At 47.8% G+C, this 220,280-nt stretch overlaps 3 protein-coding genes and 1 long non-coding RNA gene across 12 annotated transcripts; 3 read left to right on the plus strand and 1 right to left on the minus strand.

The window, feature by feature from the left end:
• Positions 1–4,202: 4,202 nt before the first annotated feature.
• MKRN1 (makorin ring finger protein 1) lies at positions 4,203–26,728 on the plus strand. Of its 3 annotated transcripts, XM_023539164.1 has the most exons (9): positions 4,203–4,265; positions 4,350–4,402; positions 12,677–12,805; positions 20,960–21,189; positions 21,661–21,887; positions 24,257–24,471; positions 25,208–25,318; positions 25,822–25,960; positions 26,300–26,728. In XM_023539164.1, the coding sequence occupies exons 1-9, from the start codon at positions 4,218–4,220 to the stop codon at positions 26,510–26,512; spliced, it is 1,365 nt and encodes a 454-aa protein (XP_023394932.1). In that variant the 5' UTR covers positions 4,203–4,217; the 3' UTR covers positions 26,513–26,728. The 3 variants fall into 3 exon arrangements, with proteins under 3 accessions (XP_023394932.1, XP_003420260.1, XP_010598069.1); XM_003420212.3 differs by having other exon boundaries at positions 4,203–4,402; XM_010599767.3 differs by lacking the exons at positions 4,203–4,265; positions 4,350–4,402 and adding an exon at positions 4,904–5,237.
• Positions 26,729–37,458: 10,730 nt separating this feature from the next.
• On the minus strand, positions 37,459–54,268 carry RAB19 (RAB19, member RAS oncogene family). Of its 3 annotated transcripts, none has more exons than XM_064289645.1 (5): positions 53,912–54,268; positions 51,703–51,826; positions 51,188–51,411; positions 48,825–49,008; positions 37,459–43,113 (listed from the first exon to the last, which is right to left on the minus strand). In XM_064289645.1, the coding sequence occupies exons 3-5, from the start codon at positions 51,386–51,388 to the stop codon at positions 42,845–42,847; spliced, it is 654 nt and encodes a 217-aa protein (XP_064145715.1). In that variant the 5' UTR covers positions 51,389–51,411; positions 51,703–51,826; positions 53,912–54,268; the 3' UTR covers positions 37,459–42,844. The 3 variants fall into 3 exon arrangements, with proteins under 3 accessions (XP_064145715.1, XP_003420261.1, XP_064145714.1); XM_003420213.3 differs by having other exon boundaries at positions 53,923–53,984; XM_064289644.1 differs by having other exon boundaries at positions 51,703–54,268.
• A 7,094-nt stretch (positions 54,269–61,362) lies between these two features.
• Positions 61,363–116,629, plus strand: SLC37A3 (solute carrier family 37 member 3). Of its 5 annotated transcripts, XM_064289646.1 has the most exons (15): positions 61,363–61,455; positions 71,982–72,143; positions 73,497–73,605; positions 76,502–76,594; positions 80,782–80,865; positions 85,822–85,967; positions 86,920–87,016; positions 90,955–91,039; positions 91,957–92,138; positions 94,403–94,544; positions 104,721–104,822; positions 105,357–105,404; positions 108,901–109,052; positions 111,036–111,101; positions 112,491–116,626. In XM_064289646.1, the coding sequence occupies exons 2-15, from the start codon at positions 72,055–72,057 to the stop codon at positions 112,581–112,583; spliced, it is 1,488 nt and encodes a 495-aa protein (XP_064145716.1). In that variant the 5' UTR covers positions 61,363–61,455; positions 71,982–72,054; the 3' UTR covers positions 112,584–116,626. The 5 variants fall into 5 exon arrangements, 3 of the variants coding, with proteins under 3 accessions (XP_064145716.1, XP_064145718.1, XP_064145717.1); XM_064289647.1 differs by lacking the exons at positions 61,363–61,455; positions 71,982–72,143 and adding an exon at positions 73,701–73,855 and having other exon boundaries at positions 73,495–73,605; positions 112,491–116,629; XR_010322593.1 differs by lacking the exons at positions 111,036–111,101; positions 112,491–116,626 and having other exon boundaries at positions 94,403–94,521; positions 108,901–108,967.
• A 9,120-nt stretch (positions 116,630–125,749) lies between these two features.
• LOC111747728 (uncharacterized) lies at positions 125,750–145,861 on the plus strand. The gene is made up of 3 exons (XR_010322595.1): positions 125,750–135,575; positions 140,297–140,375; positions 145,056–145,861. It is a non-coding gene; the product is annotated as an uncharacterized LOC111747728 (long non-coding RNA).
• The last annotated feature ends 74,419 nt before the right edge of the window (positions 145,862–220,280 follow it).

Raw genomic sequence — 220,280 nt, forward strand, 5'->3', positions numbered from 1 at the left:
ATTTAGGACCCCAGGCACCACAATTCAAAGTGGGATGCAGAGTGTTTTCATAATAGAATTATTTTGCCCATTGACTTAGAAGTCCCCTCAAACCAAGTTCCCCAGACCCCAGCCTCTGCTCCGCTGACCTTTGAAGCTCTCATTTTATCCCGGAAACCTCTTTGCTTTTAATCCAGTCCAATTAGGCTGACCTTCCTTGTATTGAGTGTTGTCTTTCCCTTCACCCAAAGCAGTTCTTATCTACAGATTGATCAGTAAAAAGCCCTCTCCCTCCCTCCCTCCCTCCCCGCTTTGTAACCACATAAGTATGTGTTCTTCTCCGTTTTTTCTATTTCTCAAGATCTTATAATAGTGGTCTTATACAATATTTGTCCTTTTGCAACTGACTCATTTCGCTCAGCATAATGCCTTCCAGATTCCTCCATGTTATGAAATGTTTCAGAGATTCGTCACTGTTCTTTATCGATGCGTAGTATTCCATTGTGTGAATATACCACAATTTATTTACCCATTCATCCATTGATGGACATCTTGGTTGCTTCCAACTTTTTGCTATTGTAAACAGAGCTGCAATAAACATGGGTGTGCATATATCTGTTTGTGTGAAGGCTCTTGTATCTTTAGGGTATATTCCGAGGAGTGGGATTTCTGGGTTGTATGGTAGTTCTATTTCTAACTGTTTAAAATAACGCCAGATGGATTTCCAAAGTGGTTGTACCATTTTACATTCCCACCAGCAGTGTATGAGAGTTCTAATCTCTCCGCAGCCTCTCCAACATTTATTATTTTGTGTTTTTTGGATTAATGCCAGTCTAGTTGGTGTGGGATGGAATCTTGTCGTAGTTTTAATTTGCATTTCTCTAATGGCTAATGATCGGGAGCATTTTCTCATGTATCTGTTGGCTGCCTGAATATCTTCTTTAGTGAAATGTGTGTTCATATCCTTTGCCCACTTCTTGATTGGGTTGTTTGTCTTTTTGTGGTTGAGTTTTGACAGAATCATGTAGATTTTAGAGATCAGGCGCTGGTCGGAGATGTCATAGCTGAAAATTCTTTCCCAGTCTGTAGGTGGTCTTTTTACTCTTTTGGTGAAGTCTTTAGATGAGCATAGGTGTTTGATTTTTAGGAGCTCCCAGTTATCTGGTTTCTCTTCATCATTTTTGGTAATGTTTTGTATTCTGTTTATGCTCTGTATTAGGGCTCCTAGGGTTGATCTTATTTTTCTTCCATGATCTTTATCGTTTTAGTCTTTATGTTTAGGTCTTTGATCCACTTGGAGTTAGTTTTTGTGCATGGGGTTAGGTATGGGTCCTGTTTCATTCTTTTGCAAATGGATATCCAGTTATGCCAGCACCATTTGTTAAAAAGACTATTATTTCCCCAATTGACTGACACTGGTCCTTTGTCAAATATCAGCTGCTCACACGTGGATGGATTTATATCTGGGTTCTCAATTCTGTTCCATTGGTCTATGTGCCTGTTGTTGTACCAGTACCAGGCTGTTTTGACTACTGTAGCTATATAATAGGTTCTGAAATCAGGTAGGGTGAGGCCTCCCACTTTCTTCTTCTTTTTCAGTAATGTTTTGCTTATCCGGGGGTTCTTTCCCTTCCATATGAAATTAGTGATTTGTTTCTCTATCCCCTTAAAGTATGACATTGGTATTTGGATTGGAAGTGCGTTATATGTATAAATGGCTTTTGGTAGAATAGACATTTTTACTATGTTAAGTCTTCCTATCCATGAGCAAGGTATGTTTTTCCACTTAAGTATGTCCTTTTGAATTTCTTGTAGCAGAGTTTTATAGTTTTCTTTGTATAGGTCTTTTACATCCTTGGTAAGATTTATTCCTAAGTATTTTATCTTCTTGGGGGCTACTGTGAATGGTATTGATTTGGTTATTTCCTCTTCGATGTTCTTTTTGCTGATGTAGAGGAATCCAAGTGATTTCTGTATGTTTATCTTATAACCTGAGACTCTGCCAAACTCTTCTATTAGTTTCAGTAGTTTTCTGGAGGATTCCTTAGGGTTTTCTGTGTATAAGATCATGTCATCTGCAAATAGAGATAATTTTACTTCCTCCTTGCCAATCCAGATGCCCTTTATTTCTTTGTCTAGCCTAATTGCCCTGGCTAGGACTTCTAGCACGATGTTGAGTAAGAGCGGTGATAAAGGGCATTCCCGCCCCTTTTTGAAAACAATTTATTATTTCACTGACACAACTCCACGGATACAAACTACCAGGACCATACCTGTGGTCAGATAAAGTTAAATTCGTTAGCTTGCTGCCACAGGGGGCCCCAGACGGGGAAGGGACTGTGGACATCTTGAAAGGGAGGGTCTTCTGACAGGGTTTTAGCTGGGCTGGGACATTCTGAGGGGCAGGAGAGAGGAGACCAGCTCCTGGTGCCTGCGTCATGGGATGGGGCAGTTTAGGAACTGGGTGTCCCAACAACTTTGTTCAAGAGGCGGGAGGGAGAAAAGAAGTCATTAGTGAGAAGACAATAGTTACCCAATAGAAGGGGATTGCTTGTCATTTTGCAGCTGTGGTGTGCCCTTGGGAGAAACATTGTTTTCTGTGGGCTTTGCCACTGTCCTTGTTTGTACCTGTTAGGTACATCGTGGTCTGATTATCGGTGGGGCTGGCTTTGACTTTCTCAGAACAGAGAGACTAAAGAAAAGTAGACTGTAAGGGTTTATGAAAAGCTGCCCACATGAGATCGCAGTTTCATATGTAGCATTGGAGTGGACAGGGCGTATCAGTGGAGAAATAGGATTAAATACATTTTTATTTTCATAGTTTTAGAAATAGCTCTCAGAATCGAGGATATTCCAGACACCTCCAGTTATATCTATTAGGTACTAGCTGCAGTGTGAAGCCAGAGCTAAGGGTTTTACATGGACTCTCATTTATTCCTCACAACAACCCCCGACTTAGGTACTATTGTCCCTGTTTTATAGATGGAGAAAAGCAAGCACTGAGAGGTAAGGTAACTTGCTCAAAGACACAACTAGGGAGGCGAGAAGTGAGGAGTTGAAAGGAGACAAGCAGACTCCAGGGCTTTTGCTTATACCCGTTGCTGTCGAGTTGATCCCGACTCATAGCGACCCTATAGGACAGAGTAGAAGTGCCCCATAGGGCTTCTTCTTTTTTTTTTTTTTTATTGTGCTTTAAATGAAAGTTTACAAATCAAGTCAGTCTCTCACACAAAAACTTATATACACCTTGCTACATACTCCCAATTGCTCTCCCCGTAATGAGACAGCCCACTCTCTCCCTCCACTCTCTCTTTTCGTGTCCATTTTGCTAGCTTCTAACCCCCTCCACCCTCTCAGCTGCCCTCCAGGCAGGAGATGCCAACACAGTCTCAAGTGTCCACCTGATCCAAGAGCTCACTCCTCACCAGCATCCCTCTCCAACCCATTGTCCAGTCCAGTCCATGTCTGAAGAGTTGGCTTTGGGAATGGTTCCTCTCCTGAGCCAACAGAAGGTCTGGGGGCCATGACCACCGGGGTCCTTCTAGTCTCAGTCAGACCATTAAGTCTGGTCTTATGAGAATTTGGGGTCCGCATCCCCCTGCTCTCCTGCTCTCTCAGGGGTTCTCTGTTGTGTTCCCCCCAGAGGGTTTCTTGCCTTACAAAGCAGACTGCACATCTTTCTTCCGCAGAGCAGCTGGTGGGTTGGAATTAGCAGCGACCGCTTAAACACTGTGTCGCCAGGGCTTCACGGCCTTTGTTTAGCCACATGCTATTCTCTGGTCTCAGAGTTTAAGATACTTGCTTGGGCAAGGTCACCGCTGGTAGGAAGACTAAGAAGTAGCATTTATTAACGGTTTACTATGTACCAGCACTGAGCTCAGTGATTTCCAAGGATATCAGGGAAACCTCATGAGTTAGGGTCTACTATCATCCTCCTCAGTAGAGAGATGGGGAAACTGAGGTTTAGCGAGAACTTGAACTTCACACCTGGATAAAGGCCCCGCCCCGACCCCGCCCCTTCAACGGGCTCTCTCCTCCACCAATCAGAGGGCGCTGGGGGCGGGCCTCGCCGCTCTGGCCCCGCCCCCGCCGTCCGAGGGTCGGTAGGCACGCAGGCCCGACGCGCGCCGTCGGGGCGAGAGGCCGCCACAGGCTCCTCCCTCTCTTCGCCCCGGGGCCGGTCCGGAACTATGTGACCCCGGAAGTTCCGGTGCCATTGCTGTGTGGGATAAACAGTAATGGCGGAGGCTGCAGCTCCCGGAACAACAGCCACAACATCAGGAGCAGGAGCGGCAGCGGCGGCGCTGGCAGCGGCCTCCCCCACCCCTATCCCCGCCGTCACCTCGCTGGCCCCGGGGGCGGGGGGCGGGGGAGGCGGCAGCGGCGGCGGCAGCGGCGGCTGGACTAAACAGGTCACCTGCAGGTGAGACGCTGCGCGGCGGGCGGAGGGCGGGGGCCGCGGCCGGGAGGCGCGGCGGGCGGGCGGAGGGGGGCGGCGCGGAGGGGGGCGGCCGCGGGCGGAGGGACCGGCGTGGCCGCGGGCGGAGGGACCGGCGTCGCCGTCGCCGCTGCCCCCGCCCTCGCTGCGTCAATCCCCGCTAGGCCGGGCCGCGCGCCGGACCGCGGTGCCGCCCCGCCTCGGCCTCCGCAGCCGCGCCTCCCTCCCCTCGCCGGGCGCCGCTGGGGGAGAGGTAGGGGGACCCTGTCCTGTGGGTGGTCGGCGGGCCCCCCGGCCTGTGGCTCTGGGGGTCCGCGGAGGCGGCGGGGGGCTGTCGCTGCGAGCCGGGCCCCCGCCAGCCCTTCCGGGCTCGGGCCGCCCCGCCGAGGGCGGCGGCCGCCTTGCCGGCTCCCGGGCCCGCTCGGAGCCGTCCGTTTAGAACGTCCTTGCCGGCTCGGCGCCCCCGTCCCACGGAGCGGAGCAGCTTCGGGGCCGCTGCTTTGTCTGTTTGTCGAGGCCAGCGGCTCGGAGCTTCGTCTTGGACCGGAGCGACGGGCCCGGGTCGCCGCCTCCACGCTCGGTTTTTTGAGCTGCATTACCCTCCCCCACCGAAATGTTTCTCTTTTGCAATTCACCCGTCTGACTTCTGGAAGGCGTGAAGGAGCTCGGGGCGCCCGAGGAGAGGTTTGGTTTCGCCTGGTCTTAGTATGTGAGAGGAGAATCTCCAGAACGAAGTGATTGGTGATCGGCGGTTATGTGGCTGTGCACACATGTAAAAAAGTGCCCGAGCTCTACTTCTAAGATTAGGGCTTGTGTGTAGGTAAGATAACTGCGTGTGTTATACCTCGATTTGAAGAGAGGCGTCGGCAAGGACTATAAGCCTTTCTATTGCTTGAAAAATTCCAGCCGAAAACGCTGGTTTTAACGTGGGTGTAATAATTTATATGTAAATACAAGAAATATTGGTGATTTACAGAATTCAGTGTTCTATTGTTTTGACTGTGTCCCAGTAATAGGACAGTAAATTGAAGCTTTCCCAGTTCTTAATATGATACGTTCAGGGCGTGAACGGTAAAGTTAAGGTTGTTTTAATAATGGGATGGAGAAAGTATAAAGCTATTTCAGGTAGTTTATCATTCGTCTGTAGAGCCTCGGAAGGAAATAGAGTATCCCCAGGAATAAAAATTTTAAAGTTCCTGTCCACGGAACCAGTTATGTGAATCTCTGTGCTCATTTCTCTTTTCTCTCCATTGCTCCAGTTGATTGATTATATGTGCTAGTTTAATCTTTTAAAAAGAAAATAAGGAGTGTAACCATTCTCCTGAACTTCTAGCCACTCAACTTGCATCCCAGTCTACCCCATAAGCTTTCTCGAGTATGTGACTAAGAATATGGACAGCCCCTTGCTTTTACCCACCATCTTATTGGGTCTGTAACTTGAGCCCACTTTATCTGCTTCTGTGTACAGAAATTGGTGTCACTTCTAACGGGCTTTCCTTTCCCCTCTGGTAGGTACTTTTCCCTGTATCCGTTTCCCTCTTCTCTTTTCTAGTTCCTCATCGGTATCATTTTCAGAATGCAAAACATCTTACCAGACTGATATTCCTCTGTGTTTTCCTTTAGCATCTTTGAATGAAATTTCCCAGATTATTTCTCAATCAGTGAGAATTCTTTGCCCCCATGGACCAATACCCAAAAAACCGAACATGTATTTGAGAAATTTATGTAACTGAGCAATCATCAGAACAAGCCTGTGGAAGATAAAGGCTGTGGGGTGTGTGTGTGCACACATACGTACCTGCTATAGATGGATATCTGAAGCTTTTGCCTGAGACAGTTACGTTAGAGAAAAAAAAAACCAAGTTACTTGACGTGTCTTGAGTTTAATGTTTGACGTTGTTTTCAGTTATTCTAGATACCCGACTTGATCTTCTGTTTTTGCTTTTAGTCTCTTTCGGGTAGGGTATCAAACATGTATCTTACTCATTCTAGACAGTTTTGTTTATCACGCTAGCTGTAGGGCTTTGTTCAGTGCCTGCCGTAGAGCAGGTGCTCAGTCAGTGTTTGAATTGTCAGTAAGACCACAGCTAAAATTAAACAAAGGAAACTCTGATGGCACAGTGTTGAAGAGCTTGGCGGCTAACCAAAAGGTTGGCAGTTCAAATCCACCAGCTGCTCCTTGAAAACCCTAGAGGGCAGGTCTGTTCTGTCCTATAGAGTCGCTATGAGTTGGAATCGACTCAGTGGCCGTGGGTTTGTTTCGTTGTTGTTGTTGTTGGTAAAATTAAGCCAAAATCCAAACCCACTGGCCTCGAGTCAATTCTGGCTTATTGTGACCCTATAGGCAGAGTAGAACTGCCATGTAGGATATTCAAGGCCATAAACTTTTTCAGAAGCAGACTGCCACATCTTTCTCCCCAGAGCAGCTCAAGAGTTTGAACTGCTGACCTTTTGGTTAGCAGCAGAGTGCTTAACCACTGCACTACCAGGTCTCCTTACCTAAAATTAGCCACTGTAATACGTGCTGGTATGATTCTTCTGATTTTGTTTGCTTAAACACTTGGAATAAATTAACAAAGACAATGGGCTTAATAGAACATGTATGTATCTTTCTGGAACTACCTTATTCATTCATTAAGCAATGAGTGCCTGCAATGAGAGACACAGTGCTGGATGTTAAAGGAAATACAGAAATGTACTGTATTATAAATCTTTTCAGTGTGTTTGATATCAAAACCTATCAAAGAGAGAAGCCCTGGTGACACAGTGGTTTAAGAGCTTGGCTCTTAACCAAAAGGTTGGCAGTTCGAATCTACCAGCTGCTCCTTGGAAAGCCTATGGGGCAGTTCTGCTCTGTCCTTTAGGGTCAGTGTGTGTTGGAATTGACTTGACAGCAACGAGCTTTGAAACAGCACTCAAGGCTATGGTGTGTTGTAGTGTCTGTGCGTATTTCCCCTATAGCAGATCACTCCTGTATCTAGGAATTTGACTAAGGCTCTTTTCTTCACTTAGGATATAATCCTCTTAGAAGTTAGAAGTTCTTTGGAGATGGATATTTGCTTTTAACTGCCCAGTGTCATCTGTATTTTCTTGGTGGTTACTATTTGCTTAATATTTTTCCTGAAATACTATCTCATTGTGTTTTATTTCTGCCGCTTCAGAAAACCCGAAGTCTGCTCTTCCTGAGGAGCTGTGTTGTGCTGCCCCCACCAGGCTGTGTCGTTCCTGAGTCTCTTGTTAGAGGGTGGAAACACTGTTGAGGTAGAGACCCTGCTGCTCCTGGTTTCCTCCAGCGTGTGGGGCTAGAACAGTCAATGTTTCGCCAAAACTTGTAGTTTACAAAGGTTCATTTGGAATTTGAGACACTGCTGTCATTGGAGCACTTTTACCGAGGCAGATGTGTCTTCCCGGCACCTGAAATAATGCACATAAAGCAAGCATTTTTAGTTTGGCTTTCAAAAAAATTTTGTTTGGCATCTCAGAAAAAAAGCTGTGGTTAATATAGCTTAAAAGTAAAATAATCCTTCTAGAAATTATTGAACTAAGTGCTGGTGAAATCCGTAGTTAATCTTTTACTTGCAAATTATATGAGTGTTATTTCAGAGGGGAATGGAAGTAGTGTATACCTGAGACAGCACTGAAAAGTTATCCAGCCCGGGGAGAGAAAACTTGGCTTGCAGTTGGCGCTGTGGTTCTCCATGACACTTTGCTGTCTTCTGAAGGTTTCATTAAATATTCAAGTATTACGTGTGCCAGTACTATAAAAAAACCAAAACCAAACCTGTTGCTGTCAAGTTGATTCCAACTCAAAGCGACCTTATAGGACAGATAAAAAGCAGAGTAAAGCCTGGTCCCCACCATCAGCATCTTACAATTTAAGAAAAAGGTTAAATACACACATCTAAAATTAAATATAAAAATAACAAATAACATAGCAGATTAAGTGAGTAAATGCCACATTAGTGAATATTTTGTAATTTCTGTTGGTCCCCAGAGAGGAGGTTAAGATGTCCAGAGTAGTCCTTCAGTGTGTTGGTTGTTTCTGTCGTACCCTCACACGCTGTTATTGGGGTTTCTTGGTACTTGGCTCCCATGCCTCCATTTCCAAGAGCCACAGCAAAGGGGGGATTCTCCTCAGTTGTGTTTGTCTTTATTACTGGACAGTGTCTGCTTAGAGTCACAGAATCTTCGAGGTGGCAGGAGTTTAAGCAAAATCCTAGGGCCTAGCCTTCCAGTGAATGCAGGCTCAGCCTGGGCTGTGATGTCAAGGTGAATTTGGATGGTGGTGGAATTTAAAACCAGAAGAAAAATTTTTTTGATTGGCTTTGTGGGGTGGAGGTTGAAGTAGATTTCCTTTTTTTGCCTCCTCCTGTTATCTTTTGTGGAGCCCTGGTGGCGCAGTGGTTAAGAACTCGGTCGCTAACCAGAAGGTCAGCAGTTCGAATCCACTAGCTGTTCCTTGGAAACCCTATGGGGCAGTTCTCCTCCATCCTATAGAGTCGCTAGGAGTTGGATTCAACTGGACAGCATCAGGTTTGTTTTTTTTTTTGGTTGTTACCTTTTGTAGCTTACACCGTTAGGTCATGATCTCTTAGACTTCTACAGAAATGGGTTGGCAAGAAGGGATTCCACTGTAAGGACTGCTTATAATTCTGGATATACTGACAGTGTTATTACCACTAAAAGACAAAAGGCAGGTAAAACAAACCAAAACCCCAGACCAGGTATACCCAGCAACCATGTAAGATAACGCTTAGTTGCTGGCCGTAACTGATTAGGCCTCGTATTCTCGTGTTTCTATGGCTTCTGCAGTATCAGGTGATTGAGTGTCTGCTTAAATTCCTTCAGAGGTGGTGGTTCTGGACCTCATGAAGTTTCATAGCTGAGTGGTCCTGTTCCTTAGTCCTCATGTGGAGCCTGATCTATCATGTGTCTTCCCACATATGTTCACTCAGAAAGAGTAGCTGGAAAAGGCTATTCCTTTGTCTTCTCCAGACTAGACTACTGCCATTACTAACATCTTCTTGTGGCATGATGTCTCGGCTCTTGCTCTTTTGGTTGCCTTCCTTTCTGCTGATTTGTTCTTATGTACCTCTTAAAATGCATTGTCAGAAGCAAATGTGTTCGAGATGTGGCCTGACCTGACAGAGTGGAGATGGGGAAGCAGAGAAGTGAGAATGAGCCTGGTACCTGCACAGACACCGTGCCAGTTACTTGACATTATACCTAAGATTAAAGAGCTTCCTGAGGCTCACACAGCTAGGAAATGGCAGAGCTGGAATTTCAACCTCATCCTCTTCATCCTGAACCTATGTGCTTTTTATTACTGCTTGATCTGAACAGTCTGCTTCTGCTGATATGGTCTGGTTGTACTGACTGTGCTAGTAGGTCCATTCGCTATTGGCTTGTGAAACGTGTGACCCACTAAAGCCCCAGGTCACGTGGAAGGCAGGTTGGTGCAGCGTTTTAAAATGGAATCTGATTGTGACACCTCCATGTTTCAAAATCTTTAGTGGTTTCTTATTGCATAAAGATAACTTGGCTTGCAGAATCTGTCCCCTGCCTCCATCTTCCGCCAAGTTTGCCCTCCTGCTCGTGACTCATCCTGCCTTCCCTGGGCACCTTCAGCCCTTTGTACTGGCTATGCCTCTGTCCAGCCACAGGACCTTTGCACTTGTTGTCCCTCTGCCTAGAATGAGCTTTCTTATCTTTTCATTGTTGGTTAGCAGGGACTTATCGACCACCAAGTCTTAGAGCGAACATCACTTTGTTGAGAAAGCCTTCCTTGAGCTACCTGGTTAGGTCATATCTCCCTTTTATAGGCTCTCATGGCACAACTGGACTGTCTTTCCAACACTTGTTACAGTTGTATTTTTACATTTGTTTGTGGGATCATGGTTAAGGTCTTGCCTCCTGCGCTAGACTCAAGCTCTGGAAGCAGGAGCCACGTCTGGTTTACTCAGGCCTGAGTGTCAGCTGAGTAGTTGGCACTCTTTGGCTGAGTATCGATTGGGATGGCTGAGTTTTAGACTTGACTCACATCTTTTGGAGTTTGACCCTATTTGAATTGTTTAATCTCTAAAACTCTGTTTTCCTTCTTTGTGAGATGGGGTACATACCATGTTTAGCATTGCCCTATATGGCACTGATTCATCACCCTGTTTTACCTTTTTTTCCCCACAAATATTTTTATATAAAAATGGGAAAAAAGTGAAGTACTATCGCATGGCCTCAGCTGGTGAGAGCGAGCGAGCTCGGTGACATACAGAGTGGTGCTCTTGGACAGGACCTGCTAGCAGGTCCCCCTGCGCTGCCCTCAGCCAGCCGGCCTGTGTGTCAACTCTCATTTCCACTCTTTCTGGCATTTTGGATTCTAGAAAACTGTTTTCACCCATCATGAATGTTAGATAGTAGTAGTGGTATAGGTGTCGCAATGGCGCTAAGAAAGAGTGCCATGCCAGATGGTGGGGTTGAGCACCTTGAAGCACGGCTGGTTCAGATCAGCAGGTATCAGGTCGTAAGAGGTGGAAGACGTGATTTGACATGACGGAGGGCATTGTAAACATACCTGCAACTTGGGAGGGAATGGCCGACCACTGAATGAAGGCTGTTATTGGGTGCCTTTGAGTCCATTCCGACTTGTAGTGACCCCATGTGGCAGAGTAGGACTGCCCCATAGGGTTCTTGGCTCCGATCTCCACGGGAGTAGATTGCCAGGTCTTTCTCGTGTGGAGCCACTAGGTGGGTTCAGACTGTCAACTTTTGGTTAGCAGCTGAGCACTTAGCCGTTGCTCCACCAGGGCTGAAGGCTAGCGTGGCAAATTGTGGTTTTAGAATAAACCAAAAATTTCTAGTACTGTGCCTGAGATGTGGGAGCTGCATGGTAATACCTTCCCAGGTTGAGATCTGTCAGTGGGTATTTTAACAAGTCCTAAAACAGTAGCACTATCCCTGTTGCTAACTTCAAACTGCCACCAAAGTCACACGGAGCGTGTAGCCAACGTTGTCCCGTGTGTGGACTGTGCAGAGTGAAGCGTTAGACCGAAGGCTGGGCCGGAAACAGCTTTATTCCAGCAGTGACATTGCTTCCAATGAGAACCCCGTCTCAACAGTGGGTACATTTAGAGATACTTTAAAGCGTGGTTTTACTGTAGTGATAGTGGTAATTACAATGTAATTATCATTAATTTCTTCAATTAGGCTTTTTTTTTTTTTTTAAGTCTTTTAGTTCCTTTATGCAGTCAGAAATAGTCCATTGATAGAAGTGGTCTTAACACAAAATTTGGGTCATGTGGAGCTCAAACAACCTCAAGGCTTGCAGAAAGTACAGGCAGTCCCTGGATTAGAAACAGATTTCTGTTCCTAAGTCTGTCTTTAAGTCAAATTTGTACGTAAGTCAGAACAGTTATGTACAGTTCGTATCTATCGTCAGTCAAATGTCTTAGTATAGGGCATGCAGTGTACCTTTCTATGCATACAAAACATTAAAGAAACATTTCCAGATACACCAAAAACATTTTTTACATAATAATACAGTAATAACAACAATAATGTTTTGATGCATGTCACAAAATAGCACCTGTTGTACGTACCTTGAATTTTTAACATACAGTCAGTTAGCCCTCCGTATCCATCGGCAGACTCCACCAACCGTGGATGTGACTGCTATACGGGGGTTGGTTCATAACTACCGGTTGTAAGGATATTCCTAACCCGGGGACTGCCTGTAGCTCTGTGGCCAGCACAAGTTCAAACCTGAGTCAGATTAAGTTAAACCTAGTAACAGTTGAACTTGGGTCAGAAGCCACTCACTCATGCTCTGATACCTGGTTTTTTTTTTTTTTTTAAGTCATACACTCACCAAGGCCTTGCAGGTAGCTGGCGGAGGAGCCACTAGACGAGGACATAAAGCGACTTCCTTGCCTCTGTTTTTCCAGCTCATTTTGGTAGTGTTTTTCATTTGTGGCTTTTGAAAAATTAAAATGGCTCCTTGTGAAACGCACACTTGCTCATCCTTTTTGTTCCACATTGATTCTTGCTTCTTTATCTTTGACTTTTTTTTACAGACAGAGTGTGCCCTTGTGGCTGAAGTGCATGGAAAGCAAGTTACTCCCTCTCCACGACTGTAAAATGAGAACGGTGGCCAGACTTTACCTGTAGTGACAGGATGAACGGCCACGTAGCACTGACATCCGCCTGTGTCTGCAGGCAGACCTTTTGCATCTTTTTAATCCGATTGTGTTGCCCTTGGTCTGGCAGGTATTTTATGCACGGGGTGTGTAAGGAAGGAGACAACTGTCGCTACTCACATGACCTCTCCGACAGCCCCTATGGTGTCGTGTGCAAGTATTTTCAGCGAGGGTACTGTATCTATGGAGACCGCTGCAGGTAAGAATTTGTTTATAAGTTAGTTCTGGGTTTGCAGGTGGGCTGGGAGGGGTTCGGAGAAAAAATGAGAGTAAAATACACAATTCCAATAGCTTTATAAATGATACATGCCCAATACTTAAAGGCGTTGAAGGGTACTCCTCAGGAATGTTGGTAACATTGACAAATCTTTCTGGGGGTGGAGAGGAGTGAGATGTATTACGTTTTTGAAGTAGGTTTGTAATACAGTCCTAAATTTAGTTAATGCCGAAGGAATAGCTTCTACAAACCTGGCGGGGTGGAGTGGAGTGGGGCAGAGCATGTTTGTGTACGGCTTCCCGGCCCTTCCTTTTCCCACCAGGAATGAGGTGCCTGTTAGACCAAACAAGACTGCCTTTAGTCATTCTCTGGTAGTGTGAACTGTGAAGAGAGACTGGGATCATAGGCATTTGGGACAGTGCTTAGAGTACTGGGTAAGAGGGCTTGCGTTCCATCTAAGCCTTCCTGAGCCCCCTGAGCTCACCAGACTAGTTACCAGGCTCAGGGGCAGCTAAGTTTTAGGGACAGTGCTTCAGGAGTGCCTCTCACATTTCAGAATGTTGGAGAACCACGAGGGATCGGCGATGATGCCATCCCTGTCTCTGTTCATCCAAGTGAAACCTGTTAGACTGCAGTGCAGCAGTAATGGATTTTCTGCAGAGATCGGGCAGCGCTTTTCCTCTCATTGTCCCAGTTCAGAAGATGTCTAGGTGTATTCATTATCTGTTGCTGTTAAACAAATTATCCCAAAATTTAGCTACTTAAACCCACAAACATGTATTGTGCCACTTAATTCCTGGGAATCGGGAATTGGGAACGGCATAGCTGGGTGGTTCTGGCTCAGGGCCTCTCCTGAGGTTACAGCCAAGCTGTCTGCCAGACTGCGGGCTTTGGAAGGCTCCTTGGGAGGGCTGACCGGGGCTGGAAGCCTGCCTTTAAGAGGGCGCACTCGTGTGGCTGCTGGCCGGAGGCCTCTGTTTTCACCACGTAGACCTCTCCACGGGGGCAGGGGGGCTGCCTTCGTGTCCCCATGCCTCAGCACAGGCGATCAGAGGAGAGAGGATGAGGTCACAGTGCCTTTTGTGACGTAGCCTCAGCAGTTGCATACTGCCATTTCCTCTCTGTTCCATTTATGACAAGCAAGTCACTGAGCCCCGCCCACATTGGAGGTGTGAGGGTGGCGTTGGACTCCACCTTCATGAAGGGAGGAGTACCTAGGAATTGGTGGGCATATCTTAAACTGCCACACTAGGTAAGACTGTTAATGTCCTGTCGTCGGGAAAAAAATCGTGTCAACTATTGGGTTCTAAGGCTTAAAGTTCAGCAGAATATGAAACTCTTAGTGGGTAGGATACTAAGTCACCCCACGTCTTTTTCAGTAGGAAATCTAGTAAGGATGGAGGGAAAAAAGATTCTTTTCACATGACCATGAGAGCTCAGAAATGCATCCTCTGGTATCTGAGTTCAGGAGCTCTAGTAGTACACTGGTTAAGTGCTCAGCTGCTAATCAAAACATCAGCAGTTCGAACCCACTAGCCGTTCCATGGGAGAAAGACCTGGTGATCTGCTTCCGTAAAGATGACAGACTTTGAAACCCTGTGGGACAGTCCTGCTTGTCCTTTAGGGTCGCTGTGAGTCAGAATCTACTTGTCAGCAAAGGGTTTGGTTTGTTTTTTTGTTGTTGTTGTTTTTGGTATCTGAGTTTAGTGGTCATTTTGCTCTCTGCAAGTTTTTTTATTGCCAGTATGTATATATGTGTGTATATATACATGTAAATGTGTGTGTGTGTATAAATCACCAGTGACATCTTTTTGCAGTCATAGTATTAAGGAGGAAAAAAGTTGTCAGATCCATCCTACTATGAACGAGCAATTCTTTGTAGTAGGATGCTCTCTGCAGGCTTTCTAGACCAAGGTAACTGTAGGGGAGCTGGGTTTAGTGACTGGCCAGTCGGTTGAGAATCATTGCAAACTACAGTGGGGAGAGAGGAATTGAATGTTGATGAAAACAGTATCTCAGGTGCCCAGTAGAGATATGTGGAGAATAGACATACATTAGTTTCTTCTTTTTTTTTTTTCTTTTCCATTGTGGTGAAAATATGCACAATAAAACACTCTTCATTTTTAACAATTTCTACATGTATAGTTCAGTGACGTTGATTACGTTGTTCAAGTTATGCAACCATTCTCACTATCCATTTCCAAATTATTCTACCACCGTTAACACCACTCATCGCCTCCCTAACATGTGTTAGTTTTCATTATAGTTGCTGAGTGGCTTTAACAGCAGAAATTTATTGTCTCACAGTTCTGGAGCCTGGGAACCTGAGACCAATGTTGGCCCTGTTGATTCCTTCTGAGATTTTACGAGGAATCTTGGTGGTGGACTAGCTAAAGAGGGAATCTTACGGAAGGCCTTGTTCTAAGACTGCTTGTTTTCTTTTTAAAATTGTAACTGGGGACGTCAGCCTACTTATATCACCATTAGCATATAGGGAGGGCTCAGCTGCTAACCAAAAGGTCAGCAGTTTGAATCCACCAGCCACTCCTTGGGAATCCGGTGGGACAGTTCTGCTCTGTCCTATAGGGTTGCTGTGAGTTGGAATCCACTCGATGGCAACAGGTGTGGTTTTGTTTTTGGTTTTGATACACCTTGCCCAGTATCCAGGGATTTCAAGTGATTAGAGGGACAAAAAAAAAAAATTTTTTTTAGAGGGACAAGGTGGTTTACAATGCAAGACGACGTATAGTTCCAGCAGCTGAAAGTGTTACTGTATCGGCTTGGTTGTGGAGTGGTTATTTAGTGAGGCCAGTTCTTTGTTCGGGACTGCTCTGCACCTTGTAGGACTGCTGGTGTCCCGGCTCCACCTGCTAAAGCCTTGAGAACTCCCAGGCACTGTTTCTGGACTCCCCCTGGGGAAGGGGCAGGGTGGCCTTAGTGGAAAGCCATTGCTATCTGTAGACTTCTTGTTTCCTTTGGAGGAGCTTTGCCCTCTGCTTCTGCTGAATCACGTCAGTTAAAATCTGTCAAGGCCGTCAGCAGATGAATGGATAAACAAAATGTGGCGTATACATACAATGGAATACTATTCACCCAGTAGGAGAAATGAAGTCTTGATACGTGCTACAGTATGGATGGAGCTTGAAGACATTATGCTGAGTGAAATAAGCCAGTCACAAAAGGGCAGATATTGTGTGACCCTCACTTACATAAAAAGACAAGAAAAGGCAAATATATAGAGACCAAAGTTGATTCATGGTTACTGGGATGGAAGAGAGAGGGAGAAGGGGGTTAACAATGATGAAAAAAATCGCATTAATTAAAGGTAGGGTTGCAAGGCTGATTATTGTAATTGCTGTCAATAAGTTATACACCTGTAAAAAGCTGAATTGGCAAAAGTTGTTTGGTGGATATATTTACAACAACAACCCCCAAAAAAGTAGCTACTGAGGCTGATTATATATAACCAGACACCTCATGGGATTTAGTTCCTTGGTTTGGAGGTTTAGGGTCATGGGTTTATGGGACATATCCCAGTTAATTGGCCTAGTAACATACTTAGTGCTTCTGTTCTACCTCCCGGTTCCTTGCGTAGTGCCTCGGGTCTTCAAAGCTTGTAAGCGGCCACCCAAGGCACAACAGTTGGTCTCTGTTTGCCTGGAGCAACAGAGGAAGGAGAGTCAGGAATAGGAGCAGGAGCTGGAGTGTGTGGCTCATTGCCTCCATGAATAACTGCCTCCTTTTCCATGAGACCAGAAGGACTGGATGGTGCCCGGCTAGTGTTACTGAACATTTTGATCGAAGATCCTGTAGAAGAATTCTAAAATCAAGAGGGGGGAAACGTAGAACAGAATTTCAAATTCTCAGGGACTCTAGGCCTTCTCGAGTCATGGAGGTGGCTGAACTCCTGAAACTATTGCCCTGAGATAATCTTTAAACTTTAAACCAAAAATGCCCTCTGAGGTTATCTTGGAACCGAGCGAAAGTTTAGCATAACTAATGAAAAAGGTCCGCCTTGAGCATTATGCTCTTTTAAAAACTATCTGTATGGGATCAAACTGACAACAGCAACTTGAAAGATTGGATAGGAACCTTAGGGGGCAGTGGATTTGTGTTAATAAGGGAGGAATAACTCAGAAACGGGGGTGAGAGTGGTTGCACAACCTGAAGAATTTAATCAGTGTCACTAAATTGTACATGTAGAGACTGTTGGATTGGTGTATGTTAAAATTTAGAGAGAAGAAAAATCTTTAGAGGCAGATCTTGGGCTACAGAATGAATAGGGGTGGGAAGTTGCAAGCCGACCAGAGGGAAAAGTGCCTGGCTTGTCTTGCTTAGAGCTGGGAGAAGAACGGAAAATTGACCGACCTTCCTTTGATAGAAGTTCATACCGCATCAAAGTACTCTTCGCAAGATGTGAAAGAAATGCCTATCAGTTTCAAAGTTGCCTCAGCATTCATGCATCCATTGCTTCTCATTTCTCCTAAAAGGGTCAGAGATTCTGTGATAACCCACTGAAGAATTTAATAGCTACAGCAGCCCCTCAGCAGGATAGACTGACACAGTGGCTGCAACAGTGGGTTCAAACCTACCTGCTATTGTGAGGATGGTGCAGGACCAGGCAGTGTTTCATTCTGTTACACGCAGGATCACCATGACTCGAAACTAACTGGACAGCACCTGACAACAGCAGCAGCCACAGCCACAGGCTGTAGACCCAGCAGATGTGAGAGTCCTCCCAGGTGGGTCGCACGCTTTGTGCCCTGGTCCGTGCAGACCGTCTTGTCCCTCGGGGCACAAAGGCAGCCATGAACAGTACGTGAAGTACTGGACGAGGCTGTGCTCCAGTAAAGCTGTATTTTTGGACACTGAGGTCTGAGTTTCATACAGTTCCTGTGGGTCTTGAGTCTTTCTTTTTCCCGCAGCCATAGCCACTCTTGGCTGGGTCGGCTTTGGTGTGCAGGCTGCAGTGGGCCGGGCCCTGCTCTTGGGCTCCTGCCTTGGTGGCTCCTGCCAAAGTGGGGGTCTCGGTCTTTCTTTTTCTTTTCCTTTTTTTAGTATTTGCTTTTTTGTACTTTGTCCTTCCTAGTACCACAGATCTTTACTTTAGAAGTATGCATCTATGGCTCTAGTCTTGCCTTAGGCACTAAGGGGATAAAACGTTTGCCTAAATAGTCAGATTTGAGGCCATACTATATTTAATTTAAATACTGTCTTTCCCTCTCAATGTAATCCCTCAAAATAAAGTTTTCGTTTGATGTATGTTCCTTTTTTAGAGGGGCTCTTAATTTTAAAAGTTTTTTAATTTTCAAAATAGATTCTCATCTGAGGCCAGGAACCTTGTTTCTCTACCGTTGGTTCCTCAGGATGTAGTGGGTGTTAAGTAGCAGCTGGCGATCTGTTTGATGATGATATAAAACTGTTGGAATATGATATAAAAACCCATTGCTGTTGAGTCAGTTCTGACTCACAGCGACCTATCTTAGTTATCTAGTGCTGCTGTAACAGAAATACCCTAAGTAGATGGGTTTAACAAAGAAATTTATTTTCTCACAGTCAGGTAGGCTAGAAGTCCAAATTCAGGGCACGAGCTCCAGGGGGGAAGACTTTGTCTTCTCTGTCAGCTCTGGTGGAAGGTCCTTGTCATTCATCAGTCTTCCCCAGACTAGGAGCTTCTCCACGCAGGGACCCTGGGTCCAAAGGACGTGCTAAGCTCCCAGCACTGCTTTCTTGATGGTATGAGGTCCCCCTCTCTGCTCGCTTCCCTTTCCTTTTTATCTCTTAAGAGATAAAAGGTGGTGCAGGCCACACCCCAGGGATATTCCCTTCACTTTGAATCAGGGATATGACCTGGGTAAGGGTGGTATTACAATCTCACCGTAATCATCTTTAACATAAAATTATAATCACAAAGTAGAGGACAGCCACACAATACTGGGAATCATGGCCTAACCAAGTCGACACGTACTTTTGGGGGACACAGTTTAATCCATGACACGACCCTATAGGATAGAGTAGAACTGCCCCACAGGGTTTCCAAGGAGTGGTCAGTGGATTCCAGCTGCCAGTCTTTGGGTTGTAACGGAGCTGTCGACAGCCGCTCCACCGGGGCTGCTGAACATGACGTGGCTTCTCGGTGTCCTTCTAGCCTGTTCTGAAAACACATCCTTTTATGACTGTGGAAAACTGTAGGATATTTGAAAGCAGCAAAACTCAATTTGTAACTGTGGGCTTTCCAGCTAACATCTCATGTTTTCCGAAGTTTTACTCAGCCTTGTTGACTCCTTGGTAGTTAAATTTACCTTACACCAAAGTGCACTCCTGGTGCTTGCAGTGTGGTGGTCAGAGGATGGTGTGCGTTCCAGTCCTGGACAACAAGGGTTCCTGAGAGTCACTGCCCCGCGGTCCCCCCAGCGAGTGTGCAGAGGAGAAGAAGGGGCCTTTCTTATCTCTCCACTTACCTTCATCTCATCCTCCTAAACTTTTTCTCATTTAAAGGCTGTGAAAATAATAAAATAATTCTTCTGAAATTCTGTTTCAAATGAGGGAAAAACTTCATCTGCAGAGTGAGGGTTGGGGCCAGGCTCCTGCGGTTCCCTCCAGGGCTCAGGAAGGCTGCCCCGCAGAGGGTGGGCCTGCTCTCTGTCTCTGGAGTGAGTGTGGGGCCGTGAGACACTAGGAAAAGTGACTGGTGCGAGGACTGGGGAACAGAACTGTAAGCTGAATGCCAGTGTCAGCAGCCAGGTGTGGCCCACGGCTACCACACACTGAACCGAGACCCAATATTCACTTTGTGACTGTTCGGCCGTCTCTAAAAGGATGACAGTATTCCTTTGGGTTTTCCGATGATGACGTGAGATATACACAAAGGACATGTCAGTGGTGGTCCTTCCCCTCATCCTTCAGCTCCCATGATTCCAAGCTATGAAATAAAGTGCAGCAACTTGTTACAGGCGATAGCAGGGCTGCTCAGTGACCTGTACCGCAAGACGCAGCGGGCTGCCCAGTGCTCAGTGTGAAGGTGAAGGCTGAGATGATACCACACAAAGATTAAAGACCTGTTCAGAAAATGTTTGCCATGAGCCAGAGGACGTCTTTCGTTAGGCTTTGCTGCTTTTTCCGATGTGAACACGGACGGCTGACTAGCACAGATGACCCGTGGCTGGGAGGGGAAAAAAGGAGTAGTTGCCGTTGAGTCAGTTTTGACTCACGGTGATGCCCTGTGTGTCAGGGTAGGACTGTATTCCACTGGGTTTTCAGTAGCTGATTTTTCAGCAGTAGATCACCAAGCCTTTCTTCCGAGGCACCTCCCTGGGTGTACTCAAACTGCCAACCTTTTGGTCAGCACTTCAAGGGACTCCGACCCATGGTTCACATACACACCAGTAGTTACAGCACAGTTTAGATTTAGTACATACATTTTTGTTTGTTTAATTGGTTGTGTCAGAATGTAACTCTTACCATAAAATGCTCAAGGAGTTGTGAGAATTTTCTCTAGAAGGAAATAGAATTTTTTGTTCTTCGAGATGTGATTTAATGGTAGTTGTAGGGATGAAAAGAAAGGAGAAAAGTGTAAGGACTTAATTAGGTGAATGGATGGCTATAGAAAAAGAAAATACCTAAAACATGTTTTATAAATAGTTTTCCTTTTAACATGGGGAGCATTTTCAATAGGCGTAAATAAGAGGCTGCGCCTTTCTCCGTAGTAACTGAGTGTCGGCCGTGCTTTGCTGAATCTGTCAGTTAATTTTAGCTGCGCTCTGTCTTCAGCAGAGCTACCATGAGACCAGTAGGTTGTCACCCGTCTGAACTCGAGTGGGGTGGGGTGTGAATCGTAGTGACTGGCCCACAGCAGGGGTGTGCAGATGCGGCCTGAAGGCCAGATCTGGTCTCAGGTTGGTTTTGTAAATAAAGTTCACATACTTCAGTGTTGCCTTTGACTGCACAGAGGCAGTGCCGCAGTGTTGGCATCCTATGGGGGCTAGTACCTGCCTATTGACAGTTTCCCAGGTGGCCCACGTGCAGCACTGAAGTTTGAGGAGAACACAAGGAGCGTATCGGGGTACGTATGCCCGCCATCCATCTGGAGGCTTGTTGTGTTTGGACAGTGACTGCTGACACTCTCATGTTTTTCAGATATGAACACAGCAAACCATTGAAACAGGAAGAAGCAACTGCTACGGATCCAACTGCAAAACCATCCCTTGCTGCTTCCTCAAGTCTCTCATCAGGAATTGGACCACTTGTTGAAATGAGTGCGGGCGAACCTGAGTTGAGAAATTCAAACTTTGCGACTGTTGGGGCAGGTGCAGAAGACTGGGCGAATGCCGTCGAGTTTGTCCCTGGGCAGCCCTACTGTGGCCGTAGTAAGTATCCTGAAGAAGAAAGTCAAAGAGGACTAGACAGCCGGTCATCAATTAGCTGAGTTGTCACCCTTTCCTGTTTCCAGTCTTCATATGTAGCATAATTTTACTACTTGAAATCGGATGACTTACGACTTGTTGATGGAGTGAAAGAAACTCTTTGCATACCGATAGAAATGAGTGTAAAACGTTGTAAAAGACAAGCATCTCTTCTTAGTAGTTTTTAGAATTAAATTTCAGTTGCACAAGAAATATACAGAGCAGCTGTTTTTCTGCAAGCCTAACCTTGGAAATGTCAGTGTTAGAAGGAATGCATCTCTTTTCAGGAGTGAGGGACGTAGCTCAGTAGACCGTTTTGGAGTTTAGTTGAAGCTCTTTTGTGTTTTTTCTGTTCCGTTAGCTGCTCAGTTACCTTATAGTTCGTGTATCTGCCTTGTGCACCTTGAACCTTTTCCACCCTCTTGAACCTTTCAGCTGCCCCTTCCTGCACTGAAACACCCCTTCAGGGCTCAGTGACCAAGGAAGAGTCAGAGGAAGAGCAGCCCACCATGGAGACCAGGAAGCAACTTTGCCCCTATGCTGCGGTGGGAGAGTGTCGTTACGGGGAGAACTGTGTGTACCTGCATGGAGATTCCTGTGACATGTGTGGGCTGCAGGTTCTGCACCCTGTGGATGCTGCCCAGCGGTCACAGCACATCAGAGTAAGTCTAGAGGGACACACTTACGTTCATAGCTGTGAGAAATGGGCTCCCTCTGACCACGTTGTTGTTCATTTCAGAGAAGCGTCTGGTGAATTGAATGGTTAGCAGCAGTAGGGGTGATTTCCTGCCTGGCTCTCTGAAATGCTTTTCAAGAAGTCCCCTTTCCAGAACTGTGCGAGTTTTTTCCTTTTTTAATAATAGCTTTTAACCCGCATACCAAACAGTTGACTCTTGGTTTTAGTGTATCTACAGAGTCTTCTGACGATTGTCACTTCCCTGTCTAGTGTGCGAACATGTCTGTCACCCCCATTCTTCCCTGCTGCCAGCCACTGGTGATAACTGCATAACCTGCTTTCTCTCTCCCTGGGTTTGTCTCGTCTGCACACTTCATGTAAGCAGGATCATACGATGTGTGGCCTTTTGTGACTGATTTCACGCTGACCGTTTTCAGGGTTCATTCATGTTGCAACATGTATCAGAATCTCATTCCTTTTTTATGGCTGAATAACATGCCACTGGTGGATGTGGACATATATTTTTGTTTCTCCGGGGTGTACACCTCAGAGCGGAAGTGCTGGGTTGTGTGGCAACTCGAGGTTTCGCGTCGTGAGCATCTGCCAAAGTCTTCTCCAGAGTGGCAGCAGCACGTTACAGCCCTTCTATCAGTATAGGAGGGGATCAGACTCACAGCAGGAACTTTTTGTTGGGAGGACATTGCATTACAGGTTTATCTTCTGATCATCATTCCGTCCCCATTTAATAAAAATAATTTGGTTGCTGGACGGGGTGAAGCATGGTGTAACATTGACTTCATTTGAGATTCTGCCTTCATAGCCTGCTAGCTGTGTGGGTGTAGGCAGGTTAAATCCCTCTAAATTTTTCATCAGTATATTGGGAATAATAGGAGCCCTGCTGGTGCAGTGGTCAAGCACTTGGCTGCAAACCAAAAGGTCGGCAGTTCAAACCTACCAGCCACTCTTTGGGAAGAAGATGTGGCAGTCTGCTTCCGTGAAGATTTACAGTCTTGGAAACCCTATGGGGCAGTTCTACTCTGTCCCGTAAGGTTGCTATGAGTCGGAACTGACGACAGCAACAGGTTTGGTTTTTCTGGGTTTATTGGGAATAATGGTGCCTACCTTGGCCTTGGAAAACCTTGGCCTTGGAGGATTGTTAAAAATATAAAAGGTTTAAAAAGGACAAGGGAATAAACTAAGATGTGAAGTGGTTATGTGGGGTTATAGGTGACTTTTCTATAGCTTTTCTATATTTTTCATATTTTTTATAATGAGCATGTTTCTTAAAGAAAATTTGCGATACCCACACAAAGACAGGGCCCGGCCCACCGAGGCCTGCAGGCCAACGAGGGATTACGAGTGGAGGAAGTAAAGACATGAGTCTCAAAAATCGTATGAAACTCAAATTTCAGGGTTCGTAGCATTATTATTCATAATAGCCAAAAACTGGAAACAGCCTAAATGTCCATCACCTGATGAATGGATAAACGAGATGTGGTTTTTACATACAATGGGGTATTATTTGTCAATAAAAAGGAACGAAGCGCTGATGCATGCTACAACATGGCTGAACCTTGAGAACACTACGCTGAGTGCAAGCAGCTAGACACGGAAAGCCACATGTTGTATGACGCCATTCCTGTGAGATGGCCAGAATAGGCAGACCGATAAGACCAAGTAGCCTAGTGGTTGCCCAGAGCTGGAGGGGGTTGGGGGAAATAAGGAATGACTGCTAGTGGGCACAGGGTTTCCCTCTGGGGTGGGGAAAACATTCTGTTGATTTTGGTAATGGTTGCCTGATTCTGTGAATACACTAAAGCCATTTAATTTTACACTTTAAATGGATGAATTGTATGGTGTGTGAATTACGTCTGAATAAAGCCATTATTTTTTTTTTTTTTAGGGTATGTGGAAATTCTGTGCCTGTCACACATTTGTCACCTAGTAAATGTTAGTTTCCTTCACTTTCCTTTCTGACAGGTTGTAAATTGGGGCCTTAATCCTAATTACATTCTCCAGCCGTAAACCAAAAAGCCAGCAAACTTAGTACTAAACAGTCTTGAATGTGGATAACAGCAGGGGTTGAGCCGCAGGGTAAGGTGGAGAGAATCGGGTAGCTTTTCAGTTTCCAAAACTGAGTCTTCTAGTCGGTTTTATAGTATTGTGAGGTCCCCGAATGTCAGCAACCCGTGTTCACTTGCGAACAAAGCTTGTCTCTGCGTCACACTGGGGACATCCTCTACCAGGCTCCTTCCGTTGACTGTTCGATTCTCTGAATGTGAGTTAGCTGTCAAGTTTTCCACCTCTCGTGTGCAGTGACTTGACCGCACCTTGTGTGTCTCTTGCTCTCTCCAGTCTTGCATCGAGGCCCATGAGAAGGACATGGAGCTCTCATTTGCTGTCCAGCGCAGCAAGGACATGGTGTGTGGGATCTGCATGGAGGTGGTCTATGAGAAGGCCAACCCCAGCGAGCGCCGCTTTGGGATCCTCTCCAGCTGCGGCCACACCTACTGTCTCAGGTGCATTCGCAAGTGGAGGAGCGCGAAGCAGTTTGAGAGCAAGATTATAAAGTGAGGCTCCTCCCCACCCCCCATTTGTGCTTTCTGTTTGGGGAAGAGTTTAGTATCTTGTGCCAACTCTCAACCAGCTGGACCGCATTTAAATGCATGCATTTTATCTTGAAACTGGGGTATTCTTCTAATTGGGATTTCTTCTTCGTATCTCAGTCAGCTTCGAGGTTAGTTGGTATATCTATTTCAGTTTGAACGAGGAAATCATCTGTGTCCGTTAGTAGAATCTTCGTGCTTTTTCTGAGGAGACTGTGTTTCTTGGATCAGCTAGTCGAGGCTCAGTGAGCAGACGTACCTGGCTCTGAATGTATGTTTCCTGACGTTTTACATTTTCCACCTTCCTATTCCATTCATTAAGCTAGCAAACAAGTCACCATCCTTTAAAGATTGTTCTCATAACTGAACAAAACGACATAATCTAAACAGAGCAAAGTGACAAGAAATAAATTTATTTAAACGAAAGAAAAAGGAGTCTGTGTGAAATGTCTTTTTTTTTTTTTACCTAAGTTACTATTTTTTTTTTAAAAACTGAACTGGCTAGCCAGTGAGTTGGACTTGTGGAGGCCTTTGTCTTGCTTCCCAGGAGTGGTCAGTTGTGTGACTGTGTGGACCCCTTTCAGGAGTGCCCACCTGCCTCCAGTCCAGCTTTAAAGCTGGGTGCGGTGACCAGAGTGTGTCCTGGAGAAGTGTGGGCCTGAAAGGGGATTTGCACTGCAGCCTCTTCATTGTTTCCCAGGTCCTGCCCCGAATGCCGGATCACATCTAACTTTGTCATTCCAAGTGAGTACTGGGTGGAGGAGAAAGAAGAGAAGCAGAAACTCATTCAGAAATACAAGGAGGCGATGAGGTATGAGCACCGCAGCCTCTTCTCAGCCTAAGACCCCGGCGGCGCTGGGCTCACTCTAAAAAGAACAGTGCTGCTCCTCCTACTCCTACCTCCCTCCTGCCCTTTCTGTGACTTCGCAGTATGGGTTACCTTGTCACCCCGACAGCACCTGCCCACTATGTGTGCTGCCATAACGCAGTCCTTGCGGTGCACGCCAAGGGACCGTGTTATCACGGAGTCTATACTGCCGGTGGCCAGAGCCCCGAGGCTGCGGCGCGACCAAATTCCGGGTCTGTGTTAGAGTTGTCCTGTGTTAACCTGTGTATTTATTGGCTTCCAGAGGTCCCTCCTGGCTCTGTGGTGCTAGAGCTGTGCCACACCAGAGACTGGGTAGCGTGTGCACGTGTCTCAAGGCACCCGGGGAGGGCTGTAGACAGACGTGCTGGCGCGACCCCTGCCGGGCTGATAGCCAGCGCAGGCCTGAAGTCCGGTGTGAATAAGGGTTGCGATATTTTCCTTTCCAGCAACAAGGCGTGCAGGTATTTTGATGAAGGACGTGGGAGCTGCCCGTTTGGAGGGAACTGTTTTTACAAGCACGCCTACCCTGATGGTCGTAGAGAGGAGCCACAGAGACAGAAAGTGGGAGCATCGAGCAGATGCCGGGTAACTCTCGCGTTTTTCTTAAAGGAGGGGAAATAACCTCGCTGTCTGTTGAGTCCTGCACAGGTGGGGTCGGGGAGTGAGACTAGAGTGTGAAAGGAGGAAAGAAGCCTCAGGAACCTGGGAGGGGTATGTGAGGATAAAGGAGAGCACTGGACGCTCTAGACTAAGCCGAGGGCACCGAGGGCAACGAGTGCCAGAGGGGAGGAGTCGGTAAAATGGAGACCCTAAATCAGAAGTCCCGTTCGTCATGCCCTCGGCGTGCTGGACGGTTGCCCTAGACCACAGCCTAGAAGATGCCGCTCGGCAGTGCCGTCTTTATCACGGCCTTGTTTTTTACAGGCCCCACGGAGGAACCACTTCTGGGGGCTCATTGAGGAAAGAGAGAACAGCAGCCCTTTTGACGACGACGAGGAAGAGGTGGTCACCTTTGAGCTGGGCGAGATGTTGCTTATGCTTTTGGCCGCAGGTGGGGACGACGACCTGACAGACTCGGAGGACGAGTGGGACTTGTTTCACGATGAGCTGGAAGATTTTTATGACTTGGACCTATAGCGGCGTGCGGCGGCGCATGAACTGGTCTGCGCCTCGGCCAGTAGCTCTTCCCGGGGTGCGTGGCGGGGCCTGAGTGTCTCCCAGGCAGACCTGCCCGCTCCAGGTGCTCTTGTCGTCATTCGTCCCCAGGGTCTGTCTTCTCTGCCCTCACCCTTACCCCCAGGCGTGTGTTGTTTTCTCTGTTTAAAAAAGTTAAAAAAATAAATCTTGAAGTTAGTTTTTTTGTAATATGAATTTAACTGTCAAGACAGTGTAGGGTTGTTGCATCATCTATTTCCAGGCAGACTCACACAGCTCTAGGGTAGTGTGTATGGACTTGCCACGCTCGCTTTGAGGACCTCAGGTGCAGAATAAAAGCATCAGCCACGCTTCAGGGTCCAGGACTGGGGTGTTGGGTGAAGGAGTCTGACTTGGCAAACGGCCTCGGCTCCTGGTGAAGCCTGCGCACGTGTTTTTCTATCTGTCCCTGCCCTGTGAGCCCCACTGCGTGCAGTTGTTCTTGCGTGGTTTTGGTCTGTTGTTGAATTGCACACGAGTGATACTACTGGGTAACCAGAACCAGGTATGAATGTGTTGAGATTTTTTCCTGTGTTTAGCATGATTACAAAGGTAGAGTGGCGCGCACGTAGCGCCGAGCTGGAAGTTGCCTTCCGAGTTGACTTGATGTGAGTGAGTGGGAGTGTGCCAGCCACCCTCCTCCCTGCGTAGAAGCAGTCTCCTTAGCCCTAGGGGAGAACCGGAGTTAGTGGTTTCAGCCTAGTGCAGCAGGTAGGTCTTAAAGGGCAGAGCAGTACCTTGGTGTGGGTCATTGTTCCTAGAGCAGTGCTAGCTCTGTCTTTGTCAATAGAGAAATGGCATTAGCCCTAGAGGTTGAAACTACCTGCTTATCCCTTATATTAACACGAGCTGGGTCTCAGACACGCCGCTGGATTTCAGATGTGGTGAGCGCCGAGCCTCTCCAGTACAGGCACTTTCTGAACACTGTTCTCATGGGAGGGGTTGTGTTGTCGGGTTTTTGTGTTTGTTTTTGTGGGTATTTGCCTCATTCTACCCCTGAGCCTTGCAGGTAGATGTGACTCAGAGCTGTGTTCTAAGGTGTGTTCTGCAGCGGAGCAGTGGGTTCCAGTGCCGAGCCACACCTCTCCGCTAGTGGGTTGGCGGGGCGGCAGGCCCCTGGAGAAGCTGAGGCTGAGCTGGGGATTCCATAAGGGGAAATTTGAGCTTCGCATTTTGTTGCTCTGTTTCCTGAGAATGACTTGGAGATGCTCCTGGTTGTCCATCTACTGCTTTGATTCCTTGGATCCATCCATTCTTTCACTTTAAGAAAAACAAGTAATTGTCACAGAGGTCTCTGTATTTTGCAGCTGCCCTTTTGTAAGAAGCACTTTTCCCAAATAAAACAATAACAACAACAACAACAAAAAGCAAAAAACAAGCTGGTTTTCTGTGTTGTGTAATGAGCTGTTTTGAAATGTGCAGACATCCACGTGTAACTAACATTTGTTTCTTCCAGTGACTCTGAGCAGCTCCTCAGTCAGTCAGGTTTCTGGGGATATAGTTTTACTGAGAAAAGAGACACCTTTTCCAAGACACCTGGCCTGCTGGGAAACGCTTGCCACACAAAGAGGGAGGCCTCACTAGCTGGCCTCCTCCTACTCTTCCATGTTTTAGAATTTGCAAGACTAACTCTGGGCCACCTTTATAGCCAAAGATACTCCCAGTTTTCTGCCACCAGGTGCTTGTGGTTGAGCCTGCTTCACACCCTCAAATACCAACCAGGTAGGTCACGACGTACCACTGTGTTTTGGAAAGGGTGGGTTTTTAAAAATGATGATTGTATATGTTTTTATTAATAAAATAAAAACCATTCCATCATGCCTATAGAAGACCTGCAGACTAGTTTGTGGTACTTATTTGTAAAAACACTGCCTCTCGTCTGAATATATCAAGAGTTGATGCCGTTGGAAATGCTTCCACATGTAGGACTTGTGTCTGGCGGTGCTTCTTGTGGGTTCACTGCAGAGTCTGTCTGTGAGCTCATGTGCCAGCAGCTCCTTCCCAGGGGAGTCAGAAGCCCACTCTCAGCTGCTACCAGTCACCCAGCCCTGGGGGCCACATCTCTGCCCAGGGGCTGCCGGAGAGCCTCAGAGGGGAGGTGACCGTGGGGGAGGGTGGGGAGGGGCTGAACCCCTGCCTCGGTGTCCGTAGTGTTGAAGGGGGCTGAGTAGCTGCTCTGGGCAGCTCTGAGTCTGAGGCACTGATGCTGGGTTCCTCCTGGAGGGCAGGCAGGCATGTATTTGGAACACAGTCTCTGGGTGGCACAGACAGTTTGCGCTCGACTACTACCCAGAAGGTTGGTGGTTTGAACCCTCCCAGTGGCACCCTAGAAGAAAGGCCTGGCAGTCTGCTTCCATAAAGATTACAGTCAAGAAAACACTATGGAGCAGTTCTCTGTACCACATGGGTCACCGTGAGTAGGGACTGACTTGCTGGCCACGGGTGTGGTTTTTGGGTACTTTGGAACAGCCACCTTTGTGACTTGGGAAAGGCACTGGACAGTTATGTCTTCACCTGAGTAACCCATAGGCCTGTTGCTGCCTGGCCACTGCCTACCCCAAGACAGCTCCCTTCCTTCCCCACAGCCGTCTCGTTCAGCGTGGGTGCCGGCTGCCAAAGGAGTTGGGGTAAATGGTGGTAGGCGGGACCTCACTGTCTCATCCACGCAGAAGTGGGGGCTCAGGCTCTCTCCCGCTGTCCCGCGCTGTGAGTGATGCTGGCACCTCTGTAACTCCCCTGGACGTGCACAGATTCTTGTTTTGAAAAAGCTTAGAGAGGGAGTGAAGCAGATGACTGCCAAAGATCTGGAGTGGGTGGGGGAGAAAAGGCATGCTGTTGGTGTAGGTACGTGGGAGCCTAAGTGCTGGGCCCCAGATTTCCAGGTCTCTGCTTCCTGGGTCTGTGGAAGGGCTGCCAGGCCCATCAGACCTTGGTGGGCCAGGGACAGGAGCGGAAGTGCCATGTATTCCATTGTGTGGATGGAGCGTGTTCTTTTTACTCAGTTATCAGTTGATGGACGTTTGGGTTTCCACCTTGAGCTAATATGAGTAGTGCTGCTGTGAACATTTGTGTACACATTTTTGTGTGAACAGACGTTTTCAGTCCTCTCGGGTATATTCCTAGGAGTCATATTGCTGGGTCCTGTGGCAACTCTGTTTTAACTTCTAAGGAGCCACTGGACTTTGCCTTAGCAGCTGCCTGGTTTCCCACTCCCGCCAGCAGGGTATGGTGGTGGTTCCCGTTCCTCCACAGCTTCACCCACACTTGCTACGTCTGTCTTTCTGATGATAGTCATTCTAGTGGGTGGGAAGCGGTATCCTTGCTTTATTTCTATGTTCCTGGCCTTGCTGGAACCGGGCCCTCTCCTGAAGTCACCACCCCATCTCTCTCCTAAAGCCACTTCCCCACTGTTGGAGCACCTGGGCCATGACGTGAAGCCCACACCATCCGTCCATAGCGCTGTCTCCAGCGTTGCCAGCATGCTACAGTATAGCACACGTCCACAGCCATGCCCTCTGATCCTCGCAGGGAGTCTGCAAGGCAGCGAAGGCCGGGGTTCCGCCCAGTGTCGCACAGCTGGTGTGTGAGTGGCAGATGCCTGATTTGGGCTCCAGATCTGGGCTTCTTGATGTAGAACTGCTGCTGATGGTGGCCTTTCTAGACCTTCCACACTTAACGTGGGTGACCTTGGTAACACATTTGCTTTCTTCCCAATACCATCCCTCACCAGTGGTCCTTTCTGACTTTAACAGCTGTTTTCTCTTAACCCTGGAGAGTCTGAAACCTCAAGGTTTGGGGGATAACTTCTGTTTGTTTTTAACGATGAAGGTTTATTTGGATCAAGAGATTCAGACGTAAGGAATTGTTTAAACCCCACAGGTTACAAAGACGGCCGGAACAGAACTCTCAGCCTCGAGCTGATGGTCTGTCTTAGGTGTTGGAGGTCAGCAGCACCTGTAAGTGGCGTACTTGTGGGCATACCACTGGGTAGGGTCACCAGGTAGCAGGAGAGACCTAGGGCCTCCCCTCTAGAGTGGTGGTTTTCAGTCTGCAGGTTGTGACACATTTGTGAGTGGGGAAAACATTTTGGTGGTCACAAGCAACATTTAAGAATATGAACACTATATTTCAGAATAAGGGTAGCTCATGTGATAAAAGTAAGCTTTAAACTCATTGCTGTTGAGTTGATTCTGACTCATAGTGACCCTATAGGACAGAGCAGAACTGCACCATAGGGCTTCCAGGGAGCGGCTGGTGGATTCGAACTGCTGACCTTTTGGTTTGCAGCCAGGCTCTTCATCACCAGGGCTTCAAGGATAAGCTTTACTGGGTAGAAATATAAAGTGTGTTTCTCAATATGGATTGTTCTGGAAGTCTGAGGAACACTGCTGTAGTGGCCTGTCATCTTCCCCTCCAGAAGGAGGACTTGGGGACCCTAGAGGCCCACACCTGCAGGCTGCAGTCTGAGCAAACTCACTACACGTTGTGGCGCTGACAGGGCTATGGGCAGAAGGTCAGGACGGCTGGCGGCCTCCTTCCTCCAGATGGGAACACGGAGGCCCCCCAAAGTGCAAATGACTTGCAGGGTTGCTACTGTAAATGGCAGGGGCAGGGGCTAACCCCTCAGGGGGTCCCTGAGTCACAGCTACACCCACGTGCATGCTGTGATGTTAGGGAAAATACATGCGGAGAAAGGAACATACGCTGTGCTCAGCCCTGTTGTGCAGGTGGCTGCTCAGGACCCCCGGGGAACTCAACATTCTTAAGCTTTTCTGAAATTTAAAATTTTCTACAGTGAGCAAAATAAGAAAAATTTATTAAAATAGGAAAAGAATCGGCCTTTTTAAAGCTGATGTTCCCAACCTTCCTCCACCCCCCAAAATAACCAGCCCCTTTCTCAGTTGTTGCTTACAAATATGTAATCGTAGTAAGTCCCCTTAGGGACTGTAAAACGTTTCCATGTTTTTGCACGGTACATAACGGTTATAGCTAAAAGAAACACTTGTGGCTGATAAGTTTTTAAAGATCGTATTATAAAAGCCACTTAAATGCAATTCTTGATTTATATTAAGGCATATTGACTATACCATTTAAAGTGATGTTTACTGTTAAAGCATTGCTTGAATTTTAAAATAACCCATGTTTGGGTTTGGAGATAAATAGGTAATAAACTATAGATAGATTAGCAGATGACAACAGCATGATCTGTGGTTGTAAATGTCTATACTTTGTCCTTTAAAAAATAACTTTTTTTTTTTTTTACACGTTAGACATTTTATTTTTGTAATTTGAGTTTTGTTTCTGACTTAGAAGAGAAGGTTTCAGGCTTCTATTTGGAAGCACTTTTCTAAAAAGTATATGCTGTGTGTGGATAATTTTTATTCCCAGTAATGAATTTCATCACTACTAATAAACCTTAAGCCGGCGGAGCCCTGGTGGTGTGGTGCTGAAGTGTTCGGCTGCTAACCAAAAGGTTGGCGGTTCCCACCCACCAGCCGCTCTGCGGGAAAAAGATGTGGCAGCCTGCCTCCACAGAGATTTACAGTCTTGGAGACCCTATGAGGCAGCTCTGCTGTGACCTATAGGCTCGCTATGAGCCGAAGTCGACCTGACGGTAATAGGTTTACTTTGTTTGGATACCTTAAAATGAAATTATCCCTTGAGGTCACCTCTTAGCAAAATAACAGATTGGCTCGTAAAATAAAGAGTATCACCCATGAGTAATGAGCTCCTTTAAAAAGTCATCTATAGGATGTGAAATAATATTGCCCGTGAGGAATGTGCTCCCTTAAACAATTAACATAGGAGACCAAACGGTCAACGTTTACCCAAAAGCAGTGGTAAGAAGGTAAGGAAAGCTAGATCAACGGGAACAGAACCAACAGGGAAACTAATGAGAATGCTGACACACTGTAAAAGTTGTAACCAATGGCACAGAACAATTCTTACAAAACTTGTTAAACTGGAACCTAATTTGCTGTGTAAACTTTCACCTAAAACACAATAAAATATTATTAAAATAAAAATCATCTATATGAGACCAAATGGTCAAAAATTAAAGCAAAGACAAGAAGGTAATGGAGCAGGGAGACTAGGGTACTGGAAATGGTACAACCCGAACGGAATGAATGAGAACGACTACATTGTGGAAAATGTAACCAATATCACGGAGTAATTTGTGTAGAAGTTGTTAAACGGGAGCCTAATTTTAATAAAATATTAAAAATATATCATTACTATGTCATCCCTTTTAAATATTGGTCTTTCCAGTTCTAGAGACATCTCATGATATGCTACATGAGAATTTTAATGAGATAAATGCAAAACCTATCAGGTGAAGAGCTGTCTTTGAATCAGGGGCAGATTATCCAATAGGCGTGATGCTTACCTTACTTACCAGATCGTCTGTGATGAGATGGTTCACTACAGACCAGTAAGGAAGCCTGGCTCTTCGCTCCTGTCTTCAGGGATTGTAACTTGAAAAGAGGTTTTGATTCATTGGGAAGGTGCAGTGGGGTTGGGAGACAGATGCCAGCCATACCTAGAAGCAGCGTCTTTGATGTAGTAAAAAAAATGTGAAGTTGTTCACTATGGATGATCTGGTAAGCTGGGTAAGCACCGTGCTTTCCTTGCCTGTTGGATGACCTGCCCGTGTTCACCCCGTAACTGATCTCAGGCTCTGCTACGGGCCCTTTATTGGTATTTTTGAAAATGAAAACTTGATGCAGACATGTTACTGCCCTCGGTGCTGTGAATCCCCAGAACTTCCTCTCAGTCACCCAGCAGGAAGCTTTGCTTCCCTCCCCTTCCTTACCCCAGGGTGCAGGAGTGGTTGGGTGAGGCTCTGTGGATTTGCCCTGGCGCTGGGTGCACAGGAATGAGTCCAGGAAGTCACTCAGCGGTCAGTTAATGGTCCCAGCCTGCCCCTTCTCTGCCCCTGCTCGGGCCCCTGCCCCACCCTCCTCTGCTGCTTTTACCCAGATGGCTGCACAGCTTGACCTTGAAGGCGTTGGACCATATGCATGGGAGTGTTCCTTTCAATGAGTGCATTTCTGTGTGGGGGACGTGACACTGCCACTCCAAGGGAGTGTAGCACAGTCGTTAGGAGTTTGAGTCCTGACTCTGCCACTTCCTAGCTGGGTGACCTTGGGCAAGTCACTTAACCTTCCTGTGTCTCATATCCTCATTGAAGTGATTAAAAAATCAGTTGTCATTGATTTCAACTCATAGCGGCCTTATAGGACAAAGTAGAGCTGCCCCACAGGGTTTCCAAGGGTGATCTTTACAGAAGCAGCCTGCCACATCTTTCTCCCGTGAACGAGCTGATGGGTTTCAAACTGGCCACCTTTGGGTTAGCAGCTGAGCACTTACCCACTGCAGCCATTGGAGCTCCCATTTAAGTATAAAAAACTCAAAAAACCAAACCTGTTGCTGTTGAGCCGATTCCAACTCATAACGACCCTATAAAACAGTAGAACTGTCCCCCAGGGTTTCCAAGGAGCGGCTGGTAGATTCAAACTGATGACCTTTCGGTTAGCACCCAAGCTCTTAAACTCTGCGCCACCAGGGCTAGGAATGATAAGTAGCACCTACTTCGAAAGGTAGTTGGCAGGGTTGTATTAGTACAAATAGCATGTTTGGTCCGATGCTGGGCACAGGGGCTGCTGTGTGTTTGCCGTTGTTATTGTAGCATTACTACTGTTACTAAAAAAACTGTTACTAGGCGGTATCGATAATAGGAGATTCAGGAGCTGTCTACAAATACTGAAATATTAACTGAAAGATTCTGTCACACACGGAAATGCAGTGGACACTGGCAGACAAAACACAGTATTGAGACATTTCATAATTTTTTTCTTCTGAAATGTCCTTTTTGGAACTGATTACTGACTCTGCCATTTTGGAGGTGTGAGAAAACACCAGGATCTAGTGACCACAGCCGTCCGCACCCCACATCTGTGCAGCGAAGCCGGCCTTAGCTGGTTTTAGGAGACTCTGGCAAGCTCCAGGGACACCTGCTCTGCCCCTCTTTGTACAAGAGACAAGCACCCTCACCCAGGAAGGCCGTGCCAGCTGCAGGCTTTATGAATCCTTTTCAGCTGTGGGAACACTGTAATTTCAGCAGAACCCCAGGCTGGCTAATTACAGGTTGATGGGATTCAGGTGACCTGGTTCTCATGCGTGAAACTGTAGGACTGGTGCCATGCCAGCTAATGACCCCGGAGTGCATAATCCTGAAGCTGGTGAGGGTTTCAGATTAGGGGTTGAGGTTTCTGTGCAGAGAAATGCAGGAAAACTGATGGGAGCAGGGAGGGCTTGTCATGGTTCACCACGGACCAAAGTTGGCATTATTCTCAGGTCCTGCTCAGCCTCTCGCTCCCTGCTTGCTCCCTCTGCTGCTGGACTCACCTTTCCTTCACCTTCTTCGCTACTATCTGCTTCTATCTGCTTCTTGCCCTCCAGCAATCTCCTGGCCTGCCCCCGTGGGGTCCTGCTTTGTGTAACCCTTTGGAACAATGACTTGCATGGGGAAAAGCCTGATCTGCTCCGTGGCTTTCCTCTCTGGCATAGGGCTAGATTTCCCTAGTGTTTCCTAAAGGTAGGTCGTTCAGGGCAACGACAAAATAGGCTGGAATTACAATGTAATGGGTCCTCTGTGATCTTGCTCCCATCCTCACCTAACTCCTCTATGGTAGTTGTTTGTTGTCAAGTTGGCTCCGATTCATGGCGACCGTGTGTATAACAGGATGAAACATTGCACAGTCCTGAGCCATCGGAATGATCTCTGCTACGTTGAGGGTTCCCCTCATTTTCGCTGTAGTGGCCCTCAAGCTTTACTGTGGGGAAGAATCACCAGCAAGCTTGGTTAAGTGTGGATTCCTGCCCCCCGCCAGCCCCCAGATTCTGACACAGTCAAGGGTCTCAGGAATCTCTAACAAGGATCCCTTGGCCACTACCCTACAGGTGGTGGCTGGACCGCCCTTGGAGAAGCATTGCTTCATTGATAGTGCTGTCCAATAGAAACAGGATGTGAGCTACACATGTAATTTAAAATTTTCTAGCAGCCACATTAAAAAACAAACAGGTGAAATGAGTTTTTAATATTTTACTTCCCCTAAGATGCTCAAATATCACTTTAACATATAATCAATATGAAAATTATTAGTAAGATATTTTACATTCTTTTTTAGAGCTCATCTCAAATTCAGAAAAGGCACATTTCAAGTGCCCACATGTGGCTTGGGGCAGCGCTATTGGACAGCCGGGCTAGAGCCTCGCGTGCCTCCATTCCCACCTTCGCCTCCACTTCTCCTCTTACCTGTCCACCCAGGCATTGTCCTTCACTGAAGCAGTTAAGTCCCCACAAAATGTATCTGGAGTCCCCGTCCCTGAGTGTTCCCACCGTCTGTTAGGGGAATTACACAGGCGCTGGAATCAGACCTGGCGTTGAATCTAGCAGGATCATCAAACCTTATTAATCTTTTCTCAGCTTGTTTTACCAGTTTCTTTAAGAGGTATGTTAAAATTTCCCCCTATGATTGTGGATTTGTCAGTATCTTGTGATTTCTGTCAATTTTCGCTTTATGTATCATGAGGTTGTTATTAGGTGCTGTCATGGATTCAGTTGTGTCCCCCCCCGAAATATCTGCCTACTTGGCTAGGTCCTGAGTCCCAGTACTGTGTGATCGCCCACCATTTTGTCATCTGATGAGATTTTCCTGTGTGTTGTAAATCTTATCTGCATGGTGTTAATGAGATGGGATTAACGGCAGTTATGTATACTCAATCTACAGCATTAATCCACAGTTTAAGCCAATTTCTTTTGAGATATAAAAGAGAGAAGTGAGCAGAGAGATGGGAAACCTCACACCACCAAGAAACAAGGGCTAGGAGAATACACGTCCTTTGGACCCTGGGTCTCTGTGCTGAGAAGCTCCTCTACCAGGGCAAGACTGGAGACAAGGACTTTCCCGCAAAGCTGGCAGAGAGGCAGCCTCCCCCGGAGCTGATGCAGAATTGCACTCCCAGCCCACTGCGGCAGGGGGCGGCCTCCCCCGGAGCTGACGCGGAATTGCACTCTCAGCCCACTGCGCTGTGAAGAAATGGATTTGTCAAAGCCGCCCACTTCTGGTGTTGCTATTTTAGCGGCACCAGATGACCAAGACATTGGATTCTGCATCCTGCGCAGCCCCGGTATAGCCTGCTGCGGCTGAGTCGATTCCAACTCATAGCGACCCTACAGGACAGAGCAGAACCGCTCCATAGGGTTTCCAAGGAGCAGCTGGTGAATTCGAACTAACGACCTTTTGGTTAGCAGCCGAGCTCTTAACCAGTACACCACCAGGGCTCCTTGCATCTAGTAGGCACTCAAATGTTGAAAAGCCAGTACCACTGTAGCCTACTCCCGGGTGATCAGTCTCTTCTTTACAGAAAAACGCCAGTTAATATAGGGCGGAAGATAGGAAATCACCGTTTTACAACCCCTGTGACACTGATTCTGGCAGACACCAAGGATACCGAAACCGTGCGGTACGCTGTGTTTGGGAGCAGGGTATTTGCGGAGTGCCAACGCTTCAGCCCAGAGATGACTGTGTAAGTGCACATGGGTGAAGGGCACTGTTGACAGCAAGACCTTCAGTCTCCAAACAACTGATCAAACCAGGTGTGTCTCCTGACGCGGGCCCATGGGAAGCTCAGAGGATTACCTGTGTCATATCCTCACCTGGAATGTTAGCCCTAATCGGGCACTTAGACCTAACTCCCAGTAAGACCAGAAATACAGGGGCTAGAAGAAGGCATTTGCCTTGAGGAAACAATCAAACAAATCCAGAATTCTATGACAACAGCTTTTATCTTCAAATAATGTCATAAAAAAGAAGCGGAGAGACTAAGGCATCACAGCCACAGGTAATGTGAGACACCACGATTGGATCCTGGTTTTTTAAAAATTACCAAAGGCATCTTGGGGACAATGGAGGAAATCTGGATACAGACTAAATACGGGATGATTTTGGGCGCTAGGTGTGATAAACAGCCCCATGGACTTGAGGGATGATGTCCTCCTTCCTGGGAAATGCACGATGAGCTCTGTGGAGGTGGAGTGTGCTGTCTACTTACAGCAAACATGGAAAACGTGAACACATTGTGAATCCAGGTATGCAGGTGGTGGATATATAGATATTCAGTGTTCTATTATTTCAATCTCTGTGTGTTTGAAATTTTTCATAATAAAAGTAGGGAGAAAAATATCAGAATTTTGGCCTCACTTGGCATGTGTAACAGTCAGGAAGGGGCAGAAGTTTGGGGGCTCTGGAGTATGTGGCAGTAGAGGGAGCTGAGGAGCTGGAGGGACTTTAAAGGATCTTGGTCCAACTCATAGTGACCCTGTACGACAGAGTAGAACTGCCCCAGAGGGTTTCTGAGGCTGTCATCTTTCCAGAAGCAGACCACCAGTTCTTTCTCCCGTGGAGCTCCTGGTGGATTCCAACCACCACCTTTCGGTTGGCAGCTGAGCTAACCAGGCTCTTTTGGGTCAGGGGAGTGCTGCCCAAAAGCCAGGGAAATGAACAAATCCAGGGATAAAGTGCTGGTTAAGACAATGGCAAGTCCGCATTTCATTTTACACAGTGGTCAAAGAGAATTCACGGTGGCCACAAAACCCCAGCCAACGTCATGCGCCCCTTGTGGGAATACACTGAGAAGCTGGTCTGTGAACCACCTCTTCCCAGCAGCCTTGAAGAAACAAAGGTGTGTGTAGAGCGTGGTGGGCGCTGCAGGGCCAGGATGTGGCTGGGGAGCGAGGAGCCTTCGGAGGGCTTACCGTCCTCACGGCTGGTTTGACTGCGTTTTATATATCACCGTTTATTACCTTGTTGTTGAGCAATACATTTTCGAAAATGTTCTAATTCACCCTGTGCTTCTCAGAAGGAGCCCTGCTGGTGCAGTGGTTAAGTGCTCAGCCGCTAACCAAAAGTCAGCAGTTTGAATCCACCAGCTGCTCCACTGGAGAAAAATGTGGCAGTCTGCTTCCGTAAAGATGACAGCCTTGGAAACCCTATGGGGCAGTTCTCGGTCCTGTAGTATCACTATGGAGTCGGAACTGACTTGATGGGAATGGGTTTGGCTAATTCTCAGTAAGTCTCTGGGTAGCACAAACTGTTTGCATTCAACAACTAACCTAAATGTTGGTGGTTCAAACCCACCCAGTGGTACAGGGGAAGACAGGCCTGGGGATCTGCTTCTGTTAGGATTACAGCCAAGAAAACCCTATGGAGCCTGTCTGCTCTGTAGCTCGAGGGGTCCCTGTAAACCACAATGGGTTTGATTTATTTCTGGTTATATTTCTCAATATGAGCGTAGTGGTGGTTCAGTGGTAGAATTCTAGCCTTCCATGTGGGAGACCCAGGTTCGACTCCTGTCCAGTGCACCCCACGTGAGCTGCCACCTGTCCCTCATTGGAAGGTTGTGTGTTGCTGTGATGCTGAACAAGCTTCAGCAGAGCTTCCAGACACCCTGTGCCTTCCCTCCCCCACTGCCATCACCAGTCACCAGGGCTGGGCCGGACCCACCTACATGGTCACGGAGCTGCTGGCCTGCCCATGGCTTATCTGCTGACTGCATAAGTGGGTGAGGCTGGATCCTTCCACACAGCACGCGTGCGTTCTGACCGTGGGGCTCCGTCCTGTGACAGACGGGGACGTGGTCTTTTTTAGAAGTCATTCTGGGTGGAGACACTTTGGCTGAGTGAAGAAGCGCCAGGGGATGAGCCGGGCACTGAGCACGCAAATGCACGTTCCTGTTACACACGGAATCGTGCGCCCCAAAAGCGTGTTGTCATCCTGACCTCTATACCTGTGGAGGGGCCCTGGTGGCACTGTGGTTAAGCTTTCAGATGCTAACCAAAGGTAAGCAGTTTGAATCCACCAACCGCTCCTTGGAAATCCTGTGGGGCAGTTCTGCTCTGTCCTACAGGGTTGCTATGAGTCTGACTCGAGAGCAATGGGTTTTTATACCTGTGGATGTGATCCTACGGGGAGTGGGTTTTCTTTGTTATGTGAATGAGGTGGTATTGGAGTGGGATGTGTCTAAGTCAACCTCTTTTGAGATATACAAAGAGCAGACTGAGGAAGCAAGCAAGCTGAGATGGGCGAAGACAGACGCCACACCACACGAGACGGCCAAGGAGTAGAAGCTGAAAAGAGACAAGGACCTTCCCCCAGAGCCAACAGAGAGAGAGAAAGCCTTCCCGTCGAGCTGGCACCCTGACTTGGGACGTCCTAAACTGTGAGAAAATAGATCTTTTTTAAAGCCACCCACTTGGGGAATTTCTGTTACAGCAGCACTAGGCAGCTGAGGCTCTAACTTTACCTCTGAGGCCAAGTTGCAGCTGGTCTCAAGGAAGGAGGGGCAGGGAGCCTGGGCAGCAGGGGCCCTGCTGGGGAGGGTGGCCACCCCGGCAAGGATGAGCGATCAGGTGGAAGTGCTGCTTGTTGAGCGGAGCTGCTGCACTGGCCTGGTCTGGGGTGCAGCTCCCCCATCCCATCCTTTGCTAAAGGGGACAGAGCTAGCCCTTGGGCCCCTACCCTCCCCCTACATGTATCCTGGAGCCCTGCGTGAGGGCCGCCGGTGGGAATGAGTGTGTGCACCCAGCGTGGATGGCCTCATGGAGGACAGCGGTCCACCAGGGGGATTTCAGGGGCCCATGAGACCTCCTTTTCTCCCAAGGGGCTGAGTTCCTGGCTGCAGTTCCAACTAAGAGCTTTCCCTCTTTAGGTTTGGTCTTTGAGTCCCATTAAAACACAGGGGCGAGTAGGACTCAGGCCTCACTGGTCTATTGATTTCAGATCTTTTCCTGGAGGGAAGGTGGGAAAGGCTGGGAGGGTCACTCAGTGAGCTGGGGGAGGCTTAGCCACCCAGGGTGACCTTTGCAGGCCTTGCCCAGTGGTCTGTGCCTGACCCTGGCTGACATCTGGAATTGGAGCCATCGGAGAGATTGGTCGAGCTGTCCAGAATTCCTTAGGGACAGAAGTCAGGAGGGACAGGAGAGCTGGGATTAGGGAACCCAAGGTTGAGAAGGGAGACTGTTGACGTGCTGTGGGGTTGGTAACCAATGTCATAAAACAGTATGTGTACTAACTGTTTAATTAATGAGAAACTAGTTTGTTCAAGAATTCCTTAGAAATAGAACTAATCGGCAAAGCAATGACGACTTTTTTGCAAAGCAAGAAGTCTCTAAAAGGGACTTCACCGGTAAAACCATTGCCGTTGTGTTAGTTCTGACTCACGGCGACCCCATGTGTACAAAGTAGAACTGTGCTGCACAGGGTTTCACGGGCTGATTTTTCAGAAGGAGACTGCCAGGCCTTTCTTCCGACATGCCTCTGGCTGGCCTCCAGCCTCCGCCTTTCTGTTAGCAGCTGACTGCACTAAGTGTATGCACAGCCAGGGGGCTCCAGAGGCACCTTCGTGAGACCTGATGTTTAAGGCAGAGCTGGAAGCTCTCAGAACGAACCCTCCCAGCTCTCCTGCATTGCCCTTCTCATGCCTGATGTAGTTTGTGGATAACAAAAGCAAAATGGATCATTTATGACCTTGAGAGTCAGCATTTGAATTTTTGCTCCTACCTAAGGACTCCTTAGAACGAACAAATCTGATTTGGAAGAAACACATCCAGAATGCTCCTTAGAAGCAAGGATGACGAGACTACATCTCACATACTTTGGACATTTTATCAGGAGGGACCAGTCCCTGGAAAAGGACATCGTGCTTGGTAAAGTACAGGGTCAGTGAAAAAGAGGAAGACCCTCAAGGGGACGGATTGACATGGGGGCTGCAACAATGGGCTCGAGCATAACAATGTGAGGGTGGCAAAGGACTGGGAAGTGTTTCATTCTGTGATACGTAGGGTCGCTATGAGTCAGAACCAACTTGATGGCACCTAACAACAGCAACAAGGACTCCTTAGGAGTTCCCAGGTGGTGCAGACAGTTAAGTGCTAAACTACTAGCCTAAAAGTTGGTGGTTCAAACCCACCCAGAGAGACACCTCAGAAGACAGGCCTGGCCATCTGCTTCCAAAAGGTCACAGCACTGAAAACCCTCTGGAACAGTTCTACTCTGCACACGTGGGGTCGCCATCTCTGCACACGTGGGGGGCGCCACGAGTCAGAACTGGCTCAACGGCAACTGACAACAATAACAACAAAAGACTCCTTAACCAAACCCACCGCTGTCTAGTCCATTCTGACTCACAGTGACCCTACAGGACAGAGTAGAACTGCTCCATAGGGTTTCCAAGGAGCGGCTGGTGGATTTGAACTGCCAACCTGTGGGCTAGCATCCAAGCTCTTAACTAGTGTACTACCAGGGCCCCAAAAGACTCCTTAGGGACTAAGAAACATCTACGGGAAGACTAGAATGACTTAGGGCAGAGGGGAGGACCAAATTGCCAGGCCCTTTTTCCAAGGCACCTCTGGGTGGGCTCGAACCTTCAACCTTCCAGTTAGCAGCTGAGCACATTAACTGCACCACCCAGGGACCTCATGCCTTCCTAGCCTCCTCTCATTTTTGAGTCCTGGAAGCAGGGGTCACTGTGCCCATAAATGCACTAGCTTCTACCTGGCAGCTTCCTAGAGAAAGAGCAATGCGGGATTGATATTCAGCAATGAGTCAGAAATGACTTCTGGTCCAGCAGACAGTGTGTGGTGTTTCAGAAGGAAATGGTATGCCTGTCCCACATGCTAGGAGGGTGGTCAGAGCCGCCCAGCTAGGACCGGTGACGTCCAGTTGTGTTGCCATAGGGGCTTCCAGCCATGTGGCCAGATGGCATTTGTGTCAAAGACCTGCTTCCAGCAAGACTTGAGGTGTGGCTGTCAAGAAGCAAAGTGCTAACAGCATTTGGGTTCCCCCACTCTCCATGCACGAGCAGTTCTAAACTGTTCCAGAATGTTCCAAACATCCTATCCTCTCTCTTGCTATTCCCCTTCCTTCCTCGTCTACCTTCTTTTTCAGGTGAGAAACAAAACTCAGCAGAGAACAGGTGAAGGGCTGGGGGACAGAAAGAACAGGCAAGCCCCTTAACCCCCTCGAGTCCTGCCTTCATGGCAAAATCGAGGGAACAGTGCCATCCCTTCCCTCAGTGTCAGCAGCTGTGGCCATGGTGTGGCCTGAGGCCAGAGGAATGAAGGGCTGGAGCAGGCCTGCCTGCAGACGCTAGAACACCTGCTGTGTGTGGCTCTGCGGTGGCCCCACGGCAGGCACCCAGCCTTGGGAGCACTCAGCAGGTGCAGTGGGTCTCCCTGCTCGGACCCTGGGCCACAAGGACAGGGCTGGAATCCAGGGGCAGGCTGCTGAGGGTGGGCTCCCCGCACAGGTGTGGGCTGTTGCGGGCGATAAGCTCCTTGGCCATGAGCACGAAGACCTCCTCTATGTTCCTGGACTCTTTGGCCGACGTCTCCAGCACAGCCAGGAGCCCGTACTTCTCAGCCAGGGTGCAGGCGTCCTCAAATAGGACGTGCCGCTGGTCCCACAGGTCCGCTTTGTTTCCTGGGGGGAAAGGTGAGCACATAGTCCACTGAGGGAATTCATCGTTCTTTAAAAACTAACTTTTAAAAGAACGTTTTAGATGGCTGGGTAAGCAAACTGTGGTGTATACGTGCGATGGCATAACTTACCTTTGAAGGAGGACAAGGTGTTGACAATCAGGGACTTAACGGGCCCGTTCTGAGTGTAAAAGGGATGGGAGAATGGTTTGTCTCACGTAAGGAGTAAAAGGAAACCCTGGGGGTGTACTGGTTAAGTGCTACAGCTACTAACCAAAGGGTCAGCAGTTCGAATCTGCCAGGTGCTCCTTGGAAACTCTGTGGGGCAGTTCTATTCTGTCCTGTGGGGTCGCTATGAGTCGGAATTGACTTGACAACGCTGGGTTTGGGTTTTGGGTTTTAAGGAGTAAAAAGTCTTGGGAAAGCCTGGGTTTCCCTCCAGGGGCAGGGAAGGAACTGGCCCTTCTCTTGAGCACATTTAAGGGAACAGTGGACACGTGGTCAAGCCGCACCCACAAGTCTGAGTCCTTCAGCCTACTGATTACATCTCAGGGTTCAGGGCAGAGACAGCTGTGGGCTACGGTGAAGGTGACCACATCCCTTATCGTCCCATCTGGGGCACTCCTAACGTCAGGGGCGCATCATCGTTGTGCTGGACCACAGGCTTACTCAGCCAGGACAGCCCAGGCCCACTGAGCTGCCCAGCGCCCCCGGGGGTTTAGGTCTGACTCTCCCTTTCCCAGGGAGCCCCGGGAGGCTCTGAAGGAAAGGTGGGCCTTGCCCTGGTGGCAAAAAAACGGAAGGTGGTCTGCAGGGCCACAGGCTGAGCAAAGGCCAGAGGTCTGCGGAGGTGGAGCCACCTGCCTGGCCAGGCCGAGGAGCAGACGCACAGAGAGCTCTGGACAGTCGGGGAATCTGGCCAAAACAGAAGTAGCCACAACCCAAGCCGAAACCACACCCGTTGCTGTCAAGGCGATTCCAACTCATAGGGACCCTGTGAGACAGAACAGAACTGCCCCATAGGGTTTCCAAGGCTGTGATCTTTACAGGAGCAGATCGCCACATCTTTCTCCAGAGGAGTGGCTGGTGGGTTTGAACCACTGACCTTTCAGTTAGCAGCCGAGGGCTTAACCACTGTGCCACCATGGCTCCTTTGCCATAAACCTGTTGGGGTGAAATCAGGCTATGCAGGCGGCCTGCCAGTATTACCAGACGCACAGGCAAGCCTTGCTCGACTCTACTACCCTTGCCCCTTGGTCCAGATCCGAAACCGAGTCCTGGAGAGGTGCTCACGTAAAACGACTCCCCGTGGCCAAGGGACCCGTGCTCTCGGCTCATCCTGTCTCCTCTGCGAAACTTTAGTCTCTCTTCTTTTTCAAGAAAATTATTTCATTGGAGAGTGCTGCACTCTTCTGAAAGGTGCCATGGTGGTGCAGTGGTTAAAGCACTTGTCTGCTAACTGAAGAGTTGGCGGTTCAAACCCACCAGCTGCTCCAAGGGAGAAATATGTGGCAGTCTGCTTCCATAAAGCTTTACCGCCTTGGAAACTCTATGGGACGGTTCTACTCTGTCCTATGGGGTCGCAGTGAGTCAGAATTGGTTGGACAGCACACAACAACAATACACTCTTGTCAACCCAGCAACCATTGGGCAGCAAAGGGCACAGTGCTGTCCTCCCCGCTCATGGGGCCCAGCAGTCAGGGCACTGCTCCCTCACCCAGGCATCGGGGGCCCACAGCTGTGCCTCTGACACGTGTCAGAAATCCCACCGAGCCCCTGTGCTGGCCTCACACTGTGGTAGGTGCTGGGATGTAGCAGCAGAGACACCCACACGTCTCTGCTCTCAAAGCCTTGATGACTTATCAGGTGACAAGCACACGGCACGGCACCGGTGATGGCCATGGGGAAGGCAGGGTGCAGAGGGGGCCCTGGGCTGGGCAGCCGGTCCAGCTAGGAGCAAGCGGCGGTGGCTTCCTGGAGGAAGGGACATTTAAGTAGCAACCTGGAGCCGGGAGGACTCAGCTGCATGAAGGGGTGAGGTTGTTGGGGGTGCGGGGTGGCACGGACTGGTGTAGCAGAGGAGTGTAAGGACAGGTGCTTTGGGAAGCCTGAGCAATGGGCAAGGGGCTTTGGGAGACATGGGAAGCCTCTGAATGTGGCCTGATCAGGGCTGCAAGGCTGGAGGTGAAGGGGTGAGGGCGAGGGAAGAGAGCAGGGCGAGGTCACCACATGCCTGCGGACCACGCTCAGGAGTGTTCAGTCATCCTGTGTGTGGTGAGTGTGTGCTGTGTGTGAGTGTGCGTGTCTGTGTGGTGTGTGTGTGCTGTGTGCGCTGAGTGTGCTTGCGTGTGGTGTGCATGCGTGCGTGTGCGTCTGTGCTGTGTGCTGTGTGTTGTGCATCTTTGTGTGGAGTGTGTGCTGTGAGTGTGCTGTGTGTGCATCTGTGATGTGTGCTGTGAGTGTGCATGCATGTGCGGTGTGTGCTGTGTGCATCTGTGATGTGTGCTCAGTGTGCGTGCATGTCTGTGATGTGTGCTGTGTGCATGTGTGCATGCATCTCTGTGTGCAGTGTGTGCTGTGAGTGTGCATGCATGTGCATATGTGTGGTGTGCTGTGTGTACGTGTGTAAGTGTGCGTGCATGTCTCTGTGTGACGTGTGTGTGTGACCCCCACCACTGTCCACTTCCAAGCCTTCCTGTCCCTCAAAGAGAAGCTCTGCACCGATGCAGGAACCCCTGCTCCCTCCCCCCACCTGGTGACCACTATTCTCCTTTCTGCCTCTCTGCATTTGCCTCTTCTAGACATGTCTCGTAAGTGGGGATATTCACTGTGTGTCCCTCCACGTCATCTTGGAGACAGTGGGGGCCGCTGAGGTTTTAAGCAGAGGGACCCAGCATGGGAGCTAGGAGTAGCTAGAGAGGAGCCCCGATCCCAGCACAGTCATCCCTGACCAGCCCTTCGTGTGGGGTGCAAGAGGCTGGGGGGCAACCATCTGTGTGACGGAGACACTGGTATGAAGAAACATGGAGACATGACGGGAGCACACAGCGAAGGGGCAGGGACTTCTGGCGGGAACAGCACAGTTGACCTTTCTGGACTACGGGTGGCGTGGGGTGGGGGGCACTCGCAGACAGCCCAAGGATTGGACACGCCAAAGCCGGAAGGCTAGGGGCACTCCCATGCCATCTTTGGGCATTTCTAGAACCAATTAAGACGTGGGGTGGCATGGTTGTTGGGAGAGACAGACTCGGGTATAAATACCAAGAAAACTTTGCAAGGTCCCTGGAAATCCTGACACGGTGGCATCCATTGCCCTCCTTTGTTCATCTGCTTCCAAAGAGGAATTAGCCATTAAGGAAGGTGCAGTGGGGAGAGCTGGGAAGGAGGCTGCCTTCCAGAGGCAGCCGGGGGGTGGGGAGGGGAACCGCAAGCAGGGCAGCTGCCCGGGCAGCTTTAAGGCTCTGGGGAGGAACTGGCCATTTCTGGGAAGTGTGTGAAGGTGATGGGAAGAGTCCAGGTGTGTGAGGTGTGGCAAGCCCAGGCTCCTATCAAGAAGGAGACAACAGGTGCAGAGGAGGAGGTGAGCAGGCTGCTTGTCCCAAGGCTCAGCACCAGACAGGACTCTCACGTCCTGCTTTTCCAGGGGCCTGGCTCTACTTGGCTCCTACTCTGCTGGGGCTTCATTGCTGGGCTTTTCCTAGGTCCCCTGGACTTGTACCAACCATAGCCAAAACCAAATCCATTGCCATTGAGTTGGTTTGGACACAAAGTGACCCTGTGGGACAAAGCAGAGCTGCCCCATGGGGTTTCCAAGGCTGTAATCTGTACGGAAGCTGACTGCTGCTGCTTTCTCTGGAACAGCTGGTGAACTTGAACTGCCAGCCTTTCAATTAGCAGCCAAGCACTTAACCACCGCACCATCAGGGCTCCTGTACCCACCGTAAGCCCTTATTATTTGGATGAGTTAGTTCCTTCAAACAACCAAACCTTCTAGAAACAAATTCTACTCTTTATTGAGCACTTTATGTCCCTGGGTGGTGCAGATGGTTACTGTGCCCCACTCCTAACAGAAAGGTTGGAGGTTTGAGTCCACCCAGAAGCCCCTCAGAAGAAACCCCAAAAAGACCAAACCCGCTGCTGTCGAGTTGATTCCGACTCAAAAAAACACAGCCCCGTCATAGTGACTCATAGCGACCCTATAAGACAGAGTAGAATTGCCCCATAGAGTTTCCAAGGAGTGCCTGGTGGATTCGAACCGCCTACCTTTTGGTTAGCAGCCATAGCACTTAACCACTATGCCAGCAGGGTTTCCCCTCAGAAGAAAGGCCTGGCGATCTACTTCCAAAAAATCAGTACTGAAGACCCTCGGAGCGCAGTTCTGCTCTGCTGCCACGATTTGGAGTCAACGTGACAGCAACTACGCTGAGCATTTACTCTGTACCAGGCCCCACTAAACACCTTATACACATTCCCAAACCCAACCAAACCCATCGCCATCGAGTCAATTCCAACTCACAGTAATCCTACAGGACAGAGAAGAACTGCCCCGTAGGGTTTCCAAGGAGTGGTTGGTGGGTCTGAACTGCCAACCTTCTGGTTAGTGGCTGAGCTCTTAACCACTGCACCACCAGGGCTCCTTATACACATTTCCACATTAAACCTTTAGAACATTAGTCCCATTTTATGGATGAGAAAATGAAGGCTCAGAGGATAACTGGCCATGCAGCGGGAACGTGCCTGCCAGTGCAAACACAGCAAACCGACTGCACGTGGTGGATTCAGCCCTTTCACCGCCAGTAGCTGGCTGTCTAGACTACAGCTTTTCCAACTTTGAGAAACAGTAGAGCAGGGCTGGAGACGTGGCTGCCCACCGAGTGTACGGCAGGCTGACTCGCTTGTCGAGCCGCCTGTTTACTGTGTGCGGCTGAAGTCTTCTTAATTTGACATGGATTCTTTGGTGAAATCTGCTCAGGGTCTTAGGAGGTACAGGTGGTCATCCAGGGCGGTCAGCCACCTTCAGCTAAGTGGCTCCCTGGGGGACTAGAGCCACCTGACTCTGGAAACCTCACGCCACAGCAGAGTGTCCTGTGTGGTCACACAGAACTCATGTGCCAGAATCCCAGGTACCCTGTGCCTTCCCACTGACCTCTGGGACACCCCAGGCCTCCTGAGCCAGAAACTCGAGGGCAGGGCTTGGAATCTGGATTTTAACAAGGCCACTCCACGCATTCTCATTCTCAGAAACCAGGGCCATGGAGTCTATTCTGACTCATGGTGACCCCATGTGCTACAGAGTACAGCTGCTCCCTAGGGTTTTCTGGGCTGTAGTCTTTATGGAAGGAGCCCCGTGGTACAGTGGTTAAAGCGCCCAGCTGCTTACCAAAAGGTCAGTGGTTCGAACCCAACAGCTGCTCCAAGGTGAAAGATACGGCAGTCGGCTTCTATAAAGATTTATAGATTTATAGCCTTGGAAACCCTATGGGGCTGTGGATCAATTTGACAACAGTGGGTTTGGTTTTTTGGTAGTCTTTATGGCGGCAGATCGCCAGGCCTTTCTTCCGAACTGCGGCTGGGTGGGTTCAAGCAGTGAACCTGATGGGAATTACGGGCCAAGAGGCCGCTGAGGCCCTGCACTGCTGGTGCTGTTCTGATTGCGTGTTCGCTGCCAGCTAAGACACATCACGAGAAAAGCGAGACGCTTCGGGAACGCCATACCGATCAGCATCACGACCAGGTTGGCCGCGCCGTACTTCTCGACCTCGTGGATCCAGTGCGGGACGGACTCGAACGTGGACCGCCGCGTGAGGTCATAGGCGATGATGGCGGCGTGGGCGCTGCGGTAGTAGCTCTGGGTGATGGTCCGGAAGCGTTCCTGGCCAGCCGTGTCCCACACCTGCATCTGGAGCAGGACAGGAAGAGAGCGTGCATGAGAGCGCCACACCTGAGGGGAACGCGCTCCCCTGAGGGGAACACGCTCACCTGAGGTCCCTCACAATGGTTTCCTGGGTCTTGCTTCTGGAGAGAGGTCCACGAACCTATTTTCTAGCTGCTTCCGGGTGATCTGGATGTGCTTCCGGGTTAGGGACCCTCTTCCCCTCGTGTCTAGGGCCCAAGCTACTCAGAGAGGGGGACTTGGCTTGTCCTGGGGGTCTGTTGTTCCTGTGACCTTCCACTTCATCATCCCTAGGACCAGAGTTTGGGGTGCGTCTCGTGGGCCTACCTGCTGGTATCAGCACAGGCAGAAGTGGGGGCGCAGGCTGAGCGTGGTGTTTAGTGACCGCTCAGGCTGTTCCTGCCTGGGAGTGTCCTGGTGAAGGTTCCATGCCCAGCAGGGGCTCTAATTATGCGCCCTCCAATGGTGCGACAGTTCCACTTGCCTCAGACTCTCACGCTATTTTTAAGGCTTACTTTTTTAAAGAAAGTTTTTAATGGTATAGAAAACTAGAGAGAACAGAACAAGAAACCTCACCTACCCCTTGCCCAGATTCAGTAGTTTTCAAGATCTTGCCACTCTTTGCTTCATCAGCTCTTTCTCTCAATTTCTTAGAGGTATTATTTTAAAGCAAATCCCAGACTTAACGTCATCTCATCCCTAAAACCACAAACCCATTGCCGTTGAGTCGATTCCCACTCTTGGCAACCCTACCTCGATCAATCTACATCCCTCTGAAAATGGACACTTTCTCGCGTAACCACAACACCATGATCACTGCTAATGAAATTCTCATTTACTTCTTGGTGTCTTCTAAGACCCAGATCATAGTAACGTTTTCCTGTCTCCAAAAAGTCTTTTTTACGATTGTTTTTCCTTAGAATCCCAAACAGGGTCCACTTATTACATTTTCACCAATTCCTTTGATCTTTTCTAATCAAACAGGTGAAAGATAGTATCCCATGGTTATTTTAATTTGTGCTTCTTTAGTTCTGAGTGAGGCAGGCACCTTCCCAACCTTACCTAAGTTTATGAGTTTGTTCTTATTCCCATACCCACTGCCCTCGAGTCGATTCCTACTCATAGCGACCCTACAGGACAGAGTAGAGCTTCCCCATAGGGTTTCCAAGGCTGTAAATCTTTTTTTTTTTTTTTTTTTTTATTGTGCTTTAAGTGAAAGTCTACAAATCAAGTCAAGGCTGTAAATCTTTACGGAAGCAGACTGCCGCATCTTCCTCCGGAGGAGCGGCTGGGAGTTCGAACCAACTGCAGACCTTTTGGCTAGCAGCCGAGTGCTTTAACCACTGTGCCATCAGGGCTCCTTTGTTCTTATTAAACTTGGGAAACAGGAGTTTTTGTCCAATCTGTGAATCGTCTACTTTTTATGTCTGGTTGTTGGTCTTAGATATTTACTGGCACTGTTTTCACATTAAATTAGCCCTATGTCAGGCCAACATCTGTGAGTATTTCTTTCCTGTTTGTCGTTCATCTTTTGCCTTTGTTGATGGTAAATGCTGAATGTGTACAAACTTTGCCTTCATGTAGTCAGATTTAGCGATACTTTCTTTATGGCTTCTGGGTCAGCGTCTTGCTTAAAAAGCTGATCTGTTTATGGATTGAATTATGTTCCCCAGAAAGACACGGTGAAGTCCTAACCCCTGGACCTGTGAATGGGACCTCGTTTGGAAATAAGGTTTTTCTTTTGTTAGCAGTTAATACATCGAACAAGGTCCTATCCCTTCTAAGTGGTGTCACACAGGGGAGGACGCCCTGTGATGATAACATTGACAAGCCAAGAAACTCCTGGGGCTGCCGAAAGCTGACTGAGACAAGGAGGGATCTTCCCCTAGAGCAGACAGAGAGAGAGCATAGCTCTGCCAACACCCTGAATTTGGACCTCTAGCCTCCACAACTGGGAGACAATAAAATACACTTCTCTTCTTTGCAGCCACCCACCTTGTGGTATTTCGTTAGGGCAACTCTAAGGGCACTAGAGCTGACAATAAATTCTCCCACATTTTCATCTGTTCTCTTATGATTTGGCTTCTATATTTAAGTCCTTTGTCCCCCAGACATGTGCGTGGGTGTGAGAGATTCTGGCTGAAATCGTGGAGTCCACCCGCCTGCCCACCCACTACCCTCCGACCTTCACTTTCTTGCCGTTGATCTCAAGGGAGCGCACGGTGAAGTCCACCCCAATCGTGTTCTGCTGTGTCTCCGTGTAGACCCCAGACATGAAGTGCTGCACCACGCACGTCTTTCCCACGTTGGAATCCCCGATGAGGATGATCTTGAACAGGTAGTCAAAGTTCTCCTCTGATGCCCTGGCTGCACTGGAAAATGGCATGGCCCTGGTCACCCTGAACAGACCTAGGAGGGAAAGGAGGAAATGAGTGTCTCTTGGTGAGCATGTACTGGGCCAGGAACTCTTCCAGGCTCTGGGGGTCCAATGGGGACAAGACAGAGAGAGGGCATGGCCGTCCTAGGGCTAACATCCCCAAGGAAGGAAGACACTCATCACCAGCCGGCACGGGGGAATTGCCCGAGCCAAGCCCACACCTGGCCTAGGTGGGCTGACATTACTTCAGAGCGGCCCCCTAAATTGAGAAGTCTACTTCAGTCTCTGTGAGGACGTTGGTGCATCAGTGGCACAGCGCTCACCTTCTGTGCGGAAGACTCGAGTTCAATCCCCAGCCAACGCACTTCGGCCGTAGCCACCGCCCTTCCGTCAGTGGAGGCTTTTGTGTTGCTATGGTGCTGAACAGGTTTCAACAAAGCTTCCAGACTGGGAAGGGCAAGGAAGAAAGGCCTGGTGATCTACTTCAAAATGACACCCGCGGTTCACATGTCTACGGGTTTACGGCATACTTTGTCTTGAACCTGTAGGCTGGAATATAACTTAAAGGTTTCTAATGGCATTGGTTCCCAAAATAACTGATGATCAGAATTCCCTGGGGAGATCATAAAAATATATGTTCCTGACCCCATCTGGGAGAATGAAGAAAACCAAAGACACAAGGGAAAGAGTAGTCCAGAGGACTAACACCACAACTGTCACAGCTCCACAAGACTGAATCCAGCACAACTAGATGGTGCTCGGCTACCACCACCACCTGCTCTGACAGGGCTCGCAAAAGAGGGCCCCAGACAGAGCTGAAGAAAAATGTAGAACAAAACTCAAACTCACAAAAAAGGACCAGACCTACTGGACTGATGGAGATTGGCCAGACCCCGAGAGTAAGGCCCCTGGACGCCCTATTAACGCAGTCCTGAAGCCACTCCTGAAGTTCATCCTTCAGCCAAAGATTAGACAGGGCCATAAAACAAACAATAGTACATGTAGCTCAGCCATGTATATGAGACTAAATGGGCACACCAGCCCAGGAGCAAGGACGAGAAGGCAGGAGGGGACAGGAAAGCTGGATGAATGGAAACGGGGAGCCCAAGGTCGAGAAGGGAAGAGTGTTGACACACCGCAGGGTTGGCAACCGATGTCACAAAACAGTATATGTATTCATTGTTCAATGAGAAACTGATTTGTTCTGTAAACCTTCATCTAAAGCCCATCTCAGACAAATTTAACATATTAAAAAAAACAAAAACAAAAAGCCAACCCCCACTTTCCAGGTGATCCTGATGACCAGCCAGTTTGGGAAGCACCAGTCAACACACTCAGCCACCTGGAACCTTAGTCCCATCTTCAGCACCCCTGCTTACATAGCCCAAAACCAGGTGCCTTTGACCCCATGGGTGTCAGAGCAGAACTGCGCCCCACAGGGCTCTCACTGCCTGATTTTTGGGAAGTAAATGCCAGCCTTTCTCCCGAGGAGCCTCTGGGTGGATTCCAACCTTTTGGTTAGCAGACAAGCTGTTTAACTGTTGGCACCATCCCTATTCGTAAATATCTTTGATCATGAGGCGCTCACTACCTCCTGAAAAAAATCTGTCTTGCCCCGGGCAGCCCTAGCTCATATGGGGCTGAACTCTTTCTCCCCGGGATTTCCCTCTATTGATCCTGTCCTGGCACTGCTCGGCAACTCCTGCTCCCCTTCCACATGGCAGCCTCTCAGATATTCCAGGCAGCAGGCCCAAACCCACAGACAAATATCCCTCGGCCCTTCAGCCGTTCTTCAGATGATATCGTGTTAAGCCTCATCATCACATGTCTCATAAAGACAGATGAAACCGTACCCTAAGGGACGGCTAAATCTGATATGCCACACATGGCTTCTGCCTTCTGACCCCCTCTCCATTTCCCTGGTTTTACTCTTCGGTTTTTCTCTGAAGTCTTAGGAAAGGAGAAGTCTGTGGCACCGTACAAATGGAAACGCGTGCACGTATCCAGTGTGTGTGGAAGAGCCCAGGGCTTTCAATCACGAAGGGTCTCACATCCTCTCGTGGGCAGCTCTGAACTCCAAAACCGAAAAACCAAACCCCTGCTGTCGAGTTCATTCCAGCTCGCAGTGACCCTATAGGACAAGGTAGAACCGCCCCATAAGGTTTCCAAGACAGTGATCTTTACAGAAGCAAACTGCCACATCTTTCTCCCTCAGAGCGGCTGGAGGGTCTGAGCTCACCAATGGCTAAACTGTTCACAGATGAGAGACAGTGCAGACCGAGCAAGGTACTTCGCCCCGCTCTGACTTTTCAATGAAAGAAAGCCATTCCACTTCCGGTGTCTTATCACTGTAATTTGAGCTGATGCCTTTTTTTCCCCCTCCCGTCCTCTTGCCCCCACCAGTAGGCCCTCAGGATTCCCACAAAAGCACCTTTAACCCAGCCTACACATCCTGCACCCAGGAACTGGCAACGTCCTCCCCGAGGGCACCCCTTCATCGCCTCCCCTGCAGCCTTCACCTTCCTGGCTCACCTGTAGCTTACCTGGCTGCTGCCTCACCTCTGCCACCAGGTAACGTTCTTTTTCTCTGTGCTTTCCTTTTCAGCCCTCAGTGCCCCTTCTTCCTCCTGCCTCAAGGCGTGGTGGGAACTGTAGTTCCGTCCCCAGGTGTCACACTGGGTGGCTTGAGAAAGTGAAAGGAACGTGCCAGCCCTCCCACTTGCCCGAGCCCAGAGCTGTCTCGGCCACAAAGTGCCAGGTGAGCTGCTGGGCATGGTCAGAGCATCCAACGGTCCACTGGGCAATGAGCAACATACCCAAGCGAGAAGGAATCCCCAGCAGCGACCTCAACCACACGAGTCTCTTCTCCTCACCTGTCTCCTGCGTCCCTCCCCCAAACGTGTCCCTCATTTGGCTGGGCCTGGGGCGGTGTGGAGAGGACCCCAACTTCAAAGAGGATTCCGATCTGGGTCTTAAGGAGTCGAATTGCTCTGTGGATTTGAATAACTTTTTTGGGAGCCACTGAGAGAAAGGAGGTGATCCAGAAGGAAGAGAAAAAACTAAAAGCACTTTGAATTTGTATGGAAACAAAGAGTTAGGAAAAAAACTTCTGTTTTACTCTCTCGAAAATCTGCCAGAGCCCAGGTTGATTTCAGGCTGGGAAAGCCTGCAGTTTATCGGCCCCTGCTGTTGGCAGAGAACCTTAAAGCTGAGGCAGGGGAGGGCGGCTCCTCAGCACCTCTCCTAGGCGCCAGATTTTCTCCACCTCATGGGACGTAACTCACAGGCGGCTAAGGTGCTCACTAGGCAAATAAGCAAAAGAGTAGCAGAAACATCTGGATTGATAAAACCTTTAAATCGGTGTAGTGTTTTCCACCCGTAGGCCACCCAGTAATGAGTCATGAAATAAATTTGAACGAGTTGCAGTCAGCATTTTTACGGAAGAGGTTAGGAAGACATTTCAGAATAGAACTCACACAGAAAAGGTAAGCATTGTTTTGTGAAACGTTTGGGTCAGTTGTATGTATGTATGTATGTACGTATGTACCGGGTGGTGAGGTCAACTGTTATTCCTTACTGTGGTCGGGGTCCAGAAAGCTTGAGAAGTACTGAAATAGAGGACGATTTATTCATTGTCCAAAAGCATCCTTCCTATTACTGCTTCCAACAGCCTTTAAAAGATGATTTCTCTCACCCCACATCCCATTTACACGGCAATTTTCAGGACCTGTCTTTTGAGTCAGATAAACCCAACCCTGGCAGGCAGAGCATGAAAACAAAAGACATTGCCGGGTGCTGTCACTTTGAGAGCCATGGCCGCATCTTCGCTTCCAGGAAATCAAATGTAGGTCGAAAGCCACCACAAACGAGCGTGCAGTCGGCAGGGCCTAAAAACCGTTGAGGTCAGGTAGCAGGTGTTTTCTTCCTTCTGGTAATGGTTACTGTGCAAAGAGAAACAGTCAGCTGACTCAGCGCCAGCACTTGGAGAGCATCCAGAAGCAGAGACCAAACGGCGAAAGGTCCAGGTGGGTCTGGAAGTCCGGGAGCCGGAGACCGCCCCCCCCCCGCCCCACTCACCCACCAAGGTCTCTCTAGTACAGAAGGCGATTCAGAGGAATTGAGAGGGATGACACCGGGGCGGCGCGAACAGTCAAGTACTCGGCTACTGTCTTAGTCGCCTAGTGCTGCTACAGGAGAAGCACCACAAGTGCATAGCTTTAACAAAGAGAAATTAATTTTCTCACAATCCAGTAGGCCAGAAGTCCGAATTCAGGGCGCAGCTCTAGGGAAAGGCTTTCTCTCTCTACGGGATATGAAGGAGAGTCCTTGGGATGCATCAGTCTTCCCTCGGTCTGGAAGCGTCTCAGCACAGGAACCTCAGGTCCAAAGGACGCGCTCTGCTCCTGGGGCTGCTTTCTTGGTGGTATGAGGACCCCCACTCTCTGCTTGCCTCTCTCCCCTATATCTCAGAAGAGATTGGCCCAAGACACCACCCAATCTTGTAGACCTCATCAACACAACTGCCACCAATCCATCCCATTACGTCACAGTGATAGGATCCACAACGCATAGGAAAATCACATAACATTGTGGACAATCACACAATACTCAGAGTCATAGCCCAGCCAAGCTGACAGACATCCTTGAGGGATACAATTCAATCCATGACATCCCACCTTTTGCTCCCCAAAAATTCATGTCCTTGCCACATGTAAAACACATTCACCCCATCATATTATAGCAAAAGTCTTAAATCAACTCCAAGTCCAAAATCCAAAAATTCCTCTTCATCTGGAATCTAGAATATAAGTTATCTGCTTCCAAAGGTACCGTGGCAGAACAGGCACAAGCTAGCTAGACAGTTCCATTAAAAATAGGAGAAATTGGATGGAAAGAAGGCATAATAGGCACCAAGCAAGTCAGCAGAATACATTACATTAGCCCTCCAGGCTTGAAAATAGTATTCTGTTCTCTGAGACCATTTACACAATGACCCTGCCCTCCAGACTCTATTGGCTACACTCTCTGGATTCTGAGTGGAGGCCCCTTAGCTTTGGACTTCAGCTCTGCTTTCCAGGCCCACTGGGACGGCCACTCTGCCCCCCTTGTCTTTAGGCACACCATTCTCCTAGTCCATCAGAGTGGCGACTCCACCAGAGGCCATGGCTCCCACCCTTTGAAACCCCATAAGTCCAGGACATACCTTTTTTTTTTTTTTTTAATAATTTTTATTGTGCTTTAAGTGAAAGTTTACAAATCAAGTCAGTCTCTCACACAAAAACTTGTATACACCTTGCTACATACTTCCAATTACTCTCCCCCTAATGAGACAGCCCACTCCCTCCCTCCACTCTCTGTTTTCGTGTCCATTTTGTCAGCTTCTAACCCCCTCTACCCTCTCATCTCCCCTCCAGGCAGGAGATGCCAACACAGTCTCAAGTGTCCACCTGATCCAAGAAGCTCACTCCTCACCAGCATCCCTCTCCAACTCATTGTCCAGTCCAATCCATGTCTGAAGAGTTGGCTTGGGGAGTGGTTCCTGTCCTGAGCCAACAGAGGGCCTGGGGGCCATTACCACCTGGGTCCTCCTAGTCTCAGTTAGACCATTAAGTCTGGTCTTATGAGAATTTGGAGTCTGCATCCCCCTGCTCTCCTGCTCCCTCAGGGGTTCTCTGTTGTGCTCCCTGTCAGGGCAGTCATCAGTTGTAGGCGGGTACCATCTAGTTCTTCTGGCAGGACATATCTTTTGGGATTGAGGCATCTTCGCTTCCTGTGTTCCTTGTCTCTTCAACTTCTGCTTCCTGGTTTCTTGGCCTTTTGGATCCTCGGACCTCACACCCACATCTGCCCTGCTGGGGCAAGAGCTCCAAAGCTCTGTAGCTCCACTGATAATTGCCTGGAGGCACCCCACTCTGCCAGTAAACTTTGGCCAGAAGGCACTCAGCACTCTCACTCCATGGGCTGGCAAGCCTAGCTCCACCGATTAAGTGCCCAGAGGCACCCCACTCCACCAGGAAGCCCCCTGTGCACAGGCACTTGGCTCTCTTGATCCATGGGTGGGCTCCAGCACTGTCTGGTGTTCATCTGCTGGTTCTGCTGCTGCCAGTTCACTGCTGCTGTTTATTACCGTCTGTGCCTTCTCTTGTGTTAATAGTTCTCCTCACTTCCTTCTGAGTCTTCTATCCATTCGTGGTTTCAAAACCGCTTCCACATTTTAGTTATCTGTTAGAGCAGCATCCCACTCCCAGTACCAAATTCTGCCGTAGTTATCTAGTGCTGCTATGACAGAAATAGCACCAGTAGATGGCTTTAACAAAGAGAAGTTTATTTTCTCACAGTCCAGTAGGCTAGAAGTCTGAATTCAGGGCACCGGCTCCAGGGAAAGACTTTTTCTCTGTGTCAGCTCTGGAGGAAGGTCCTTGTGATGCATCAGTCTTCCCTTGGTCTGGGAGCATCTCAATGCAGAAACCCACGTCCAAAGGATGCACTCTGCTCCTGGCACTGCTTTCTTGGTGGTATGGGGTCCCCCACTCTCTGCTGGCTTCTCTCCCAAGACACCACCCAATCTTGTAGACCTCGTCAACACAGTGGCTGCCAATCCATCCCGTTACATCACAGTGATAGGATCCACAACTCAAAGGAAAACACATAAAATGGTGGACAATCACATAAAATGGCGGACGGTCACACAACACTGAGAGTCATGGCCCAGCCAAGCAGACAGACATCCTTTGGGGGACACAATTCAATCCATGACAGCTACCGACTGCAACATTGGTGGTTCAAACCCACCTAGAGGCACCTCGAAAGAAAGTCCTGGTGATCTGCTTTTGAAGGTCACAGTCTTGAAAACGCTGTGGAGCACAGTTCTACTCTGTAGCACATGGGGTCACCATGAGTCAGAATTGACTAGACAGCAACCGGTTGGTTGGGTTATGGGGAAGCCACAGGAAAGGGCAGGTCAGAGAGATGGCTTGGAGGGAAACCCCAGACCTTACCCTCCTTGATTCTGAGAATTCTCTACAGGTAGAGGAAATGCAGCAACAAGGAAGGGGAATGTTGGTCGATGTGAATTTACAACCTGGATGGATCTCATCATTATAGTATGGAATTAAGAAGAGCCACAAACAAAAGGCTACACAATGTGACTCTGTTTAAAGTTCACAAACAAGCAAAAGCCTTTAAAAAGAAAAATAAGGAAATGATTGCCATGAAAGTCAGGATACCTGGGACGGAGGGAGGTTTTTTTTTTTTTAACTTTTACTGAGCTTCAAGTGAACGTTTACAAATCAAGTCAGACTGTCACATATAAGTTTATATACATCTTACTCCGTACACCCACTTGCTCTCCCCCTAATGTGTCAGCCCTTCCAGTCTCTCCTTTCGTGACAATTTGCCAGCTTCCAACTCTCTCTATCCTCCCATCCCCCCTCCAGACAGGAGATGCCAACACAGTCTCAAGTGTGATGGAGGGAGTTTTGATGGAAAAAGACACACAGGAATCTCTAGGGTGCCCACAATGCCCCATTTCTTGACCTGAGTGGTGATGACACAGGTTATATAATTTGTCATACATGTGTATATATTCACACACATACATACACACACGTGTATATATATGTACATATACACATATATATTTCACAATGTGTTTTTAAAAGTAAACGTGCCGTGCTTTGGCTGATTTATTTTTGCTCACCCGGCTGTCACTTTGACCCACCACCCTAGCTCAGTCACACCATCAGGTGGCTGAAGGTGAAACCACTGTGACATTGACAGAGCCAGGAGGGCAGGGGACTTCTCCTGGCAGAGGACCCCTTTTAGCAGGGTACATGTGTGGTGAAGTCTTTCATTTTTGCTTGAGGATGTCAGGATCATTTTGTGTGTGTGCGTGTTACGTGAAAGTTTATGGAGCATATTAGATTCCCATTCAATAGTCTGTACATAAAGTGTCCCTGACATTGGTTTCATTTCCACCATGTGTCAGCATTCTCTGTATTTCCTCCCTCGGTTCCTCTTTTCCTTTCGTTCTGAATTTCTAACCCTTCCTGCCTTTCCTTCTTCCTAAGGAGCACATTTTTATTGACTATGCAAAGGCATTCAACTGTGTTGATCATAACAAATTATAGGTAACATTGTGAAGAATGGGAATTCCAGAACTCTTAATTGCGCTCATGCAAAACCTGTACATAGACCAAGAGGCAGTCGTTCGAACAGAACTAGGGGATACTGCTTGGTTTAAATTTGGGAAAGGGGTGTGTCAGCATTGAATTTTTTCACCATACTTATTCAATCTGTATGCTGAGCAAATAATCTAAGAATGTGGACTATATTAAGAAGAATGGGGTATCAGGACTGAAGGAAGTCTCATTAACAACCTGTGATAGGCAGATAACACAACTTTGCTTGCTGAAAGTGAAGAGGACTTGAAGCACTTACTGATGAAGATCAATCTTCAGTATAGATTACACCTCAACATAAAGAAAACAAAAATCCTCACAACTGGGCCAATAAGCAACATCATGATAAAGGGAGAAAATAGTGAAGTTGTCAAGGATTTCATTTTACTTGGATCCACAATCAATGTACAAGAAATCAAACAAAGTATTGCATTGGGCAAATCTGTTGCTAAAGATCTCTTTAAAATGTTAAAAAGCAAAGATGTCACTTTGAGGACTAAGGTGTACTTGACCCAAGCCACGATATTTTCAATCACCTCGTGTACATACTAAAACTGGACAATTTATAAGACCAAAGGAGAATTGATGTCTTTGAATTATTGTGTTGGCAAAGAATATTGAATATACCATGGACTGCCAGAAAAATGAACAAATCTGTCTTGGAAGAAGTACAGACAGGATGATTCTTAGAAGCAAGGATGGTGAGACTTCATCTCACATACTTTGGACATGTCATCAGAAGGGAACAGCCCGTAAAGAAAGCCATCATGCTTGGTAGAGGGTCAGCGAAAAAGAGGAAGACCTGCAAGGAGATGGACTGACACAGTGGCTGCAACCATGGACTCAAGCATGATTGTGAGGATGGCCCAGGATCTGGCAGCGTTTAGTTCTGCTGTACATAGAGTCTCTATAGGCTGGAATCCACTCAAGGGCACCTAACAACAATTGTTTGGCTGGAAGGTGGTCTCCGCCAATGCCTTCAGTTCTAGGTCAGAAGGGTGTCTTAGGGCCATAGTTTTGGGGGTTTCTCCAGTGTCTGTCAGACCAGTAAGTCTGGTCTTTTTTAATGAATTTGGTATTTTGTTATACATTTTCCTCCCGCTCTGTCCGGACCATCTGTTGTGATCCCAGTCAGAGGGGTTGGTAACGGTGCCAGGCACCACGTAGTTCTTCTGGTTTCAGGGTGGTGTAATGGTTCATGCGGTCCATTAGTCCTCTGGACTGAGTGCTCCCTTGAGTCTTTGGTTTTCTTCACTCTCCTTTGCTCCAGGAGGCTTCCAGGACCTTAACGTTCACTTATTTATCTGGGTGGGTGGGTGGGTGCACAACAGTGACTGACGCCGGCGTCGAAGGGCCCTAACTGCACGGGCCGCTTCTGGGACTTAACTGAAAGGAAACCTCAGGGCAGGTCATAGCACGCGAATACGTTACTGTCCATAAAAGCAAAGAGCGAACGAAGCTCTTTTTTAAACAATTTGCCCTTACGCACCACGTCTCCCCAGGTTATATCCTTCCACCGGAGGGGGACCACCCCTTACCTATCCCGCCCAGCAGCAACCCTCGCCGGGGCCCTCCAGGAACCGGGTGCCGGCCGCCGGAAGTCCCCCTGCCCGAATGAGAAGTCCCCCGCCCTCTCGCGCAGGTGAAGCCGCGGGGCGGACTACAACTCCCAGCGTGCCCCGCGGCCCGGCGAGTCACGTGGGTGCCCGGAAACCCTGGCTCGGCCCGGGATGAGGTGGCGGCCGGGGCGGGGCGGACCGGCGGAGCGGGCGGAGCGGCGGAGGTGCTGCGGTCTCGGGGGCGCGGGCCGCGGCGGGAGGGGGCCGGAGCCGAGAGGGGCCGGAGCCCGGCGGGACAGGGGCGCGAGGCGCTGCGGAGATGGAGCAGCAGCCGCCGGTGGGTGTGGCGCCGCGGGCGGCCTCCCGGTGCGGGGCTGGCGGGGCCGGGAGGACCGAGAGGGAAGGGCGGGGGCCGCAGGGATCCCCGGGTTCCACACCCCCCCGCGGCCGCCGAGCCCGATGGGTTTGGACTCAGCCAGCAAAGGGGCTGTGGTGTAGCCCAGGTGAGGGGCCACGTCCCAGGTAGGGCGGGGGAGCTTTCGGGAAGGGCGTACACAGGCCAACGAGGGAGTGGGATTGAGTGTGATCACTGGGGTTCGCCTTTTCCTTAGCTGCCATTATCTCCTTCAAGGAATTTGGCCAAATTACCTGTCGTTTCCATTGCGGAGTCTGGGCTGTCCATACTCATTTTGACCGGGCTAATGGGAATGTTTGTTTTTTTTTTTTTAATGGGAATGTGTCCACAGGGTGTTTGGTGTATCCTGAAATAAAAACTGAAGGCTCGATCGTGGTAACTTTACTGAGATGTTTGTAGGGAGAAGCATTTATTCCTAGGGTGAGCAAAGTCCGATTCTTACTGCTGTCTTCTTTCTCCACTACTCTATTTCCACCTCCACACAAGCTTGAATTTGTGTATGTAGTTGTCGGGGAAACCCTGGTGGCACAGTGGTTAAGAGTTGGCTGCTAAGCAAAAGGTCAGCAGTTCGAATCCACCAGGCGCTCCTTGGAAACCCTTTGGGGCAGTTCTGCTCTGTCCTGTAGGGTTACTGTGAGTTGGAATCCACTCGAGGGCAATGGGTGGTGGTGGGTGTAGTTTTGGGGGGAGGGAGTGTCTCCTGTGCCTTGGTGGTGCTTGAATTATTTCTTTCTGGTTTGTTGAATATTTGCCAGATGACAGGCACTATGCTAAGCACTCTATATAAATTCTCTCATTTAATCCTTCAGTGAGGAAATGGAAGCTCAAAAAAGTTAATTGAGTGGAGGGTCTTGGATTCAAACGTGAACTTTAATGTCTCTCTGTGGTCCACAGTTGGCTTGGTTCCTTGAATGAGCCTTTCTTTTGTTAATCTTCGATTCTAGTCTCTGCATCAATCAGAAAAAAGACCCTGAGACAAATACTTTTATGAAATTGAGGTCAATCTCATTGTTGCTTTCTGGCTGTCAGGATCGTGGTCCTTGTTCATTGTTTAATCTGTTCATCAGTGAGAATGACATGTCACTACATTGATCAGAGATTTTTATCTTGAGAACTCATTTTTGGAGCATGTTCAAAATAAGTAGCAAGAATGCTTTTGGGAATCCTGGATTAAGATGAGAAAATTTTTACAGATAAGTGCTATGTATTTTACACCTGTGGTACTGAAACAATTTAAGGAGAAGAATTATAGGAAAACTGTTGCATTTTGAATGAAAGAATTTATGTGGTATAGGTAAACTGCTTCAGCTTAGACAGCGGGATTATACTCATATGGCAAGATGCAGTGCAGTGACTTGCTTCATGTGGCCCTTCTAGCCATGGTCTTTGTAACTCACATGCAGTGACTGAGTAGGACTATGCAGATAAGGTATATGGAACATAAATGAAGGGATTGGTCAGTTTTGCCATCCCCTAGACTTAGAGCCATCCCAGAGGCAATAAGGAGAGAATCTCACCACCACCAAGGAAGAAGAGCCAAGAGCGAAGTCCGTCTTTTGGCCCTGGGATCCCTGCACTGAGAAGCTCCTGGAACCAGGAGACTGTGAGAGAGAGACAGAGAAAGGCCTGTCTTCCAAGGAACCTCTGGGTGGGTTCAAACCGTCTACTCAAAATTAATAACCAAAAAACCCAGCCTTTCCAATTCAGGCATCAGCTCAGGCAGCCCCCTCCCCCATCCTAGCTTCCCTCCACCAATACCTGCCTGTCAACCCTTTGCCAAAGCCTGCTCCCTACCCCTAACCCTGCTACTTCACTACAAGGACCAGGTTATACAAGACTTTGAAGGCTGTTGTAGTTATCTAGTGCAGCTATAACAGAAGTACCACATGTGGATGGCTTTAACAAACAAAGATTATTCTCACACAGTCTAGGAGCCTTAGGAGTCCAAATTCAGGGTGCCAGTTCTAGGGGAAGGCTTACTTCTCTGTCGGCTCTGAAGGAAAGTCCTTGTCATCAGTCTTCCCCTGGTCTAGGAGCTTCTCTGGATAGGAACCCCCGGTCCAAAGGACACGCTCTGCTCCTGGTGCTAATTTCTTGGTGGTATGAGGTCCCTCTGTCTCTCTGCTTGCTTCTCTTTTATATCTCAAAATGGACTGATTTAAGACACATCCTAATCTTGTAGATTGGATCCTGTTCATTAACATCATAGAGGTGGGATTTACAGCACAGATGACACAATACTGGAAATTATGGCCTAGCCAAATTGACACACATTTTTTTTTTTAAACTTAATGCTCTTTTTTTTTTTTATTAACTTTTATTGAGCTTCAAGTGAACGTTTACAAATCAAGTCAGTCTGTCACATATAAGTTAATATACATCTTACTCCTTACTCCCACTTGCTCTCCCCCTAATGAGTCAGCCCTTCCAGTCTCTCCTTTCGTGAAAACTTTGGCAGCCTCCAACTCTCTATATCCTCCCATCCCCCCTCCAGACAGGAGATGCCAACACAGTCTCAAGTGTCCACCTGATATTATTAGCTCACTCTTCATCAGCATCTCTCTCCCATCCACTGTCCAGTCCCTTTCATGTCTGATGAATCGTCTTCAGGGATGGTTCCCGTCCTGTGCCAACAGAAGGTTTGGGGACCATGACCGCCGGGATTCCTCTAGTCACATCCAGACCATTAAGTATGGTCTTTTTATGAGAATGTGGGGTCTGCATCCCACTGATCTGCTCCCTCAGGGGTTCTCTATTGTGCTCCCTGTGAGGGCAGTCATCGATTATGGCCGGGCACCAACTAGTTCTTCTGTTCTCAGGATAATGTAGGTCTCTGGTTCATGTGGCCCTCTCTGTCTCTTGGGCTCTTAGTTGTCGTGTGACCTTGGTGTTCTTCATTCTCCTTTGCTCCAGGTGGGCTGAGACCAGTTGATGCATCTTAGATGGCCGCTTGTTAGCTTTTAAGACCCCAGACGCCACATTTCAAAGTGGGATGCAGAGTGTTTTCATAATAGAATTATTTTGCCAATTGACTTAGAAGTCCCCTTAAACCATGGTTCCCAAACTCCTGCCCTTGCTTCGCTGACCTTTGAAGTATTCAGTTTATCCCGGAAACTTCTTTGCTTTTGGTCCAGTCCAGTCCAGTTGAGCTGACCTTCCATGTATTAAGTGTTGTCCTTCCCTTCACCTAAAGCAGTTCTTTTCAGCTAATTAATCAGTAAAAAAACCCTCTCCCTCCCTCCCTCCCTCCCCCCCTCGTAACCACAAAAGTATGTGTTCTTCTCAGTTTATACTATTTCTCAAGATCTTATAAGGGTGGTCTTATACAATATTTGTCCTTTTGCCTCTGTCTGATTTCGCTCAGCACAATGCCTTCCAGGTTCCTCCATGTTATGAAATGTTTGACAGATTCATCACTGTTCTTTATTGATGCGTAGTATTCCATTGTTGACACACATTTTGCAGAGACACAATTCAGTCCATAACAAAAGTTACAGCAAAGTGTTGGTGTTTTTATCTGAGAGTCTTGGGAACCACCAAAGGATCTGAAGCAGGGGAACGACAGCTGATTTGTGTTTTACGATATACTTCTGGCGAAGGAGGATTAGTGGGGAGAGGGAAGGGGAGGAGCAGAAATGGGGAAACCATGCAGGAAGCAGTTGCGGTGTCTCAGCGGGAGAGTTTGGTGGTTTATTCTAGGGGGGAGGTGATGGGGAGGAGAGAGTGGGCTTGCGATGTATTTGGAGATAAAAAGGACTGGACCCAGTAATGGGTTGGATGAGGAAGTTGAGAGAAAAGGAGACATGCCTTGAACAACTAGCAGGAATGGTGGTACCATTTACTGAGATGGGGCGTCCCAGGGAGGAACAGGCTGAGAGAGAGGAAATGAAGAATTCTGTTTTAGATTAAGCTGGTTGCCGTTGAGTTGATTCCAATCCATGGCGACCGCAGGTGTGTCCGAGTAGAACTGTTCCCTAGTGTTTTTAGTGGCTGATTTCTCAGAAGTAGATGGCCGGGCCTTTCTTCTGAGATATCTCTGGGGGAACTCGAGCCATATAAATAGTGATATCGAGTGGTCAGTTGGCTGTACTGTTTGGAACCCTGGGGGGTCTGAGTTGGGAGTCAGCATAAAGCTGTGGTACTGGGTGAAGTGAGATGTCCGAAGTTGAAGAGAGAAGTATGGAATAGTGGCTCAGGTTGAGAAAGCTCAGTAATTGGGGAAGTGCAAGAGTCTTGGTGGGCAGAGTTACATGCGCTTTGAGGTTTGTGGTTTTCACTCAAAAAAACTGAAATCAGCCAAATTTCATGATTTCTCTCTGGCCAAACTGAGCTGCTTGGGTGCAGGGAAGGAGAAGGACAGAGGTTTGTTGTTAGGTGCCATCAAGTCGCTTCTGACTCAAAGCAGTACCATGGGCAACAGAATAAAACGCTAGGACAGAGGCTAAAAAAAACCCAAACAAAACCCGTTTTTGTTGAGTTGATTCCAACTCATGGAGGGAGGCTAGGGAGCAGAAAGACTCATGGACAGAGGCTAGGGAGCAGAAGGACTCATGGACAGAGGCTAGGGAGCAGAAGGACTCATGGACAGAGGCTAGGGAGCAGAAGGACTCATGGACAGAGGCTAGGGAGCAGAAGGACTCATGGACAGAGGCTAGGGAGCAGAAGGACTCATGGACAGAGGCTAGGGAGCAGAAGGACTCATGGACAGAGGCTAGGGAGCAGGAAAGGCTGTCAGGAGAGAGAACAGATCCTAAGTTGGCTAGGAAGGAGGTGAGGCCCAGAGAGGGTAGTGAGTGATAACAACATGGCGAGGTTACTGAGTGCAGAGCCTTGTTGAGGTACAGTGGCCATTGGAGTGGGGAGTGTAAGCCATCTGGAAGGAAAGAAAGTGGTCTTCAAAAAGTGGGGTGTTTGATATCTAGGCTCCAGAGGTGCTGCAGTTTTTGGCGATGACCATGGAGTGGGCTTTACTGAGGGATGGGGGGAAAGGCTTGGTGATGGAGAGGGTGTGGAACTGGGGCCAGGGGACTAGACTGTCCACCTGGACAGAGGTGGTGGTGGAGAGGCAGAGTGGAATAGGAGCTGTCCACAGGTCCTCAGCAGTGGCCACTGTGAGGGGACAGCCGGCAGTCAGGCCTGGTGCCGGGAGTTGCAGAGCAGCTGGGGTCTGCAAGGTTTGGAGCAGGCGGTGGGGAACAAGGAGGACGCCCACACCTCCGTTGTCCTTAAGGTATGTCGGCTGGGAAGGATTGCTTCTTCTTGACCTCCATCTGGGGAAGGGGGGTCCTTGGGGTATCTGCTGAGGTGTCTGGCAAGTGTGTGCCAGGTAAGAAAGGCAAGGGTCAGGGCATGGGGAATTGTTTCCAGAGAGCGTGATAAGAGGGTTAGGGGTGGGGTGGGGGGAGGACGGGTCGGAGGTGATGTTCACCCCAGAGTGGGCCTGAGGTGCTGGGTACTTTTCATACGCTCCCCCTTTCCTGCTGGCCCCTCCCCTTTTCACCCTACAGTTTAAACTCTTCCCCAGAGTGTTCCAAGGACGAGACAGTGTTATGCGGGCTGGAATGGCCTCTGTCTGTGCACAGTGAACTTTTAGGAATGTTTTCTATCCCAAAGCAGAGTTTATAAGAAGGAGAGTCCTTAGCCACGTGACAGTACGAAGCCATTTGTACCTAGCACGGATTGCTCAGTACCGCGTCCCATTCTGGAAACACATGATCTTCTAGAAGCTTCCTTATACAGCAGATGTGTGGGTGATCGTGAGCTTGCTTTGACGGGTAGAGCGTGGCACAGTGGTTCCCATCCTTTTTGACTGTAAGAACTTTTTTTTTTCAAGGAACAGAAACTTATTTTCTCACAGTTCTAGAGGCTGGGAGTCTAAATTCAGTGTACTGGCTATGTCACTTCCTTCTGTGAGCTCTCTCGGGATTTCTGGTGGCTGCCGGCAATCCTTGGTGTCCCTTGACTTGTGGACAGATCCTCACATACCGTCTTCCTCCTGTGGTGACTGTATTTAGGTGTCTGCACTTCTCTTTTATAAAATCCCACTCAGAAGGGATTAGGATTAGGACCCACCCTTTTCCAGTATGGCATTGTTAACCGGTAACATCTGCAAAGAAAAACCCTATTTCCCCAAACAAGGTTGCATTCACCAGTAGATGGGTTAGGCCTTCACCATATCTTTTTTGGGGACACAAATCCATAACAGCAAGGTTGCTGTCATGGCCAGTATATTGGGGTCTTGATCAGAGGCAGAGTGTGTCAGTGGTTAAGTGTTCAGCTGCTAACCAAAAGATCGGCTGTTGGAATCCACCAACTGCCCCTTGGAAACCCTATGGGGCAGTTGGGAATCACTTGATGGAAACAGGTTTGGTTGTTTTTTTTTTTTCTGCTCACCCAAAAGGATTGTGTGTTATTACGTATGACGCTACATGTTATATCTTGAGTTTATGTCCTGTTTTAGGTGCTGTCTACACAATCCTTTCTCTTATAACGAATCTAATAATAGGCATTATTAGCCCATTGTTTCAGAAGAGGAAACTGAGCCTCTAAGAGTTGTGGTAACTTTTATAAGTTATGTGTGTAAGCTGTATATGTAAGCTGTGTATCACATAGCTAATAAATGGCAAAGACAAAATTAAAGAAGTATCAGATAGAATGCTTTTGGCTACAGTTAACAGAAAATGCTTCTAACTCAAATACAACTAACCCAGAATGATTTAATAGGATTTGTTATCCAACATAACCAAACGCCAAGAGGTCACGTGGCTATGCCAGTTGCTGTCGAGTCGATTCTGACTCACAGTGACCCCGCGTATATCAGAGTAGAACTGTACTATATAGTGTACTATATAGGGTTTTCAGTGGCTGATTTTTGGGAAGTAGATTGCCTGGCCTTTCTTCCGAGGGCGAGGTTTTTTTCTTTTATAACTTAATTTTTGTTTTTCTCACATGATAGTTGTATACTTAGTATCCATTGAATGAGAAAATACTAAATGACAAGTTGCCATGAATTCAGAAGCTCTTAGAGGAATGTTTTGTTAATGACGACAGTATTTACGTACGTGTGGAAAATGTTAAGACTTTTTTTTTAGTCTATATTTAGAGCAGTCAAGAAAGTGATCTTCAGGAAGCAGCATATTCTTGTCAGGTTCAGACTTGCCAGAAATGCTTGCTTCCCCAGGGCCCCGGAGCTCACAGATGACAAGTCACCGCTGTGATGTGTGGTATACATGTGCAAGGTGTTACTGTTAATTGCTGTAATTACATAGGACCAGTTGTTATGACAGCATTCATTTTAAGTGGCATTCTGCCAACAGGTGAAGGTTTCAAACTCTCTTCCCAATGTCATTATCAAGCCTTGTCTCCCCTGTCACTGTACGTAAGGAAAAGCTGGTTTATTTAGAAACGAAATCCGTATGGTCTCAAACAGCTCAGTAGTCTTTTAAAGCCTTTTTAAAAAAAAAAAATTAATGTTGTTGAAAATATACACAGCAAAACATACGGCAATTCAACAGTTTCTTCATGTACAATTCGGTGGCATTGATGACATCCTCCAAGTTGTGCAGCCATCCTCACCCTCCTTTTCTGCGTCTCTCCTCCCCCGTTGACTCACTGCCCCTTAAGGCTCCTGTCTAATCTGAGTTGCTTGCGTCAGCTTAATCTTGAATAGATTTTAAAAAGCGTATTGCTCAGGGCACACATTCTTTACTGGTTAAGCTTAACTATTGTTCGGTTTGAAGATGACTTAAGGGGATATTTTTGGTTTAAGTTTTAAAGATTATTTCAGGGCCATAGTTTCACAGGGGCTCATCCAGGCTCCATGGCTCCAGAAAGCCTGGAGCCATGAGAGTCTTAAATTCTGCTCTCCAGCTCCTCCCCTCTTTGATCTGGATTCTTCTATGGAATCTTCAATCCAGATGTTCGGTAATGGTAGCTGGGCACCATCCAGTCCCTCTGGTCTCACGGCAGAGGAGGCCCTTAAAGCTCCTGATGCAGCCGTGCACCCCCAAAACACAGTCGTCATGGCAGAAGCACTCGAATCCCAATCGATCAGGACATAGACATCTTTGGAATTATTTTATCTGATAAATGATAGAATTTCATATCCCATACCTTTTTGTGGGAGCCCTGGTGGTGCAGTGGTTTACAGCTACGGTGAAGTACAGCTACTAACCAAAAGGTCGGCAGTTCAAATCACCAGCCGCTCTTTAGAAACCCTATGGGGCATTTCTTCTCTGTCCTGTAGAGTCGCAGTGAGTGGGAAATGACGCCAATGGGTAACCCTTTTGTAAGGTTCTCAGCGCAATGTGTTAGGGTGGGAATGTGTTCGGTTCAAAGAACTGTGGTTTATTAAAAAAAAACAAAAAAAAAACCCATTGCCATCAAGTCAATGATGACTCATAGTAACCCTACAGGACAGAGTAGAACTGCCCCACGGGGGTTCCAGGGAGCCCCTGGCAGATTCAAACTGCTGACCTTTTGGTTCGCAGCCATAGATAGCACTTAACCACTGCGTCACCAGGGTTTACCCTGTGGGTTATAGAGAATGGCTAAAGCTTTGTTTTAACTGGTTTCCTGTTTAATTTCTGGGATGGAGGTAGATTTTAATAGTAACACTACTAGCTCTCATTTCTGTACCTTCCTGGAATTAACAGACAAAGTTTATTTACATTTTGTGAATGAAATTTCTATGGTTTTACTCTGTCCAAAATTTTGTTAGTGTTTTTTAGGGAAAACAATTTTCAGATGAAATTGGCTCCAGAGCAGTGGCTAAAACAATCATCTTAGTATCTCACACCCGTTATCTGTTTTAGCCTCAGGGCTCTGAGGAGAGAGGCCATTTTAGGATGGCCACCTGAGGTTCCTAGAGAGTAATTGGCTGGTCCGGGCCTGGCAGCCAGGAGTGGAGCAGCTGTAATGTGTCTGTAACTTTATCCCCTTTCATCCAGACTTGTGGGAATGGCCTTTCTGCAGGGCCCTTCACCCTTTCCGGTTTGGGTCCATCTAAATGACGGCACTGGGTGTTGGGTTTAGTAAGTAAGTGGTCACTGTGGAAACAGTCGTGTAGTTGTTGCAGGGCCAGTGAGCACGGGCCAGGAAGCAAAGCCCTGTGATCCTGTAGCTTGTACTGTACGGGGGGCCCAGGAGTGTGTCTCCTCGCCCCGACTGCTGTGGGGTACCTACCACACCAGTCATTCTGTTACTTTAATTTTTTCCCTAACATGGCTTTGCCAGTGCTGTGGGTGTCCCCCTCCCATTATAAAAGTTGTGTACATGTTCATCATAGAATTTTTAGGAAAGTACGTAGAAGAAAATAAAAATTGCCCATAATCCCCCAACCCAGAGAAAACGAACATATTCTGTATTTGTAAATTTTATATAAATGTACAGTTGCGATGATCGTAAATTATAGTCCACTTTTTTTCACTTGATAATTTCTCCTGTCATTAAAAATTTCTTTTAATTCATCCTGTCAAGAAATTACGTAGTATTTGGCTGTGTGGCTGTATCACAGCGTATGTAGTCATTGAGGTTGCTTCTGCAGGCTTGTAACTGGCGACATTTAGGTTTCGATGCTTTCTCTGTGGATAATTCTGCTGTCAGAGCCTGGGTGCAGCTTTCAGAGCCGACATCAGGTGGGAGGGAGGGGAGTGGTGGTGGGAGACAGACAACTCCGCCCGCCTCTTTCCACTTCCCCTCTTTCCACTTCCCCACGCAGCTGGCTTTAACTCTGTGAGAACCTCTTGGTCTGTATATCTGGATGCATCCATTTCTCCAGGGCTAGATCCCTGTGAACACGGGCAGATTGTTTTCCTAAGGGATTGTACTGATTTTTGCTTTTATCAGCAACTTGTGAAAGTTACACTCTCAGCTACTTTAAGTAGAATCCCTGTAAAGTGTGCAAACATTTGCTTGCTTTAATTATCATTTCTTATATTACTCGTGAGATCGGAACTTTTGTTTGTAAGTCTGATTATTTCCTTTGCTCACTTTTCTGTCAGAATTTGTGCTTGTCTTATCAGTTTGTGTGAACACCTTCTGTTAGGATATAATCTTTTGTCAAGGATTTTTTTTTTAGGACTAGCTAATACCTGTAACAAGTCCCTGGGTGGTGCAAATGGCTAAGGGCTTGACTAGTAGCCAAAAGGTTGGGGATTCGAACCCACCCAGAGGCACCTTGGAAGACAAGCCTGGCAATCTGCTTCTGAAAGGTCATAATCTTGAAAACCCTGTGGAGCTCAGTTCTGTTCTGCACACACGGGGCTGCCATAGTCTGGGTTGACTCGACGGCAACTGACAACAAGAACAATAGCTGTAAAACATAATTATCAGTGCAGTTTTCTGGTGTCAGTTAACCCATGAGGTTTTTTCAAGGTTATTGGTTATAAGTCAGTTTGGGGGTACTCTGCCTATTTTGAGTAATGCTGTGATGTGTTTCGTCTGTCCAGAAAGAGAAAGTGATGTAAGTCACTCACTCGCGAGACACAGAGGTCAGAGCTAAGAAGAAAGGCCAGGAGGAAGATGGCCTGGCCAGCTGGCTTTCGGAGAGGCACCCTCATCTCCCAGTTCAGCCATCACCACGTCGTTGTATTCCTGCTCACCTTCTTCAGGTAACCAGTTGCTAGGTTACCTAGGTTTTTGTTTTGTTTTTCCTTTTGAAGGTGATAGTGGATGGCAAGTGTCTAGTGTACTGATGGACGTGGGCTCATGGTGAAATAGACTAGATACTCCCGTGGTTGTCCTTTTTGGTCCACCTGATAACAGTAGTTCTCAACTTGGGGGTGACATGTCCCCCCAGGGCACATGTGACAATGTCTGGAGACATTTTTGGTCATCACACTGAGGGGAGGGATGCTGCTGGCATCTAGTGGGTAGAGAGACCAGGGGTGCTGCTACACATCCTACAGTGCACAGGACAGCCCCCACAACAAAGAATTCATAGGCCCAAAATGTCAATAGTGCTGAGATTGAGAAGCCCTGATGTAATATAAAGCCCTCTAGTTGTTAAAATCATAAAATCAGGAGCTGGAGAACAGGGGACATGCATATTCAGCGGGTGCCCTGTGTTACCTTGAGCAGGAGATGCCGTGAGACAATTGTAAGGAGCTCGGTGAACTAGTGTGAGAGCTCCACGGGTGTTAGCAGCCCGACCAGTCAGCATGACTGATGAAATTGTCCATGCTTGTGAGTCTGTGACCCTAAGTGGGCCATTTGGGGTTAAAAAACAAAAAACTAAACTCGTGGCCATCAAGGCAATTCCGACTCATAATGACCCTACAGGACAGAGTAGAACTGCCCCATAGACTTTCCAAGGAGCGGCTGGTGGATTTGAACTGCCAACCTTTTGGTTAGCAGCCAGGCTCTTAACCACCACGCCTTATTTCTAACACTGTGAATCAACTACTTTGATGATTTCTTCCGAGTGGATTTTATTATTAATCTTTATTGAAGGATCCACAAATGAGGATGATGATTTTATTTTAGGCAGAAATGAGGGAAAAGTTTCTCTATGTATGAGTTGTAATTTTGGGTGCTTGGTTTAGGGGATATTCATTTGTGGGATGGGGACGGGGAGGAGGCGTCAGGATGAGGAAAAGACGAGGATCCAAGGAAAGAGCTGCTGAGTGGCTACTGCAGTGACTCATGTGAGCGGTCAGTGGTTGATAAAGACTTACGCTTCTTTACAGAACGGCAGCGATGGTTGAAAGTAGGGTGGGATCAGCTGCACCTCCATCTACTAGCTCCTGGGATGAGCTGCGAGTGAACTTGGCTTGTAATGAAGACAACTACTTACGTTTTTCATTTTGTTTAGCAGAGACTGTCTCAGTTGATAGTTCTTATGAAACAAGCCTTCCCTGGCCTTTTAAAAAGTGTTCTGAGATTGAATAAAACAAACAGTGAGTTTATTGGATGCCGTTTTCTTTGGTTTCCATTCATCTGTATTTCTTCCCTCTCTTTTCTAGTTATTCATTGCTCCATGCTTCCAGGAAAACATTTAGCAATGTCAAAGTCAGTATCTCTAGGCAGTGGACCCCGACTGCTTTCAACAAGTCAGCCGAGCTGCCTGTGGAGGTAAGCAGGACTAAGTGCGGGGGTGGATTTAAGAAGGGAGCCCCCGCCCACCTCTAAAGTCTTGTAAGTTCTTTTTTGCATCCTCACCCACTCAGGATGCTGAAGTGGCTTACTCTTCCTCTGGCATCAACCCACACTCTCCACCTGGTTTCCAAGCCTGCTGGTACCCAGGCCCTTGCTGCCTGTCCAGCCAGCTCATTTCCCGATGCTTCGATGTCACACCACCCTGAGTCCTGGCAAGGCTGTTGCGGTTGAGTCTAGCACCACACTTGTTTCTGCCTTTGCGATCCTGCTCGCACCCTCGTGTGCTCTTTCGCCTTCTCTCCACTTGTCTGAATCCCGCCTTTCCCTTTGTGTTGGGGTAATAGGCCACTTCTTCAGTCAGGTTTTTTTCCAGCTCTACCGACTGTTCCCTCCTCTGAACAACTGCATGGTGTATTACATGGTTTAATATCTCAGTACTTAAATATTTTCCAATTGGTGTGTTTGTATCTTGCTTAAGCTCTTTGAAGTCAGGGAGTATGTATCTCCATCCCTTGTATTCATTACGGAGCAAGCAAATTCTCAGATGACAGTTTAGGACAGAGACGCTATCCTTTACAGTGCCCTGTCTTCATACAGGATGGTACAGGACCGGGCAGCGTTTTGTTCTGTTATATATAGGGTTGCTGTGAGTCGGACCGGCTTAATGGAGCCTACAACAAAGACGATGCCTTAATACACAAATCCACTCCATTCAGTCATTTCTACCTTATTTTATTTCTACTTAATGTAACACTGTGGATAGCTATTAATATTTAAAACTTATTTCCCCATTTGGGTGAATTCAAGGTTGAGAAATTTGAAGGTTATTTGATTTATGTAAATAAGTTATTTAGTCAGTTACTCATTGAGTGTCTACCTTGTGTAAACACTGTAGGCATAGAGGATACCAAAAAACCTAGATGATTAAAAAAAGGAGCTTGTCCTCATGCCTCATGGAGCCTACCTTCTAGTGGGAGTGCTTTTGTACAATTTTCTGGAATTTATGTTATTAGGAACTTTTAAAAGAGGGCTAGGTCAAAACTAAAACCATTCCTGAAGACAGCTGTTCAGACAAAGATTAGACTGGGCTGTAAGACATAAAATGATACTGGTGAGGAGTGTGCTTCTTAGCTCAAGTAGACACACATGAGACTATGTGGGCAGCTCCTGTCTGGAGGTGCGATGAGAAGGCAGAGGGGGACAGGAGCTGGTTGAATGGACACGGGGTATACAGGGTGGAGAGGAGGAGTGTGCTGTCACATTGTAGAGAGAGCAGCTAGGGTCACATAACAATGGGTGTATAAGTTCACTTGAATTGTAAACTTTCACTTAAAGCACAATTTAAAAAAAAAAAAGAGGGCTAGATTTCAGATTGAGTCTCTTGATCAGAGTGGCGCAAATGGTTGAGTGCTCAACTACAAGCCAGAAGGCTGGCAGTTCAAACCCACTCAGAAGCACCTGGGAAGATGATCCTGGCAGTCTACTTCTGAAAGGCCACAGCTCTGAAAACCCTACAGGGCAGTTCTACTCTGTGCACATGGGGTGCCATGAGTTGGAATCAACTCGACGACAGCTAACAACAGCAGCAACACAGCGAATATGTCTAAATTTATCATCAACTGACTCCTTAGACTGTTTAGGATCACAAAAGTTTAAAAAATTCTTACTTTGTTGTTGTTGAAAATATACACAGCAGAACATTCACCGGTTGGACAATTCGAATCACCAGCCTTAGAGCGCAGCGTGGCCTTAGAGAGGTCGTGTATCCTAACCTCTGGCCAGTGTAGAACCCTTTCTTGGTTATAATGGAAAGACGACCATCCAGCTCTGCTGTAATACTTCTAGAGAGAAGAAAACCTACTGTTTTCTGACACAATTACATTTTTTTCCATTATTTTTCCCTCGCACGTAACATTTCATTGCTGTCTCTCTCGCCCAGCTCCCACCCAGTTTTTCACATGTTGAGCTAGAATCTTGAACACGTCATTTAGCCTTTGTGCACGTGTCTACACAATACGGCTTTACTTGATTTAACATGCCAGGTGTTGGTGAGGCCGGGCCGGGTTGTATGTGGACGTGCTTTGCAAGGTGCCGGGTGGCCTTGCCGTGTCCCTGTGAGGTGCCGGGTGGCCCTGCCATGTCCCTGTGAGGTGCCGGGTGGCCTTGCCATGTTGCTGCTATGTCGCTGCCATGTCCCTGCGAGGTGCTGGGTGGCCTTGCCATGTCGCTGCCATGTCGCTGCCATATCCCTGCGAGGTGCTGGGTGGCCCTGCTGTGTCTCTTCCATGTCCCTGCGAGGTGCCAAGTGGCCCTGCCATATCCCTGCCGTGTCCCTGTGAGGTGCTGGGTGGCCCTGCCATGTCCCTGCCATGTCCCTGCGAGGTGCCGGGTGGCCCTGCCATGTCCCTGCTGTGTCCCTGCGAGGTGCCGGGTGGCCCTGCCATGTCCCTGCGAGGTGCCAGGTGGCCCTGCCATGTCCCTGCCATGTCCCTGCGAGGTGCCGGGTGGCCCTGCCATGTTCCTGCCATGTCCCTGCCAGGTGGCAGGTGGCCCTACCATGTCCCTGCGAGGTGCCGGGTGGCCCTGCCATGTTCCTGCGAGGTGCCGGGTGGCCCTGCCATGTCCCTGCTGTGTCCCTGCGAGGTGCTGGGTGGCGCTGCCATGTCCCTGCCGTGTCCCTGCAAGGTGCCGGGTGGCCCTGCCATGTCCCTGCGAGGTGGCAGGTGGCCCTGCCGTGTCCCTGCTGTGTCCCCGCGAGGTGCCGGGTGGCCCTGCCATGTTCCTGTGAGGTGCTGGGTGGCCCTGCCATGTCCCTGCCGTGTCCCTGTGAGGTGCCGGGTGGCCCTGCTATGTCCCTGCTGTGTCCCCACAGATTTGGAGCAGCAACCGTCTGTTTCCCAGTGCAGAGGAGGCCACGCTTTTCCTAGGAACACTGGACACCATTTTTCTCTTCTCTTACGCTGTGGTAAGTTTTGAAGTTCTAGGACTTTAAGTTACGGGAAGATGTAAAATGACTCTAAAGCTTATGAAGTTTGTGCGGGATTTTGGATTTGCTGACCAAAGACAAGTTCAGTATTTTTTTTTTCTTAAAGCTCAAAAGGAGTATATTTCTTTAAGTATGTTAATTTGAAATTATATTTATTTCTCCATAATATTTTAATTAAAAATGCAAATATCCCGGCTTTTGATAAGTGGAGGTGCTGAATGTATTAAATGCTTTCATCGTTTTCATCATTTTAGTAAAGTTAAAAAAAAAAATAGGGTTGAATACTGACCCAGTTCTACAAATGAAAAGCACTATCATGTTTATTTATTCACTCATTCAGCATTCATAAAGTTTTTATTTACTCGCTATGTTCCAGTCACTGTTTCTGAGAACTACAATGATTAGCAGGACAGATAAATTCTATGTATACTTACTTATAATCCCACTGGAGTCCCTGGGCGGTGCGGATGGTTAACACGCTGGCCACTAACTGAAAGGTTAAGTTCAGTATTTCTGAAGTGTCGGTTTTGTGTGTTCAGTGAGCAAACCTTTAGTGAGTACCTCCCGTGTACAGATGCCCTTCTAGTCACTGGGAGTTCATCAGTGGGCAGCCGGATGAAAATCCCTGCCGTTATAAAGCTTATGTTCTTGGCGTAGTGACACAGGCTCTGAATGAGGAAGTTGGAGTGTGTTTGGGGGTGATCAGTGCTATGGAGAGCAGTGAGGCAGGGAAAGGGGAATGGGACGCCGGGGCGGGGCTGTCGTTCCAAGGAGGTGGTTGGGAAAGACCTCGCTAAGGACGTCTTTGAGCAAAGACCAGAAGTTGGTCAGTGACCGAACTGGAGCATCAGAGTGAGCACCGAGCAGTGGGCTCTGGTCTCGGGGCCTTGTCGCCTCTGCAAGGACATGACCCTAACTTAACCCCGTGAGATGGGAGCCCTGGGGGCCTTTGTGAGGGCAGTGACAGGGTCTGAGTTGTATACTTTGGGGAGGTACTCATGCTGCCCTGAGAGACTTGACTGAGAGTACAGAGACGGACACCACTGAGGCTGCTCCAGCGTGGAGGTAAGGAATGGCAGCCTGGGTCCAGGGCAGAAGGAATGAGGTGAGGAGAAGTAGTCAGATTTTAGTTCTGCCTTGGAGGTAGAGCCAACATACTTTTCCTTATTGAATGTGGAATAGAAGAGAAAGACAGTGAGGGCTGACTCCAGGTAGGAGACCATGGGAAGAGGGGGTCTCGGGGAAATTGATTTTGGACACGTTACATTTGAGGTGCCTGTTGTTGCCCAGTGGTGAAGAGTAGGTACTGGGTTCTGTGGGGTACCTGTTGTTGCCCAGTGGTGAAGAGTAGGTACTGAGTTGTGTGGGGTGCCTGTTGTTGCCCAGTGGTGAAGTGTAGATACTGGGTTCTCTGGGGTACCTGTTGTTGCCCAGTGGTGAAGAGTAGGTACTGGGTTCTGTGGGGTGTCTGTTGTTGCCCAGTGGTGAAGAGTAGGTACTGGGTTCTGTGGGGTGCCTGTTGTTGCCCAGTGGTGAAGAGTAGGTACTAGGTTCTGTGGGGTGTCTGTTGTTGCCCAGTGGTGAAGAGTAGGTACTGGGTTCTGTGGGGTGCCTGCTGTTGCCCAGTGGTGAAGAGTAGGTACTGGGTTCTGTGGGGTGCCTGCTGTTGCCCAGTGGTGAAGCGTAGGTACTGGGTTCTATGGGTTGTCTGTTGTTGCCCAGTGGTGAAGTGTAGATACTGGGTTCTATGGGGTGCCTGTTGTTGCCCAGTAGTGAAGTATAGATACTGGGTTCTGTGGGGTGTCTGTTGTTGCCCAGTGGTGAAGTGTAGACACTAGGTTCTCTGGGGTGCCTGTTGTTGCTCAGTGGTGAAGAGTAGGTACTGGGCTCTGTGGGGTGCCTGTTGTTGCCCAGTGGTGAAGTGTAGATACTAGGTTCTCTGGGGTGCCTGTTGTTGCTCAGTGGTGAAGAGTAGGTACTGGGTTCTCTGGGGTGCCTGTTGTTGGCCAGTGGTGAAGTGTAGATACTGGGTTCTGTGGGGTGTCTGTTGTTGCTCAGTGGTGAAGAGTAGGTACTGGGTTCTATGGGGTGTCTGTTGTTGCCCAGTGGTGAAGTGTAGATACTGGGTTCTCTGGGGTGCCTGTTGTTGGCCAATGGTGAAGAGTAGGTACTGGGTTCTGTGGGGTGTCTGTTGTTGCCCACTGATGAAGAGTAGGTACTGGGCTCTGTGGGGTGTCTGTTGTTGCCCAGTGGTGAGGAGTAGGTACTGGGTTCTGTGGGGTGCCTGTTGTTGCCCAGTGGTGAAGTGTAGATACTGGGTTCTGTGGGGTGCCTGTTGTTGCCCCAGTGGTGAAGTGTAGATACTGGGTTATATGGGTCTGCAGGTCACAGGAGATGTTCAGGCCGAAGACGCAAATTTCAGAGACCTTAGCCTGTGTGTGGTTGTTAAAGCTATCAGACAGATGAAATCATCCATAGACAGGTGAGGAGAGAGGAACGCTTTCAAGGCTGAGCCCTGGGTCTTCCAGGATTCAGAGCCAGGGGAGATGAGGCATGGGGAAGAGCCTAGATGGAGTGGAAAGGGGGGAGGGGAACCTTGGGGCTTGGGTCCTGGGAGCCGTGCTGAGATGATGATGGTCCTTCTGTGTGGGGAGGCCTTTCTCATAGTGGGCAGCCGGCATCTCTGCTGGGTTGAGATTGAGCCATGGCGCTGCTGGTGGCCATGGCTGAACTGGGCTGGGGGCAGTCTCATTTCCCACCTTTGGCACGTTTCCTGTTACGAGGAAGCCTTTTGTCAATGTCAGAGTGATGAGGAATACCGGGTGTAGATCCTAAAGTAATCTCTGAATATCTGGTATCCGTTGGGGGAACTATTAGGATATTTGGCATCTGTTGGGGGAATTATTACGACAGCTTTTCTTCAAAAAGGAGACGTACAGAGACGTTTGGAACAGACGGCAGGCCATCTAGCCTAGCTCCTCCTGGGCGTTTTCTGGGTGAAATCCCACCACACTGGTTGGGCTTTGTCTGGACCACTCTGGTGTTGGGCAGCCCTGCCACGTTAACCAGCTCTGCAGTGCTGTGTGTGGACGGGCGGGTCACCTTGTTTGAGGTTTAGTCTCTATCTGAACAGCTGTGACGCTGATTCCTGTCCAGGATTAAACAGATCAAGAAGAAAAAAGACAAGTGCCATGAAAAGCACCGATGGTAGTTCTTCTTTACGTCGAGCTGAATTTGCCTTCTGAAACTTCTAGGTATTTTGCTTTCTGGAGTAGTGCAGAGTAAATTGATTCCTCTTTATTATACAGAGCACGAGACACTGACTGGCAGCTGTATAGAATGCAGAATCTGCTCTAATGCTTTGTCCCTCTGGAGGGAGGCACAGCTTGACGATAGTTAGGAAGAGACGGTTGTCATACCAGTCACTGTCTCTGTTTTGTCTAATAGGATCAGTTTACTGGAGACACTTGGTCCTATCTGAATTCAGGTTTTTAGTCACTACATTTACTTATTTTGCATCTTTCTGGAAGAAGCTGAAGTGTGTTGCCCGGCCTCCCTTCCTGTTTCAACCCCTGGTGCACCGAGGGCAGGCGGAGGGCAGAAGGCAGAGCATTTGTACCTGCACTGAAGCCCCCTGCTGTCCCACCTGTGCTGTCAGGAAACCCAGGGGTCCTGGCGACCAGGCAGCGGCTGTGCCACCGAGCTTCCCCTCTGCTGCCTACAGGCTGGTAACTGTACCTGCATCTAATGCTCATGTAGATGGCGAACGGAGCCCCTTTGGGAAATAAGTGCCTTATAGCTGGTGTTTCGGAGGTAATCTCATCTGGGAAATGAAGGGTATTCCTGTGCCTGTTTATTGGAATGGCTAATTCCTGGTGTGTTTTTAGTCTTCTTTTAGCAGTTGGGCTGCAATGAAATCAAAGTTTGCACTGCACTGTGGTGCGTTGGTGCATAAGGCGTGTACAGGACGGTGTGCAAATGCTCCTTGTCCTTTCGTGAGGCGTTGTAGCGCTGAGTGAGATGGCCAGTCCAGGCATGAGAAGAAGATGCAACTTTAAATAATCTCAGGCTGTCTTTATTTGCCTCATTTGCTTTGGAATGCTTGTTATTTTTTTTCAAACTGTGTTAGTATTTGGAGCTGTAAAATAAAACGCTTTATTTTTCAGGGCCTTTTCATCAGCGGCATAGTTGGGGACCGGCTTAATTTACGAGGCTTCCTGTCTTTTGGCATGTGTTCTTCTGCGTTAGTGGTAAGTTGAAGTGGTACTTCTTTTTTTAAGTCAGGTATTTCAGACTCCAGGTAATTCCTCTACTTGTGTATGTGATAGAATAAAAAACATTAACCTTCTTCAGTTTCCTATTCCCTTTTCTGCCTCTTTACTCAGATGGTGCTCTGAAGTCTGATTCTTAGATCCTATCGCTTTGGGGGCTCTCTGTTTCCAGCGGGGGGGAGTCTGAACAGCTGGCGTGGCCTTCAGTGCCCTCTCTAGCCTGGTCCCCACCTCTCCCTCACTCTTCTCCACTGTGGTGCTTCACCGCCCCGCTCTAGCTGACTCAACTATATCCCATGTCCCTCATAGCCTGCTCCTGCCTTCTCCAGTCCCTCCGTTTGGCTGTGCTTCCTTCCCTGGAAGCTCACTTCCATGTCTCCGTTGTCCAGCCCAGCTTTTCCTGCCCGTCCCCTTCCCCAGTGCCTTTCTCTACTGACCTAGCACTGGGGTACTTCCCCCTCTTCTGCACATGCTTATGTCCGCATCGGCCTTGTTTTCCCTCGGGGGGCGTAGCAGAGTGGGTATGTTGTTTGGTTGCCCATGAGTTGACTCTGAGTCGTGGCGACCCCGTGTACAGAGTAGAACTGCTCCGTGGGATATTCACGGCTGTGATCTTTTGGAAGCAGACTGCCTGGTCTGTCTTCCAAGGCACCTCTGAGTGGTTTTGAACTGCCAGCCTTTTGGCTAGTAGTCTAGCGCTTAGCTTTTTGCGCTACCCAGGGACTCCTGTAGCAGGTATGGCATAGTGTGTATACAGACTTCCTGGAACTGGGTCACCTGGGTGTCAGCCCCACTTCTGCTGTTTCCCAGTGTCTGATCTTAGGCAGAGACTCGACTTCTCTGTGCCTCAGCTTCACTTGGAAAAGGGGTGTTCACCTTCCCCCGACCCAGGCAGTAGTGAAGGCTTTGTGAGTCCCTCTTGGCATGTTACATGTCATGCAGGGCAAGGCCCGTAGTTGACTCATCTTTATTTGCTCACCGGCTTCTGGTAAGGAATTTTTGTGGATCGAATGACAACATGGAGTTTAGTTAGATCTAATTAATTTTTTTTTCAATGCCTGCTCCTTGAGTTCAGGGAAAAACTTTTTTCCTTGAAATTTTGGAAATAGAAATGCTTTATTTGCAAGCTGCTCACCACATAGAAATATGTACTGTTTTAAAACACATATGTGTACTTTTTTTCATATTTAAAAAAATTGAGGTATTTTGTACACAAACTCCCCCTCTTCAGTTTATGGTTCTGAATTTTAACAGATCAGTATAGCTGTGTAACTGCCACCCCACCTCATCCCCCAGCCTCCGGCAGCCACGGCTGGTTAGCTTTCTGTCCTTATCCTTTTGCATATTCCAGAATGTCGTATAACTGGAATCATACAGCATCATGCATGCCATTTTTTTTAGATATCCTCCAAAAAGGCTTTGGCTGCGTATAGAACACCCACTCTAGCAGGATGGCTGGAAGAAGGCAGCCACGTGACGAATGCTGTTAACTTACCTAACAGATCACAAGTTCAGTGGGCTTCGCGGACACTGTTTAACTTAGTGGCTGCAGCAGTGCTGATGGTGAGCGCTCACCCAGCCCTCACTGTGTGCTGGCGCTGCTCTGACAGGCTTACCTACGTGAACTCAGTACCCTTAGACCCCTGAGACACGTCTAGTACGCCTTGCTTTACAGGCGGCTCCCCACCTTTCACACACTGTCCATCACCCCTCGCTTTGCAGGCAGCTCCCCATGTTTCCCATGCCATGTCCACGCCTCACTCTGCAGTGAGACTCTCCATGTTTCACATGCCGTGTCCAGTACAAGCAGCCCCCCACGTTTCACATGCTGTGTCCAGTACAAGCAGCTCCCTACGTTTTACAGGCCGTGTCCAGTACAAGCAGCTCCCCACATTTTACAGGCAGTGTCCAGTACAAGCAGCTCCCCACATTTTACAGGCCAAGTCCAGTACGAGCAGCTCCCCAATTTTTACAGGCCGAGTCCAGTACAAGCAGCTCCCCGCATTTTACAGGCCATGTCCAGTACAAGCAGCTCCTTACGTTTTACAGGCCAAGTCCAGTACGAGCAGCTCCCCAATTTTTACAGGCCGAGTCCAGTACAAGCAGCTCCCCGCATTTTACAGGCCATGTCCAGTACAAGCAGCTCCTTACGTTTTACAGGCCATGTCCAGTATAAGCAGCTCCCCACGTTTTACAGGCCGTGTCCAGTACAAGCAGCTCCCCACATTTTACAGGCAGTGTCCAGTACAAGCAGCTCCCCACATTTTACAGGCAGTGTCCAGTACAAGCAGCTCCCCACATTTTACATGCAATGCCCAGTACAAGCAGCTCCCCACATTTTACAGGCCGAATCCTGTACAAGCAGCTCCCCACTTTTACAGGCCGAGTCCAGTACAAGCAGCTCCCCACTTTTACAGGCCGAGTCCAGTACAAGCAGCTCCCCACGTTTTACAGGCCGTGTCCAGTACAAGCAGCTCCCCACGTTTTACAGGCCGTGTCCAGTACAAGCAGCTCCCCACGTTTTACAGGCCGTGTCCAGTACAAGCAGCTCCCCACATGTTACAGGCCAAATCCAGTAGAAGCAGCTCCGCACGTTTTACAGACTGTGTCCAGTACAAATAGTTCCCCATGTTTTACAGGCCGTGTCCAGTAGAAGCAGCTCCCCACATGTTACAGGCTGAATCCAGTAGAAGCAGCTCCCCACTTTTACAGGCCGAGTCCAGTACAAGCAGCTCCCCATGTTTTACAGGCTGTGTCCAGTACAAGCAGCTCCCCACGTTTTACAGGCCGTGTCCAGTACAAGCAGCTCCCCACGTTTTACAGGCCGTGTCCAGTACAAGCAGCTCCCCATATGTTACAGGCCAAATCCAGTAGAAGCAGCTCCCCATGTTTTACAGGCCGTGTCCAGTAGAAGCAGCTCCCCACATGTTACAGGCGGAATCCAGTAGAAGCAGCTCCCCACTTTTACAGGCCGAGTCCAGTACAAGCAGCTCCCCACGTTTTACAGGCCGAGTCCAGTACTAGCAGTTCCCCACGTTTTACAGGCCGTGTCCAGTACAAGCAGCTCTCCACGTTTTACAGGCTGTGTCCAGTACACCTTACTTTATAGAGTGGCTCCCCACGTTTCACACACCGTGTCCACTACTTAGATGGCAGTGAATCTCCTTTTTTGGAGTACATGCAAAGGGCCAGCTACAGAGTCAGGGGCTACAGGTCATTCTTCAGAGGTGCAGAGGTCTGCCAATGCTCCAGGGCACGCCGACAAATCCGGGATTGGGCAGAATAGTCTAGTGGTTGTGTCGTGGGGCTCTGGCGTCAGGCTGCTTGGGTCAAAATCCTAGCCACACCAGTTACTAGCCATGTAATTTTGGCAAGTCAGTTGCTGAGCCTCAGCTTTCTCATCTGTAAAATGGGGACAATAACAGCAGTGTCTCCCAGGACTGAGTGTAAGCGAGTGATGGGGTAAAGTGCTGAGTAAGCGAATACAGGTTCTGGGCGTAGCACATCAGTGTCACATCAGTGCCTGTCACATCTGTCACCCAGTCCCCGTCCTTGGCGTCTGTGCCCTTAGGCCACTCAAGCTGTACCCGTCCCTCCCCCCCCTGCCCTGTTCAGCAGTGGCCACTCAACAAGGCTGGCCTTCTTCGGCATTCCACAACAGTTGTGGACGTTTTAACTATAGGATTGAAGCAGTTTACAGACAAGGACATGAGAAGCGTAAGTTCTTGTGAACATGCGTATTTTAAGAGAAGAGCTTGTGAACAGCTGGCTCTCCCGTTGTTGGAATTTAGGGGGCGATTCCTTTGTGGGACCTCCCTCGCCTGTCTGGGCTGTGGTGCTCACCTCCACTCCAGGGCCCCCAGGAGAAGGCAGGTGGGGGCAGCATTGTGAGGGAGAGGCAGTTCCCTCCCTTAGGAGAGTAATTGCCCTTCTCTGGCCTCTGAGAACAGGGAGGAGAGAGGACCATTCCTAGATGACCTTCCCTACCTCCTCTCTTCTCAGTGGTCTTCGTAAGCCATGTCTGTGTCCAAGGACAGTCCCACTGAATTGGCTGAGCTCCATGAGTGAGTTTTCAGGAATGTCACCTGTAATATTCAATTTACTGGTATTTTCTAGACGTACCCATTTCTTCATTGGATGCTTTAAATTGGAGTGTATTTGAAAATTTTAGTTTGTCATTTAAAAAACTCAGTGGGCTTGGAGAAGAGCTTTAATACCTGTAATCTGTGGATGAAAATTGTGTGTCCAGTGTAACGCTGATACGTTTTGTCCGGTGTCAGCTCTGTGGTGTGGTGGTAAAGGGTGCAGAAAGAGCTACTAGGAGTTTTTAAAGAAGTCTGAATTTGGTTAAAAGGAGCTTAAATTGCAGCTGTGGTTAACAGGGTGTGATGGTCTCATGTTTCAGAAACCACACAAGGCTGTGCTGTGTCATTATGGTAAATTCTCTCTTATATTCCATAGAAAATGGGGATTGTAATGAGGACATCCAGTGCAGATGCTGTAAGACTTTAATCCCGTAGGAGGTTTTCTAGAAGTAGATTGAGTTCTTTAAGCCCTTGCTTTTGCTGGTGTAATCCTACTGAAGATTACTGCCTGATCCCAGCATGCGCACAGGTTTGCAGGCGAGCAGGTGGAGACAGATGTATAGTGAGGCTTGAACCTGTGCAGGAACTCCCAGAGGTAAAGATGCCAGTTGGAGGTGTGATATGAAGGCCACAGCTCATGGGTTTTATGTCGTTTGCCATCTCTGCCTCTCTCTTCAGTGGCCGTTTTGGCTGTCTTGCTCAATGTTGGCTCTGAGCAGGAGCATCTAAGAGCTGGCCACACGTCCTTAGCTCTGGACACTTACTGTATTCCCTGTAAGTATGGCATGTCCTTGAGTACACAGAGCTGTCTGTGCAGATGTGACACGTCCTTTCGTGTTCCCTCTCCAAGGTGTTTGTCTTCGGCACCCTCACGGAGTGGCTGCATTTCTACAACAAGTGGTTCTACTGCTCCCTGTGGATCGTCAACGGCCTGCTTCAGTCCACTGGCTGGCCCTGCGTGGTCGCGGTGATGGGCAACTGGTTTGGGAAAGCCGGGTATGCCACTCCTTCCCTTTAATGCAGCTGCTCAGAGGTTCCGTGTTACTCAGACTCTGACACTTAGACACCATCCACATCTTCCCTCCCGTTTACAGAGTTAGAGCAGCTCAGGGAGAGAAGGTTTCCAGTCAAAGCATATGGGAGATGAGATGGACCGTGGAGATTACCTTTCCTTGCGAAACCTGTTCCTGACCCTCTCCTGGCCTTACTTGGACTTGGAGTACTGCCTAAGGCAGCACGTCACAATTTTTTTCTTAGCTTACGTTCCCTTTAGAAACTCTCAGTTGCCATCTCCCCGTGTATTTTCCTGTGGGTTTCGCCTTTCACGCCTTCCTGGAGACTCAGTGATCTGGCCTAACCTTCCTACCTTGAAGATGAAGGAAACTGAGGCCAAATGTTACCCACATGGCTTGCCTGAGGGCTGAAGCGAGATGTAGATGGAGAATGATGAATGTTGGTGCTTAACTTGGACATTTTTTTTCTAACCGTCGAGTACTTATTAGGCTGCATTTGACCTTGTGTGTGTTAGTCAGATCTTTTGCCCGTTTTTAAAAAATGTTATTTTGAGGTGATTGTAGATTCATGGCTGTTCCCGCCCCCCCCCCCCCCACCGCCCCTTATTGAGTTTTGATTGTTCTTTGCTTTCTGGATACAAGTCTTTTATCAGATAAGCGATAGACAAGTGTTTTCTCCCAGTCTGTGACTTGTCTTTTTATTCTTTTTAACTGTGTCTTCCAGTGAGCCCAAAATTGGACTTTAATATTATAAACTCTTAGAGTTAAAGGAGAACTGATATTTTGTCATTTTGACGTACTTAAAAAGATCTTGAAGTAGAATGCCAATTCTTTGTCGCGTGCGTCTTCAGGGTGTAGGCCGCTTTGTGTTTGGACTGTCCCGCAGAGGCCATCTGACTCCATTGTCTTTTCTTCTGCACTGTTCTCCGTCTCAGGCGAGGAGTCATTTTTGGCCTCTGGAGTGCCTGCGCTTCTGTGGGCAACATTTTGGGAGCTTTCCTGGCTTCTTCTGTCCTGCAGTATGGTTATGAGGTAAGGGTTTTTTTTCTAACTTGATCTTGAGCATATATGGTTTGTTTAGCCCTTTTGCTGTTTTTAGAAAACAGTATCGCGGCTATCTAAAACTACCTAGAGCTGGGTCTGGGTGGGGCAATACTTGTGTTAAAACTATTAAGGGCTCATCTCCTTAAGAGCATAAAGGCACCCACCGATTGATAAGAAAAAGATCAACACAGAAGAAAGGTAAAATATTTGAATGTGTAATTCATGAAAAGGAAATAGAAATGGCTTTTAAGCATATGTAAAGATACTCAACTTTACTCTTAGCTTTTTGATTTACTCAGTAAGTATTTATTAAGCCCCTCTGTATACTCCTGGAGCCCTGGTGGCGCAGTGGTTAAGCACTTGACTGCTAACTGAAAGGTCAGCAGTTCTAACCCCGCAGTTGCTCCTCAGGGGAAGGACCTGGCAGTATGCTTTGTAAAGGTCACAGGCTTAGAAACCCTATGGGGCAGTTCTGCTCTGTCCTACAGGGTCCTATGAGTCCATGGCAAAAGTTTTTTTGGTATGCACACCTATGAGCCCTGGTGGCGCAATGGTTAGGTGCTTGGCTGCTAGCCCAAAAGGTTGGCATTTTGAACTGGCTCCATGGGAGAAAAGACTTGGCGATCTGCTCCCATAAAGATTATAGCCAAGAAACCCCTATGGGGCTGTTCTGCTCCGTCATGTGGGGTCATTATGAGTCAGCATGGACTGGATGGCACCCAGGAATGACAGCCTGCACCCCTAGGCACTGAGGAACACTCAGCAAAACAGACATCTCTGCCTTTCGGGAGCTTAGGGGTTAAGGGAGAAGTGCAGCCTTTCTGCTCCTCCTCCCGCCCCCTCCCACACCGGTGCTTTGCCCAGTGTGTGTCTCAGTGGCCGCCCGATATGTGTCCCCGTGTGTAAGCATGCCTTCTGTCTCCTGTGCCTTTACATTGGCCGCCCCATGTGTGTCCCGTGTGTAAGCAGCGCCTTCTCTGTCTCCTGTGCCTTTACAGTGGCCGTCCGATGTGTGTCCCCGTGTGTAAGCATGCCTTCTCTGTCTCCTGTGCCTTTACATTGGCCGCCCCATGTGTGTCCCCGTGTGTAAGCAGCGCCTTCTCTCTCCTGTGCCTTTACAGTGGCCGCCCCATGTGTGTCCCGTGTGTAAGCAGCGCCTTCTCTGTCTCCTGTGCCTTTACAGTGGCCGCCCCATGTGTGTCCCCGTGTGTAAGCAGCGCCTTCTCTGTCTCCTATGCCTTTACAGTGGCTGCCCGATGTGTGTCCCGTGTGTAAGCAGCGCCTTCTCTTTCTCCTGTGCTTTTACAGTGGCCGCCCGATATGTGTCCCCGTGTGTAAGCAGCGCCTTCTCTGTCTCCTGTGCCTTTACAGTGGCCGCCCGACATGTGTCCCCGTGTGTAAGCAACGCCTTCTGTGTCTCCTGTGCCTTTACAGTGGCCGCCCAATGTGTGTCCCCGTGTGTAAGCAGCGCCTTCTCTGTCTCCTGTGCTTTTACAGTGGCCGCCCGATGTGTGTCCCCGTGTGTAAGCAGCGCCTTCTCTGTCTCCTGTGCCTTTACAGTGGCCGCCCGATGTGTGTCCCGTGTGTAAGCAGCGCCTTCTCTGTCTCCTGTGCCATTACAGTGGCCGCCCGATGTGTGTCCCGTGTGTAAGCAGCGCCTTCTCTGTCTCCTGTGCCTTTACAGTGGCCGCCCGATGTGTGTCCCCGTGTGTAAGCAGCGCCTTCTCTGTCTCCTGTGCCTTTACAGTGGCCGCCCGATGTGTGTCCCGTGTGTAAGCAGCGCCTTCTCTGTCTCCTGTGCCTTTACAGTGGCCGCCCGATGTGCGTCCCCGTGTGTAAGCAGCGCCTTCTCTGTCTCCTATGCCTTTACATTGGCCGCCCGATGTGTGTCCCGTGTGTAAGCAGCGCCTTCTCTTTCTCCTGTGCTTTTACAGTGGCCGCCCGATGTGTGTCCCCGTGTGTAAGCAGCGCCTTCTCTGTCTCCTGTGCCTTTACAGTGGCCGCCCCATGTGTGTCCCGTGTGTAAGCAGCGCCTTCTCTGTCTTCTGTGCCTTTACAGTGGCCGCCCGACGTGTGTCCCCGTGTGTAAGCAGCGCCTTCTCTGTCTCCTATGCCTTTACATTGGCCGCCCGATGTGTGTCCCGTGTGTAAGCAGCGCCTTCTCTGTCTCCTGTGCCTTTACAGTGGCCGCCCGATGTGTGTCCCCGTGTGTAAGCAGCGCCTTCTCTGTCTCCTATGCCTTTACATTGGCCGCCCAATGTGTGTCCCGTGTGTAAGCAGCGCCTTCTCTGTCTCCTGTGCCTTTACAGTGGCCGCCCGATGTGTGTCCCCGTGTGTAAGCAGCGCCTTCTCTGTCTCCTATGCCTTTACATTGGCCGCCCGATGTGTGTCCCGTGTGTAAGCAGCGCTTTCTCTTTCTCCTGTGCTTTTACAGTGGCCGCCCGATGTGTGTCCCCGTGTGTAAGCAGCGCCTTCTCTCTCCTGTGCCTTTACAGTGGCTGCCCCATGTGTGTCCCCGTGTGTAAGCAGCGCCTTCTCTGTCTCCTGTGCCTTTACAGTGGCCGCCCGATGTGTGTCCCCGTGTGTAAGCAGCGCCTTCTCTGTCTCCTGTGCCTTTACAGTGGCCGCCTGATGTGTGTCCCCGTGTGTAAGCAGCGCCTTCTCTGTCTCCTGTGCCTTTACAGTGGCCGCCCGATGTGTGTCCCGTGTGTAAGCAGCGCCTTCTCTGTCTCCTGTGCCTTTACAGTGGCCGCCCGACATGTGTCCCCGTGTGTAAGCAGTGCCTTCTCTGTCTCCTGTGCCTTTACAGTGGCCGCCCGATGTGTGTCCCGTGTGTAAGCAGCGCCTTCTCTGTCTCCTGTGCCTTTACAGTGGCCGCCCGATGTGTGTCCCTGTGTGTAAGCAGCGCCTTCTCTGTCTCCTGTGCCTTTACAGTGGCCGCCTGATATGTGTCCCCGTGTGTAAGCAGCGCCTTCTCTGTCTCCTGTGCTTTTACAGTGGCCGCCCGATGTGTGTCCCCGTGTGTAAGCAGCGCCTTCTCTGTCTCCTGTGCCTTTACAGTGGCCGCCCGATGTGTGTCCCCGTGTGTAAGCAGCGCCTTCTCTGTCTCCTGTGCCTTTACAGTGGCCGCCCGATGTGTGTCCCTGTGTTTAAGCAGCGCCTTCTCTGTCTCCTGTGCCTTTACAGTGGCCGCCCGATGTGTGTCCCCGTGTGTAAGCAGCGCCTTCTCTGTCTCCTGTGCCTTTACATTGGCCGCCCGATGTGTGTCCCGTGTGTAAGCAGCGCCTTCTCTGTCTCCTGTGCCTTTACAGTGGCCGCCCGATGTGTGTCCCCGTGTGTAAGCAGCGCCTTCTCTGTCTCCTGTGCCTTTACATTGGCCGCCCCATGTGTGTCCCGTGTGTAAGCAGCGCCTTCTCTGTCACCTGTGCTTTTACAGTGGCCGCCCGATGTGTGTCCTGTGTGTAAGCAGCGCCTTCTCTGTCTCCTATGCCTTTACAGTGGCCGCCCGATGTGTGTCCCCGTGTGTAAGCAGCGCCTTCTCTGTCTCCTGTGCCTTTACAGTGGCCGCCCCATGTGTGTCCCGTGTGTAAGCAGCGCCTTCTCTGTCTCCTGTGCCTTTACATTGGCCGCCCGATGTGTGTCCCCGTGTGTAAGCAGCGCCTTCTCTGTCTCCTGTGCCTTTACATTGGCCGCCCGATGTGTGTCCCGTGTGTAAGCAGCGCCTTCTCTGTCGCCTGTGCTTTTACAGTGGCCGCCCGATGTGTGTCCTGTGTGTAAGCAGCGCCTTCTCTGTCTCCTGTGCCTGTACAGTGGCCGCCCGATGTGTGTCCCGTGTGTAAGCAGCGCCTTGTCAGTCTCATGTGTTTTTACAGTGGCCGCCCGATGTGTGTCCCGTGTGTAAGCAGCGCCTTCTCTGTCTCTTCCAGTATGCCTTCCTGGTGACGGCGTCTGTGCAGTTCGCTGGTGGAATCGTCATCTTCTTTGGGCTCTTGGTGTCACCAGAGGAAATCGGTGAGGAGGCTTGTCTCTTCCGCTCAGAACTTCCTATTGTTAGGGGCAAAGGGGCGTCTGAAGGCAGGAAGAATCTTTCCCAGCAGCTGTGTACTCCTTTGGGTGCATTGCAGGAGCTGTGTTGCTGTCTGTGGCTGTCGGCTTTGTGGGCGGCCAGGTGCAGTGCGTGGGGTTGAGGGCTGTGAGGCACGTCTTTTATTGATACAGGGCAACTACTTGTCATTGGCAAACGGTTTTCATAATTGAGACACGGGCCAGGAATTAGCAAGGTGTGTTTCTCATGTTGCCTGCTGAGGCAGATTGCTCTTCCTTCATGGGAATAATTTGCTTTGATGCTTATCTGTGGTTAAAGGCAGAATATAGACAAGCCCAGCCACAAAGGCACAGCTTTTGAGTAGTATTAAAAACTGCTAGTTATTATTACTTAGGAGACACTTCAGTCTAACAGTTTTTTCTGTATGTAAGGGAGATGTTGTGATGTAGTTGAATTAGCATTGCTCTGAAGCCATCATATAAAGTGGAATTAGAGTCCTGGGTTTGTTGTTTATTAGCTGTTGACCTTAATTGGCCTTGGTCCCCCAACCTTAGTTCCTTCTTCTTTCACAAGGAAAAGAAAATAATACCCACCCCTAAATACCAGCTGCTGTCGCGTCGGTTCTGACTCCCAGTGGCCCCGTGTGTGCAGAATAACTGTGCTCCATGGGGTTTTCAGTGGGGGGTTCTTTGGAAGTAGGTTGCCAGGCCTTACTTCTGAGTCACCTGGGGTGGACTAAAACTGCCAGTCTTGTGGTTAGAGCCTAGCACTTAACCATTTGCCTCACCCAGGATTCGTAGGTGGTGATATCTGTAAAGCGTTTAGCATAATGCGGTGCACTTAGAAGGCACTCGGTCAGTGGTAGCCCTCACTGTTGTTTCAGGTCTCCCAGGTGTCGAGGCAGAAGACACTCTTGAAGAAGACTCGCACAGGCCGTTAATTAATGGTGCTGAAGATGAAGATGAGTGTGAGCCTGGTTACTCAGTCCAGGCGGGTGATGCTGCGGTCACCCAGGTCAAGGCAATAAGCTTCTCTCAGGCCTGTTGCCTCCCTGGAGTTATACTGGTAAGCACCGTGCACCTCTCCTTCCCACGTCAGTGAGCCGTCGTAGCCCGTGAGACTTACTCTGCTGGGGATAAAGCATCTTTAAGTATTCAGCTTCCTTTTGGTTCTCTCTTACAGGGTAATATGCTCAGAGGAATAGTGTGTAGTGCACCCTAGCTTGTTTCTGGATTGGCACCTTGCAAGGGTCAGCAGACCTTTCTGTAAAGGGCCAGAGAGTAAATATGTTCAGCTAGAGGGGACCACAGGGTCTCTGCTGTAACTACTCAACTCTGAGAGCAAAAAAGCCATAGATGCCTCGTAGTGCGCGGGCGTGGCCAGATGTGGCCCACGGCCCTAGTTTGCTGACCCTGATCTAGCACGTGACTAGGGAGGCCAGGTTGATATTTTATAGACCACGAAGGGCTCTGGCTGGTTCATCAAGCCTGCCTTATTTGCCTACATTCTGATCATTCCAGGAGAAGGTCTGTTTGCCCTTTCATTAAAAGGCCCAGAACACCACACTGCACAGTACCCTTGGCAGTGCGGGCCAGTGTTCCCACAACCTCTGCAGTCAGAAAGCTTGCTCACGTCGCAGCTAAATCCCTGCTGTGGTTTTCTCCATGTTTCGGGAATGCTAGTGCTGGACTGGAAGTTGAGAGACCTAGGCTATGTGTCCAGCTTCCCGCTCACTTTCTGTGAGACCTGGGGTAAGTCACTCAGCCGTTCTGTGTCTCTGTCCCCTCCCATGGACTAGAACTCACACCAGCCTCCCCGCCGCGGTTTGTAGCGCTGGACTGTGGTGTTGTGCATAAGCACTTGTCTTTGGGGTTTTTGTGATTTTATTTTTTAACGATGCTTTATAAATGTAGACTCAGAGTCTACCAGTCATCATATTTCATACCTGTCAGTTCCCTTCCGCCTGTGCCCCTCAGGGTAAGAGCACTAAGACAGGTGGCGAAGTGTGAGTTAAAATATACGGGTAAGTTTCCTTAGTTTTTTAGACAAAAGATGACGTGTAGCGTATAGGAAGTGGGCATGCCTTTAGGCCAGCACCTGTGCTGATGGTTAGTATCTGTTAACTAATTATTAAACCTTTTGCTAGTCGTAGTTTAATTTCTGAGACAACTTAAATCTGTTGGGACTAAATATGGAACTCTTTTGCTATTCTTTCAGCATTTCATGAGAGGTTGTTCTCAGAGCTGGGCCTGCGAGTACGAGAAATGTAGTGAGCTTAATCCCCTTGTCTTGCTGGCCCACTGTCAGACAGAGCATGCTCACGATGGCGATCTGGCTCTTGTGGGTGGCTGCGGCCCTGTCAGGAGCACTGTTTTAAAACAAGTGATACCTTGGGAGTAACCAGGAAGTGGGGGAAGCGTTACAGGCTAGACAACCTTTGAAGTCCACCCTCTGCTTCTCCCCCTTTCCCTTTGATGCTGAATGTCAGGATTTCCTGCTAATAACAGTCTGAATACAGGACTCTTAGTCCCACTACCCTCCTTTCCCCCAGAGGAGAGCCTCAGACCAAGATGCCCATGGGCTATCTTTTTTTTTCTCAGTGGTATTTATTTTGTTGTTGAGAACATACTCAGCAAAGCATATACCAATTAAACAGTCTTTACATGTACAGTTTAGGGACGTTGACTACCTTCTTCGAGTTGTGCGACCATTCTCACCCTCCTTTTCTGAGGCGTTTCTCCACAATTGACATAAACTCACAGCTCCCCAAGGTCATGTGGTTTCATTCACCGAGGATCCTCCCTTCTTTCTCTCCCGCTTTCGGCAGTGTAAGTGCCTTTCTCAGACCTTGAAACTCCCCGTTTTAGTCATATTGCTCTCAGTGGTTCCTGATGTTGGCTTCATAAGAAGTAGAACAGCTGTTGACAGTCAGCCTTGGTCTTTACAGGATTTCTCTGCCTGGGATTAGTGCCCAAGAGTGGCACAGAGACCGTTTATCTTTGAATAAGAAACATGCATGTGTGCCCTGCCTTGGGGATTCCAAACACTGGTTTCCTGTGACGTGAGAAGGAAGGGAGACAGTCAGAAACAAGCAGGTGTTGTCACCCCAAGGTCTGTTTTCTGCTTCGCTGGAAGCCAGTGGGGATGGCGGGGGGCAGGGGAGTGGGACCAGGGCAAGTCAGGGAAACACAGTGTGTAGACAAGTTTAATTTTAAAATCAGGTCTCACTCACCCCAGATGCCTTTATTTCGTTTTGCTTTTTAATGACACTGAAAGTTGTCCCGCTGAGCTGTTTGTCTCTTACTGGCTGCTGAATGTGTTTCTTGTAGTATTCACTGGCCTATGCCTGCTTGAAGTTGGTGAATTACTCCTTCTTCTTCTGGCTGCCCTTTTACCTGAGCAACAACTTTGAGTGGAAAGAGGCCGAAGCTGACCAGCTGTCCATCTGGTACGATGTAGGCGGAATCATAGGTAGGCGAGATGCGTCCGCTTCCTTCATGCAGAGTTAGCCTTACTGGGTTATGAAATCGGCATTGTTCAAGGGTTTATTGCTTATGTCACAGCCATTTTCCCTACACTGTACTGCCAGCCAACAGGCAAACTCCTACAGGAAAAAAAACTCTTGGGCAGGGAGACCCGGCTCAGGCGGGCCTGTGGTTTACAGGGCTCTTTTTCTCGGGCCTGGGATAATGGGTCAGTTCTTTCGTCTTGGCCCCTTTAAATGTAACCCGTTGTACATAGTCAGGGATGTCTCAGCTCTGAACTAGTCGCGTGTCCAAGATCCACGTTAGGTTGTGATGTACTCGTCTTACCTATGGCCTGCTTGCCCGCCACCCCAGCCACAGAAGGGAGAGCGGTGGCTTGGTGCGCAGTCACAGCACAGAGGCGGGTGGTGGCAGGGATTCCCTTCTGCGCGTGATGGCGGTTGCCTCATTGGTGGCAGGGATTCCCTTCTGCGCGTGATGGCGGTTGCCTCATTGGTGGCAGGGATTCCCTTCTGCGCGTGATGGCGGTTGCCTCATTGGTGGCAGGGATTCCCTTCTGCGCGTGATGGCGGTTGCCTCATTGGTGGCAGGGATTCCCTTCTGCGCGTGGTGGCGGTTGCCTCATTGGTGGCAGGGATTCCCTTCTGCGCGTGGTGGCGGTTGCCTCATTGGTGGCAGGGATTCCCTTCTGCGGGGATGGCGGTTGCCTCATTGGTGGCAGGGATTCCCTTCTGCGCGTGGTGGCGGTTGCCTCATTGGTGGCAGGGATTCCCTTCTGCGCGTGGTGGCGGTTGCCTCATTGGTGGCAGGGATTCCCTTCTGCGGGGATGGCGGTTGCCTCATTGGTGGCAGGGATTCCCTTCTGCGCGTGATGGCGGTTGCCTCATTGGTGGCAGGGATTCCCTTCTGCGCGTGATGGCGGTTGCCTCATTGGTGGCAGGGATTCCCTTCTGCGGGGATGGCGGTTGCCTCATTGGTGGCAGGGATTCCCTTCTGCGCGTGGTGGCGGTTGCCTCATTGGTGGCAGGGATTCCCTTCTGCGCGTGATGGCGGTTGCCTCATTGGTGGCAGGGATTCCCTTCTGCGGGGATGGCGGTTGCCTCATTGGTGGCAGGGATTCCCTTCTGCGGGGATGGCGGTTGCCTCATTGGTGGCAGGGATTCCCTTCTGCGCGTGGTGGCGGTTGCCTCATTGGTGGCAGGGATTCCCTTCTGCGCGTGGTGGCGGTTGCCTCATTGGTGGCAGGGATTCCCTTCTGCGGGGATGGCGGTTGCCTCATTGGTGGCAGGGATTCCCTTCTGCGCGTGATGGCGGTTGCCTCATTGGTGGCAGGGATTCCCTTCTGCGCGTGGTGGCGGTTGCCTCATTGGTGGCAGGGATTCCCTTCTGCGCGTGGTGGCGGTTGCCTCATTGGTGGCAGGGATTCCCTTCTGCGGGGATGGCGGTTGCCTCATTGGTGGCAGGGATTCCCTTCTGCGGGGATGGCGGTTGCCTCATTGGTGGCAGGGATTCCCTTCTGCGCGTGGTGGCGGTTGCCTCATTGGTGGCAGGGATTCCCTTCTGCGGGGATGGCGGTTGCCTCATTGGTGGCAGGGATTCCCTTCTGCGCGTGATGGCGGTTGCCTCATTGGTGGCAGGGATTCCCTTCTGCGCGTGGTGGCGGTTGCCTCATTGGTGGCAGGGATTCCCTTCTGCGGGGATGGCGGTTGCCTCATTGGTGGCAGGGATTCCCTTCTGCGCGTGATGGCGGTTGCCTCATTGGTGGCAGGGATTCCCTTCTGCGCGTGGTGGCGGTTGCCTCATTGGTGGCAGGGATTCCCTTCTGCGGGGATGGCGGTTGCCTCATTGGTGGCAGGGATTCCCTTCTGCGCGTGGTGGCGGTTGCCTCATTGGTGGCAGGGATTCCCTTCTGCGGGGATGGCGGTTGCCTCATTGGTGGCAGGGATTCCCTTCTGCGCGTGATGGCGGTTGCCTCATTGGTGGCAGGGATTCCCTTCTGCGCGTGGTGGCGGTTGCCTCATTGGTGGCAGGGATTCCCTTCTGCGGGGATGGCGGTTGCCTCATTGGTGGCAGGGATTCCCTTCTGCGCGTGGTGGCGGTTGCCTCATTGGTGGCAGGGATTCCCTTCTGCGCGTGGTGGCGGTTGCCTCATTGGTGGCAGGGATTCCCTTCTGCGGGGATGGCGGTTGCCTCATTGGTGGCAGGGATTCCCTTCTGCGCGTGGTGGCGGTTGCCTCATTGGTGGCAGGGATTCCCTTCTGCGGGGATGGCGGTTGCCTCATTGGTGGCAGGGATTCCCTTCTGCGCGTGATGGCGGTTGCCTCATTGGTGGCAGGGATTCCCTTCTGCGCGTGGTGGCGGTTGCCTCATTGGTGGCAGGGATTCCCTTCTGCGCGTGGTGGCGGTTGCCTCATTGGTGGCAGGGATTCCCTTCTGCGGGGATGGCGGTTACCTCATTGGTGGCAGGGATTCCCTTCTGCGGGGATGGCGGTTGCCTCATTGGTGGCAGGGATTCCCTTCTGCGCGTGGTGGCGGTTGCCTCATTGGTGGCAGGGATTCCCTTCTGCGGGGATGGCGGTTGCCTCATTGGTGGCAGGGATTCCCTTCTGCGCGTGGTGGCGGTTGCCTCATTGGTGGCAGGGATTCCCTTCTGCGCGTGATGGCGGTTGCCTCATTGGTGGCAGGGATTCCCTTCTGCGGGGATGGCGGTTGCCTCATTGGTGGCAGGGATTCCCTTCTGCGCGTGATGGCGGTTGCCTCATTGGTGGCAGGGATTCCCTTCTGCGCGTGGTGGCGGTTGCCTCATTGGTGGCAGGGATTCCCTTCTGCGCGTGGTGGCGGTTGCCTCATTGGTGGCAGGGATTCCCTTCTGCGGGGATGGCGGTTGCCTCATTGGTGGCAGGGATTCCCTTCTGCGCGTGATGGCGGTTGCCTCATTGGTGGCAGGGATTCCCTTCTGCGCGTGGTGGCGGTTGCCTCATTGGTGGCAGGGATTCCCTTCTGCGGGGATGGCGGTTGCCTCATTGGTGGCAGGGATTCCCTTCTGCGGGGATGGCGGTTGCCTCATTGGTGGCAGGGATTCCCTTCTGCGCGTGGTGGCGGTTGCCTCATTGGTGGCAGGGATTCCCTTCTGCGCGTGGTGGCGGTTGCCTCATTGGTGGCAGGGATTCCCTTCTGCGCGTGATGGCGGTTGCCTCATTGGTGGCAGGGATTCCCTTCTGCGGGGATGGCGGTTGCCTCATTGGTGGCAGGGATTCCCTTCTGCGCGTGATGGCGGTTGCCTCATTGGTGGCAGGGATTCCCTTCTGCGCGTGATGGCGGTTGCCTCATTGGTGGCAGGGATTCCCTTCTGCGCGTGGTGGCGGTTGCCTCATTGGTGGCAGGGATTCCCTTCTGCGCGTGGTGGCGGTTGCCTCATTGGTGGCAGGGATTCCCTTCTGCGGGGATGGCGGTTGCCTCATTGGTGGCAGGGATTCCCTTCTGCGCGTGATGGCGGTTGCCTCATTGGTGGCAGGGATTCCCTTCTGCGCGTGGTGGCGGTTGCCTCATTGGTGGCAGGGATTCCCTTCTGCGCGTGGTGGCGGTTGCCTCATTGGTGGCAGGGATTCCCTTCTGCGGGGATGGCGGTTGCCTCATTGGTGGCAGGGATTCCCTTCTGCGCGTGGTGGCGGTTGCCTCATTGGTGGCAGGGATTCCCTTCTGCGGGGATGGCGGTTACCTCATTGGTGGCAGGGATTCCCTTCTGCGCGTGGTGGCGGTTGCCTCATTGGTGGCAGGGATTCCCTTCTGCGCGTGATGGCGGTTGCCTCATTGGTGGCAGGGATTCCCTTCTGCGGGGATGGCGGTTACCTCATTGGTGGCAGGGATTCCCTTCTGCGCGTGGTGGCGGTTGCCTCATTGGTGGCAGGGATTCCCTTCTGCGCGTGGTGGCGGTTGCCTCATTGGTGGCAGGGATTCCCTTCTGCGCGTGATGGCGGTTGCCTCATTGGTGGCAGGGATTCCCTTCTGTGCGTGGTGGCGGTTGCCTCATTGGTGGCAGGGATTCCCTTCTGCGCGTGGTGGCGGTTGCCTCATTGGTGGCAGGGATTCCCTTCTGCGCGTGATGGCGGTTGCCTCATTGGTGGCAGGGATTCCCTTCTGCGCGTGGTGGCGGTTGCCTCATTGGTGGCAGGGATTCCCTTCTGCGCGTGGTGGCGGTTGCCTCATTGGTGGCAGGGATTCCCTTCTGCGGGGATGGCGGTTACCTCATTGGTGGCAGGGATTCCCTTCTGCGCGTGGTGGCGGTTGCCTCATTGGTGGCAGGGATTCCCTTCTGCGGGGATGGCGGTTGCCTCATTGGTGGCAGGGATTCCCTTCTGCGGGGATGGCGGTTGCCTCATTGGTGGCAGGGATTCCCTTCTGCGCGTGGTGGCGGTTGCCTCATTGGTGGCAGGGATTCCCTTCTGCGGGGATGGCGGTTGCCTCATTGGTGGCAGGGATTCCCTTCTGCGCGTGGTGGCGGTTGCCTCATTGGTGGCAGGGATTCCCTTCTGCGCGTGATGGCGGTTGCCTCATTGGTGGCAGGGATTCCCTTCTGCGGGGATGGCGGTTGCCTCATTGGTGGCAGGGATTCCCTTCTGCGCGTGATGGCGGTTGCCTCATTGGTGGCAGGGATTCCCTTCTGCGCGTGGTGGCGGTTGCCTCATTGGTGGCAGGGATTCCCTTCTGCGCGTGGTGGCGGTTGCCTCATTGGTGGCAGGGATTCCCTTCTGCGGGGATGGCGGTTGCCTCATTGGTGGCAGGGATTCCCTTCTGCGCGTGATGGCGGTTGCCTCATTGGTGGCAGGGATTCCCTTCTGCGCGTGGTGGCGGTTGCCTCATTGGTGGCAGGGATTCCCTTCTGCGGGGATGGCGGTTGCCTCATTGGTGGCAGGGATTCCCTTCTGCGGGGATGGCGGTTGCCTCATTGGTGGCAGGGATTCCCTTCTGCGCGTGGTGGCGGTTGCCTCATTGGTGGCAGGGATTCCCTTCTGCGCGTGGTGGCGGTTGCCTCATTGGTGGCAGGGATTCCCTTCTGCGCGTGATGGCGGTTGCCTCATTGGTGGCAGGGATTCCCTTCTGCGGGGATGGCGGTTGCCTCATTGGTGGCAGGGATTCCCTTCTGCGCGTGATGGCGGTTGCCTCATTGGTGGCAGGGATTCCCTTCTGCGCGTGATGGCGGTTGCCTCATTGGTGGCAGGGATTCCCTTCTGCGCGTGGTGGCGGTTGCCTCATTGGTGGCAGGGATTCCCTTCTGCGCGTGGTGGCGGTTGCCTCATTGGTGGCAGGGATTCCCTTCTGCGGGGATGGCGGTTGCCTCATTGGTGGCAGGGATTCCCTTCTGCGCGTGATGGCGGTTGCCTCATTGGTGGCAGGGATTCCCTTCTGCGCGTGGTGGCGGTTGCCTCATTGGTGGCAGGGATTCCCTTCTGCGCGTGGTGGCGGTTGCCTCATTGGTGGCAGGGATTCCCTTCTGCGGGGATGGCGGTTGCCTCATTGGTGGCAGGGATTCCCTTCTGCGCGTGGTGGCGGTTGCCTCATTGGTGGCAGGGATTCCCTTCTGCGGGGATGGCGGTTACCTCATTGGTGGCAGGGATTCCCTTCTGCGCGTGGTGGCGGTTGCCTCATTGGTGGCAGGGATTCCCTTCTGCGCGTGATGGCGGTTGCCTCATTGGTGGCAGGGATTCCCTTCTGCGGGGATGGCGGTTACCTCATTGGTGGCAGGGATTCCCTTCTGCGCGTGGTGGCGGTTGCCTCATTGGTGGCAGGGATTCCCTTCTGCGCGTGGTGGCGGTTGCCTCATTGGTGGCAGGGATTCCCTTCTGCGCGTGATGGCGGTTGCCTCATTGGTGGCAGGGATTCCCTTCTGTGCGTGGTGGCGGTTGCCTCATTGGTGGCAGGGATTCCCTTCTGCGCGTGGTGGCGGTTGCCTCATTGGTGGCAGGGATTCCCTTCTGCGCGTGATGGCGGTTGCCTCATTGGTGGCAGGGATTCCCTTCTGCGCGTGGTGGCGGTTGCCTCATTGGTGGCAGGGATTCCCTTCTGCGCGTGGTGGCGGTTGCCTCATTGGTGGCAGGGATTCCCTTCTGCGGGGATGGCGGTTACCTCATTGGTGGCAGGGATTCCCTTCTGCGCGTGATGGCGGTTGCCTCATTGGTGGCAGGGATTCCCTTCTGCGCGTGGTGGCGGTTGCCTCATTGGTGGCAGGGATTCCCTTCTGCGGGGATGGCGGTTACCTCATTGGTGGCAGGGATTCCCTTCTGCGCGTGGTGGCGGTTGCCTCATTGGTGGCAGGGATTCCCTTCTGCGCGTGATGGCGGTTGCCTCATTGGTGGCAGGGATTCCCTTCTGCGCGTGGTGGCGGTTGCCTCATTGGTGGCAGGGATTCCCTTCTGCGGGGATGGCGGTTACCTCATTGGTGGCAGGGATTCCCTTCTGCGCGTGATGGCGGTTGCCTCATTGGTGGCAGGGATTCCCTTCTGCGCGTGGTGGCGGTTGCCTCATTGGTGGCAGGGATTCCCTTCTGCGGGGATGGCGGTTACCTCATTGGTGGCAGGGATTCCCTTCTGCGCGTGGTGGCGGTTGCCTCATTGGTGGCAGGGATTCCCTTCTGCGCGTGGTGGCGGTTGCCTCATTGGTGGCAGGGATTCCCTTCTGCGCGTGATGGCGGTTGCCTCATTGGTGGCAGGGATTCCCTTCTGCGCGTGGTGGCGGTTGCCTCATTGGTGGCAGGGATTCCCTTCTGCGCGTGGTGGCGGTTGCCTCATTGGTGGCAGGGATTCCCTTCTGCGCGTGGTGGCGGTTGCCTCATTGGTGGCAGGGATTCCCTTCTGCGCGTGGTGGCGGTTGCCTCATTGGTGGCAGGGATTCCCTTCTGCGCGTGATGGCGGTTGCCTCATTGGTGGCAGGGATTCCCTTCTGCGCGTGGTGGCGGTTGCCTCATTGGTGGCAGGGATTCCCTTCTGCGCGTGGTGGCGGTTGCCTCATTGGTGGCAGGGATTCCCTTCTGCGCGTGATGGCGGCTGCCTCATTGGTGGCAGGGATTCCCTTCTGCGCGTGGTGGCGGCTGCCTCATTGGTGGCAGGGATTCCCTTCTGCGCGTGGTGGCGGCTGCCTCATTGGTGGCAGGGATTCCCTTCTGCGCGTGGTGGCGGTTGCCTCATTGGTGGCAGGGATTCCCTTCTGCGCGTGGTGGCGGTTGCCTCATTGGTGGCAGGGATTCCCTTCTGCGCGTGGTGGTGGCTGCCTCATTGGTGGCAGGGATTCCCTTCTGCGCGTGGTGGCGGCTGCCTCATTGGTGGCAGGGATTCCCTTCTGCGCGTGATGGCGGTTGCCTCATTGGTGGCAGGGATTCCCTTCTGCGCGTGGTGGCGGCTGCCTCATTGGTGGCAGGGATTCCCTTCTGCGCGTGGTGGCGGCTGCCTCATTGGTGGCAGGGATTCCCTTCTGCGCGTGATGGCGGCTGCCTCATTGGTGGCAGGGATTCCCTTCTGCGCGTGGTGGCGGTTGCCTCATTGGTGGCAGGGATTCCCTTCTGCGCGTGGTGGCGGTTGCCTCATTGGTGGCAGGGATTCCCTTCTGCGCGTGATGGCGGTTGCCTCATTGGTGGCAGGGATTCCCTTCTGCGCGTGGTGGCGGCTGCCTCATTGGTGGCAGGGATTCCCTTCTGCGCGTGGTGGCGGCTGCCTCATTGGTGGCAGGGATTCCCTTCTGCGCATGGTGGCGGCTGCCTCATTGGTGGCAGGGATTCCCTTCTGCGGGGATGGCGGTTACCTCATTGGTGGCAGGGATTCCCTTCTGCGCGTGGTGGCGGCTGCCTCATTGGTGGCAGGGATTCCCTTCTGCGGGGATGGCGGTTACCTCATTGGTGGCAGGGATTCCCTTCTGCGCGTGGTGGCGGTTGCCTCATTGGTGGCAGGGATTCCCTTCTGCGCGTGATGGCGGTTGCCTCATTGGTGGCAGGGATTCCCTTCTGCGGGGATGGCGGTTACCTCATTGGTGGCAGGGATTCCCTTCTGCGCGTGATGGCGGTTGCCTCATTGGTGGCAGGGATTCCCTTCTGCGCGTGGTGGCGGTTGCCTCATTGGTGGCAGGGATTCCCTTCTGCGCGTGATGGCGGTTGCCTCATTGGTGGCAGGGATTCCCTTCTGCGCGTGGTGGCGGTTGCCTCATTGGTGGCAGGGATTCCCTTCTGCGCGTGATGGCGGTTGCCTCATTGGTGGCAGGGATTCCCTTCTGCGCGTGATGGCGGTTGCCTCATTGGTGGCAGGGATTCCCTTCTGCGCGTGATGGCGGTTGCCTCATTGGTGGCAGGGATTCCCTTCTGCGCGTGATGGCGGTTGCCTCATTGGTGGCAGGGATTCCCTTCTGCGCGTGGTGGCGGTTGCCTCATTGGTGGCAGGGATTCCCTTCTGCGCGTGGTGGCGGTTGCCTCATTGGTGGCAGGGATTCCCTTCTGCGCGTGGTGGCGGTTGCCTCATTGGTGGCAGGGATTCCCTTCTGCGCGTGGTGGCGGTTGCCTCATTGGTGGCAGGGATTCCCTTCTGCGCGTGATGGCGGTTGCCTCATTGGTGGCAGGGATTCCCTTCTGCGCGTGGTGGCGGTTGCCTCATTGGTGGCAGGGATTCCCTTCTGTGGGGATGGCGGTTGCCTCATTGGTGGCAGGGATTCCCTTCTGCGCGTGATGGCGGTTGCCTCATTGGTGGCAGGGATTCCCTTCTGCGCGTGATAGCGGTTGCCTCATTGGTGGCAGGGATTCCCTTCTGCGCGTGATGGCGGTTGCCTCATTGGTGGCAGGGATTCCCTTCTGTGGGGATGGCGGTTGCCTCATTGGTGGCAGGGATTCCCTTCTGCGCGTGGTGGCGGTTGCCTCATTGGTGGCAGGGATTCCCTTCTGCGCGTGATGGCGGTTGCCTCATTGGTGGCAGGGATTCCCTTCTGCGCGTGATGGCGGTTGCCTCATTGGTGGCAGGGATTCCCTTCTGTGGGGATGGCGGTTGCCTCATTGGTGGCAGGGATTCCCTTCTGCGGGGATGGCGGTTGCCTCATTGGTGGCAGGGATTCCCTTCTGCGCGTGATGGCGGTTGCCTCATTGGTGGCAGGGATTCCCTTCTGTGGGGATGGCGGTTGCCTCATTGGTGGCAGGGATTCCCTTCTGCGGGGATGGCGGTTGCCTCATTGGTGGCAGGGATTCCCTTCTGTGCGTGATGGCAGTCACCTCATTGTAAGCAGCAGATTTTAGTGGTGACGCTTGCTGTAGCTGAAAGTGTAAACAAGGAAGAGACTTGTAAATAAGACAGTCTTGTGGAGGTATTATTTACTTGGCTGTGGCAAACTCGGTGTCCTTACCGCAACGTGTACATTTAGGGTCACGGTAAGGCTAAACTGCCCCGGTCACATGACACCAAACAGCGTATCCTTAGGTGGTATGTTCCTGTTACACCTGAATTTGACAGCCCTCGTCTTAGCTCCAGAACCAAAGGTGAGGGTGCCACAAAAGTGAGGCTGTGTCCTTTAAAATTAAAGCTGCCCAGGCGCCTGCTGTCTGAGGTGCACCAGGGTTCGGGGACCATGTCTAAACGTGATGCTGGAAGGGTTCCCGTTGCCTCTTTTCACACTTGCTGCCCCCCGCCCTGGGTGTTGGGAACCCTGATTGCTACATTTAATTTTAGTGACTGTTGGCCACTGTCAATAGCCCATGAAGAGCAGCCCTTTGTGAATTATCTTTCAAAATAAAAAGCAGGAGAATCAGGAAAATCCTCAACAGCCTGTTTTAGGAAGAGGAACAGTAAGGGCTAGTGGAAGGTCGTGGTGGTTTTTCCTTTGACCATATTTTTGGGTCTGATTTGGGGTGCCCTGTCCCCGTCAGCCATCATGGCGATGCAGCAGTCAGTCTTCCTGAAAGGCAGTTGTGGAGGACGCTCTTCAGCAGTCAGCCATCTCAGGGGCTAGAGCAGCGTCGGGGTCCTGACAATGAGAGCCCAGTGGGGTCCTGACAGTGAGAGCAGGGTGGGGGTCCTGACAGTGAGAGCAGCGTCGGGGTCCTGACAGTGAGAGCAGCGTCGGGGTCCTGACAGTGAGATGAGAGCAGGGAGGGGGCCGAGTGGCAGGTGCTGGTGTTGACTGCGCTGTCCCCTTCCTGCAGGTGGCACCCTGCAGGGCTTCATCTCCGACCTGCTGCAGAAGAGAGCCCCTGTTTTGGCGCTGAGCCTGCTGCTGGCGACCGGGGCCCTCGTGGGATATAGTCGTGAGTATTCCTTTGCGATGAAGAGGTTTCCCTGATCTCTGAGGAGGAGGGCATTTGCCGTGAGTCAGTGGTCTGCCGGGGGAGACCCTGGAGACGGCTACAAAGGCCTGCCACGATCCCTTTCATGTCCCCTAAGTGCCTGGTGAAACCACCCTCACGTCCTTTTATGCGTGTTGGGGAGGAAGCCGGCACGTCCTCTGCTTTGTTGCCGGTTTAAAAGCTTGCTTGGGAGTGTACGTAAGGGCAGACTCCAGTGGGACAGCATTCCGGCCAATAAAACAGGAAAAGCAGAGAGATATAATCAGTAGGCTTGGTATGTGCTCCTTGAGATGCTGCTGCAATGAAGTCACATCAATGTGAGCACCAGCGACAGGCAGACCTTGCAAATCGGAGGTGGAGAAGGCAGCGAGAGCCCTGTCCCTGCCGAATCTGGGTGTGTCTTGTGAGGTCAGACTCCCGTCTCTGTGGGCTGCTCTGCGGAGCTTGAGTACCCCACTGTGATGTCATCTTGGCCTTTCTGCTCTTCCCTCACAGGCTCTCCTGATGATAAGTCCGTTAACGCACTTCTGATGGCGGTCACAGGTACGGCGTGGCGCTCACCCTGCCTGTACGGCTCCTCTGTGAATGTAGGGAAGAGGAAACGTGTTCCTCTCTCGGTTTGGGTAACACAGAGACCTCGGTTGTAGAGAACCCCGTGGTAGAAGGAAAGACCCCTCTTCCTCTGGGCTGTATTTCCTTGCTGTCATCAGCCTCAGTCCTGTCGTTTATAGAAGCAGGGATTTTCTAAAGTCTCTGTTTGCAGCCCCAGCTTCTGACATTTTAAGGAAGAAATAAGCTCTGAGGCAGTTGGCAAAGGACCCGAGGGTTGGGGAGTCACTGCCCTCAAGACAAGAAGAGGACACGCTATCTGTTTCCCTTTGTAGTTTTAGTCGACCTGGATGGAGAAGGTCGTTCTGAGAAAAAACGTGGTGATGCACCGTTCGAAGTGTCTGTCTTGCCATGCGTTCTGCCTTGTGTCGTGCGTTAGACTCTCCCCACACTGGGTCATTATGAAGTTCTTTTATGACATTCAGTGTGGGTGACAACCTTGTTATCGTGGGATAGAAGAATCCTAATTTTAGTATTTGGAGAGGCCTTCATCGTCTGGCTCAACGCCGTGACTTTATAGCTGTGGAAACCGAGGCCCAGAGAAGTGAATCGGTTCACTTGAGGACTCGTGTCTGTCTAGTGACCAGAGTAAAGTTGAAATTCCAGTCTTTGCATGTCTTTCCTGCTCTGCTCGCACCATTCCGGTCATAGTCGTTCTAGAAACTATAAATAATACTCAGCGTTTGTTCAGGCCAAATGCACTGACAGCGATATATGGTATATACACGTGTACAGTTTTACACAGAATACACTGTCAACCCAGTAAACGCAGTTGATAAGACAGACCCTGTCCTCTATGAGTGGAGCTGACGTGCGGTGGCCGGGTGTGCGAAGAACACTCGCTGCTCTGTCAGAGGCTCCTGTTGCTTTTTTTACATACATGCACCTTAGTTCACCTTTGAAGTTTTGATTAAAACAAGGACTTGATGTTTAGCTATATTCTGGTCACTGGTGGGCACCGTCTGCAGAAACCAGAGGCAGACCAGTTCCCAGCACTCTGACATGTACACTTCTCTCCACAAAGGCGAGGCCCCGAGACTTCATGCCTCTGGCTGTCAACCTTTCCAAACAGCCTCTCCTGGCTTCCACAGCTCCTTTTCCCTCAGGTATTTTTCACCTGGTGATATCAGGAAAAGTTGGCACCAGTGAGTTTATGTTAATGAGGGAGGAACAACCCAGAAAAGGAGGATGAGAATGGTTGCACAACTCAAAGAATGTAATCAGTGTCCCTAAACTGAACATGTAGAAACTGTTGAATTGGTATGTTTTGTTGTGTATATTCTCAACAACGACAACAAAGTAAATAAAATTTAGGAAAAAAAGCTGGTACCTACTTCACATAGCTGTGTGAGTGGCCAGCGATGCACCTGCAGGATTCAGTTGGCCTTACTGTTCCAACACCAGGTCCCATCCCAAAGGGTGCTGAGGAGCGCCCTGATTTCTTTGTTTTTCTGGAGCTCAGCTGTATCAGATACGCTTGAAATAGGGGGGCTGTTGACTAGGGCTTGGCGATCTCTGAGTTCTACAGAAATGTTTGCTGCGTCGGGTCCTCTTGGGTAGGCTGGTGTTGCAGGCTGCACAAGGGGTCGGCTCTGAGGTCAGTGTGTGGGATGGAGGTTTTATGCAGTCAGAGCTGCTTCTGAAGGTGTCTGAGGAGGGCCCATGTTGCAAACCAGCTCACCATCTTTCAGAAAGCCCAGTGTGGCTGGTTTTCCTCCTGTGTTGGAACCGGTCGGTTTTTCTTCACTCAAGCACCAGATGAAATAAAAAAAAATACTTGGGTGCAATTAGGGACCATGCTATTTAAAAATTAAGTGCTTTTAAACCCTCTATGATATTTTGGGTGGGGAGAGGCTCGTGCTCTGCGAAGCCCACGGAGCCGAGTCCAGCAGCGTGAGCGACAGATTCATACCTGCCCACTCATACTCAGTTCTTGGGATGAGTCCCGGGAGGGTGGCAGATGGAGCCCCCGGCACCGTTTGAATAACTTCTTCTCCGCTCTCTTTTCCGGTATATTGGGCTGAATTTGAGCAGTTAGATGCTCACATGGTGCAGCTCCACTGTAATGGAATTTGTTAACGAGTGCAGACTTCACGGATTAGCAGGTGCCGTGGGTCCGCTGGGTGCTCTGTAGCTTTGGGTTCTAGTAAATATACTAAAATGTCACGTAATTCAACAAGGGATTTCAGAAATGTGGATGCTATCTGCTTTGAAGATACTATTGGGAATGGTTTCCATTTCTACTGATTATTTTTTCCTTTTCTCTCCAACGTCTGGGTAAAGTATTGGGATATTGTTGTTGTTAGGTGCCGTCAAGTCAGTTCCGACTCTCAGCGACCCCCTGGACCACAGGACAAAACCCTGCCTGGTCCTGAGCCATCTTCACAATCGTTATGCTTGAGCTCATTGTTGCAGCCGCTGTGTCAATCCACCTCGTTGAGGGTCTTCCACTTTTCCGCTGACCCTGTACCCTGCCAAGCATGATGTCCTTCTCTAGGGACTGATCCCTCCTGACAACATGTCCAATGTATGTAAGACGCAGTCTCGCCATCCTTGCTTCTAAGGAGCATTCTGGTTGTACTTCCTCCAAGACAGATTTGTTCATTCTTTTGGCAGTCCATCGTATATTCGATATTCTTCTCCAGCACCACTATTCAAAGGTGTCAACTCTTCTTCAGTCTTCCTTATTCATTGTCCAGCTTTCACAGGCATACGATGTGATTGAAAATACCATGGCTTAGGTCAGGTGTAGCTTGGTGTTCAGGGTGACATCTTTGCTTTTCAGCACTTCGGAGGTCCTTTTGCAGCAGATTTACCCAATGCAATGCATCTTTTGATTTCTTGACTGCTGCTTCCGTGGGTGTTGGTTGTGGATCCAAGTAAAATGAAATCCTTGACAACTTCAATCTTTTCTCCGTTTATCATGATGTTGCTCATTGGTCCAGCTGTGAGGATTTTTGTTTTCTTTATGTTGAGGTCTAAGCCATACTGAAGGCTGTGGTCTTTGATCTTCATCAATAAGTGATTCAAGTCCTCTTCACTTTCAGCAAGCAAGGTTGTCATCTGCATAACGCAGGTTGTTAATGAGTCTTCCTCCAATCCTAATGCCCTGTCCTTCTTCATATAGCCCAGCTTCTCGGATTATTGCTCAGCATACAGATTGAATAGGTATGGTGAAAGGATACAACGCTGACTCACACGTTTCCTGACTTGAAACCACTCAGTACCCCCTTGTTCTGTCTGGACGACTGTCCCTTGATCTGTGTAAAGGTGCCTCATGAGCGCAGTGAAGCAACACTCAAGCCTGCACCTGTAGTACAACACATTGACAGGCGTGGGGGGTTGGGGTGGTAGTTTGCCTTATTTAGTAGATTCCTAGTGGTGTTCTGAGTGATGTTTTACTGAGAGAGTGTTCTGTGTGTAACCGTAGGGTTTTTTATTGGTGGACCTTCTAACATGATCAGCTCTGCGATCTCTGCGGATCTGGGGCGCCAGGAGCTAGTCCGAGGGAGCAGTGAGGCTTTGGCCACAGTCACAGGCATCATTGATGGAACTGGGAGCGTCGGTGCCGCGGTGGGCCAGGTGAGAGCATGGCGGGCCGGGTGAGAATGTGACAGGGGCTGGAACACACACTAGGTCGTCCTGTCCTCCCAAGGCGCAGGCGCCCGCCCCGATGGCGTGTGGAGTGGGCAGCCTCGTGTGCTGTAGTGCACTGCCCTGAAGCCTCCTCTGAGGTCCAGCTGATGCCACCTGACATGGAAGAATTCTCCACTGTTCTTAGTTCCTTCTTCCCAGAAGTTTCATTACTTTCAGATTCTTGCTGTCGAGAAATAAGCTCAGATCTCAGAAGACAGCTCCACCTGCTCCAGCCCCCTCCCACCTACCAGGTTGTAAGGGGTAAAGAGAAGGGGCAGGCTCGAGACAAGCCTCTCGTTATCCTCACCTGGCATGCAGACCCCGCCTCTTCCCCTGTCCCATCTCCCCATAACACATGCATGCGTGCGCATGTGCACGTTTTTACATGGGGCCTCACTGCAAACGGCCCTGGACCCTCCAGCTGCCCCCTGAGTCACCTTCCCTGAGTCCTCCACGTCCAGAAATCTGAGACCGTGCTTCAGAAGGTGGTCCACCGATTCCTTATGTCAGAATGACCTGGGCTACTCGTGAAAGCGCAGACTGCTGGGCTCATTGCAGACTTGTAGGCAGAGCCTGGGCGTCCATACTTTCAACAAGCCATCTGGTCATTGTTAGGCACGCTAAACTTAGAGGGCACCTCAGCTGAGATTGGGCTACTGCAGAACTGTTCTAGTTGGTCTTTTTGCTTAATTCAGGCCTTCTCTAGAAAGGCCTCTCTCCTGTAGGAAGGTCCTGGGTCACGCTTCTCCTAGGGTACAGCACTCCAGGCCACTGAGAGCTGCTTCTGAAAAATAGGGATTTGGGAGTCACCTGCCATGGATAGAATAGTTGAAACGATGGCAGTGGGTAAGGTTTTTAACAGGGAGAGAGAATGAAGTGCCAAAGGCAGAACCTGAGAGAACGAACGCCTGGCGTCAGAGGCAGGAAGTGAGGAGAAGAACGTGTTGTCCAGGGCAGAGAATCCGAGGAGGTGTCGGATGTAGAGAAGTCAAGGAGAACTGAAGAAAAAAAAGACTTTAAAACCCACTGCGGTCATGTCAATGCCAACTTGTAGCAACCCTGTAGGACAGGAAAACTGCCCCATAGGGTTTCCAAGGCTGTAATCTTTATGCAAGCAGACTGCTACATCTTTCTCCCATGGAGCAGCTGGTGGATTCAAACCACTGACCTTTCGGTTAACAACCAAGCACTTTAACCACTGTGCTACCAAGGCTCCTTGGAAATATACTAAAAACCATTAAATTGTGGATTTTAAATGGGTGAACTTTATGTTATGCAAATAAAGCTGTTTAAAAAAAAAGATGAGCGGGCAGTCAGAGTTCGGAGGGCCACCATGCTCTTACAGGTGATCAGACCTCCGCTGCTCTGCTTTCCATGACATGATCCAGGCTAAGTCGTTCGCGTTCATTTTCCCCGCTTGTGTCAGTAGCAGTGTGATCAAAGAACATCCGTTCAGTGCTGTTAGATCCTTGCCAGTGGTTGAAAGTAAAGACTGTGCTGTAGAACGTTAATGCAGTGCAGTAATCCTGGGAGTCAGGAGCATAACTGAGAAACGGGAGGTGTCCTTAGACTTCAGACCCATCTGAAAGCATCAGTTATAGTGCCTTTCATCGGAAGAAAGAATGATTACATGGGAGTGGCCTGAGAACGTTCATTTCTCTTCATAGTGAGGAGAATAAAAACCCACCTGAACCTGCATGTCTTCTGTTCTACAGTTTTTGTGTGGGGCCTCCGTGAGCCCACAGCGTTCAGGGCGCTGATAGAGCTCCAGTGGGAACGTGTACTTGGCAGAGCTTTGTAAAATGCAAGCCCTCGACCACCGCCAGCTCCCTTCTGTTCTCTTCAATAGCCACGTTTAATCTGCTTTTTAGCGGTTTCGTCTCGTTGGTCACAGGTGATTGTGTTGTAATGTCTTTATCTCCCTTTCAGTTTCTGGTGTCTTTGATCCAGGACAAACTTGGATGGATGTGGGTTTTCTATTTTTTCATTCTCATGGTAAGTGTGTGCTTTTTTTTTTTTTTTAACTAATTATTTTTCTTATTAATTTATTCTAAAGCAGTTACTTAAGTTACTTCTTGAAACCAGTAAATTCAATGGTTTCTTTTAAAGACTCTTTTGTGAAAAGTAACATTTTTTTCTTCTTTAAGGATGAAAATGGCCCCCAGTTTGCCTTTGACCTAAGTCTAACACGTATTATCTTTTAAAATTCCAGAAAAACTAACACTGAGAGACTGATTTCAGGTGCCCTCCTCCAGGGTCCTCTCCACGTGCTGAATACAACGTGGGGATTCTGAAGGAAATAGCAGTGTGTGCCAGGCAACGTGGGGTTAACAGCCCCGCATTGCTCTGATTAACACTGGGCTCACCCCGTGAGAATTCCAAAATAACAGTCGTCACTTGAGGAAGTATGTGCTGTGCTCTGGACATTGCTGACTGGAATTTTGTACTTTCTGAGAAATAGCCAGTGTGGAGGGGTGCCTGGAGCTTTTAAAATGTTGCTGTCTGTGGAGTGAGCACAGTGCTCTCCACAGGGCTTCTTGAGAGGCTGGTGACTGCCGTGTCCACCAGGGGGCGCATTTAGCACCCTGTACCTAAAACTTGTGTGCTGTTGAGTCAGTTCCCACTCGGAGCCACCCCACATGACAGAGCAGAACTTCCCCATAGGGTTTCCTAGGCTGTAATCTTTATGGGAACAGATTGCCAGGCCTTTCTCCCATGTCACTGCTGGGTGGGTTCCAACTGCCAGTGTTTCAGTTCACAGCTGAGCACTTAACCACTGTACCGCCGGGCCTCCTACACCTAATTAACCCAAAACCCAATTAGGGCATCCTAATTATGGACAGGGCTCTCTCAGCAGCTCCAGTCAACCCAGTACAGATCGCTGCTCTCTTGCCTCGTGCAAGGCGCCCGATCTATTTGAGTCCAGGCGCTCCCTGGAGCTGACCCCAGGCTACCACACAGGGAGCCTTCTGGTGCCTGACGGCCTTCTGGCTTCCCGAGGTGGGCCGTGTCTCCCTGAGTCCCACTTCTGCCAAAGGAGGGAGCCATCTCTCGATGAACTGGTGGTGCGATCCTACCCGGAAGTGTCGTAGAAAGGAAACTGGGTCTGTTACAAGAAACACAGGTTTTCATCTGAGGCCCAAGCATCAGTTTCTGTTCGGCCAGCGGCAAATTATTTCATTTCTCTAGCTCAGTCCTTTTTCGGAGGCTGAAATGTAACAGTAAGTCTGTTGTGATAGTATTTGCTATAATTTAAAAAATCATTTTCTAATTCATTGATGATCAAGCGTTGTCTTTGTACAAAGTCAAAATGATGTTCAAACCTTGATGCTCCAGTAGGAGTGGCTAAGTTGCTGGCACATTTTCACTTCTTTCTCTTCACAGACGGGCTGTACCATTGCATTCATCTCACCATTAATTGTGAGGGAAGTAGGCCATCTTGTGCAGAGGAGGCAGGCTCGTACGTTGAATGACTGACTGGGGCCCTCCAGAGAAAAAGACAGCGGGGGACACTGGGACGTCGCCCGGAGCTCCACCATAGCCTTGGGTCGTCAAGCCTGCTCCCGGGTGTCGGCTGCCTGTGAGGGGCCGACTGCCCCGGCAGGCTGGGTGATTTTTCTACACTACACGATTGTTGTTGACGATTGGCTTCCGTGTCTCATGTGTGTACCGCACACCTGCCAGCCTCTTTGTCTGGCCAGTCGAGGCTCTTTGCTTTGGCCTCACGTACCCGGCTGGTTGCCGGCTCTCCTTCTCTAGCCTTGAAAGCTGGGTGAACAGGAGGCAGGGTCACCCGTGGCTTGTGTCTGCAGTGTGCTCCACGAACAGAAGGGTCATTGCGCCTGGCTTTGTCATGAGTCTTTACGTTAAAGCCTGGTGCTCAGGCTGGACTGAGCCTGAGCCTGTCGTGGACAGAGTGCCTCCTGCCCATCTGGTGGGCAAGGACACACGATGCACCAGGGGCTCCATCGCTGTCTGTCCCATCGAAGGTCATCTGAAAGTCATCCTGCCCCAGAAGCAAAATACCTTCAAATCCTGGTCACCCTGCTCCGCCCCAGCCTCATTCAGAATTCACTTGACTCCAGAACGCACCTAGCCTTCCTTTTGGGGGGCGCATAAGGCACATCTGTTATCTCGAACATTCCAGCGAGTGACTCGCAGCAAAGGAGTCGGCCCTGGATTTGCCGTGTGGGGGCTTTAGGACCACTGTAGAAGCCAGCCTGCTTGGCCCTGTGCACAGAGGCTTGATCGCCGTCACAGCCGGCTTCCTTGAGTTTCCTCAGCAGACAGCTAGAATTAGGAGGAGACTGCGTTATGCTAGTGAGTGTAACATAGGTGACATTGAGTCACATCGGTGGATTACTGGGGCCTGATGGCGTCTGTTCGTTAGAGAATCATGGAGTGTCTGTCTTCAAGGCTGTGGGTTCTGTAGTAATTACTGATATTTTAAGGTCATTCTGTACATGGGTTTTAAATTATATGAGCAAACTAGGGGGGAAATGTGCAATTTTGAGGGAACCCTGATTTGCATTGGGCTGGGGAATATTTTTCAGCGTCTTACTTTATACTCTGAAACGTGATTTGTTTATGAACTTGATAAATGAATGCTATTAAATCAAATTTCCAATCAGTAATACTGCTTATTACTGAGAAAAAGGGAAAATATGAAACACAGAAAGGAAAAATAAACTGGCTTTTCTAGTAAATCACATGTCCGTTTCTCTGGTCTGAGCCCTGAAGTTTCCAGTCTGGCCCGTGCTGTGGGATTTCCCGAGGCCGCCCGGTCCCTCCCGCTCCCACACTAGCCCTGCGTTCCCCTTCTCTGAGGAGCTGCGGGGGGGCTTCCTGGGACGCCTGTGAAGCACGTGAGATTGTGCTGAGTCTGGGTGGATTGCCGAGTTTTAACTTAAGAGTTGTTTGTAGACAAACCCCATTTTTAAGGTTGAACCTCTTTCGGACGTGTGGCACAGAGACCGTTTCTCCTCCCCCCACGTAATCCACATAGTCGCATCTGAGTGCCCCTGTCCCAGCCTGTTTTCTCTCCAGTGTGAACCGGGCAGGCGTGAGTGCTACACAGAACTCCCTAGAGCCCCTGTCTGTCCCCGTCTTAGTCTCCTAGAGCTGGTGCAACAGAAACAACCACAAGAGGGTGACTTTAACCAACAGAAATTTATTTTCTTACGGTTAGGAGGATAGAAGTCCGAATTCAGGGCGCAGGCTCAAGGGGAGGGCCCTCCTGTTGGCTCTGGGGGAAGGTCTTTGTCTGTAGCCCCAGTGTTCCTTGATTCCTTGGTGAACCCCCTGTGACATTTGTCTCTCCCAACCCTGGTGGTGTAGTGGTTAAGTGCTAACCAAAGGGTCGACAGTTCGAATCTGCCAGGCGCTCCTTGGAAAATCTATGGGGCAGTTCTACTCTGTCCTGTAGGGTCGCTATGAGTTGAAATCGACTCAGTGGCACTGGGTTTCTCTCTGCCTAATCTGTTTTTAAATCTCAACAGTGATTAGGTTTAAGACACACCCTACATGGATATGACCTCATTGACATAACAAAACTCTATTCCCAAATGGGATTACATCCATAGGTATGTTGTTGTTAATTGATTTCAACTCATAGAGACACTATAGGACAGAGTAGAAAAGCCCCAGAGGGTTTCCAAGGAGCAGCTGATGGATTTGAACTTGCAAACCTTTTGGTTAGCAGCTGAGCTCTTAACCGCTATGCCACCAGGGCTCCATCCGTAGGTATGGGGTTAGGATCCTGACACATTTTTGGGAGATGCAATTCAATCTGTAATAGTATGTGGAATAAAATTATAAACAAGATAGATACTCACCTGTGAAGGAAATTGTATATTGCACTGTGGAGATAATTTTCTTATTGTTCTAGTCTGGGAGTCTACATAGGAGTTAACTTTAAAGAACTTCTAAGAGCAGGCTTCACTTTGTTCATTTTTTCCCCTGAAGGAAAGGCCATCAGGAATTGGTGTCAGCTCTTCTCTCAGTGCTTGGTAGAATTCTCCAGTGATGCCATCTGGGCCAGGACCTTTTCTATGATCTCTTCAAGTTCTTTGTTAAAGGTCTGTTCAAAATTTCTACCTCGATTTGTGTTAGTTTAGGTAGGTAGTGTGTTTCTAGAAATTTGTCCATCTCTTCTAAGTTTTCAAATTTGTTGGAGTACAGTTCTTCATAGTATTCTGTTATGATCCTTTTAATTTCAGTTGGGTCTGTGGTGATGTCACTGATCTCATTTCTTATTTGTGTTGTTTGCATCTTCTTTTCCTTTGTTAGTTTGGCCAGTGGTTTGCCAATTTTATTGATCCTTTCAAAGAACCAACTTCTAGTCTTACTGATTCTTTTGATTGTTTTTCTGTTTTCCGATTTTGTTTATTTCAGCTCTGACATTTATTTGGATATGTTATTAGGAGGGACCAGTCCCTGGAGAAGGACATCATGCTTGGTAAAGTAGAGGGTCAGCAACAAAGACGAAGACCCTTAATGAGATGGCTTGATACAGTAGCTGCAACAATGGGCTCAAGCATAACAACGGTTGTGAGGACGGTGCAGAATTGCACAGTGCTTTGTTCCGTTGTACATAGAGTCTCTGTGAGTCGGAACGGACAGGACGGCACCTAACAATAACAACAGCAACCTTTATTATTTCCTTCCTGTTGGTTGCTGTGGGCTTCTTTCACTGTTCGTTTTCTATTCATGTTGTAGGGTTAAGGTGTTGATTCTGATGTGTTTATTGCTATGAATTGACCTTTGAGCACTGCTTTTGCTGGGTCCCAAAGGTTTTGTTATGTTGTGTTTTCATTCTCATTTGATTCTAGGAATTTTTTAATTTCATTTTTAATTTTTTCTGTTACTTAGTGGTTTTTAAGCAAGGTGTTAATCAGTTTCCATGTATTTGATTTTTTCCCTTGTTCTTCCTGTTAACTGATTTCTACTTTCATAGCGTTGTGATTGAAGAAGATGGTTTGTATTATTTTGATATTTTTTGATTTATTGAGGCTTTGCTTTGTGGCCTAAAAGATGGCCTATTCTGGAGAGTGATCCATGTGCTTTGCTGCTGTTGGGCGGAGTGTTCTGTATATGTCTATGAGGTTGAGTTAATTGATGGTGATGTTTAGGTGTGCTGTATCTTTGAGTTTCTTCCTAGATGTTCTGTCCTTCGTCGAAAGTGGTGTGTTAAAGTCTCCTACAATTATTGTCGATTAAGTTAAAGTCTCCTACAGTTACTGTCGAACTGCCTGTTTGTCTTTTCAATACTGTTAGAGTTGGTGTTATGTATTTTGGAATTCATTCATTGGGTATGTAATTGTTATGGTTATGTCCTCTTGGTGAATTGTCACTTTAATGAATATATAGTGCCCTTCCTTGTCTCTTATGTTGGATTTTGCCTGAAAGTCTGTTTTATCTGAGGTTAATATTGTCACTCCTCTCTTTTGGTTACTGTTTGCTTGATAAATTTTTGTTTCTATCCTTTGATTTTTAGCTTATTTTTATCTTTGTGTCTAATATGCATTTCTCGTAGGCAACGTATTGGTGGGTCGTGTTTTTTTTTTTAATCCATTCTGTTACTCCTTGCCTTTTGACTGGTGCATTTAACCCATTTACATTCAGTGTGATTTTTGATAGGTATGAATTAACTGTCGTTTTGTTGTGTGTGTGTGGTGTTGATGGTTTCTTTGTTCTACTTACTTTTCTATGCAGAGTTTTGTTTATGGATTTTCTTTTCACTTCTTTTGTTCTTACTGATTTTGTGTTTGCTGAGTCTGTATAGTTTTCTTTTTTATTTTGGTGAGAAGGTTGATTAATTTTCTTAGTGGTTACCCTGAAACTTACCTTTATCTTCCTAATTTTGTATCTTGATGTTGCCTGGACTTCTTCTCTATATGGAAGTTTTGTAACTACACCATTTATTCTTCCTTTTTATTTTGAAGTTTTCATCGTTTACAGATTGATGTCTCTGGTTCCCTGTTTTCAGTTTTGCAGCTTTATTTTATTTTTGAGAATTCTTTATCTTGGTTGTTATCTGAATGATGCTGCCGTGTGTCTTAATCATGGGTTGTTGTCTGATGTTGGTTCTCTGTCTGAAGGTCTCCCTTTAGTATTTCTTGTAAGGTTGGTCTGGTTTTTATACGTTTCCTCAATTTCTGTTTATCTAAGAAATGTCCTAATTTCGCCGTTGTATTTGAGAGACAATTTTGCTGGATATATAATTCTTGGTTGATAGTTTTTTCTTTCAAGGTTTTATATATGTCATTCCATTGCCTTCTTGCCAACATGGCTTCTGCTGAGAAATAAGAGCTTAATCTTATTGGCTTCTCTTTGTAGGTCACAGTTTGCTTTTCCCGAGCTGCTCTCAGGATTTTTTTCTTTGTCTTTGGTTTTGGAAAGTTTGATTATGATATGTCTTGGTGAATTTCTTTTGGGATCTATCCTGTGTAGGTTTGTTGAGCTCCTTGGATGGATATCTTCCCATCTTTCATGATAGTAGAGAAGTTTTCTGCCAGCAAACCTTCAAAAATTGTCTCTGTGCTTTTGTCTCCTGTTTTGGAACTCCTATCACGTGCAAGTTATCCCTCTTGATAGTGTCCTGCATAACTCTTAGGCTTTCTTCATTTTTCCTCATTCTTTTTTCTGAATATTCCTCAAACAAATTCGTATCAAGGGATTTGTCCTGTATTTTGCTAATTCTGTCTGCCATTGATTGAGTTCTACTCCTGTGTCCTTCCATTGAGTTATCTATCTCTGAAAATTTATCGTTAATCTTCTGGATTTCTGGTTGCTGTTTTTGTGTGATTTCTAATTGTGTATTTTGTCGTTTTGTCCTTGTATTGTTTTCCTGAATTCTTCTAGAGTTTTGTCTGTGTTTTCCTTGATCTTTCTTGATTCGGAGGATCCTATGTATAAGTCTTTTGAGTTCCTTATCAGGGAGTTTTATTACCATTTCTTCCTCAGGAAGGTTTTCCAGCCCTTTATTTTGATTACTTGCTTGAACCATCTTGTCCCAATTCTTCGTGTGATTTAATATTGTCTGTCGTCTCCAAGGCATTGAGGTGTTGTTATATTTATTGTGTATTTGTTTGCTTCATCCTGATTTTTGGTTGGGTTTTAATATATCTGGGCGGGCAGGGTGTGTTTGCTACTCTGTGTGTTTGGCAGCACTGGGTCACTCACCACCTTTCTCCAGGGGGGTCAGGTAGTGCCTGGGGGTGTGAGTGCAGGTCTCTGCTCGTCATGCGGGGCCGCTGAGGGCAGGCTGGGTGGGTGTTGTCTGCTGACTGTCATCGATCCAGTGGTGCAGGGTGATCTCGGTCCCTTCACAGCCCTGTGGGACCATGATGTCCTGGGTTGGTGCTAGCAGTCAGCGTATCCACTGGAGAGCAGGACAGGCTGTCTTCGTAGCCACAGAGAGGCAGTGCTACCTAAGTGGATGGGATAAACCCTTTGTGTAGGCACAAATTGGTGTCTCAGAAGGTGGTAGGAGATCAAGGGATCTCAGTGCTTATGGGGTCAGTCTGTGGGAACTGGCTGGGTGCAGGATGGGTGTTGCTGTAGCCGGGCAGTCCTTGGGTGTTGGCACAGGGAGTGCCTATTTGTCGTTTGTATGTTTGGATGCACCTGGTGGTCCCTGGTGTTGGGGTGTGCCTACTGAACCTTGCCAGGTGGTCATGGAAGAGTGCACAGGGGTATGCCTGCTAGTCTGTGGGCTAAGACATGGGGCATGCGCGCTGGTTGTTGGGCAGTGGGGCTGGATGTATTATGAGCTACAGCGTGGGCACGAGGGGATTGTGCTCACCATGGGTAGCAGACGCAGGTGCACTTCCGCCGGTTACCAGGCAGCAGGTGTGCTTCCACCAGTCACCAGGCAGCAGGTGTGCTCTTGCTGGTCTCCAGGTGGTGGGTCTGCGTTCACTCCCACTGGGCACTGGCCATGGGTGCGGGGGTGCTCCTGCCTAGCCACCCCAGGCGATTGGGGCCTGGCCTGTTTAAATGTGCGGGGGGCGGGGGCACACAGAAGCTGGCTGGGCAGGGGATCTTTAGTTGCTACTGTGCAGTTTTACTATTCAGTGGGTGTTTCCCAGCCAAATGGTCAGTCCCTGCCACTGGCAAGGAGACCCTTCCCCAGTTCCCGGCTCCCTCTCTTCTCCATGGTCCGCAGGATCCCTAGAGTTCCTGCCCTGTCTTCCTGCACTTTCCCTTTTCAGCCCAGCTTGTGTCCTGCTCAACTTGTTTCTTTCCAGGTTTGTTCACATGGAATCTCTTTCTTCTGTTGTGAGTTCTGCCTGACTGCTTTCCTGTGCTCCTCACCCAGAAACACTGACTGCTTTGTCACAAGACAGCCATGCTGTGCCAGGCTGGCTGGCAAGGCACCGAGGATCCACATAGCCCCGTGTCCACTGTGTCCCTTCTGCCTCTCCTTCCACCTGGAGCTGTGTTTAACTCTTCATCCTCCCGTTTGATGTTCAGGGTTCCCAGGTTGTCATCTGTATCTGTTTTACTTGGTTTCTCGAGTCTTTGATGTCGGGGGACATTCTGGTGCATCAGTCTAAGTCACCATCTTGGGCTCCTCCGGGTTTTGTTCTTCAGATGCAGGAGGAGAGGCTCAGAGAGGTCAGTGGTTGGCTCAGGGTGATGTAATCTAGAACATGGCAGGCAGGGGCGGACACGCCACCAGGCCTTTTTTAAAAAATATTTTTGTTGTTAAAAATATACACAGCAAAACATACAGCAGTTCAGCCTCTTTTGGGTGTCCAATTCAGCGACACCGATCGCATTCTCCGAGTTGTCCAACCACTCTTACCCCCCTTTCCTGAGTTGTTCCTCCGGCATTAACATAAACTCACTGTCCCCTTGTTTCCTGTCTCATCTTTTGAGTTTCAGTTATCAGTTTGATCCCATATAGGTAGTTCTTAAAAGAGCATAATGTTCCAGGCAGACATCTTTACTAGTTAAGCTCAACTATTGTTAAGAAGACTTCAGGGGATATTTTTGGTTTAAGGTTTAAAGATTATCTCAGGGTGTTAGATTCACGGGTTCAGCCAGCCTCCCTGGCTCCAGAAAGTCTGGAGTCCATGAGAATTTGGAATTCTGTTCTTCGTTTTACCCCTTTTGATCAGGATTCTTCTATAGAGTCCTTGATCAAAAAGTTCAGCAACGGTAGCCGGGCACCATCCAGTTCTTCTGGTCTCCTGTCAAAGGAGGCAGTTGTTCATGGAGGAGGACACATACCATGTCCTCCTCTTATTCCTGACTCTCCTTCTTCCTCTGTTGTTCCAGGATAATGGAGACTAATTATTGTACCTTGGATGGCCGCTTGCAAGCTTTTGAGACCCCAGGCACTATGCAACAAAATAGGAGGTAGAACAGAAGCTCTAAACACGCTGTTAGTCCAGTTAACTGGGATGTCCCACAAAACCATGACCCTAAACCACCAAACCAAGGAGCCAAATCCCATGAGGTATTTGGTTTTACATAAGCAGCCTCAGCAGCTACTCTCTCTCTCTTTATTTTTGTCATTATTGTAAATATATTTATCACACAACTTTGGCCAATTCAACTTTTTATGGGTGTACAACTTAGAGCACTTTAAATAATTCCCTGCGCAATGCTACCCTTAATCAGTGTGATTTTCCTGTCACCGACAACCAGGCCTTTTGACTGAATTCCAGCGGGTTTTCCCCCGTGCCAGGTGGCCTCTTGCCATTTCATCTCATCCCAGGCTTCCTTCCGAGGCACGCCCTCAGCATCTACTCGTCTTTTCTGAGGGCCAGAGCCCCAAAGGGTGACAGGACAGCTAGACCTCAGAGGCTGTGGGTGGGAGCTCCCTCTGCCCCCTTCACGGAGGTGGCTTGACCTGTGGCTAGGACAGTCCTGGGCTCTTAGCCTCCCCCTTCCGGTGCCTGCTGCTCTAGATTTACCTTTTTAAAAGACACTCGTTTTTTTTCTTTTTCTTGATCCTTCTGTCTAAGGAGGATTCTGCCACCTAATTAACTCTGTGTGTGTGTGTGTAAAACAAACCAGTCGCCATGCAGTCGATTCTGACTCATGGTGATGCCACGTGCATCAGAGTAGAGCTGTGCTCCACAGGGTTTTTTAAAAAATATTTTTCAAATAATATTGTGTTTTCACTGAAGGTTTACATGGCCGTTTAGGTTCCTGTTCAACAATTCCTACGTGTGTGGTTCAGTGACACTGGTTACATTCTTCACAATGTGTGAACATTCTCATTGTTTCCGTTCTGGTTGTTCCATTTCCATAGTTTCCCTGCCCCCTTACATTCTCATCTTTGTTTTAAAGTAATTGTGGACCGTGTGATCTCATATAGGTGATTTTTAAAAAGGAATATGGTAATTATGAATAATATTCATTATTTTTTGAGCCAATTTGTTATTTAGCTACAAGGTGACCTCTGGGGTTAGTTTTGGTTCAAGGTTTGAAGAGTATCTCAGGGCTGTAGTCTCAAGGAGTCCTCCAGTCTCAATCAGTCTAGTAGAACTGGTTTTTTTTTTTTTTTGGAATGTGAGGTTCTGTTCCATGTTTTTCTCCTGTTCTGTCAGGGCCCATCTTTTGTGGCCCTGATCCGTAGGGTTTTCAATGTCTGGTTTTCCAGAAGCAGGTTGCCAGGCCTTTCTTCCAAGTCACCTCTGGGTAGACTCAAACCACCAAACTTTGGGTTAACAGCCAAGCACTTTAGCCATTCGCACCACCCGGGGACTCTGGTAAAATATACACAACATAAAATTTGCCATCTTAACCATTTTTTTTTCCAAATAATTTTTATTGTGCTTTAATTGAAAGTTTACAAATCAAGTAAGTCTCTCACACAAAAACCCATATATCCCTTGCTACACACTCCCAATTACTCTCCCCCTAATGAGACAGCCTGTTCTCTCCCTCCACTGTCTCTTTTTGTGTCCTTTTCGCCAGCTTCTAACCCCCTCCACCCTCTCATCTCCCCTCCAGGCAGGAGATGCCAACACAGTCTCAAGTGTCCACCTGATCCAAGAGCTCACTCCTCACCAGCATCCCTCTCCAACCCATTGTCCAGTCCAATCCATGTCTGAAGAGTTGGCTTTGGGAATGGTTCCTGTCCTGGGCCAACAGAAGGTCTGGGGGCCATGACCACCAGGGTCCTTTCAGTCTCAGGCAGACCATTAAGTCTGGTCTTATGAGAATTTGGAGTCTGCATCCCACTGCTCTCCTGCTTTCTCAGGGTTTCTCTGTTGTGTTCCCTGTCAGGGCAGTCATCGGCTGTAGCCGGGCACCATCTAGTTCTTCTGGTCCAAGGATGATGTAGTCGCTGGTTCATGTGGCCCTTTCTGTCTCTTGGGCTCATAATCACCTTGTGTCCTTGGTGTTCTTCATTCTCCTTTGCTCCAGGTGGGTTGAGACCAACTGATGCATCTTAGATGGCTGCTTGGTAGCGCATCTGAACCATTTTTAAGAGTACAATCCAGCAGCATCAATCACACTCACCATGCTGCCTAAACCGTCGTCTCGTGATTGCTTCCCTCGTTCTGCATCCCTGGAGAGTTACTCCGTGGGCCTGGCTTAGCTGGCGACTCTTCCCTCTTGTACCAGGATCCCTGAATGTTTAATTGACTTTGAAGGAGGTTCTTCCTTCTAAAATGCTCTTAGCATTTATTGCCTGCTGTTGCCCTCTGTTCAAAGGAATTACTTTCTTTTCACCCATTCAGAAATTGGACAAAAAGTAGCAAAATCATTTAAGACTATTTTCCATGCCCTTTGTCACTGTGGTACAAAGAAGCTGTTATCTAATGATTTCATCATCGGCGAGATACTTACTAAAGGACCACCCTGTTTGACAGAACTGTCACTACTGGTTTTAATGGGATCATTGTATTTAGGTAAAACTTTCATCTGATGACTTCAAGGCCTCTACCTGGTTCAATAGTGATTATCACACCCCAGATGGATTGACACAGTGGCTGCAACAATGGGCTCAAGCATAACAACGATTGTGAGGATGGTGCAGGATCGGGCAGTGTTTCTTCCTGTGGTACATAGGGTCGCTATGAGTCGGAACTGACTCGACGGCATCTGACAACAACATCACACCTCAGAGAGTGATACCAGGGCACCATAGTCCTAGATTTGTGTGTGTGTTTGCTTATGTATTTGGCTTTTTGTTTGTTTCCGAAGTTCACCTTAGAAAGTTTCAGAAACCTAACTGGTTTGCAGTTGATTTCCATTTTTTAAAAAAGTGCTAAGGAAGAGCTCAAGGCAGACATTCTTTACTGTGGTTGTGTTGTTAGGTGCTGTCAGGGGCAGGTTATCCAACAGGCACGGTAAGCACAGTGCTTACCTTGCTTACCAGATCATCTGTAGTGAACAATTTCACATTTTTCACCACATCAAAGATTTTCTTCTAGGTGTGTCTGGCATGTTGCTCTCTTCTAACCCCACAGCACCTTCTACAGACTCAAAGCTTCTTTTCAAATTTACAGTCCCTGACAGGTCTGGATGACCTGGTCAGCAAGGTAAGCATGGCCTTACTTGTGGTTGCTTACTAATCTGTAGTGAACAATTTCACATGGGCTTCACCACATGTGAAATTACATCAGAGATGTAAAATTGCTCACTACAGATAGTGTGATGTGAAATCGTTCATTCCAGATGACTTACCTTGCTTATTGGATAATCCGCCCCAGGACTTCGCCGTCAAGTAAGTTCTGACTCATAGCGACCCTGTGTACAGCAGAACAAAACTCTGCCCCGTCCTGCGCCATCCTCACAATCGTGGTTATATTTCAACCCATTTTGTAGTCACTGTGTCAATCCATCCTGTTGAGGGTCTTCCTCTTCTTCACTGACCCTCTACTTTACCAAGCATGATGTCCTTCTCCAGGGACTGGTTCCTCCTGATAACATGTCCAAAGTACGTGAGATAAAGTCTCACTCACAATCCTTGCTTCTAAGGAACATTCTGGCTGTATGTCTTCCAAGACAGATTTGTTTGTTCTTCTGGCAGTCCATGGTATATTCAATATTCTTCGCCAAGGCTGTAATTCAAAGGCGTCAATTCTTCTTCAGCCTTCCTTATTCATTACTAAAGTATTTTTTAGTTTTAAGAAGACTTCAGGGGATAACTTGCCTTTGTTTCATGAGATGAACATGTTAACAAGGTTATGAAATAAAGATAGAGCCAGCATGGTGGGGCTGGGAGGGGAAGGGGTAGGTTTAGGGGACAGAGATCCTGCCCCAGCTGCTGCTGGAGTCCTGAAGTAGGTTTGTCATTACTTGTACCACTAGCTGGGTTCCCGTGAAATCTGGTTCTGAGCACAGGTTCTTGGAGATTGCGTGTGGTTGTTGTTAGCTGTTAGCGCGTTGCCCCCCCCCCCCCGCCCCGTGGTGATCCCTTGCACAACGGAACAACATGGTACCCAGTCCTGTTGCATTCCTGTCATCAGTTGTGGATCAGACCTTTGTGATCCGTGGAGTTTTCATTGGCTGATTTTCAGAAGTAGATCCCCAAGGCTTTCTTCCTAGTCTGTCTTAGTCTAGAAGCTCCACTGAAACCTGTTCAGCATCGTGGCAACATGCAGGCCTCCACTGTCAGACAGGTGGTGGCTGCCGATGTGTAAGTGTGCATAATTCCCCACATTTTTAGCAGAAATTTGGGGAGCAAATTTCAGCTGCCACGGCTGAAGGAAAACTCCCTAATGAAGTCAGAACCAGACCAAAGTCCCCCCAATGATCTCCCCAGCCGCGGTCTCTGCAATCAGCCCCTGGGTGAAGGGTCAGCTTGGTAAGAGAGGGGTTAGCCCAGCCTGAGTGGTCCGCAGACCTGGCTCAGTGTCACCTCTTCCACAGGGCACAGCTCTGCAACTTGGCAGCAGCTGGCTTTGTGCCACAGGATGGTGGTGGTTCTGGGTTACAAGGTGAGTTTTAGATCCACCTTCATGCCTGAACAAAAAGGGAAAAGTAAAAGCTTAGTGTGGACGCAGCGGCTGTTTCCATCTGCCTCCCTTCTCCACATCACACCTCTCTGCTCAGCGTGGGGAGACAGAGCCCCAAAGACCCTGCCGCACTGTGTTGCCCGGCCCAGAAAGTGCACAGGTTCTTTATTTCACTGTTCCGTGCTTTGTATCATTCTCTCTCTCCTTCACTCTCTCTAAGTTCTTGGCTCCTTCTGAAAAATCAGCCACTGAAAACCCATGGAGCACAGTTCTACTCTGACCCCCCAGGGTCTCCATGAGTCAGAGTGCGCACCAACTAGGTTTTTTTTTTCTTTTTCCAAGTCTTTGGTTCCTTCGCCCAGCCTTTGTCACCACTGGGACCTCCCAGCCTAGTTTACTGAAAGGTCAGAATTACCTAGAGGTTTCCTCAGCCCTCACTAGGTCTCGGGAATAGATGCCTTCATTTCACGGCAAACCCTCTCCCTTTGCTTGGCTTCTCTCTGCCCTTTTGCTCTAGTCTTTAGATTTTCCAGCCTCCACATGGAGGCAGGAAACCCTGGTGGCATAATGGTTAAGTGCTACGACTGCTAACCAAAGGGTTGGCAGTTTGAATCTACCAGGCGCTCCTTGGAAACTCTATGGGGCAGTTCTACCCTGTTCTATAGGGTTGCTATGAGTCGGAATCGACTCGGCGGCACTGGGTTTTTTTTTTTTTTGGTACATGGAGGCAAGAGGGAAGGTGACAACACTGTCAGTGTTCCCTCACACCCCTGGCTTCTACCATCCCTTCGACTATGAGTTAAAAAAAAAACAAAAAACCAAACCTGTTGCCATCAGCCGATTCCAACTCACAGCGATCCGATAGGACAGAGTAGAACTGTCCCATAGGGTTTCCAAAGTTGTGATCTTTCTGGAAGCAGACTGCCACATCTTTCTCCTGCGGAATGTCTGGTGGATTTGAACTGCTGACCCTTCAGTTTGCTGTGAACATTTTCCTAATAGATGGTCTACCAGTGCTAACCTCATTTCTCCCCACCTACTCCTTCCTTAACCTGGAATCCAGTTTGGGATGACTGAGTTTTGACCTAAAAGCGACCTCGCTCTACCTCTCCCCCAGTATGTGAACCCCTTTGCATTGTCCCTGATAGCTGGCCACTAACCTGTACTTGGAATTGTTCTCTCCCAATGACAGAGCACTCACCCCTTATGAGCCATTCCACTGTTAGATGGCTTTAATGACTAGAAAATTCCTTATCCTTTGAGTGAAAATCTCCATAATTTCTTCCTCCGGTCCCAATTATTCCTTCTGAAGTAACACACACACGTATATTTTTCTCTTGATCAATTTGAAGACAACTTTTGTCTCTCACTTTCAACTTTTTAGGCTGCTAATCTTAAAGTTCTATTGAATCCCTTCCCCGGCTGTTACTTTCTGATCCAGTCTGGTAGTCCCAGTTCTTTACTTTTAGACACTGTTACTACCTTCTCCTTCTCTGAACTACTTTTCTCTTCAGCCTGATCTTGCCTTTTCCTCCTAATCTGAAATTCCAGGAAAAGTCTCTGAACAAAATTTTTTCATCTTCTGTGCTCCAGAGAATCTTGTTCATACCTTTGCCAGTCTACAACACTCTACAAAGTCAGGGCTGTCTTCTAAGCATGGTTTCAGTCCCCACCTCGATAGTAGAATGCGTGGCCAAGCCGTCACCTCCTCTATTGTTCTCGTTCCAGCATTTCCTTTAGAAAGTTCACACCTTCATATTTCTCTAAAACCTACAGACGACTATCAAATATTGATGAGTCCAACTTCATTCTTTTTCGTGGGGATATCCAGTTCTCCCAGCACCGTTTGTTAAAAAAAAAAAATTCTTTATTGAATGTTTTGGAGCCCTTGTCAAAGATCAACTGAACATATGAAGGGTTTATTTCTGGACTCTCAATTCTATTCTGCTGGTCTGTGTGTCCCTATGCCAGTACTGCACAGCCTTGATTACTGTAACTTTATGGTGTGTCGGGAGTCAGGAACTGTGAGTCCTCTAACATTTTTCTTCTCTTCCAAGATGGCTTGGGCTATTCTGACTCCCTTGCATTTCTGTATGAATTTTTGCATTAGCTTATTAATTTCTGCCAAAAAAAAAAAAAAGCAGCTGGGATTTTGATAGAGGTTGTGTTGAGTCTGTAGATCAGTTTGGGGAGCGTTGCCATCTTGACACTATTCACATTTTCCAATCCATGAATCTGGAATGTCTTTCCATTTATTTAGGTCTTCTTGAATTTCTCTCAGCCATGTTTCCTAGTTTTCATAAGCATGCTTTGTACTTCTTTTATTAAGTTAAATTTATCCCAAAGTATTTTATTCTTTTCGATGCTATTGGAAATGGAATTGTTTTCTTAATTTTATTTCAGATTGCTCGTTGCAAATGTATAGGAAAACAACTGATTTTTGTATATTGATCTTCTAGACTGTGACCTTGCTGAACTTGTGTGTTCTGACGTTCTTTTGTAGATTCCTTAGGATTTTTATGATTCAAGAGCATGTCATCTGACATGCTACAACATGGAAGAACCTTGAAAACATGGTGCTGAGTGAAGTAAGTCAGGCACCAAAGGGCAAATGTATGATCTCACTTACATGAAATAACACAAAAAGGCAAAGGTATAGAGACTGAAGTTGATTAGTGGTTACCAGGGGCCGGAGGGAAGAGGAGGGGAGCCATTGGTTAGGAGGCGATGAGTTTCTGTTTATGGTGCTGGGGATCATGGCAATGATTGAGCGATGGTTGTACAACGTGATTAATGCAATTGACATCACTAACCTCTACACCTGAAAAATGTCGAACGGGCAAATGTCATGTTATCTATATTTTTTACAATTAAAAAAAAAATCCCCCCCCACCAAAAAAATCATGTCATCTGGAAATAGAGTACTTTTACTTTTTCCTTTCCAGTCTGAATGCCTTTTATTGCTTTTCTTGCCTTATGTCCCTGGTTAGAGCGTCTAGTACAATGTTGGATAGAAGTGGGGAGAGCAGACCTCCTTGTCTTGCTCCTGATCTTGGAGGGCGGGGCACATTCAGTTTTTAACCATTAAATATGAAGTTGTTGTTGTATGCCATCGAGTCAATTTCGACTCATAGCAAGCCTATAGGACAGAGTAGAGCTGCCCCATAGGGTTTCCAAGGAGCAGCTGATGGATTCAAACTGCCGACCCTTTGGTGAGCAGCTGAGCTCTTAACCACTTCGCCGCGAGAGCTCTTGATTTTTTTGTAGATGGCCTCTGGTCTTTTCAGCATCATGAACTGTTGTTTCTTTTTATACTCTCTGACTTCATGGCCTAGTGGAGGGAATGGAAACCTCAGAATCAGATTTGGGTTTGAAGTCAATGTTGGGTTAATACAAGCAGAAAATATTTCTGGACACCAGTGTGTAACAGACAATCCCTGTTCCCTAACTGCTCCTGATAGAGTGGGAGGGACTGTCATCTGGATGAATACAGCCGAGTGATAGTGCCATGGTGGGCATGTGGCTGGGGCAGTGAGTGTGTACAGCAAGCGGGTCCCTAAGGAGATCAGGGCGCCTTGAGGGTAAGATGCCTGGACTGGTCTTGAAGGAGAGAAGGAGGCAGTCTGGGAAGAGAGCTTTGTTCTATGAACCCCAGATAGGTTTGTGAGGCTGCAGCCTAGGGTGCTTGCAAGCAAGGGGCCCAAGGTGAACCTAGAGGCCAATAGGAGCCATCCCCCCAAGAGCCTTGCCAGCTTCTGATAGCTTTGTGAGTCCCGGATTTGTGTGTGGAACATGTGGCTGGTAGGGGAGAAGATGGGTTGGAGGTGGGTGAGACCAGGACCAGGGAGACCTGGAGTTAGGGAGCTATTGTCTAACCAGGGAAGAGCAGAGGACGTAACATAAGGCCCTAAAGTAAGGCTGGAAGAAGGGAGAAGAGTGAGGAAGGTTAGAAGGTGGGATTCCCCACGGCTTGTTGCAGTTGACTGTGAAAGGTGAGGGAGACGGGTGTGAAGAGAACGACACTGACGAACCTGATGAGGGCCTCTGGTTATCTGGTGGAGCAACCTTGAGATTCAACTTTCTTGTTTGTAAAATGGGAAAAAAATACCTTCTAGAAAATGATACGTGCAAACCTCTTAGCACAGCCCCTGGCGTGTGGCTGGGACTCAAGTACTACTAATTCGTTTTGCTTTCCCCCATTTTGTTTCTGCGCCTTCCAGCCTCTAAATGGAGGCCTCGTTTGGCTCAGAATGCTTTGTTCCACCTTCAGAATGATTTTCTCGGCCCTGGTTCTCGCTGTCACCCCGTGAGGACATCTAGATCTCTCCACCCCTGGGCTCATAAGCATTTTCGACTGTGTTCTGGACATCTGTGTGGCCTCTGAACCATCCTCCAAATCTCTCCCTCCTCTTGGCAGCCGTATGCCTGCTGCCGGTGCTGTCATCTTCTCTGTCCTTCCAGCTTAAGATAATTTACTCTAGTTGAAAAAACAAATCCATCTCTAGTGGTTTCTTGCTTCCCAGAGCCTTTCTGATACCTCTCGCTCTCACTCCCTCTCTCACATTCTCTCATCTGGTGAATATCTGGGTTCTGTTTACTCACTGCCATAACATTGTACACCCTGTCTCCCTTTCTGTACCCCTTGTTTCTGCCAGTTTTCTTCCTCTGGTTTCTCTCCCTTTCAATCCACGCTGCAGGCCACTGCCAGACTGAGCTTCCAGAGGCCCTGACTCCACCATCTCTCCCGCTCTGTTGAGTGTCTGTGGTGGAGTCCATATCTCCTAGATCACGCCCACGCTGCTCAGCCAGACATTTGAGGCTCTCTTGTCCAAACCCATGAAGCTTCCTAGTTTTACCTCCCCACATTCTTGTGGAAGAATGGGGCTGTTCTCAGCACCTTGAGTCTCACCTGTGTGTCCTCCTTGTGGAAGTTCTGCCTGCTCTTCAAGGCGTAGGTCATGAGACCTGTCTGACCTTCATCAGATCGGACAGTCCTCCTTCCCCCTTCCCACAGGACTTGGTGCTTCTGTGAAACTGTGCATGTCTTCTCTCTCCCTGGGGGTCGCCTCCTTCCTCTCTCTAACCCCCAAAAGCCTTCCTCATAGCAGGCGTCCAATGTAAGTATTTGTTGATGGAGTGTGCTGCGTTCCTGTCCTCCGGAAGCATCCGGGCACGGCCATTGCTTTTGCAAATGCCCGTCCCTAAGGGTCCAGGGCACAGACAGTGAGAGGCTGGAGGAAACTGCTTTCCCATGAATTCTATCGCAATTCTATACAGGCAGCACGAGGGTGCTCCATAGGCACACTCTTGGTGACATCCCTGGTGGCGGAGCCCAGCGGCGGGGTGAGTTTTTTTTTTTATGACCATGGAACTTCTCTGTGTGGACCCGAGTCCTGGTAGTCTGTGTGGGAGCCGGAAATAACCCAGGTGCCACACAATCATGCAGAGCGGTAGGTACCTGTCTGATTTTCCCTTGTAGAATCTAGAAATGAAAATCACATACTTCTTGGGTTCTTACTGTTGAGATAAATAACTTGATGATTCATTTGGAGACTGCACCTGCTGTACCCACCCTGTCTCCCTGTCTTCTCTGGGCCTGCCTTCCCGATAAGGCCATCTGGACGAGTCCAGAAGGAGGCTGCTCTCAGCTCCCAGCTCCTGTCAGTGATTCCTGGGATTGAGGAGGGAAGCAGGAAGAATAGGAAGAGGTAGCAGGTTTCTGTCTTGGGCTAAAAGCCCTCAAATGCCCAGTTTCTGTCGGTACTGGTACCCTGGCAGCCAGACTGGTAAAGAGAGGGCCGTGAGGGTGCCAGGTGCCCACAGAGCACTGTGGCCTTGGCAGCGCTCAGGAGAGGATGGTTGCCCTCCATGAGTCACCCTCTGCAGTGCCGCCCAGCTGGAGGCCCTGCCTCCGAGGCTCACGTGCTGCTGGGAGGCTGTGGCCAGGGAGCAGAGGGTGGGCTGCTGATGAAGCAGGAGCAGCCAGGAGAGGAGGCTCATGCCAGAGGCAAACCAGAGCGGCTTCTGGAAGGGCTTCCTGCCCCCCACCCCCACTACGCCCTAGATAGATTTTGAAAGAAGAAGAACCCTGTTTGCTGTGGAATGGCATCCCCCTAAAAGATACATTGAAGTCCTAACCCCCGTACCTGTGAGCGTGACCTTGTTTAGAAATCGCACCTTTGAGATGTCATTGGTTAGTTTAACATGAGGTCCCACTGAATAGGGTGGGTTGGGATTCATTCTGAGTAGCTGAGGTTTGAGGCAGAAGTGATTGGTGTGGTCCAGCTGATGGGGTGAGCTGGGTGCTGGGCTGTACTGTGCAAAGTTATAAGAAAAAGAAAAACCTCAATTTGGGGAAGCGAATTATAGGCAGTGAGGGAAGAGCTAACTAACCACTTCCTTATTGGGCATACTTCATTAGGGTTTCTGTTTTCTATCACTCCTAGCTTTAGTTGATGAAAGTCATCCAAAAGGTGAGTTATGGAAGGCCAAGGTGTAATGTCCTAGAACAAGTTAATCACAGTAGAATTAAATGCAATGTCTATATCCACATGCAAAAGGATAAGTTTGGACGCCTACCTCACACCCTATACAGAAATTAACTCAAAATGGGTCACACACCTATAAGTAAGAGCTAAAATACACTCAGACAATGCTCTGTTGCTGTCCATAGGGTTTTCATTGGATAATTTTTGGACGTAGATCATCAGGCCTTTCTTCCTAGGCTTTCTCAGTCTGGAAGCTCTGCCAGAACCTGTCCACCACGAGCGACCCTGCTGGTATTTGAAAAGCCAGTGGCATAGCTTCCATCATCACAGCGACACACAAGCCCCCACAGTACAACACACTGACAGACAGTGGCTTAGGTGCCTACAAATGTGTCTGTGGTGTTTGCGTGGAGAGCCGCAGCTGTGGACGCCAGGTGCTTCTTTCTGGAAAGGATGTGGATGAAGAAGATGACCACCTGACGGGGAGGCCAGGGCACTTGGCAGGATAAGCAGACAGGTGAGGCCACTCTCAGTGCAAATCTCTACAGCCAAATCTTCAACATCTAGCTGGCAGGCCACACTGGACACACGGGACCACACTGGACCGTAATGGATCCCTCGCCAGCCCACTTTATCAGGCTGAGACCAGTCTCTCCTGGAACCCACTTTCCGCTCCTCATCCTTGATCCGTGGCTCCAAACCAGGACTCTTCAGAGGTCTACTAACCCTTTCCAGCAGAAAGTTCTTGGGGGGATGATTTTAACTGGCCTCCTCTTCAGATTGGACTGACACAACGGCTGCAACAGTGGGCTCAGACGTACCTACTATTGTGAGGGTGGTGCAGGACCGGGCAACATTCCGGTCTGTTCTATGTGTGGTAACAGCAACGTTCCCTTAAGATACGCTTCAGAAAAAGCACATTTGCTATTCTTGGACTCAGACACGCATACTGCTTTTAGAGCTTATCTTTTGAACTGGCTGCTGAAGTTATTTTCGACTCCACAGTTAAGCTGACCCAGATATAATTCCTTCTTAGACGCTTCCCTCTGAAATGTTATTCCTCTGACTCTTTACCTCAAGGTGATGCTGTTGTGTTCTTTGCTCTGTAATCTTACTCTGCCTTTGACCAAAACAACAAAATCTAATCCTGCTGTTAAATGAAACTTAAAATATATACAATACCACTCTGGTAAAGTAATCGCAACGTGTGAGACCCTTGGAGTTTTTATAATTGAACTGAAAGAGACCTACACTCTGCCACCTGACATCAGTCAGCACTGTGCGGAGTCCACAGAAGCTATCCCTTAGATGGAAGTCCTTGGTGGTGCAAACGGCAAACGTGCTTGGCTGTAACCAAAAGGTTGGTGGTTCGAGTCCACCCAGAGGCACCTCAGAAGAAAGGCCTGGCGCTCTACTTCCGAAAAAAACCAGCCACTGAGAACCCTATGGAGCGCAGTTACACTCTGACACACGTGGGGGCGCCATGAGTCGGAGTTGACTCCGTGGCAACCGCCGTCCCTTTAAAATGATCTCCTGAGCAAGCCCCTCCTTTCCTTCCTTCTTTTGGAACAGTGTCTGAGAGCCCGAAGGCAAAGCTGCCCTTTGTGGCTCTTGCTGCCACCTGAGTCTGCCACCTCTGTGCCGTGTTCTCAGCCCAGAAGGAAGCGAGCCCGCACCTCGCTGTGCGTTAGAACCTAAGTTCCTGTGAGCAGCTGGGAACTCACGTGTTCACCTCATCGCTGCCCTCTTTTCTCGTCTCTGCTCTGACCTCCTGGCTGCTTTCTGTTGTCTATTGGAAGTGTTGGTTTCTGTGTGTCTTTTCCAAAGGAGCCCCTCCGTGGATCCATACCCTAATCTCTTCGCCTTGTTTTTGCGTTCTGGTTCTGGATGTCTGGATTGGAGCCAGATTTCTGACGAGCTCCCAGCTGCTGGCCTGTGGGCAGCACTTTGGGGGGCGAGGGGGCTACCCTGTAGCTGTCCTTGTTTAGATAGCCAAGACCAGAGAAGGAGATTCCCAGGAAGAGGATGGATCTGAAGCCACCCTTTCATCTACAGTGAAACCAGTATAATTATTAAGAACACGGTGTACCAACCCAGCATGTCTCTCTGTAAGGACTACAAGCTGGCCCTTTTACTGAGGCGTCTGTAATGAAAACTTCTGGCTCCAGGCGTTGCTAGGGCGCCAGCCGCCGAGGGGAAGACAACCTAATATCACCCTGTGTGAAATAATGGTCTTGACCTTAGCAGGCAGGAGCGTACTCTGCCACTCCTGTTCTTGGGCGACAGGCTGACGCCCCGTCTCCCGAGTCACCCCCGAGCGAGTTTATCCACCCAAGGCTGTGAGCGTGTCTCTGGGTGGGAATGCTGCTTGGCTGAACTGTTTAAATATACTGGCGTGCTCGCATCTATTTAGTGATGAGAATCAGCACTACAAACAGCTCAATGCTGTGACAATAGACCCAGCACTAAGAAAACAAGGCAGCGGGGTGCCATGGGACCCAGGCCAGGCCACAGTAGAACTGAGAGACTCAATGCACCAGAGCTCACTGCAGCACTGTTCACAACCACGAAAAGGTGGAAACAACCCAGGTGTCCGCCAACGGATGAATGGACAAACACAATGTGGTCTACCCATACTGTGGAATACTACACAGCCATAAAGAGAAAGGAAGTCCTGATGCATGCTGTGACGTGGCTGAACCTTGACAACATCAAGCTGAATGAAACAAGCCAGACACAAAAGGACAAATACTGTGTGTCATGGGTTGAATTGTGTCCCCCAAAATATCTGTCAGCTTAGCTGGGCCATGAGTCCCAGTATTGTATGATCGTCCACCATTTTATGTGATTTTCCTGTGTGGTGTAAATCCTATCACTATGATGTAATGAGATGGGTTAGTGGCAGTTATATTGATGAGGTCTACAAGATTAGATGAGTGTCTTAAACCAATCTCTTTTGAGATGTAAAAGAGAAAGGTGAGCAGAGAGACAGGGGGACCTCATACCACCAAGAAAGCAGCCCCAGGAGCAGAGCGTGTCCTTTGGACCTGAGGTTCCTGTGCTGAGGTGCTCCCAGATCAAGGGAGGACTGATGACAAGGACCTTCCTCCAGAGCTGGCAGAGAGAGAAAGCCTTCCCCTGGAGCCGGCGCCCTGAATCCGGACTTGTGGCCTACTGGACCGTGAGAGAATAAACTTCTCTTTGTTAAAGCCATCCACTTGTGGTATTTCTGTTGTAGCAGCACTAGATGACTAAGACATTGTGTGATCCCACTTGTATGAAATGTCTAGAATAGGCAAATGCACAGAGACAAGGTTTTTCGTGGTTCTTGGGGATGGGGGGTGGAATGGGAGTTATCGCTTAAGGGGTACAAAGTCTGTAAAATATATATAACACAAATGCATTGAAAGAGAAAGTAGATCAGTGTTTACCTGGGGTGGGGGGGGCAGTTTCTATTTGAGGTAGTGGGAAAGTTCTGGAAACGGATGTGGTGATGGCTGTACAAAACAGTGAGCATAATTTATGCCACTGGCACACACACCTAAAAATGATTGAAATGGCAAATTTTTTTTTAGTTATCTATATTTCACCACAATAAAATTTTAAAAACAAAGCAAAATGGGGACTTGACCCAGGGGCCCAGCTATTTTAAATGGCGTGCCCCCTGGTGCCTGCAGACCAGAGTCTCCGTTCCGATGGGTCAGGAACCGTCAGGAAGCCGACGGGGGCAGCCAGTAGACTCAGCAGCAGCCGCACACGCAGCAGCGATCTAGCCCTCCTGTGACGCAGGTCACCACATCACTGCTGAACATAGTGCTGGAAGGTCCTCGGGGCCGTCTGACACGATGACGGGGCAGATTATCCAACAGACAAGGTAAGCTCTGTGCTTACCAGATCAACGCAGTGAACAATTTCACGTTTTTTCACCACATCAAAGATCCTGCTTCTAGGTATGGCTGTCTCTCTCCTAACCCCACAGCACCTTCCTACAGAATCAAAGCCTCTTTTCAAATTTACAGTCCCTGACAGGGTCAAATGACCAAGTAAGCAAGGTAAGCATGGGTTACTTGTGCTTATTTTACTAATTTGTAGCGAATCATTTTACATGGGTTTCACCACAGACAATCTGGTAAGCAAGGTAAGCACTGTGCATGGTAGTGTTTAGTTTTCGGGAGTTGTTGTACTCTGGGCTCCCTTCCCCAGAAGAACATATAAACACACATGTCCATACCATTCCTGAGGGCTGACAGATTCCCTACAGGGTCCGTGGGGTCCAGATTAAAATCCTTTGATGTCCTTCATTTATGGATGAGAGAACTGAGGTCCAGAGAGACGCAGGTCTCGCAGCCCTCCTGATGGTGAGCTGATCGCACGAGAGGACCTGAGTGCCCTGATCGTCCACAAGGAAGCCAGTGGTGAGGGTCTCACAGGATTTATTTCTGATGGCCCTGAGAAGCCCAGCATCAAGTGGTGCTTTGTTTGTTTCTTTAATTTCTTTATTGTGGTAAAATATATAAAACATAAAATTAGCCACTTTAACCTTTTTGTCGTTAGGTGCTGCCGAGTCAGCTCCAACTCCTAGCAACCCCATGTACGATAGAAGGAAACCCTACCTGGCCCTGCGCCATCCTCACAATCATTGACACGCTTGTATCATGACTTCTTTTTATAGACCACACTGTGTTTATCCATTCGTCTGTTAATGGACACTTAGGTTGTTTTCCCCCTTTGGCTGTGATGCGTAATGCTACAGCGAATGTTGATATATAAGTGCCTGAGTCCCTGCTTTCCCGCTTTCAGAGTATACACCTAGGAGTGGAGTTGCTGGAACACATAACGGTAATTCTTTGTTTAACTGCCAGCTGCACCATTGTACAATCCCACCAGCGATGGATAATGATTCCGATTTCTCCGCATCCTTGCTGACAGCATCAAGTGTTTTCTGAGGCTTTCGTATCAAGTGTTATAGGTTTTAGCTTTGAGAATTCCAATATTAACCAAAGAACATTTGGAGAAAAAGTGTAATTGAGCTGGAAACTTATTGGACTTAGGCTTTCTGACGTGTTCAGAAGACATAAGGGAGACGCCCCGCTGCTGCTGGGAGCTGAGCGCTGCACTGGAGCTTGGGTGTTTTAGGACAGGTAATAAATTCTCTTCAAAGACTGAGTTCACAAACCAGTGCAAGTCGTCCACATCCCGAAAAGTACTGAGGCAAGATGCCTACTAGACTCTCAATTTGGCAACAGATTTTGGCATTTAGCCAACTCTGTCCCTGTACAGTCTAGGTGCTCAAGAAATACTTACTTGAATAAACAAGTTTTACTGAATGTTATTCCAGTTTTCTTGAGATGGAAGAGGCAGGAGGCTGGAGAGAGACCAGGTCCAAGGACACAGCAGAGGTTGGGGTGCCGGGCGAGGACTTCAGAGTCTCAGAAACCTGTTGTGAGACACAGAGAACGTGTCCAATATGACTGAGACAGAAACTCACATTTTAGGTTGTCATTTCTTTACTCTTGACTTCTTTCTTAGGGTATCCCGTTGCTTTTTAACTTTTTGGTACGCTAGAGGAAGTTGTCGACTATCATTTTCTGGAAGGGCGCTTTATTCTAAGATTCTGCCCCACTTACATTTCTGGTGTTAAAATGCCCTTTTGTCCAAATGAAATGTTGGTGATAGTATCATATTTGGGATTTAAAAATAAAAAGCAAACACCATGATGAGCATAATCCACGTCACTGGACTGTGCACATGACGATTATTGAGATGTCAGCTATTTTGTTTCATCTGTGTCCATCACGCGCACACACACACACACACACACACACAAATAGTAAAAAACTCCCTTATAGCTTAAATAGCAAACTGGCAACTTGCAGTTGCCCCCCCTCCCCTGCCCTTTTCTTTGTCATTGTTGATTCTAACTCATGTCAAGCCCATGTGTTTCAGAACTGTGCTCTGTAGGGTTTAGTTTTGTTTTTATTTTGTTGTTGTTGTTGTTGAGGATACACACAGCAAAACATACACCGGTTCAGCCATTTCTCTTATCGACTGTAAGGGGGTAGGTACTTACCTCCATTTTATTTTAAGTTGCTTTGGTTTACACACATACACACACACACGTTGTTGTTGTTGTTAGGTGTTGTTGAACTGGCTTTAACTTGTAACGGCCTTACGTATAACAGAACGAAACGTTGTCCAATCCTGTGCCATCTTCATGCCTGTTGGTGTGTTTGACTCTGCTGTTTTGGCTACTGTGTCAATCCATCTCACTGATGTCCTTTTCCCGTTCCAGGATCCAGTCAGGCTACCACATCATGTTTAGTTGTCATGGTTCCTTAGTTTCCTTCTATCTGGAACAGTTGCTCCTTAAAACAATGTATTTAATTCTAAAAATTCAAGCCACGTAGAGATGGACAAAGGAGAAAACAGGTTAGCCGGAGAGAAGAGGAGCTGACGTACGGTGAGCTTGTTTCCGGAGCATCTCTGCTGGGGGCTCATGACCAAGCAGGCCCCTGCCTTCTTTCTGGCAGGGACCTGGCTTCATTGGGAAGCCAACTCCCCACGCAGCCATGTGCTCAGGGAAGGGGCTCTGCTTTAGGGAAGAGCTTCCTTTCTCTTAGGTCCCTGGGTTGCGCCAACAGTTTGCGCTCAGGTGCTAACACAAAAATGGGTGGTTTGAACCCATCCAGCGGTGCTGTGGAAGAAAGGCCTGGCTTTCTGCTTCCCGGTTTGCTTCTGTAAAGATTATAGCCAAGAAGACTCTATGGGGGCAGTTATAGGCCGTAACACATGGGGTCACCATGAGCCAGAATCAACTCGATGGCAATGGGTTTTGTTTATAGTTTTTGCTGTTTTTTTACCAAAGGCACTGCAGGGTTGTGTAAGTCCTTGGGGCACTGGGGGAGGGAACTTTCTGGTCCAGATTGAATGCCATAGATAATGGGGTCCGTGAGTAGTACAGGGGTTGGCTGTGGAAGGTGCTTTCTTACGTGTGGACACTTCGTTCCTGAGAACATGTGGATGTTCATGGACCAGGCAGCAACCTAGCAGGACAATGTCAGTAAGAAGACCGGGAGCCCTTCCTTTCCCGGATCCAGCAGGCTGTGAGCTCTCACGGGCAAGGGCCTGAGCTGGAAACTTCCATGGGGGGCTACCATGGGGTGAGGCCTCCAGATACCTCTCAGAAAGCTCTGTGAGGCCTGGCCCACCTGCAGTGCTGAGAGCCCTTCCCTTCCTGGGTGGAAGGCATGAAGGGCTACCTTCTTCCATGTAGTGGGTAACGTTTCAGGGCCAACTAAGCAGGGCCCTGGCCACCTCAGAACAGATAAGGTCCGAGCAGCACCCGCCCCCAAGATGCTCATTACAGCCAGGGGCCACACCTGTGTCTCTGTTGATGGCCCCGGGGAGCTTCCAGAAGGATGGTCTCATTGAGGGACAGAGTAAGTAAGCGCCAAGAAACTCATGTGGATGCAGGAGCCCACAGAAGGGACGGGGCAGCCCCTACCACCTGTGTTGGGGGACTTCCTGTTGGCATGCCGCCTTCAAAATCCCCTTGGATTCAGGAAAACTGACCTCTGTTCCCTTCTCCTGGAGGAGCAGTTTGTGTCTTCCCCCTCCCAGCCAGAGGTACCAGGGCAGTGGTGGTTTCTGAGTGCTTCTTCTCCACTTGGTCCCTGTTGTGGATTGAATTGTGTCCCCCAAAAATATGTGTATCGATTCGGCTTGGCCGTGATTCCCAGTGTTGTGTGATTGTCCACCATTTTGTCATCTGATGTGACTTTTCTATGTGTTGTTAAGTCCTACCTCTGTGATGGTAATGAGGGGGGGATAGGTGGCAGTTATGTTAATGAGGCAGGACTTGGCCTACAGAATTAGATTGTGTCTTAAGCCAATCTCTTTTGCGATATAAGAGAGAAGTGAGCTGAGAGACAGGGGGACCTCATGCCATCAAAAAAGTAGTGCCAGGAGAAGACCGTGTCCTTTGGACTGGGATTCCTCAGCTGAGAAGCTCCTAGTCCAGGGGAAGACTGATGACAAGGACCTTCCTCCAGAGCTGACAGAGAGAGAAAACCTTCTCTGGAGATGAAGCACTGAATTTGGACTTGTAGCCTAGACTGTGAGAGAATAAACTTCTGTTTGTTGAAGCCATCCACCTGTATTTCTGTTATAGCAGCACTAGATGACTAAGACAGTCCCTGTTCTGTGACTGGAGGCTGTAACAGCCGTCCTGGGAATTACTGTTACTACAGGGTCACTATGAGACGACGTGACGGCAACAGGTTTGGTTTTGTTTTATTACCATCCCAGCTATTACTTCAGCTAAAAAAAAAAAGTTTTAGAGGATGGGAAAGTGTGAATACTGAATATCTTCTAGAACTATCCTAAATAAACAGGCTTTGGTTCTGGATATAAAATAAAAGTGCACTTTAAAAACTAGGTAGAGCTTTGAGGAAATCACTTCATCTCTCTCTTTGAAACCACGTTAAGCTCTATTTAATGACCGTTACGGGGAAAGGACAGCATTCTTTTTCAGGCCGGGCTGCCCTGCGGCTGGAGCCAAGTTGTAACACTGTGTGGGACGGAGAAAGGTTGGTGAAGAGACCAAGTCCATGGCCATTTCTCATGCTCCCATAGGAGGGCCAACGGGAACGGGGTCAGGGCTGGCTGCCAGGGAAACCAGATGATTGGAAAAAGAACATCACAGGCTTTTATATGGCCTGATGGTATCATGATGCAATGTGAGTATTTTTCTGACTTTCTGCTTTTGCCACAGGAAAAGGAAGAAGCAAGGGAATAGGAGGAGCACTCAGAGGCCTGATTACTAGCGCTTTTCTGCAGTAAATTATAAACAGGTAATTAAAGAAGTCCCCCGCCAGAGCAAAGAAACAAAGTGGCCTTTAAACACTTTGCATGTCAACCTGACCTAATTCGAAAAGCACTAGAGCTGTGTATAACTCCAGAGATAATTTTTTTCTCCAAGGAATGATTAACTGAGTTAGAATAATAATGAAGTAGCCCCAGCTCCCCATTCCTGGGACTGTGGCAGACATTATTAATCAATCGAGGCAGATTTTTTTTCCCATGGAACCTAGATGCTTCCCCAGAATTTTTCTCAACAACATGTGCCTGACAACTGCTGTGAATGGATCGGCATTGGCACATGTGCTGAGCCAACTAACGGGGCAACTAAAGAGCACAGCTCATGGTTGGGTGGCACAGTTTGTAAACTCAGCCAGTGGCACCATGGAAGAGAGACCTAGTGATCTGTTTTTGTAAAGATTACAGCTAAGAAAAGGCTGTAGAGCACAGTTCTACTCTGTAACACATGGGGGCGCCATGCGTCAGAATCGGCCTCACAGCGTCAGGTGGTGGTGGTAAAAAAAAAAAAATTTTTTTTTTTTTTTTTGTAGCACAGGTTAAACACCTGTTAAACAGGTACAGCACCTGTTAAACAGGTACAGCATCTGTTAAACAGGTACAGCATCTGAGCCAAATCCCAGCTCAGCCACTTAACCTCTTAGCACTTCGGTCTCCTTATCTGTGAGATGCAGATGACAATAGAACCTATCTCGTAGATTGTTGGAGGATTAAATCAAATAATACCCCCAAAGAGTCGGAAGAGGGACAAATATTACATATTCAACAAATGATATTATTATAGTTTAAAACTTTGTTTTTTAATTTTGTTTATTTTGTTGTGGAGAATATACACAGCAAAACGCACGCGAGTTCAACAGTTTCTACGTGTACAATTCAGTGATATTCGTTACATTCTTGAAATTGTACAACCATTCTCACCTTCCTTTTCTGAGTTGTTCCTCCCCTGTTAACATAAACTCACTGCCCCCTAAGCTTCCTGTCTAATCTTTCGAGTTGCCTTCACTCAGATCCCATAGAGATAGTTCTTAAAAGAACATAATGCTCAAGGCAGACTTTTTTTTTTACTGGTTAAACTAAATATTGTTTGGTTTTAAGAAGACTTCAGGGGATATTTTTGGTTTAAGGTTTAAAGATTATCTCAGGGCAGTAGTTTCAGGGGTTCATCCAGCCTCCTTGGCTCCAGAAATTCTGAAGTCCATGAGAATTTGAAGTTCTATTCAGCATTTCCCCCCCTTTTGATCAGCAAATGTTATTTTTTACTTTTCTAGAAACAAGAGTTAAAGAAGATCATTTAGGATTATCTAGATTAAGATTTAGTAGAAATCTATAACAGTTGAAGATGTATTCATTTACTCAACAAAGATATACTTAGCAACTATTGTGTGCCAGAACTTGTACAAAATGTTGGGGATTCTGTGGCTAGCATGATAAGCAAAGATACCAATTTTACTTAAATGTTAAACATATAAATGTTTGAATCTTGCTCAAAGTTAGCGTTCTTTTAAATGCAATGCTATATTGACAATTCAGTTATTTTAAATAAAGAACTCTACTTAATAGAAAAAGATTGAGAAGATAAGGATAAGTGGTCAATAAAATATGGAAAGTTAGTCAACCTTATTAATAGACAGGGAAGCACAAATTAAAACAACAAAGAGCTACAACAATGATACCTACTGCCATCAGGTCGATTCTGACTCACAGTGACCCTATAGGACAGAGTAGAGCTGTCCCATAGCATTTGTAAGAAGTGCCTGGTGGATTCGAATTGCCAACCTTTTGGTTAACAGCTGTAGCTCTTAACCATTGCATCACCAGGGTTTCCAATTTATAGAGCTGCTTAAAAGCAACGAAAGGTATAGAGCTGCTGGAAGGGTATGCTCTAAATAATGTGTGGTTTTGCATCAAAGCACAAAATTTTTCTTACACTTTCAAGTAACTTTTATTAGGACGCTACTGAAGAAGCACTGACTGATGAAGACAAAGACCATAGCCTTCAGTACGGATTGTACCTTAAGATAAAGAAAACAAAAATCCTCACAACTGGACCAATGAGCAACATCATGATACATGGAGAAAAGGTTGAGGTTGGCAAGGATTTCATTTTACTTGGATCCACAATCAACACCCATGGAAGCAGCAGTCACGAAATCAAAAAATGCATTGCATTGGGCAAATCTGCTGCAAAAGACTTCTTTAAAGTGTTGAAGAGCAAAGATGTCACCTTGAAGACTAAGGTGTGCCTGACCCAAGCCATGGTATTTTCAATCACCTCATAAGCATGAGAAAGCTGGACAATGAATAAGGAAGACCGAAGAAGAATTGACAACTTTGAATTTGGTTGGAGAAGAATATTGAATATACCATGGTATCATGGATTGAATTATGTCCCCCCAAAAAGAAATCAACTTGGTTAGGCCATGATTCTCAATATTGTATGGTTGTCCTCCATTTTGTTATTGTAATTTTATGTTGAGAGGATTGGGGTGGGATTATAACACCACCCTCACTCAGGTCACCTCCCTGATCCAAGGTAACCGGGTATGTGGCCTGGGGAGTGGCCTGTACCACCTTTTATCTCTCAAGATATAAAAGGAAAAGGAAGCAAGCAGAGAGTTAGGGGACCTCACACCACCAAGAAAGTGGCACCAGGAGCAGAGCATGTCCTTTGGGCCCGGGGTCCCTGCACCTGAGAAGCTCCTCAACCAGAAAAGATTGAGGACAAGGACCTTCCTCCAGAGCCGACAAAGAGAGAAAGCCTTCCCCTGGAGCTGACAACCTGAATTTGGACTTGTAACCTACTAGACTATGAGAGTATAAATCTCTCTTTGTTAAAGCCATCCACTTGCAGTACTTCTGTTATAGCAGCACTAGATGGCTAAGACACATGGACTGTGAAAAGAAGGAACAAATCTGTCCTGGAAGAAGTGCAACCAGAATGATTCTTAGAAGCAAGGATGGTGAGACTGCATCTTACATAGATTGGTCATGTTTTTAGGAGGGATCAGTCCCTGGAGAAGGACATCATGCTTGGTAAGGTACAGGGTCTGCAGAAAAGAGGAAGACCCTCAACGAGATGGATTGACACAGTGGCTGCAACAATGGGCTGAAGCATAATGATTGTGAGCATGGCACAGGACCAGGCAGTGTTTCATTCTGTTGTACACAGGGTCTCTATAAGTCAGAACTGACTTGATGGCACCTAACAACAACAACAGCAACAACTGGAGAATATCCTTCATCAAAAGGAGGAAGTAGATTAAAAAAAGAGAAAGAGACATGGGAATCCAAACAAAGGACATCCTCCACGGGAGAGTGGTGAAGGGAAGTGCCAGGACTAGAGCGTGGCATCCTCCCAGAGCCAGCCAGCTCAGCTTGCAGGAGGAAGGAGGACTCTGGGAAAAAGAAATGGGACGGATGTGCTTGAGCATATGGAAAATATTGTTGAAAGGCCTTTTACCTAAAACTTTTAGAGAGCACTAACAATAAGTACTAGAAAATCAGGTGAATAAAACATGAGGCCATCATTAACTTTAGGAATACTGGGAAGTTGCCCAAGAATGGAGCTGTTGAAGCCAGGTCATGCTCTACTTGGCTAAGCAGTGAAGAATATTTGCATAGTCACTATAACATAGTACAGACTATTTGTTCCTCCAAAAAGTGTGATGCGCCTGTGTTAGGATGATGCAGGAGGGGGAGCGGTGGGTGTCCCAGCAGAAGACTTATGTACCTAACCACCAAAGCAGTAAATACTGTCTAAAAATGAATACATTAAGAAATAGCAGACCAAGGCACAACAATTGGTCTCTATTCGCCTGGAGCAACAGAGGGAGGAGAGTCAGGAACAGGAGGAGGACGTGGAATGTGTGGCTAATTGCCTCCATGAACAACTGTTTCCTTTGCCATGAGACCAGAAGAAGTGGATGGTGCCCGGCTGCCATTACGGTACATTTTCATTAAAGATTCTATAGAAGAATCCTGATCAAATGGGGGGAAAAGCAGAACGGAATTTCAAATTCTCATGGGCTACAGACTTCCGGGGTGCAGGGAGGCTGGATGAATCCCTGACACTATTGCTCTGAAAAAAAAATAAAATAATTGCTCTGAGATAGCCTTTAAAACCTTAAACCAAAAATATCCCCTGAAGTCTTCTTAAAAACAAACAAGAGATTAGCTTAACTAGTAAAAAATGTCTGCCTTGAGCATTGTGATCTTTTAAGAACTATCTATATGAAATCAGGAAATACTGGTGGCGTAGTAGTTAAGTGCTACGGCTGCTAACCAAAGGGTGGGCAGCTGGAATCTGCCAGGCGCTCCTTGGAAACTCTATGGGGGCAGTTCTACTCTGTCCTGTGGGGTCGCTATGAGTTGGAATCGACTCGACAGCACTGTTTTTTTTTGTTTTATATGAGATCAAATTGACGATAGCAACTCGAAAGATTAGTTAGAAACCTGTGGGGGGCAGTGAGTTTGTTAATGGGGGAGGAACAACTCAGAAAAGGAGGGTGAGAATGTAATCAGTGTCGCTGAATTGCACCTGCAGAAACTGTTGAATTGGTGTATGTTTTGCTGTGTACAGTTGCAACAACAAAAAAGAAATAGCAGAAGTATAATATTCTTTTTTTTTTTTTTTTATAATATTCATCCACCAGAAGATATATACCAGAGGAGACAGCTGGAAGAGTTGCGGATGGCTGCTTCTGGGGAGCAGGACCCTGTGGGGAGAAGGCATGGACCTATGAATGGAAGACAACCCAATGGAATAAATCCAAGGGCCCAGAATAGACTGGTAATCCGACTACACTAGGCTCAAATCTGTTTCGGAAGAAGTACAACCAGAATGGTCCAGAAAGCAAGGATGGCGAGACTACGTCTCACATACATGTTATCAGGAGGGTTTAGTCCCTGGAGAAGGACATCATGCTTGGTACAGGGTGAGGGAAAAAGAGGAAGACCCTCAACGAGCTGGGCTGACACAGTGGCTGCAACAATGGACTCAGCATAACAACGATTGTGAGGATGGCGCAGGACCAGGCAGTGTTTCGTTTATACATGGGGTCACTATGAGTCATAACCGACTCAACGGCATCTAACGACAACAGCAGGCTCAAATACGAGTCACTTGTGCTGAGCCCCAGTCAGCAACCGAGCGCTAGCTAAGTTTCTGTATTTTTGTAAACACCTGATCTTCCCAGAGCCGAAACCCAAGTCAATCAATTGACTCTCCTGGACAAGGAAACCTAAGCTAACCAGCTAGAACTTGCCTTCTTGGTTTACGGTAACCTAGTTCAAAATCGTCCCCTTATCCCAAATAAGGAGAGAAAATACCCAACAGCCAATCTGAAATTTGCCCAGTATAAGCTTCCTTGTTACAAAGCCCTTTTCTTTTGTAGACTTTTGTATGACTTCCAGGCCCGGTGTTCCCCAGTTTATGAATTGAGAAATAAACCATATGACTTTGTACACAAAATTAATACTGTGGAAATTTTATTTCTAGAAAGGACTGAATATATACAGGAATTTAGTTAAGAAAGGAGGCATTTCAAATCAGTGGTGGGCTCTCATTCCTGCTCTCCAATCAGTGGTGTTGGGACTCGTGGCTGGCCATCTAGAAAAACCATTGTGTCTCTTCCTAACGCCTTCACCTAAAAGAAGATGCAGATTGATTGACACTTAAGTCTAAAAATTGAAACCATAAATGCACTAGAAAAATATGAGTGTAATTTTTTGTTAATCTTGTAGTGGGAAGGCCTTTCAAAGATGATGTAAAACCCAGAAATCCCCCCCAAAAAGGGTGAAATATTTGGTAGCACGAAAACAAAAAAAGCCTACTTAGCTAAGACCAAAGTCACAGGCCAGAGTGTTGGGAAATATATTTATAACTCACATCACAGACAACAGACTGATATTTCTAACACAACAAGTCTAAAAACTACTGCAGACCTGTGTCCTGATAGAAAAACACGGACAAAGGTAACATCCACACTTGGTGTTGTTAGGTGTTGTCAAGTGATTTTCAACTCATAGTGATCCTATAGGACAGAGTAGAACTGCCCCATAGGGCTTTCTAGGATATAATAGGTTCGCTATGAGTCAGAATTGGCTCTATGGGAACGGGTTTAATCTTTATGGGAGCAGATTGCCAAGTCTTTCTCCCAAAGAGCTGCTGCGTGGGTTCAAACCACCAACCTTCAGTTATCAGGTGAGTACTTAACCATTGCATAGCAATGTCCTGGGTACTCTTTCCATGTCCTTGGTACTTTTAAAAAATACTTTAACAGATTTCATCCTCACCACAACAGTAAGTACTGTTAGTGTCCCCATGAAAAATTAGGCACAGATAGGTTAAGTAATCTGCCTGAGGCCACACAGCCAGTAAGCAGCAAAGCTGAGGTTCAAACCCAGGGACTCGATCTCCAGAGAAAGTGATCTTAACCGCTATGCTAAATTGTCTGACTCTAGACTTTTGTAGAAAATACACATGGCTCTTACACATGTGAAAAGATGCTTAACCCCACTCATACTACAGAAAATGATAATTTAGTGTACGAGCTTCGTTCTTTCTTTTTGCTTATCAGCTAGGCAAAATTCGATAGTGCTTGGTGTGTTGGTGAAGTTAGGGGAAATCACGGAGAGGCAATTGGTTCTACTTCTGTGAGAAGCAATTGGGCAACTGTCTATCAAAATGACAGAGGCACACATTCTTGACTCTGGAATTCCACTTCTAGGAAGTCATCCAACAGCTAAGCACGTGGACAAGGTGATATGTGTAGCAAAAGTTTGGAAGCATTTATGAATTTTTTTGGAAAGCTAAAGGAGTCCCTGGTGGTGCAAACAGGCTGAGAACTCAGCTGCTGACTGAAAGGTTAGAGGTTGGAGTCCACCAGAGGCACCTCGGAAGAAAGGCCTGGCTATTTGCTTCTGACAAATCAGCCATTGAAAACCCTGTGGAGCACTGTTCTACTCTGGCCCACATGGGGTAGCCACTCGATGGCCACTGGTTATTTATGATTTTTTTCCATATTTATTTATTTATTTATTTATTGTTCTTTAGATGAAGGTTTACAGAACAAACTAGCTTCTTATTAAACAGTTAAAACAGTTAATATTGTTTTGTGACATTGGTTAACAACCCCTGCATGTCAACACTCTCCTTTCTCGACCTCGGGTTCCCTGTTACCAGCTTTTCTCTCCCCTGCTGCCTTCTTGTCCTTGCCCCTGGGCTGGTGTGCCCGTTTAGTCTCGTTTTGTTTTATGGGTGTGTCTAATCTTTGGATGAAGGGTGAACCTCAGGAGTGACTTCGTTACTGAGCAAAAGGGTGTCCGGGTGCCATACGTTCGGGGTTTCTCCAGTCGCTGTCAGGCCAGTTAAGTCTCGTCTTTTTTTGCGAGTTAGAATTTTGTTCTACAATTTTTCTCCAGCTCTGTCCAGGACCCTCTATCGTGATCCCTGTCACAGCAGTCAGTAGTGGTAGCCGGGCACCATCTAGTTGTACTGGACTCAGTCTGGGGGAGGCCATGGTAGTTGTGGTCCTCCAGTCCTTTGAACTAATCTTTCCCTTGTGTCTTTAGTTTTCTTCATTCTCCCTTACTCCCAAAGGGATGAGACCAGTGGAGTATCTTAGATGGCCACTCACAGGCTTTTAAGACCCCGAACACTACTCACCAAAGTAGAATGTAGAACATTTTCTTTATAAACTATGTTATGCCAATTGAGTTAGATGTTCCTGAGACCATGGGCCCCATAGCCCTCATCCCAGCAGTTCGGTCCCTCAGGAAGTTTGGATGTGTCTAAAAAAAAAAAATTTTCTTTTTTTTTATGGAGCTACCATGACCTTGCCTTGGACAAGTTGTGCTGGCTTTCCCAGCATGTGTACTGTCTTACTCTTCACCAAAGTTACCACTTATCTATTATCTATTTAGTGTTTTTTTTTTTTTTCCATCTCCACCTCTTCCCTCCCCATAAGCATCAAAGATTGTTTCTTTCTGTGCGTAAAACTTTTCGTGAGCTTTTGTAATAGTGGTCTCATGCAATATTTACCCTTTTGTGATTGAATTATTTCACTCAGCTTAATGCCCTCCAGATTCATCCATGTTATGAGATGCTTCACAGATTCATCATTGTTCTTTACCATTGCGTAATACTCCATTGTGTATATGTACCATAGCTTGTTTATCCATTCATCTATTGATGGGCACCTAGGTTGTTTCCATCTTTTTGCTATTGTGAATAATGCTGCAATGAACATGGGTGTGCATATGTCTATTCGTGTGATGGCTCTTCTTTCTCTAGAATTTTACAATGTGGTTCTTGTCCTTTGTTTTATTTATGTGATGGATTACATTGATTGTTTTTTCTAATGTTGAACCATCCCTGCATACCTGGTATGAATCCCACTGGTCGTGGTGAATTATTTTTTTGATATGTTGTTGAATTCTTCTGGCTAGAATTTTGTTGAGGATTTTTGTGTCTAAGTTCATGAGGGATATTGGTCTGTCATTTTCTTTTTTTGTGGTGTCTTTACCTGGTTTTGGTATCAGGGTTATGCTGGCTTCTTAGAATAAGGTTGGGAGTATTCCATCCTTTTCTATGCTCTGAAATACCTTTAGTAGTAGTGGTGTTAACTCTTCTCTGAAAGTTTGGTAGAATTCTTCAGTGAAGCCATCAGGGCCAGGGATTTTCTTTGTTGGGAGTTTTTAAATTACTTTTTCAATCTCTTCTTTTATTATGGGTTTATTTAGTTCTATCTCTGTTTGTGTTAGTTTAGGTAGGTAATGTGTTTCTAGAAATTTGTCCCTTTCATCTAGGTTTTCAAATTTGTTAGAGTACAATTTTTCACAGTAGTCTGTCATGATTCTTTTAATTTCAATTGGGTTTGTTGTGATATCGCCCATCTCATTTCTTATTTGGGTTATTTGCTTCGTCTCCTGTGTTTCTTTTGTCAGTCTGGCCAACGGTTTATTGATTTTGTTAATCATTTCAAAGAACTGGCTTTTAGTCTTGTTAACTCAATTTTTTTTTTTTTTGTTCTCTATTTCATTTACTTCCGCTCTAATTTTTATTATTTGCTTTCTTCTGGTGCCTGAGGATTTCTTTTGTTGCTCTCTATTTGTTCAAGCTGTAGTGATAAGTCTGGGATTTTGGCCCTTTCTTCTTTTTGGACGTGTGCATTTATTGATATAAATTGGCCTCTGAGCACTGCTTTAGCTGTGTCCCTAAGGTTCTGATAGAAAGTGTTTTCATTCTTATTGGATTCTATGAATTTCTTTATTCCATTCTTAATGTCTTCTATAATCCAATTGTTTTTGAGCAAAGTGTTGTTCAGTTTCCATGTGTTAGATTTCTTTTCCCTGATTTTTCTGTTACTCCTAGTTTTATGGCCTTATGGTCAGAGAAGATGCTTCGTAATAATTCGATATTTTGGATTCTGTTAAGGCTTGCTTTATGGCCTAACATGTGGTCTATTCTAGAGAACGTTCCATGTGTGTTGGAAAAGAAAGTATACTTGGATGCTGTTGGGTGGAGTGTTCTGTATGTGTCTATGAGGTCAAGTTGGTTGATTGTGGCATTTAGCTCTTCTGTGTTTTTTGAGCTTCTTTCTGGATGTTCTGTCCTACATTGAAAGTGGTGTGTTGAAGTCTCCTACTATTATTGTGGAGCAGTCTATCTTGCTTTTCAATGCTGTTAGTTTGTTCTATGTATCTTGAAGCCCTGTCATTGGGTGCATAAATATTTAATATGGTAAAATCCTCCTGGTATATTGTCCCTTTAATCATTATATTGTGTCCTTCCTTATCCTTTGTGGTAGATTTAAGTTTGAAATCTGTTTTGTCAGAAATTAGTATAGCCACTTCTGCTCTTTTTGACTGTTGTTTGCTTGATACATTTTTTCCATCCTTTGAGTTTTTAGTTGGTTTGTGTCTTTAAGTCTAAGGCGTGTCTCTTGTAGGCAGCGTATAGACAGATCGGTTTTTTTAATCCATTCTGTAACTCTCTGTCTCTTTACTGGTGCATTTAGTCCATTTACATTCAGTGTGATTATAGATAGATATGAGTTTAGTGCTGTCGTTTTGATGTCTTTTTTTGTGTGTTGTTGACAGTTTCATTTTTCCACTTATTTTTTTGTGCTGAGTAGTTTTTCTTTGTAAATTGTGTGTTCCTCTTTTTCATTGTTGTTGATTTTGTTTTTGCTGAGTCTTTATGTTTTTCTTGAATTTTATTTTGATGTGTAGGACTGTTAGTCTCCTTTGTGGTTACCTTAATATTTACCACTAGTTTTCGAAGTTTAAACCTAATTTGTGTCTCCCTATATTGCCTTGATTTCCTCTTCACATGGAAGATCTATGACTACTTTTTAGTCCCTCTTTATTGATTTAATGTTGTCATCTTTTACATAATGACATCACTGATTCTCTGTTTTGAGCTTTTTTTTAATCTTGATTTATTTTTGTGATTTCCCTGTCTGGGTTGACATCTGGTTGCTTGGTCCTGTGTTCTAGTGTTGGGTTGATATCTGATATTATTGATTTTCTAACCAGAGGATTCCCTTTAGGATTTCTCGTAGTTTTGGTTTGGTTTTTGCAAATTCCCTAAGCTTCTGTTTATCTGGAAATAGTTCTAGCTTTCTAAGGAAGCACCATATCGTTTTTCAAAATGGCTGTACCATTATGTATTCCCACCAGCAGTGCATAAGGGTTCCAATATTCCCACAGCCTCTCCAACATTTGTTATTTTATGTATGAATTAAAAAAAAATTTTATTTTGTTGTTGAGAATTATTTATGAATTTTTTAAAAAGAAAGGATATATGTGTATGTAATAGGATGCTGTCTTGGGGTTCTGTTAACTAAGGAATAAGACGAAAATGAGTGTTGGGGTAAGTGCCTGCAGGCTGGCTAAACTACTTTTTAATCACAACCAGTTAATTGCATTATGACTCCTTGGGCTGTGCCAACTTCGGGCTGGGGAGGGGCGCCATGGATGGTCAGTCTGCAGGCAGTTACTAGGGGAAGCTGGGCGCACAGACAACAGCCACCCTGACGTGTCACTGAGATTAGCTGCAAAGCTTCCTTTACGTGAGGTGCCTGCGTGTTGGCAACCTGGGGGGATGTAGGCTCAGTTTCCACTCCCTGAAGCAGCTTGGTCACAGGGGGCTGTAGGACAAAGAATTATTTTTGTGGTCAGGATACAGTCCTGACTTAACCATGGTAAGAAACATGAGCTCACACCCTCTGCACAGCTTTCCAGGGCTGGTGTAGACGGAGCGCTGTTACCTCTGCCCACCCAGTTTCCTCCATTGTTTGCCGAGCTGTCTGGGTGGCCAGGTGCTGGCCCTTTAACTCTGACTGTCCTTGGTGACTCCACCCAACACAGAGGGTTTCTCTATCTCCAAGAACACCCTCGAAGCTTTTGTCCAGATGGGCTTGGCTTTCCTCTGCACCCCCAGAACGAAGGAGGGGGTCTTCCGTCTTTCATAAAGTATTAAACCAGTCACTGTTGATTCAACTCCGACTCGTGGCAGGCCCACGTGTATCACAGTAGAAGTGTGCTCCATAGGGTTTTCAATGGCTGATTTTTTGGAAGTAGATTGCCAGGCCTTTCTTCCAAGGTGTCTCTGGGTGGACTTGAATTACCAGCGTTTTGGTGAGCAGCTAAGTGTGTTATGAACACAGTAAGCACTCGGTAAACATTACCTTATTGTATAAGAAGCTATTTGGTACATATAGCTTATGTACCAAACCACTGTCGTCAGGTCGGTTCTGACTCATAGCAACCCTACAGGACAGAGTAGAACTGCCCCATAGGATTTCCAAGGCTATAATCTTTATGGAAAAAAGACGAAACCAGCTGCCGTCAAGTCAGTTCTGGTCAGAATCGACTCGATGGCAGCAGGTTTGGTTTTTTCTTTTTTTATCTTCATGGAAACAGATCGCCAGGTCTTTCTCCTATGGAGCCGATGGTGGGTTCCAACCACCAGCCTTTTGGTTAGCAGCCAAGTGCTTACCCACTGTGCCACCAGGGCTCCTTGCTTATGTACCTGTCTAACTTATCATATAATGAAATAATACCAAACCAAACCCACTGCAATGGAGTTGATTCCGACTCATGGCGACCCTGTGTGTGTCACAATAGAGCTGTGCCCCATAGGGTTTTTGGTGGCTGAATTTTTTAAAGCAGATTTGACAGATCTTTCTTCCAAGGCACTCTGGGTGGGATGGAACCTGCCAACCTATCTAGGGAAGAAGGGGGAGAGCAGGGACCGTAGCGGGATGGCTAAAAAGGGGGCTAGCCCCCTTTCCTGCCTTAAAGGTCCTAGAGGACTGATTCAGGCTGAGTCCTGATGCTCAGAAGGAGCCGGGCAGGGAACAGGAGAGAAGGAAATGGGAAAAGAGAGGGTTAAGTCTGCCCAAGCCTCCACGTGATGAACAAGGGCCCTGTATCTGCCAAGAACAGTTCAGGTTGAAAACAGGAAACCCCAGGGTAGTGATAAATGGGTGCTTCTCACAGATTTTACGTGGGTCTCCAGGGAAAGTGCTGGAACTAATCTCATCTAGCACGTTTTACAAATACTGGTGGAACGAAGTGCACGATGAGCCTGCCGGGTTTGCGGAGGGCACTGATCTCTTCCAGGCACAGAGATGCTGAGGGGATGGGGGTACTTGGGTACTCACCAGGGGGCAGGATGAAGTGGGGTACCACACAGCCCAGCAGAGCACTCCCTGTCTCCTGCAGCCGTGGGTGTTTGTAGAGGTGATGGGGGACCCCTGATCCCCTGGGAGCCCCTCAACGGCCCTGCCTTTCTGGCGTGCACACAGAAGCCATGTTACTGGAAACCTGCGTCCACAGGATGCTTCCAGACCTGTGAGGGACCTCCTCGTGGTCACCCTCTTGGTCCTCTTCTCTTCTTCTTCTGAGTCCCTCCCACCTGGCCCATGCACGGCTGACCTGCCTTGGCCTCTGACCTTCGTCCCAGGCTTGGCATCGTGTGGATGGAGTCTGGTGTGATGTCGGCCTGCCCCACCTGGGAACTGCCTCCCCTCCTCCATTGCTCCTCCTGGGCACTGCCCTCCCCCCCATCATTGCCCCACCTGGGCACTGCCCCCTGTCACTGCCCCACCTGGGAACTGCCCTCCCCCCCATCATTGCCTCATCTGGGCACTGCACCCCATCACTGCTCCACCTGCACACTGCCCCTGCCCCCATTATTGGCCCACCTGGGCACTGCCTTCCCTCCCATCACTGTCCCACCTGGGCACTGCCCTCCCCATCATTGCCCCACCTGGGCATGGTCCTCCCCCATCATTGCCCCACCTGGGCACTGTCCCCCCACCCCCATCATTGCCCCACCTGGGCATGGTCCTCCCCCACCATTGCCCTACCTGGGCACTGCCCCCTCCCCCATCATTGTCCCACCTGGGCGCTGCCCTTCCCCATCATTGCCCCACCTGGGCACTGCCTCACCTGGTGTTGCTCAGTAAACCTGGCCCACTGCCTGTCCCTCATCCTTCTCCCCCAGCAAACACTTGCCAGGGGAACAGAGAAGCCCCACCTCAAAGCCCTCCTCTAGAATGAAAGCAGACCCCGCCATTTTGCTTGTTCTCTGACAGCGGCTTCTCACCTCGCCCTCCCTGGTTCTCGCGTGTCTACTGGAATCTCCACGTTGGCCTCAGGTATGTCCTTCAGCTCGGCCTGCTCTTAATTTTGGCCGTGGTTATTTAGTGTGTTTGATGTCACCTTGGCACTGCATTCCCCCGCCACCTCCCACCCAAATGAGACTGATCTTTGTTGTCAGGCACCAGAACCCAGTGTTTCATTTCCAGGCACCTGGGGCCAGACAGGAGTTAAGCTAGAGGGTTGTTAGTATGGGGAAGGGCTGCTGGGGGTAAGAGATTGGCCTCATTTGACTGTGTATGTTAATTACTACATGGTGAGATAACCTGCTGCTCTAGCCTTTCAGGGGTCAACTTCCTTTTTTTTTTAAATATATATTAGTATTTTATTTTTTGTGAAAATATGCACAACAAAACCCGCTCCCATTCTACAGTTTCTAGACATAATGTTAGATGACATTGGTTCCTTTTTTTACCCTGTGTCTACATTCTAGGAAACCCTGGTGGCGTAGTGGTTAAGTGCTAAGGCTCCTACCCAAAAGGTCGGCAGTTCAAATCTGCCAGGTGCTCTTTGGAAACTCTATGGGGCAGTTCTACTCTGTCCTGTAGGGTCGCTATGAGTCAGAATTGACTCGACGGCAGTGGGTTTGGTTTTTATTTTTGGTCCACATTCTCGGTATTTCTGTTCTAGTTGTTCCACCCCCGTGAGCTGAAACTCCCCGTCCCCCAAACTTCTCATCTGTACTTTCAAAGAGCTGTTGGCCCTTTGGTCTTACACAGATAATTTTTCAAAGAATGCAAGGATGACAATCTTTCTTTTTTGAGTTGTTACTTAGTTTAAAGGTGGCTCCAGGGGTCAAGGTTTAAAGGGCAACTCAGGGCCATTGTCTTGGGGACTCCCCCAGCCTCAATAGGTCCAGTAAGTCTGGATTCCTCAAGAAACTGAAGTTCTGTTCAACATTTTTCTTAAGGGATCAGCTCTCTTAAGTTTAAGTTGATGGGAGTGAAACCCTAATGAAGTAATTAAGGCAAGGATCATTAATGAACACCAAAACCTTTGGGGAAAACTGGGGTCTCTGTGAGGTGCCAATGATTAACATGTTCGCTGCTAACAGAAAGGTTGGCAGTTGGAGACCACCCAGATGTGCCTCGGGAGAAAGGCCTGGCACTCTACTTCCAAAAAATCAAGCCATTGAAAACCCTATGGAGCACAATTCTACTCTGACATGCATGAGGTTGCCATGACTCAGAACTGACTCAAGGGCAACTGGTTTGGTTAGGTGAAAACTACTTCAGAAACGGAATATTTGCAGAGTACCAAATTACCACCTCGTAGAGCAACATGCTAATCATGAGGAAAAAAAGAACTTTAACAAACCAAAATCTGTGATCCAGTGATCCAACTTAGTATCATGAATACAAGGACTATACGACGTTAGTGCTTCCTGATGTTGTATGGTGTCGAAAGTTCGTGTCCAAAAGGATTAACCTCAATCCAGTCACCTTAGTTCCTCAGTCAGAGTTCTGGGAGAGAAAGAAACCCAATGCCCTAAGGCAACCTTTGCGTATAATGAATTAGCTTCTCTCCCGTGCATCTAGGATGGTCCTGATGTAAAAGGTAGCTCAACTAGTGTGTCTGTGTTCTGTGGTTCAGGAGGACCCCAGAATTTCATGTTGAGAAAGCTCAGTTTAGAGGAAATAAAGGGATAGACAGACAAGTTAAATGACACTACAAGAAACCAATCCAGAATGTGGGACATTCTATAAGACAACTAACCTGAATTCTGAAAAAGTCACTGTTAAAAGAACGAAATGATGGTAGGGGGACTATTCTAGATTAAAAGAGACAAAATAGGCCTAACAACCAAATATAACTTGTGAGCCTTGTTTGGATTCTAGTTCTATAAAAAAAGAGCTAGAAAATATATTTTGGGGACAATTGAGGAAATTTAAATACGGATTGGGAATTAGATGATAATAGGAAATTGCTGTAAATTTTCTCAGGTGTGATAATGACACTGCCGTGATTTTTAGGAAATACACACTGGAGTACTTAAGGGTGAAATATGATATCAAAAACTTATTTTCAAACATTTCAGCAAAAAAGTACACATATATAGAGAAAACAAAAAATGACAAAATTAAATCTAGTTGGTATGTGGGTGATTGTTGTTACGTTGTTAGGTGCCGTCAAGTCGGTTCCAACTCATAGTGACCCTATACACCACAGAACGAAACACTGCCTGGTCCCGCATCATCCTTAAAATCGTTGTTATGCTTGAGCCCATTGTTGCAGCCACTGTGTCAATCCATCTCGCTGAGGGTCTTCCTCTCTTCCAGTGATCCTGTACTTTACCAAGCATGATGTCCTTCTCCAGGGACTGATCCCTCCTGACAACATGTCCAAAGTATGCAAGACGCAGTCTCGCAGTCCTTGCTTCTAAAGAGCATTCTGGTAGTACTTCTGAGACAGATTTGTTCATTCTTTTGGCAGTCCATGGTATATTCAATATTCTCCCCCAACACCACAATTCAAAGGCATCAATTCTACCTCTTTATTCATTGTCCAGCTTTCCCATGCATATGACGTGATTGAAAATACCATGGCTTGGGTCAGGCGCATCTTGGTCTTCAAGGTGGTATCTTTGCTCTTCAACACTTTGAAGAGGTCCTTTGCAGCAGGTTTACCCAGTGCAGTGCATCTTTTGATTTCTTGACTGTTGCTTCTATGGGTATTGATTGTGGATCCAAGTAAAGTGAAATCCTTGGCAACTTCAGTCTTTTCTCTGTTTATCATGATGTTGTTTATTGGTCCAGTTGTGAAGATTTTTGTTTTCTTTATGTTGAGGTGTAATCCATACTTGAAGGCTGTGGTCTTTGATTTTCGTCAGTAAGGGCTTCGAGTCCTCTTCACTTTCGGCAAGTAAGGTTGTGTTATCTGCATGAGTTAATGAGTCTTCCTCCAATCCTGATGTCCAGTTCATCTCATGTAGTCCAGCTTCTTGGATTATTTGTTCAGCATACAGATTCCATAGGTATGGTGAAAGGATACAACTCTGACGCACACCTTTCCTGACTTTAAACCACTCAGTATCCCCTTGTTCTGTCTGAACATCTGCCTCTTGATCTATGTAAAGGTTCCCCATGAGCACAATTAAGTGTTCTGGAATTCCCATTCTTTGTAGTGTTATCCATAATTTGTTATGATCCACGCAGTCAAATGTTTTTGCATAGTCAATAAAACACAGGTAAACATCCTTCTGGTATTCTCTGCTTTCAGCCAGGATCAGTCTGACATCAGCAATGATATCCCTGGTTCCACGTCCTCTTTCTGAATCCAGCCTGAATTTCTGCCATTTCCCTGTTGATGCACTGCTGTGGCCGCTTTTGAATGATCTTCAGGAAAATTCTGCTTGAGCGTGATGTTAATGATATTGTTCGATAATTTCCACATTCGGTTTGGATCACCTTTCTTGGGGATAGGCATAAATATGGATCTCTTCCAGTCAGTTGGCCAGGTAATTGTCTTCCAAATTTATTGGCATAGATGAGTGAACACTTCCAGTGCTGCATCCGTTTGTTGAAACATCTCAATTGATATTCCGTCAATTCCTGGACCCTTGTTTTTTGCCAGTGCCTTCAGTGCAGCTTGGACTTCCTCCTTCAGTACCATCCATTCTTGATCATATGCTACTTCTTGAAATGGTTGAACGTTGACTAATTCTTTTTGGTATAATGACTCTGTGTATTCCTTCCATCTTCTTTTGATGCTTCCTGCATCATTTAATATTTTCCCCATGGAATCCTTCACTATTGCAACTCAAGTCTTCAATTTTTTCTTCACTTCTTTCAGCTTGAGAAATGCTGAGCATGTTCTTCCCTTTTGGTTTTCTATCTCAAGGTCTTTGCACATGTCATTATAATACTTTACTTTGTCTTCTCAAGCAGTCCTTTGAAATCTTCTGTTCAGTTCTTTTACTTCATTAATTCTTCCTTTTGCTTTAGCTGCTCGATGTTCAAGAGCAAGTTTCAGAGTCTCCTCTGACATCCGTCTTGGTCTTTTCTTTCTTTCCTGTCTTTTCAATGACCTTGTGCTTTTTTCATGGATGATGTCCTTGATGTCATTCCACAACTCGTCTGGTCTTCGGTCATTAGTGTTCAATGCGTCATATCTATTCTTGAGATGGCCTCTAAATTCAGGTGGGTTATACTCAAGGTTGTATTTTGGCTCTCGTGGACTTGCTCTGATTTTCTTCATTTTCAGCTTGAACTTGCATATGAGCAATTGATGGTCTGTTCCACAGTCGGCCCCTGGCCTTATTCTGACTGATGATATTGAGCTTTTCCATTATCTCTTTCCACAGATGTAGTCGATTTGATTTCTGTGTATTTCATCTGGCGAGGTCCATCTATGTGTATAGACGCCATTTATGTTGGTGAGAAAAGGTATTTGTGATGAAGTCATTGGTCTAGAAAAATTTTATCATTCAATCTCCAGCATTGTTTCTGTCACCAAGACCATGTTTTCCAACTACTGATCCTTCTTCTTTGTTTCCAACTTTTATGCATCAACTACTAAGGCCAAAGATGGGTGATTACTGTGCTACTTTTTCAACTTTTCTGTGTTTGAACATTTTCATCAAAACAAGTTGCCAGCAATGAGGGGGGGTAGGTGGAGCTCTGGTGAATCTGAGGCCTTGGATATAGCACAGGTGGTGGTGGTGTTAGGTGCCATTGACCACATGTGTAAATGTGTAGGAGACAGTAATTCTAGACCGGGGAAAATCTCTTCATTTTATGAGGCTCAAAGAGTATCATTCACCATAGTTTCCACTCAACTTCAATGAGGTGCAGCTCTCAAACAGCTAGGCCAAGTCAAAGCTCTTCTGAGCTTTTCTGGGGTTAGGGTGAGACAAGATGGTGGCTGAAGGGCCACCCACCTGGGTGAGGGCGGAAGGTGGAAACGGAACAGACTACGGAAGCCACTTGGGCCTACAGCTGTCTTATGCTTGGAAACCTTGACCACTGAGATAAAATTTGATTTTTCATAACTATATTCTTCTATGACGTTAATAGAGTGGTGCAGCAGTTAGGAGCTTGGCTGCTAATCAAAAGGTCCACAGTTTGAATCCACCAGCTGCTGCCTGGAAAACCTGTGGGGCAGTTCTAGTCTGTCCTGTAGGGTCACTGTGAGTCAGAATTGACTCGAAGGTAGTGGGTTATATCTTATAAGTAGGCTTTGTTGTTGTAGTTGCTGTTGAGTTAGCTCCAACTCATAGTGAGCATATGTATGACAGGGCTCCTTCAGATAGTAGCAGGCCCTCAAATAAATATTTGCTGAATTGTTTTTGAATGTTTAACATGGCTCAGCCTCTGAGGGCTTTACTCACTCTAAATCTGAGGCCCAGCTCCTGAACCAGGGTGATCCTATCGAGATACTGCCCTTTATAAGGTCTTATCTAGGTAGACCAGCTGGCCTTCTGTTGTAAAAGCATTCATTATTAAAAATTCCCATGAAATGGAACCAAGGAAAAGAGTTTTTGGCCCATGACTGAGCCAAAGTGTGGCAGGAGGGAAACACATGGAAGGAGAAACTGAGGAACAGAGAACTACATCTCCACCTCTGTACTAGGCCCCAGCACACAGTCCAGGAGGGCTGGAGTGCTGTTGCCCCCACAACCCCTGGAGCCTTGGAGGGGAGAATTAGAGTCTGGGTGGCTCTCAGGGGTTTAGGTCTGAAGTGCTGTGCCTTGATCACTGCAGAAGGCCCTTTGTTCCCAAGTACCAGAAGCATTGATGCTGGGGGAGGGGGTGGGGGGCTGAAGGGGGTGGGGAGGTGGGGAAGCAGCCAGCCCTTTAAGCTAGGGGAAGCTGGACTTGGCAACCACACCAAGGAGTTGAATTTGCTGACCCAGATGTAGTTTGCAGGCCACGAAACCTCACACCACAGCAAAGCTTCTTCTTGTGCTGAGACAGTGTTGAGTATGATGTTGCAATGAATCAGCCCCCAGGGAAGGCTCTGAAGAAATTAGGGGCAGGGCTACAGCCTCAAGACCACAGCTCAAGAGACCTTCCTGTTTACCCCACGGGTGAGAGAGAAGAAGAAAAGAAACTTCTGTTCGGGTGTTTCATCAGAGGGGACCAAGCTGCAGATACATAGTGTCCATACATGATGGTCAGGCGTTTCTACACAGAGTGAAAGTCCATGCCTGACCACACTGGCCAAAGCATTTTTGGATAGTGGTCTTGAAACTAGGTGAATCTTATCCTATTTCTCCTTGACTTCCATGATAAAATTGGGAATACATTTACACGAGAAAGCCTACCCCAATAAGACTAGAGTTGAGATGTCTTTGTGGGCTCTGAGGACGTCCCATTAAACATAGCAGATTGAACACGTGCATAAGCACCATCAATTGCTCATATGCAAGTCCAAGTTGAAACTGAAGAAAATCAGAGCAAGTCCACGAGGGCCAAAATATGACCTTGAGTATATCCCACCTGAATTTAGAGAACATCTCAAGAATAGATTTGATGCATTGAACTAATGACCAAAGACTAGATGAGCTCTGGAATTCCCATTCACCGCAATGTTATCCATAATTTGTTATGCTCCACAGAGTCGAATGCCTTTGCATAGTCAATAAAACCAAGTAAACGTCTTTCTGGTATTCTCTACTTTCAGCCAAGACCCATCTGACATCAGCAGTGATATCCCATCAGAAGTGTATTAGAAGATTCAAAAAGTAAAATAGCATACAGCTTTAGCAGTATAGGTATATTGACACATGTAAGCTGGATTTACGAAAAATTTTTTTGTTGTCATAACTAGCTTCAGGGATATTTCTATTAAAAAAATAATAAATTTCTGCTGAAACACTGCACACAAACTTTATAGACAGTCTTTTAGTGTCACCCCCTCTGACAGTGCCACCTGGTACAGCCTGCATCCCCCCTACTCCCCCAGTGATGCAGCTGCCTGTTGGGTTTCCAAGGCTCTAATCTTTACGGAGCAGACTGCCATGTCTTTCTCCCACTGAGTGGCTGGTGGGTTCAAACCACCGAGCTTTCAGTTAGCAGCGAAGTACTTAAAGATTGTGCCACCGGGGCTCCTTGATAAAAGCAAAAACTTAATAAAATTTTTATTGAATTATGGAAGAAGAGCAGAGATTCTCACGAGCTTTTTGGTGGTTGCATGTGTAGAATGACGACTACGTGCTCCCCAGGGTTATACACAACTCCTTGCTCCAACCTCATCATTTTTTCTCCCACTCAAACAAGCATATCTGAGTAAGTCAGTTAAGTAACTTTATTCCTGGAATAACTGAAAATATTCTCAAGTTTAATTTTTAAAAGTAAATCATTGCAAACCCCAGGAGTTCAACTACTCTAAAGGAGCCTTGGTGGTGCAATGGTTAAGTTCTTGGCTGCTAAGCGAAAGGTACACAGTTCAAACCCTCCAGCAGCTCTGCAGGAGAAAGATGCAACTGTCTGCTTGTGTAGACTACAGCCTTGGAAACCCTATGGAGCAGTTCTGCTTTGTCCTCTAGGGTCACTATGAGTCAGAATTCGACTCGACAGCAGTGGGTTTGATTCTGATTTTTTTTAACTACTTTTAGTAACAAAGTCCTTGTGGTGTATCTTAGAAACTTTTGGGGAAATAGAGCCACAGAGAAACTTGGGAACTTGCTTGGGGGCCCTGAGTTGATGGCAGAACCCATGTGAGGATTAGTTTTATGTGTCAATTTGGCTGGGCTATAGTGCCCAGTTGTTTGGTCAAATGCTAGTCTAGTTAGGTTGTTATGGAGTAGTTGTTGTTGTTAGGTGCCGTCGAGTTGGTTCTGACTCATAGCGACCCTGTGCACAATAGAATGAAACACTGCCCGGTCCTGAGCCATCCTTACAATCGTTGTTATGCTTGAGCTCATTGTTGCAGCCACTGTGTCAATCCACCTCATTGAGGGTCTTCCTCTGTTCCGCTGACCCTGTACCCTGCCAAGCATGATGTCCTTCTCCAGGGGCTGATCCCTCCTGACAACATGTCCACATTATGTGAGACGCAGTCTTGCCATCCTTGCTTCTAAGGAGCATTCTGGTTGTACTTCTAAGACAGATCTATTCGTTCTTCTGGCAGTCCATGGTATATTCAATATTCTTCGCCAACACCACAATTCAGAGGCATCAGTTCTTCGGTCTTCCTTATTCATCGTCCAGCTTTCACATGCACATGATGCAATTGAAAATACCGTGGCTTGGGTCAGGCGCACCTTAGTCTTCACGGTGACATCTTTGCTTTTGATTTTTTTTAGGGAGTAGTTACATGTGATTAAATCAGTTGACCTCAAGTAAAGCAGATTACCTTCTATGAAGTAGTGTGATACAACGCCCTAACAACTAATGTAATATAATGTAATTACGTTCCCTAATGCAATCTAATGAGGGCAGTGGTGGATCAGTGGTAGAATTCTCGCCTTCCATGTGGGAGACCTGAATTTGATTCCTGGCCAATACCGTCTGTCAGTGGAGGCTGGAATGTTGCTATGATGCTGAGCAGGCTTCAGTGGAGCTTCCAGATTGAAATGAACTGGAATGACAGGCCTGTCAATCTACTTCTGAAAATCAGCCAATAAAAGATCTACATGCACTGGGTCGCCACGTGTCAGGGCCAACTCGACGGCAGCTAACAACAGTGACGTCTAACATAATGTAACTAGTCAGTCCGTTTATGCTGTTTCTCAAAAGAACACAACTTATTGTTAGGGTATGTTGGCAGAAAGAACGTGGCAGGGAGTTTAAATATATCCATATGGGTTCATAACATCAACCAGTGTGTTTCAACCCTAGCTGTGCTTTAGAATTTAATAAGCACCTGTAAGTACTTAGAAGCCCTGGCGGCGTAGTGGTTAAGTGCTGCAGCTGCTAACCTAAAGATCGGCTATTTGAATCCACCAGGTGCTCCTTGGAAACTCTGTGGGGCAGTTCTACTCTGTCCTATAGGGTTGCTATGAGTCGGAATCTGCAATGGGTTAGGTTTTTGTGTGTGTGTGTGTGTGTGAGTACTTATTAAAAATGGGAGTACTTGTTAAAGAGACATATTCCTGGGCCCTGCCCCAGACATAGTGAAGCAGAACAGACTTGTGAATAGGAGAAATTGCCAGGAATCTTATTTTGAAAAACTTCGGATTTACAGAATTATTGTTAATCTTCTTAGGTGTGATAGTGGTTTCAGAAAAGTTGAAAGAATAAAATGACCATCCCGTACCTTCAGCCCAGATTCCACAATTATTAGTCTTTTAGCACATTCGTTATCTAGCTATCATTTATTATCCATCCATCCGTCCATCCGTCCTTCCGTCCATCCGTCCATCCACCTATCTATCTACCTATCTTTTTTTGGCTGAAGCATTTGAAAGTGTATTGTAGACATCATGACACCTCACTCCTAAATATTTATTTGAGTGTCTCTTAAAAAAAAAAAAACAAAACCCATTGCCATCCAGTTGATTCCAACTCATAGTGGCCCTATAGGACAGAGTAGAACTGCCCCATAGGGTTTTCTAGGCTGTCCAAAAGGTCAGCAGTTTGAATCCACCAGGTGCTCCTTGGAAACCCTATGGGGCAGTTCTACTCTGTCCTATAGGATTGCCATGAGTTGGAATAGACTCAACAGCAAGGGGGTTGGTTTTTTTTTTTTTTTTTTGTAATTTTACAGGAGCAGATCACCAGGTCTCTCTCCCGTGGATGTGCTGGGTGGGTTCAAACCGCTGATCTTTTGATTAGCAGCCAAGTGCTTAACCACTGTACCACCAGGCTCCTTAGGAATAAAGATATTGTCCTCATAACCAATATCACTATCACATCTAAGAAAATTAACAATAATTCTGTAATATCTAGTCCATGATCACATTTATTCAACTCTCCTTGGCTAGACAATATCTTTCGTAGATTTTTTTTCTTTTTTGATCAAGGTTCTAATCAAGGTATTTTACATTCATTTAATTATATCTCTTTAATTTATTTTAAACTAAATTAATCCACCCACCTCTTTTTTTTTTTAATCCCCTTAACTTTTTTGACTGTCCAGGCAGTTTGTCTTAGAACACGTTCCACCCTGTGAATCTGTCCTTCCGTTTCCTCTTGGTGTAATTTAACTTACTCTTTTTTTTTTTTTCTATGCCTGTATTTCATGTAAACTGGAATGGAGGTTCTAAGGCTTGATTGGTTTAGATTCACATTAATCACCTTTGGCAGGAATAACTCACAGGTGATGCTGTGCATTTCAGATCGCATCAGAAGGTGCATAATTGTTGCGCTACCCGTGCCGCTCGGTTTGATCTCATGGAGAGGGTGGTCACCACCAGGTATCTCCATTATGAAGGGAAGTTTTCTCCTGGTAAATTGTGATGATTTAGTCCAGTATAAATATCTTGCTCCCCAGGAACCTTCCATCCGTGGGTTCCGTCGGTCATCTCTGCCAAAATCTCGTGTCTCATTGAGGGTTGCAGAGTGGTGACTCCTAATTCTACCATTCCTTCCATTTTTATTAATTGGCATCCCCTTCCTGTCCCTCTGGTTTTGAGTGTCACTGTGAATGCATGGAGTTTCTTGTTCACTGTGTCTTCACTTCCAGTCATGGTTTTGATGCTCAAGGTGTCCCAAATTTGGCCTGTGACTTCTGGCACAATTAGTTGTCCCAGGCTTCCCCTGTCCCAGCCTGGAATCAACCATTTCTTCTAGAAGCATTCCATGGTCGTTCTTCTCAATTACCTGTAACTAAGATATCACTTTCCTTACCCATTTTAAATAAGTTTAAAAATAATAATAATAATAATGAAACCAAACCAAACCAGTTGCCATTAAGTTGACTCCAACTCGTGGCGACCCCCTGTGTGTCACAGTAGAACTGCCCTCCACAGAGTTTTCATGGCTGATTTTTTGGAAGTAGATCACCAGGCCCTTCTCCCGAGGTGCCTCTGGGTAAATCGAACTGCAACCTTTCGGTTTGTAGCCTAGGACTTCACTGTTTGCACACCCAAGGACTCCTATGTTTAATAGTTGTTGTTAGTTGCTGTAGACTTGGCCGTGACTCATGGCAACCTTATGTATAACAGAACAAAATGTTACTGGGTCCTGTCATCTTCATGATTTTTGATGTGTTTAATACGTTGTCAATCCATCTCATGAAGGGTTTCTCTTGTTTTTGAGGACCCTCTACTTTACTAAACATGATATCTTTCTCTAGTGGTTGGTTTTTTCCTAATGACATGGCCAAAGTAAGTGAGCCGAAGTCTTGCCATCCTGGCTTCTAAGTAGCATTCCAGCTGTATTTCTTCTAAAACTGATTTGTTTGTTCTTCTGGCAGTCCACGGTATTCAAATGCATCACTTCTTCTTCTGTCTTCTTTTTCATTGTCCAGGTTTTACATGTATATGAGGTGATTGAAAAATTCATGGCTTGGGACAGGTACACCTTAGCCAACAAAGTGACATCTTTGTTTTTTAGAACTTTAAAGGGGTCATTAAGTACTGCGTACCAGGCACTGTGCTAAGTGTTTTACATGTTATTATCTCATTTAATCCACATGCTAGTTCTTTGTGGTAGATACTCTTATTTATCCCCAGTTCCCAGATGAGGAAGCTGGCATGTGGTGTTAAGTAAATTTCACAAGACCTCCCAGCTAGCAAGTGGAGGAGTAGAAGTTGAAGTTCAGATCATCCAATAACCAAGCTTGGAACCGGGATGCTATATTGGCAATTTCACGCAAAGAAAAAAAAGAAAACGCCTTAAAAAAAACAAACAAACTGAACTTCCTAATATCTACAATCTTTGAAAACAAAAACCATGTTTTGGGAAGATATGTAGTAAGTAAAATTTAAAGAAACCCTTGAGTAGAATCTGGTACCTTTCTCATGAATTCTAAATTGCCAGTAACCACAGTCTAGGATAACCTTGGAGCCCTGGTGGTACGGTGGTTAAAAACTGGGTTGCTAACCAAAAGGTCAGAAGTTCAAATCCACCAGCTGCTCTTTGGAAGGAAACCCTGGTGGTACAGTGGTTAAGAGCTTGGCTGCTAACCAAAAGGTCAGCATTTCGAATCCAGCAGGCAATCCTTGGAAACCTATGGGGCAGTTCTACTCTGTCCTATAATGTTGCTATGATTCGGAATCAACTCGACGGCTACGGGTAGGATAACCTTGTCCAGGCTGGAGTGTGACTGAAAGCTTTCTGACAACTCGACCAGAATCCTCATCCTGGAACGGATCGGAGCAGAACCTTTGGCCCAAGCCAATATTGAAAGCCCTTCAAGTGTCTCACCTAACAGCACTCTGCTTCTGGGGGTGGCCCATTAACAGGTTAATTAAGGGCGTCTGCAGAGATGCTATAATTGTGTAACCGTGCCCAGGGTGTCTTTGCGCCAGGGTGTTGGGTATGAGTGAGGGCTTGCCAAGCCCCTGGCACAGGGCTACGGTCACCAGGAGGAAGGGGCCCCTTTCTCTAATCTGTGCAAAGGGGCATCACCAGCTAGCAGAGGCCATATCTGCAGTGAATCTCTTCCAGGAGGAAACAGACCGTTCAGGGTTCAAGGCGAGAGACAACAGAAACTTCCTCTTCCCAACAGGAATTTCTAGTTTTCTGAGTCATTTTTTTTTTTAGTCATTTAGCCTAGGTGTGACCTGAAATTCAAAAGTAATTACGTTTCTTTTTTTTGCAGGTGAGGCGGCCCTGAGCAGCCTTTCATTTGTAGGAGGAGGACCTTTGTCCCCCACCCCCCCTTCTGGTGACCTTAGGGTCCAGGCAGCCTCGGGGCAGTGCCCTGCCCTGCCCTGGGTCTCTGCCCAGGTAGGAGCCTATCTGAGTGCCCAGTGGTGGAGAGGGTGTGTGCCGGGGAGCAGAGGTGGGGACCCATAAAGATAAAGAGGAAGAATAAGCAGAAGCAGGTGTTCCTTCAGCCCTCCAGGCAGAGGGAGAAACAGGAAGTGGGCTGGCAGCTGATAAGCAGCTGTCCCCAGGGCTGGCCTCAAGAAGCCACCTCAAGGGAGCTGGAAGCTGGGCAGTGGCTTCACCCCCCATGGCTCACTCCCCCTTCTCCCTCCATGGGGATACAGATGAAACAAGTTCACTTCCTACCTATCTACAATGCCAACAGCCCCCCTAATTTTTAATAGATATGTACAACCCTTCTTCTGTGAACTACAAAGGTGGCAATTACATACACCCCACACATCACACACAGACTCCACACACCACACATTTACACACTACACACACCACACACATCACACAGACCCCCCACACATTCACACACCACACACACCACACTACGCACACCACACATTCACACACACACCACACATCACACTACACACACACTACACACACCACACATTCACACACACACCACACTCACAGCACACACACATCATACGTGTGTGGATGCACACACACTAGTTCTCATTCTGAATGAGATAAAAAAGCCCTGAGGGGCCCCATTCCCCAGGAGCGAGGTCCCCAGCCTCCACAGTTATGGGGCTTCTCCACAGGAGTCATCCAAGCTACTTTAAAGGATTCCCTCAGCCTGGGGTTTCACCTCAATAAAATGAAGGTGAACAAGAAACCCTCTAGAGCTTCTTCCAGCTCTCAATCCTGACTCCGTGGCTGTTTTCTGTGGCCCACCTCCAATCCAGGGCCATCTGAGCAACAGAAACTGCGGGCCTGAGGGGTGTGGAGGGTTGGGGCTGGCCAGGTTTGGGACGCTTCCTGGCTTATTCTACAGCAACGTTTCCCTGTTAAAAGCAAAAAATTATCGTGGACGCCAGCTGACTTAAAATTTCTTATTACCCAGAAATGCGCAAATTTAAACCTAGGCATAAACTCCTTGTTCTCATAATATAGACTCCTTGTAGCCTATAATCTTCAAAACTGAAGAGGGAGGAATAGGGAGGGAGAAGAGGGAAGGTCTGAACCGGGAGGAAGAACGAAGCCAGGGATTATCCACCCCCCTCCACCTCTCCCTGCTTCAGGGGCAACTCCAGCAGGGCTGCTTTTTCTCCACAGGAGCCCGGTGGTGTCCGCTGGGGGATCCCGGGCTCAGGTAACTCGGCTCCCCACGTCCCTGGGGGTGGTGCTGGCTTCCATGCTGCCGTTATTCTCTGGGGGCCCCACCTGGCCTGTTTGACTCTTGCTCTTCCCCTCCTGGTAAGCTTGAGGTGGGAAGATGGCACTGCATGGAGCTGGGGTGTCCTAGTGAGACGCCCAGACAGCCAGCTCTCAGGTGTCCTGGTCAGACGCCCGGAGGGCCAGCTCTCAGAGGGAGACTTGCTGGCAGGAAGTTTCCTGGGGAGCTTGCAGGGGCAGGGGGTGGGTGAGTGGGCAGCACCTGTGAGGCGTGGGGGAGGCTAAAATAACGCAGGTGCAGCAAATGTCCTGTTGTTGACCCCGGAGGAGCTCTGAGCCAGCCGGGCCCTTCAGAGCAGCCCTCAATTGGGCCTTTGTGCCCACCCTGCAGAAGCCAGTCACTGGATGCCCCCAGGAAGGCAGGGCAATTCTTGGGAGGACTTGTCTGTGACTGTCATTATCATCAGCCAGCACAGTGCCCACTAGCCAGGTTCAAAGCCCAGCGCTGCTACTTACACGCTGGGTGACCTTGGCCAGTTCCCTCAGCCTTGTTTAGCACAGACTTCTGTTTCCTTATCTTAACCAGGGAACTTGTGCTTATTAAATGAGACAATGTTCCGGAAGGAAGAGAAATCCCCCGCCTGCACTAGTGTGTCTGGTCCTGATCCAGTACCGGTCAGCCACATTTACAAGAGGTGGGGCTCCTGGAGGGTCACAGGCCAAGTGTGGCACTCTCTCTCACTTCCTGTTCCCAGGGGGTGCTGGACCTTGCTCTCCCTGGTTTTCTCTGCCTCTGGGACAGAACAGAATAGTGGAATCAAGGTCCCCTTGATTCCATCTTGCCCTCTCTTATCTTTCTCCCAGGACACTGTCTGGCCCTTGAGGATGCTGGGCCTCCATGTGGGGGAGAAAGGGCCCTCTGGATCGGGGTCTGAGCCTCAGCAGGCTGTCCAGCTTCACCTGCCCTGAGGTGGGGTCTCAGGCACTGTGCTCAGCCTGTACCCTCAATGTGCTGGTTTCTCAAGGACCCCACAGGGTGGATGAGCCAGGGCAGCATTCAGGCAGTCCTGGGACCCCGAGTCCCACCCGCATTCTCGGTAGTAGGAAACAGAGTGGAGTGGGGGTGTAGGGGAGGATACACACACACCCAATTGCTCCAGGGCCCCAGGCACATATGGGCCTGGACGGACTGGGAAAGGCCCCTGCTCTGCAGACACAGCCCTCCACTGCACACTCAGCAGACGCAGAGCCTACATGCTCTCCACGCCCCATCTCGTCAGCGTCCCCGTCTGAGGTACCATCTCCATGCCCCATCTCGTCAGCGTCCCCGTCTGAGGTACCATCTCCACGCCCCATCTCGTCAGCGTCCCCGTCTGAGGTACCATCAGGCCACCTGCCCACCTCCCACACACCAAACATCATTCTCTCCTTAAACCAGATGCCATCAAGTCAACTCAAACTCATGGCGACCCCATGTGTGTCAAAGTAAAACTGTGCTCCACAGAGGTTTCAATGGCTGATTTTTTCAGAAGTAGATTACCAGGCCTTTGTTCCAAGGCACCTCTGGGTGGACTTGAACCTCCGACCTTTTGGTTAGCAGCCCAGCCTGTTAACTGTTTACACCACCAGGGACTCCTTTCTCTGTCTTAGAGCCAAGACATCTCTGCGATGATACAGATTCAGAGTCAGACTGCAAGATCTGGAGGCACCTATCCCTGTGAGGGCAGGGAAGAAGTCTGCTCCCTGGGGATAGATGCTGGGACACGCAGGCACATGGCAGGTGGCCTCTGCCCCATGAGGTGCATCTGTGGGCATGTGCAGCCCCCGCCCCTTTGCCGGAGCCCAAGCTGTGAACGTGGAAACAGCATCCTCTCCCTAAAGGATGTAGGGGTAAAGGTGTGCAGCGAGCAGAGGCTAGGAGCTTGCGTCCTCACACCGCATTTAGCTGGATCTAGCCCACCCACGAGAGCCCTGGTGGCACAGTGGTTAAGAGCTACAGCTACAGCCAAAAGGTCAGCAGTTTGAAACCCCCAGGTGCTCCCTGGAAACCCTATGGGGCAGTTCTACTGTTGCTATGAGTCGGTTTGGTATCCCACCCACCATCACCAGCATTCTCCCGGGCTGTACTGAATTGCTGTAAAGGCTTCTGCCCAGGTCTAACGGGACCTATTCTCCAAGTCAGACTGCCTGGGTTTGAATCCTGCACCAGCCACCTTAGCCGATAGGACCTTGAAAAAGTTGTTTCTCTGTCCCTCAGTTTCCTCACCTGGTTCGGCAGTAGAATCTTCTCCTTCCATGTGGGAGACCGAGGTTTGGTTCCTGGCCAGTCACCTCACGTGCAGCCACCACCCCTCTGTCCGTGGAGGCTTGTGTGTTGCTATGATGCTGAACAGGTCTCAGCAGAGCTTCCAAACTAAGATGGGCTAGAAATAAAGGGCTGGTGATCGACTTCCAAAAATCAGGCAATGAAAACCCTATGGATCAGAATGGTCTGATTTGCAACTGATCACAGGGAAGCTGCATAACAGGGACAATAAAAGAAGGTGGGGGTCTTAGAACCCAACTCAGAACTCAGGCCCAGAGCCACACACAGAACCGGGCAGGCTGTGTCACCTACGGATACCTCCAAGGGGCCAGTGTGGGCTGAATCCAGCCCATGCACTCACCATCCGAAATGCCAAGCTTTGTCAGCCTGAGGGGACAGCCTACTCCTGAATGTGCTTGTGGACCAGCGGCAGCCAGGTCCATTCCTGTGGTGGTCTGATTGTTGTGGGTTGATTTGTATTCCCCTAAAAAGATATGTTCAAGTCCTAATCCCAGGTACTTGTAAACATAACCTTGTTTGGAAATAGGGTCTTTGCAGGTGTCATCAGTTAGGCTAACAGGAGGTCACACTGGAGCAGGGTAGATCCTAATCCTGCATGAGGGGTGTTCTTATAAAAGACAAGAGACAGCGAGAGACACCCGGAGGGTAGCTGGCCATGGGACGATGGAAGCAGAGACTGGACTGGCTTAATCAACATTCAAGGTATTAAAAGCTGTTACATTTTTTCGTACTAGGTCTTTGAAATTCAGTCTACTTTACATTTACAAGCACGTCTCCGTTTGGACGGGCCACGTTTCAGGTGCTCAATAGCCACACGTGTTGAGTGGCAACTGTACTGGACAGCGCGTGTCTAGGTAGTAGTTGTTGGGTGCGGTCCAGTCGATTCCAACTCATAGCAACCCCGTGTACAGAGTAAAACCACCCCCATACGGTTACCTAGGCTGCAATCTTCGTGGAAAGGAACCCTGGTGGTGAAGCTGTTAAGCACTCACCTGCTCACCGAAAGGCCAGCTTTTTTTTTTTTTTTATTGTGCTTTAACTGAAAGTTTACAAATCAAGCCAGTCTCTCACACAAAAACTTATATACACCTTGGCACATACTCTCAATTACTCTCCCTCTAATGAGACAGCCTGCTTCCTCCCTCTACTCTCACTTTTCGTGTCCATTTTGCCAGCTTCTAACCCCCTCTACCCTCTCATCTCCCCTCCAGACAGGAGATGCCAACATAGTATCAAGTATCTACCTCATCCAAGAAGCTCACTCCTCACCAGCATCCCTCTCCATCCCATTGTCTCCCAGTCCAATCCATGTCTGAAGAGTTGGCTTTGGGAATGGTTCCTGTCCTGGGCCAACAGAAGGTCTGGGGGCCATGACCACAGGGGTCCTTCTAGTCTCAGCCAGACTATTAAGGCTGGTCTTTTTACGAGAATTTTGGGTCTGCAAGGCCAGTGTTTTGAACCCAACAGCTGCTCCACAGGAGAAAGATGTGGCAGTCAGCTTCCGCAAAGATTACACCCTTGGGAACCCGATGGGGCAGTCCTACTCTGTCCTTGGGAACCCGATGGGGCAGTCCTACTCTGTCCTTGGGAACCCGATGGGGCAGTCCTACTCTGTCCTTGGGAACCCGATGGGGCAGTCCTACTCTGTCCTTGGGAACCCGATGGGGCAGTCCTACTCTGTCCTTGGGAACCCGATGGGGCAGTCCTACTCTGTCCTTGGGAACCCGATGGGGCAGTCCTACTCTGTCCTTGGGAACCCGATGGGGCAGTCCTACTCTGTCCTTGGGAACCCGATGGGGCAGTCCTACTCTGTCCTTGGGAACCCGATGGGGCAGTCCTACTCTGTCCTTGGGAACCTGATGGAGCAGTCCTACTCTGTCCTTGGGAACCCTATGGGGCCGTCCCACTCTGTCCTGTAGGGTCACTGTGAGTAGGAATCGACTCGATGGAACACAACAGCAACAGTCTTTATGGGAGCAGATTGGTAGGTCTTTCTTCCATGGAGCCACTGGTAGGTCTGAACCGCCAACCTTTTGGTTAGCAGTGAGCATTTAACCGAGGGAGTGATACGTGGAAATTAAGCAAACAGTGTCCAATAGATAGCAATATGTCATATAAGATACCACTGACCTTATTTCTATGTACAGTGCCAACTTTTTGTTTTTTTTCTGGTGAAAATAAAACAGGTTTGCCCGCAGTCTCAGTTCCCTAAACCTCGAGTTTTCTAAGGCTTAGTTTACTCAGCACAGAATTTTCCTACCACAAGGGCTTGGTTCCCTTTTGGACTGTCTTACGAATGGACTTATCATTCTGCACATTCTTAGGCATTCAGAAAAAAACCAGAACCAACTGCCAGAGAGTGGATTCTGATTCATGGCGCCCCCGTGTGTCAGCGTAGAACTGCGCCTCATAGGGTTTTCAATGGCTGACTTTTCAGAAGGAGATAGTCAGGCCTTTCCTGGCTGATCATTCAAATCACTTCGGAGTATTTAAAACAAAATAAAACAAGATACATGTACCCCGCACTTTCTGAACCCCAAACTAGAGCTGTGTTCAGTGACGTCTGCTTTTGAAAAGCTTGGTGGTGGCTGTGGTGGCCTTCAGCCCTGGGACCTCTGTTCTGACCCACGTTGCTGAGCAGGCCCAGAGAGTTCAATAGCACCAAGGTCCTGGCTGACAAATCATCCTTTTAAAAAAACCACACCAAACCCCTTGCTGTCGAGCTGATTCCAACTCATACCAACCCTGTAGGACAGAGTAGAACTGTCCCATAGGGTTTCCAAGGAGCGGCTGGTGAGTTCAAACTGCCATCCTTTTGGTTAGCAGCCATTGCTCTCAACCACGATGCCACCAGGGCTCCAATTCTCCTTTTAAAAGGAGCAAAACTCCTTTTAACAAAGTCATTGTGGCCAGGGAGGGGTGGGCTTTTCGTCTTCAGGGCTGGGACATGGGTGGCTGAGATGGAGGCTCTGAGGTCCCCGGGTGTGGCCTGTTTTAGGCAGGTGGGAGCCCGGACTGTGTGGGGGAACAGCAGTGTCTTTGGTTGGGGCCCAATGGGGGAAGGCAGAGAGGGCTGGCTGGCCTTGGCCTGAGGGGTGCGCCCTGCTCATCCCACCCCCATTCTGTGTCTGCTTCTTGTCATGGCTCTCTGGCAGTGCGTCCCTGGACATCTCTCTATCACGCACAAGTGTATAACAGCAGATCTGACCTGTGCTTCAAGGGCACCATGTGGAAGAGCAATGACTGAGGCAAAAAAAGGAAAAGAAAAAAAGGCAACTGTTATGGAGTGAGCTGTGTCCCTCCAAAACCTGATGTAATCCTAACCCCCTCTACCTGTGGTTATAATCCCATTTGGGAGTACGTTTTCTTTGTTATGTTGACGAGACGGTATTAACGTAGGGTGTGTCTAAAATCAACTTCTTTTGAGATATAAAAAAGCAAATTAAGCAAGCAAGCAAAACACAAATGGACGGGAAGTTTCGGCTGTAGAATCACCAAGGAACAGAAAAGAGACAAGGACCCTCCCCCAGAGCGGACAGAGAGAGAAGAGCCTTCCCTCAGAGCCAGAGCCCTGAATTCAGACTTCTAGCCTCCTGAACTATGAGAAAATAGATTTCTGTTCATTAAAGCCACCCACTTGTAGTATTTCAGTTACAGCAATGCTGGGTAACTAAGACAGCAGCCCAGTTCTGGATTTCATTTTACTGCTTTGCTCTGGGACTTTAAAACAGGCCTTGTTTCCTTCCTTGGATGAGTCTAAAGAGCCCTGGCATTGCAGCCAGCACACCTGAGTTGCAGTCCTGAACAGTCCCTGACCAGCAGCATCACTTGGGTATCTGATTTTTTGGGTATCTGGTAAATGTGAGTAACAGTACACGGCTTGTAGGTGACAGTGACTGCAGGATAAACCAGGGCACCGAGCGATTTGGATATGACACAGCACCACTGACACACGGAGGGCCCTTAGATGCTTTGGTAAAAAAGTTGCAGGAAGAAGCTCAGTGGGGTCACCCTTCGAAGCCTCAGGGTCTCCAGGTGTGGAACCACCGTCTCCCCTTTTCTCCTTGCACCCATCCCACATGGCCCGGCCTTACGGGACAGGAGCGCCCCATGCAGGTGAGGGATTCTGGCCCTTGAAGCCCACATGCCCTGGCCTTTGGGGGGCTTCAGGGTGTCCACTAGTTCGGAAACCTTCCGAGTCTACTTTTCACTGGCTCAGAGATTACTCACTGCGTCTGGGATGAGGAGGGGCGGCCCGGCGTACCGAGAACCCTCAGGGCGCCCCCTCCTCCCCGTCCTTGGCGTCCTAGGACGCCCTCCCCACCCGGCCGCCCATGGGGAACCCGCCAAGAACTTGGTGTCGCCTGGTGCCCCGACGGCGTCCCCGGCCCCCTCCAGGCCGGCCGGGAGGGGTACCCCCATCGCGTTCTCGGGCACCTTCTTCGCCTGCCGCCCCCAAATTGCAGGTTGCAGAGAGCGCGGGGCGCCCGCCCGGCCGGGCCTTGGAGCGCGGGGAAGGAGCACAGTCAGCGCCCGCCTGACGCGGGGACACATCGGTCGTCAGTCAGAGAAGCGTCAGCACAGCCTGTCTGCAGCCCCGCGCCGAAAGCGCCAAGCGACAGGGTGCGTCTCTGGCGGCCGCCCCTCTTCCCACCCGGTGTCACTGTCCCCGGCCACCGCGCGCCCCTTCTCAGCCCCCTCCGGGTGCGGTCCGGGCTCCGCAGGCGGACGGCGTCGCCAATCACCGCGCGGGGCACGTGCCGCACGTCCGCGTTGGCTCCGGCCGCTGGGACGGGGGGGGGACGGAGGGGGGAGGGACGGAGGTGTGGAGGGGGAGGGGCGGGGGGAGGGGGCGCTCGGGGAAAGGGGGGCGAACCCAGGGGGTCGGGGGAAGGGGTGCGCGTGGGAGGGAGGTGTGAGTGCTGGGAAGGGGACGGAGCGGGCAGGGGTGTCCACGGGAGGGGGGGTGCATGGGTGGCTGGGGGGGCAGGGGTACAGGGTGCGAGTGTTCTGAGAGCAGGAACGTGGGGTATGAGAGCAAGGGATGGGGCGATGCGCAGGGGACTGCGAAAGCACGAAGGCGTGTTTGCCGGGAAACCTCAGCGCTTAGCTTAATAGGGGCCGCCGCTCTGCCACCTCCTCGACCCATTAGGAGAGCCCCAGGAAATTCCCCAGTCTGTGTGTCCACCTGTTGGTCTCTCTAAAAACTGGACCCCTGAGGAGTGGGCGGTCACCAGCTTTGCTGAGGGCCCACGCAGGAGCGCAGGGAGCTGGGAGTCCAATACCAAGCAAAGCCACAGGAAAAGGGGCTCTTAGAGGCCGTCCTCACCCGCACCCACTCGACAAAAAGAGCGGGTTCTATCTATTCCCAGTAGAGTTTCGAACAAAAATTCGTCAAGATTGTGAACCAAGACCGAAGCCCAGGAGCCAAAGCGCTGTCTGCGTGGACTGAGAGGGCACAGGGAGGGGACCGGCCTGTTGGCACAGCCGGCATGCACCCATGGCCTCGGGGGACTCCGGGCGGCAGGCCACCTTCTCAGGTACAGCGGAGGAGGCGTCATTCTCTGGGTGCTGTGTGTCCCCTGCGGGGTCTGCATCCCAGCGTAGAACCAGCTCGGCTGCTCTGCTTCCCTGTGCGCCCACGGGCTGATCCCCGGTTTCCCTCCTTGAAAGAGTTGTCACAGCTTCCGGAGGAGGACCACCCTTTGATGTGTGGGCAGGGTTTCAGTTCCTCCCACTTCACCTGTCTCTGGCTCCTCTGATGTGGTGAGGACACTGAGCCCGAGACTGGGACAGAATGAAGAGAGCAAACACACACTGTTCACCTCCTCCAGGATGGGGCACATTGAAGGGGCAGATTGCAATCCGCCAAGAAGAGTCAGTATTTCCATTTCGTAGTGTTTTTCTAAATTATTATTAATATAGTACATATTTTTCCAATGCATCACTCCGTTGGAGCCCTGATGGCGCACAAACTATGGCTGCTACCCAAAAGGTTGGCAGTTTGAATCATCAGCTGCTTCTTGGAAACCCTATGGGGGCAGTTCTACTCAGCCCTATAGGTTTGCTATGAGTCGGAATCCACTGGAAGGCGATGGGTTTGGGTTTTTTTTTTTTGGTTGTCATTCGATTCTCTAGGCCTATAAAGTCCCAGTGGAAAACCTTGGGCTCTATTTATACCGTTTCATTTAATCCTCACAGCAACCCTATTAGGTGGATGTTATTCCTGCTTTTTATGGGAGAAAGAGGGTTTTGGTAGTTCAGCAGTAGAATTCTCACCTTCCATGTGACACACCTGGGTTCGAATTCCTGGCCAATGTACCTCATATGTAGCCACCACCCATCTGCCCATGGAGGCTTGAGTGTTGCTGTGATGCCAAACAGGTTTAAGCAGAGCTTCCAGACTAGGAAGAAAAGCTTGGCGATCTATTTCTGAGAATAAGCCGATAAAAACCCTATGGGTCACAGTGGTCCAATTCACAAGTGACCAAGGGGATGGTGTAGGACCGGGCAGCTTTTCTGCTGTGCCTGGGGTCGCCATGAGTCAGGGCTTCCCATGCTCTCTATCACTTAACCCTGTGAAGTCAGTTGCTATTATCATTCCCACTTTAAACCAAAAAACCAGTTGCCATCTGGTCGACTTTGACTCATGGCAACCCCACTTGTGTCAGAGTAGAACTGTGCTCCACACGGTTTTCAATGGGTGATTTTTTGGAAGTAGGTCTCCAGACTTTTCTTCCGAGGTGCCTCTGTGTGAACTTGAACCCCCAGCCTTCTGGTTAGTAGCTGTGCGTGTTAACCGTTTGCACCACCCAGAAATAGTGCAGAGAGGTTAAGCTGCCCGGTCTATGCTGGCAGCCGTGTAACTAAGCCCACTGGGGACGGAAGCACTTTGCTCTTTGCTGCTGAGATTCAGGTTGTGCGGGACAACAGGGTGAGAGGTGTTAGTGGCAGGGACGAGAGTGTCTCAGTCATGTGGGGTTGTGTTCAGGGAGAAATCAAGAGTTTGGTCTTTGCTGAGTTCAGTCGGGACAGGGGGTGGCAAGTGTGTGAAGAAGGCGTCCCTGGCCCCACACAGGGCTGCTTTGCCGAAGCCGTAATAGCACCGCATAGCTTTCACACTGCTACATGTAAAACTGGTGGCCTGGCTGTGATGAAGCCCTAAGGTTTTTAAATCCTTCCTTTGTAGAAGCTGGGAGGACCCATTTTATATAAAATTGTCTTCTCTCCCTCTTTCTCTACCAGAAAGACGTGCTTACATAGTTTAAAGAGTCAAAGAGAATAAAAGGCTTATAATGGAAAATACCCTGGGTGGTGCATAGAGTTAAGTGCTTGATTACTAGCCAAAAGGTTGGCAGTTCAAACCTGCTCAGAGGCACCTCGGAAGACAGGTCTAGCAGTCAGCTTCTGAAAGACTGCAGCCTTAAAAACCTTGTGATGTAGTGGTTAAGATTTATGGCTACTAACCAAAAGGTTGGCAGTTTGAAACCACCAGGTGCTCCTTGGAAACTCTATGGGGCAGTTCGACTCTGTCCTATAGGTTGGGATGACTATGAGTTGGAATCAACTAGACAGCACTGGGTTTTAAAAACCCTATGGAGCAGTTCTTCTCTGCACACAAGGGGGCACCAGGAGTTGGGATCAGCTAGACGGAACTAGTAACAATAATGGAAGATAGCATCTCCCTCACCCTCTTTCCCCACCCCTCCCCAGAGGCACCGACGCTCAGCTCTGGCCCTGTTCCTGGTATTTACTTCCATTTTTCTCAATAATATGCTTTTATTAATATCTCTTGATTTTTCACTTTTGGGCACTAACCTGTTGACTTGCAACTGCTGGAGCCAAGGAGTTACCCTCCTTCCCTACCCCCATATGCTTATATTACAGTATTTGGTTAAATGATTTGTGTTCCCTTATCAGGAGCGGGCAAACTCGCCCTCCTTACACAGTCCCTCCCTCCTTCTGGCGTTAATAACAGCTTTGCTTTGTTCACTTGACTGGTCTCCTCTGAACCTGTACCTTCCCCAGTGCTCTGACATCTCTGCCACGTGATTATCAACGTCGTCGTCCAGGTCCTCGGCCCTTCCTTTTCTCCTGTGTCGTGGCCCCAGCCTCCTGCTCTCAGGAGACAGGTGGTAGGGTACAGTACAGTCCCAGTCCGGAAGAGAGAGGTGGAGCTGCCTTCTGAGAGCAGCTAGCCGTTTTCTGTTTTTTTTTTGAGGCGGCTAAGAGATTTCAATTCACCTTTGGAACCAAGACTTCTTTTGCTTTTAGAAGGCCACCAGAAAAGCAGATACCCTTCTGTTGTTCCAGGGAAGCTGGCAGGCATGGTCATCTCACCTAAGCGCACAGGTGGCAATTCTTTTTTCTTTTTCAATAAAATATTTATTGGCGGTATAACGTCTACAGGAGTAGGTGGTAAACAAGATAAACTTGGTCCTTGGCCTTATGTTATGTAGGAAGTGAAAAATACAGAAATGAGCAAATTAAAAGAAAAATTCACATGTTGACGAATTCTGAGAAGGTAACAGCGTGATGTAACCCATAACTGGGGAGACCAATTATGACAATACACGGTGCTTTGACAGACATTATTCCGTTTAATCCTTTTTTAAAAAAAATTTTACCACGCATTGGGTGAAACTGTACAGGTTGCAGTCCTGGTGTGAGTGTGTGGGGGTCCTGGGTGGGGGGTCTATGGAGAGAGCCCTGCAGCCAGTTACGCTGCAGTGCCAGAGTCCCAGCACTCTGCTCTCCACGGGACCAGGCTGCTGGGGTCTCTGCTGGCCCTTCTATCTGCCCTGGGATGAGCCCAGGGCTTTGCGTCCCAGGACCCGCTTTCCCTAATCCCGTCTTACCGCAGGGCACAGGCAAAGACTTGAATGGGGAAGAGGGGCCTGGCCGGGGCTGCAGGCCTGCAGATAGCGACTGGTGGAAAGGCTGGGTCTGACCTGAGTGGGGGGTGGCCCAGCCCTGGACCAGAGGGTGGGGGTGGGGGGCCTGTGAGCAGAGATGGGGAAGGGTCAGCATGAGAGACATTCCAGAAGAACCACAGAACTTGTTGGCTGACTGAACGTGGGGATAAAGGACAGGAGGGTGAGGATAATTCTGAAGCTTCAAGCCTGGTTGCTGTACGTGAACAGAGGACGTTGGCAAGGAGCGAAGTATCCATCACAGGCAGGTCGTCAGCGCGACACTGATGGGAAGAGCCTTGCTGTGGTCCAGAGGGGGACGTCTGTGGACACAGGGCTCCAAGTGCAAGGGCTGGAGGGCGAGGGCGAAGCCCAAGGAGCATGGAGCCAGAGCCCACCATCCCCAAGCCACACGTACCCAAAGCCCATTGTCCCCAAGCTCAGGGGTCCCGGCTTCGGGCTCAGGAAATGCTCCAGTTACTAATTTCCCTCATGGTACTTGCTTACACATGATAGCCATTCCATTATAACCTAAAAAAAAAAAAAAAAATACAGTTGCCATTGAGTTGATTCCAACTCATGGCACCCCCATACGTGTCAGAGTAGAACAGTGCCCCATAGGATTTTCAGTGGATGATTTTTTGGAAGTAGATTGCCAGACCTTTCTTCTGACATGCCTCTGGGTGGACTGAACCTCCAAGCTTTTGGTTAGCAGCCAAGTGTGTTAACCATTTGCATCACCCAGGGACTCCATTGTAACGTAACAAGGCCAATGATTTCCCAAGGTGGCATTCGTATTACGAACCCATGCTGTGTCACGTGAACTTAGCGGCCCGCCCTGAGAGCAGAGCCCAAGAAGAGGACTGGCATGTGGGTGGCTTATTTTGGGAAGAGATCCCAAGTAGCAGGAGAGAGGGCTGGGAAAAGGGAAACAGGGAAGGGAAAGCCATCCAGAGGAGTGTGTTGGCTTTGGGTAGCCGGGCCTCAATCCCACTGGGGCCTCTGGGGAGCCATGCAGACTGTGTGTGAGAACTCTTCACCCAGGCAAAGCAGGAGGAGAGCATTTACCCACTGAGGTTCTTTTTTCTTAATGGTCAGAAGTGTCCCACAGTGCGCAGATTCTTGCAGCTGCCTGTCCCATACGACAGCAGAGAAGTCCCAGGGCAGGAAACCAGAGATGCAGACAAGGCAAGGCATTGGAGATCCCACCCCATGCGGTGCCTGCTGCAGAAACAGCTGGTTGCAAAAAGGTGGGCAGAGGGGAAGTGAGGCAAGATGTCCCCACACTCCTTGCTGCCCTTGCAGTCCTCCTTGCCAGTGCTAACAACACGGGGAAGCAGAGTTCTCTCTGTCCCTGCTGTGAGCATCCCCAGCATTGCCATTGGGCACTGTGGTGTGCTCAGTATCATGGGCAGAAAGGGGGCGCTCATCTGCCACAGGATGTCTTCAACCATGGCTGGTCTTCACCATGGGCACGCGCCCTTCTGCTGCAGCCTTCTAACTGAGATGGTGCAAGTGCCTTGATTGCCTCACCCTGCTCAGGATATAGGCTTCCTCTGGCCTCTGTGGCATAAATGTGGGGGCCAATAGGTTGTTATTGTTAGGTGCCGTTGAGTCGGTTCCGACTCATAGCGACCCTGTGTACAACAGAACAAAACACTGCTTGGTCTCGCAATTGCTGTTATGCTTGAGCCCATTGTTGTAACCACTGTGTCAATCCATCTGGTTGAGAGTCTTCCTCTTTTTCCCTAACACTCTACTTTATCAAGCATGATGTCCTTCTCCAGGGATGATCTCTCCTGATAACATGTCCAAAGTATGTGAGATGAAGTCTCACCGTCTTCACTACTAAGGAACATTCTGGCAGTACTTCTTCCAAGACAGATTTGTTCGTTCTTCTGGCAGTCCGTGGTGTATTCAATATTCTTCACCAACACCATGATTCAAAGGCATCGATTCTTCTTCAGTCTTCCTTATTCATTGCCCAGCTTTTGAATGCATGTGAGGCGATTGAAAACACCATGGCTTGGGTCAGGCCAATATAGCACCCCACCCAATCTGCTTCATGGACAGCTGGGATAAGCTGCTGTGTTTCTTCTTGCTGATGGTACAACTTCTCTATGCTGGTGTCTTAGCGGTCTCTAGAGAAGCAGAACCAGTGAGATATCCAAACCGAACCCAGTGCCGTCGAGTCGATTCTGACTCATAGCGACCCTATAGGACAGAGTGGAACTGCCCTGTAGAGTTTCCAAGGAGCGCCTAGCGGATTTGAACTGCCGACCCTTTGGTTAGCAGCCGTAGCACTCAACCACTACGCCACCAGGGTTTCCCCCAGAGAGATATACATATATATAAAAGCCCTAGTGGTACAATGGTTAAGTACCTGGCACTCGTGAAAATAAATTTTTTTTTTTTTACTGAGTTTCTTTGGACAAGGTTAAGGAGTGTCTTTTCCTCACTTCTTTTGGTTTTCTGTGCCCCCTGTTTGGAGTTCATATTCATGCAACTTCTGGGGTTTTCCAAGATTGAGGGAAAACAGCCACTCATAGGCTCGGGAAGTCGTTGGGCTTTGGGAGTTCTGGACCTAGAACCCAGAACTTAGGAAGCCTTGCTGAGGCTTTGTTGGTGGCTCAAATGGTCTGGTCCTCTAAGAGGTGAGTGATGCTAGGTGGGCCACCTGCTTTGGGCAAGGCAGCAGGCAGGCTTTTCCTGAGTGAATGGCACGCTGCTGCTCACACCTTCCCAGGCCCTGGAGGTGCAGTCTGGGCCACACAGTTGGGAATTGCCCTAAAATTGTCCTTAGGGCTTAGAGAAAATAGTAGAACCTGCTTCTGACTTGTGTCAGTTGGCTTAGACCCAGCTGTTTCAGTTGCGATAGAAAACACGAACAGCAGCTGCTCATGTAAGGTGGGTTACGTTGTTTCTCGTGTACATAATCCAGGTCGATTGTGTTGGTTCCACCACCATCAGGGACCCAATCTCTTTCCAGCTCTCTGTCTGCCCTTTGTAGGCTGTGTGCTTCTTCCTTATGGTCCACATTGACTGCTGGAGCTCCAGCCACCACATCTGACTTCTAAGCAGCAGAACAGAGGAAAGGGAGAAGAAAGACCTACACCTTCTTTTAAATAGAAATCCCTGGAAAAAAACACACTGTACAGTACTTTTGCTTACATCTCACTGACTAGAATTTAAGGGTCGGATCAAGTTGGAAGGAGACTTAGGCCATTTAGTCCGTTGCAGGTTGCAGTGCTAACTGGAATAAATGTGGGCCTCTGATAGTAAGCTGGAGAAGGAGCTTCACTGCTGGGCTGGGTGGACAGCTAGCAGTCTCTGTCAGAAGGCTGGACTTAGTAGCTCTGAAAGAACCTGGTTATTGGGATTGGAATTTCTGAATTCTTTGTGTGAGCATAGGCAGGTCGCTACTTCTTTGGGCTTCAATATCTTTATTTAAAGAAGAAATTTCGACTTCATGACCGCAGCTGTGGTTGTTATATTGCACCCCCATGGACTGGGGCTCCTGGTGGTACATCCCCAACCTCCCACGCCCTTCACCGGCACCAGCTCCTCTCTTGTCTGTTTTTATCTTGCCATGCGTCGCATCCTGGTGGCTCTGGAACTCCAAGACAGGAGAGAAGCTGCAGGAACAGTGGTGGAAAGTCTCTGGGTTTCCAGCGAAGCCAGTTGGGCAGGTTCGGTAGGTTCAGGTTTCGTGGTTCAGGAGCTGGAAATCCGGGGCAGCTTCTGGAAGGGGCTTGGTCATACTTTCATGATTCTGCTGGTGGTCAGATATAACTTTCTTGACTCAGGGGCCTTAGAATCTACTTCCTAAGGTTTGGAGTGAACAGAAAAGGAGCATTGAAATAAGACAGGTCTGGGCTTGTTTCCCTGCTCTGCCATTTGCTGCTTGTTACTCTCTGGGCCTCAATTTCCTCATCTCTAAAATGGAACTAGTAATGCCTTCTCAGAGGGCTGCTGTGAGAATTACTGTCTTAAGATTAGGCCTACGTATACTCATTCATCAACTGTCTTCTTTTTCTGTGTTATTCCTGGCACTCAGTAAGAATGTTGAAATCTATTGTACTTTCACATTCAATTAAGTGTCATTAAGGATGGAAGGCTGACAGTCCGCAGTGAGTGAATGTTCCCTTTCTTCACTGCTCAGGTTCATCGGAGACAGCTTGTCTCAGTGTCCCACACCTTTGGGGGCGGTAGAGCAGACAGGCCTGGTCTTAATGATTCAGCCCATCTGTTCCCAAGGCTGCAGGACCCTGGAGCACCAGCCTGAACAGGTGTCTAGCTGAGTACCCTGTCCCACCCCACTGGGAGGAGTGAACATTTGGTGTGCTTTCCAATGTGCCACGTTCTAGAACCTTCCAAATCTTACCTCTGGACCCTCAAGGCAGCTAGTTACTTTCTCCCCCAAATCTTCAGTCTTTTCCTCTTCACGGTTTTTCACTCAATTATTCTGAAGTCTTGCCATCGTAAAACCAAAACAAGCCTTCCCACCTCTGAGTGGAGGACACATGGATCCTTTTTCCTCCTTACACAGCACCGGCTGTCCCTCCTTCCTCCCCCTATACGCTCCTCCACGCCCTCTGAGCTGGGCTTTGCCAAATGTCTCCACCCAAACGGCTCTTGCCAAGGTCACCAACAACCCTGGTACACAATTTTAGCCTTATCTCGTGTGGCCTGGGTGTCTTGTTTCTTGGGCTTCCTGAGGTCACCCTTTACTTCAACAGAGTAACTACTGCGTCTCATCATGTGCAAGTCCACGCTGCTCCCCTGTGCTTCTGAGGACCCTCCACCGAAGACATGCCCACACCTGGGGCGGGGGTGTGTTTTCATGCAAAAGCCCTGCTCACATACCTATTCCAGGATCACCTGTGGCTGTCTCCACTCCGCTCGCAGGGCTCCCCAAGCTTTCTCCCCAGCATCATCTCCAGATACAAACACACCCCCATCTTCACACCCAAGGACACCACTAACCTCGTGCCGCTGGGTAAGAGACTGTTACAGTATTTATGGATGAGTTTGGGGAATTATAGCCCAGAAGAGAAAGCAAAGAAACTGAATATCAGCCACCATGTCCCCAAGGCTCTCCAGCCAGCGGCCCCATGGAACCTCTTACCAGAAGCTTCTCTTCCTAACCACTGTCCACTGCTCTGTCACTGGAGCCTCCTTGCTCATGGCATTTTCTCCCATATTTTCCCTTTTAGACCCCAGGCCCACCCCAAAGTCCTATTTCTGAGGCCACTACGGCCTACGAAAAGAATTCTGACTCTCTTATGGTGGGCAATTTCAGTTCCCTTGACTCAATCTTCCTCTTCAGGCTGTGAGGGTAAGGGCCAGTGCTGGGGGTGAGCCTCCCTGTATTTACCCTGTGAACCCACTGAACATCTCCCAGACAAAAATGCAGTCTACTCCCTCCGGCCACACAGAACACTGGCAGAAATTCTGATGCCAGCTTTTCTTTAGTGGAGTCAATGGTTTTGTATCCAATCCTGAGCTTCCCTCCCCATGGTAGCGCTTGTGAAGGAAGGTAGAGAACTTTGCTGGAGGTAACTCTCAGGGTTATGGCGCCTTCCTTGGCTGTCATCAAGTTGCCATCTCTGCGCTTCCTCCAACTCTGGCTGGTCATCTGTCTGCTCCTAGGCTCCTCTTCCCCTACCTTAAAAAAAAACTTATCTTAAAATAGTTTCAGACTTACAGAAGTTGAAACAAAGAATTCTAATATAGCTGCCCTCAGATACCCCAAGTGTTAACATTTTATCACATTTGCTTTATCATTCTATCCATCCATCTATCCATTCGTCCGTCCATCCCCCCATCCATCTATCCATCCATCCACCCATCCATCTATCCATCCATCCGTCCATCGATACTACCATAGACAGTCAAGTGCTCTCCAGAGTCTCTAGGGGAAGAGCCTTTCTTGCCTCAGCGTCTGGTGGTCCCAGGCTTTCCTTGGCTTGTAGATGTATCTTCACATGGCTGTCTTCCCTGTGTCTCTCTGCCTGTGTCTCTTCTCCTCTTTTACAGTTACTCAGATTGAATTAGGGCCCACCCTACTCCAATATGACCTCATGTTAACCTAAGTGATGCCATCTTCAAAGACCCTATTTCCAAAGAAGGTCATGTTCACAGGTCCCAGGGTTAGGACTTCAACACAATTCAATCCATAGCACCTGTTGGGACAGTTCTGGTACTGCTGAAACCAATCATGTTTACTTTGACGCTTCCCTCCCTCCCCCCCCCCGCCCTTGGGCTGTGAAGTCCTCTAGGGCAGGAACCATGCCTTGTCTGTTCCTTGTTGGGAAACCTCAATTAACACATCAGCTGGCTTGTAACACAATCTCCATAAACCTTTGTTGAATGAAGAAGTGGGTGACTGAGCAGAGGAGGGAGGGAGACAGGTCTCAGACAGAGCTTCAGGCTTTCACTGATCACAGGAAAGTTACCAAGACTCTGGTGACTCAGAGACTTGGGTCAGGTTCTAGGAGTCCAGGTCTCACAGGCCCAGGACCTCCAGGAGGAACACCAGGAACTAGGTGAGCTATTTCAGAGACCAAAAGACTTAATTACAGCAGGGCACTCATCAGATATCCAAGGTGCCCATGACCTAGAAGGACTGGGTTTCCAGGTTGAAAATGACTCAAAGGAGTAGGTTTCTAAGGTCCAGGTGACTCAGAGAGGGTTGGGCTCCTGTGCTCAGGAAGGAGAACTGCCAGATAAGAAAGCAATCAGCAGGGCTCTGCCCAGGTGGCCAACCAATGGCCTAAATCCTCCATTGACTTAGCAGCCAGTTCGGCCCACAGTTTCCTAGGGAACCGAGGGCCCAGCAATCTGTAGCTCAACTTGGCATCGTGCCTGGGACATTTTATGAGTGCCAGATGGCTGGGCCCCATGCATTGTCCGTGTTGTGGGGTGGGCAGCTGAGGGTCTGGGGTAGGACAAGGCACTAGGGCTGGGGAAGCCAGAGGAAGACTAGGAGCTCCCCGGTGGTGAGGGGCACAGAAGCTGAAGGTAGCAGAGCGCAGAGTGAGAGCCTAGAAAGCAGTCGAGAGCTGGGGGGCCGTGCGCTCTAGGAGTCAAGAAAGTGAGTTTGAGAGAGATTGGGAGAGACCATGTGGTTGGAACCTGGGTCAAGATTATTATTTGCCCTGTTAGGTTTTTTTTTTATTGTGGTGAAAATATACATAATAAAACATATGCCATCTCAACAATGTCTACATGTACAATTCAGTAACACTGGCTACATTCTTCAAGTTGTGCAATCATTCTTGCTATGAGTTTCCAAACCATTCCACCACTATTAATACAACCTCAATTCTCCCTGAGCAAAAACTCCCCCTTTTGCCTCCCCTCATCCCTAAAAAAAAAAAAATTTTTTTTTCACCACTAATAACAATCTTTGGTTTCTATGTATTTGCTTATCTAAGCCAGGTCATACAGTATTTGTCCTTTTGCAACCGACTTATTTCACTCAGCGTCATGTTTTCAAGGTTTATCCATGTTATAAGGAACCCTGGTGGCACAGTAGTTAAGTTCTCAGCTAACTGAAAAGTTAGCAGTTCGAACTCGCTAGCTGCTCTGTGGGAGAAAGTTATGGCAGTCTGCCCCATAAAGACTGTAGCTTTGGAAACCCCATGGGGCCGTTTATTCTGTTCTATAGGGTCGCTCTGTATTGGAATTGACTTGACGGCCCACAAGACAACATCCATGCTGTGGCACACATCAAGACATCATTTACCTTCACGGCCGAGTAGTGTATTGCCCGGTGAGATCTTGTCTCTCTTTTTCTCTGTTGTATCTTCACTGTGTCTTCCTGCCTAAACACTACCTGGGACAAAGGTCGCACCATTCAGACTGAGTCAGTGGTCAGGGGGCGACTTGTAGGGTATGGGTTGATGGTGGGACGACAGGCTCTCTAAGCCCCAGGAGATAGAGGCAGGTACGATGAGAGAACGAGTCATCCATTTCTGAGTTTATTTCCTAAAATTGGTACCTAAGTGAGGCACTGAAGGGGAAAACTCATAAGGAATAAATACTTCAACAGCCAGGGTACGAGGCTAAGGGCTGTACCCCAGTACCAGGGATACTTCATCATCGTCACTGGCAACGTCATCAAAATACCATTTATTGAACATTTCCTATTTGTCCAATTATCTCACCTAAGTCTCACAAGGAAACCCTGGTGGCGTAGTAGTTAAGTGCTACGGCTGCTAACCAAAGGGTCGGCAGTTCGAACCTGCCAGGCACTCCTTGGAAACTATGGGACAGCTCTACTCTGTCCTATAGGGTCACTATGAGTCGGAATCAACTCAAAGGCACTGGTTTTGGTTTGGTGTTTGGAATTCTCACAAAAAGTTATAAGGCAGGTACTGTTATTCTCCTCAGTTGGGGGGACTGAGGCTCAGCAAAGTTAAGTGACTCACCAAAGGTCAGACCTAGTAAAAGAAGGAGCCAGATTTGATTGCACCAAGGCCTGATGGACTCCAACTCTGTGAGGAGGTGAGACTGCTGGCCCGGACGCCCCATTGCTACGTAGACCTGGGGCAGGGAGGGGCTGCAGAGGGACCTGGAGGCAGCAGGAGTGAATCTCTAGACCTGACTTGTCCTGATGAGGCAGGAAATGACTAAACCTAATCACCAGAAGCAAGGATGGTGAGACTACATCTCACATACTTTGTACATGTTATTAGGAGGGACCAGTCCCTGGAGAAGGACATCATGCTTGGTAAAGTAGAGGGTCAGTAAAAAAGAGGAAGACCCTCAACAAGATGGATTGACATTAGCTGCGACAGTGGGCTCAAACATAACAATGATTGTGAGAATGGCGCAGGACCAGGCAGTGTTTTGTTCTGTTGTGCATAGGTTCACTATGATTCACAACTGACTCAACAACACCTAACAACAACAACAGATACTTTCTGTATCAATCTTGCTCAGTAGATGTGTAGATTACTGTTGTGTGGAGTGTGTATCCTGGCAGCCTTGAATGCAGCCGAGTCAGGTAACAAGGAAGACGATGTCTGTGATGGGCAGCAATTTGGGGAGCTAGCAGACCAGGGGAAAGGCCTGGAATCAGGGCTGGATTACCCAATAAGCAAGGTATGCACGGGCTTCCTTGTGCATACTTACTGATCTACAGTGCACTATTTCACCTGTTTTTTACGACGTCTTTGGTTAACCATGAAGGTGAAGATGGTGGGAGCCTTGAAACCCAGAAAGAGGAGTCATTTGTGAGACTTCAGAAATGGAGAACCACATGGACAGTCTCATGTGTTGAGATGGTAGAAGCTTTGATGTGGTGAAACTCATGTGAAATTGTTCTCTACAGATTAGTAAGTAAACACAAATAAGCCCGTGTGTACCTTGCTTACTGGTCAGTCCGTCCCTGCCTGGAATGCTCACCGTCAGGAACCCGGACTACCAGTCCCAGCAGTGAGCTCCAGTCACCAGCAGCAAGGATCCCTGGCAACTCTAGGCAGGAAGCCGCCTACCCACAGTGCCTGCAGACAGGAAGTGGGAGACACTGAGAGAACTGAGCAGACAAGGAGGGAGACTGCAGGCCGGAATGTGAAGGCAGAGGAAACGGCAGGCTCTGCCATCTCCACAGAGACTGTCCATGGTTCCTCATTTCTGAAATATTACGGATGATTCCTCTTTCTGGGTTTCAAGGCTCCCATCATCATCATCATCGTATCAACACAGTTCAAAGCCCTGCTGAGAATTTGCGTTTCTAGCAAGTTCCCAGACGATGCTAATGCTTCTGGTTAGGGACCAGTTCTGAGAACCACTAGTAGAGCAGCGGTTCTCGAAATTTATCAGACATAAGAATCACTGGGGAGCTTGTTAAATGTAGATTCTGACTCATTATATCTGAGGTGTACACGCAAATTCTCAGCAGGGGTGCAAACTGGAACGAACTAGTTCGAAGCCCTGTTATCAACGTCATCACTGTCATCATCTTCACCACAACGTCATCAAAGTGCCATTTATTGAGCATTTCCTATTTGTTCAATTATCTCATCTAATTCTCACGAAAATCTAGAAGGCAGGAATGGTTATCATCCTCAGATGGGGAAACTGAGGCTCAGCAAGGTTAAGTGACTCGCCAAAGGTCATATACCTAGTAAAAGGAAGAACCAGACTCTGATTGAACCAAGGTCTAATGGACTCCAACTCTGTAAGGTAGCCTAGAGGTTAAGAGCACAGACCGTGGAAACGACTCACTTTTTTCACATGTAAAATGAGGATAATGGTGGTCATAGAACAGCCTCATAAGGTGCCACTGAGGATCCGGTGAGAAGCAATAAAATATAGCTACTGCAGGAATGGGGTTGCCAGATTTAGCAAATAAAAAGACAGTTGTTGACATCTTTTAATGTGATGGAGAAACAAATCACCAACTTCATATGGAAGGGAAAGAAGCCCCGGATAAGTAAAGCATTACTGAAAAAGAAGAAGAAAGTGGGAGGCCTCACTCTATCTGATTTTAGAACCTATTATAGGGCCACAGCAGTCAAAACAGCCTGGAACTGGTACAACAACAGGCACATAGACCAATGGAACAGAATTGAGAACCCAGATATAAATCCATCCACATATGAGCAGCTGATATTTGACAAGGCCCAGTATCAAATATCTTTTGGGGAAAAGATAGTCTTTTTAACAAATGGTGCTGGCATAACTGGATATCCATTTGCAAAAAAATGAAACAGGACCCATACCTCACACCATGCACAAAAACTAACTCCAAGTGGATCAAAGACCTAAACATAAAGACTAAAACGATAAAGATCATGGAAGAAAAAATAGGGACAACATTAGAAGCCCTAATACAAGGCATAAACAGAATACAAAACATACTAAAAATGACGAAGAGAAACCAGATAATGGGAGCTCCTAAAAATCAAACACCTATGCTCATCTAAAGACTTCTCCAAAAGAGTAAAAAGACCACCTACAGATTGGGAAAGAATTTTCAGCTATGACATCTCGGACCAGCGCCTGATCTCTAAAATCTATATGATTCTATAAAAACTCAACCACAAAAAGACAAAGAACCCAATTAAAAATTGGGCAAAGGATATGAACACGTACTTCACTAAAGAAGATAATTCAGGCGGCTAACAGATACATGAGAAAACACTCTCAATCATTAGCCATTAGAGAAATGCAAATTAAAACTACGATGAGATTCCATCTCACTCCATCAAGGCTGGCATTAATCCAAAAAACACAAAATAATAAATGTTGGAGAGGCTGCGGAGAGATTGGAACTCTTATACACTGCTGGTGAGAATATAAAATGGTACAACCACTTTGGAAATCTATCTGGCGTTTCCTTAAAAAGTTAGACATAGAACTACCATACAACCCAGAAATCCCACTCCTCGGAATATACCCTAGAGAAATAAGAGCCTTCACACAAACAGATATATGCACACCCATGTTTATTGCAGCTCTGTTTATAATAGCAAAAAGCTAGAAGCAACCAAGGTGTCCATCAAAGGATGAATGGTTAAATAAATTATGGTATATTCACACAATGGAATACTACACATCGATAAAGAACAGTGACGAATCTGTGAAACATTTCATAACATGGAGGAACCTGGAAGGCATTATGCTGAGCGAAATGAGTCAGAGGCAAAAGGACAATATTGTATAAGACCACTATTATAAGATCTTGAGAAATACTTTAAACTGAGAAGAACACATTCTTTTGTGGTTATGAGAGCGGAGAGGATGGGAGAGGGTTATTTACTGATTAGATAGTAGATAAGAACTACTTTAGGTGAAGGGAAGGACAACACTCAATACAGGGAAGGTCAGCTCAACGAGACTAGACCTAAAGCAAAGCAGTTTCCTGAATAAAATGAATGCTTTGAAGGTCAGTGGAGCAAGGGCGGGGGTTTGGGGACTATGGCTTCAGGGGACATCTAAGTCAATTGTCAAAATAAATTCTATTATGAAAACATTCTGCATCCCACTTTGAAGTGTGGTGTCTGGGGTCTTACATGCTAACAAACGGCCATCTAAGATGCATCAATTGGCCTCAACCCACCTGGATCAAAGGAGAATGAAGAACACCAAGGTCACAAGACAATTATGAGCCCAGGAGACAGAAAGAGCCACATGAACTAGAGACTTAACATCATCCTGAGACCAGAAGAACTAGATGGTGCCCGGCCACAACCGATGACTGCCCTGACAGGGAGCACAACAGAGAACTCCTGAGGGAGCGGGAGATCAGTGGGATGCAGACCCCAAATTCTCATAAAAAGACCAGACTTAATGGTCTGACTGAGACTAGAGGAATCCCGGCGGTCATGGTCCCCAAACCTTCTGTTGGCCCAGGACAGGAACCATTCCCGAAGACAACTCGTCAGACATGAAAGGGACTGGTCAGCGGGGGGAGAGAGATGCTGATGAAGAGTGAGCTAATTATATCAGGTGGACACTTGAGACTGTGTTGACATCTCTTGTCTGGAGGGGAGATGGGAGGGTAGAGAGGGTCAGAAACTGGCAAAACGGTCACGAAATGAGAGACTGGAAGCAGGGAGCGGGCTGACTCATTAAAAAAAAAAAAGTTTTTTTTTTTTTTTGACTCATTAGGGGGAGAGTAAATGGGAGTATGTAGCAAGGTGTATATAAGTTTATATGTGAGAGACTGACTTGATTTGTAAACTTTCACTTAAAGCACAATAAAAATAATTAAAAAAATAAAAACACAGTTGTCCAGTTACATCTGAATTTTAGATAAACAAAGCACAGGTTTTTAGAATAAAATGTCTTGTAATATTTGCAACATACTCATACCAAAAAATTATTCATTGTTTTTTATCTAGGATTCAAATTCACCTGACCGCTCTGTGTTCGCCCTGGCAGCCCTGTGGAGGAGGCTTCTCTGGGGTGGCCTTGGCTGGCTGCCTTGCTCGTGCTGTGGGCTCCCTGCCCTGGGGAGGCTTGTTTCCTCCCTGTCGCCATCACCATCACTGCTGCCACACTCTGTTGGCTAATTTCCAGAAGCAGATCACCAGGCCTTTCTTCCTAGTCTGTTTAGTCTGGAAACTCTGGTGAAACCTGTCCACCATGTTTGGAATCCCAGTGACAGCTTCCAGCATCATAGCAACGTGCGATCTGCCCCGGTACCACGAACAGACAGGTGTTTAGCATGGACGTGTTGTCGTTGTTAGCTGCTGTTGAGTGTATTCTGACTCATGGCTACCCCATGTGTACAGAGTAGAACATAAGGTTCTCAAGGCTGTGACCTTTCAGAAGCAGATCGCCAGGCCTGTCTTCTGAGGTGCCTCTGGGTGGGTTTGAACCGCCAACCTTTCAGCTAACAGTGGAGTGCTTAAGCATTTGTGCCACCCAGGGACTCCCAAGGAGAACATAAAGGTTCCTATAAGTCCTTGCTGCTTGAGTCACTGCAGAAATGGAAGACTCCATCTTCCAGGACCCAGCTTACGCAGGAGCTGCTTGGGTTTTCCGAGCATGGTGGAGCTGTGCTGTCAGAGGGAACAGGAAGCCACAGGTCTCCAGGCGACCAGGCCTCCTCCCTGCAGAGGCCGCCGCCCAGTTTCACTTCTCTTTCCCACAGAAGGCAGCGGCTTGGGCAGCAGTTTGGTTTTTCTCAGCCAAGGAAGTAGCAGCCACAGAGGAAGGGAGTACAACTCCCTTCAACTGCAGTAAGGAAATGACAACCGGCTCAGGGACAGGAGCGTCGCCAAAAGGCGCTAATGCTCTCTGTCACCTCATTTCAGGGGGCTTCAAGTCTGTGCTGAGGGCCAGGGTCTGCCTGGCCTTGCCATTTGTCTCCTGGGCTGAGGGCATCCCAGGATGGACACACTGGCCTTTGACACACTTGGCTTCCTGCTCTTGTCTCTTCCTTTTCCCCGGCCCCGTGTGGGCCTCTGCAGAGGTGTGGTCCTTTGCAGAGGTGTGGTCCTTCGCAGAGGTGTGGTCCTTTGCAGAGGTGTGGCCCTTCACAGAGGCGTGGCCCCTGCCTGTCCTGCACCATTAGAGCCAAGCTTCTAGAGCCTCAGTGAGCACCAGAATCACCTGGAGGGCCTGTTAGAACACAGACTACTGGCCCCACCCCCAGTTTCTGATTCAGCAGGTCTGGGGTGGGGCCCGAGAATGTGTGGTTCTTTCAAGTTCTAAGGGGAAGTTGATGCTGCTGGTCCTGGGCCACCGTTTGTGAACTCCTGTACCAAAGTATCAGGGTCAGCAGGAGATTAAGGTTCTGAGGGGCCTCTTGGGCCCTCAGCCCCTGATTTCCAGACTTCTAGGAGCCCTGGTGGCATAGTGGTTAAGAGCTCAGCTGCTAACCAAAAGGTTGGCAGTTCAAACCCCCCAGCCACTCCTTGGAAACCTGTGGGGCAGTTCTACTCTGTCTTATAGGGTTATTATGAGTCGGAACCGACTTGACAGCACCCAACAACAACAATGACAGCAGGAAGACGAGGAACCCCACGTCAGAGTGACACCCCTCAGCACCCCTGCTCATTATGGCTTGGATCTCAGTGGCTAGAAGTATGTCGGATAGGTCATTACAGGTCCCGAGTTTATCGTGTGCCTTCACGAGGCAGGGCATTGTGGGGGAAACTTTCCGAGGCCAAGTCTTTCCACTCAGTATGCTTATCATCTGACTGGTGACACGAAATGAGAAGTACAGGTAATGGTTTATCGTTTATGATGTCATCAGCCCCTGCTCCCCGCACCCCGTAGTGGGCGCCGTGAGTAGGATGTGCTGGTGGCTGCTGGCTCTCAGCTGGGTTCCTTCCAAAGAAGTGCCCTCCTTCCCCCAAGGCAGCCTACATCCAGTGACTGGTCAATGCTGATACATGGCCCTGTTATGGGCTAAATTGTGTCCCCCCAAAAAGATATGTTCAAGCTCTATTCCTTGGTACCTATAAACATGACCTTATTTGAAAATAGGGTCTTGGCAGATCTTAGCAGTTAGCATGAGGCCATACTGGAGTATGGTGGGAACTACCTCAAGCAACTAAACAAACCCATTGCCGTCGAGTTGATTCCAACTATCAAGGGGTGTCATATAAAAGAGAACAGACACAGGGACGCAGGAAGATGGCCATGTGAAGATGGAGGCAGATATTGGAGTGATGCCACCGCAAGCTAACGGACGCCTGGGGCCACCAGGAGCTGGGAGAGACAAGGAAGGATCTTCCTCAGAGCCTTTAGAGAGAGTGTGATCCTGTTACGCCTTGATTTTAGACTTCAAGCCTCCAGAAATGTGAGACAATAAGCTTCCGTTCTTGTAAGCCCCACCTTGTGGTACCTCATCACTCAGCCCTAGGAAATGAATGCAGGCTCCTTGCCCAATTCTGGACAGCTCTGTGGGACTGGGCTGCTCCAGAGCTCCCTGTGGGACCAACTGAGGCCTTCGCTGTGGCTGCTTCACAGCTCCAATCCTCCCTCTCCCCACACCTGCTTCCTGCACACACACACACACGCGCGTGCGCGCGCGCACTCACACACACACACACACACACACACACACCAGCAACTGATCCTGGGGGCACTCCCCAGTAAGCTGCCCACACGTACATCTTGGTCACGGAGTGAGTTTCCATGGGAACTTGAGACAAGGATTTGTTCCCAAATCTGGAAAGCTCTTACAGATGATAAGTGCTTCTAGAATCCAGAGGAGGGCGCTATCGCCAGGACCTGGTGTTCACACAGATAGGGAGTGGGTCAGAGAGTAGGGGGTTCTGACTTCCCCTACCCCATCTGCACTGGCTCCCTGCTCCTGTAATTCCTGACAGCCCACACCAAGGTCCTGGCACTTGACCTCGGCCAGCCTCCAACCCACCCCCCTTTCTGCTGGACTCAGCCCTCCCTCTCCAACTTGTGCTCCTTCACACCCTTCCCTATATGGACCATGTCAATACCGCTCATATGGGCGTGGTCTTCAAGAAGAGTTGAAAAGAAAAGGACATCTGGAAGAAAAATGTCGCTAGAACTCTGCTGTAAATCTCTTTTTTTTTTTTTTTTAATTAATACTGTATTGTGTTTTTGGTGAAAGTTTACACAGCAAATTAGTTCCCATTTGACAATTTCTATACAAATGGTTCAGTGACATTAGTTACAATTTTCACAATGTGTCAGCATTGTCTTTAATTGCGTTCTGGTTGTTCTGTTTTCAGTGTTCTCATTTCCCTGCCCCCTCATCTTCTCGTCTTTGCTTTCTGCCAGTAAGTCTTGGTAGAGGTCCCCCCACGAAGGGCTCTGTGAGTTCACGGAAAGCAAAGAAGCCCTTTGACTTTAAATGTGAGGTGTCCAGAGGGCTTCTAGATGTAAGGATCAGTGTCCTTGATGACAGTGGCTTCTGCTTCCATTTGGGGAGCCCCTTATGGGGTGGGGATCATCCTCACTGTGCACGCACACAGTGGGCACTCAACAAGTACCAGGTGGGGAAAATTGGAAGCCCTCCATTGCCAGATCCACTACTTCCTCTGGGTGAAGGAACCAATGGATGCCCAGCTGAGCATTTCTGGACAAGTGGCACACGTGAGATCTGCTCATTTAGAGATTTTAAAAATAGTCTCACAAAAGGACAAATACCTTATGATTCCACTTGTATGAAATACCTAGACTAGGCAAATGTGTGGAGACCAAATTTTATGGTGGTTCCCAAGGGCTGGGGGAGGAGGGCAGGGGGAGTTATTGCTCAGGGGCACAGAGTTTCTGTTCGGGGCAATGAAGAAGTTTGGAAATAGTGATGGCTGTACAACATGGCGAATGTAATTAATGTCACTAAATTGTGCCCTTAAAATGGTTAAAACGGCAAATTTTATGTTATGCGTAATTTACCATAATAAAATTTTTAAAAAGTTTCTCCAAACCAGGGCCAGTTGCCACTGAGTCAACTCTAACTCATGGGGACTCCGTGTGTGTCAGAGTAGAGCTGTGCTCCATAAAGTTTTTTCTTTTTTTTTTTTAAATTGTGCTTTAGGTGAAAGTTTACAGAGCAAATTAGTTCCTCATTCAATAATTTATACACAAAGTGTTCCATGACATTGGTTGTCATCCTTGCAATGTGTCAGCACTCTCCCCATTTCCACCCTGAGTTCCCCATTTCCATTCTTCTGGTTCCTGCCCCTTCCTGCCTTCTTCCACCATTCGTCTGTCAGTTTGTCGTGCTATGGTGGCTTGCATGATGCTGTGTTGTTGGAAGCCATGCCACCGGTATTTCAAATACCAGCAGGGTCACCCATGGTGGACCAGTTTCAGCTGAGCTTCCATACTAAGACAGAATAGGAAGAAGGACCTGGTGATCTACTTCTAAAAAAATTGGCAGTGGAAACCTTTTGAATAGCTGTGGAACATTGTCTGATATAGTGCCGAAGATGAGACCCTCAGGGTGGAAGACAACTCAAAATATGACTGGGGAAGAGCTGCTACCTCTTCAAAATAGAATCAACCTCAGTGATGTGGATGAAATCAAGCTTTCAGGACCTTCATTTGCTGATGTGGCATGACTCAAAATGAAAAGAAATAGCTGCAAACCTCCATTAATAATCTGAATATGGAATGTACGAAACATGAATCTAGGAAAATTGGAAGTAGTCAAAAATGAAATGGAATGCATAAAGATCAATATCCTAAGCATTAGTGAGCTGAAATGGACTGGTATTGGCCATTTTCAGTTGGACAATCATATGCTGGGAATGACAAATTGAAGAGGAATGGCTTCACATTCACTGTCAAAAAGACCATTTCAAGATTTGCCCTGAAGCACAACGCTGTCAGTGATAGGATAATATGCCTACACCTATAAGGAAGACCAGTTATTACAACTATTATTCAAATTTATGCACCAACCAGTAAGGCCAGAGATAAAGAAATTGAAGATTTTTTTGACCAACTTCTGAAATTGATCAAACGTGCAAGCCAGATGCACTGGTAATTACTGGTGATTGAAATGTGAAAGTTGGAAACAAAGAAGAAGGGCTGGTAGCTGGAAAGACTGGTCTTGGTGATAGAAATGATGCCGGAGATTGCATGATAGAATTTTGCAAGACCAACAAATTATTTACTGTAAATACCTTTTTTCACCAACATAAACAGCGACTTTACACATGGACCTCACCAGATGGAATACACAGGAATCAAATTGATTATATCTGTGGAAGGAGACAATGGAGAAGCTCAATATCATCAGCCAGAACAAGGCCAGGGGCCAACTGCAAAAAAAAAAAAAAAAAAGCAAAACAGACCATCAATTACTCATATGCAAGCTCAAGTTGAAGCTGAAGAAAATTAGAGCACGTTCCATGAGAGCCAAAGTACGACCTTGAGTGTATCCCACCTGAATTTGGAGACAATCTCAAGAATAGATTTGACACATTGAACTCTAGATGAGTTGTGGAATGTCATCAAGGACATCATACATGAAGAAAGAAAAAGATCATTAAAAACACAGGAAAGAAAGAAAAAGCCAAAATGGATGTCAGAAGAGACTCTGAAACTTGCTCTTGAACATTGAATAGCTAAAGCGAACTCAAGAAATGATTATGTAAAAGAGCCGAACAGAAGATTTCAAAGAGGAGCTCGTGAAGACAAAGTAAAGTATTATAATGACACTTGCAAAGACCTGGAGTTAGAAAACTAAAAGGGAAGAACACACCTGGCATTTCCCAAGCTGAAAGAACTGAAGAAAAAATTAGAGTCTCGAGTTAAAATATTGAACAATTCTATGGGCAAACTATTGAACGAGGCAGGAAGCATCAAAAGAAGATGGAAGGAATACACAGAATCACTGTACCAAAAATAACTGGTCAACAATCAATCATTTCAGGAGATAGCATATGATCAAGAACCAGTGTTATTGAAGGAAGAAGTCCAAGCTGCACTGAAGACATTGGCAAAAAACAAGGCTCCAGGAACTGATGGAACACCAATTGATATGTTTCAACAAATGGATGCAGCGCTGGAAGTGCTCACTCATCTATGCCAAGAAATTTGGAAGACAGCTACCTGGCTGACTGACTGGAAGAGATTCATATTTGTGTCCATTCCAAAGAAAGGTGATCCAACAGAATACAGAAATTATTGAACAATATTAATATTACACACAAATTTTGCTGAAGATCATTCAAAAATGGTTGCAGCAGTACCTCAGCAGGAAACTGCCAGAAATTCAAGCTAGATTCAGAAGAGGACATGGAATGAGAGATATCATTGCTGATGTCAAATAGATCCTGGCTGAAAGCAGAGAATACCAGAAAGATGTTTACCTATGTTTCATTGACTATGCAAAGGCATTTGACTGTGTGGATCATAACAAATTACGGGTAATGTTGTGAAAAATGGTGATTCTAGAATACTTAATCATGTGCGTGGGAACCTGTACATAGACCAAGAGGCAGTTGTTTGAACAGAAAAAGGGCATACTGAGTGGTTTCAGATCAGGAAAGGTGTGTGTCAGGGTTGTATCCTTTCACCATACTTATTCAATCTGTATGCTGAGAAAATTATCTGAAAAGCTGGACTTTACGAAGAAGAACGCAGCATCAAGATTGGAGGGAGACATATTAACAACCTGCGATATGCAGATGACACAACCTTGCTTGCTGAAAGTGAAGGGACTTGAAGCACTTACTGATGAAGATCAAAGACTACAGCCTTCAGTAGGGGTTACATCTCAACCTGAAGAAAACAAAAATCCTCACAACTGGACCAGTAAGCAACATCATGATAAAAGAAGAAAAAATCGAAGTTGTCGAGGATTTTATTTTACTTGGATTTACAATCAATGCCCTTGGAAGCAGCACTCAGGAAATTAAGTGACATATTGCATTGGGTAAATCTGCTGCAAAAGATCTCTTTGAAGGGTTCAAAAGCAAGGATGTCACTCTGAGGATTAAGTTGCACCTGACCCAAGCCGTAATATTTTCAGTTGTGTCATATGCATGTGAAAGCTGGACAATGAATAAGGAAGACTGAAGAAGAATTGATGCATTTGAATTATCGTGTTGGTGAAGAATATTGAATATACCATGGGCTTCCAGAAGAACGAACATACAACCAGAATGCTCTGTAGAAGTGAGGATGGCAAGACTACGTATGTCTCATGTACTTTGGACATGTTATCAGGAGGGACCAGTCCCTGGAGATGGACATCATGCTTGGTAAATTAAAGGTTAGCAAAAAAGAGGAAGATCCTCAATGAGGTGGATTGACACATTGGCTGCAACAATGGGCTGAAGCATAGCAACAATTATGAGGACTGGGCAGTGTCTTGTTCTATGAGTCGGAACCAACTCGATGGCCCCTAACTAAAACAATCTGCCTTGTCATCTTTACTCTTGGGCAAATGTTGCCCTTTTGGTCTCATATAGTTGGTCATTTTAAGGAATACTTTTCTCATGGATGTTATTGTTTAATTTATAGGCCTTTCTGTTATTTTGGAGCCCTAATTTAATAGTGCAGTGGTTAAGAGCTCGGTTACTAACCAAAAGGTCAGTAGTTCGAATCCACCAGCCACTCTTTGGAAACCCAGTGGAGCAGTTCTACTGTGTCCTATAAGGTTGCTATGAGCCAGAATTGACTTGATGGCAACAGGTTTTTGGTTTTGATCTCTTATTGCCTGAAAGGTGGTCTCCAGGAGTAGCTTCAGATCCAAATCAGAAGGCTGACTCAGGGCCATAGCCTCTAACAGACCATTAAGTCTGGTCTTTTTTATGAATTTAGATTTTGTTCTACATTTTTTTTCCCACTCTTTCCTGAACCCTCTATAGTGATCCCAGTCAGAGTGGTTGTGAGTGGTAGTGGGGCACCATTTAGTTCTGGTCTCTGGCTGGTGGAGCGTATGTTTCGTGTGAGCCATTAGTCCTTTGGACTGATTGCTTACTTGAGTCTTTGGTTTTCTTCACTCTGCTTTGCTCCAGAAAGGAAGAGACAAATGGTTGTATCTTAGATAGGCTCCATAGGGTTTTCACGGCTGTGACCTTTTGAAAGTAGATCGCCATGTCTTCCTTTAGAGGTGCTTCTGGGTGGATATGAACCGCCAGCCTTTCGGCTAGTAGCCAAGCATGTTAACCATTGGTACCGTGTTAACCATTTGTACCACCCAGGGATTCCAGTCTCACCATAGGCAAATGCGAAAGGAGAGAGGTTGGAGGCGGAGCCAAGATGGCGGAACAGACACACGCTTCCAGTGAGCCCTCTTCACAATAAAGACCCGAAAAAACAAGTGAAAGGAGGATATATGTGACAAGCTGGGAGCCCTGAGCTTCAAAGGCAAGCTTAGAAAATGAACTGAGGGGCAAGGGGAGGAAGAGACCATTCAAAAGTGGAGAGGAGTTACCAGACCTGAATCGCGGGGAGCCCTCAGGCACCATTCCCGGAGCAGCAGCGGCGGAGGCGGGCTGGTCCTAGCGTTCAGCCGCAGTTTCCTCAGGCAGAAGCAGCAGCCACACAACCCACTCACACCTCCGGAACCTGAGCAGAAGGGCGCTCCCGGCAAAAGCTAAGTACTTGCATATATTTTACTGCACTCCCCACCCCCAAGCCGGCTTCAGCGGCTGAATTCCCTGGGCCTGAGATAGGCACTATTGAGCATCTACAGCCATACTCCTGGCCTTGGAGGAGGAAAAAATTTGCATTTGGGGGAAAAGATAATTTGCTAGCTCCACTAACGGGGGGAGCTCAGAACAGAAGCAGCTTCTGTCCAGCCATAAACTGTCCGTGGACCTTGAGCACCTTTCCCTTCTGCATGGACCTGTGTGGGCCTATTTCAGGAGAATGGGCCCTTGTTGGCAGACTACAACCATTTCAGCTGTGTGGTGGAGAGGTGGGTGTTTGACATTTGACATTGCTTTGCCTATTAAACAAGGTCCTCACCTACCCACATCAGGGACCTAGGGACTGGTAGCTCCAATCAGGTCACCCAGCCACCCGCGACAGGGGTCCAAAGATAACTGGTACCTCCCAGTTCTTACAACCAAAAACTTTGGGTGCCCATGGTCTGTCTGCAGAACCCACCCAGCAGCACACTCTAGGGAACAGAGATGTGTTTTCCTCAGAGACACTTGGGGGTCAGTTCTCAGCCCCCAGCCTTGTTCAGAGCGTGACCCCTACTGCAGTCAGATATCGGTACATACGCCAATCACCCCTGCCCCTCTAGAACTGTAGGACAGAGCCTGTACCACACACTTGATGATCAGCTTCCTGGAAACCTGAGCTGAATTCATACAAGAAAACTGAATGGACTCCTAGACTGATATACCTGATAACAGTTCTAGCCAGCTGGGGACAGGACACCAGAGCTCCAAAGGTGAAAATAATCAAGCTAGCTCACTCAAGCAACCCATAGGGGTATACCAAAACAAAACAAAGCAAGTAGCTACGACACAGTAGGCAAGCATAAACTAATACAATAACTTCTAGATGGCTCAGAGACAGCAGTCAATATCAAGTCACATAAAGAAATAGACCATGATCACCTCAAAACAAAGAATCCAGGGATCTTCTAGATGAAAGTGCATTTCTGGAATTACCAGAGCCAGAATACAAAAGTTTAATATACAGAACCCTTCAAGACATCAGGAAGGAAATGAGGCAATACGCAGAACAAGCCAAGGAACACACAGATAAAGCAATTGAAGAAATTAGAAAGATTATTCAGAAACATAATGAAAAGTTTAATAAGCTGGAAAAATCCATAGGCAGACAGCAATCAGAAATTCAGAAGATTAACAATAAAATTACAGAAGTAGACAACTCAATAGAAAGTCAGAGGAGCAGGATTGAGCAAGTAGAAGCTAGAATTTCTGAACTCGAAGATAAATCACTGGGCACTAATATATTTGAAGAAAAAATCAGATGAAAGGAGAGAGGTTTAGGGTTTGATATGTTGGTGTAAATTTGGGATTTTAAGTGTGTGTGTTGAGGTGGGGGAAATGAACCAGAGGTTTAGCAGAATTCCTCCGTTTTGAACTGAGAGGGAAACAGCTGAATCAATGAGTATGTTAAGCTTAAAAAATTGTCTGGTTGGACAACACGATGAACATATTTAATGTCACCGAACTGTACATGTGAAGATTGTTGAAATGGGAAATGTCTTGTTACCTATATGTTTACCACAATAATAATTTAAAAAAGGATTAAAAAAATTGTCCCACCACATTCTGGTGAGGCCTTTGCAAGCTGTGGTCCTGGCTACCTCAGAGTTTGCAAGAACTACAAATGAGAAAGAAGTGGGTCTCTTTGAGGAGGCAGCTCTTCCCCAGTCGCATTTTGAGTTGTCTTCCAACCTGAAGTGCTCATCTCCCGACACTATATCAGACAATGTTCTACTGCTAGTCATAGGGTTTTCATGGCCAATTTTTTTAGAAGCAGACCACCAGGTCCTTCTTCCTCGGCTGTCTTAATCCGGAAGGTCGGCTGAAACTGGTCCATGTGGTTGATCGTGGTGGCTTCTGAAACCCTCCCACTGACAGCCAAATTAGCCTCTTGTCCCTTTGGGTGGGCGCTGTCCCCGTGCACCCCTCACTGACCCTCTGTCACTGTGCCTGTGACTGTACTGCCTCTCCTTGTCCCTCTTCCTCTGGCCTGTGAGCTGGGCAGGGGTGGGGCCCCAAACACAGTGCCTGGCCCGCTGGAGGGACTTACCAAATATTCACAGAGTGCGTGAGTGACTTCATATGCTAGTTCAAGAAATCACTGAGCACAAGGAAGACAGTTCATTTTTTAATTTGGACAAAACATGATTTTCCCCAAATCCTGGAAGGTGATAAAAAAAATGAAACAAAAAAGCAGAAATATTCGTCAGTGACAAGCTCGCAAAACTAGGCTGATTAGACAAGTGGGGAAAAGATGTTCTCCGTGAATCTGGGCTTATTTTATTCTCAGCTCCTGTTCTGGAAATCAGAGCCATCTGTATCTTTTTGACACCGTGGGGGACACTGAGTGTGGAGGACATAATGACTTTCTTTGTTCCACGCCAGGCTGATTTTCTCCCCCAGCACTTAGAGTCTCATAAATCGGCCAAAATGGGCCACCTAGATTCCTTCAGCATCTTGTTGCTCTATTCGCTACAAGAATTCAAAACATATACAAGTAAAGCCAGCTGGTAGATTTATAGCTAACGCTTAGGTAGACTCTAATTTTGCACCTGTCATATAAGATAGTCTATAAGCAAGTTATACATTATAATATTCTCAAACATCAAACCGATTTTGGATCTTTTAAAAGATATTAATGTATATTTCCTAGTTAATATATTTCTTTCCCCTGCTAAATTTCTGTGTTCCCTTTTCATCCAGTAACTGTTAAGGACCGTGCTTGAAGGTGTGGGGATGGCTGAGGGGGCTGGGGAGAAACTGGAGGGGTGCCAAAGGGGAGCTCTTTGAGGGGAGAGGAGGAGATTTGTGTATTCAGAGGATGGAAAGAAAGAGGAGTAGGCAGAGAAGACCAGGCGAGGGAAAAGCTCTGCCTATGTTGTTGTTGTTGTTAGCTGCCATCAAGTTGGACCAACTCATGGAGTCCTCATGCCCCATGGGATCAGACCATTGTGATCCATAGTGTTTTTATTGACTGATTTTTAGAAGTTGTCTAACTTAGTCTGGAAGCTCTGCTGAATTGTATTTAGCATCAACATACAAGCCTCCACGGACAGAAGGGTGGCGACTGCTTATAAGCTGCATTGGGGGGAATTGAACCTGGGACTCCCAAGTGGAAGGTAAAAATTCTACCACTTAACCACCTTCAGCCTTAACTGTTGCTCATTGGACTCAGGGCTGTGTGCTGCCTGAGTGAATGACATCACCCACCCAGCCCAGCCTGGTCAACAGGTGTTCTCATGGAAGGTTCCAGGCCTGAGGTATCCCAGGGCTCAAGGAATCGGAATGCCAGGGGCACAAGAAGTCCTCATCAAAAAAATTTTCCTTGGGACACGGAACTTAAGCTTCTCACTGAGTGGGAGTTTGCTCCTCGTTTTCCTGAATGACTCAAATGTTTGCTTCAGACAATGACAGAGAGTATCTTGCTTGAATCATTGGATTTCTGTTATTTTTGTTCAGATGTGGGTGGGTAATATGACTCAGTATTTTTCCAGGAGATGTGAAAATTATATTGCCTATTTCAGATCATTTCATGCTGAGATCCGGAACATTTTTTCTTGAATTTCAAGTCTTGGAGCTTGTGGAAGTTTTGTTTTTGTTTTGCCTTTCTGTCCTTTCAGATCTTTTTCCAGATAAAGTTTTAAGGGAAAACTACCCAGCAATAGCTCCATCTAAATTATGAGGTACAATCTGAATTATAATTTATTTCTACAGTTTTAAGATGAAAGTTCTGTTAAATCCAGCGGCGTGCTTGCCATCCCTGTTCTGAGAAAACAGTAAAGAACATGGGGGTTTGGGTTTCCTAAGGCAGCTGTAACAAAGCACCACAAAGTGGGTGGCTTAGAATAACAGAAATTTGTTGTCTCACAGTTTTGGAGGCTAGAAGCCAGATACAGGGTGTCACCAGGCCGTGCTCTCTCCAGAGGTTCTGAGGGAAGATCCTTTCCTGTGTCTCTGGGCTTCTGGTAGCCCCAGGCATTCCTTGGCTTGTCGCTGTGGTAAAACTCCACCTCTGTCTTCACATGGCCTCTTCCTTCTGTGTCTGTGTCTCTTCTCTTTTGTAAGGACGCCATTCTGGTTGCATAAAGGCCTACCCTACTTACTATGACCTCACTTTAGCCTGACTGACAACATCTTCAAAGGCTGTTTCCAAACAAGGTTGAGTTCACAGGTACAAGGGTTAAAACTTCCACATAAATCTTTGGGGGGACATGATTCAGTCTATAACAGTGGGGTTAGGTAGAACCTTGAAGGTCAGCGAATTCAAAGCCTTATCTTTGGGATAAGGTCTGAAGGACGCATGAATACCCTCAGATTAGTTACCCAGCTTCTTCTCAGGCACCCACCTCTCTGACAGCTGTATTCTGTTTGGGTCCCTTGGCAATAGAGGCTCTTGGTGGTACGAGTCCCCCTCCTGGACAGCACTGAAATCTGCCCCCCCCCCCCCCCCCAGCTTCCAAGCATGGGTCCTCCTCCTGATCTCTATGGAATGGTTCTCTGGGATCTCTACAGAATGCTTCTGTAGCAGAGTGGTGGTTCTTGAAATACTTACTGCTGTGTTTTCCTTCTTTATAAAGCAGGTCCTTTTCCAGCAGCCTTTTGACCATTACTAGTTTTTTTAGTAGACCAAGAGGCTACAGCTGCTTATCTAGAGAAGGAGAGGGCACCCAGGAATCAGAAAGCTGTACCGCTTCCTTCCTATCAGGGGAAAACACAAAGTCGTCTTGGTGTGTGTGTGTTGAGTGTGTGTGTGTGCACGCGCGTGTTGAGTGAGCTGTAGAACCAAGCACGGGGGAGCTTGTCAGATTCCTGTGCTCTCACTGCCTGCCCACCCACCCCACCCCCCAGACTTGAGTCCACTCTGGAAGGAGCCATTGAGTGGCAGTGGAAACACCTGGAGAGTTCTAGCTAGAGGCGGATTTACCGTGAAGCTAAGGAAGCTTAAGCTTCAGGGTCCCTCACTTGCTGGGGCTTCTCCCAATACCCTGGGAGGGGCCCTAGCAATGTGTTCACATAATTTTGCAAAGGATCTTTTAACTACAATCAATTAAGACTGCTGTCTCTCTACTCCAACTTCCTCTCTGTCACGTTTACCCTGGTGGTGTAGGAGTGGCCACAGGCATTTTGATATCCAGTTAAGGGAATTTGTGAAGGTTTCTTTTGTTTGGGTTTTGTGGGGCGTATTTATGTAGGTCGCAGTGAAGACTGTGTATAGCTATCTATGGCTGGCCGTTCTGGGGTAGAAATGGCTGCCAGGCAGTATCCTGTTGTTAGTTGCCGTCAAGTTGGTTCTGACTCACCGTGACCTTGTGTATATCAGAAGGAAATGTTGCCCGGTCCTGTGCCAACTTCATGATCGTCGGGATGTCTCAGTCCATTGTTGTGGCTATCGTGTCAGTCCATCTCATCTAGTGTTTCTTCATTTTCAATGACCCTCTTTTCTAGAGATTGATCTTTCCTGACGATGTTTCCAAAGTAAGTGAGCCGAAATCTCGCTGTCCTCGTTTCTAGTAAATGTTTAACAACCAGATTCGTAATGTTTGACCATTTCCATGGTGTAAATACTTCCACTGTGGCCTATTTTAAGCTATGAATGTGAGGTCACTGAACACAGAGTTGTGAGGAGATATACAGCAGCACACCATTGCACAGTATTTGCAGCATACCCGAGGCCACTTAGGCCTAGTACCTCACTTGCTTTAAACTTGATGCTTGTCCTAGAGACCAAGGGATAGCTTGGGTTCTTGAGTTGAATTTCCCTAGGATTCTTTGTTATTGTGTCATCTTCAGCATATAGAGGACAGAGACCATGAAGTCACACGGACCTCAGAGGTTCAAATCTCACCTGCTCCTCTTGCTACCTGCATTAAGTCTCGTTTTCCACACTAGAAAAGGGTCATAATACTAGCCTCGTTAAGGTTGTTGTAGGGATTAAAAGCAGCTACAACTTTGTCTCTTCTTCCACTGCTGACAGCTTTTTTCTTCTTTTTTTGCATTGCCACCTGGTTTTATTGCTTCCTTTTCTGACAAGCTGACCCTTTTCTTCCTGGGTCTGTCCCTCCCATATTTTGATATTTCCGTTTGGATCCACTACTGAAAGTGAGTCTAGTTTCAAACAGAGAACTTTCTAGTCTGCTCAGTCCCACTGCATACAAGTGGGTCACATCAACACCAAGTCCCATGCTCCACCTTTTTTGGCAGAGAACATTTTCTAGTTCGAAGACGTCTCCTGATAAGAGAAATGAAAACAAAACAGATGTTGAGCAATTGTGCTTTATCATCTTTCAATATTGCACCACCTGCCCCCCAGCACCAAGCCTCCACCTCCCTTGTTCTTTTTTCCCCCTCTAAATACAGATTAAAGCACGCTTGTGGTTGTCTTATTGTGGCCAGCTCATCCTGGCTTTAAGCTTCCTGACACCTTTTATACAAGTCTGTGCTGCAATTTTGTAGTTGTTCATGATTCCAAGTCCACCGGAAGCCTTAGCTTTTCGGGGTTCCCTGTGTACCTCACAATTCACACTTTGCTCACAGTTTTTTTTATTCCTGTAAATTGTAAGTTTCTTAAAAGCACGAACCATTTTTATATTTCTTTCGTTTCCTCCATGACATCTCATATAGTGCCTTACATGAAACAGACCTCCAAAAAACCTTATTACCCAACTTAATTTTTGTTCCCTAGCATAATTCTTTTTAGCTTGTTTGTTAAAAGCATCTTTGAGGCTATTCTTTCTCAGACATGTGGGAATACATACTTCTTTCCCAAAAGGCTAACTCTACATTCCTCGCTATTTTTTAATACTTAAGCAAAAGTCATTGTTGTTAGGTGCCGTCGAGTTGGTTCCTACTCATAGAGACCCTATGCACAACAGAACAAAACACTGCTCAGTCCTGTGCCATCCTCACAAACGTTGTTATGCTTGAGCTCATTGTTGCAGCCACTGTGTCAATCCACCTCGTCGAGGGTCTTCCTCTTTTCTGCTGACCCTGTACTCTGCCAAGCATGATGTCCTTCTCCAGGGACCGATCCCTCCTGACAACATGTCCAAAGTATGTAAGATGCAGCTTCACCATCCTTGCCTCTAAGGAGCATTCTGGTTGTACTTCGTCGAAAGACAGACTTGTTCATTCTTTTGGCAGTCCATGGTATATTCAATATTCTTCGCCAACACCACAATTCAAAGGCATCAATTCTTCTTCTGTCTTCCTTATTCATTGTCCAGCTTTCACATGCATATGATGCAATTGAAAATACCATGGCTTGGGTCAGGTGCACCTTAGTCTTCAAGGTGACATCTTTGCTCTTCAACACTTTAAAGAGGTCCTTTGCAGCAGATTTGCCCAATGCAATGCGTCTTTTGATTTCTTGACTGCTGCTTCCATGGCTGTTGATTGTATCTGTCAGTTTGTTGTACTTGGGGGTTGTGTGTTGCTGTGATGCTGGAAGCTATGCCACCGGTATTCAGATACCAGCAGGGTCACCCATGAAGGACAGGTTTCAGCTGAGCTTCCAGACTAAGACAGACTAGGAAGAAGGACCTGGCAGCCTACTTCTGAAAAGCATCAGCTAGTGGAAACCTTATGAATAGCAGTGGAACATTGTCCGATATAGTGCTGGAAGATGAGCCCCCCAGGTTGGAAGGCACTCAAAAGATGACTGGGAAAGAGCTGCCTCCTCAACGTAGAGTTGGTCTTAGTGATGTGGATGGAGTAAAGCTTTCGGGACCTTCATTCGCTGATGTGGGGCGACTCAAAATGAGAAGAAACAGCTGCAAACACCCATTAATAATCGGAACCTGGAATGTATGGAGTATGAATCTAGGAAAATGGGAAATCGTCAAAAATGAAATGGAACGCATAAACACCAATATCCTAGGCATTAGTGAGCTGAAATGGACTGGTATTGGCCATTTTGAATCAGACAATCATGTAGTCTACTATGCTGGGAATGACAACTCGAAGAGGAATGGCGTTGCATTCATCATCAAAAAGAACATTTCAAGATCTATCCTGAAGTACAGCGCTGTCAGTGATAGGAAAATATCCATACGCCTACAGGGAAGACCAGTTAATGTGACTGTTATTCAAATTTACGCACCAACCACTAAGGCCAAAGATGAAGAAACTGAAGATTTTTATCAGCTGCTCCAGTCTGAAATTGATCGAACATGCAGTCAAGATGCATTGATAATTACTGGCGATTGGAATGCGAAAGTTGGGAACAAAAAAAGGATCAGTAGTTGGAAAATATGGCCTTGGTGATAGAAACAATGCCAGAGATCGAATGATAGAGTTTTGCAAGACCAACGACTTCTTCATTGCAAAAACCTTCTTTCACCAACATAAACAACAACTATACACATGGACCTCGCCAGATGGAACACACAGAAATCAAATTGACTATATCTGTGGAAAGAGATGATGGAAAACTTAATATCATCAGTCAGAACAAGACCAGGGGCCGACTGTGGAACAGACCATCAATTGCTCATATGCAAGTTCTAGCTGAAACTGAAGAAAATCAGAGCAAGTCCACGAGAGCCAAAATATGACCTTGAGTATATCCCACCTGAATTTAGAGACCATCTGAAGAATAGATGTGATGCATTGAACACTAGTGACCGAAGACTAGACGAGTTGTGGAATGATATCAAGGACATCATACATGAAGAAAGCAAAAGGTCATTGAAAAGATAAGAAAGGAAGAAAAGCCCAAGATGGATGTCAGTGGAGACTCTGAAACTTGCTCTTGAACGTCGAGCAACTAAAGCAAAAGGAAGAATTGATGAAGTAAAAGAACTGAACAGAAGATTTCAAAGGGCCTAAAAAAAAAAAAATTTTTTTTTTTTTTTTTTTTATCTAGGAGACAAAGTAAAGTATTATAATGACACGTGCAAAGAGCTGGAGATGGAAAACCAAAAGGGAAGAACACGCTCGGCGTTTCTCAAGCTGAAAGAACTGAAGAAAAAAATTCAAGCCTCGAGTTGCAATAGTGAAGGATTCTATGGGGAAAATATTAAACGACGCAGGAAGCATCAAAAGAAGATGGAAGGAATACACAGAGTCATTATACCAAAAAAGAATTAGTCAATGTTCAACCATTTCGAGAGGTGGCATATGATCAGGAACCGATGGTACTGAAGGAGGAAGTCCAAGCTGCTCTGAAGGGATTGGCAAAAAACAAGGCTCCAGGAATTGATGGAATATCAATTGAGATATTCCAACAAACAGATGCAGAGTTGGAGGTGCTCACTCGTCTATGCCAAGAAATATGGAAGAGAGCTTCCTGGCCAACTGATTGGAAGAGATCCATATTTATGCCTATTCCCAAGAAAGGTGATCCAACCGAATGTGGAAATTATAGAACAATATCATTAATCATTCAAAAACAGCTGCAGCAAGTATATCGACAGGGAACTGCCAGAAATTCAGGCTGATTTCAGAAAAGAACATGGAACCAGGCATATCATTGCTGATGTCAGATGGATCCTGGCTGAAAGCAGAGAATACCAGAAGGATGTTTACCTGCATTTTACTGACTACGCAAAAACATTCGACTCTGTGGATCATAACAAACTATGGATAACACTGCGAAGAATGGGAATTCCAGAACACTTAATTGTAATGCTCATGAAGAACCTTTACATAGATCAAAAGGCAGTTGTTCGGACAGAACAAAGGGATACTGATTGGTTTAATGTCAGGAAAGGTGTGCGTCAGGGCTGTGTTCTTTCACCATACCTATTCAATCTGTATGCTGAGCAAATAATCAGAGAAGCTGGGCTATATGAAGAAGAATGGGGCATCAGGATTGGAGGAAGACTCATTAACAACCTGCGTTTTGCAGATGACGCAACCTTGCTTGCTGAAAGTGAAGAGGACTTGAAGCACTGACTAATGAAGATCAAAGACCACAGCCTTCAGTATGGATTGCACCTCAACATAAAGAAAACAAAAATCCTCACAACTGCACCAACGAGCAACATCACGATAAACGGAGAAAAGATTGAAGTTGTCAAGGATTTCACTTGATTTAAGCAGAAGGTAGTCGGAAATTCTGAACTCTGTCTCATTTAGTCTGAAGAAATCTAGTCAGGGAGACTTTATAGCTTTTGTACAAACCCTTTTTGGTTTAATATTAATTTCTTAATTAGAATCTATGAAGGAATTAACCTGTGAGGTGATAAAATTAAGAGGAAAAACTCACAATTTAACTAAATTTACAGGTTAGATAAGCTGTAAAAGAGTTAGCCATGGGTAAGAAGGATTTTAAGAAGTGCAGGAAAATTTTTAAGTCGTTATCTGAACTTATTACATATATACTCTATATTGCAATTTCCAGGTTACAAAAAAAAATTACATGGCATTCAGCTGGCTTCAATTTGAAATAGGTTCTTCGAGTTTTAAAAATATTTGTTTCTTCACTAGTAGGGGCATCTGTGTATTGGTATTAGTCAGAAAGGAGGATGAACACCCTTGAAATAATAATGGAAACAAAATTTACTGAGAACTTGTCTGGAATCTTCTATTATAGCATTTATCATCTTTTTCTTTATGCCTGCAATATTGCTAAACACACTGCCTTGGCTGCTTAAAAAATGCTTGTGGGTTTTGATTCACTAGGGACGATTCCGTTGTCTCTCCTTCAGTTGTCTTTAAAGATACACACCCCAACCTCATTTCTTGGTAAGTATTTTTTACTAGCTTGATTAAGGAGCCCTGGTGGTGCAGTGGTTAAAGCATTCACCTGCGAACTGAAAGGCCAGCGGTTCAAACCCACCAGCAGCTCTGTTGGAGAAAGTGTAGTAGTCCGCTTCCATAAAGGTATACAGCACTGGAAACCCAACGGGGCGGTTCTACCCTGTATTATAGGGTTGTTGTGAGTCGGAATTGACTCGACAGCAACGGGTAATCAGCACTGGAAACCCAATGGGGCAGTTCTACCCTGTATTATAGGGTTGTTGTGAGTCGGAATTGACTCGACAGCAACGGGTAATGGGTTTATCTCGATTATTTGGTTTGCTTCTAATAAATTAAAAAACGAAACACCTAACATTAAAAAAAAAATCCAGACCAAAAAATACCTACTTGAGGTAGGAGTAAAACTTCCTTATGCTGCTTGAAAGTAAAACTTTTCATATTTTATACATGGGGATGGTGAAGGCCAGAGAGTTTCTTTCAACGCACCTCTGTGCTTTAGGACTAAGCATTCTGTGACCACCCCCGGTCTGGTTAGTTGCCTGTCCTACCTGCTGCTGCCACGGCTGTTTGTGTTTTCTCTACCACAACACTGATGACATTGTGTGGCAAATTTACATTTACTTGTCTGTCTCTTTTAGGCTGGGAGCCACTGAGCACAGGGAGCAGGCCTCTTATCCTTGTATTCTTAGCAACTACCTACCTTATGTATGTGGCAGACACCCAGGAATAACTAATCAATGGGATGGATGGATGAATAAAAGTTTTACTTTTAAGTTTAGTAAACCCCTCAGGCTAATAACAAGTACACACATACATACACACACACACGGATACACATACACACACGGATACACTTTTTCTGACTTAACCGTTATTAACAACACGTTGTTTACCACGAGTATCTTCTGAAACTACACCAAAGTACCATAGAGCCCGGAATGGGAAACCACGGTCTGGTGCTGCACATAACTGTATTTCAGTAACTGGTTGCTGTTTGAACACAGGGACTTTGTAGGTAATGTGTAACACAGTTTTGATAGGCCAAAAGTAATATTTAAATTCAAGGTATTTATGATTATGGGGTGACTCTAAGAAATGGGTCCCTGAAAGGTGGAAACTTTTTAAATTTTAAATAGAATTCATTTTTTTAGAACAGTTTTAGATTTACAGAGAAATTGAGCACGTAGTATATAGAATTTCCATATATCTACACTCAGTTTACCCTATTACTAACACCTTATACATTTGTACATCATGCTTGGTAGGCTAGAGGGCCAGCGGAAAAGAGGAAGAGCCTCAATGGGATGGATTGATACAGTGGCTGCAACAATGGGCTCAAGCATAACAACTGTGAGGATGGTGCGGGACCGGGCAGTGTTTCCTTCTGTTGTACGTGGGGTCACTATGGATCAGAACCGACTGGATGGCACCTAACAACAATATACATTTGTTATCATTAATGAACCAATATTGATACATTATCTTTAACTAAAGCCCATAGTTTATTCAAATTCCCTTATTTTTAACCTAATGTCCTTTTCCTGTCCCAGTATCCCTCTCAGGACACCACATTACGTTTAGTCACATGTCTCCTTAGGCTCCTTTTGGCTATGACATTTTCTCAGGCTTTTCTTGTTTTTGATGATTTTGATAGTGTTGAGTAGTGCTGGTCAGGTAGTGGAGCCCTGGTGGTGCAGTGGTTAAGAAGCTCAGCTGCTAACCGAAAGGTCAACAGTTGGAATCCACCAGCCACTCCTCGGAAATCCTATGGGCAGCTCTACTCTGTCCTATAGGGTCGCTGTGAGTTGGAATCGATTCAACGGCAATGTCTTTTTTGGGCCAGATAGTCTGCAGACTGCCGTGTATTGGAATTTGTTTTATGTTTTTCTCATGGTGAGACCTGGGTAAAGGTGGAACTTTTTATAAGGAGACATCATAGTCCTAAAACAGTGGTTCTCAACTTTTCTGTGCTTCCACGCTGTTCACATGCACACCCACTTCCATGAGTCACAGCTCTCAATGGATAAGAGATGGCGGGGAGGGGCACATGCCTAGGATTTAGGAGAAGCTCTGGGTTTGTGTATATAGTCTAAAAAGTACCCTGATCGCTGTTGAGAAAGATTGCATTTTACCTCCTTTCATAATCCATTTGAATTGTAACGCTTAACAGGATAATGGTGCCATAGCGCTTTGAACTCTAGAAAACACGTGTAATTCCAGAAGGTATTATAATAAGAAAAATTATAGAAATACTCAGTATAGGAAATCAACAACCACACAAATATCATTTATTTAACTTCTGAACAGAAAAAGGCTATACTTTCGACTTTTTATTATGAAAAGTTTCAAACGTAGAGAAAAGGTGAAAGACTGGTAGGATGAACGCCCATACACACGTTACCCAGATGTAACAATGGTAATATTGCTGTGTTCACTCCATTCATTTGCATCTTTCTTTCTCTCTTTGCTGAATCTTTACAAGTGAGTGCAGACATCATAATACTTCACCTTTAAAACCTCAGCACACGTCTCCTAAAAATAAGCACATTCTTCTATAAAACCACACTACTATTAAAAAAAAAAAACCACAAAAGAACCAAACCCGCTGCTGTCGAGTTGATTCTGACTCCTAGTGACCCTATAGGACAGGGTAAAACTGCGCCATAGGGTTCCCAAGGCTGTAATCTTTAGGGAAGCAGACAGCCATGTCTTTCTCTCACAGAGCAGCTGGTAGATTCAAACCGCTAACCTCACAGTTAGCAGCCGAACACTTAACCACTGTGCCACCAGGGCTCTTTAATACTGTGTTACATCAAAGAAAATAAATATTTCTTTAATATCATCTGATCTTCAGTCTATATGAAAATTTCTCTAATTATCCTCCCAAATTGTCCTAGCTGATTTTTTAGAATCAGGATCCATTAAGGTTCATGTATGTTTCTTAAGATTCATCTAGAACAGGGCTCCCTCCCACCCCCCGCCCCATCCTTGTTTTTAAAGAAACAAAGTCTGTTGACTTGTGGAGTGTTTCACATTTTGAATTTGTCTAATTTTTTCCTCTTGGTATCATGTAGCTTTTCTCTGTTCCCAGAATTTCCTACAAACTGGAAGTTAGGTCTAAAGGGTTAATTACATTCCCGTTAAACATTCTGGGCAGGAAGACTATAAGTGATGCGGTGTGCTTTATACTGTATTCCTTCAGGAAATATGTCAGGCTACAGTTTTAATTCACTTTTTCTTACTAATGTCACTCTGCTTTGCTTTCATTCATCCAGCTTTCTCATTGCTGGTTTATTCTTAGATTTGTACTTTGCATGTGTTCAACACGATGACAGTCTTTTTTTAAAACAACATCTTAACTTTGGGCTGTCAGTCTGGAATTTTCCCCAGCTCCTTTTTTTTTTTTTTCCTGAGGCAGAAGGAACAAAAACATCAGGCTGATTGTTGACAAAACTGCTGAGTTTTGCATGTTGGTGTCCTGGCTTCCCTCCTGCCCAGGGGTTCTGTTCTTCTTCCTCTCGGCACCAAAGATGCTTCGAGATCTATTCCCCCTGGGCGATGTTTTCAGTTCAGGCGTGATCCTCTCCCCTCCAGCTCTGACTGCAGCTCTGGGCAGGTGGCTAACCTGAGGAGCCTGCTGTGTGAGAAGCAAGCTGTATAAAGTGCTGTGCAAGAGTAAATAAACCAGTATCACCGAACCCATGTCAGTGGTTTAGCCCCCTGCAAAGTATTTTTGTTCTATAGGGTATTGATGGCCATTATGAAAAAACAAGCAAAGAAACCCAACGATTTAAGAGGCCAAATGATCTTGAGAGTCATTGAGTCAAAATTAAATAGGCTCCAGGTCCTTCACTGTGGAAGGGACAGTGGGCAGCCTTGTCCGCACTTATTTGATTATGGAGACCCCTGGGCCCCCAGAGTATTTCTCTCGGTTACCGTTCCATAGAATCACTATCAGTGGGCTCCCCCTCAAACGTGGCACATTTGTACTTCTTCAGGAGCCTTCTGAGGCTGGAGAACCAAACCTATTCCTACCTTTAAGGGATGGCTCTATTAGTGGGAATTTTATGTGCTCTGGTAGGCTGGGGAGGAAAACCACTTGGGGTAGATAATTTCTCCCACTATCCCTGAATTGCACTGCATAAAACAAATAGCCTCTAACTTTATCACCAAAGAAATGTCCAGAGCTACCACTAATATTCTACCATCTTCCCTTCTTTTGTTAAAATGTCTTCTAATGAGTCATGTTTTTTTCCTGCAAGTATGGAGAGCCTTGAAAAGCTCCTTCAGTTTCTGAATTTGTAAGAAAGTAGAGGTAGTCCCTGACTTACAAAGGGGTCCTGTTCCAACAACAATGTCATCAGTTCTGATGTAAGTCGAGTACATTTTTTTTTTTTTAGTTTTCATTATTATTGCCTTTTATTATCAGTATCTTTATAAATATGGCAGTGTTTTTGAAGAGTAAATCATAAAATCGAACATCTGCGAGTGAGCCTCTGAGAACGATGACTTCAGCAACCACGTGCTACAGCACCATAGGGAGCACGTACCGCTAATGACAAGGAGGGTCTTCAGTGGGGTTCATCGTAACCCGAATGTGTCTTAAGTCAGGGACAACCTGTAACTCTATCCCTGGGGGAAAAACTGTGGACCTTAACCGAATCCTGAGTATCACACAAGTAACAGGACTACAGGAAGTGGATTTTTTTTTTTTTTTTTTAAAAATCAGAGCAGCTTAGATTTGATATGAAAATTGAGACCTACTGCATGCTATGAGTCGGAATCGACTTGACGGCAACAAGTTTGGTTTGCTTGTTTGTTTGTTTATTTGGCATATATTGGAGTAGAAGTACAGACAAAGGAAAAAGGCAGAGGAGCCCCAAAGTCATTGTAAACCCACTCCGGCGTGCAGCTGGGTGTCTTTCCTCCAGATTCTATCTGAATTTCTCTTGACCCCTTGTTTTTGGGACAATACTCTCCTAATCTTCTCTCTTAACTCTCTGTTTCTTGGCCCCCGCTATTTTTATTAATAAACAAGTAACCTAATAAATATTCACAATTATAGCTGTTGTTAGTTGTTGTTGAGTTGGCTCCGACTCATGGCAACCTTACATGTAGCAGAACGAAACGTTGGCTGGGCCAGCACTATCTTCATGATTGTTGGCATTCTGAGCTCATTGTTGTGGCTATTGAGTAGTGCCTTCCCACCTAGGTAGCTCATCTCAGTGCTATATCAGACAACGTTCTATTGTGATCCCTATAGGGTTTTCATTGGCTAATTTTTGGAAGTAGATTTCCAGGCCTTTCTTCCTCATTTTCTTAGTCTGGAAGCTCTGCCGAAACCGGTCCACTATGGGTGACCCTGGTGGTATTTGAAATACCGGTGGCATCGTTTTCAGCATCATAGCCATAAGCAAGCCACCCAAGTATGACAAACTGATAGACACATGGTGAAGCTAAGAGTTATTGATGGCTTATTATGTACTAAGAATTGTGGCCAGCATTTTATTAGCTCATTTAATCCACCCAACCCTGTGAGTAGATATTCTTACCATTCCCACTGAAACGAGAAAACTAACATCCAAGAGTTATTAAGTTGTCACGGAGGTAGTAGGTTGTGGAACCCAAGCCCACGCTCTTAATTACTACGCATGGGGCTTGCCATTAAAATGTTGGCATTATCCAGAATTGCAGCCTTCATCTCTTTCTCAAGGGCTAAGTTTTGTGTTTACAATTTCTTTAACCTCTCTGTACAGGTTTTTATGCCTTAGAGCATTTTTATCGTTTGCTGATTTCCTCATGAACTTTTAAAGCTAGCTGCGTTTCTCAATACTGGCGACTTGACTGAGCAGACCAGGTGGAAGTACACAGAAGTGAGGCTAGTATTCTGCTCACTGAATCCTATCAAGTGGTGTGTCATTTCGATTTGCCCCATTACCAGTAGCACGTGATGGCTTGCGTGAGATGGTGTCTGCCAGGCTTCCCAAGGAAAGGTTACTGCAGCCCCCTTTGTAATCACTGAGGATTTTGTGGGGAGATGCTTTGAAACTATGTCAATGTTTCAATCCTTATCAAACTTTTATATCTGTATGGTTTCCCATGCTATTCAATGGTATATAATAGTTATTATTTTTTATTTTGAGGCTTGGTTTGTCCCAGATTTTGCCAGTGGGACACAAGTTGGTGTGTGTCCTTTCTTCTTTGAGCATGTCCTTATTTTCTGGCACAGCAAGATGCTCCAGGCTCAGCCTGTACTCTCCCTTCTCCAGTTCTGAAATCAGCCATTCTGATAAGAGATATGAAGTGGAGAATGGTATCTAGAAGCCAAGATCTGAGCTAGATGTACTCATTGTCTTGTGGTGTCCTGACTCCCAGGCCCTCTCATTGGACAGAGTGCATATGTATTTATACACCTATACCTATATTTGGGGAAAGATACACACTAAAGGGTTCATTCTAATTTTCTCTTTCCATGACTGTAATTCTCTTCCCCGACAGTGAGAAATCTGGCTCCTCTTATCCTTAATTCATTTACTAGTTTGACTAATCCTTTTGTACATAACTAATCTCCCATTGCTGCTGCTGTCCCTGCTTTGCTGGGTGTCCTCTGCACCCTGCCTGTCTTAGGCACCTAGTGCTGCTATAACAGAAATACCACTCGGGGAAGGCTTCAACAAATTTATTCCCTCATAGTCTAGAAGGCTGGAAGCTTAAATTCAGGGTGCCAGCTCCAGGGGAAGGCTTTCTCTCTCTGTCGGCTCTGGGGAAAAGTCCTTGCCATCAATCTTTCCCTGGTCTAGGAGCTTCTCAGCGCTCTGCTCCCCGTGCTTCTTTCTTGGTGGTTTGAGGTCCCTCTCCTCTCTGTTCAATTCTGTTATAGGTCAAAAGAGATTGACTCAAAATACAACCTAATCCTGTAGATTGAGTCCTGTCTCATTAACATAACTGCCTCTAATCCTACCTCATTAACATCATAGAGGTTAGAATTTACAACACATAGGATGGTCACATCAGATCACGAAATGGTGGACAACCACATAATACTGAGAATCACAGCCTAACCAAGTTGACACACATTTCTGGGGGACACAATTCAATCTATAACACTGCCCATGTCAACACCAGAGGCTGGGTACCCCCATCCCCCAGCAGAGAGGCTTTCTCACTCCGCATGGTGAGAACACCCCACGCCAGGCTGCCTTCCTGCATGAGTGGCCTCCTCAGCTGCCCAGGCTCCAACGTGACACCCATGGCCACTTCCCTTCACTGACACCATCCTTACCCAGTAGAGGACACTCCCGCTGTGCTGTGCCCTGACAACGCACACCCTCTACAAAGTGCTTTTGATTTATGTTATCTCCTTTGCTTCTTGTAACACCTTGGTGAGGTAGTTGAGGGGGGTATCATCCCCAAGTTTTCTTTTAACAGATACTCAGGGATCTAATTCAAGAAAACTCAAGTGCTTTGTCCAAGGTCTCACAGCTTATATAAAGCATCTGAATGAAGGCTTCTTCTACCCCGTCAGTCCAGGATGCCTCTGAACAAATGCTTAACGACAATAACGCCTTGTTTTCTACAGTAGAGTATGTTTCAAACTCACGCAGTGTGTGGTCAACTCTGACTTCCAAATTTTTCTTTTCCTGCCACATATGTGCCAAGCAGTAGTAAGGAAGAAAAAGAACTAGACATGGAGTCAAGAAACTTAAACTTTAGCCCTGAGGTACTCTTTAAACATTGAACTGAAACTATCCTGAGTTCACCTTTGAGTGAAATAACAGACTGACACACAAAAAGGATACTACCCATGGGTATGGTGCACCATTAAAATACCATCTACATGAGACCACAAAGTCAACAATTACTCTAAAGCAAAGAAGAGAAGAGAAGGGGGCAGGAACACTAGAGTATGGGAAACAAAACAACCAGAACACATTTAGGAAAATGTTGAAATATCGTCAAAAATGTAACTAGTGTCACTGAAAATCTTTGTAGGAATTGTCAAGTGGGAACCTGATTTGCTGTGTAAACTTTCACCAAAAACACAATAAAATATTATTTTAAAAAAAGAAATTTAAACTTTAGTTTCGAAATTTAAACTTCAGTTTCAGCTCTGATCTGTGAGACTTGAGGCAAGTTACTTTCCTCAGCTATGAACAGGTGGTTGGAACACGGCAGCCATTCCGACTGGGTGTGGGTGAGAGGGCCAAGCCTCCGCTCCCCAAAAACCATCTAGGGAGCTACAGGGCTTGTCCCCATGGTGCAGAAATTCAGTTACAAGTATCTGATGAAATAATTCTGAAAATCCCCCCCCAAATCACATCGTTATGAGTCTGAGCCGACCCTTCTGTATTCAGTATTTGTTAGCTGCTTTTTTTTTTCACTCTTCAGTTTATCATCCTAACATTGGGCTCTGTATTTCATCCCTTATTCAGAAATACTTCTTGATGGCCTATTGCGTGCCAAGTACTGGATGATCCGGTGTTTGTAGCATCCCTTTTGCGAGTTCTCAGGCGTTGAGAATTTTATTCCAATCTTCCAAACGCTGGGACCCAAAGCGTTCGCATCTAAGCCACGTTATTTTTATCTATCTACTCTGCGGGTATCCTCCAGT

Source organism: Loxodonta africana, chromosome 8, assembly GCF_030014295.1.
Source record: "Loxodonta africana isolate mLoxAfr1 chromosome 8, mLoxAfr1.hap2, whole genome shotgun sequence".
Classification (NCBI taxonomy): Eukaryota; Metazoa; Chordata; class Mammalia; order Proboscidea; family Elephantidae; genus Loxodonta; species Loxodonta africana.

Excerpts from the sequence above, each read along its gene's own strand:
- MKRN1 (XM_003420212.3), top strand. The coding sequence starts at position 4,218 with ATGGCGGAGGCTGCAGCTCCCGGAACAACAGCCACAACATCAGGAGCA. Across the intron at positions 21,888-24,256 it reads AGCGGTCACAGCACATCAGA|TCTTGCATCGAGGCCCATGA; the intron begins GTAAGTCTAGAG and ends TGCTCTCTCCAG. Across the intron at positions 24,472-25,207 it reads TTTGAGAGCAAGATTATAAA|GTCCTGCCCCGAATGCCGGA; the intron begins GTGAGGCTCCTC and ends ATTGTTTCCCAG.
- SLC37A3 (XM_064289646.1), top strand. The coding sequence starts at position 72,055 with ATGGCCTGGCCAGCTGGCTTTCGGAGAGGCACCCTCATCTCCCAGTTC. Across the intron at positions 80,866-85,821 it reads TGTGTTCTTCTGCGTTAGTG|GTGTTTGTCTTCGGCACCCT; the intron begins GTAAGTTGAAGT and ends TCCCTCTCCAAG. Across the intron at positions 111,102-112,490 it reads TCTATTTTTTCATTCTCATG|ACGGGCTGTACCATTGCATT; the intron begins GTAAGTGTGTGC and ends TTCTCTTCACAG.
- RAB19 (XM_064289645.1), bottom strand. The coding sequence starts at position 51,388 with ATGCCATTTTCCAGTGCAGCCAGGGCATCAGAGGAGAACTTTGACTAC. Across the intron at positions 49,009-51,187 it reads TCAACGGCAAGAAAGTGAAG|ATGCAGGTGTGGGACACGGC; the intron begins GTCGGAGGGTAG and ends GTCCTGCTCCAG. Across the intron at positions 43,114-48,824 it reads CCTGGTCGTGATGCTGATCG|GAAACAAAGCGGACCTGTGG; the intron begins GTATGGCGTTCC and ends CTTTCCCCCCAG.